General features: G+C 40.8%; 2 protein-coding genes across 5 annotated transcripts; both read left to right on the top strand.

The window, feature by feature from the left end:
- The first annotated feature begins 63,906 nt into the window (after nt 1–63,906).
- Nucleotides 63,907–220,878, top strand: PREP (prolyl endopeptidase). 2 transcript variants are annotated; one of them, XM_067546535.1, is made up of 16 exons: nt 63,907–64,364; nt 67,541–67,615; nt 73,774–73,907; nt 77,518–77,648; nt 83,041–83,250; nt 84,571–84,692; nt 106,869–106,974; nt 110,299–110,364; nt 140,429–140,620; nt 155,523–155,720; nt 160,227–160,330; nt 200,207–200,343; nt 206,652–206,746; nt 209,194–209,325; nt 213,240–213,396; nt 220,108–220,878. In XM_067546535.1, the coding sequence occupies exons 1-16, from the start codon at nt 64,320–64,322 to the stop codon at nt 220,400–220,402; spliced, it is 2,199 nt and encodes a 732-aa protein (XP_067402636.1). In that variant the 5' UTR covers nt 63,907–64,319; the 3' UTR covers nt 220,403–220,878. The 2 variants fall into 2 exon arrangements, with proteins under 2 accessions (XP_067402636.1, XP_067402637.1); XM_067546536.1 differs by lacking the exon at nt 110,299–110,364 and having other exon boundaries at nt 63,909–64,364.
- Nucleotides 220,879–270,171: 49,293 nt separating this feature from the next.
- Nucleotides 270,172–285,950, top strand: POPDC3 (popeye domain containing 3). Of its 3 annotated transcripts, XM_067546534.1 has the most exons (5): nt 274,085–277,862; nt 280,198–280,926; nt 282,180–282,288; nt 282,941–283,192; nt 283,494–285,950. In XM_067546534.1, exons 2-5 carry the CDS (start codon nt 280,436–280,438, stop codon nt 283,503–283,505), a joined length of 864 nt encoding a protein of 287 aa, XP_067402635.1. In that variant the 5' UTR covers nt 274,085–277,862; nt 280,198–280,435; the 3' UTR covers nt 283,506–285,950. The 3 variants fall into 3 exon arrangements, with proteins under 3 accessions (XP_067402633.1, XP_067402635.1, XP_067402632.1); XM_067546532.1 differs by lacking the exon at nt 274,085–277,862 and adding an exon at nt 270,172–270,585 and having other exon boundaries at nt 282,941–285,950; XM_067546531.1 differs by having other exon boundaries at nt 274,092–277,862; nt 282,941–285,950.
- Nucleotides 285,951–288,358: the final 2,408 nt, after the last annotated feature.

The raw sequence follows: 288,358 nt of genomic DNA, 5'->3' as shown, positions 1-288,358 counted from the left end.
TAAAATTCAAAATGATCTGGACAAGCTGGAAAAATAATCTGAAGTAAATAGGATGAAATTCAATATGGACAAATGCAAAGTACTCCACTTAGGAAGGAGTACTGCGGAAAGGGATCTGGGGGTCATAGAAGATCACAAGCTAAATATGAGTCAACAGTGTAAAACTGTTGCAAAAAAAGCAAACATCATTCTGAGATGTATTAGCAGGAGTGTTGTAAGCAAGACATGAAACATAATTCTTGCGCTCTACTCCATGCTGATTGGGCCCCAACTGGAGTATTATGTCCAGTTCTGGGCACCACATTCCAGGAAAAATGTGGACAAATTGGAAACATTCCAGAGAGGAGCAACAAAAATGCTTCAGGTCTTGAAAACATGACCTAGAGGGAAGATTGAAAAAATTGGGTTTGTTTAGTCTGGCAAAGAGAACATTGAAGGAGGACATAACAGATTTCAAGTACATAAGAGGTTGTTACAAGAAGGAGGGAGAGAAAATGTTCTCCTTATCCTCTGAGGCTAGGACAAGAGGCAATGGGCTTAAATTGCAGCAATGGCAGTTTAGGTTGGACATTAGGAAAAACTTCCTAACTGTCAGGATAGTTAAGCGCTAGAATAAATGGACTTGGGAGGTTGTGGAGTCTCTGTCACTGGAGACTTTTAAGAGCAGGTTGGACAGACACCTGTCAGGGATGGTCTAGATAATGGTTGGTCCTGCCTTGAGGGCAGAAGCCTGGACTAGAAAACCTCTCAAGGTCCCTTCTGGTCCTACAATTTATGATTCTATTATTCTATTCTAAAGTATGGGTGTGTTGATCATAGGTATGTCACATGCTATTGCTTTTATCTCCAAAATCATTATTGGAATATTGTTCCCTCATTAGCTTATTCTTGCTTAGACGCCTATGAGCATATTCTCTAAATGACAACAGCCTTTGACTGCTAATGCCAATTTAAGAAGAAAAACGTAACAAGAATAATCATTTAAATATTCAGAGGATACAAATAAGGGTCAAATACATTGTTATAAAAATGTATTTGTTCTTTATATCCATTAGAAAAACAACTTTAAGGTGTTTCTCAAGATAAAATAGCATCAAGTTGCAGCATTAACTCTCAGTGAGATATCACAAAACCTTAACAGCAACATCGTGATTCTAAGGCCAAATAACTTTCCAATTGAACGGATAGCACGACAGTCCAATATGCTGATCTATTGGTGCAAGAGAGAATTAGGTCACTGTGAAGACTTGTGCATGACAGTGTGTGTTGGATGAAGTCAGGGTATGTGTTGCTTTTCAGTATGTGTCAGAGATGGAAGTGAATGCCTCCTAGACTGTGATATCAGCGGCACTGGAGGCAACATGAATGTGGTGAGGAATGCTTTCAAGGTTGTGGATTAGGTGGAGTGGAAGTGGTATGTTTATCCTGGTGCAACTGTAACTGTCAATAAGCAAAGCTTTTGGTTTTGTTTGTTTATATAACATTCAGGAGACGTTTTTAGGGCCTGAGTCCACATCTATTGAAGTCAATGGAGAGACTCCCAGTGACGTCAGTGGACGTTGCACTAGGGCTCAAGTGGACTTAGATATTGTGAAACTTCCTTAACAGTGAAGAGAATGAAAGTCACATGGATACAGCACATTGTCAGGAGCAAAATGTAACTTGAGCCGCTGTGAACTTCCACTTACAGTGATTTCACTTGTACAAAAGTCTCTCCCTTATGGCTTCTCTCTTGTAATGAGCTGTGTGCAGAAGCCCCCACTGACTTTGCAGAGTCTCTGTCAGCTTTCAGGGGTCTGCCTGCCCAGAGCAGTTTGAAATGGGACTTATAAGAGACATTCTGAAAAGCACAAAAACAAGAGTTAGAGAAGGGGAGAGAAAGGGGGAAATAGGGGTTGCTGTGACAGTCAAACTTTTGGATTGCTTCTCACCAGGTGTGGCATACACTGTTCCATAACAAGAAACCCCCTACATGGGGCATGTGTTCTTTAGGTCATAGGAAACAGGCTTATAGTCTATCACTGCGATAAAGTGACGTTAAATGGACATTGCTTTTGTTTTAGGTCTTGATCCAGAGCCCACCAAATTCAGTGGGAGTATTTCAGTGGGCTTTGAACCAGGCTCTAATGAACCCGTAGTGTTTGTTCAGTGGATGATTTAGGGGCCAAGAATAAAGATGAGCAAGCTATGTGGTTTTGTGACTTTTTGATGCTTTGTGTTGGCCATTGTTTCTTGCTTTTAATGCAGTTGTTTATAAATATTTGTCCAGCCATTAAAAACAGAAAGCAGCTTGTCTCTCATTCTGGAAAGCACTGAAATGTTTGCAGCACGTCACATTGTATACGAGTAGTGGTCTTAAATTGCATAGTTGGTTTTGCTCTGTCCTTGATTTCTTGAAGAGAATGTTTCTAGAGTTAGAAAGCCAAAAATAAATGTAACATTTAGAAGAAAAAGTCTGTAAATACACACATACCAACCCCTAAATCTGCAGGAGGGCATTACTGCAAAATTTGTTTCTACTACAATACAGATGCTGTCCCCTGTAAAACAAAATTAGATTAAAACCAGGCATAAGGGAATAAATGGGGTATTTTAGTTGTGCACAATCTGCACCATGGTAGATTTCACCCAATGTGCATTTCACATAGATTGTTAAAGACATTAAATTTGTATGACGACATGTAAGGAGTATTTTTGTCTGCACAAAAAACCATATAGTGGTATCTAGCCAAGTATTTCAGGAAGCACTGTTGGTGCTAGACACTGAGTAGGCTGACTGTAATAGTTTATCTTATATCAATTATCTATAAGTATCTAGGCAGAATAGCTTTACAGTCATTTTGGAAACAGAAACTTGTGGATTGTTAATCATTCCACCTCCACATGCATGTCTGAATTCAAGATAAAAAAGAAGTACTGAAATAGTAAGAATCCCATTAACAAATTGTTTCATAATTGTGCTGTGAACTGTTATTCTTTCTGGCCCATTCAGAGAACATCAACGTGCATGTGCGCTATATTGCAAGAGGGTCAACAGTCAAGGGGAGATGAGAACTACCAGGCCAGATGGAAGTGAGGCTATGGTGGCTTTAAGCCACTTTTGTGGCCTCCCAGTCCTGAGCTGCTCTGGGAGCTGGAGAAGGCTTGGGTATAATTTAGAAAGACTCGGGGTCTGTCTAAGTTATGGCAGCCTCTCCAGGGTACCCTATGGGCCTCAGCGCTGCCTGGAATCTCTGTGTTCTGCAGCACCCCCACCACCAAGCCCCACCTGTCTTCAGCCCTGCCAGTGGCATGCCACCTATGCCAGAGCTAGTGCATGGGCTTCAGATAGCAGACTTGTGGCTGTCTTCCATAGTGCCTGCATTGGGGGAATCCTTCCCTGTGTGGAGTTGGAGCTTCCAGGACTCCATTACACTATTTCACCCCTTTTGCCTGTTATAAAAGAGTGAAGGTGAGGATATTAGCCTAAGTATCTGGAATGCAGGTATTTGATTTTTGCAGTTCTTCTGTCTAAATGACCTAATCTATGGTATATCTAGAGGATCCGTCACTATGGTATGATTTCCAAAGAGACCGTGAACACTGTCAGAGGCAGGGAAACCCCTCTCTTAAGCTTTGTGGTAGAATTTATCAAGTGGACCTTCAGATCTTATGGCTTGATAACAGGAGAATTATGCTGCTTCATAAGAGGGGAATAGTCTACATTTGAAACAGTCAAAATTCAGACCCAAACTGCATTTTTTGGTGAACAAACTATTTGTCCAAAAATGTTGCCCAGTTCTAATCCTAACATGCTTGTATTAATATATCAGCATTAAAGGAATAAGAGAATAATTTTTAGAATCTCTCTTTCAGTTCCACTGGCTGCTTTGCAAAGGGCAGTTTGATGTCTTCTCGTGTCAGAATATCTGCAATGTTTCTGTATGTATTTTTCATTCTTCAGCCTAAAACTGACAGTTCATTCCAGGCTGCTGATGAAAAGGAATTACAATAGGTGAATAGCAGTGCACTCACAAGCTTGGCAAGGACTATTAATCAACTGTGAATAATTCATTGCAGCTCTGTACAAATATTATGTAAAACCAAAAACAATGCTTTGCATTTCTATAGCATTTTCCATCCAAAAATCTCAAAGCACTCTGCAAACATTAACTGATTCAGGTTCCCATACCCTTGAGAGGCTGAAAGAGATCATACAGGGGTCAAATCAAACACTGATGAAATCTAGCCATCACTAGAGCGGAATGTGGCAACCGTTTGACAAAGTATCCAAATTAAACTAAAGTCACTGTCAACCTGACAAAGTTGTCTTCTACCTTGAAAATAAAACAGGATGTCAAGAGTACGAATGCTGAGTCCTCTTTGACAGACTTTCAGCCAGTGCTGCCACTGAGGTCCTGGAGGTGCCAGCGTGCTTTAGGGATGTAAAAATTAGTTTAATTAAAAATCCGTTTATATAGAACATTTAAACGGTTAAACGCTGGGGAGGGTAGCTGCAGCTGGGTAGCTTTTGCTGGTGGGGAAGCATGGGGAGGTAGTTGCAGCTGGAGTCTCCCCCCAACCCCGCGCTGGGCTCCACACTTGCCCCCCCTCTCTGCACGCTCGCAGGGAGCCAGCTCAGCTGCGGCCACCCATCTCTGAGCTCCACGCTTCCCCCCATGCTCACAGGAAGCCAAGCCTGGCTACACCCCCATGCTAGGCTCCACGCTTCCACACCAGCAAGAGCTGCCCAGCTGCTCTCGCTAGTGGGAAGCCAGCCCAGCTGCCGCTCCCCTCCCTCCCAGTTTAAATAGTAATCAGCTGTTTAAAATGTTTAAACAGCTGATTACCGTTTAAACATTTAAACGGTTAATCTTTTACATCCCTACTTTAAGCCATCCACTGTTGTGGAAATTACCAATTTTCCCTACCGGGAAGCAGGTATCAGTTTTTGTTAAAGAAGCTATTGTGAGACCTCTGCTCAAGAAACCAAAGGGAGAGAGAAGAAGAGAGATGGGAGGATGCGAAAATTGTAATGGTTCAGTTTTTCATCAACAAAGTGGAAATTTTTGACTTGAATGAAAACTTTCCATGAAAAATTTTATTTCAGTTGTAAAGCTATTTAAAAAACAACACCACTTCAACTGGCGCTGCTCACAATCTTGCTGTCTTGTCTGCCTGTTTTCAGTCTCTGCTTTTGGGAAAGGTCAATGGGAATGTTGTGGAAGGGCAGCTCTGGCAGTGTCCTTAGTCCTTTGTTTCCTTGGCCTTGGTGAGTTAGCTAATAATCCTGACTATTGGACAAAACCTGCCATGGGGACATCAATCATTGATCTTTTCCTGTCAATGGATAATGATAATGTCCATGCAGATTCTTTTACATTGGTCACCAGCCTTTGATACCAACAATGGCCACAATGTTTTGTTGATTTATCTGTGGACCCTAGCACCAGAGGATGGAGTCAGTCTTGAGTGGCTCATCTCCTGATCCTGAGGAGATAACTGAGCAACTGTAACTCTGCCCCTTAGTCACGCTCATGTGGGGTATTAGAGGGAGCTATCTATCACCTCTCCTGTTTGATGTGTGTTTGAGGCCTCTGAGAGAACAAGAGAATGGAGAGAGACTGTAATGTGTTCATTATGGTGATGGCATCTGACTACTTTTCTATACATCTGACATGGTGATGCAGTGGAACAAATAATCCAGTGGCTTGGATGAGAGAGAGTTAGCTGTAATTCAGTCTTGGTAAGGAGCTAATGCAAGCTGAGAAGCTGGTAAAGATTATATTGGCAGCCTTCAATGAAGGCGTGTAACCACCATTTGTAACACAGGTGCAAAATCCAGGTGTCCTAGTGGATCCTGGAATACTCTGGATATCCAGAGATGGCTAAAAGCTCCTTCTTCTCCCTCCAGCAGACAAGAAGAGTGTGACCTTTTCTCTCTGCTATGGCTCTTGCCACAGTTATCCAGGCCTTTATCACCTTAAGACTGGATTACTGCAATGTCCTTTACATGGAATTGTATGTTGCTGGTGGAGGAGAATGTGGCTACATTTAAGTGGAGTTTCACACTAGGAGCACATTACAGCAATGCTCTGGGATTTGCACTGATGTAACCTGCCAGTAAGTTTCCAGGTGGAATTCAGGTTATTAGTTATTTTAGTTATTTTAATTAGTTATTACCTGTAAAGCCCTAAATTATTTGGGACCTGGTTATCATAGGGTATGTCTATACTGCAATTAAAAGCCCATGGCTGGCCCATGGCAGCTGACTCAGGCTCACGAGGCTTGAGCTAAGGGACTATTTAACTGCAGTGTAGACGTTAGGGCTCAGGCTGCAGCCCTCCCATCTCACAGGGTCCTAGAGTCCAGAGTCCAGCTGTGGGGGTCTAATTGCCATATAGGCATACCCCAAGAGACCACAGTGAGAGTTTAGGCAGGCGAAATGCTATTACCTGAGTTGGTATTTGCTCAGCACAAAAGGTTAACGCCCCTACTCTGACAAAAGGTGCCATGAGAAGTTTAATGATCACAGATGATCAGAGTGTTGGTTATGTTTTATTTGAAAGCATTTGCATCAAAACAGCATCCCAAATGCCGTCATATGACAACAGCAAAGAATCACAGAAACAGCGCTTATTTCTAATACCATTTAAGACCACGTATCACAATAAGGGGAACAATATTATCGCTATAGTTCATTCTCTCTCTCTTTCTGTTTCACTGTTGAGGTTCTGCTTAGAAGCTCCCTCGTTCCCATCCTGCCTGGCTTCTCGCTTCAGGTTTGAAGGAAAAGGCACATATTCTCATAAACATCAGGCTGAGTCATTGGATAAGAGGAAAGATGTCACCTTCTGAGTCATCAGTTCCATTTCCTATTGCACCAAGAAGATCCTTGGAGGTCTCTCATCTGAGTACTGATTTGGACGAACATTGCTTACTTGTGATCAGATTGAATCAAAGCACAGGCAGCTATAACTGTAGGAAATTAAAAATAAATCAATGATAATTGAATAATTAAAAAAAAAAAAAAACTATCACCATAAGTACAGAGAGAGAGAGAGATCCTAACATCCATACTTTTTCTTATTCACGACTGCATGAAAACAGGAAAATTGCATGAAAGACCTGAAGTGGAATTTTCTTTATGTCCCAGTTCTGCCAGTGAACTTCCACTGGGAAGAAATGGACAGTTTTGATTGTGTTCTCTAAGCATGTAATACACAATTCATTATTGTGTCATGCATCCTATGATTGTGAGTTACTCTTTATTACTCATTGTTATATCGGGGAATGTGTCTCTCCTGGGCACATCTGGTTTTATGTAATTCCTAGCAATAGAAAAAAGGAGAGCACATATTGCATGACATCTCTTCACTGCCATATTCCTTTTCTTACCCTTTATGGGGTAATTATTTTTGTTTGGGGCCATAGTATAATTTTGGAGCAAATCTTTATTTTAATGTGATGACACTAATGATAGATGATATAATACTTGAACCAAATTAGTTCATCATTAACATCATTGTAAAATCAATTGAGAGAACAGTAATAAGAGACACATCGTTGTAGTCTCTTGGAAGGGACATGCTTATCTTGGTAGTTAACTGCTTCCAGGTGCTAATTTGACACCACATGTGTCTAACTTCTGTTCTCAATAACTTCTTTTACCCCTGTGGGTTGGCCAGCATAATTAATTGATGATTATATCTTTGAATGGGAGAGGTCAACTCAGATCAAAATCTGAAACATTCTATAAAATTGTTGCTCACAGTTGGATACAAAGAACAAGCCTCAAAGACTGACACGGTTTTGTACCAAAATGGGGTATTTTATGCTTATTATTGGATTCACTTGGCTGCTGTGTTTCCTAGAGTGGCAGGAGAACAGCAGCTTTCAGAAAACTCAGGACAGTCCTGGAAAGTGTGTACATTTGTGTATGTTGTGCAGTATTGCTAAACCCAAGCCTTCAAAAATCAGGAGTCAGGCCCCCCCAGAATCAGGAGTTTTTAAAAACATAACAGATTTTGGTTTATTTGTATTTACCGTCTGGTCTCTGAGCCTGAGGTTTGCAATGACTCCTGTTTTCAAGCTTTTCTCTGCAACCATGAGTATGTCTACGCTGCAACCAGAAGCAAGCCTCCTGACCCAGGTACACAGACTCATGCTAGCACTCTAAAATAGGTGGGTGGACATTGCAACACCAACAGAGGCTACGGCTAGACAGCTGAGATCAGATCCAGGGAGCTCTAGGCTTAGGTTGCTAGCCCAAGCCTCTGCCAGTGTGGCAACATCCACACAGCTATCCTCAGTATGATAGCACAAGCCCTGCTCGCAAGGGTCTGTTGACCCAGGCTGGGAGGCTTGCTCCCAGGTGCAGTGCAGACATATCCCATGAGGGTTAGAAATTTTCTTTTTTTTTTTTTTTGGACAGCTGAGTTCCTAGTAGATTCTGTTGATTCCAGAAGTTGGTGCTTTAAGAAAACCCCCAATATTATAAGATTCACAATTAAAAGTGCAAGAGCTGTCAGCATCGGAGGATGCTGAGGTTAGTTCCATGACTGATTAAAAATCCTTATGGGTACAGTTTGGCAAAACAACCAGATTCCTGACTTTTGTCAGGTTTCTGTCACATTTTATACTGGTTCTTGTGAATATGAAAAAGTAATTTCCACAGGCACAAAAAAAACAAAAACAAAAACAAAAAAAGCCCTACCAACCAACTGTGGGGAAAGATCATGCCAGAAAAACTTCTCAAAATTCACTGTGTTGATTATGGTGAGAAAACTTTCCATGTTCACAGCAAGGAGACCTGAGTTTGCCAGCAAAAACAGAAGAACCGTGCCTCGACTCTTATGCAGGAATTGTTGCATGTGCTCTTGAAGGTTTCAAATGCGACTTTTCATAAAGTGGAAAATGATAGTTCTGTTTCTTATAGCTCTAGCAGGAAGGCATGCTCCTGTCCCCTTGCGAAACTGGCTGATTCTTTTGAGGAGACGCATTTCCTTTACCGTAACGTATGTGAGGAATAAAAATGGGCTTGAGCTTTCAAGTGTGGTTTTGCATCCCTGCCCATCCTGCTCATAGCCATTGATGGACCTATCCTCCATGAATTTACCTAGTTCTTTTTTAACCCTGTTAGAGTCTTGGCCGTCACAACATCCTCTGGCAAACAGTTATACAGGATGACTATGCATTGTGTGAAGAAATACTTCCTTTTGTTCGTTTTAAATTTCCTGCCTATTAATTTCATTTGGTGACCCCTAGTTCTTGTGTTATGAGAAGAAATAAATAACACTTCCTTATTTGCTTTCTCTATACCAGTCATGATTTTATTAGACCTCCATCATATCCCGCCTTTGTCGTCTCTTTTCCAAGGTGCAAAGTCCCAGTCTTATTAATCTTCCCTCATACGGAAGCTGTTCTATACCTCTAATCATTTTTGTTGTCCTTTTCTATATCTTTTCCAACTCCAATATGTCTTTTTTTGAGATGGGGTGACCAGATCTGCAAACAGTATTCAAGATGTGGGTGAATCATGAATTTATAAAGAGGCAATATGACATTTTCTGTCTTTCCTAATGATTCCCAAAGTTCCGTTAGCTTTTTTGACTGCCACTGCACCTTGAGTGGATGTGACTCCAAGATCATTTTCTTGATTGGTAAGAGCTAATTTAGACCCCATTACTTTATATGTATAGTTAGGATTATGTTTTCTAATATGCATTACTTTGCATTTGTCAACATTGAATTTCATCTGCCATTTTGTTGCTCAATCACCCAGTTTTGTGAGATCCCTTTGTAAGTCTTAACAGTCTGCTTTGGACTTAACTATCTTGAGTAGTTTTGTATCATGTGCAAATATTGCCAACACACTGTTTACCCCTTTTTCCAGATCATTTATAAATATGTTGAACAGTGCTGGTCCCAGAATAGATCCCAGGAGACACCACTATTTACCTCTCTCCATTCTGAAAACTGACCATTTATTCCTACCCTTTGTTTCGTATCTTTTAACCAGTTACTGACCCAGGAGAGAACCTTCCCTCTTATTCCATGACCGCTTACTTTGCTTAAGAGCCTTTGGTGAGGGACCTTGTTAAAGGCTTTCTGAAAATCTAAGTACACTACATCCACTGGATCACCCTTGTCTACATGCTTGTTGACCCCTCAAAGAATTCTAATTTTAATATATTGGTGAAGGATAATTTCCCTTCAAAAAAACAGTGTTGACTCTTCCCCAACATTGCATATTAATCTATGTATTTGGTAATTCTATACTTTTAGTTTCAACCAATTTTCCTCATAAGTTAGGCTTACCAGCCTGTAATTGCCAGGATTGCCTCTGGAGCCTTCTAAAAAAATTGGCATCACATTAGTTATCCTTCAGTCATCTGATACAGAAGCTGATTTAAATAATAGGTTACATACCACAGTTAATAGTTCTGCCATTTTACATTTGAGTTCCTTCAGAACTCTTGGGTGAATCCCATCTAGTCCTGGTAACTTATTACTGTTTAATTTATGAATTTATTCCAAAACCTCCTCTAATGACACCTCAATCTTTGACAGTTCCTCAGGCTATGTACACATTGACGCAGCAAATTCGCCACTGTCAGATCGATCTTTCTGGTTACCATGATGGACAGGTTTGGTGTTTTCTGCCACACAGGGATGTTAAATTTTATTATCTTATGGTCTCTATTACCAAGTGGTTCAGCTATATTCACCTCTTGGACCAGATCCTGAACTCCACTTAGGGCTACATCAAGAATTGCCTCTCCTCTAGTGGGTGCCAGGACTAGCTGCTGCAAGAAGCAGTCATTTAAGGTGTCAGGAAACTTTATCTCTGCATCCCAACATGGGGTGACATGTACCCAGACGATATGGGGATAGTTGAAATCTACTCTCTAATCTCCCTGAGCATTTCAGAGTCACTATCACCATCCTCGTCAGGTGGTCAGTAATATATCCCTGTTGTTATATTCTTCTTATTCAAGCATGGAATTACTATCCATAGAGATTCTGTGGTACAGTTTGGTTTATTTAACATTTTTATTTTATTTGACTCTGTGCTTTCTTTCACGTATGGTGCCACTCCCCCACCAGTAAGTCCTATTCTGTCCTTCCAATATATTATTGTGTCCCATTGATTATCCTCATTCCACCAAGTTTCTGTGATGCCTATTATGTCAGTATCCTCATTTAATACCAGGCACTCAAGTTCACCCATCTTAGAATTTAGATTTCTAGCATTTGTATATAAGCACTTTAAAAATTGTAACTTTTTATCTGTCTGCTATTATGTGATGTAGTTGAATGGAACTCTTTTTCATTTGACTGTTTCTCATCAGATCCTACCCATATTTTATGATCTTTCATCCTCTCCTCCTTACTAGGATATAGAGAATCTCCATTAATAGATCCTCTCCTAAAGGATGTCTCTGTGATAACCACATGCTCCTCTGTACTTGTCAGCTTTGAAAACCACTCTATAACCTTTTTAATTTTACAAGCCAGAAATCTGGTACCATTTTGGTTTAAGTGGAGCCCATCTTTCCTGTATAGGCTCCCCCTTTCCCAAAAGGTTCCCCAGTTCCTAATAAATATAAATCCCTCCATCATAGACTATTGTCTCATCCACGCATTGAGATCCTGCAGTTCTTCCTGTCTAACTGGGTCTGCGCATGGAACCGGAAGCATTTCAGAGAATGCTACTATAGAGGTTCTGGGCTGCAATTTCTTAACTCGCAGCCTAAATTTGGCCTCCAGGACCTCTCTCCTATCCTTCCCTATGTCATTGGTACCTTCATGTACCATGACCACCAGCTCCTCCTCAGAACTACACATAAGTCTGTCTAGGTGTGTTGAGATATCCACAACCTTTACAACCAGCAGGCAAGTCACCATGCGGTTCTCCCAGTCATCATAAACCCAGCTATCTATGTTTCTAATGATTGAATCTCCCATTACTATTACCCATCTCTTCCTAATAACTGGAGTTCCCTCCCCCGGAGAGGTATCCTCAGTAAGAAAGGATACCGTGACATCATCTGGAATGAGGGTCCCAACTATGAGATCATTTCCCTTTGTTCCAGTTTGATGTTATCCTTCCCCAAGACTTTCATCCTCTTCAACAGCACAGAGGGTGTCATACCAGGGATTGGACCGTTCTAATGTGTCCCAGAAAGTCTCATTTATGTACTTCTCTGTCTCCCTTAGCTCCTCCAGTTCAGCTACCCTGGTCTCCAAAGCCTGTACGCAGTCTCTGAGGGCTAGGGAGGTGATGATTTGGATATAATTCCAAATTTAAGAGGTTTCTTAGATGCCTACCCTTGGTTTGAACTGATCTCTAACTGAAAACTAGAAATAAATATTCACAGATTACATCCACACACGTCCACTGCATCCCACCACAGGAATCTCCAACTCTGCTCAAGAACCATTGCACTATCCCATTAAAGCATGATGAGATCTGTGAGACCATGCTTATTTAATTAAAACATATCTTCAGTTGTCAGCAGTTTCCAAGATGGAAAATATAGGAAAAACTATGATTTTGTTTACTACTGTGAGTTTATTTATGTAAGGGATGCAGAACACTGGAGACAACTCACATCCACACTATACACTTCTGAGATCAATATTTTGCTCATACACGGTAGAAATAATTTATAGTGATTTTTCTCCTAAAATACTCCAAATCACACATTTTAAATATGACTGGATTTTCTATAATTCAGGAAAATTAAGGTGAAACAAACTGCCCAAACTTTTGCAAGGAACTTGTTTATTACAAATGAGTTTAATTTAGCTGGAAAGCAGCAGCCTTGAGAAAGGGTTGAAACTAGTGCAGAAAGCAGCAGCTCACTTTCTGCATGTCCTTTATGGAGGGGGAGAAAAAGATCTGTACCTGGCCTTTGAGAAATTCTTTGTGTTTCAGTCTGTTGACCTCAGCCTGAGTTTTCTGCCACCTGTACTCTAGTTTCAGTCTCCCTCTCTCTCCATCTAAAGTAAGTTATCTGAGAACCAGGGTGGCCTGTCTGGGCCACTAGAAGGAAAGGGCCGTTTGGGAGCATGGTGGTGGCAACCACATTGTCAGAATAACTTATCAGTTTTTCATCCCCTTATTCTGTTTGACAGCTCTGGTTGTCATTGAGTATGTTTTTTTTCAAATCTTTAAATCCATGAGCTTTTGGGTCCTTCCTGTTGTCTGGGGACAAGGAGAATCCTGACAGTTGCTTGCACAAGGTGGCAATCCAGACTCCTGGCTGGTTAATGATGTTTTCTGTCTCCACGTTTATTCCAACAATCAGGTCCAAAGTGTGCCTGAGTATACAGGTTGGTCTGGAGATCACCAGTGAGGGTCCTCGGATAGAGAGAAAAAAGGGACTGAAAGCTCCACTTGCCAGCCTAGATCTGTAGGTTTCTGCTTCCCTCCACTTGCAGATGCAAAGAGGTGACATTTTTATGCAGCTTTTAATAGAGTGAAAATGTTGTGATTGTGTACTTACTGGTGGAAGGGATGTCAGCTGAAGTCAATGGAGGCAGCGAGCTGTTCAGCACTTGTGAAAATCAGGTCACCTAAATTTGGTAAATTCGGGAACCTAAACACGGCATCACCTTTTAACTTTAGGCTACTGTTTTGGGAAATGTTGGCCTAAAGTTTTCGTTGCTTAGATAGTACGGTGATAAGCCATGTATGCTGATAAAACAAATAGACAGAAATATAAATATTGTGTCTTTGAACATGAATTTTGTTTGGAGCTGCAGAGAGGAAAATGAATGTCTAAACTGAATGTCAGTTACCATCAAGTAGTGAGTTATTCCAAATGACGCATGACTAACTTTTGGCAAAGCATCTGTGCTATTCAGGTTTGTGGTTTCATCAGTATTAGTTATCAGTAATGCAAAAAAGCAGAAGTGTTTGTTTAAAATAAGTCTCCCCTGCTATTGTTTTGTCAGTGGGAAGCAAACTCTGGCTGACACAAGCAATGAATCATATTTTTATTTAAGAGAGTAATACAGACACACCACTTCCCCCCCCCACACATACCTCGCCTGGAAAGATAATGTTCCTTTATAGTGCTCAACATGCTAAACAGCAGTAACTGGTCAGATGTAGAGTAGTGGCCGTTATCATGCAAGTTGTAACTGAAAATCTAAAACTGTGTCATCAAAACCTAAGAATGAAACTACAGGCTCAGACAACTGATGATGCAGAAAAGGGTAGGTGTTAACTTCTAGTAAATGCTGCGCACTGACATTAGGTCAGTTCCTGCTCTCCCCTACTCACATGGGTAATCTCATTGAAATCAATTAAATTACTTGCAAGAACAAAGCAATCAGGATTCCTTGTCATATCTCTGCAGATTTCCTATAGTGAAAGAAGCTGGTATCTAGCCGGTCAGTATCTGAGTGTCCTGAATTATTTTCCATTATTTCTTAAAATTTGATCTCATTATCACCTCAGTTCCGGTTCACACATCTTTGTTCATCTTTTTGCCCCAGTGGCACAATGATTACTGGTTCATATATCCCAGGATCAGATGAAGTGCTAAAAATGGGTACTTTTAGGCAATTATATAGCATTCAACTATTGAAATATGAAAAATACATATTTTGAAATAAATACAATTCAAAACATTTTAAATGGACATAAACTTAAATAACAAAGTATTAATTCCCAACCGTTAAATGACGTAGCAATACGACACAGGATCATTAGCAAATATTTACTGTATATTTCAAACATGCTCATTTCAGCCCTGCCCATGGGCACATCCCAAATAACTATTCATTTCTCTTCTACATTTCAGAGTGCAATTTTTTAAAAAGATGGTGCAGGAATTGCAACGTTAGGGGTCTGCTGTTGTTTATTCCAACCACCTTCTTTCCCCTTTTTCACACTCCCTCGACTGCAGCTTCACTCTTCCTGCTTCCCATGATCTCCTTAGTCCTTCTCTTCCTCCTTTTCTCTATCTTTTCTCCTTATCCTTCCTTCCTGACTCCTCAAAAATTGCTCTTCTCACCCTTCTTTTTCTTGTTCCCATACTCCATAACTCATCTTGTCTCCTCATCCCACTCCCCGCTGTATATACCCATTAATCAGCTGGTGTAAATCGGCATCATTGCATTGACTTCACTGGAGCTAAGTCAGCTGAAAAACTGGACAAAAACATTTTCAGATGATAACGAAACAAACAGCATTTTTACAGTGCGGGAATACAGTAACATGACCTTTTCCACCTATCAGTCTGATCACTTCACTTGTATGTTATATCCTGTCCTTCAACCCCTCTAATCTCACTCTCCATTTGCTTTGTCTATTCTGAATGTCAGGTCTTCAAGTTGGGGATGGTCTCTCATCGTATATGCACAATGGGGCCACCATCTTGACTGGAGCCCCTAGGCACTGTTGTAATACAAACAATAATATATAATAATAATTAATTAATATAATAGGATAACTGTGCCTAATGGCAGGGAGACTAAGACAGGGGATCAAACAACTGTCAATCAGTAAAAGGTCCAAGCCCCTCTGGCTCTCTTTCCTGACTCTCACCAGCTTTAAAGACCCACGCCCTCCAGCCCTTTTGCACATGTGCATTAACCACTGATTACGGACTGGCTTTCTCTTGTTGTTACAAAAACAATGGCCCAGATCCAAGCTACAGTGTTTTTCTTTCTGTGGGATGATCAAAAAGACAGAAACAAATTAATACAGCAGATTTTCAAAACAAGTTTCTGCAGCTATTGCACTGAGGTTGCAGACAATGAGTAAAGTACAATAAAGTTAGTGAAAGTGAAAAATGAGTAGTAGGGAAAATAAAACCTTGAGATGCTTGAAAAGCTCTGTCAGTTGATGAAAAAGTGTTTTAGTTCCATGACTAGTCCCTTCTGATTTCTTATTAACACAGTGACAGGACTCATCAACAAGGTTTATGCGAGCTGGTTTCATATTGATTTTTCTCTGTAATACCACAGCACCTTGGTTTTAGGATACTGCACTGGATATATTACACTCTCTCCTCTGGGAACAATTGGGAAAAGAGTGGTGGATCCAAGTGTTTTGGAAAAGTCCAAGGCATTGTGTTGTTGTCATGCAAACCTGACTACATTATCATTATTATCATAGATTGACATCTTTCATTGCCTTTCTGTTTTTGCAAAACAAAGGAGCCCAGCTGAGACTGGAACAAAGGAGAATACAGGGAAAAGGAGAGAATATGTCAGGCAAGAATAGTTTGGAAAGGGCCAAAAGTGGAAAAGGAAGTCTAATTCTGTCTTAGTCCAGGGGAAAAAAAAGTTTTTTGAGAAATGTAAACAAATCAGGAAATCCTGGCACTTACTCCAGTTCCGATTTGGCAAAACACACCAGCCCTTTCCCTGTGTATGAGCTGCTGTTTGTGAATGAAACCCAGATTAAGTTATTCATTGAGCCCTGCCAGTCCCACAGTTTCCAGGTTTCCTTTTTGCCTATGGCATAGCTTAAACCTTAAAATAATAATAATAAAAAGCCATATGCATGTTATTAGCTCTCCATATTCAAATGGAAATACAATGCTATCATAAATCTTTTTTTCCCCTAATGTGAATTCCTTTCTCCAGCATGAAGTTGCAGGAAAGCCATTGTATCTGAGTAATCTAAACTTGAAAGAGAATTTTTTGTTAAACTAGTTATGATAGGGGAAACATGTTTTTCACTGAGTCGGAAGATTAAAGTTGATCATAAAAAGGAATGGCAGGGACAGGGGAGAATTATTGGTTGTTCAACTAATGATTAGATACAGATAAGTGAAATCGGTTCCAATAGTATCACATAAAAGATACCCTGTTTATCATACATTTTAATCTTCCCCAGCTCAACTCTACCCCATTAGTCTAATTAGACAATGAAAGTATAAACTCCAATAAAGACAACCCAATCTTTCATAGACTTTAACATCCACACCTTATGCCATCCCTCCTCTCTCTGTCACAGTTTGTAGATTTTCCTTCTTCCTCTTCTAATGAGATTCCTATTAACATTAATGTAACATTTCTTTATTCTTTTTGATTCTTAAAGAAACATTACACAGTTTGCCAAATTTCCTTTTTTTCCTGACTAAAAAAATAGTTCTGGTTCATTAACATTGTGCACTCTTACAGAAAAAAATGTATTTGCTGAAAACTGCTGTTCTTAGTTCAAACTTGATTTTTCTATGCAGCAGTATCAGCAAAGTTAGGGGCCAAACTGACGGACTGATCAGGAACTCGTAAAGGGAAGGTCCCTGAGTAAATGGAATGCATTATATAACTCTAAGTAACCAAAAAAAGCATAGAATCATAGAAAATTAGGGTCGGAAGGGACCTCAGGAGGTCATCTAGTCCAACCCCTGCTCAGATATTTTGGTTCTAGAGAGAGAACTACCAACTGGTGGAGAACACCAGAGTGGACTTAGGTCCATACCCTCAAAGGTTATCTGCACAAGGGAGGTTTGGGTTAGATATTAAGAAAAGCTTTCTAACTCTAATGGTAGTTAAGCTCTGGAATAGGCTTCTAAGGGAAGTTCCATCATTGGAAGTTTTTAAGAACAGGTTGGAAAAACACCTTCTCAGAGATGGTCTAGGCTTCTTGCCTCAGCATGGGGGACTGGACTTGATAACATCTTGAGATCCCTTCCAGCCCTACATCTCCATGATTCTATACAACTTTTCCAAATTTTGAGTCTGGGGTGAACAATTTTATCAAAAACTTAAATTTTCACCCCAAAAAGTCTTTTAATAACTTTTTCCAGAGATTAGAAAATGTCAAAACTTCAACATTTTTCAAAATTAAAAAAAGGGGTAGTTAAAAAAAATCCTATTTTGTCTTTACCATTTCCTGGTTAAAAAGATGGCTAATGCAATCATTTTTTAAATTAACAGGCCAGTCTATAGGACAAGATCACTTATTTTCTTGGTGAGTGGATCTGGTCATCAGACTGGAACCATCAGCCACACCCAGTTCCATTTATAGTCCTTTTCCTCAAGACTCTGTTTAGTCTCCAAAAGAAAAGGAAATGTAGAACAATAACAAAAGCAATAGCCCTCTTCTCGGCTGAGATTGTGGGGCCCTCTGATAACTAAAGGGTCTGGAACTCCCCAGCTTAGGGGTCTGCTTGTCTTATTGCAGCCATCTGCTGCAGCCACAGGAGAATGTACTCTCAACTCTCTCCTGGATCTCCACCCCTTCAAGGTGCAGGACTCTCCTTCATATCCTCCAGACAGAAATCAGACCCAATCATTAAATGCTGTTCAGCTGGGTCAGTTGATTCCCAGCACCTGCCTGCTCGCTTCCCTCCAGAACAGGTCTGGGTGCTTCCTGAGCCCACTGGCCCTGTTACACTACTACTTTGACAAAGTTCTGTAGGTGCACTGCTAGAATTGTATAAATAACTTCCTGGCCTTAGCAGCTCAAAATGTTCAGACCAAAAGCCAAAATACTGCTCTCCTTGTCCACAGGAATAGTGCCATTTAACTCAATGGGAACTATCAGAGTGAGGGAAATCAGCAGGATTTGACCCCAACAATCACAGTTTTACCTCCTCTTCCTGTGGACTACTAGTACATTTCATTGTTATTAGATACTATGGGCAGGATCCTGCTCTCATTTAAGTCAGTGGAAGTGTTTCCATTCACTTCAGTGACAACAGGACTGAGCCCTGTCTCATGAGCACAAAATATGAATTACATTTCTGCCTTTAGAAGAGATATTTGTAGAACCTGTAGAAATGTGAATAAAATGTAAATAAATCCAAGAGGCTGTGGATTAAGTTTGACTGCTAACAAAGCAATAAAAAATCATCACCGCTTAGTCCTTGAGAGAGAGATGAAGTTACAGCTAAGTCTCTGATTCCTTTCTCCTGCACTGAAAGAAGTGTATCCAGCCCCACATGTGTCTGTCTATGCGTGAGTGCGTGCGTGCTTGCAGGAGTATTTGTAAAAGTTGTACATGGTACATCTTTGTTCCCCTGTCAAGGAAAAAGTGCAGCAGCACTATTAATTTCAGACTATGTTCTGTAGCCTGCATAGAGCTGTATTCCCCAGCACTGCAAAAAGGGAAACAGGTGCTTCATCTCCTCCCCATCTGGTTTGGATGACCACAATACTCCGAACACCTGCACTTTGCAGCCAAGCCAAGTCATGCCTCCCATTGTATAGTACTGGACTTTCTGCCTGTAGCAATAAAAAGGCATTGTTTATCAGATTTACTATAGGAGAGTGGGTTGTGAGGAGGGGGCAGAATAAACAAATCTGGAACAAAACTGATATGAAAGCAAATCAGTACCAGGGCTTGAGTATTTGTGACCATGAAAGGGAATCATTTAGTGAACACAAAGACAGAGTGTGGAGGGGAGGGGAGGAAGGGGTCAGTCTTTAATTTCCTATCTGATCTGAGAATGGACACCCCTTTTAAGAGAATGTTGTTCTTTCACACCAGGTGTTACATTTTAGGACATGAAGATTCAGAATTAGGAGTGGAATTCTTTGTCCTGAATCTTAAAGAATGTAGATTTTTTTTTTAATTGCTTTCTCCAGAGTTGGAAAAACCAGCTACCTGAACCTACTGGCAAATGTCATGTTGATAAAACTGTGTCACGGTGACACATTTTAGAGTATGTCTGATTTAGACCCCAATTCTGCAAATGTAATGTTAATGTAATTTTAGGCTTATGAATAGTTCCTTTGAAGTCAATGGGACTACTTACATGCCTTAAGTTAAACACACATTTAAGTACTTTGCTAAACTGTGGCCTTAGTAATGAAGGCAAAGGACTGGAAATTGGCATATCTGGCTCCTAGTCCCAACTCTGCCACAGGTTTACTCTGTGACCTTGACCAAGTTACTTAATGTATCTTGTTGTTGTTGTTGTTGTTGTTATTTATTTGTATTTTCCCGGTGCAAATACACAACAAAAGACAGTCCCTGCCCATAGAGGACTTCATCTTCTCCATCTGCAAAACTGGGGCTGTATATATTTACCTAGTACCTAGTGGTGTTGGTTAATTAACGTTTGCATAGTGCATGGTTTGCCTGGTATTTTGAGATCCTCAAATGAAGGCATCACAGAACTGATATAAGTATTTCTTGATAAATGTTTATGAAATATTCACAGCAGTTTTAGCTATAAAACTAAAAAAGATCATTCCCATGGTCCTATTAATGTGACTGAACCAAGTTTGCTACTGAAGAAAGTGGCATCCAAATCCAACTGACAAAGGATGTTTTCTTACTATGTTTGTGTTGAGCTCCAACTAGTGTTAAAGCTATAGAACTACAACAAGGACTAGGACTGAAATTATGCCCTGGTAATAAAACTGTTACCATCTCTATGCCAAGGAATCTAGACAAAGGTAACTTATAGTACAAAGCGAAGGCCTTTGCTGAGGCATATTGAATCGTTGCTATTGTTTTGACACTACAATCTATTAAATAGTGTTTATAAGATAGTAGAATCATAGAATCATAGAGTTGGAAGGGATCTCAGGAGGTCATCTAGTCCAACCCCCTGTGCAAAGCAGGACTAACCTCAGCTAAATAATCCCAGCGAAGGTTTTGTCAAGCTGCAGCTTAAAAACCTCTAAAGATGGAGATTCCACGACCTCTCTAGCTAACCCATTCCAGTGCTTCACCACCCTCTTAGTGAAAAACTTTTTCCTAACGTCCAACCTAGATCTCCCCCACTGCAATTTGAGACCGTTGCTCCTTGTTCTGTCATCTGCCACCACTGAGAACAGCCTAGCTCCATCCTCCCTGGAACCCCCTTTCAGGTAGTTAAAGGCTGCTATCAAATCCCCCTCGTTCTTCTCTTCTGCAGACTAAACAATCCTAGTTCCCCCAGCCTCTCCTCATAAGTCTTGTGCTCCAGCCCCCTAATCGTTTTTGTTGCCCTCCGCTGGACTCTCTCCAACTTGTCCACATCCTTTTTGTAGTGGGGGGCCCAAAACTGGACACAATACTCCAAATGCGGCCTCACCAATGCCGAATAGAGGGGAATAATCACTTCCCGCAATCTAGTAAAAATAAAGTAGGACAATAAAAATATTTTGTTGTGTGAAAAAAATATATCACATTTTGGAAAATTATTTTAGTAGGAAATAAATGTCCTGAATAGGAGCAATGAACATGCTGAGGAAGAGGCTTTATCCTACCGGTATGATGAGCATATAGTTGGAATCAGTGTAAGAATTCCAGTTGTGTGGAGTGGAGGACATGACAATATAAACAGGTAAAGAATATCTGTCAGTGCTTATGCAAAAAATAGAGCCATTAACTACTCAAGAGCTCAAGAACATAAATGGGACACCTGCAATATGGCATGTGAAGCACTGGGTTTTATTAGAGAAACAGCTTTTTTTTCTCTCTGAAATTCTCCATCTAACTTTTCAATTTACTATAACTCACACATAAATGCCATAGTTTAAGATACACAGCTACCCTTTCAAATGAGTTATGGTGTAAAACATAAAACTGAAACAGACAAAAGCATACACAATAGAGAAATGAGAATAAGTGGGAAGTATCATTTTGCTTGCACACTCACTGTGCACCCATACACATACTCACATGTAGACAGACCCATCACAACCATATACACAAACACACTCATCCATATACATAAAACTCCCACTGCTGCTACCACTAGTTGAATTGCACCACTACACGAAAACGTTAATGAATTTTCCAGTGCAGCTGCATCTTTGGAGATTTGCTGTGTTTTTACAGTACCTACAGATACAAAAACATGATCGATTGCATATTTTGTTAAAGAGCTAGGAGACTTATTTTTAGAATAGCAAGCATGAAGTTTAATCATCACTGAATTTGGTCCCAATCCTGCAAAAAGTTATTTACTGGTGGAGAGCTAGTTATAGTCAAGCAGGTTATTTTTACATGACCTCCAGGAGCTCACGTATTAGGATTGTTAACTTGCACCAGTTTGCATGCAGGCTGCTATCTATGATAAGGCTAGGTTTATGGGTTGGTAAATCTGAAAGTAGCTGCACCATAATTTTCCAATAGGTTAAGTTAAAAAAAATCTGCACAAAAATTGCTAAATAAATGTTGGATTTTGGACAATTATTAAGTGCATTGACTGTTGCTTAAACAATCAGGAAAACACAGCTCTTATGACACTCGCTTAAAGTTTCCAGGTAATTATTTAATAGATTGAATGTCCACAGGACCATTTGCAAAGTGGGTTCTTTAAATACCATTTCTTTGAAGACCATTAAGTCTCTAGAGTTCAAGGGAGCTAATACCATGGCAATGGTATCTGATCTCTCTTTTATGACATCAGCTTTCCTATAGATCATACTTTATAAATGGCTTAGTTGTGGAGAAAAGCTGTTGTATTAATCTGTCCTATCCTTCACCTCATATCAAGGCAGTTAATTTAAAAAAGAGAGTTTGTGGGGATAACAGGACTAACACAACAGCCATAAGTAATCTCCTTGTCAGAACTCAGTGTCATTGCATAGCATGATTTTTTTCTACCAACTCCAGTTTTTTTGTCATGTCACCGTTAACTCACACATCTTTGACTCATGGGCTCGTCAGAAATGATTTAGTTTATTAATAAATTGAAAACCATTTAGCAGTTTGGGATTATTTTTATATTATTTCCATATCTCCCTCTAAAGACCTTATTCTCACAGATATTACAATTCACTCTTCTAATATAAACCAAACTGGGTGAAATCCTGGCTCCATTGAAGTCAATGTCAAAACTCCAATTGGCATTAATGAGGCCAGGATTTTGACCATAAAGTTCAATTTGAAAAAATGTGAAAATACGACACAGCAGAGTACGCCATGATCATAAATTCATGCCATATCCTGCCATTCATACTCAGGCAAAAGTGCCTTTGAAATGACTGAGTCAGGCCTGACTAAGAAGGACAGGATTATATCCTTAAATTGTTGAAGGTTCATTTGCATGACTGAATAATATTTCCTTTGAAATCTAGAAGAAAGCCCTTCTAAGGTTAAAAAGTGAATCTGAATTTTGTATTTTTTTTTGAGGTCTGCATCACAGTCTGCAGTTTTTGCCTTGGGTCTTGTTTTTTAGAAACTCAGACTTTTGGATGTGGTCCAAAACTTTTTCAGCACCTCATCATTATTAACTCAGTGTTTCTGTGTGAATGTAAATGTTCCAGTCCTTATTGACTAGACAGACAGACAAAGCTGAATCAGTCAGGGCATGTTTGACACATCTACTGCTCCAAAGGAAGAATAGCGGGAGAGCTTAAACATAATATATCAAAGCACAAAGGAGCTAAAATGAATGCATTCACCTTATATCCCAGTGTCAGAGGATCAAATACAATGATGCTTAACAAGATTCCATATGAAGCAACAGTGAAAAGAGCAACTTTAAAATTTGCTATAAAACTAGCACCTCAGTTTACCAGCAGCCATGAGACTTGAAACAGCTGCTATGTACAAGGATGCTATTGATCTAAATAGGTAGTTTACCTAGAGTTTTATTAACCAGCCAGGATTTTTCTGTATTTATTGTTGCCCTGTGACTGTCATATGATTTCTGACCAGAGCATCAAATATGTGAATTTAAATCCACAAAAAGAGATGTTCATCATCTATTTGTGATTTATTGACTCAGACCGGTTTAGTTCAGCATCTGGTTTCTTTTTCACTTCCACATCTTACCCAGATTTCGAGCTTGCTGGGCTGAGGCACACAGAGGTCAAGTGACTTGGCCAGTCACACAATGAGTCAGTGGTTTAGGTGGGATTAGAGTCTAGAACTAGCCAGGTTCCCAGTGCTTTGCGCTAACCACTAGGCATTACAGTCTGTCACGAGGGAGAAGTCTGTAGCATTTAATAGGGATGAAAACAACAGAAAATACTTAAAACATTTAGAATTTAACAGAAAATGACTACTTTGATATCGTTTTTTAAATCATTCTATTGAATTCAATAAATAATTATATCCTTGTTACTGCCTATATTAAAGTTATCATTATCAGTTTGACCCTGATGCAAAGCCCACTGAAGTTAATAGAAAGAATCCCATTCACGTCCTCAAATTATGTAGGACTTTTCTACAAGGGTCCTTGTCTTTAATGAGAAAAATCTCTAAGTTGTGCAGTCTTAGTTGAATAACTTCCATGTCACCTGCGGCAGTTGCCACTGATCTTAAGAGTGACCCATGAAACAGCTTTACATGATTATTTTTTATTTAAAATGTATATTGCAGGAGCATCTAGAAGCCAACCAGATCAGGATCCCATTGTGCTAAATATTGTACAAGCATAAGTGAACGACAGTTCATGCCCGAAAGTGTTTATAGCCTAAAAGACAAGACATAGCAGATGGATGAAACAAAATGGGCCTGATTTTTATTTACAGTAAGGTCCCTTTGCACTATTCTGAGTCATTTACGTATGCACGTATTTGAAGGCCCCTTTCTATGAGGAGGATAAAGGGACCTGAGTCTAAATAAGTATCAGACCTTCTGTCTGCACCCAGCACTCAGAGCTCAGCCATGGCACTTGCACTGTTGTGGATCAGGAGAACAACTCCCAGGCAGCCCAAAGGATACATACATACTGATACATACCGACTGAATGAGAGTCATGACATCAGGAAATAGGGAACAGTTCTTGGAGGACTGGTCCTTTTTATTATTATTATTTTATTTTATTATTATTTTTTATTGCTGATATTCTTTTCACTCCTTTGTGCTCAGATAAGATCTGGTGGTTCTAACCTCCACCCAGGGACTGACTGAAACAGAGCCAGATACTCTTAGATGATCTTTAAGTATATTCTGTGGTCTTGCATAATAACTTTGCTATAATTCCTTAATATATGTTGTAATTATTAATGCCACTGGTCTTTCTGCTTAGCTAAGGCTGTCACACCACTATTTAAGAAAAGATCCCCCTTTCATTTCCGGTCTTTGTTTTCACCTATTTCTAGCCCATCTGTGTGCTTTGAGTTCCAGCATTGTCACACACTGAGATAAGAAATAAAATTAAAAAATGCACCCCACACATCCAAGAATTAAAAGATGGAAGAAAACCTATTAGGTCATATGGTGCAGCTCCCTGATGGTGAAGGATTGTCCCTACTTACTAATGTTTGATCAGGCCTAATTCTAAATGTCCCAGTATATGGGCTTTTCACCACTTTTCTTGGAAGACTATTCCACAGCTTAGTAGATCAGCGTCAGGAAGCTTTCCTTGCTATTCAGCTTCATTTTTGCCTTCTAATTTCATTCCATTATTTCTAGTTCTACCTTGTACTACCTGAAATAATTCTTCTTCTTCCTTAATGATTACACTTTCAATATTTATAGTGAAACATCAAAAGCTTTCCTCCTTTAGCAGCTAAACTATACATATTTAACTTTTTTAATCTTCTCTCATAAATCAGTACATCCAGCCTCGTAACAATGATCCTTGCTGTTCTTTGAACTCATTCCAATCTATCAACAACTTTCTGGTGATGAGGAGTATTTTTTATGCCTATAGTGGTGTTGGCCTTTGCTGAAGCCATGCTGCATTGCAAACACATGCCTAATTTGCTGTCCAGAAGAACTGGTCAAAATGATAAGCATGTTTTGTGACAAATTCTGGGGAAAATAAGGTTTTTTCCCCCAAACTATTTTTGTGGAAATTCTGTGATTTTTTTTTTATTTTAATAAAAACATCCTGAAAACTGATTTAAAAAAAAAAAAAAAGTTTGTTGTCCTGTTTTGGGTTTCCCCTAGCCCCCACCTTTCTTTCTCTCTTTTTTTTTAAAAAAATTCCTTCCTTTTTTCAGTGGCAGAAGGGTGGAGGAAAGATGGAAAAGGGAAAAGTAACCATTTCTGCTATCCTTTCTGCACCTCAGGCCCACAACCTTGATGGCATCCTTGATTTGTCTCCTTCTCCCCCCACATTGATACAGCTGTAAAGTCAAACCAACTGATCCTCTACACAGTGTTTCCAAAGTTAATCTATTCCTCCCCATTCTCATTGTGAGTACCCTGGAACAAGCCCAGGCTATTTCTCCTTTCAGTTACTGCAATGACCTCCTCTTTGACCTTCCAGACATCTTGGCCCACTCCCATCTATCCAAAATGCCGCCATCAAGATCACCTACTTTGGTTTGTGAAAATTTTCTACCATTCCCAGTAAAGACCACCTACTCTCATTTTTTTAAAGTGAAATATAAAAAAATATGAATTTTGGCATGCCATATTCAATAAATATATTTGAGTAATTTATCTATTAAAATTGCACAAACAAAAATTATTTAATCACATTTATTATCCTTTTCTGCAACCTGACTCATAATCCAGGCCTTCAGGTGTAACCTGCTTGATCTGTGAATGAACTTGTCAAATGCCAAAACTAAGTAGGGTTAGAGTGTGTCAGTCATGGACTGGTAGACTTGCAAGGAATATCTGAGTCACAGGTAGTCACTAGGCAGACCCTGGGCCAAATCTGTACTGCCAGATGCTTTTGAAGGGACCCCAAAATATTTTTATTTACTTATAATTATTATTATTATTATTTTAATTATTATTGCTGTTCCTTTTTGTTATTTTCTCTGGAGTTTGGACCTTGACTATACCTTGACCAAGAAATTTGGATCTTGACAAAAAATAATTGACTACCCCTGGCCTAGTGCTACCAGAAATTCTGCTGAGGGCACTGTTCCCTTTAATCTGGACTCCTCTGGTGTCCTGGTAAAGGACATGATGCTAGAACTGACAAAGTTCTGACCATTGGGGGCTATTAAAGTTCCCATGGCCCTTTGTGCAAAATATAGACATTAACCCAGTGACCTGAAAAAATTCTATCTTTAAGTTGTGGCAATTTCTTTTTCTGTTTATTTCTTTTTCTTATTCCCTTCCTTCATAGCCATATCAATCATTAAAAAAGAAAAAAAATGTGTAAAAAGTGTGTAAACTATTGCTGAGTGCTTCACAGTTGCTAGTTTCACCAGAACAACAAATGAATGACCAAATGTCACTCTTTGAAGTATTTTGATAAATTGAGAGCCTGATTCTCCATTGCCCTGCAACTTGTGCAGTCATTGACACCAACACAAAGTGAATGTAAGACTTGATGATTCTAAATGAGTAGCATTGCACTGATGTAAATGACTGTGTAAGGTGCAGGCAACAGAGGAGTATGTAAGGTGTGATATAAAACCAAAATCTGTTCTTTCTAAGACACTCCTAGAATGCTGTCAAATAAGCAGCCCCATTGATAAAGGTGAAATGCTTTTTTCTGGTGCTCTCTCCCCTGCTTATGCCAGAAATGTGCATTGCCACCACTAACAGCCACTCTAAACAAATATTTTCTGCATGGAGACTACTGGAACTAGAATGGGCTAGTTGTGGTGGGTTTGGGGGTGGTCTGATTGGTGGCCCTATGCAAACAAATCCATATCATGCAAGGAATAAGTTAATATTTTTAGATTTATACATTAGAAAGTCAGGAGCTGAAATTAATATTTTAAAACATGACAAAATAAACTTTATAGCTATGTAGTGATGTTCTTTCAAAACTATAGATTTCAAAAACACATATTTGTGAGAATTGTAACACAGTGCCAACAAACTTCCAGTGTTCGAAAAACGTCTGTTTATAAGCAAATGACTTCACCCATTTTTTTAGCACTATAAAATGAAACTTGTTCCTAAATGACATTTCTAAAAACAACTGTGAACCATAATTGTTTCACATATTTTAGATTTGACAAAGTTCTTTCAGAGACGTAGAATTCAGCTCCTAGCACTAGGAATGGCTGGATCCTTAAAGTAGAGGGACGTCTCTTTTCTGGCCTTAAAGTAGAGGGACATCTCTTTTTCCGGCCATCAATGTAAACAGGGCCAATGTAAACAGGGCCAAACTATGTTCAACACCTTTGATAGAATCATGGTCACCCTGATGGAACACCTAGTTGATCACATTTTCCATTGGCCTAATTCTGACTCCAATGGAACCTGGATTTCACCCACTATGATGTGTTCAACCTGGCCAAAATCTAGCAGCCAAACTATGTAACCACTATGGAGGCAGTCCATGGAAACACCAACATTTGTTGCTGTCCATAGTTGTAAATCTTAGTGCAAACCCAAGTGTGAAACTTTATTTTGTTAAATTTAGGTCTGATGTTTGTTAAGCTGTTCCCAGAGATGATGTGGGCAATTAGTCCCTGGAAAGCAAGGTGAATACATCTTTGGAGATTGAAAATTGCTAGTATGGGTCATCATATATGGTATATGTAGTTGGAGATTATGACAGTCTGAAGAGCACAGTTTGGACAGTTACAGCAGCCTAAATAGTGTGAAGTTGTAAAGTTTGATTTACGTGTCACTGTTTTAGTGAGTCCTTTGAAAATCGTTGTTCAGGTAGCACAAGATTGTTCAACAATTACAAGATTTAAAGTTGAGCTATGAAAGAGCGGAGAATGTCTCAATGGTATGTAGAAAGAAAAGTAGAATTAGGAGAAATAAAAACAAAAGAGGAAATCCTTTCTGACAAACAGCCTTAGGTGAAAGAATAGGTGTTGTTTTTCTGAGTGCTTGGAGTGCCTTCTCCTCACCTTGCATTCCCAGTTTGAAAAGCTTGTGTTGTTGTTTGGTAGCATTATCATTCTTTAGGGGTAATATAAACTATAGCGTCCATTGAAATGCTGATCTCAAGGAAATTTTGAAATGACCCTCTTTGGAATCATTGAGGTGAGTGAAATGAATCACAGACAGATTCAGGGTTGTTTTTTTTTTTTTTTGATTGGGGTATTAGGTTAAACCAGTGGTTCCCAACCGTTTCAAGTACGCGGATCCCTTTTCAACCTCCAAACATTTTGTGGACCACCACATGCTACTAGTTATTTTTTACACTCCATTTTTTATGGAAATCTAATGTAATAACATAGAAATAATATGCTCTCAGTAATAATTTGTAATGCAATACCATATATGAAATTATTTTTTATTTGAAATTGTACATTTCCTTGGGGAGGACGTTATTATTTTTCTTTTCCGCAGAAAGAGTCTACCGTAGTAGACTCAGTCCATGAACCACAGGTTGGGAATCACTGGGCTAAAAATTACCATTATTTCTGTGCTATGTATTGGGGAGATGAATGTGCAGAAAGCTGAGGGGTAGAAAAGAGAATAAAGAATAATATACCTCATGCCATTATTTTATTCCTTTCCCTAATTTTAACTTTAAACTTTAAACCAAAGGAAAAAACATCTTTGAAATGTGCTTTGTATTAGGGTTATCTGGTCAGCCCTAAACACAGAGACAAACTCAAAAAAGGTCAGTTTCCAGTATGAAGAGAAATGGTAAGTGAATTTACAGTCTGAAGGTTCATCTGAAAATTAAATATGTAACACAGGCTGCAAGGCTGTAGCTGGCAGCTTTTAAAAATATGCAATTTTCTGTCCCAGTACAACTGAGATCTGTTAAATGCATTGCCTCAGAGTAGAATAAATCCCTCATTTCAGCAGGGTTATTCCTTACAGATACCTTGGGTTAATTCAGCTGAAACATTGACTTAAATTATTGCAGAGCAGATTTATTCATTTAAGAGGGTGTTTCACAAAAGGTTTTGTGCTAATTATTGGATTTGGCATGCAGTATTACATTATTTGAACAGATTTTTTATTTTCCTTTCAGACATACTCATTAAGGGTCTGATGCAGAACAATCAGCTTATTCATTTAGCAGGTTTAAGTCTCATGTTCGGTTGGTTGCTGATGGCCAGAGATTTTGCACCAGTAAAATATCTAATCTGAGCTGCCATGTTAATGTAAATGATCAACTAAATAAGACACAGTGAAAGTTAACATGGCCGCCTTTCACCCCAAACTCTGGAGCTCTGAACTGGGGAAGGGGCCTATATTAACCTCTTTAGTTAAATTGGTGCAACTTCTGTATGTAGACAAGCCCTAGATGCAGCCGTTAAGCAAATTAGGTGTGCTATTTCTCCATTGTTTCGTCTCTGAAATGTATTATGTTTTGCACTGAATCTGTTTCTTCAAAATCATCCCAGTCAAGTATCTATGCACGTTTTTTCAGGGCATTAAATAAAGTCTACAATATCACATAAGCAAGTAGAAGCTTCATAACACTTAGCACTACAAAATAAAATGTTATCCAAATTTAGGAGGGAGGCTTCTGGAAATATCTTTCTCTGAATTTGAAATTTCCATTATGGGGCTATGGAAAGATTGTATGTATTTTTGATTATTTGTTAACAGGATTTAGGCATATGGTTCTCAGGACATCACTTTTTTTTATCCCATATTTTTATTTTGCTCTACAACATTTAATTCCTCCTAAATTTCATAACCTAAACAACTCTTTGTTTTCTACTAAAATGTCAATGAAAACAAAGTCTGTTCTGATACCCAACATACAAGTACTTTAACTATTTAAGTATACTGTATTTCCCAAGCATTATCAGGGTGTAAGGACCTGATCCAAAGCCTATTGAAGTTGATGGGAGTCTTTCCACTGACTTCATCGGGTTTTGGATCGGGCCTTTAGGGCTTTAGAGAATGTTATCAGTTTGAATCAAATTATAGCTCAACTAAGTAAATGCAAAGTATCTGTCAGTTTTCACTACTTGAAACTAATAACAGCAGATGGAGAATTCAATAAAGGTCAGACTGGATTGAATCCAAGCAATTTTTCTTTTCCTCGGATTTTAACATTTTCAGTCTCACTCTGTTAGCTCACTTTTGAGAAATAAGTTGTAAGCCTTCCTGTAAAGGGATAGCTCAGTATTGTAAGAGCCAAAAAGGAATTGATAATTACGGATTTTTCAGAACAGAAACTCAATCCCACTTTTGTTTTTGTCATAGCTATGGGTGTGTTCCTTTGCAGAGAAATTAAAACCGAATAAACAGTAAATACCAGATATTCCTTTCACATCAAACAACTTATTTGCCTTTGTTTGAACTCTCTGTGCTCCTCCCTTCAGTTTACTTTCTGTTATGAAGGGCTGTACAATTCTGTATCAATGGCATAGTGACACCAACTGGTAGTGAGAAAGACTGCAACTAAATAATCCATTGACAATGCTCCTCATTCACCTTGGAGCAGGAACACAGAGAGGTTCTGGTTAATGCTTTCAGCAGCATCACTTTCTGAATGCAGGAGGAAAAAGAGTATTGCCTTGCATAATAAAATACTGCCCTTCTGAAATCATATCTAAAGGCACCGACTCTGCTCTCAGTTACATTGATTTAAATTGAATTGTACTAGGATAAATAAGATAAATATTTGGCCCTTGCTTTAAAATGTCACACTGATTAGCCTGAAGGAAGTGATTTGTAATGAAAATAAAATGACTGTTCAAGTGGGTAGGTGAGTGTGTGTGTGTGTGTGTGTGTGTGTGTGTGTGTGTGTGAATAGATGTGTAGGTACATTTATATATATTAAGACAGAAAGAATTACTGTGATAGCTTTAAGAAGTAGTTGTATAATATTCATAAAAGAAACATTTGAAAATGAATGTAAATTTACGCCTTGGAAAAAGAATGAACAAAACTCATTTATAGTTCATGCAAAGCGGCATAGCTGGATCATCATCTATCCTACCCTGTCCTAACCAAATTACTTAAGGAATCCACAAGATACATCCTGCCATTCTCTTATGTTTACTACAGAGGGAGTGGAGTAGAAATGTAATGTATACGAGATGACTGTGGGGGATTTAGGGTGTCCTTTTATCAGACCATGTTCCAACAAGTGTTTTGATGCACAGCCACATTCCAGAATTTCCCTTATTAAAGGCAAACATGCAGCAACACGTCCTTCTGAACATTAACCGTAAAGCTGCAGCGAGTTTTTGTCTGGCACTGAAGCAAGGGATGGGTGAAATTGTTTTGCCTAATTTCAAACCCACTTGCACGTCATGGGTTTTAAAGTTCAAATCAAACTTGAACAGTGATTTGGTTTGCATTCTTCTTTGGTGAGGCTGCAAGGGTGGCGGAGAGGAGGAGAGAGGTGCTAGAATATGTAAGATTAGAAATGGATCAGAAAGTGGGAAGAGAAACAAATATAGAAAAACAATGAAAAAGGAGCAGTGAGGAGGAAAGAGAAAAGATAGAGAGTAAAAATATGCAGTAGAGTATATTTATACCCTTGATAGCACACCTCATTGCTGATTGCTTTTCAAAGCTTATCAATGTAATTTAATGTATTTACTATGGTCATGTCTACGGATCAACTGAGAATGGGACCTTGTGCTAGAATAATGTAGAATCGTAGAATAATAAACAGTCCCTGTTCTAAAGAGCTTGCAATCTAAGATGCAGGGTAGGAGAAAGGGATATAACATACAAGCCGAGTGAACAGAGTAATGGGGGATAGATGAAAAAGAAAAGAGGCTCTAGAGTCTGGAAGGAAGGCAGGTGAGGGGAATATGGCAGGGGAGAAGCGGAAAGCAGCATGGAAGGCAGGTGGAGGTGAGTTTGAGGTGAAGTCACTGTGTGGGAGACGACTAGAGGTGGGGTGGAGCAAACAGCCAATCAGCACAGGACAGAGAATGTCCAGTTAAATTTGTAGAAAGCAGTGACATCATCAGTGTCCTGTAGTCCCTACTGCAAAATCTGTCTGTTCCTGCTGGCTTGAAAGGTTCTCTGGCTGCAGCAGGGGCTGGTTCCTCCCTGGAATATTTCTTCCCAAAGTATGGGGGAAACAGAGGCTTGTCGTTAGCTGGATAAACATATTATTATTTTATTATTAAATCACCCATGAAGAAATACGGTTTTAAATTATAACTAGCTCGCTTGAGTCCAACACCTAGTGTGAGAGGTTCACAAGTCTTGACACTACCACACAGTCCATATGAGGGCACAGTTCAAGTCCATAATCTTGGAAGAGCACAAAGATTGCTTCCTCTCTACTTTCATGGGGGGCACAAAGAGGGTCAAATGGAGCAGGGAAAAAAGAGGAGAAGGACCAATTTAGTGGATGGGAAGGAAAAGAATGCTTCACTCCCTGAAGTCTTATAACAACTGACACAGTCTTCTCCTTCCTGCACCTCAGGAAGCTCAGGTCAGAATTCCATCTCTGATGCAGAATTTTTCCAAGTTGCCCCAAGGGCAGTGTTCTTCTGCACCACCCTCATACTGGCCTTAAATAAGACATTGAATTCTTAGTTTTTAAAGAACGGAATGCAGGATGCAATATACACTGTAGAACATGTGCATTGTATTACATCACCTTCTTTAGAAGAATGGCTGGACTAGTGGTGTGAGGTATCTTCTGTTGAAAAAGGAGGATCAGGCTTCTTGTCTTCTTGTAGTTCTTGCATGACATCCTCTCATCCTAGGCACTTGCCAACCAGCACATCAGTTCAAACTGACATTCAGCCCTCTCTGTCTTCCCTCATCATTCCAGACATATACAGGAACATGATATGTTATGGAAGAGTCAACACAGCTTTTGTAAAGGGAAATCATGCCTCACCAATCTACTAGAATTCTTTGAGGGTGGTCAACAAATATGTGGACAAGAATGATCCAGTCAATATAGTGTACTTTGACTTTAAGAAAGTTTGAAATATTCTGGAGCTCTGTTCTGCTCCAGTCGGCTCTGGCTGAATTTAAGCCCTGGCTGTAACAATGCGATTATTGCTAACATTACTATCTTTGAACCTTGGATCTCAGAGGTTTGCAGTAGCATGTATTGGTTTGCAGCAAAATTCTTCCCATCTATGAATAAAGCCCTTCACTTTTACATCTTCCTGACTTGTGAGTGAAGATGCACATAGATTCTCAAAAACAGTTGACTTTATCTTGGCCATAAGCTGAGGAATGTCTGACAAAGTACTTTGTCTGGTTCAGACACAGTGATTGCAGAAGCAACTGGCTGTAGAATCTCCAGAGAGATCTGCAGGTAAGCCCAGAAGATATCCTCATCAACTACAGTGTATTGTACACTTTTAACTCCTTCTTGCAAAGCCTCTGTGTTTGTTAATAAACTTTCAAATGACATCACCGTACTTCCCCAACTTGTTTTGCCAGAAAGTTTCAGTTGTACCATTTTATTCTTACCATGATTTTCTTCCTGCTTTTTCTTAAATACTGCATCTTCAATATTAATAGTTTTCACATATTTTATCATTTCTTTTGCTCTTTTATAGATCTTTTCCAGTGTGCCCAACTTCATGAAATCACTAAGAAGCAAGTTTAGGCCATGGGGAGCACATCCTATTGTGGTAATATGTGAATATTTGTCCATTATGATGTCTCATGCTGCTTTCCTATTTCTGGCATTATCAGTCAATATAGCAAACACTTTCCCATTTCCAATCTTCTCTACTACTTCACATATTCACTACTAGTATATTCTGCAGTATGTCTGTTCTCTCCTGTTTCAATGCTCTTGTAAGAAACTAGTTGAGGTATTATCACAAAGTTTGATTCCTTTGCTCTGTACATGTGCTCACCCATCTATAAGCACTGCCAGATAAAGTGCTTCATTGATTTTTTTTCTTGCACAGTTTGCATTATGCATTCATATTCTGACTGTAGAAGAGGCTTGCTTAAAGAATGTCTGCTGGGTAACTGGTATGATGGTCTTAATAGTTTAAATGCTGCCTGCCAATAACTATTTTCAGTGACTGATAATGGAACGCCAGGGGTGATTATTGCTTTTGAGAGAGAGTGGTCCATTTTTTGTTGATGTTCAGGTGTCATCATGTCTATAAATGAAGTAAGTGCTGGTAGTCTTTTGCATGTAGTTGGTTGAAATGCCTGTTTTCCTGTTGATTGAAGAGCTGAACTTGAGTGTACAACGCTTGATGGTGATGTCACAGAATCAGAAGAATGTCTGGATCGAGAACATTCAATGCAAGTGCAACCACTATCAATGCCATCTACCTCGCACTCTTCTTCTTGACCTTTGTTTCCATTCAGAAAGGATTTTTTTTTAGTGTCTGCAGGACATTTAATACAACAATACAAATTTAATATAACAATGTGTTTAGTCAGCCTAGTAGCATTTGGAAATGCATATTTCTTTTGACAGTATTTGAAAATGCAGGTCCTTTTTCGTCTGAATGACTTTCAGTGTGGAAATGCTTCCATATGTTAGAAGATGGTCGCACCATTTTTGCTGAGGCAGAATTAAAAAGAAATACACTCCTCCATGCTGCGTGCAGTTGGTTCCTCCCGTGGATCTCAGGATAAGGATTTAGAGACAAGATCCATTCCAGCATGCTGAGGTGTGATGGTGTCTAAGGGATGAGTGAGCTGCTTACCAGGACCAGGCAGAAGGACAGCACCTAACTTCCTGCCCTCCATCAGCTCCAAGTACAACTTCCAGGATAACAAATATAAGTAATTAAAAAAGAAGTGTTTTTATCCATGTTACTATTTATAATGACGACTTAGATTATTATTGAAATTCAAATGCACTGTTCATCAGTTATGCTATTTGCTTGTTTTGTGCATTTCACTTAGACAGGAGACTAGACTGACCAGTTTCACTTTGTGATTCTGCTCAAGGATACAAATGTTGCAATATTTTGGTTGCAAACACTGTAGTGTATTTGCTACTATTATTTTTAATCCAAGCAAAATCTCTGTTCAACTAACTCTTTTCTTTTTTTTTAAATCCTGAAATATTCTCTAAACATTAGGATTTTATAATACTAAAATCTGAGCCTAGTACCTGATAGTGTCCCCTTAAATGTTATCTTGCCTCTGTCTTTGGGAAGAGCTCAGCACCTCCATTTTGTCTGTTCCATTTTGAATTCAGTTTGCCTCAAGGAGATTTTACCCAATTCTATTCATTTGGAAAGCCTTTAACATTGGTTTCTCAAAAATCCTTGTATTAGTGCTTTCACCATTCTAGCTGCTCTCCTTTGTATCAAAGGCGAGCAACTAGAATGGCGAAAGCACTAATATCAATATTTTCTCTCTATATTCTATTCCTGTCATATCTTTTAAAGTTTTCATAATGTACTGGCTTAGTGTCTCTCTCCAGCAACTGGCCTGCACCAAAGATAAGAGCCTGCTGCTTCATGAAGCTAAGAGAGTTACTCCTTTAGCTGAAACAATAGGGGGTTCTGCTTTTGAGGACAGATCCAACATCCACTAACATCAATGGAAAAATGCCCATTGATTTCAGTGGGCGTTCGATCAGCTCCTGGATGATGAAGGTCTCAGACTCTATGCATTGTGGTGATATATCTGCAGACCTGGGTTCTTTACAAAACGGCATCCTAGAGGCTTGAATTTCATTGATCTCAGAGACTTGATCATGATAATAATATATTATAAAGAGCATGTAATTCACTGTTTTAGTGCCTGTGATCTCTCTTTAGTGGCAGCGTCACATCAACTATAAGAGCCTACTACTTATGCATGTTACTAATTTAACAGACTAATAAACAGCATGAAAAAGAGAAGGTGGGGGAGGTAATATCTTTTATTGGACCAACTTCTGTTGGTGGAAGGGATGGGCTTTCAAGCCACAGAGCTCTTTTTCAGATCTGGAGAATGTAACCAGAGTGTCAGCTAAATGGAGGGATAGACCGTTAAGCATGAGGAGTTTACACATATTGAAGGGCAATTAACACCTCGACAGTCGTAATTAAAAGAGGGTTGGTAGGCAGCAGGGTGTGTTACAAATTGTTGTAATGACCCATATAACAGGTGTCTCTGTTAAGTCCCTGGCGCTTAGTGTCCAGCAGAGTTACAATTTAAGTTCCCATGCTTGTATTTTGAAGGTGTTTGTGCAAGTTTCCTTTGAGGACAAGAACTGAGAGTTCAGATATGGAGTGACAGCTTTGTGAAAAGTTCACCCACAGGTGACAGTGTTTTTATCTTTTATCATTTTTCTACGCGAATTCATTTGAAAGCATAGTGATTGTCTGGTTTCACACACACAGTTGTTGCTGGGACATTTGATGCACTGAATGAGCTTATGTTTAGCTGAGACACTCTGGTTACCTTCTCCAGAACTGAAGAAGAGCTCTTTCCAATAAATGATATTATCTCACCCACCTCGTCTCTCTCATATCCTGGGACCAACATGTCTACAACAATCTTGCAAATAAACAATGAACAGCATATCCATTTGTACTCTGCTAACCCTGCACACATATTTACTGTTCTCCAGAATTCCTGAAGTCAGTAGTTATAGTAGCCTACATTGTACATTGAACAAAGACGACAAAATTACAACGCAGATGAGCACTGAGGTGAGATGAGGTAAATTCTGGTCTTTCTGCACACCAATTTGGCTGAAAGCATCATATCAAGGGATGCTGGCTGATTTGCACATGAACCCTCCACCCCTCCATACTCTGCTCAATGGATAGTTATAATGTAAGGAAGAAGGAAAGAAAAAAACCTAATGAAGAAACATTTAAGATAATTTCAAGTTTCCACTTCCTGAATTACAGTTGATGGGTGACATAACCAGTTCTCACTGTTCTTTATTTTCCACTTTGTTCAAAAAAAAATATCAGCCATTTTGCTGACAAAAAGGTAATTTTACTGTCAAGAATAACTGTCATGATTTGTAACCTTAATGATTCATTCTCACATACACCAGCGTAACAAGGACAAATGCAGGAAACTCTGACCTTTGGCTTTCTGTATCTCCTTTTATCTTTTGTTCTCCTGTTTCATTACCAAAACCAGCAATTAAAATGAAACATTCAGGCATTTTAAACACTGTTTTTCTGATTCCAATTCTAATTTTATTACTTTAAAAATACTTTAAAAAATTATATATATGCACACATATATTTTAAAAGTATTTTAAAGCAATAAAATTAGGAATATGTATATATAGAGAGAGACAGAGACACACACAAGAATTAGGTACAAATGGACGGTCTTCCTAAGCGATGGCAAGAGTGTGAAAAAGGAAATCTCCTCTTCCTCCACACCATGCACTCAATGCTGATAGCTCTACTCCATCCAATGGGAAGGTGACACAGCCTGCCCAGCAGTGTTCTATCCCCAGAAAAGTCACAGCCAGTTGAGTTAGAGTCATGGCCAGAGCATTGACCCATCTATGCATCTGACAACAGGAATGGAGAGAACATGCTATTTCTTTCTAAAGGAAATGTATTGAGTTCTAGGGCTCATGATGTTCCAGGGTATGTCTACCGTGCAAAACAAAACCCACGACACTGAATCTCAGAGCTGGGGTCAGCTGACAGGTTCATGGGGCTTGGGCTGCCGGGCTAAAAATAGCTATGTTAATGTTCCTGCTTGGGCTGGAGCCTGGGGTACAAGATCCCACTCGCCAGGATTCAGAGCCCAGGCTCCAGCCTGACCATGAATATCTACACTGCTATTTTTATCCCAGAGCCAGAGCCCCACAAGCCCAAGTCAATTGACCCAGGTTCTGACACTCAGCTCCACAGGTTTTTCTTTGCAGCGTAGACCACTTTCTCACAGGTTCTGTGGCATGCAGGCAGACTAGCTACCTCCATTCAGCTGCTTCAGCTGCAAGCTGTATTGTATTTTTCAAGTTAGAAACCAGGCCACGTTGGGTCACGAAAGACTCATTCAAAAGACATTTTTTTTTCACTGTGTGCTGGCTCTGACACAACACTAATGCATATTTCTCAGAATCAAGGGTTTTTTTCCCCAGCAGTTTAATGTTCTGAATTAGGTTATCATGAAACCTGTGCCATTAATATTCAACGTGGAGCGACAGAACAGCTCTGATAGTGTTTACACTCATTCAGCTTTTCTCATCACTTGACCTCAAACAAACTGTTCATCACTCTGACGACTTTTTCTACTGCACTGTTTGTTCCTGGTTAAGACAAAGCAATTTCTATTCAGTATAGCAATATGCTTTGAATAAACATTTTGCTGTTATCAAAAAGCAACACCAAGCATTTAGATTGATGAAATGAAAAACTGGAACTTTTCAGGTGTCCTAAAAGAAGTTCCTGAGACATCATATATAAAGCCAAGACATATGGTCTCTCTACCCATTAGATAGGCTTCTGTCTTCAGTGCAGACAGTTATTGTACTTAGAGGCATCACTTAGCCGTTAATAGTAATAATTAAAATATCCTGCAGAGTTTTGCATAGAAAGAATTTAAAATAGATACAAACTGCACATTTTATAGCTCATGTCCCTTGATATGTAATGTTTGTAGCATTTCTATGCTTTATATCACCAGAGGTTTTTTAAATTGTAAGCATTGGCTTATACAAGATCATTTAAGGATTCCTAAAACTACAGTAAGCTTTGGATAGCCTCCTAAAGAACAGAAGTGATATATTAGCGAGACTTGAGTGACAGAGTTTGCTAACATTTCCATTCACACAAAACAAGAGGAAACCTAACCCTAGGAAGACCCTGACAATGCTTGTTTCCAGACATTTTAATCATGAAGGAAGGGACAGCTACTGGGTGTTAAATTGCATGTGCCTGTGTGCTGCTGTTTAGAATTGTCTGCACTCTTCAAGCATGAGGGAAAATCCATTTATCAAGATGTTTGCTGTATTTCAGTTTGCCCTTAAAGCAAAAATATGGCATCTCCTCATGTGCCTGGGAGCAAGTATTTGCACTGGAATATTGTTTACATTTCTGATGAGTTGAGCCTTGCTTGCACATGGCTCAACACATTACATTGTACTGTGTTATGATATTAAAGGTGGTGTTGTGTCACTTGAATGCTTTTTAGTGCATCAAATGACACAACGAAACGAAGCAGAAAGAATGCGATGACATTTCTCAATAGGAAACATTTAACTCGGCTTCATCAGTGTTTAATTGATTTACAAACCACTCAAGACTCCCTGAATGTTAAGTGAACAGATCTTTAGCAGACAGTAACACTTTACATGAAGTGTCTCTAAGTACATTTGTTTATAGTGTAAATGTTCTGTAAGTAACTCATTTTAAATAACACCTTCTGCATGTTAATGGCTGCCCTCTCCTCACTGCAGTGTTCAGGGAGTTCATGTTTGGAACCCTAATAATTGTTTCTGAGGTTACACAGTGAGAGCCCTGCTTATGTATATCTGTTTGCATGCTCTTTGTATCGATCAACAATTGTTACAAGAAGCTTGAAACACCATTAGCAGTAAACTGTCACAATTTAAAAACAACTTTCAAATAATAAGAAACTTATTATGCAATTTAGAGCCTGATACCATGTTCCTTGGACTATTCCAGTAGAAGTTTGGAATGCATGAGAAGTCTAGGATCAGGGCCTTCTTTCGCTGTCTTCTTTACTAGTAATATAATTTATTTTGAGATCCCGTTTAACAATTTATGCAAAACACTGAGGGCATTTAATTATAACGTCTGTATAATTTTCTACACCATGTCATCATATTTAAACTATGATGACAAGCTTCGCCTCCTTTTTATATCTTCCATGTTTTGTGCATTTCTGTTTGCTTGTTCTGTTATTTCAAGTGTGAAATATTCTTTGGGCAGTCATAAACTATCCAGAAGGTAACTCATTTCTAAGGCATGGTCTACACTGGCAATGGAGGTTGATGTAATGCCACTTATGTCGACCTCCTAAAGTGTGCGTCTCCACTGACACATAAGTTCCGTCGATTTAAAGCACAATATAAGTCAACCTAATAAAACCACCTCTGCAAGTGGCATAGCACTGAATTTGAATTCCCTGGGTCGAATTTGTGTCAGTGTAGGCAGAAAGCAACATAAATCGACACCATTGGCCTCTGGGAGATAGCCCATAATGCCCTGTTGTGACCGCTTGGACATTCATGTTCTGCTGTAACGTGGCCACATAAACAGGAAATAGCTCCTCCCCTCAAGCCCTGGGAAATGTTGAATGCCCATTTCCGGTTTAGACAGCGTGGAAAGAGCTTTGTAGCTGAACTGCTCATGGCAACTGCACGGCCCAAATGCACTCCAGGTTGGAGTTGACAGAGGTCTTGAGTCTCATCAGCCTGTGGGGTGAAGAGTCTGTTTTGGCTCAGCATCAAGCCAGCAAAATAAATTTAGATATATACGAGAAGATATCTCATGGCATGTTGGAGAAGGGGCAAAACAGGTACATGCAGTAGTGCTGTGTTAAAATCAAAGAGCTGAAGCAGGCTTATCAGAAAACTAGGAAAGCTAACAGCCGTTCTGGCTCCTCACCCAAAACATGATGTTTTTACGAGGAGCTGCATACAATTCTCGATGGTGACCCCACCCCTGTGCCACCACGCAGCATCGATACCTCTGCAGAATCCCAGTCGAGGATGGATGAGGAGGATGAGGATGAGGAGAGCAGGGTGCAGGAGGGTGGGGTATTCATTCTCCCTGGGAACCAGAACCTGTTCATTACTCCAGAGCAGTCCAGACACACACAGGACTGTGGGACTGATCGAGATGCAGGGGAAGACACATCTGGTGAGTGTGTTGGCAATTTTTTTTTTTTTTTGCGATTATGTCCCCAGTCCAGCTTCTTAAACGGAGTTTTTGTTTTTGAAGGGAGGGTCTTACTGTGTAGTGGCAAACTTCAATGGAGGGTTACTCCCGGAAAAGATTATTCATGTGCAGAGGTATGCTCTGAGAATTCTCTGTGGATATCTCAAGGAAACTTTCATGTAGGTGATCCATTAACCTTTGCAGAAGGTTTCTGGGGAGGGCAACCTTATTTCTTCTGCCATGGTAGGATACTTTTCCCCGCCACTCTGCTCTTTGCGGAACACAGCAGACTGATATCACAAATGGTCACCTAGGGAAGAGGGTGCAAGTTTAAAGTACCTGACCAATACAGTCACTCCGTTTTATTCCTCTGCTGTGGACGGGGTCCCTGGGTGCCTCCCCAAAACTATTCCTAGCCTTAGTATTGTTGCAATGGCCATTATGGGTCGGGACACTGGTTGCCCTGTTTTCTGATGCTACAATTCACCTGCAGTGTCCTCTAATCTGTTCTGCCCACCTCCTCCCAAACCAGTCTTTGGCATGTTCCAGGGGAGCCCAGTGATTCCTCTCCTTGTTCAAGTGTGGATTGTGGATCTTAGTGCTAATGAAGCCTCTCTATAATAAATGCAAGGGCCTCTTGCTTACCATGTCTGGAATGCCACTCTGACCCTTTCGAGATGTACAGAATGGGATATTGGTCTAGCTTAGCCTTGTGAACATGAAGGGGACTACTTTTTACATTATAGCATTTCCTTTACTACTTTGGGTCAGCTAACAATGGCAACTTTGTGCTTTGCTTATCTTACAGTAGACACCTTGGTCTTCGGCCCCCCTCACCAAACTTCACCTGAAAGACTTTCTCAGATTAGGAAGTGAGAAAAAAAAAACGCGGGATGACATGTTCAGCAAACTAATAAATGCCTCTGTTGCTTCTGAAACAGAGCTCAGAGCCTGGAGGATGTCCTTGTCTGAAAAACTAAAATAGACATGGAACACAGAAGATCTGCACAGAAGCAGGAGTGTGAGATGTTGCGTATTATGAGGGATCAGTTCAACATGCTGAGGCGTCTGGTAGAGCTCCAGGAAGAGTAGTGGCAGGACAGACTCCCTCTGCAGCTCCTCCAAAACACTCTGCCGCCTACTGCTTTGTTTTCAGCACTCACTCCCATTTGGTCTAGGAGGAGACTGAGCAGAGTGCAGTACGTGCTACACTCCACACCAGAGGACACGAGCAGAAGGATGCGACAGCCTCTTTAAAAACTGCATGCAACCACAGTTGCTTGCACAGTGACACTTTGCAATGTTAAGTTATCCACCTTTTCCCCCATTAAAATGGGTCACAAATAGAACTTTGTAGCATTAAAAAACATCTGTCTTGATTCATTCATAGCTTGGGGAGGGAAAGAAGGGGAGGGAGCCACTGGAGCGAGGGTGGGGTATGGGAAATAAAGTCTCAGCACAGACATACATTACTGCAGTTCATTGCAAAACCGGTTTTTCAATGTTTCCCGAAGCCGAAGTGCTCCATGGTTGGCTCTGAGTGTAGCGCTGGGATCTGACTGCTCAAAATTTGCAGCCAGCCTATCAGCCTCCATGGCCTGACCCTGGGGGAACTTTTCCCCCTTCGTTTCACATAAATTATGGAGCACATAGCATGCAGATATAACTGATGGGATATTCTTTTCACTAACGTCAAGCCTAGCAAGCAGACATCTCCATCTGACTTTTAAACTGCCAAATGCACATTACATCACCATTCTGCACTTGCTGAGCCTATTATTGAAATGCTCCTTCTCACTGTCCAGGTGCCCGGTGCACGGCTTCATTAGCCAAGGGAGCAAGGGGTAGGCAGGATCCCCCCAGGATCACTATTGACATTTCCATATCATCAATGTTTATTTTTTGTCAGGGAAGAAAGTGCCTGCCTGCATCTTATTGAACAGACCCAAGTTCCTAAAGATACACACGTCATGCACCTTTCCAGACTATCCCACGTTGATGTTGGTGAAACATCCCCTGTGACCCACAAGGCCCTGCAACACCACTGAGAAGTATCCCTTCTGGTTTATGTACTCTGTGGCAAGGTGGGCAGGTGCTAGGATAGGGATATGTGTGCTATCTATTGCCATCCTCCCCCCAGTTTGGGAACCCCATTGCGGCAAACCCATCCACTATGTCCTGCATGTTTCCCAAAGTCACTACCCTTCTTAGCAGAAGCCTATTAATAGCCCTGCACACTTGCATCACTGCAGCTCCAATGGTGGATTCCCAATTGATTCCCAACTGACCGGAAGCAGTCTGAGGTTGCCAGCTTCCACAGAGCGATGGCCACTCGCTTCCCTACTGTCAGAGCTGGTCTCAAGTGAGTATTCACATGCTTCAGGGCTGGGGACAGCTCCGTGAAAAGTTCAAAGAAAGTGGCCTTTCACATGCAAAAGTTCTGCAGCCACTGCTCATCATCCCACACCTTCATAACAGTGCAATCTCACAGGTCTGTGCTTGTTTCCCAGGACCAGAACCAGCGGTCCACGGACTGAAGATGATGCGTGACAGCCTGCAGGAAACAGGAATTGTTCCGCTCTATGGCTTGTAGCAGGGCAGCCTCAGTAACATCACTATTTTCCATGCTGCGGCTCCTCTCTCACCTTTGAAAATATTGCAGGATAAGCTTTGAGGTATTTGTGATGCTCACAATGATAGTGCAGAGCTGAGCAGGCTCCATTTCTCTCCGGCAACAGTGTGCACACGGCACAGAAATACTGCATGAAAAAGTGTTTGCAGTTTGTTTGGGACAAGAAGGGAGGGGGAGGGAGCATATTGCATCATGGGAGGATGACAAGCTTCCCCAAAGCCTCTGCGGCTAGTTGCTCTGTGGGATATCTACCCATGGTGCACTGCTTTGAATGATGACCCAAGCGTGGTGAGTGGGGACGCAAGAGCCTGGTGCAAGGAGCGTGATGTGGTCACGCTCCTGCGACTTCTACAATTCGGTGGGTGAAAGTCAATTTAAAGTAAATGGACACTAGTCTGCTGTGTAGACATGCCATAAGAAATGAGTTGTTGATTAAATATAGACAGATTTCTTCCCTCTTTACAGACTGGTCACTACCAACATGCCACTCCACAGCAGGGAGGAGAGAGGGGTTAGGAATAGGATTGTATCCTTCCTAGCCATCTCTCTGTGAGGGGAGTGGCCTTAGTGGGGAGAGGGAAGGAAAGGCATTCTCTCCTGCTTTATTTACCATAAGAGAGTGGGATTTTAAGTGCTTAATCTTACAGGACTGTCCTCTCTCTCTGGATGACAATTCAGTTTTAGACCTTTCAGGCAGGATTGCTTTTTCTGTGAGCTGCACAGGCCTTTTTGTCCCTCCATCTGTTGGTCATCTGGGCTACAGCTTCTGTCCTGACTCGGATGGCTGGGAACCATTGCCTGCTCTGATATTATCATCTCCCAACACCTCCTGAGAGTTCTATGCATGAAAGGGACATTGTCTAGCATTTTGGCCCTAAAAGCACATAGCAATTTAATTTTATAAATTATCATGCTTGAAAGAAGTTAGATTTACAGGTTTGTCAAGTTCCATGGTACAATTTGTGTTTCCTAATCCTTGAGATACTGGGTAAACACAGTCACATCTGAAATTATATACTATAATTTTTATATAGGAACTTCAAGAATAATTTGCATTCCAAATGTAAAGATCTGCCTCTGCACGTTTATTATTTTAAACACTCCTCTTAACTTTCTGTGCCACCGTGACAACAAAATAGCTTCAAACAAAAGTCCCAGTATGAAAGACAAATGAATCAAGGGTCATGAATCCCCAAAAACAACAATACTACAGTTCTATTTTGGTAACTATATTGGCAGACGAATATGGAAGCTTTTGTTAAGTGAACTACTTCCAAGTTTCAAGGGAGTGGGTCATAAATAGATTGTTCAGGAAATTCACAAAGCTGGGGTCTGACACTGAGAAATGAAATTATTTGGTTAAAGGCACACGTTTGCATTTACCATCTACTTGAATGACTACAACTGTGAAGGCTTTTTCATAGGACACTGGAGCTTTTCTTCTTGGTGACTTATTCAGATTTTTAAAATTAAACTCCCCTTCCTTTTTTAAAGGAGAATTTAACTTATCACGGAAGACAATGATAGCCTTTGAGCAAGGTTAAGGGAACGTAGTACAATAAAACACATAGAGGTCTCTATGATGACAACAGGAAAAGCACAAGAAAAGAAAAGAGAATGCTGCTGAAGGATATGTGCCAGAGAGGGAATGGAGAGCTGAGAGGGTGGGGGGGAATGGGGGCAGAGAGTGAAGAAGATGAAGGAGTCCTGGAAGTAACTGTTATTTCAAGAGATGGCACTGATAGGCACAGAGTAGACTATAGAGCATGGCCACTGACCTTTAACTAGAATCATGTTACAGCAGCTGTCAATCTCTAACAATGACAGAGTTGGTCCTGTCCTCAATATTCCCCTGAAACACTCACACACTGTATTACAACTAATTCTCCCAACAGTTAAAACAATACTCACTTTCCACTGTGTATTGTATTTAAACCACTCATAAATCCCTCAGTTATTCTATCAGATTGTTCTTTTCTGCAGATTAGAGATGGTCAAAGAATTTAATCAAAACATAAGTATGAGGGGGAAAAGGGCATTGTGAAAAAATCAAAATGTTTCACTGAAGGATTTGATTTCTTCAAAAACATATGACAAAAAATTTCAAAATGAAAACATTTCAAATGTTCCAAATTTTTCCTTTTGTTTCAGTAAGAAAATTTGTTTTACCCCCTTTTTTAAAAACACGTTTACTGTTTTCTTTTTTTCCACTGGAAAATTATTAAACTAAATTAAAATGACAGAAAAGGTGTGGAAGGAGCCCTTTCACCCTTTTTTTTGTTTATTTTAAACTTTTTTCCACTGGAAAAAGATCCTCTCCAGAGTACCTTAGCTCCCCTTCCCCCAAATACCTTCCCCACACAGACACTTTTTCACTGTCTTTTAAAAAAAGAAGACACGCTAGAATACATCCAAATTTAAATGGTTCAATTTTGGCTTAAAATATGTGGTTTTCAATATTTTACTGAAAAATTAAAATTCCCCACAGGAGGGAAAAACATTGTCTGACTAGCTTTCGACAGAAAGCAAGCAATATAGAAAGAAATAGACATAAAATCCCTGGAGAATATAAGATTTTCAAAATTGTCACTAAAAGAAAAGGGTAAGTTCAACCCATCCTTTATTATTAATAAGAAAAACTTATATTTATCTAACACATTCTTCTCAAAAGATCCCAAAATAAATTAGAATGATGTCTGAAGTACAAACTATACATGGGGATCATTTAATGTGACTGTCAAGGCACTACCTCTGTGATGAAATTCAGCAAATAGCTAACAGCAATACTATCCAGTCCCAGTGGCATAAAGCAGGAAATGAAAAATATCTAATTGTAGGGGGAATTTATGTTGACAATATAATACTTCAGTTTGGCATTTGGTTATGTCACAACATTTAACAACTCTGTTGTTGTCAGAAGTGTTGTGAAACCCTTAATGGCTCAAATGATCAATTGCATTTAATCTAAATGATGGCACCTCCAGCAGCATAGTGCTGCTATAAAAATAGTGGGTACATTCCTGCCTGCTAAATCATGAACATCACTTCCTACCGCATTGGTGTTTTTCATGGACATCTCCTGCCCAACCCTGTTCACATTATGAGAGCTAAGGGGCATTGCAGCACTTTGTGACACAAAAGCATAATCTATAGGGTTCACACTCAGATTTACCACTCATCCTGAATTCTGTGAGACAATTCTGATTTAGGCAGCTCAGTCTTGGGTTCTTCAAAGCAGCACAAGACAAAAATTGCCAGTTTAGAGGAAACAAGACACCTGCACAAATGTTGTTGTAAACTGGGTAAGTCCTTAAAGAAACTTGACTGAAATCCAAGTACATTGCCCAACATTTTATAGAATTTTCTTCCTTTAAATCATGGGACAAATACAAGTTAAAACTGGTAGTTCGACCTTATTCAACCTTTTATGCAGTTATTTCCAGTGAATATACATACCTGCAGATATCATGCCAAACGAATACAATGCAAATTCCTGTGTACTAAATAAAAGTGTGCATTCTATTTGTTGTTTTGAAACCATTTAATATCCTTTGATTAGCCTGCCATACTGGAAGGCTTTCTGAGGTATGTGGAGGCCTCTTAGTTACCCCCTGTTTTGTGAGAGTAAGACAAGTTAATTGGGCTTGACAATACAGATGACCCTTTCAAGTCATGTAAAATGAGACTGCTTTGCTTATCACAGATAGATAACCATTAATATTACTTGTACTGTCTATGGGAAGAGAAAGGGTCTTGTTTGTTTTAAATGTTTTCAAAGAGAGACAACAAAGGGTACTAAGGGGCACCAGCATACAGGAGACAGTGCAGCCTTACAAATAGCTCAAAAGAAATTAACAGACAGGATCCTGAAATAAAAATTGATCATTACTCCTAAAGATAGGAAGATGGCTATTTCTTTACCATTGAATTAAGCCTGTTCATTCAGAAGAACTAAAATTCAGACACAGAATAACTTTATATTTTATTCAAAAGGAACTCCTGAACAGAGATTCCTCTTAGTAAACCAAATCCTGTAATTTTTACCCACTTTTTACTCAGTCCTTATTTAAGCAAAACCCCTATTGAGAGTGATCTGTACCACTCAGGATTTGGGCCAATAGAAATTTTGCCTGAATAAGTCACTGAATAAAATGTGAGTAAGGACTTGAAGATTTAGCACCTTACTAGCATAAGCATTTATATGGCATGAATTGGTATAGTATATGGACACACTTCACAATATTTAGATTTAATAGCAACCACATAGCTCATTAAATGGGGATATATTCTGCAACCCTAAGCAACACTCAACTAGCTAACAGAAAATGGAGGGGGAACTAGTCAGTAGAGTAAGTGACAGGAGAATTTAGAAGTTCAGTCAGTAGCAGACCCAGACAAAGAGAGACATTTTGCAAATGTCTAAATATTTTGTTCCCACAGCACTGATTCAAAGTCTATTGAAGTCAGTTGAAATTGCCCCTTAGAAAATGAGACACACCTCCCTACAAAAACTGAAAGCAAAATGTACATATTTCTTTGTTACAGATGGTTGTAATGCACCCTCTCTAGAATCAGTATATTGAAGTCAATGAAAAGACTCCCATTGCCTTGAATCAATGGCTTTGAATCAGGCACTAGTAGATTTTTTTTCAGACAGCTCCTTTGCATCCAATGGTGTAAGCTTATGTCAGCTCAAAAGTTAATGTTACAACTTAAAGATAATGTAGGAGACCGTATGAGCTGCTGTATTCATTTATAGTAAAATAATATGAGAAAGACTACACTAGTGTTTATTTCCCATCAAATATATCATACAATGATCATTTTCGTATTATTTCAGGGACAACACAGTGAAATATACAAAGACAACTTCCCAAAAGGTCAGACAGGCACAGAGCTCAATGTGGAAAGGGAACTCAAAGACAAGATAGTTCAAGCATTACTTAAGATACCAAACCCCCAATGGGATGAAGTTCTTAGTGACCCATTTATAAAAAGTCAGGACACTATTTTGATCTCTGAATTTTCTGATGAACATCCCCAAAATAGCAAAATCAAAACAAAAAGGAAAATTCTCCCTCCACTAATGAGTACATTTTCTTTAAAGAAATAAAAACATCATTGTTTTGCTTCAACTGAATAATGAATTCAAATATAGAAGGAAACTCTGTACAAGATCAGACAAGAAGTTTGGTGCCTCAAGTCAGTAAAAAAGCCAGCATTTTCCAAATACCTTTGAAACTTTAAAAAAATAAATTCTAATGAAAACTACCAAAGTCGAACAAAGAAACAGAATTTTCATTTTGCAGGAAATTCTGACATTTTGACATTTGATTTCATTTTTAATTGGAACAAAGTCTAAACTTTGAAATTTCTCGCAGAATGCAAATTCCAAAAATAATTTGATTTGGAAACATTGAAGCATTTCATTTTGATAATGACAACATATTACAATATAATATAAATGTTTAAAATAAAATATCATATTAAACAAAATATACACATGTAATATACTAACACTGATATTTTAATATAATATAAAAAGTCTAACCTAAATTAATTGAAATAATAAAACTGAAACAAAATGATAAAGGCAAAATGATTCATTAAGAAATTTTTCTGGAAAAAAGTTCTTTGAAATCTATATGTTCCTGCGAAATGTTTTGATTTTGATTAAACTTAATTTGCAATGGGAAACTGTTCCATCAAAAAAATGTCAATGAACTCTAGAAAATACCCTTCGGCATCAACTTCATCTTGGTGCTTCCAGCACTTTCTGTGTTCATCATTTCTGATGTTTCAGTTTACACCCCTTCATGCTGTTTAGAGAAAGATGGCACAAAAGACATAATGAAGTTGAACAATTACATTATATTATATCTCAAGGCATATACTATAAAATACTTTAACAGTTTTTTTCAATCAATGTATTTATTAAAGCTGCCAGTGCACAAGTCAAATTAAGTACTTGCTAATGGGCAGTGCATTTTTCCATCAGTAGATTTAAGTAGTATTTTATTTCAGCAACTCTCTTACTCAAGGATCAGAAAGTGCTTTACAAAGCTGTGGAGTTTAATACTGACAGTATAGCAACCATATGTACTGAGCTCTAGCTCATATACATATTGTACAGTAGAACCTAGCTTGAGAGAGAATGATGCCAAGATATATTGAAGTTATTCTTTGTCCTTTGCAAGAAACATCAAAGGTTCTTTTGATTTCAGTGACTAGCTGAGAATCCTGAGATTATCATAAGAGACCTCTGTATAAAATCTCATGTGAAGGATTCATCCTCTTTGTAAAAGTATTTCCATCATAAGAATGACACTCCTTGTCTACATTACAAAGTTTTGCTGACATAGCTATGTTGGCTAGGAGGGTGAAAAAAATCAGCACAGAAATGCCGACAAAACTCTCAGTGTAGATGCAACTGTATGTCGACAGAAGAGTATTGGCTTAGCTAACATCATTCAAGGAGGTGGTGTTACTATGCCAGCAGAAGAATTCTTTCTATTGGCATACACTGCATTTACAGTAGAGGGTTACACTGACACACCTAGACTGGCATAGAGTCTGTAGTGCACAAATGGCCTTCAGAATGCTGCTAACTCTCTTCAACCACTAAACGACCACCAAACAAACAATCTACTCTAAGAAGAGTTCTGACCCCATACAGGGAGAAGTGCCAGACACTCAATGAATTCCTCTAGGGATTTCATTATTGCTATTGATTTCATGTAGATGGCACTCAGATGCTTCAGTGATGGTCAGTAGTATAAGATTAGCTAACTAGCTAGCTAGGGTTGTGTCTCTAAATCCTCTTTCGCATAGTAAAATTTGAACAATTGCTATCAACAGTAGTAAAGTAACAGGCTCCCATGAGCCATTATTGAAAACAGTTTTAGCCCTAGTGTAAACCTTCATTTTAATTACTTGAACATCCTCAGGCAATTTGTTTTGTCCTTTGGAAAAGCCAAAGATTTTCTTTGCTTTCTATAATTTCTGCATGAGAAGTGATTTGCAAGGACAACACGAAGTGCATCCATTTTGAAGCAGGCCATAAAACCTCATGCACTGGACAGATGAGGTTATATTCCATAGAAAAAAATTGACTCTGTCCATAGACTTATCAGTTTGTCTCTAGTTAATAAGTAACAGTCAATCTATAAACCCCAAGAAATGAACTCTTCATAATTCCACATCACCTGGGAAACAGTGTAGAGAATCGTGATCTCATAACATTTCCATTCATTGTGTTAGCTTTATGCATATCAACTTTAATAAAAATTAGTTATTGTCAATAATTGACCAGCTACTATACAGTTTTTATATATTATGCAATAATATCCAGACAGATGTAGCTATTAACATAGAGAAATAAATTTGAAATATTTTCTAAATAATAAGACCACAAACAATTATATATGTATATTTATAGTACATGGAATTATTAAGCCCTAGGATGTAGCTCTCAATCCAGTTAATTTATGCAGGATCATATGACATAAAATATTTTGTAGGTTATTCACAAAATCCATCAAGGAGGGATTTATTTATTTATTTATAAAATCTTGATTTGTTTTTGCTCTGCTGAAAACGTATCAGCTTTTTACAGTCAGTAAATAGAAATGGAGATGTTCGGGTTCTGGCTTGCTACAACTAAATTTCAGTCAAAATGTATTGGGGCAAGTTTATCTCTGGTAAACTCATTGGTCCAGATCCTAAATCGATATAAATTTGTGCAACTCCCATGGTCTTAAATGGAGCCATTCTGATTTCACCTGCTGAGAATCTGGCCCAATACTGACTTCAGCACCAAGCTTAAATTTAGCTCATTCTTTTTAGCTTTCAAACTATGTAACAGGCACTTGAAGTTCTAAATCATACAATATCAGCAAAACTGGGCTCACCCCTCCATTGATGCTAAACCATTAGAGTTCCCCTGGAGTTCCCCAAAAGCACCCTGGAATTGGGAAAGAATTATCCTTGCTGTGGAGCTGATTACTGTATTGTCCCTCAACATGCCGTGTTCCCAGCCCCTGATAGATCCTGGTTCAAAAACTACAGAGATTATTAAACTTTCATTGAATCTTAAAAAATGTTTTGGCTCATCCCTTGGGCAATGGTTTGCATTGGTTCTTATTTATATCCCTAATTAAAACATACTGCTCAATTCTTGTGTTTGCTGTCAAATTTAGGAGAGAGCTGTTTTAACCATACATGGAATGTTTTAATTGTTTGCTAAAGGCTCAGCAGATTGTGGTCAGGGTCACATACCCTTGCTCTCTACAGATTTTAACTTTGCATAATACTGACTCCTGAGTTCATGATAAGGAGGTAAAGCAAACCAAGCATAAGATCTTCCTGCTGCATCTGATGGAAATGCTGAATGTGCAGGGCCAAGTATGCAATGCAGGTTGGGTGGAGGAACGGAAAAGAGTGCAAGGAGAATGATCTTCCTTTGTATCTCTATGCAGGGGCCAGGCATAGATACCATGGTGTGGGTGCAGTACAAATGCCCAGATAGACAGATGTTTGGTACTTGCACTTCAATGAGCACAAGGATTCCACAAGATTAGTGGTATAAGTAGTGCACACCTTTCCAAGGGTATGCCTTCTCTGCAGAGTTAACTCAGGCCTTACTAAAGTGTTGCTGCTAACCTGCCTCCTGCCTATACACAAAACCCTCTCACCTGAATTTGATCGTGTTTTCAATCTGGGCTAGCTGGCTCAGCTGGGGGTATGAGCTAGTGTTTGGGTGCCATTTACACTTGGGCTGTGTTCACTACTTTTCAGTGAAGACACAAGCTAAAACACTCAAGTGTTGGTAGTCCTCTACTGCCTTCCCACAGTTCCCCCCAAGTGCCGAGAAAGACAGACAAGTTACCCCAAAATTCACTGGGAAAGAATCATAGAATGGCCCAGTTTACTGCAGCACAAAGAACCATGTCATATGCCCCTAGTGCCGCATACGGGTACTACACAGCACAAAACTTTGCAGTGTGGTGGCTCACACCAAGGCTAGGCAAATATGGGTGCTCAGATCCAGATGCCAATCACTTGAGTTGACTTTGCAATAAGGCATACTCCAAGTGGGGGGGGAGGGGAAAGCTATGACTCAGGGGAGTAAAAGCAGCAAAGAGTCTGAGAATTTATGCTACCTTCATCACTGTGATATCTGCACACATAGCCTCTGCATAGATGTGTGTCTCTTCACTGTCCTTGCATTCAGGGCCAGACTGTGATAGTCCCTTGTGTGGTTGCATGGGAATCGGGAGGACACAGAAACATCCTTTATATGGCCTAAAACAAGGAATAATCATAACAGAAGTTGCTGTGATTAGGGACTGCTCAGTCCTTGTTCCCCCAAGGGGTCAAATTACCCAGAAAGAGGGAAGTAGTGGAAGTTAGGAGGCAGAGCCCCAACTTCCCTCTACACTGGCCTGGACAGTGAGAATGGCAATGGCACACTGGGAGAAGCAATCTGTTCCATTTCAGTAAATTGCCCAGAACGTATAACTTGACATGCCTACAAGGCAGCCCACCAGGGATATTAGCTGGTGGTTCCTTCATGGAGCCGTGAGGATGGGCATGTACCTGCGTGGTTCACCTCTTGTCCTGATACCTGTCCCTTTTGCGGCATGAGGGAGACCCTGGCACACATACATCTAGAGTGCACCAGCTTTCAGCCCCTATTCTGGCTCCTCCAGAACCTCCTCTGGAGGTTCTGACTACATTTCTCCCCACACTTTCTGATCTATGCACACCCCATCCGTGGCCCCACAAAATCGCAGGATGTCCTTGTCAATCTCCTCCTCACTTTGGCCAACATGGCCATCTATAACATCAGGGAGACGATGTTGGCTGAGGAAGTGCTTTGTGACTGTGGGACCTATTTCCGTTCCTCTGGCCGATCATGTATCCGGGTAGAGTTCCTCTGGGCCGCGTCCGCTGACTCCTTAGCTACTTTTGAGGAGCAGTGGGCACTGTTTGGGGTTCTCTGCTTGGTGTCCCCTTTAGGTTCCCACCGTTTAGCCCTTTGACCTTCATGCCTGTTCCTCTTTTTTTAATTCATTGTTCCCCATAATCAGTTGAGTCCCTGGATCAGGAACTCCTCCCCTTAGGCTGGGGGAGGGGCTTTTAGCCATGGAACATCCCGGAACCCAAATAACAGCCCCACAAGAGCTTCAGCCCTCTGAGAGAAGAGGCATTATTTTATCCCAAAGAAGACACCAACTTCATGCACTTTTTCAGTTAGAGAAGGCAATATTCTGTTGATACTCTTGGAATGAATGGACCAATTCTGTTTATTTTCTCTTGGAAAAGAAGGATTGCCAGTAGGTTTCCATTGCCTGGACTATCTTTGTTTATTTTCAACACCTTTCAGGAAATTAGATTGTTAGGTTCATTATCCTGAAGTTGGAAGACCAGTTTGCTTTCTGAAGTGGGCGAAGGGCAAGGGTACTGAATTTTATGAAACTTTGCCAGAACGTGGAGACTTAAAACAACACTGTTATCTCTTCTGACTGCTTGGTGCCCGGATGTGCCTCAGCCAAGCTAGCCAAATTCAAATTCAATCCACCACTCACCAGCAGAGGCCGTAAACATGCAGTAACCTTCTGTTCAATTCATTTAAAACACTTCTGCATAAAATTATCAGGAGCTAGGAGAAAATGAATCCACTCACATAAGTCGTAGTTCTGTTTGTGGCACCATCATCCAGTAGCTACCAGCTTTGTATTATATATGAAATTCAATGCAGTCATTTTATCAGAGAAAAAGAAAATCCAGGTAAGATTACACAAGAGAAAGGTACATTTCTTTATAGGATCTGTTTATTGCTAATGAAGTTTAGATAACATGCTTATCTTTAAACAAATCAAGATATTTTGCAAGTTTGACTTCATGTGGTAACAGCTATTACACTTTATACCTTAGCAAATATTGGGAAATCCACAATATTTCAAGGGCACAAATAAAGTTAGCAAACGATCCTAACTCTGAACATCTCTTGCCTTTTACCATACATATTTAATTAAATGGTGAAAATTAATGTTTGGAAACTTGGTAATAAGACAAAAAAATTCCCATCAAAGTTTTTATTGTTTTTTGAAGTTTTTAGTAGGAAATAGTGAAAAATTTGAAGAGAAGTAATGAATGAATTCAGTGAAAGGCTGTCTACAGCATTAGCAACAGCATAATAAGTAGAGATGGAAAAGACCTACTAGATAATCAAGACCATCCACCTGGAAGAGTAGGAGATATAGCTCCCAGTGCATAGTACTTCCAAGTGTCCCTTTAATGAGATATTATTAGTAGTAGTAGTATTATTCCTCAGTATTACAGCCTGGGGATAATTTTTTTAAAAACAAATAGCCTTCACAAGATACAAGATCTTTAAGCATAAAAAGGGAAAATCTACTATCTAAAATGTATCCCCATGAGTTACCAATAAATCTGGGCCGCCAACTGTCTCCTTTGAATTGGGTAATCAGGAGTTTTGTTAAACCCTTCACAAAATTCCTGCATTTTAGGTGCTCAAATGCACTCACTCTCATTTGACTTTCCTTAAAATTCTTGCAGTGCCTAAGAGAAATGTCTTCTGGAGGTCCCTGATCATGATATCTTGCATGCCTAATGTGCTCTTGAGCTCCTCATATTCCCTTAGGAATTGGACTCTAAGTGGTCCAGTCTTTGTTTCTAGTTTCCCATAATCATTCCACTTTGTGGCAGAGTTCTCCATACTTGATTATCTGCTCTTCTTGTTTCTTTTTTATGTTTCTTTCAATTAACATGGTGTTGATGATGATGATGATGATTGATGATGATGATATACTGGATTGTCATAAAGAAACTGAGTGTTGCACAGACTGAAAGTTTGGTATCAGTGCCCTGAGATTATAAAATGGAAAAATATAGGTTCTAGTTAAGTAGCAAAATTTTCAAATACAAAACCAATTCAAACACTCAGGACCAGTTCCTCAGCTGAACTATACTGATTACACATCACCTGAGGAGGTGGCCCAGGATTTCCTATTCTCTGTTCTCCAGTTCTGATAATGCTTTGGAAGCACCAATTGTTTCAGGCTGTTGATTAGGCTCCTTTCAATTCTGAACCCAAAATTTTGGGGAGTATGAGAAATTATGGGATTTTATATCCTGATGCTTTTTGAGGGAGGGTAGCGGATCTAACCGTTGATTCATTTCTCCCAAATAGTTTAGCCCCCAAATTCAGATGAAAACAAAGAAAGTGCAAGAATTTGATAGGATGTTTTTATTGATTTTCAAAATGTATTTCAATAAAATGGTTTTTTTTTTAGTTTTAATCCTTCCCAACAAGTATTAAAATCAAAACTCAAGACTATAGTAGAAGTACAGAAACTGAAAAAGAGCAGTCTAGTTTCACTCTCAATGCTGAACAAAATGGAAAAGTTAACAGTATAAATGGTTCAAAAGAAAATTAGATTTTAAAAAATATTTCAGTTCTAATAATCCAGCTATTTGTTACACTTCAAAGGACAATTTCTTTAAATAGGATTATCTTGAAAATGCTCCTGCAGCCCTTTTTGAAATTTTAGACATATACACATTATTAAACCACAATTAACTGATAGTGTGGAAAGTGCTAGTGTTTTCAAGTCCCTTTATAACTCAGAGATACTTCTGATACCAGTTAACTTTCCTGCTGAAGGACCTTCACCTGTGTGGCATAAGTTGGGGTACCCCTGTTCAGCCTAACTTGGGGGAGAGGGAAGTGTGATGGGCAGCCCTGAATCAGGGAGTTGCTACTGACAGAGTGGAGAATCAAAACCTCAAATTCTGCTTCAAAGTGTTTTTATTTTCTATAGTATATTTGTCATGGATTCTGTTATCAATAGTTTCCATTGGAGCTGTGCTGTGAGGGTGCAGACAGGGGAGTTGAGTCCTCAAAGCTAGTGCAGAGGCACTGATTGCCTTATGCCTGCTGATACTCCCTCTGGGATGCTCAGGTTAAAGATGGCACTTTCTCCATGAATGATTTGGCAGAAATGTTCTGTGGTTCCTCTGGTGTTTTCCTCCCCCTGGACTCTGTCATGGGTATTTCTGCAAATGGGGACAAATATGTCAGACTTCTTTTGACAATGTTCCAGAATTCCTTTCTATCAATGACAAAAAGAGTTTCCATTTTATGAAGTGATGGGGGTCCAGTTTCACAGTTGCTAGTTGAAGAGTTAATTAAAAAAAATACTTTCACTAACATTTTGTCTCAATTTCCCTCTGCCCTCTCATTTGGTCAAAATTCAAAAATTTCCAGCAAATTTATTTCCATCAACTGTATAGATTAAAAAAAAGAAAAAAAAAGTGAAAATTACATTAAAATTTTAAAATTTAAAAACAGTTGGACTGCTCTAGTATCCAACACATCCTTTAATCTTTATGCAAGAGAAACTCCACAGCCCCAAAGTAAGGCAGATACTACTAGTTGTCTGCTATAAAAAATGCATAAATGGCACTGGATTTCAGCAAGTTTATTGTATCTTCAGAAGCATAAAATTTATATCCGTAGAGATAATCATATCCGTAGAGATAATTATGTGGGGATTTAATTAGTTTAAGTGCTAACAATTTTAAATTGATTAGCTTTTATTAACAATGAATGGCACTTTAGAATAGGACAATAATGTCCCCATAACCTCTCCAACTTTCTGTGAGAGATCCCTCTTGATCCTGTTCCGTTCTCCCTCTACGGTTTATATTGGGTAATCTCAGGTTAATCTGTTGAGAGTATTCAGAATCTCCTCACAGACACGAAGACCCAAATTTTCATAAATGGGCTCTAGTTTTTGGTGCCTCTGTTTTTCAATTCCCAAATCTGGTAAACCATTTTCTCATTGAAAGAATACCCTGTATTTCATTGCAAAAGAAGGGGAACAGGTTAGAATATCTCTTAGGCCTGGTCTACACAAAAAGTTGCACCACTCTAACTAAAGGTATGTTTCTAAACCAATGTAGTTAAATTGGTGCAACTTTGTGTGTGGATATTTTTATATCAATTTCAACCTGGTTTATATTGCTTTGGCTTGCACCTGTGTGCAAACTAAACTGATGTAAGATGCCAGCGAATTTGAACCAGTTTAATTGTTTTTTAACCAGTGTAAGGTAAACCAGTGCAACTTCTGTGTGTAAACAAGCCCTAAGCACTCCGCAGTGAATGAAAGTTCCACATTTTAATGTTTCCCTCTCCCAACTCTTCCACACACATATAAAGGATTTTGAACCATTTGACTGGATAATTTCTTTCTGAGAGTTTTAGAAAAGTATTTTGCTCATAGAACTTCAATAATTTCTGTCTAAACAAACAGAAAATTGAAGCAAAAAGAACTAAAAATTATTTTAGTAATTACTTCTATTTTAAAACAACTGATATTATTTGGGATTTTTGTGTACCAAATAGTATTTATTTAAAATGCTGTTGTATTATATAATACTAAAGAAATATATATATATTAATTCCATATTTCATCTCTACAGCCATGCAAGCTATCAATTATCCATAAATGATTTAAATGCTAATAAAATCTAAAGTTTATATATTGGGTAAATGAGATTTAGGAGCCTGAGTCTCACTGAAAAACATGGGATTTGGAGTTTTAAGTCATTTAGGCATTTTTGAAAAATTTACCCATTATGGTATATATTTTCAGAGGCATATTTTCACTGAATAACATTTTCCTGATTGTATTAGACAAATCTGAAATCATTCAGCAAACTCCCATGCAAATAAGAAGCTTTGACGTTTAGCTGGTATTTGTGAAAATGTGAAAGATTGAGGTTTTGCTGCCACCTATTGATAAATATCTAAAGAGCAAAATCTGTGTTTCGCAATAACGAAAAAACACAAAAGTTGAAAAAAGCAAGAGTGAAGCTAGAAAGTTGACATCTGGCTTGGAGAGAGAAAAGTTTCAAGTTATTAAGTCATAATGATCAAAAGGGATGGGGGAAAAGGTGAAAGGAGAAGGTAAAAACTGAATTCACGGGTTTTTCTTCACATTTTTCTTTACAGAAGTGATGAGGTCACTTCCTATTGAGTCAATATACTAGTGGAAGTGAGTCAGTGTGGATATGCTGAGTTAGTTGAAAGAAATTTGCTAATGACTGTATGCTAGCCAGAAATATAATTATTAAGAGAACACAGTGAGCCAACGGATGTTTTTGAAATGAACAAACTAGTACTAATATGGGAGTGCAATGGAGAGTGTAAACCACATGCAATGTTTGACATTCAAGGGTTAAAAACCTTTTCTGAAGTAAAAGAGAACTTTCCTTCACCCACTAACATAAAGTATTGTCTTGCATTTAAAAACTCAGGAACCATCTTGCAGGATGTGTTGTCAGTAGGAACTGCTGTGTTGAGAAAGGGGTTTCAGGCCCAACAGAAGTTAATAATAATACCTAGCTCTTATATATCATATTTTGTCAGTAGATCTCAAAGCACTTTACAAAGGAGGTCAGCATCCTTATCCTCAAGCAAAAACAGAGATGAAGTGATTTGCTCAAGGTTACCCAGCAGTGAATAGAATCACATCTTCTAAATCCCAGTCCACTGTTCTATCCACTAGGCAACACCCTTCTTTACTCTGATAACACTGAGGCCTGGTCTACACTAAAAAGTTAGGTCGACGTAAGCCGCCTTGTGTCAACCTAGTTGTGCATGCGTTTATATTTAAATTTGTCTCCCATTGATGTAAGTGCCCGTTACAGTGATGCAGTAACACCACCTCCTCAAGAGGCGTTGAGCCATGGCTGATGTACTGAAGTTGACTCAGGGGCTGCTAGTGTACACATCATGTTACTTATGTCAACCCTTGCAGTCCTCCAGTAGCTGTCCCACAATGCCTGACACTAACCGCTCTGGTTACAATTATGAACTTCATTGCCCAGCAGAGTCATGGAGACTAGAAGAAGCTCCCTCTCCCCTTTAAAGTGCTGTGAATTTCTGAAATGCCTTTTCCTGATTGCCCAGCTTGGCGAGCACACCTAGCAGCTCTCTATTGTTGTATGCAACTGCCAAGTCAACCACACCAGCTACACTCTCCAGATGTGCTCTGGCTTGGGCCTATGAGGAGAAGAAGATATGAAAGCACAGCTACAGACGAGCCATAGAAACATGGACATCTATGAGGAGATTGCACATGGAATTCAGGAGAAGGGGTACAACAGCGATCAGCAGCAGTGACATGTGAAAATTAAGGGCAGGGAAGCCAACTGTCAATCAGACCTGCTGCTTTTACAAAGAGCTGCATGCCACATATGGCGGAGACTCCACTATCACCCCGCAGACCACTCTGGATACCATTTGAGAAGCCTGAGTCACAGTCCTCTGGCATGAACAGCAAGGATACAGAGGAGGTGAAGGACAAGGTGGATGATGGAGGACATGTAACTGGGAGGGGTCCAGCTATGCCAGGAGCCAGGACCTGTTTGAGACTCCACCACAGTCCAACCAGTCCTGGCAGTCAAGCATAGGCAAGCGCAATACAGGGAAAGAAACCTTGGGTAAGTGTACAATTGTATTTCCTGTTATAATGATGCACTGATGACATCCCCAACTTAACAAGATACAGTTATTGACTTTTCATTAATTTCTGCATATTAGAAGAGGTAGCAGCACAACAAAGAGAGGTAGCGTTGTTATCTGCTTTCCATTTCCCTTTAGAGTTAGGTGGGGGGTGGAGGGGCTATGCAGAGCAGTTTTTTACATGGAGACGTCCCTTGAATCCTTCTGAGAGATCTTGATGACATCTTCAAGGAAGAACTCTGCAGTCCTCTGCAGAAGGCTTCCAGGGATGGCAGCCTTATTTATTCCTCCATGGCAGGACACTATCCCACACCAGCGGGCAATAACTGGCAGACAGCATTGCAGTATACTGGCTAGCAGCACACGGGTCCAGGCAGCTTCGGGATGCCAGCAGCAGCTGTGCTTTCTGTACCTTTCTTACCCTCAGGAGTGAGACATCAGCTAAAGTCACCACCACCTGTGGAAAATGGTGCCAGTATTCAGTGCCAATGCCCTGTACTCATAGTTTCATTCAAATGAGCAATTCCCTCCTTGTTTCCATTTCTCCTGGTGGGCCACACTCATCATGGCTGGTGCTGTGAGTGGCATAAAGCTGCCACAATTAGTATATCGCTTGTGACCATGAACACCAGGTTCCTTGCACTCACCAGGAGTACTTGTGTTGATGCATGGTGTGGTGCACCATGGGTAGGGATCTTAGAGTACAACCCAACTCACCACCATCCAGCGCACTGTCTTGGCAATGCATGGTATGGCAGAAATGAGTTGCTCAGGGGTGACTGGGAGCAAGAGGTCAGCTGCCTAGCATGCAATTGTCTCCATCCCATAATATCATCTGTAGCCCATAATTTTTATGCATTTTTTTAAAAATGCCACAAACCAACAAAGCCCTCCTTGCTGTCTGACATCTCTGAGAAGCCTGGAACCTGCCCAGCTCTGCACTATTGTCATAAGCATTGCAAGCACAGGACGCACAATCCTCCACCATATGCAAAGCCATAAGAAGAACCAAATCAGCAAGGAACATACCCTTTCTTTATGTAGTATAGAATTGCTATTGTTGCCATTGTTGCTGAGGCCTGATCCTGTTTTCTTTAAGACAAAACAAGACAAACACATGAAAAAGACCAGAGAACAAACGGCAGAGAAAATTTAGCTTCTCTCTCTGGTTCTGACTTTCAAAAGCAACTTCAGTACTGTAGAATCACAGGCCCAGCACATGGTCTTATCAGCCTGACTCTGATACCAGGGAAACTATAGGCTCTTTAAGGCATTGCTTTTAGTTGTCTTTCTGGTCAAGTGCTCACAGCACTATAGCAAAAGGTGCAGTTGTCTTGGTGGCTAAGACAGCAGAGGGCTATTAGAAGACAAAAAGAGAATGATAGGACAGAGACGAAATAAGATGGAGAAGGAAAATGACACACAAAGGAAAGAATGACAGAAGAAATCCAAGTCTGACATTCCAGGTGTTCAGGATTTAGCTGAAGCTGGTGGAAGTGATGATGTCATTTGGTGCCCTCTCTGTAGCCCCGTGTGGTCAGAACATCTTTCAGGATCAGAACGACGGAGGCCCGACAGTGTTACTGTGGAGCTCAGAGTCCTAGGAAATGGTGGTGGTAGCAGCCACACTGGCAAAGCTTGCTCCCTCCAGTCTACCTGTTGCCCTGCTCCCTTTTGGTGTTCCCCTCCCCTGTTAAACAGTGTCTAGAATAGATGGCAACCTCATCTCATCAAAATTAACCAATCAAAACACATTTCAGTGATTTCTCCTATAAACCTTTCCTCCCACTTCTAGAATCTTTCAGCTCACTGTCATGTCAACTTGTGACTACCAGAAGCCCCTTACCACAGTTCTTTTAACTTAATCCAGTTTGTACCAGTTATTAGTTATGCTGACTGTTACAAACAATTTTACGTAGCAGGCTGAGTTGGACTTTTGTTACCTTGGACAACTTAAACCTCTGCTCAACAGAACCTAGGTTCTGTGTGGGGCTATCACTGGTAATCCGAAATCAATAACAGTAATACCATGGCCAGATCTCAAAGCATCCTTTGTGCATGGCCCTGACTGCCATGGTGTTAGAATCCAGCAGATGGTGACTTATATGGCATCTCTTTCTACTTTGGACCTGATCCTCCTCCCACTTGCACTGATGCAAATCAGAAGTCACCCTGGTGAAATGGTTGGGACAACTGAAGTTAAGATTCAGGAGGCTAAGAATGGAATCAGGCCCATTGTCCTGTTCATTCAGGGCTTGAAAACGTTACCAGATGCAAACTAACTGCAGGATTAAACTACTAGCTACTACTTAAGAAAACAGGATGTTGGGAGATCCATCAAGTTTAATCTGCAGAAGAGAAGAATGAAGAGGGATTTGATAGCAGCCTTTAACTACCTGAAAGGGGGTTCCAGTGGGGGAGCTAGGCTGTTCTGTGTAGTAGATGACAGAACTAGGAGAAGTGTTCTCAAGTTGCAGTGTGGGAGGTCTAGGCTGCATATTAGATAAAACTCTTTCACTAGGAGGGTGATGAAGCACTGGAATGGGTTACCTAGGGAGGTGGTGGAATCTCCATCCTGAGAGGTTTTTAAGGCCCATTTTAACAAAGCCCTGACTGGTATGATTTAGTTGGGGTTGGTCCTGCTTTGAGCAGGGGGTTGGACTAGATGACCTCCTAAGTTCCCTTCCAACCCTAATATTCTATGATTCAACAAGGTTAAAAGACATTAAATGCCCTGTTGAGAAGACCAGTGCTCCTGCCAATCCCAGCAGCCGGGAATGAAAAGGGTGTTGGGTTTTCTACCAGATTGCTCCACCTTGTGTATCAGACTGAGTACTTGTCTCCACATGGAACTTACTCCTGAATAAGGTAGGGTGTGAATTTATAGAGGGACAACTTTCATTACTCCAGATGCGGACTTTCCTATTCGGGGATACCTTGTTCTGGTTTAGCTCCATCCACATCCAAAGTGGATTTGGGGCGGAGGCACGGTTATTCCAGATTTGGTGTCCACACTTGGAGTTATTCCGGAACAGCTCATATGAAGACAAGCCCTCAGGTGCCTAGTGAATGTGCAGCTCCATCCCCCCCCGTCTACATACTGAAAGGGGAAGAAGTGGCCGGTGTTTTCTCCCCCCATCCCGCTAAGCATTTGGTGCTGCGTGCTGGGGCTGCTCCTGGCTGGGGGGTCCCGTTCTCTGGAGCGGGTGTCTGGATTCGCACATCCCCCCTCCGGCCTCAGTGTCACCCGAAACGACACTGCCCGGCCCTCCCCTCGCTTTAGCAGCTGCTGCACCTTCGGGCTGCGGAGCAGAGCCTTGCACAAGGACGCTACGGCGCACCCAAGAGGGCAACGTCCCGCCGCCCCGCGGGGCGCTCGCAGCCGGGCGGGCCCCGTCTCCCTGCCGGCGCTCGCAGCCGCGGGTGGAAGGCGGAGGAGGAGGTGCAGCAGCAGCAGCCAGGCTGCGACCGGGGACATGCCGCCTCGTCACTGCAGAGGGAGCTGTGCTCTCGGCGCTCCCCGGCACGCGCAGCCCTCTTTGCCGCGGCCGGCGGGGGCAGGCGCGCGGCAGCTTCTCGTCAGCTGGGAGGGCGCAGGGCTCTTGCGGCTGCTCGGCCCCGCCTCGGCGCTGCTCCACTCTCCACGCTGGCCCCGGCTGCTGCAGGGAGACGAGCCCGCAAACGAGCCCCGCTCCTGCAGCTCCCCAGGGCTGTGCCCGCCGCCCGCCTGCCTGCACCCGCCCGTCCACGCACCCGATGCAGCCCTTCCAGTATCCCGAGGCGTATCGCGACGAGGCTGCCGTGAGTACCAGTCCCCAGCCGGCTCTGGCCGCGGGGCACCCGGCTACCTTCCCTCCCTCTCCCCGCCTTTGTCTGCCGCGGGCTGGCCTGGCACCCCCGGTAGCTGCCGCCGCGGAAGAGCTCCCGGCCGGCACGTGGGTGTCCCCCCCCTTCTCCCTCCCGGGCCCTGAGGCGGGGCTCCCGGCAGGACCGTCTCTGCTGCTCTTGCCCACACGCACAGGAGAGCCGGGCACAGGCTTAGGAAAGGGCATTTCCCTGGGGCGTGAGGCGGAGGGGACGGGAGCTGTGTTTCCGGCCTGCCCAGCGGGGGAGCCCCAAGTGATTGTGCCCTCCCCAGCCCATCGGATAGGGCAGCGTTCCGCACCCCATTTTACAGCTGGAGAAATGTAGGCTTCCCGTCCAGTGAGAGGCTGTGTGACCTGCCTGACACGCTAGTTTGCAGAGCTTTTCCCCTGCACAAGGCTTTTTTCTTTGTTCCTTTTTTTCTCCAGGAAAGGTGGTTAGCGTGCTGTTATAAAATTGTGCGGATTGTTGCTAATCCCTGTCTGTTTTGGTGTAGTTTGTAGCACAGGCCTCAGTGAAACCCTGTTAGCAACAAATGTACTTAACTGTTCTGTTTTCTCACAACCTTCACCATTTTTCTTCAGCTAAGCAATAATAAGCTTTGGATTTTTGTCTCCCTTGATAACTAAAGGTATAATCTTTGTGCACTAACGGGCACTTACATTTTGTTTTAGTTTTATAGAACACAGGTACTCCTGCTGGAAGACTGCACAGTGCAGAATTAATGTCCCTTGTAGAATTTGTGATTTTCCCCCAGCAGTCCTGCCCTTGCCTGGCATGGGTATCTGGGGCTGACAGCTGGAGTGGGCTCATATTGTGTTGTTTTTGACAAATAAAATGTGCAGAATTTTAAAATATTGTGCACAGAATTTTTAATTTTTTGGTGCAGAATTCCCCCCGTGAGTACAGAGGGTAACAATGTTGTGTTGGTGTGATCATAGGACAAATAAAGAAAGGAATCCGTTGTGGCATTTGCCCCAAATGGTAATGAGAAAGAAAAGCTAAACTGAATCTTAAATTGATGGCAACTATTTTTTAAATTTACATATATAATTTATATAGGAAAAATGTAGACCTAAATTTTCCAAAAGCGATTAGCGTATTATAGGTTTTTAGATCACCAACTTGGGACTCCTTAAAATGGCCTGACTGCTATAGGGAAGGTGCTCAGTGTGTCCAAAAATCAGGCCCTTTTGAGAGGTCTCAAGTTGAGCATCCAAAAATTGAGGCACCCAAAATTGCTAGTTATTCTTGGAAAAGTAAGGCCTTAATCTAATTGACGCAATATGCAGAAAACTGTCTTGTATGATGATGCACCTGGAAAACTCTCACTTTGCTTTCTGTATTATAACATAGAAATATATATATATATATATATATATTTCTAACACTAAGCATCTCTGTGCTTAAATGGCAAAATTGATGTCAAATTAAAAAAAATGTAGATTCTATTAAAATTCATTTGATTCCCCCTCCCCTTCTTTCTGATCCACAAAAGGCAGTGCTTTAGGCCCTAATACTGCAACTACTTAACTATGTGTTTAACTCCACTCATATGAGCAGAAGTGTTTGCAGAATTGGAGCCTTAGTTGACACTGGTAAAAAGATCAGCTTGACTTCCTACTTTTAAAGCTGAGTGAATTATGAAAGTTTAAATGTCTGAAGGCTTGCCATGCAGTAACTTGTCATGTAGACAAGCCAATAGTTCAATAATTTTTCCTGGTATCATTAATATTGATAGAGCAACTACAGTCAAACATATTTACTCTTAAATAATTGGAAACTTTTAATTACTGAGTGACTATAAAGATTGCTAGTGAAATGAAGAGTCACATTTCCAGTTGAACACTGGTCTTGGTGTCCTCTTAATTGTATCTTCAGATTGCTGAGCAAGACAATGAAGAAGAGGCTAAATGATGGTGACTCGGGGCATGTTTACACTACAAAATGAAGTCCACCAATGTTAGGTTGACTTACAGCCACCACAGTAATTACTGCAGTTTTTCATGTCCACACTACCCTCCTTCTGTCGTGTGTGTGTGTCCTCACTAGGGGCACTTGCATTGACTTCAGGGGTCAGTGTGTGGGGCTCGGAGCCCGGACTCTGAACTCCACACGGAGCTCCCTGCTGGAAGTCTGGCTGCCGCCCGGGCTCTCAGCTCTCCACTCTCTACTTGAAGCCCAGCTACTGGCCAGGCTGTCAGCTCCACGCAGAGCTCCCTGCCTGGGCTTCCCTCCCTGCCTCTCCCCCCTGAGATCTCCCCTCTCTCTCTCTCCCCCCCCCTTTGCCAGGAGCCCGGCAGCCACCTGGGCTCCAGGTCTGGAACTCCCTGCCCAGAGCCTGGGCGTCTGCTGGGCTCCAACAGGGTGTTGGGAGGTTGGGTGCAGTCGGGCTCCAGCTGGTTAGCTCTGGAGGAAGCTGAGAGCCTGGATGGCTCACAGGTGGGGGATCACAGCTGAAGCTCCCCACTTGCCCCAGGGTGACTGCCCCAGCTGTGAGCCAGCCCCCGGGATTCACAACAGGGGTCCCACCAGCCTTTCTTGTCAATTTTGCAGAGCTGTGAAATTGATGAGAATGACAGCCAATGTAAGACACAGTGTCTGCAGAGACACTGCATGACTCTGACATCACCCCTACACCTCTTGTGGAGTGTTGGTATAGTAGGGCACTTGGAAGGAGCAAGGAAGTAGTGTAGACATTGACATAATTAGGTTGACATAAGCTACTTTATGTTGACCTAACTCTGTAGCGTAGATTAAGTCTTGGTTTGGTTTCCCATCTGCAAGGTATAAAATGTATATGTACCGTCTAGCAGTGAGGATAACTCCTGACTTTTTCTCTCACTGTGACTGTACTGACTTGGCCACCATTCTTCTGACCATAGGATATTGGCTTGCTTATTTTGGAGCCAGGCAGTACTGGCATTTTGGGTTATGCGTTTTTTGTTTGTTTGTTTGTTTGTTTTAAATGTTGGTGGCACCAGTCTCTTACTCACCTACTTCCCAGCTCCGATGTCCCAGAGTGCCTTTATCTTGATGTGGATCATTTGCTAATTTCAAAACAAAACAAGTTTTCTTTTGTGTTGTTAAAGAAATGTCTCTCTCAAATTCAGGTACATGATTACCATGGGTGTAAAATATGCGACCCGTATGGCTGGCTTGAAGATCCTGATAGTGAACAAACAAAGGTAACTTTTTAATCTGTAAAATTTGGAGGTTTTGACACTGATCTCTCTGTAGGCCTAAAACATGCTCCACCCCCCTGTAAAATATTTGTTGGTAACTTTGTAACACTCGCACATTATGTCTGCAGTAACACAATACTCCTTGATATCAGTGAAACGATGGCATTAAGGCACTACGTTTTGTGACTTTATGTTAATACGGAGATAAAGATAGTTTAAATAGTTCACATCTTATTTATAGGTGTTGGAACTAGGGCACTCCGTGCTGGTCCCTCCGATGCACAGCACAGCACAGCACAGCACAGCACAGCACAGCACAGCACAGCACAGCACAGCACAGCACAGCACAGCACAGCACAGCACAGCACAGCACAGCACAGCACAGCACAGCACAGCACAGCACACTGTGTTTGGGGCAGTACGTGTTGAAGTAGTAGGAATAACCAAATATATGGCTTTCGTTTTCAGCACCCCCACGAAAAAGTGGTTTCAGCCCCATGCCCCATGTTGTCTGGTGACTTAGATGATTTCTGAATATTAAAGGTCAAGTTTCTGTTTCTAAAGGTTCTAACACCTAAAATATCTGGATCCAGAATAGAGGGAAAAGGTTCTCGTTTCTTTAATTTGTTTACTTTGTGTATTTGACAGCACTTTGTGTATAGTTTCACTTTTTACCCTATGTGTAATCAAGTTAAGCCTTGATCTTGCAATTACTCATGTGAATAAGATTACACATGTGTTTGCAGGATTGGTCCGAAACTGGTCAGGCTATTGTGTTAGAGTGGATCTTTCATGCAGCATGAGGAGGGAGAGAAGTCTATTTGATTAGAAATAACAAATTGTCATAGGAACTCGGAGGGGACAGAAGTAGTGCCTGAAATGGCTATGAACTTTTTTCTTTTAAGGTGTTTGTTGTCACAGTTCAGGGCAACTGTTCATGTATTCCCCCTCTGTGGTCCATCAAGGACACATGGCGCTCAGGCTTCTGGCTCATCAGCTGCCTCTTCTCTAGCATCTTTCTCACTCCTGACCGGGTTTTTCCAGGCTGCTCAGTTCCCTGCCTACACTGAATTCCCAAGCAAGTCAGACTGCCTCAGCAGGTCTGCTTTGTTTTTCTCCTCAGAGGCTGTAAACAGTATAATTGCCCGTAGTTTTAAGTTACCACACAGCTTTTTCTAAGCAAGCACTTTTTTTCTTAAGATGAAAGAGAAATTATTTTAAAATAATGAAAGAACCTACACACGTGCTAATAAGTTTACCAGATCACCCAAACCTATAACCAGAGAACTGGTGGGTACAACAAATAGTTGGTGAAGAACGTAACAAACTTTGCTGCAAGGTGATTTGAATGCTGTTCAATCTGCTTTGGAGTGGATCAAATACTGTATTAATAAACTATCAAAATCCATCCAGAATTGTTGAATAATTTACCAGTTGAGTATTCAAACAGCTGCAAATATAGTTCTGATATATTTCATGTGTTTAGCCATTCAGGAAAAACTTCAGCATAAAGCCTATGATAAAATTAAACTGGTAGTTAGTTGTGTATGTTATCATAAAAAAAACTGCATGCCAGTTTAAAAAAAAAAAAAAAAAAGCAAAATATTGAGGGTACTGGATGGTCTCTGCTGATCTCAGTTGGATAGGGGGATAAACACTATCAAAAGAAAAAGTTCATCCATAGTATATCGATGGAATCCCGTCCAGTTATAAGCCAAATAAATATGAACAATGAAATAAGCTATTGTATTTCAAAACTACAGCCCTTATCATGTAATTTTTGAGCAGACCGTCTGCTGCTCCTGTGCCGAGCCCTGTTGACGTAGCTGGGATTCTGTGTGAGCGTAGTCCGTCCATTGGTGTATAACAAGTTGTAGAAGAGGGCCTCTTGCAGCTAACTTTAATAAGGTAAATGTAACAGGGTGTGGCTTTTGATAGAACACTGAACTTCATGTTAAACTGACCTTGTAAGGATAAACTAACTGTTGATTTGTAAAACACACTGGAAAATACTGAAATTTAATACACTGGCCAATAAGACAGCACACTAAGCAGCTTTGAATGTTTCCAATGAAAATGTAACAAGGACAGATTCATGATCTGCTTTATTTTTTAAATTTTAAATTTTTTAATTAAAAAAAAAAAGCGATGGCGAAGTTTGTCTGTCTTCACATGTGTATTTTACTTTGTATATTTAAGAGGTACTGGTCCACATGTGACTCCCACCCTCCGTGCCCCTTTAAGGATAGGAATCTTAGGTTTTGCTGGTGCGTTTCCTTGGTGATTGGGGGAGGAGGTGGAAGTTTGTGACTGCCCCTTCTCCCTATACTGCAAATGAAAGGTGTGATCTTAATACTGGTAGGCATACCCAGGCTAACTTTAGTCTAGCAAACACAGGTAACCTTAGCAGTGTAGATGTACTCCGGTTGCTAGCCTGTGTCGCCACATACCCAGAGTCCCTGGAAGGCCCATGCCATCACAACGACACTTCGTTGTTACCCGTACTAGCTAAATTAAAGCTTGTGTGTGTCCTTGCTACAATCACACCTTCATTTGCAATGTAGTCTTACTCTAGATGGCCAAGTCCATGTGCATTGCTGAATACAAATGCCCATGCTGAGTTTCTAGACTCTGACTGTAATTCTGTGGCAATACAACTCCCAGAGCTTGTCAAAAGTGTTCATTAACTTTTTTGGGAAAAAAGCCTTTTAAAAAAAAATAAAATAAAGTTATTGAATACATATATTATTTCTGATTTTCATCAAAACCAGAAACTTCTTGAAACCTTCATTTTTTAATTTTTTTTCCATTCCCCCGCGCCCCCCCCCCAGCACACACTTTTTGTCTTCTACTTGTTTTTGTCACTCAATGCAGTAGAATAAACTCAAAAAAAAAATTCATTCTTCTGTTAGTTACTCTGTATTTTCTGAAAGCTTCTTCAAGTTTGGAAATGATACTTGCAAAAGGAGACATGAAACTCTTTACCTGTTAATCAGTAACTCAAAATTATAAAGAACTTAGAGAAAGGGAGGGAGAAGGAAAGTGCATGTGCCGGCAGGGAGAAGAAGAGAGAGGAATCTGGAAAACATTCCCAAATCCTGTGAGATGAAAACTGAAATTTCTTTGCTCATATTTTCAGACCAGATTTAGCAGCTTAAAAGCTGTTAAATTCCTGATAGCAGAAGATCTAGAACTGCCTCTTGTATCCTATTGTGGTGGTTTGCAGACATGTGTGGATGCTCTGTAGCTCTGGAAGGAATTGTAAATTTGCTCAGATCTGAGGGGACAGTCTCCCTGCAGAATGGCTGCTGTCACCAACCTTTATTAGGGCAGTCGGTAGAGTGCAGTAGAGTGTTGTTTTTCTCTGACTGTGCATTTCTTGCATTCATGTTGCCTGCATCAGCTCAATAGAGCGCTCGTGTGCAAATGGAATGAAGAAGGCATTTCAACTCCCTTTAGATTTATGTAACAAACAAAAGATGGCAAAGCCAGCAGACAGCAAGAAATTTACTATGGAAACCGGTAGTCCTAGGATGTGATCAGCAGGGAATGAAGCCTGCAATAAATGCACTTGCTACCATCTTTAAACATATGACTGTTCCCCATTTTTCTATGAGTAATTATTTTTAATGCAACTAACACAGATTAGCTTTCCTTTGATCTGTTCTTTTTTCCTCTTTACTTGAAATTGGAGCTTCTTGAACAGGGAGAGGGTTGGGTTTTGCTGCTGATTTATTTTTAATAACTTATTTTCCCCGTGCATGTTGATGAGTTACTGAAGAAGTGGATTTCTGCCCATGAAAGCTTATGCCCAAATAAATTTGTTAGTCTTTAAGGTGCCACAGAACTCTTGTTGTTTTATTTTCCCCAGTCATGTAACTTATTTTTTAGTGAACAGCTCACCTTTGTAGAAGTGATGTGTCAAACACAGGTAGAGAGGGACATAACTTTTCCTTACTTGTTTAATCCTTATCTCTTTTTGGTAGGTACTGTGGTAAGCAGCAAAGGTGCTAGCAGAAGTCAGCAGAATGAGTTACACTATTTCTGAGGCTGAAAGATACCTAGTGTTTATTTTCTAATATTTTTGTGCATGTACTGTACATATTCCGCTACTGGATTAGTGAAGAACATAACTATAATAACTTTCTGTATAGTTTGTCTTTTTCTGTGTCAAAAGACAATATAGTATATTAGAAGAAGACTGTCTGATACATATTTAACCACATCTTCCATTTTTGTGTACATATGTAGAAGATACATGATAAGGTGGTACACTATTATTTATAAGACCTCAGTGCTGTACTGGGATCTGCTAGCACAGGTCTCTGTTCAGAGTTTCAGAGCTGGGAAACTCTGCTCTGACCTCTTCCCTCATAAGCATAGTGATTCCTGTGATCAGAAACCGGAGGCAGGAGCTGGATATTTTTAAACGACAACGTGAGTTTGACTTGAGGTTCTGGCTAATGAAAAAGCGCGATGGCAAGTGGAATATAATTTACAGGATCTATTCAGACTAATCTTCTGAAAGAAAAAAATTCAGACCAATTTAGTATGAAACCAGTAGTCCTAGGACGAGTCAGCAGGGAATGCACTTGCTACAGTCTTTAAACATATGACTGTTCCCCATTTTCACCTCACTTGCTAATCGTGAAGCTTCACTTTGAGTCCTACAATCAATCATTTAGAATAGCTTTGTCATTTCATTTTTATTCAGGGTTTTGAGATTGACTAGAGTAGTGCACTCTCTGATGACATCTTCATAAGAAACTGGCTTTTTTAATGTTAATTAAATGTGTAGCCTGTATATTTGCTATCTAAATTTGCATATATGGGGTAATTGAAATAATCAATTTGTTTTCCCTGAATTAATTTTTTTTTGGGCATGTATAGTTCCTAAATTAATACTCTTGGTTGGATTTGTTCAGTGCCTGTGCTAGCAGACCATGGGCTTTTGGTAGTTACTTAGCAATTTAGAGCACCTTGCACATGTGTATCAGATTAGAATGGTACTTTCTACTCCATTGCACAAGAGGTAAACGAGTACACAAGGTGCAGAGCAATGGACAACTGGGATCTGTTATGTTTAGATAGCACCTTGCTTTCTGAAGAATTGTAAAGCACTTTAGACTGCTTTGTAAGCTATAAAGGTTCATTTCGTCTGCTGCTGAAAAGAATTCAACTCTGGGATAAAATACAGCACCTACTTAACAGCTCACAGACACCCTGCATAACGATTTTAGGACATGAAATAGAACAATATAATTTCTAATTGAAATTGCAGAAGGAACTTGGGTAGACAAAAGATAATTGAGTTGGAATTTGGCCTTGAGACTGGAGTTATTATTTCTCTTATATGACACTGAAATGTGAATGACCACAGGTGTTCAGGGTCTTGAACATACGTCTCCTTCAAAAACGGAGACCCAGCTCAGAAAATACCGTTATGCAGAATTCAAGTCCTCTTCACATGAGTGAATCTCACCTACTGTCATGAAGATTCAGTGTCTTCTGAGAAGGAAGAAGTTCTGTCTATTGAACTGACAAAAACAATTCCTGTTGTACCCTGGATTTTCCTTGGAATGCTGTCCCAGACCAATTCTATATAGCTTGTGAGATCTGATGGATTCATATAGCTCAAGGTATTATGTATGTCTGCCAGCCATACGCTGCCGTATACATGCTAATCTTATTGAGGTGAAATAATCTTTATTTTTCTTTATGTATTTTCCATTTTTAGTAGTGGTAGAGTACTGGACGCATATTGTACCGCAGCTCTGTATACTTGTGATGCAACAGAAGCTAACACTATTTATATACACATTATAATCTGATTTTTAACCAAGTCTCTTGGACAAATATGAGAAACTTTCTTAAATGCTTCTTTTTGGGGATGAGGGAAATCTAGCTTTTGGTGGCTTTTGTTTTAATTACACAAGTGTGCATCTGAGAGTCAAGATTCAGATCTACTATTTTGTCTTGAATACTTTATTTTCTATCACTTTATTGTGGTATTATGGAAGTAGGCTTTGAAACTCTTCATGGGTGACTCTGTATATCAAATACATTGAACATTCTTTCTATGCTACTTGTGTCAGAAGACTGTTTCTTGTAAGAAGTATAGGTATGTTTGACTCAGCAAGTGTATTACTTTTTGTCTTCAGGCTTTTGTGGAGGCCCAGAATAAGCTGACAGTGCCCTTTCTTGAGCAGTGTCCTGTCAGAGGGTTATTCAAAGAACGAATGACTGAGCTGTATGACTATCCCAAGTACAGTTGTCACTTCAAGAAAGGAAAAAGGTATGTAAAGAATGTTCTTGGGTGCTTTTTAAGATCATAAAGCTGTATTCTAAACCCTGGGAATTCAAAATAACTATTAACTTGATTTGTTCAATTGTGTTTACAAATTATCAAATGGGAAGAGTGTTCCTATACACCAATGTTAACATGTGGCTGTGTGGTCCAGTGGATAGGACAGTGGTCCTGGAGAGCTGATTTCTATTCTCATTTCTCCTGGTGACCGGTTTTGTGACCATGGACAAAACACTTTTCCCCTCTGTGCCTCAGGTCCTTGGATAACAAGTGCCATTCAATGATAAAACTCTCTCAGGAGCTCTTAAAAGACCTTAGTATGATTATTATAGTTAAATGGACATCCAACTTGAAAATTGTTTTGTCTGAATATTTTGTATCTATTATAGTTATAAGTAATACCTAAGATAACTAAAACTGAAAAGTCAGAGGAAATTTTGCTATTGGTTGGTTGGTTTACTTTGTGCAATTGACAGGACTTTACATAGTCATTTTCATTCTCTTTTTATGGATGTTCTCTTGCTCAAAATCTGCGCAAACATCAGCAGAGGAGCAGAAAGTCATAATTTAACAAGAAATTAAAAAAAGAAAATCAGAACATAAGGGTGCTCATTTAAAAATCCTGCTTTCTGATAATTTGCCAATTTAAATTGAAGCTTTTGTTCCTCTTAACTAGGTGAGGGCAGAAAGTGGGATGCTGTTTCTTGTGCTTTCCTCAACTGCAGAGGTGGAGCTGCAGCTTGGGTTACATCTTCATGTGACATCACTATTTAAGACCTTCCATAGACATGCAGCAGTTCTCCAGCAAAAAGAGCAAAGGGAGGACCTGATAGCCATGTTTGTAATGTACAGTGGGACAAAAGGACAACCTTTATTAATTGTAAAAAGCATAAAGAACCCTTTATTAATTGTAAAAAGCATAAAGAACCCTTTCTTTCTTGCAGTTCATTTTTTTTTCAGTCAACCATTCAGTCAAAATTGTAATTGCTGTACCACCTCTAATCTTCTTTGTCTAGATCTAGAAATTACACAATATAAAAAAATGCTTCCTCGTTTACGTCTTACTCAGTTGAAATAAGGCCTATAAACTTTTTTTGATTGTAATTTTTAGAAGTTCCTAAATCAGATCACTTCCACTATAAGATAAGAAATAGCAGTTGCAACCAAGCATCTCTGAAACAGCAGCTGTTACAAACACTTTAAAAAAAGGTAAGGAAGCACAAAAAGTGCTGCAGGAAATAGTGGTCCAGTCATGCTAGTTCAATAAATTAGGAAGTGAAAATACCTGGCAACACAGAATTTAAACTAACTAAAAAATGCAGTCAAATGGAAAATGTACACATGATTTACTTTTAAAATTACCTTTCAACTTTTATAATCTAAAATGTATATTGCGCAACAAGGTGGGTGATGTAATATCTTTTATTGGAATAACTTCTGTTGGTGGGAGAGAGAACCTTTTGAACTTACGCAGATCCTGAAGAAGTGCTTTATGTCAGCTTGAAAGCTTGTCTCTCTTGCCAACAGAAGTTGGTCCAATAAAAGATATTATCTCACCTACCTGTCCCTCTCATATCCTGGGACCAGTATGGCTACAACAACACTGTATACAATCTTGTGTAACAGTCAGTTCTGTCATTTGAGGTTATTTACCAGCCCATTGTTAAAGTAGCTTCCAGACTCAGGGTTTTAGTTTCATCACTGCTCCTACAATACAATAGTATATAACAGTTGGATATACAGTACAATAGTATATAACAGTTGGATTCTGAATGCATATTGGAATTGAGTTCATTGACTTGTGGAAGTTCAAGTTTGTAGCAGAAATCAGTAGAGATTTCCCCTTCCCCTTTGGTGAATTTATGGATTTGACTTAATCTTAATGTCAGAAGTTAGTAATAAACTGCATAATCCTATACAACAAAACGAACACATTTTTGTCAGGTTAGCTAGGTCCTTACTAATTTGGTTTGGATTGATTTCACAATCCGCCTAAAGAAAACTGAATTACTATACCAACTATACCAATACTGTACCAGTGCTGTGGGATGCGCATGTCTAACCAATTATTAAGATCAACAGTGGTCCTCTCAAGTCCTTGGAGAAGTTCTGCTGCCTAGGGAGTATGTTGTCACAGAATGCCACAGTTGATAATGAGATTGCTCATTGCCTTGCCAAAGCCAGCTCTACATTTGGAATGCTGTCCCACTGCCAATGGAACGATCAGGGCATCAAAATAAGCATTAAGCTGTCTATTGGGTAATGCACTAAGCTGTGTATTGGGCAATCTTGTTTACAATGCTTCTATATGGCTGTGAGACATGGACAACATATTACCGCCACACTAGGAAACTTGATCAGTTCCATATGTGCTGTCTTCAGTCAGTTTGCAGGGTCAAGTGATGGGACAAGGTTCCCAGTATCAAAATCCTACATAGTGGTTGAATGACTGGCATTCAGAGTATGCCCGTGAAAGCTCAGCTGCATTGATCTGGCTATCTTGTTAGTATGGCTGACTTGAGAATGCCCAAGGCCATATTGTGTGGTCAGCTAAAGCAAGGCACCTGTTCTCATGGTGGCCAGTCCAAGGGATATAAAGACATGCTTTCACGTTTGACTTCAATGTGCCAAGTTGACAACTGGGAAGCAACATCCCATGACAAAGTAAGTTGGCAGCAGATTTGTCATGTCACCGTTAACTGCTTTAAATCAAGGCGCATTAACACTTTATGTGACAAATGTGAACTGAAAAAAGCAAGTTTACAACAGCCTGCAATGGTCAAGGACTATCTTCTGTCCCACATGCAGTCTTCCCGCGCTGGTCTGACCTCGCATATACAGGTTCACCTATAGTGTTTGCTGAATTCTCATACATGAGATTCCATTATTATTACTAATTTATGAAGATGAGATCAATTACTTGGCTGAATTTATTAATTTCTAAGCAAACATTTCTAATACCCAGTCCTAAGGTGGTCAGCACCACTACTATAATATAATTTCATAACTCTTGATTCATGCAGCTCTCTCATGACACTTATTGCTGTAGTGGACCTTAGCAAGGAAATGCAGGGAAACAGTTTCAAATGCAGTTTCTTTTATTTAAAACTTACTTATCAGCCACCAGATACAGTTCTCAGGATGGAAGGAAACAAAGGAATAATGTGCTCTAGGAAGCATATATGAAGGAAAAGGTTTAGAGAATGAAAACTATGAACTATTATTTTAAAAACTTTGACATAGTCACCATATTACTTTGTAAGGTAAATAGTCCTGTCAAGCGTCTCTAAAACGTCAAGATTGTCAAATTGTTCAGTGTCATGTACTGTGGAAATTACTTCATCCTCTAGCATGTAAAGTTTTTTTGTAGAAGATTGCTTAGATAAATTTCACTGCCCTTTATTCCAGAAGCATTTGGACACTGTTCTGTAAAGATGTCACTACTGTATAGCTTACGTTTGCCCTATATTTGTGTGTGTGTCTGTCTTTTATGGTTTCATACCAATCTCTCATACTCCATTCATATTCATTTTTTTTAAGCTGAACTGGAAACTAAAAATCAAGTTCCTTTTTACTCACTCAATTTATGTATTTTTAGGTATTTTCACTTTTACAATACTGGACTTCAGAACCAACGTGTATTATATGTGCAAGAATCCTTGGATGCTGATGCCAAAATATTTCTTGATCCAAATAAGCTTTCTGATGATGGCACTGTGGCTTTAAGAGGTCAGTGAGGCTGGTGTTTTTAAAAAAACAGATTGGGACTATAACTATAAAACTATAAAAGTGAAGTTTTTTTTGTTTTGTTTCATTACATGAAAACATAATGTTCATAAGTACTTTTGTGGGGACAGCCATGGTGTCTGATAGGCATTTTGTCCACTCAAAATAAAAAAGCAAAAAAGATTAAAAAAAAGGTGAGTGCGAGGGGTTCTCATTACTTAAAAATTTTCCTAATGGTTATTAGCTCCTTGTGTGTATGGGGAAAGAATATCTAATGTCACTTGCTAACCTTGGGTAATCTTTCCTCTTTCTCTAAGCATGGATATAGTAAAGATCAGAATTATCAGACACACAGACAAACATGATTTGTTTTGGAGTCAGTACTGCTTTTGTAAAGGGAAGTCATGCCTCATTGACCCATTAGAATTCTTTTGAGGGAGTCAACAAGCATACAACCTAATATCTTTCTTTGCCAGGGTAACAAGCCTTGTGGATAAGGGGGAAGCTGTAGATGTGATATATCTCAAGTTTAGTAAAGCTTTTGATGCTGTAGGGAAATGTAGCCTAGACAAACCTACTAGAAGGTGGGTGCACAACTGTTTGGAAAACCGTAGTCCACGATAAATTATCAATGGTTCACAGTCAAGCTGGAAGGGCATATTGAATGGGTTCCACCAGGGATCTGTCCTGGATCCAGTTCTATCTTCATAAATTATTTGGATAATGTTAGAGAGAGTACACTTATGAAGTTTGCAAATGATACCAAGCTGGGAGGGGTTGCAAGAGCTTTGGAGGACAGGATTAGAATTCAAAATGATCTTGACAAACGAGAAAATGGTTTGAATTTAATTGTATTTATTTCCATAAGGACAAATGCAAAGTACTAAACTTAGGAAGGAAAAAATCAATTGCGCAAATACAAAATGGGAAATGACTGCCTAGAAGGGAATACTGCAAAAAAGAATCTGGGGGTTATAATGGATCACAAACTAAATTAATCAACAGTGTAATACTGTTGCAGAAAATAGCCAACATCATTTGGGGTTGTATTAGTAGAAGTGTTGTAAGCAAGACATAAGAAGTAATTATTCCACTCTACTCAGCACTGATAAAGCTTCAAGTGGACTAGTGTGTCCAGTTCTGGGCACCACACTTTCTCCGAAGTCCAGAAGAGAGCAACAAAAATGATTAAAAGTCTAGCAAACTGATCTACAAGGAAATATTGGGTTTGTTTAGTCTGGAAAAGAAAATACTGAGGAGAGACTTAGACCCTGTCTACACTAACCTCTGGGATTCGGCGGCAGTAGATGGGAGTTACGCAAGCTACAAAAAAAATTGCGTAACTTCTGTCGATTTCTGAGCTCCTCTTCTGCACACCATCTTCACTGCACTGCGCCAACGGGTACCGCGTTCCCGTAGACGCAGCGCTACGCCACTTCCAAAGATGGTCTTAGTACATTGATTTCTGGATCGACTGAGCGGGTCTTCACTGACCGCTCAGTCGATCCTGAGCAATCGATCTGACGGCGGCGACTTTGCCGCCGTCAGTGTAGCCATAGTCATAAGAATCTTCAATTATGTAAAATGTTATAAAGTGGAGGGTGATAAATGGTTCTCCTTATCCACTAAGGAAAAGACAAGAAGTAGTAAGTTTAAATTGGCACAAGGGAGGATTAGGTTAAATGTTAATGAAAAGCTTCCGAACTGGAAGGGTAGTTGAGCACTGGAACAAATTACCTAGGGAGCGTGTGGAATCTCTTTCATTGGAGATTTTTAAGTACAGGTTAGATGGTCTTAATAATACTTAGTCCTGTCTCAGTGCATGGGACTGGACTGGATGATCTATTGAGGTCCTTTCCAGTCCTACATTTCTATGATTCTATGGGAATAAGGGTGATCCAGTTAATATAGTGTACTTGGATTTTCAGAAAGCTTTTGACAAGGTCCCACTAAGGAAACTAAGGGTATGTCTACACTGTGATGAAACACCTGCAGCTGGCCTGTGTCAGCTGACTCAGGTTTGTGGGACTCGGGCTGTAGGGCTGTTTAATTGTGGTGTAGCTGTTCGGGCTTGGGATTGAGCCTGGGCTCTGGGACCCTTTCCTCTCGCGGGGACCCAGAGCCCAAGTCTGAACCTCTACACTGCAATTAAATAGCCCTGTAGTTGACAGGGGCCAGCTGTGGGTGTTTAATTGCAGTGTGGCCATGGGATAAGAATGAAGGTCCCTTTGTGGATTAGTAACTGGTTGAAAGATAGGAAACAAAGGGTAGGACTAAATGGTCAGTTTTCACAATGGAAAGGGGTGAACAGTGTGGTCCTCCAACTATATCTACTGGGACTGATACTGTTCAATATTTTCATAAATTTTCACAGTGGAGAGGTAAATAGCAGGGTCCCTCAAGAATCTGTACTAGTACCAGTTCTGTTCAACGTATTTGTAAATGATCTGGAAAAGGGGAGAACAGTGAAGTGGTGAAGTTTGTGGATGATACAAAATTATTCAAGGTAGTTAAATCCAAAGCAGACTGAGGAATTACAGAGGGATTTCACAAAACTGGGTAACAGGGCAACAGTGTCAGATGTAATTCAACATTGATGAGTGTAAATTAATGCATATGGGGAAAAAAAATCCCAACTATACATACAAAGTGATTGGGTTTTTTTAATTACCTGTTGTCACCCAAAAAAGTGATCTTGGAGTTACCATGGATAGTTCTCTGAAAACATCCGCTCAGTGCACAGCCGCGGTCAAAAAGGCTAACAGTATGTTAAGAACTATTACAAAAGGGATAGACACTAAGACCAAAAAAAAAAAAAAATCATAGTGCCAGTATTTAAATCCATGGAGCACCCATGCTTTGAATACCATGCCAGAATGTCCAGTTCTGATTGCCTCATCTCAAAAAGTTATAGTGTAACTGGAAAAGGTTCAGAGAAAGGAAACAAAGATGATCAGAAGTAAGGAGCAGCTTCCACATGAGGAGGGACTAAAAAGATTAGTCCTGTTCAACTTAGAAAAGAATTGACTAAGGGGGGGATATGATAGTGGTGTGGAAAAAGTAAATAACATTTCACTGTTCACCCTGTTTGTTTACCCTTTCACAATTCAAAAACCAAGAGTTACCTGATGAAATTAATAGGCAACAGTTTAATACAAATGAAACAGTACTTCTTTCACACAGTGCACAACTAACCTGTGGAACTCATTGCCATGGCATGTTGTGATGACCAAAAGTATAACTAGTTTCAAAAAAGAACTGAATACGTTCATGGAGGATAGGTCCATCAATGACTATTAGCCAAGATAGTCAGTGACCTAACCCATGCTCGGACAATCCTAAACCTCTGACCAGCAGGGAGTGGAAGACGGATGGATCATTCCATAATTTCCCTATTCTGTATCCCCCCCCTGAGGCTCTGGTATGGGCCACTGTCAGAGACAGGATACTGGGCAAAATGGACCGTGGTCTGACTCAGTATGGCAGCTCCTACATTTTTGCATCAAGTGAGTTAACACCTTTTTTCCTATTGAAGACACGGCCTCATGACCTAGAAAAGTAGGTAGAGTGGTGGTGCATGAGCACAGGGGTGGAAAGAGGCTTAAAACTAAACAACTTAATTTAACCTGTAATTATATTGTTAGTGGATGCACCAGGCCAAATTCAGGCCTAGTGTAATCCATTCTCTTTAGTAGAGTTGAGCTTGTTTGTAACGAGGCTGAATTTGGCCCTCAGTGCCTGGGCCAGCATCCATCTAAGGCCTTCCTGAAAGATGTTGCAGAATCTTGTTTTCCTCACGTGATTCAGATAGAACTACATAAATCTCGGGTCTTTTCCAACTAATTCTATTAGGTCATATAATCCGTCCATCTGGTGGTGCAGAATTTTTCCAATACATTTCTCTGTTTTCTGTTGCTTTGCAGAGTCTAATTTGAAATGAATCACAGTGGAATAACACTCTCTTTCCTTGAGGAAGTTTGACCTTTATCTCAGTCCACCTCTACCTCTTTAACTTCCTAGGGGAAACCACATTGTAGTAACCATATTTATTAATTATAAGCCTGCCCTTCTGCCCCACAACATGCACAGGCAATTGAAAATGCTAGAGCAGTTGACTCATAGTTCTGATACTTGTTAGTAGACTGTCCTCAGCATCTATCACATAATTGTCTTTCTTCATGTAAAAAGGATGGTATGCTAAGCTAAACTTTCCATAGTCCACCTGTGAACTGCTGGTATCTACAGGGACTCCAGAAAAGTGCTATGAATACCATGTGTTTGAGAACAGTTGATTTGTACTAAATATTCCTTCATATCCCCAGAATGAACATCTCATCAGTACTGGTTGCTTGTTCTGGGGTAAGCAGGTGATCCTGCTAATTATGTTGACATATTTTCTGGTCATTAACTAATGCTTGCATATTCTGGGTGAGGTAATATCTTTTATTGGAGCAAGTTCTGTTGGTGAAAGCGATGAGCTTTTGAGCTGCACAGAGCTCTATGTAGGGACCCAAATATAGAATCATAGAATTGTAGGACTGGAAGGGGCCTCGAGAGGTCTTCTAGTCCAGTCCCCTGCACTCAAGGCAGGACCAAGCATTATCCAGACCATCCCTGCCAGGTGTCTGTCCAACCATAGATTTATTATAGGGTCAGACAGTGGGAATTTTGAAAGCTCCATTTGGTTTAAGAAATACGGTTCTCAGTTTAATTACAGACAGGTTTGTAGGATGGAGCAAATTTAACACTGCAGGGCCCACCAGTAAAGTGCAATGCCTCCTGACTTCAGTTGTTGTGGTTTACTCTATGCAATGGATTGGAAGTGATGGAAACACTAAATAGTTGCATCAGGGGCAGTTCTGGGAGTAGAAATTGAGTCCTTCCTCTCTGTCTTTTGGTATAACCACTAAACAGCACTCCCTCAAGTTACTACATGTGTGTATAAATAACTTGCATCGCCACTTCATGTTGAAAGATGGTAAGACACTTCCAACCTAAAGATGTGCAGTAGGTGAGAGAGAGCCAGCAACCAAAGATCACTGGTGCTGCCAGTGCATTCACTTCTAGTTGCTGGCAGAGGGAGCCACAACAAACTTCAGCAGGTTTTTTTTATGTGCTCTTAAAAAATTTTTAAAAGTGAAAGTGACTTTTTTAAAATGATTTCAGCTTTAAACTGGTAACATGCTCCTTCATAATTTAACTTTTTTACCTACATAAGGCAAAATAAACTAGCAATCTAAGATGTATTGGGGAAAAAATCTCTGTTAGTGAATACAGTTCTCTAATTGCCTATATTTCAACTTTTCCCATCGTTCAGATTTGGTTAATGTGTGATAGAAAGTTGTGCAGCCAAATGGAAAGAGTGAGCCATGTATTTGTTTGGCTTTATCTGTAGGTTGTGCGTTCAGTGAAGATGGTGAATACTTTGCTTACGGTCTGAGCTCCAGTGGCTCAGACTGGGTAACTATCAAGTTTATGAAAGTGGATGGCTCTGAAGAGCTTCCGGATATGCTGGAAAGGGTCAAATTCAGTTGCATGGCTTGGACCCATGATGGAAAAGGCATGTTCTACAACTGCTATCCAAAACAAGTTGGGAAAAGTGATGGTAAGTATGCCTTGCATCAGTGGAGAAAAATAATCCCTTTTTTCAACAGATGGGTGTAATAGTGACTAGAAAATTGTTCTCCTCAAGCACTGTTTAACTCCTTCCATGGCAAATTGCCCCAGGTAGTTTCCTTGGGCAGTTGAGAAATTTGTAAAATATTGATTCATCTCTTTATTCCTCCACTTCCCTCTGAAATTGCTACTTCTATAGGTATTGTACACCGCACTCTCCAGTCCTGCAAGAACTTAAACATGTACATCTGCATCATTCATAGTGGTGTATAGGGTTAAGGGTGTGTAAGTCTTTGAAGGATCAGGGCCAATCTCTGTGTATAACATTATTTCTCTTTATAAATATTTTTTCCCCTGTCTCTCCCTCCTTCTTTCTTCTTTTAAACAATTTACTCATTTCTCTTTCCACAGTGAGTTTTTTGAAGATCTTGTACTGAGTACTTCTTGTTAAACATATTGGAAGCAAGTCTTTCATTTTTACACATTCAACTGCTATGGAGCTATAATTTAGTCAAACTTCCAAACTTGGTACCTTGCCCTGTCCTTTTTTGCATTCATGCCCCTATTTCAGAAGTTAAAAAAATTACATAACAGTGCCATAGTGTAAATCTAGAAGTCTTTGGTACGGATTGAGTTACTGACTAAACTGCATCTGTCTGTCACTCATGAACATTTAAAACAAACAAAAGTTTAATGAGAAAAAATCAGGAAACACAGCCTAAATATTACATGCCTAAAAATTACTGGAACAATATTCTTTTTTGCCTGATTTGATGAAACAAAATTTGATGGCATGGAATCCTATTTTCATATCACAAACTTCATCTAGCATTTCAGGCAAAGCCTTAAAATATCATTTCTTGATTTTCAGCAAGTGTTGTTATATGAACACTACCTGATAATATCCTAGCGATACCAATGTTATCTTACTCAGTTACCATATATTTTTTAAATGGGATTTCTGTAAATGGCATCTCATGTTACATGATGCCAAAAACCTACTCAGATACTTTGGACTCCTTGAATAATGTTTTCAGTTGCTGATGGTTTCCAGAAAATAGAGCATGAAACAATGAATCCTCAAATTAGTAATATTTGTCACACGTGCTTCTTCCCTAAATACTCTCCCTTGTTACTTATATAGTAGGAATAAGAATGGCTGTTGACCCAAAGTCATCACAGCTGCCATCCTTGAATAACTCCTTTCCCGACAAGTGTGTGTACAGAGGCAGAGAAGCTTGCAAAAAGTTTATAGTGTTCATAAAAGTTGTCTTTGAAAATGAAATAATCCCCTTCTGAATTTAACCAGGCACTGAGACCTCCACTAATCTGCATCAGAAGCTGTTTTACCACATCCTTGGGACCGACCAGTCAAAAGATGTTTTATGTGCTGAATTTCCTGATGAGCCAAAATGGATGGGTGGAGCTGAGGTAAGTTGCACACTTTATTAATCATTACACATGCTTAGCCTTTTAATTAAGCCAAATTGTAATATTTATTACAAACAAATAAATCTATGTTAAAAGAACATTATTAAGGTTGCAAAGTCAAGGGCTCAGAAGTTAGGAATTGCCAGAATACTGCTTGTGCAATATTAATTCGGCTCTTCTATGCATATGCATTATGATACAGACTATTTGCATGATCACATACTATTTTTTTCCAGTGGTATCCTGCCTCATTCAGCACAAAGTTTGGACCAGCTTTGGGGATGAATCAGAGTTGTGTAGTGAAGGAGACTGTTGTCTATAGGATCTCTGGCTCATTTGCTGTGGAAGTTGGTAGGAGCGTAGTGAATGAGATAGGGGATTGCAGGAAGAGAAGGGAGGGCTTCAGGGATAAAGCAAGTGAATTGGAGAACTGGATTCTATCCTTGTCTCTGACACAGAATTCTTATATGATGCTGGACATGTCATGTAAGCCAAACTTTTCACAAATGATCACTAATTGTGACTGCCTCATAACATGAGACCTGTGGGTCTGACTTGCAGAAGTGCTGAGCACTCACAGCTGCAACTGAAGTAGATGGAAGCTGTGCTTTGAACATTAAGTATATGTAACATGTAGTGGCAAGTACTCTGAAAAATCAGATCCTAGATATCTCAAGTTGGGCACACAATTAGTAAATACTTTTGATCTTGGACTCTGTGTCTCAATTCCCCTCTGTAAAATGGAGATAATAATACCTTTAATCTCACAGCAGCTTTGTGAAGATAAATTAATGTTTGTGAAGCACTTGGATGCTATAGAGATGAACACTCTAGAAAAGCCTGCAAGGAAATTAATAAGTGTCTTCAGGGTAGGATTTGAATAGTGTGCAGTAAATAAGCAGAGGGCCACCCACTTAACAATGAAGATAAAACAAAATATTCAATAACTGCTTATTTAGTGAGCAGCATCCTCTAGTAGATGGAATGAGGCAGGGTTCTTGTGGAAAAAATTAATATGATCAAGTAGTTAGACACTATCATAATGCATATTCAGAAGGTGCCTGAATTAAGGTTGCACAGGTAGGAACTGCCAAAGTTAACTTTGGAGTGCTTGACTTTCCATTCTTAATGTTTTTTTAACATAGTTTTGTGTGTAACTTCCTGGGTTGTGTGGATTTTTTGTTTTTGTTTTATTTTTAAAGGCGCACTGAAGAAAAAAATGCCCTCATGTGGCAGCATATTGACACCCACATGGGTCATCAGCAGGGTTGGAAACTTGAGATCAACCGAACAGACCTCTGCCACTTGAGTTAATGGAATAACTGATAGCAGTAGTAGGTTGCCATCCTCTATGTGGACCAACACTAGAGGAGGATGGAACACTGCCAGTGGGTTTCACAGATATTTGCTGACTGCAGAGTAGTGGTGAGACTTGGGATTCTTGGGTTCCATTCCATGCTCTGGTGAGGAGTATGCTCAAGTTGGAACAGACTCTTCCTTCAGCTCTCCAGATTGACCCCTTCTCCCCCATCCTCTCCAATTTGTTCTTGTCCCAGTCCTGGCTCTTCCCCACGCCAGCTCCCATTCTCCTCCCTAGCCAGTCCTAGTCTCCATTCCTTACTTTTCTTATCTGTCTCCCTGCCCAGCCAGTAGTTCCTGCCCTTGGGTGGATGGGTGTGATCTCAGTCTTTCCCCCACTCACATTTCCCTCCCTGGCTCAGTCTCCTTGCCCAACCAGTTCGTCTTCTCTACCCATCCACTTCCATTGTTCCAATTCCCCACCCCTTAATCCAACTCTTGTCCCTTCTACCTTCCAGTCAGGAGCAGGAGAGATCATTGAGAGCACTGGGGAGACAGATTCCTGTGTTCTCAGTTTAGGTGACCAGACTTGGCACCAGCAGAGCCTACAGCAGCCCAGAGCTGAAAGTGGGGGGAAAAGTCCTGCTCGTCCCAAGAGTGGAGTGTGCCCAATGTGGACAGTCTGTGTAGGGTCTAGTAAGCATGTGTAAACGCCAACTTTTTTTAAAATGCCACGTATAAATAGTCTTTCATGAGGATGGTTTAAAAAAAAGCATATCCTTGTCAGAAAGACCACCCCTGCCAAATTTCAAGTTCCTTCTCCAAAGCAGAGCAAAACTCTCCCCTCTCTATCCCCAATCTTTCTCTGAACCAGCTGAACCGTTTTTACTAAAATTTTCCCAAACAATTCAGCATGAGACAGATGGCACACACAGAAAATCAGCCCAAATGGTTAAACTTTGGTAAAGTTTTAAAAACAAGCTTTTAGTGGGATGTGTTGGGCAACCTTAATATTAGGAAACCCCATCAGTCCCACCCATAATAATTTATTAAAGGACCATAGGCTTCAGTGGGTTGAAAATAGCAATGTATTAGCCACAGAGTAACTCCTACCCTGCATATAAATAGTGTTATAGTGTTGGATTTAATGAATATTCCTTCTGTATTTTAAAAATATTGGCAGTCAGAATCAGTGATAATAGTAATCATTCAGCTAATCATAGAACTGATCTTCTTAATAGTTGATTATTCCCTTGGACTTTTCAGATCTACTCCAGTTACTGTACTTAACCACTATTCTCTTCTGCTATTTATGATCTCTTTATTATTTTTATTTTTTATCTTCTTCATGATGAATTAAGACTGCTTTTGTCCTGTTTGGTGTATTCAGCACATAGAACTACAGTAGTTAAATAATTTTGAAAAATTGCAAATCACTGTCTACAGAAAACACTGGTTTTCTTTTCTGGAGCTGCTAAAAGACAAATAGTTTCATTCAAAGAATTTTAAAAATCCATTTCAGAAACAGGCAGAGATCCAGATTTTAGATCCCTCATTTCTAAATTCCTTGGGGAGAAAACCCTCTATGTAGCAGGGCTGTGTTTTTGTTTTTGTTTTTTTAAATTAGAGGCCATATGAATCATAAAATCTGAGATGGCAAAGGCCTATTAGGCCATGCAGTCCATCCACGAAGGAGAAACTCACTAGACCACATACTATAAACTTCAATCTGTCACAGAAAATTAGACAGCTAGTAAAAACTATAAAGTTTATGGAGTTAAATTGATAAGAAATAGATGCAACTTGGAAACTGTTGTCCTTATTTTCTCACTCTTGTAAATAAACTGGTTCCTCTCAGTCTGTTGGTGACAGATGCATCATAGTGATGAACCCACTGATTCACACTGGTGACGCACATTACTGTTGCTTCTGCAGTGTCGTGAGATAGAGTACACATGTTGTTGTGAAAGCTAATTCATTTTCTTTGTGGGCACTGTGGTTTGATTTGATCATTTTGTACAAAATGGAGGGTATCTCTTTATGCTAGTTAGAACAGAAATATAAGTGGTGGTGTAGGGCTCTCTTGAGGGAAATCCTGCCTCTGAACTCGTGGTAGGAACTTGTTGAATAGTCACTTTTTGGGCTGATGGAGGGGAAATGTGCTACAGAGGCTTTTCCCATCCAGGTGGAAGAAGCAGGGCAAACATCTCTTGATGTCAGAAATGTGGATGTCAGTGCGAGGAGAACTCATTGTAGAATCTTCATGGTGAAGGACAAAAGAGTCTGCTGTGCCAGGCTACAGAATTGCTGCCACATCTTTGGCTTCTGAAGGCCATGTCCCTGTCAGCTCTGTATCCAGTGGTTCTACCACCAAGACAGGGAGCTTGAGGAAGATTTACATTAATGAAAGATGTGGCTTTTTTCTAGTAAAATTTGCATTCTGTGACATTATGTGATAATGACACGATATGGGCCTTAAGCTGAATGAACAAACAAGCTCTCTAATATTTTGTAGCAAGGATTTATCTTTGTATGGTGTAAATACTAATATTAAGAGTGTTGGGAGCTGCCAGATCCCTTAGGGCCTGTAGATATTGAAAGGGCTTGCTGCCATGAGTCCTAGGGAAAGAAATGAATAGAGAAACTTCTGGATAATGAATTATTAGTACTGCTTCCCTGGGATCTATGAAGGATAATCCACTTGAAACTCAGATCCTTGCTGGAGGAGTGAGAGAACCGTTTTAAACTGTTTTAAAGATTTGAGGGTAGCCTACCTGATTGTCACTCTTCAGTAAATATTATGTACTAATCTAATAAAGAGGCTTAAACTGGTGTAAATTCAAGGAGCGCCCTGGTCTCCTGTTGTGGAAGACTTTGCACCTGTATGTATTAGTTGGGAAAAAAACAAGCTAATAAAAAAATTAGTACTCTTGAGGGGAGAAGGGGCAGTGTGTGGAGTTTGCCCACCAGTTTTAGTATCCAAATAAAATTGTTTATTGTGACTTTTCCAAAGTCCCTTCATGGTAAAAGGGAAATTGCTGTGTGTAAAGGGTGGGGAAGTAGGTCAGAATTTCTCTTTATCTGAACTTGTTCATAAATCTTGACTGAATTTTGTTTGGCAAACTTTTGAAGGTGTGTGTGAGAAAAATGGAAGAGACAATTTATTGGAAAAATGCAAGAGACTTTGTACACCCACTGCCTCTGTTATTAATTAAAATGTTTATTGGCTTTGCTGCCCTCTCTAAATACTTTTTGACTGCTTATTTACTCTTAAGGTGCCTGAAATGTAACCTTCTGCAATTGAACATCTTTTTATTAAACAGGTTTGTTGTGTATATACAGAGTCCTATCTACTTCCTTAAGTGACAAAAAAGTTTTTATGTTGTGCTTAGCTGCAGTGGCCTTGCAGGGCTGAGAAAGCTGAATTCTCTTCCATTTTATACAGTTATAACTGTGCAAATCCAATGACGGCCACGGGGTTGCCCAAATGCAACTGAATAACTAACTCTGGCCTACAGAACCTTGCTGGTGGTGATACCTGAGATGGAAAGAATTCCTTTTGATTCTCGTGTCCAAGGTTGAGTTTACAAGACTGGCTCATAGGTGGGGGAATACCCTTTTATCTGCAAATGTGACACACTTGATAAAGAAATACTTGGGATGACAAAGTCAAAGTAAAGCCACTATACTTTAAAAATTCTCTGTGGAAGATACAGACCTGGTTAGGTGTATATTTTCAAAGGAGAAAAATGAAAATAGGTCACTGACTAGGGGGAAAGCAAAATAGAAGAAATTTGGTCAGTTTAATACCTTTGAGAGACAACATGCAATAAAAAAGCCTCAATTCCCTGACTCATTACTTATTCAACTCTGGGGCGTGCATGTCTGTCTGATACAATATCTGTTTGATTTAAACATAATTGCTGATGCTGCAAATAGTCTTCTCCAGCTTCCCTAGTGTATGGATTGCTTTGAAAAATTGCTTGAGACAAACAATTTAGTTTCTAGTATGTATGTTTAAAAATAATCCAACTATAAATATAAAGATGATGGCATCAGGTCTCTTCAGTACTCCAGAATATTTTTGTATTGAATTTAAGATGGATGGGGAGGAAATCAATTTGACTAACTTCCCCGTAGAGGGCAGTGTGGAATGAAGATTTCTGAAATGAATGCAGTGTCATAGTCATAGAGTATCTTTAAAGAGAAGGACAAATGGGTTGGCTTAATTAATACTGATGTTTGTGTGTTGGGGTATTTTTACAAACTCATACAGCATATCCCTGTAGCATCCAGATTCATATTTTCAAAGTTAAACAATAAGTTACGTAAACCCTTTTGCAGCTGGTAGAGTTGAAGAATCACTGTGTATTATCAGGAAAGCCAGCAGAACAAAAATTGGAAGCCAAATCCTTCTTTCCCAAATTTTCCAGTGCTGCAGCAAATAAGCATAGTATATTGTGGTCTCTAATGCATTACACTCAGTCTAAGGTCTGCCAAGGGGAATGAATTCCAAAGGCTAGGGCAGTCAGCTGAGGCTTTGTCTACGATAAAAAATTTTTTCCCCCAAGACTTCTTTCTCATTGTTGCTACCAGTGGTGAAGCCGAATTTGTGAGAGGAGTAGGTAGAGGAGTCCTGTGGAGTGGTGGAAAACAAAATAGACACAGCCTGGGAGGGCTCTGCCAGTGTTCCTGGAGTGTTTTACCAGAGAAATCCACCTCGGTGGATACAGAGTAAGAGATGGATGTCATGGCCAGGTCCTAGATTATTCAGGGTTTAAACAACTTGTAGTGTACTCAAAGGCAAACAGGAAGCCAATGCCAAACCCTGGGCACAGATATTATATATTATATATCTGTAGTCAGTCTGCCACAGTGATCTTCACTATTTTTCTAGTGGGGGCCACTTTGGCAAAAAACCTTCAATGTGAGAGCCACATCAACTAATAAATTAACACATTAAATTTATGGCCTTATCGTGGCCACTACTTTCTCCAGCCGCGTCGTTTTCTGTAGTTGTTGTAGATCTGCTTTTGTTCATTTCATTAATATCCACAGTTACGTTCTTATCTGCTTTTTCTCTTGTTTCGTTTTCCAATTTTCTCCTCAACGGAATTAAGAATCTATCCATTCTTTCCAGTAACTCACTGGGGCCAAAAAATAATATGACACAAATGGTTGAACACTTCGAGTTGTATGTTGGTTGCTATGGGAATATTACAGTTATTATACAATGGATGTACTTAGCTGTACTTATTGGCGCACATCGTACCATGTGGTCAATGTGACATGTAAAGAAGGCAGACTTTGATAAGCTCGGTACATATTCTAATGTTAAAAATAAAATTGAAATATAAAAAATTAGTCAAGGAGCCTCACTTAAGGTAGATGGAAGCTGCCACTGGCTCCTGCGCCTTGCAATAAAGAACACTGGTCTACCAGCTTGGGAGGTTGACAGCTGTATGTATCTTCAATTTAAAAAAAAAAAAAGAGAGAGAGAGAGAGAGATGCACATCTATATTCAATACATATGTGTATATTCAACTGTACTGGTGTATAAAGTTGCTTCCCTTCTTATGCCCTGATGCTGGAAAGTCATGCACATAAACATGAAATTAAAGACTAGAAATTAAAGACTACCCCATGCTTAAAGTTAAGTACATGCGTAAGTGGTTTGCAAGGTCAGGGTCTTAGATTGTGAGCTCTTGGGGCACTGACTGGATCTACCTCTGTGGTTGTACAGTGCTTAGTCCAAGGGGCACTGAACCTGAATGGGTCTTGCTTTTTATCAGAGAGAAATTCTTTTTGTTTCCTCCTTCAGGAAAGCGCGTTGTTTTTACCTTTGCTAATGGAAAGTTACAAAATTATCTGAATTATCTGGTGGGTATTCTTCAGCCTCATGACCTCCCTTCTGTAAACACAGAAACATTGCTATAACACAGGAACATCCACTGCTGTAACATTAGAACACATAGGGCCATGCTTCATAACACTGATTCTGGCATAACTGCACTCCTCATCTTCTCTTATTGGTTAGTGTTCTGATTTTCCTGCCTGATTTTCCTTTGGAATAATATGCCATTTGTTCAGGCTTTGATTTCACCCTCCTCCCCCGAGGGAAAAAAAAATTAAAAATAACGTTAAAATATTGAAAATGATTAGAATTCAGCTTGTAACTAAGTATAACTGGCTTTTGGTGTTCTTTCACATGTATGTGACTATGTTCATCTGGACAACAACATTTTGAGACAGAGTAATTGTCAGGTAAAACGCACGTGCCACATTCAGATGAAAATCAGCTCTGTGTTTGTAAAGTTCTATTTTTGTACCGTGCCTATCAAAATGGGATCTGCTTCGTGACTGGGGCTCCCAGGAGCTACGATAATACAAATGCTTATGAGGTCATTGATTTCATTACCTTAACAAATAAATGTTAGCCAGACGGACCAGATAATTGCCATAGAACATAACTCCAAATGGGTGGTCTTACACTGTTGTACAATATAGCATGTAATGCAAAACAGCACTGATGTCATTTAAAAGGTGAAATAGTTTTGCTTTGTTCTCTCTCCTTGTCAATTCAGTAGCAATCCTCTTCTTTTGTGCCTGCAATCTTTGTTTTGATAGTAGTGCTGGAAAGTAGCTTACTGTTGCCGTTGACATCACTACAGTTTCTGTGTCCCTGGGCATTGGTACCATGCAGGGTGCAACTGGATCTCTGTTACCACCAACTGCTCCTATTCCAGAAGGTTTAACCCCCCCCCCCCCCCGCCTGCTTTATGGGAACATTGGGTCCAGTTTCTAACTCAGCCACTTGAGCGCTTTGATGCGTTTGTTCTGTTCATTAGGAATGCATTATGTGATGATAACCATTATCCTGTTTGGTATGCGAAGGACACTAGTGTTTGAGGAAGAGCAGCAGTTTGTAAAAATAATCATCAGGGTTTCTTAATGACTTCAGTGTGGAAATTATAACAGCATTAAAAATGTTTGGAATTACAGACAAAGTGAATTTATCTTCCCTCATACACCAATGCGTTCTCTAATCCCTGAAGTTTTCTGCATTAAAATATTTATTTTTTCATATCTTGTCAGACAGAATAATTTATGAACTGATTACTTTTCCCCTGCATTAATACAATAGGACAAGACGAAGGACGGTAAATAGGCTTGCTTTGGTATAGAAGTAAAATACATAGTTGTTTGATATAATATTGCAGACACGAAGGACTGTCATTTGTGATCTAAAGAGAAAGTAGGAATGCATCCATCTTGAGTGTTGCAGCAGTGACTAGCAAAGTGATTTTAAAAGCACTAGCTAGACTGTTGATGAAATCTTGGGCATCATCAGTACACTTCAAAAAAATTTTTTTTTTTTGCTTTCAGATTAAAATCACTTTTACAGATGTTATAGTTGTGGAGAAATACATAAAGCCAAGAGGTATGAAATTCTCACTGGTAATTTGAAAAACAAGATTGGATGTTTTTATAAAAGAGATATTCCATCCCAAACAGTAATTATTTTGGAGACGTTCTATGCAGGAGGTCAGACTAGATGATCACAGTAGTCCCTTCTAGTCTCAGAATCTATGAAAATCCTACATTCTCCTTCCTATATTTTATTAAAGAAAAATATATACATGTTAAATTATGTATGGAAATCTTGGTCTTCTCTAAGCAATACACCTGGATTGAACTCTGAGGCCCTTACATGAAGTTTTTTGATTAAATTCGCTTTTGCCAGTGGCTAACATAGACCATAACTGATATATCTGTTGCATTCATAAAAGTCCATCAGCTCCTTCAGGTTACTAATATAACACAGAACCTAACATGTAGCCGGTTTGAGAATACATTTGACTGATACTGAATATTTTGGGTTCAAATGTTTTTTCTCCTTGAATATTAATTATTCTGTGAGATTCATGGATAATCTTATCTGTCGCCTAACTATCTTCCTAAACAGGCAATATCTTTATTTCCAAGAAACAAAGTTAGCGTGAACAGAACAAAAGAAAAACAAAACAAAAAAAACCCTCCAAAGCCTAAGTTAGAAAATTCAAAGCTCAGCCATAAAAAATGTAATGGTTACAGAAAGAGTCCTGTGAGGACCGAACAAAACAAAATTAGTCAGACTAGCTTTGCCCGCTCCCTGGGGCTCATAATGTCACATTTGTGAGATGGTGTGCTGTAATACTTTAAAAAGTGCTTTATCTATAATGTCACTTAACTGACTGCCTTGTCCAGGTCCTACCTGACAGGTGCATACGAAAAAAAGTTCCAATCTGGCATACTGGCAAGAAGGCCAAATATTTGATGGACGTACAAAATGATATTGCTCTTCTGATGGACCTTGCAAGCAAGGTTGAGGTACGCTGCTGGAGTAATATAGGGAACTTTGCGCTGCTGTCTGTGCTTTACCTGTTTCATGCATACATAGAGGCTTTTAATGCAGCAGTTCTCTTAGCACTAAATTCAGTACTAAGTCCAGTATATGAGAAGTTCTTGGCAACTGTTCATGTATGCTACTATTTGAGGCTGTTGAGACCACAGTTTTTGTGTATATGCCTAACTATCTAAACAAATATTGGACCATGGTGGGCAGTCTTAGTTTTGGAGCAATTATTGCCTATGTGGCAAAATAGTACATCCTGTTATGCTTTTATCCTTGGGCTATAGCTCCAGCAAACTGCAAATATAAAAGAATCTAGAGTGAGGTTCTGCACCAAGAATGCTCTTTTGTCTGCCCCTGTGTGTTCTACTGTGGAGACATAAGACCATTCCCTGCCAGCGATAGCTGACATGATGGCATATCAGGTGAGAGGAAACTTAGGAAATAGGAAGAGATCTGTTGTTCAGTTCAGGGCTCCATGGATAGCTGCAGAAGTTCCACTCAGGAATGAACAGGAAGCCAGTGCAGAGCTCACATTGGCTCGCTCTGCTTAGTAGCCAGGCAGAATGCTTCTGTCTTATCTGAAACTTCTAAATAGGTTTTCAGTGCTAATCCCAAATAGAGTATGTTACAGTAATGCCACCTGGAGGTGATATAAACGTAGATAATCGTGAGATCTATAGCAATGAGGAAGGCTTGCATCGTCACCTGGAAGTCTTGCAGCAGTGAAAGATCACATAATACAAATAGTGATTGTGAACGCAGAAGAAAGGCAGTCACACCTCCTCAGTCCAGACAGAAATTGCTGCTTCATTTAACACCTCATGAATTTTCCCACCGTAATTCCTGTCTCTGTCTCTCTTCTGGATTAAACCTAGCTTCCATCCAGGGGTCCTCCCGACAAATACTTCACAAATGTTGAGTTAGATATTGATAGTGCATGTGTTGGTAAATATGGCTGCCACTAAGGCTTTAGGAGTACAATTCCCATTGAAAGACAGTGGGATTTATGCTCTAATTTCTTAGACCCTATTGTCTTTCAATAGGACTCCTGCTCCTAAAATCCTATTAGATGTTTTTGGAAAATCTCCCTCTTAATTTTCAACAGTGGGTTTTACTTCTTTGAACATCAGAAATTGTTTTACTGGGAAAGGTTTGCATTGACTAACTTTCCAGATCGTGCTCAGAAATTGCCAAGAGATTTTTTATTTTCCACTTGGACTGATAGAGGACCCTGGGAAAATATACCTGCAATTTGAAATCTTATATAAATTGGAGGTAACCTCTTACAATGCAACTGACTCCCCTAGATTGCACTTACGTGTCAGGATAGGATTTGAACTCAGATCCTAGTGTGAAACTTAAACTTTGTGGGCTACCAGTGAGGGTTGCTAATTGGTCTCTTTGACAAGAAATGTCCACCTGAAGAAAATCCAAATGTGGGTGGGAAGAATAGTACTTTTTTTTTTCTTTTTGAAACCATACCCAATCTGTTTTTAACACAAATTGGCCAATGGTATTCTGAGGTATGGACGAGGTACCTCTCCAGTATAACATTCTGAGGTATGAGGTACCTCTCCAGTATAACATTTGTTAACATTTTTGTAGGCTGCAGCCAACAATGTCTTGTCCTCTTGCTGTTAAATTCCTTTGGGTTACAGAACTCACTGATATAACAACAATTAGAGTGATGCAGACAGACCTAATTGGCATCCCACCAGCAATATGCTTTTGGAATTCCTGCCTCAAATTAAACATAAACTGCTATCAACTCTTCACCAGTCCATCTGGGAAATGCTGAAGGAAAACTCATTAGGTATGCTCAAATCTGCTGTCACAGAGATCCTAAATTACTCTTGCAAAAAAAAAAAAATGTGGTGCAAACAAGTTTATTTCTCTTAAGCATTATTAACTCACAACATAACTTCAGAAAGTAGGCTGGTGTCGGTGGTCCTGTCCATAACTGAAGAATCACAAAGTATCATGTTACTGAGTTAAAAAATTATAATTTAAATATATAATAGTCATCATATTAACACCTTTATGATTCTCTGAAAAGATTAAAGCAAAATATTAGGCAAATATTCACTAAGAAAAAAAATTAAATGCATAAAATAATCAGTAATCAAAACAGTGTATTATAATTTGTTCATTTTAGTTGACTGCAGTGCACTTGTCCATTACATCTTAATCATGCTTATTTCTGCAATAGTTAATTCTGATTTCCATCTCTGTATGTAGCCTTGACTGGAAATGGATGGATTTACCTGCTATGGGTAAAGACATTTGGATTAATTCATCGTTTCAGTGTACTGATGTTAATGCAAAATTAAAGCATTGTTGTCCTTTGCTGTACCCCTCCCCTTCTATCTCCAAAAGTGTGTCAATCCTGTTAGAGTATAACCAAAGATGGGATTTAGGTACTCTGAAATGTATTGTGCACCATCAGTTACAGATGTTAACTAATTGTATATTTAAGGAAGGATTAACATATTTGAGCAAGAAATTTAGAGCAACATGAAACTTTTCTGTCACAAAGAATCACATATCTTAACTACAGAGCTAAGCTTCCTTTAGATTGTGAATGTTTCCTGTACACATTTGCTATATCCTTAGTGCATACGTGTGACATACCCCAGGGTACAATCTGGACTGCCGTATAGCAATGTCTCTTCAATTCGCCAATCTTGGATGCTTTTCACACTGCTTTACTGGTGAAAAGCCACTCCTAGCCAGTTAACACACAGCCTCCAGCATGTAACTTGCTCCCAGCTGCACAGTATTGAGTGCTGCTAACTAGCTACTCATGAATTACACTGAAGAAGAACCCCAGCAGATTCCTAGTCCCAGCCTTGTCCCCCAGAAATGTGCATCTTGTACTGCTCAGTACACTACTGAACAATGCAAGCTCATATAAAGTCCATCATTTCATCAATGGAAAATGATATGCACTAGCCTTGCTATCCCAAATGGAGTTTCCCCACACACTTTAATCCAAACACACTGGTTAAGATAAGACAATAAAATAAATGTATTAACTACAGAAAGATAGGTTTTAAGTGATTATAAGTAACGATGCTTAAAAGTCAGGATCAGTTACAAAATAAATAAAATTTTAACCTATTTTAACAAGCTACATGAACTTAAAAGCAAAAAGGTTTTGCCTTACCATAGGTTTACAGCAGTCTGTACTGGCTGAAAAGCCTTCCAGCCAGCACCACTCCTTGTCCAGTTTAATTATGTTTCTTTGTCTTTTGAGCATTGTAGCTGCCTTGAATAGAGATGCAGGCGGAGAGAGGTGATTTGAGGCCACTAGGGCCATGTTTACGCTACAGAGTTAAGTCAACTTAAGTTACGTTGACAATCATAAGCCGCTTTAATAACATCAGTTGTGCACATCCACACAATGCTCCTTGTGGTGCAGTGTGTCCACAGCCATTGCTTTTGCATTGACAGAGAGAGCATTGCATCAGGGGTAGCTAGCCCACTGTGCAACTTGTCACCCTCTCCTACTGGGAGCTCTAGGAATGGATCACGGTGCACGATTGGAGCATGTTCACTACCCCATGATGCAGTTCTTTCCTTCCCGTTATTCCATGGGCTTCTGTCTTCATTTCACGCTATTTTTCAACAACCCTTATAAACTGTGCACCCACCATCTCTGCTTGATGGCATGGATCCTGAGGTGCTGACCGCTCTGCTGATGAGCATCATGAACACCACATGATTGGTCCTGCAGTATTCCATGAGCTGCAAAACAGAGCATGAATCAGTGATGCCTTCCTGGAACTGTGTGTGGGGCTTGCCCCAGCACTGCAGCGCAAGGACACCAGAATGAGAGCTGCACTCACTGTGGGGGAAGAACAACTGGTGATTGCTATGTGGAAACTGGCAACTACAGACTGCTACTGGTCAGTTGCGAATCCGTTTGGAGTTGGAAAGTCCACTGGGGTGAGTTGTGATGATGTAATTGTGCAGGGCCATTATTCGCCTCCTGCTATGAAGGACTGTGACTATTGGTAATGTGCAGGAAATAACTGATGGCTTTGAGGTTATGGGATTCCCTAACACACATCTCAATTTTGTCCTCAGACCATCTTGTGACAGAGTATATCAATTAATAAGGCTACTTCTCCATGGTCTTGCAGGTGCTGGTGGATCACCAGGAACATTTCCCTGACACTAATTTGGGGAGGTCAGGGAAGGTGCATGATGCATGCATCTTTCAGAACACTCGACTGTATAGAGAGCTGCATGCTGGGACTTTCTTTCCAGACCAGAAGGGATGTGGAAGTGCCTATAGTGATCCTTGGAGACCCCGCCTACCCTTGCTGCCATGGCTCTTGAACCTAGACAGCAGCAAGGAGTGCTTCAACAACAGGCTCTGCAGGAGCCAAGTGACCATTGAATGTGCTTTTGGGTAATTAAAAAGTCGTTGCACTATCTTTTTGCCCAGTTAGACCTCAGTGAGGAAAATATTCCAATGGTCATAGCAGCCTGCTATACTCTGCATAATATCTGCAATGCGAAGGGGGAAAGGTTTCCCCAGGAGTGGACCACTGAGGCTGATGGGCTGGCTGCTGATTTTGAGCAGTCAGATATAAGGGCAATTGGAGGAGCACAGCGGAAGGCATTTGAATCAGGGAGGCTTTGTAGGACTATTTTGACAATGTGTCTTTATGTGATGCATTCGGCCAGGCAATGTTTACTTGCCACCTTGGATTACTTCTGTAGTGGTAGCTTCCTGACCCTTAATTGTAGTGAGCAAATATTCCTGCCTATAGCCACTGTGTTTGATTGCGAGCACTGACCGATGTGTGTATGACACACACAAAGACACATTTCGAAGACTCAAGTTTAATAACAGGACAAAGCACAAAATTTTGGTTAAATGGGACATGGAAATGAGGAACTGTCTTGCGGTTAGGGCTCTCACAGCTATGTGTCACTCCAGCCTGTCTTTCATTAATTGGCTCCCTCCATGCTCTTGTTTTGCTATGTGCTGCCTATGCAGCACTTCACGAAACATATCTTCCTTACTTCTTTACAGTTAAGGTTCACTTCCTTATCTGATGGAGGCCTGACGCTGGTGGGGAGGATTTGGTCCTCAAGGGCATATCTTCAGGAACCAAAGGAACAATGAACTGAGACAGTATTGTCAGTGTGCTCACAACCATGAATCATAAAAGTTACACACACCTCTTTCTTACTGTCCTTTGGCTAGCATACAGGTCAATGTGAGTCCCAAATATGGTGGGTTTCCTGAGGGTGGGGAGTGGCAAGAAGGAATTGGCAAGAAGGGACAAAGAGTGGTTTGTGAAGGGGGTTACTACAGGCCGCTACGGAGACCATTCTGAGTATTGGTAGCCTTTTCCAGAGGTGAGGGTAATCGACCCTGATACCCATAGGAGTGAGAGAACCCAGGATGCAAGCGTGCATCTGCTGCATGTATGTGGCTTCAGACTGGTGTTGTATGCTGTTCACCTGTGTGCCACTCTGGTCTCTGCAGAAATAATTGCTGGGTGGCATGGCAAAGTTTCCTAAAGCAGAGAGAGAAACAAGGCAGCTCTGCCAAGGAACCTTCGGCAGAGGATTGCAGAATACCTACAGGAAAGTTTCCTAGAGATCTATATAGAGGATTCCCAGAACATCCCCCCGTGTACATTAACAAACTTTTCCGCTATGACTCCACTGTGTAGCTGCACGGGCTCTGTTGTTAATTCTGTCCCTTGTTCCTCCCGTATCATATAACAAATTACATGAGAGCTCAATCTCTCACTGTGCAGAATCAAAGCACAATGAGTACTTACCAGAGCTCCCCTCTTCTGCATCAGGCACGCCAGAGCCGGAGTGCTAGGACTGCCTAGACCCCTCCGCCGTTAAGAAGTAGTCCTGGCTTGCCAATGCCACCAGACGTCTCTGTCACCTGTTCCCCATCCTTTTCCAACTCCACTTCCTCATCCACAATGTCATCCTCAGGGTTCACTAGCTGGCCAGTGTCTCCAGTCCCCACTGGGGCTCTTGGTGGAGGTGGGGTCGCCCCGAGGCTGGTGTGCAGCTCCTTGAAGAAGCGGCACGTCTTTGGCACTGCAGTACAGCATCAGTTGGCCTCCCTTGCTTTCTGGTACGCTTGCCTCAGCTCCTTGTTCTTAGCACAGCACTGCTGCATGGCTTTTTCGTGCCCCTTCTCCTGCATGCCACCAGCAGTCAGCCTGTAGGTATCAGTTTCTGCAGCTGGAGTGAAACTGCAACTGCACATCTTCCTCTCTGCATAGACTTGTCAGATTCAATAGCTCCAGTGTGCTCCACGCGGGAGAGCATCTGCTGTGGATAGCTGGTATGGTCAGCTAGGAAGATGCTGTGTGAATTATGCATGCTGAACAAAAAGGAAGAGGAATTTCAAAAATTCCCAGGCCTTTAAACAGGAGAGGGCTCATATCTGTGTACCTTCAGGGTGGCAAAGTTCAAACTGCTGATGGTCAGGGTGGGCATTGTGGGACACCTGGTGGCCAGTTAGGGTGACATAACCAAGTGCAGTGTCTACACTGACACTGCATTGCTCTAACTATGTCGCAAAAAGCTCTATGTTGTTTGTAGGGGTGGTTTTATGTTGACGTAGCAGGGGAGTTACATCCGCGGAAGGAGCATTTCAGTGTGTACACTGCCACTGTTTTGTCAACGGAAGTTGACTTTTGTCTTCAAAACTGCATAGGGTAGACAAGGCCTAATTCTCATTTTTAGACCACTCTTCCCTCTTTGAGGATTGCCTGTCACCTGAACAGGCAATCTGTTTATATGAAAACCCCCCATTGTGTCTTTGCCAATAGGTGAAGTCCTCGCTCCCACCCTCCTTCCTGCCAAGAGGGTTGCTCTTGGTGGACCTTTTTTCCACCTAGTAACTTTTAAGCAGGGATAAAATGTTAAAGACAAAGAATTTACTGAGGCAGGTCACAGCCTCTTTCACTCTTCAGGAGGGCCACCGTAGTCAGAAGCAGCTTCAACAGTGTAATTTTTCCTTCTGATTCCTAGGAGGGTGCAACTCCTCTTCTCAGTGATTCTGGGGTGCTATCACTGAGTCGTGTGAAAGCTGTATTTAAAATAAAAAGCCCCAAGGAAATTAGAAAATAAAAAGTACGCTTAGTGACCCTTAAGGTGCACATATCCATCCAAAAGCTGGGAAATAATATTTTACAGAAAAAGAATTTGTGTATTTTTTTCTCCCCATATATTACCTACAACAAATCAATACTCCATCAGACTTCTGCTTCCATCTTTTACAAATACCAAAAAGCAACGCATACCCTCATTCCATCAAACTTGCATTTTAATGTAAAACCTTAAGTGACCTTAGCAGGGTTAAGACAGAATAAATGCCCAAATGCATGGAATATGGGACAGTCATTTTGTGTTGCTACAATTGATATAAAAATATATGAGATCAGTGTTAAGATTTTGTGTTTAGAGTGCAAAGCATGGAGGTTGAATGCTGACCACTCAAAACTTTCAGCTGAGTCAGAGGGAGTTGCAGGTTCTAAACACCTCTGACAGTCCAGAGTACACTTATATTTAGGTATTCACTTAAATCCATATTTGCATAACTTTAGGAAACAAAGGCCCTCATCCAGTGATTAGATCTGTCTGGCTTCACACTTACACCTCTGCAGAGCCCCATTGATTTCAATGGGATTTTGCATGTGTGTAAATGTATGCCTGCATGGAACTGAAAACAGGTTTGGGACCCATGTTTTGAAAGTGTTTGACCTTTATATGTATAGCTTTCCAGGATAAGAGGGGTGGAAAGCATGGTCACGTGGGACTTTTCAAGATCACTATATGGTGAAAACCTCACTGATTCGTTATTTGATTTGACTAAAACACAATTGTTCAATATCTGTAACAAAATGGGTACTTTTTGTTAATGAACAGATTATCAGAAATGGTTGTTTTGGGGGCTTTTGGCGTGTCACCAAATTACATTAGACTTATTTTATGATTTAATTGATTCGGGATTGTTCCTGTTAATCAAGTTTAGGATGGGTCTACCAGTTCCATTTGCTTCAGTATTGTTGTTGCATTTATATTAAGTATAATAGATTCATATAAACTTGACTCTTATGAAATACTGACTTTCTGGGGAAGAGGAATTAATGAAATTTTCATCAGGTTTTACTATCAGATACTTAGTTATATCAGTAATTCTTCAGTATAATGCTGTATTTATTGTATTTTAATCTTACACATTTATGTGTAGGGAGGAGGGACTGATGCTGCATTTAATCAAAGACTTTGCCCACCCATTCTCCTCAATTGTCGTCATTAGGTCTTAAGTACTGGACTCCACCTCCCCCATTGTTCTCAATGCACTTGGATTCCTATATGATACCTCTCTGTTACCTATTTTTGTATTACTGCATCTGAAAAAGAGAGTTAGCCTCTCGAAAGCTTATGTCTCCAAATATTAAATCTGTTAGTCTTTAAAGTGCCACAGAACTCTCGTTGTCTTTGCTGTATACAGACTAACATGGCTACCCCTCTGGAACTATTCTGTATTTAATCAATTTGCATACTACTGGAGTGCAATAATCTGAGAACTCTAGCAAAATTGCAGATTAATGGAAGTCATCTGCCGCATCTGAATACTGCTTGCTGCTTTGCACAAGAGGCAAGAAACCCCATGGCTAGCTAGAAGCTTTTTAAAACGTCAAACAAAAATAAAATTACATAAATAGTTGCTGGGATCAGTAACCTTCCATCTAAAATAGAGATGACAAGCTCACCAGCCTTTTATAAAGCACTTTAAGATTTATGAATAAAAGTGCCATAGAAGTATGAAACTTTACTATTATTTCCCCCTCCAGTGTTGCAGCTGCATGGAGGGTACATACAAGAAATTGTGGGTCTAGCATGCTATATAATATATAACTCCTATATATATAATTCTGTAGCTATGCCAGTTACAAAAATTATCCACATTGGTCCAGAATTTATGGCTGTACTATTAATTTTCAGTAATTTGACCATAATGCTAAAACTTCCTTGGTTTGCTAGCCATCTCATAATTACTAAAGAGAAATCTGTTCCTAATTAAAATTCAACATGTCAAACTGAACTCTTTCTTTTTCAAATCCTGGCCTCACTCCTTTCTGCATAACCATTCTATCCATCTCCCTTTGTTAAAGGCTCAAGAGCTTGGTGTCTATCATCTTTGACACATCTCTCCAGTTGGTTTCAGTTCCACATCATCTTTTTAAAACCTGCTGGTTCCTTACCATCCATCTTCTAAAACCTTTGTGCTAACCTTGATTATCTCATATCTTGATTACTGCAGCCTTCACCACGTTGGTCTTCCAGATACTCAGTCTGACCAAAGTTGTGCTAAGAAAATCTCTCAATCCCAAGGTTAGGACCAGGTTCAGCCCTTCTTAAAATATCTTTGCTGATTCACTAGATTTTTTTTTTTTTTTTAAAAAGGCTCCAGAGGCAACCCTGGCAATTTCAGACCAATAAGCCTAAATTCTATACCTGGCAAATTGGTTGAAACTATATTAAAGAACAGAATTATCAGACACAGACATTATCATAAATGACCATGATATGTTGGGAAGAGCCAACATAGTTTTTGTAAAGGGAAATCATGCCTCCCCAATCTCTTAGAATTCTTTGAGGCGGTAAACAAGTATGTGGATAAAGGTGATCCAGTGAATATAGTGTGCTTGTACTTTCAGAACGCCTTTGACAAGGTGTCTCAGCCCATGGGACAAGAGGGAAAGTCCTCTTATGGATCAGTGACTCGTTAAAATATAGGAAACAAAGGGTAGGAATAAATGGTCAGTTTTCATAGTGGAAAGGGATAAATAGCGGGTTCCACCAAGGATCTGCTCTGGGATGTGTGGTATTCAACATATTAATAAATGATCTGGAAAAAGGGGTAAACAGTGAGGTAGCAAAATTTGCAGATGATACAAAATTTCTCCAGGTGGTTAAATCCAAAGCTGACTGCAAAGAGTTACAAAGGAATCTCACAAAACTGGGTGACTGGGCAACAAAATGGCAGATGAAATCCAGTGTTGATAAATGCAAAGTAATGCACATTGAAAAAAATAATTGCAACTATACGTACAAAATGATGGGTTTTTAATTAGCTGTTACCACTCAAAAAAGAGATCTTGGAGTCATCGTGGATAGTTCTCTGAAAACATCTGCTCAATGTGAAGTGGCAATCAAAAAAGCTAACCATGTTAGGAACCAATAGGAAACGGACAGGTAATAAAACAAAAAAAATCATGATACTACTATAAAAATCTGTGGGGTGCTCACATCTTAAATATTGCATGCAGTTCTGCTCACCTCAACTCGAAAAATATGTATATTGGAATTGGAAAAGGTATAGAGCAGGGCAACAAAAATGATAAGGTGCATGGAACAGCTTCCATACTAGAAGAGATTAAAAAGAATGGGACTGTTCAGCTTAGAAAAGTGATGATTAAGAAGGGATATAGTAGAGATCTATAAAATCATGAATGGTATGGAGAAAGTGGAGTAGGGAAGTGTTATTCGCCCCTTTTAATAACACAAGAATCAGTGGTCACCCAGTTAAATTAGTAGGCAGCAAGTTTAATACAAACAAAAGGAAGTACTTCACACAATGCACAGTCAGCCTATGGAACTCATTGCCAGGGGATGTTGTGAAGGCCAAAAGTAAAACTTCATTCAAAAAAGAATTTGATAAATTCATGTAGGGTATGTCCACCAATACCTATTAGACAGGATGATCAGGGATGCAAATCTGTGTGTACTTGCATATCTAACACATTCATATATATTAAATATATATATAAATCCGCTTTCATTAGCATCTAGACGTGTGCATTAGCCTGCCAAGCAACAGAAATATCATATTTGTCCTCATCCTCATTCTTCCCTCTGCTACCGTTCTACATTTTTCAGCTCTTGTTGTTCTCATTTAAAGTTCTCATTTCCTCTCTAAGTTGAGTTTCAAGCAAGCTGGTGGAGCAGTATGAGAGAGCTCCCACTGACTGTGATGTATATATTCTGTGGCTGTGTGGAGGGCATCTGCTTTCGATGCCATCAAAGAAGTGCCTTCAGGAGCACTAAAACTTGTTTGTTTTAAGTGTAAAATTATATCTTCAGTGAAAGGTGCAGATCTTATATTTAGAAAATATTGTTGAATGTTTTAATATTTAAAGTCTGTTAGAAAATAAACTCTGTATCTGCAGACTTACCTTTTCATTTTTTTTAATAAGACAAAATACTTGCCTTGCCCAAGGTTATTTGAACCTGAAACTGCTATCTTGTATTTTTCCTTTTTTTGACGGTTTCAGGAATAAATTGGAGACACAGCTCTTCCGTCTGATAAATGATTGGTACAAGTGAGATTGCTTTTACTCAAAAAATGTCATTTTTTTGCACACATCTAAAATAACAATAGTCTAGAGCAACCCAGATATAGTTACCCAAAGTCTGAGATAGTATTGAGTGGTCAGCGGCAGGTTTCTGGTGGCTAGCCTTCCTCCTAGCCACTGGGAAGTTGGATGTCAGTCTTCTAGCTCATCAAAAGCCTTTCTACACTTTTTTTAATTACATACTTTAATTAATTTCTTTATAGGTTGCTTAAAACAAAGCACGTAACTTATAGTAACCCCTCATGGTCTAACAATTTTTCCAGTATTCACAAAAGAACCTTATAATTCTACTTATTAGCAAAGCAACTCCTAGTCATAACAACAGCAAGACACCATTTGTCATAGACACCCCGGTCCAAGGTCAGTTATCGACACTCCTTCCCTTTCTCATGAATCTGTCACTTTCTATCCTTATTAGCAAAGCTGCAGCTGGGCAGCTATTTGGCCTGTTTAGGCAAAGCCCAAATTATTCCTGACTATGTTCCAGTTAATGGTGGCAGAGTATACAAAATGGCTGTGGTTATATAAAGTTCAGTTCTCTCATAACAGGCTTCCCATTTTTATTATGTTTGGGAAGCTAATCCTAATGGTGTGTTAGTACAAATGACTAGTAAAACAAGAGGTGTTGAGAGGAGAGCGTAAATGGGTGAATATTACCAAAGGATGATAATAGCTAGACTTTGTTAACAAAAGTAAGTCAAGCATTCTCTGTCTTTTCCATTATGTATCTGCTGCAATTTGGATCTTCTACAAGCAGTATAAGGTTGTCTGATCCTGTACAGTCAGCAGAAAATGAAGACAGCAGAAGTGTCTACTTTTGTTCAAACCACACATATTAAACAGCTTTCCCTATCAGTGTTAAAATGTGATGCTTTCTTTTTTTTGGTTGTGAATTGTATGCGCTAGTCTTGCTTCCTAATAAAGTTTTACAGGAAAATTGTGTTCCTTCTTAAATAATTGTCTTTTGTTAGGAATGTCTTAAATGTACATGTCACAGATTTTCCTATTCAGAAGTATCTCTCAAAAGAATGTGTTCTCCTAACTTTCTGTAATTTCTTGCAGGTATCTGATGATGGTCAGTACGTCTTACTATCTATACGAGAAGGATGTGATCCAGTGAACAGGCTGTGGTACTGTGATCTACAGAAGGAATCAAATGGTATAACAGGTAAGCTTTTATTTTCCTTTCATCTTTCCCTTCCTTAGATTGTTTTCCCATATCCTCTGTATGAAAAAAGATACACAGCTAACATTCAATTTCTTCTGTTTAACATCAAGGACAGTCGTCGTGTATATGTCCCATTTTTTATTTTTATGTCTAAAAGGATGATAAACATACATTCATGTGTATGATTTGGTTTTACAGATTGCTGTAATGTTTTTCCAATGTTTAAAACCATGGGAATATATCTTCATGCTAGAATTATGTGGTGCATCTAAATTCAGACTATGATCTCTATTTTCAAAAGTGCCTGACTTGAATATAACTTTTTTTCTTTGTACATTGTCAGTAAAATTGTGAAATATTTTAATTCTTTAGACCTGCATTTATAGTCACAAATATTTACTTTGTTGTATCGTTTTATCCCCAGAAATAATTTTAGTAATTGGTACTCCATCAGAACTTCAAATAGTTATATGCATTGTTGTTCTATGGGCAGTTCTCATACATTATAGCTGTATTAGCATCATTATTATGTATGTAATAACAGACTTATTTATCTTGCTTTCTATCCTCACAAATAAGATTAAAAGAGCACATTTCTTCCCTGTGTTTCTTATGCCTGTTCTATGTGTAGCTGTACAATCTAATATCTCCATGTTGATAGTTTTGTTGTCCAGTGTTTTGATACTTCCAGCGCATTAGGCTATAGAAATCTCCTCATAATATAGTCTCTGGTCAGAGCATAACAGGCACGTTTTTGCTATGTTGGATTCTTGTTGTATTGAATTAGAAATTTACAGATGGACTGAATAAAATCTACAACAGCTGCCACATCAAATATTGGAGAGTAAGGAAAATTGCATTCGTGCCTGTAAACAGAGTACTAGGGAGACATTGTGGTGATAGGTACCTTTTAGAAACAATGGAGTATGTGATGGATTTTGATTATGGTTTCTCAGTCATTTGCATTACTATGCTGCCTGGTTCCTGGGAACATCCCTTAATTGACACACACATGTTGCTCAGCTTAGTTAGTCACCAAAACCAAATAGTTTGAACTTTGAGTCTTGCTGGAATTTGTTCAGTTTTGGATACTTCATGTGCTGGTGCTAAATAATGCTGAGGTAAATGGGGTAGTTAATTCTTAACTTCTCCTTTTATTAGTATTTAGTATTAGTAGAATACTAATTTAAAATGTAGGCCCTCTTTCTGCAAGCGGGGTTTTCTAACTCCTGTCTGTGTGCCCTGGTAATACTGTCTTGGATAGATCAGAAGCTGTCTAATGAGCTCTTATACTTCTGATAATATAGGAGAGCAGGCCAATGAAAATAAAGTGAAGCTGCACAGAGGGGTTCTTAGAAACATAAAGACAGCGTAAGACTCTGAAAATGAAAGTGTTGGGTACAGTGGAGATAGGCTACAGAGATATTTTGCTAAATAGCAAACTGTATAGTTTGTCATTTGAGTTGGAGAAGCTGAAGACGGGGATACTGAAACTACATACAGATATACACATATGTACATACTTTCTTCCTCTTCCCCCACATCATTCCTCTCACCACAAATGAATACAACACACAATCTTACAGAGAGTCCTGCTATGGAGTCTCAGAAAACTACACAGGGGCTAATGAAGTTTCTGTTGTGTAGCTCAGTGTGAAGTAAAACTTACATATACTGTAGTTTAACCTTCTGTATCCTTATGTGCTAGCAATAATAGATCTAATCCTGCTTTGCTTTACTAAGTTACAAGATACAAGAATAAGAGAAGTTTAAAAACTTATTTGAGAGCTTCTAGAATAATGAAATGATCATTTGTTGATGGGGCCACAGTAATTGTGTATGTAGTGTGCTATTCTCACTACACCTGCATGAACCTGACTACCATCAGTTTATGGGGACTTCCACTCCCGTCATGTTATTTTCTGGGGAGGGACAGGATTTGGAAATGCCACTGTGCCTCTGGATTAGTCTTGCAATATGTTATATGGAGCAGTAGTGAGCTGTATACCAGCTTTGGGAACACTGCCTGAGTCTTGATTATCCCCCTTGCTTTTTATTCTGATTATATCACCTCACTCTTGTTCTTACTTGAAGACCCTGTATAGCTTTGCCTCTCTCTGCCTTCTTGTGCAGCCTTGTCCCTAGTTGTATTGTTGCTCCAATCCTTCTACTTTTTAAGTGCTGGGAGCCTCCATACGCCAGTAGTCCTCTTCTGACAATTGTTTTTGCACTTTTCCCCATGCTGTCTGTGCCCCGTAGCATGCTGTCCCTGAGCTGACCAGCAAGGCTGCTACTTGTTGCCTTCTCACTGAAATTCCTCTCTAAGCCCTACTTCTGCTGTGTACACAAAATTAAGCAGGTGATAAAGGTGATAGAGGGACAGGTAACAAATGGTCATTATAGAAGGACAGTCTGCACCTTTAAAGGGCCAGCATGCCTTGAGCCAGTCAGCTCTGTTCTGTTAGCCTCGCCCTACCCCACTAGGGCTGGGTGTAGGACCAGAGGAGGAAAGCCCGGCAGTTGTAGGCTGGCTGGGGAGGAGAACAGATGGGCTGCTCCAATGTGTGGCAAGAAGCTAGGCTTGAGCTGGGAACTGGCAGCGGGCCACAGCCTGCCAGACGCCTTTGGAAGGAGGCTAGACCTGATCCAGATGGTTGTTTAATTGGAGCCAAGGAGTTGGCAGTGAGACAGGCCTTTGCCACTGGGATCCCACCTGTAGGGAAGAGGGCTGAAGGCTGATTCCAGCAGGGCCAAGGACTCTCTTCTTTTGATGCTGTGTTAGACTTGGACTAACAGACTCTGTTACCCCAGAAAGGGTTGAACACCTTAACGAGCAAACAAATGTCTTAACAAAACACTGCTATGGTACTATTTTAAGGCCTGTTCCTGCACTTACTGAATGTAGTGCTTTCTACTCTGAGTATTAATAGAACTACACTTAGTAGTAAGTGTCAGCAGGATGAAGCCTGTATATATTAAAATATCTATATATTAGAAATATACAACATTCAGAGGAGGAGGGCTCTCCAGCTGGCCAGAATCTCTAGCCAGGTTCTATGAATATTTTCCTGATCCTGAATAAGTAATAAGTAATGCACGATGTAGTATGTTAATGTTTTATTGTAACTTTGCCTTAATAAAAAGTTTGAATATATATAACACACACGCAACATTTGCTGTCCTCTGAATCAGTGGCTGTTTTAATGAGAGAATTTGCATATTTTTATCAGCTCAGTCTCTTCATATTTAAGCTCCTTCAGGACTCTTGGATGTATACCATCTGGGTTAGTTGACTTATTGCTTTTTAAATTATCCTTGCTTCAGAATCTCCTTCTGGCACCTCAGAGTTGAGTAGCTCATCTTTATTACAAGAAAAAAAGCAGGTCAGAGGTATGTATATCTTTTCCAATGTCCTTGATGGTGAAGACTGATGCCAAAAAAAAAAAAAAAAAAAAAGCATTTACTCCTCAGCAATGTTCTCTTATCTTCTTCAATTGCTCCTTTTAAGCCCTGTGATCCAGCAGACTCACCAATTCTTTTGCAAGCTTTGTGCTTCTCATATATTTAGAAAATTTTAAGTTTCAGAAATGTCTTTAGACTTCATATTCAGAATGTTAAATCATTCTAACAGCATTCCCATCCCCAAAGATATAAATGTAAAGGAAAAATCTGGGAGGATTATTTTTTGAAAGCGTAGGGGGTATTATTTCAAGAGACATCCATAGTCTGTAGGGATTTATCTTTATCTGGAACTCTAAAACTAAAATCTAGAATAAACAATGGGCTGAAAGTCTGACCCCATTGAAATCAATGGCAAAACTTCCACTGATTTCAGTGTGGCCAGGATTTCACCCTTTTTTGTATGCCTTGGAATACTGAATGGTAAGGATCTGAAAAGGAGTATTGTTAGATGTCAGATTGTAGTGAACATAAGGTTATGCAAATAGCCTCTAAGGTATGAGAAAGATATATTTCCCAAAGTAATGCATATTAAACAAGTTCATAGATCACTTGATAGGTCACAACCCTGTATGTGCTACTTTGACATTTTACAATCAACGAACTTAGTTGCAAATATATTTACACAGATTAACTCTCTTCTTTCAATATTTGCTTTATAAATAACTTTCTGGAATTGAGACTCTAGAAGTTATGTCCTGGTAAAAAATAATTATTTGAAACTAAAGAAATGAAGTTCTAAATTGCTTTGAAATATGATATGACAAGCTGTGAGATAAGAAATGTTCTGTCATTGCTTTTATGGCACACTACAGAAATACCTAGAACTGATTCTAATCTGTGTTTAATGTCTACAAAACCTGTTTTAAATATCTTGTTAACTAATTTAAAGTTCCTTTCATTAATTTTTATTCATGGGGTGTTCACTGTGGTGAACAATTATGCTGGCTTTTCCTCCCTTTCCTGTGACAGAAATTACTCACATTCTTCAGCTGTGTATGACCATTTTGTTTCAGCAGATGTTCCAGTAGTCAGGAGATATGACCATCACCAGTGGGTTTGTTTTTCTTTTGGCATGAGTGCCTGGTGGAGCTAATTGTGGTGCTGTCACTGTTTCTTGGGATTTAACAGTAGTGATGATAAATGCAGCCTCCGTGTCCTGAATTCTTCACAAATGGTTGTGAAGAAATATCATGAAATTCACTTAGCATGTTAGAACTCGAGGTTTGAGTGACAAAATCATAGACTGTAGATTGTACAGACACTTTGGTAAAACATGTCATATGTAAACCCAAGAGTTACAGAGAAATCTTCTCTTCTCAAGGTGGCAAAACTTTGCTTTCATTAGGACCTAACTTGAGAAATCTTTCCAAAATGTGTGATTCAGGGAAGATAACCTATAGGCATTGACTTTTTAGGAATATATTGTGTTGGTTAATTGTAAGCTGAAATGATTCTGAAAAAAAGATTTTCCCATTAGGATTTTTGGGGTCCCACAGTGAGGTAAAAGAGAGTACTTAATTTGTGAATAAAAAGAAAGATTCACAGATGCCATGACTGACATTTTCAGTTCCTTAAACATCTCTGATGAAAATATTCCTTTGCCTGCTTGTTGTTGGCAACTGAAAATTGACCTAAAACCATGACAAAAGTTGATATGCTGCTATCTGGGTGGAGCAGGCATGGCTGTTGGATGGAAGTTGAAGCAGGGGTAAATTCAAGACACATCTTCTCTCTGCAGCATTGTTTTCTTCTAAACCCAGGGGAAAACTGCAGGGAAAAATCCTGCAGAAAATCTAGGGACTGGCATTGGGAAACAATAAATACTACCACAAGTTCAAATGAGACCTAGATTCAATGTCCTTGTTTACAGAATATAGTCAGTCATGATAACAGGTTTGGTTAACTTGTTTCTTCCTATTTAAATACTTCAAATGATTTTTTTTGTAGTGTTTATAACAAGTCATGTTATAGTTTAGTTTCCTTCAAAGTAGTAGTCTCAAAAATACAAATGGCTAACTTCTTGTATGCATATTTTTATTACAGTGAGGCATACCATTTACAGCTCCTTTGTAACTAATTGCTTAACATATCATCATTTAGTATGTATTCCAATGTGATTGGCTGGGTAGGTGAAGTGTCCAAGGCTATCTTAATTCTTAATATAAAACTAGGAATAATATGTAAAGGTAATGGTAGCATCAATTATTCTTCATTTCTGTTTATTTCTGTTATATTAGCAGCTCAGGACCCCAGTCAGGGATCTAATTGTAAAGGCATTGCACAAACAAATAACCCAGTCTGTCTTTTCCCCAGAGAGCTCCCAGTCTAAAATCTGCTGAAGCTTTAAATAAGCCAAATATGAATGACAACTTGGAGAATGTAGCTTCTTGGAAATAATTCAAGCTTACCAAAAAGGAAGTACTCAGTTGTTCTTTTATTCAATTAGTACCATACAAAGAAATTTCTCTTAGTAACAGCAATAGCAAAAATGCCCATCAACAATTCCCTGGATGAAGAGGAAATGAAGGAGAAAATAGCTGGTTTTTCTTTTCCCGAGCTTTGAAATAATTATTAATTTTGTGTGGCAGATTGTTTTAAATCAATATTAGCCAGATTGGATTTCATTATTATAGAAGAGTCTGCATTGCATAATATATAGAGTTGCAGGTTTTTATTCACATTTATATCCTTCTCTACCTGACTTATTTATACAAATAATTAAAAGTCCAGTAATTATATTCTCTTTGTTGAAGAGGAACACAATAAGCAGCTTTCTCTATATTTAACCTGTATTAAGGATTTTTAATTATAATTTGGTTTTGTAAATCCCAAAATGTTGTTTTTATTTTATTAGAAGGTGAACAATTCAAATTGAAAAACAGCAGATGTTAGGGGGCAATAAGGGAAGAAAAGAGAAGAAAATATGATCCGTTTAGCTTCTTCAGTGAATAATGTGTCTCTTTAATCAGTGATGGTGTTCAGAACTGATAAAACTCCAATTACCAGAGTAATTGGACACTCTTAAGCTAATAACTTTTCTGAATGAAATTAATAAATATGAACAGCTTTTATGTAAGAGTCCACAGACAAGATGTGTGATCAATGGTGGTCAATTTCCACATGTTAAGAAATATAGAGATGAGTGACTACCTCGCCCTACCCTCCGCACTTCCCACCTGCCAAAAAAGGCTATAGGGGCAACTTGCAACTATGCCCAGTACCTTATGCTATGTCTGCCAATAAGGGGTAAAAGTCCTAATAAATTTAATGCACTTTAGTGCTTTCCACTATTACTAAATAAAAGGCCCAGCATAGAATTTCCAGCCCAAGAAAGGGGCTAACATAATGTTGAGCTACCTTTGTGCATTCTCTCCCAGCTGTAGACTTTTAGGGCCGCTTTATGCTGCTCCAGTTCGTTTACCCATTGAAAAGGATCTGGAGCAGTGGATGAGGAGCTTGCCACGGAAATTTAAGTGAAACTGATCTTGCTATAAGGATGAGTACAGTCACAAAAAGGAATCTCTGGAAACAAGGATAATAATGGAGTGATAATATGTGTTAGTACTACAGCAGTGGCTGTAATTTGTACATTGACTGTATTTGCTAAGGGAGGGAAAGGCAAGCAGACAAGCAGTTTTCCATCTCTCTCTCCCACTCTCAATATGTACTTGTATACATGTGCATACATTATAGGCACAGCAGACAGAGTTTGAAAAGCAATCCCCTGAATAAATGTTGGAATATCACCTCAGCCCCTGTATCGACCAGTGTGTGTGGATGCTGGGGAAGGCAACTAGAAGAAAACTAGAGTTTACTCATGGCTTCTAAAGCTGATTTTCTTTTAATGAAACAAGGTTTGGATGCACCTTTTGTTTGCATGGAGAATTTGATGCTCCATTATTGCCTTCTTTGATGCCATCATGGTTTGCCAAAAATTGAGAAATTAAAATACCATTTTAAAAATTGAAATGACTATTATCTGCAGCTTTGTCATTTCATGAATGTTTTACTTGCTTTGTGACTGACAGAAAATGTAAAAATTCCAAATGTCTTTACTTTGAATCGGTTTTGTTTGATTGTAGATAACAGAAATCTATTCAGAATAAATACACATCCATATTAGAAACAGTTATTTAAATGCTTACAGAGAAAATACCTCTATTACCAAGTGTCTGATACATAGCAACAAAATAAAAATGATTAATAGAGGGGGGGAATGTAAAAGGTTTTTCATTATTGCTTTGGGAAGACTTTAAGAGAAGAAGAATGGTCTTGTGTTTAAAACACTGGACTGAACTTGATGGGGACTCAGGAGATCTGGACTTAATTCCCATGGGTTGCTGTAGACTACCAGTGTGAACTTGGGCATGTCACTTAATAGCTGTCTCAGTTCTTCATCTATAATATGGGGATAATGATATTCCTCTCTCCTTTGGCTCTTGTCTACTTAGATTGTAAGCCCTCTAGGCAAAGGTTGTCGGCTATTAAGTGTTTGTTCAGTGCCTCGCATAATGAGCCCATACTTTGCTTGGTGTCTGTGGGCATTACTGTACTTTCTGAATTATAATTTGACTTACAGTGGTTGGAAATAAGATGTCATTTTCAATCAAAAACTCAAAACTGAATAGATGTCAGTAATGTTCATTACTGATGACTGACAGGTCACAGGTTTCCACAAAACTGCTTAATGAGCTATTAAAATGTTTACTGTGATTGAATGCTTCTGAGAAGAGTAACAGTATAACTTGCACTGCAATTAACAGTATGTTAGACAAGGGTGTGCTCAGAGCTAAAATTAGTTCTCACCATACACACAACATAAGCTTATGTCTTATAAGCCTGGCTGGGCATTATTAACTTGACATAAGTAACTTGCCTCATTTCTTACTGGGCATGATTGGGAATGTGAATGGAAGGTTAAATTCTAAATAGGGAGTTAATAAGCAGTGTGCTACAGTCAGGATGACTGTGCTAGCTAAGGTAAGCAGGAACAACCAGTTACTAGGGCCAATGGACAAGATATACCTGGAATGTAAAGATCAGGTTATACATGAACAACACATGCTTTACAGGGATTGGTTCTTGAAAAGTAACCAAGCCAATTATGAAGTCTATGATGCAATATATAGTGAAGAATGTATAGAATCATGGGACTGGAAGGGACCTTGAGAGATTTTCTAGTCCAGTTCCCTGCAATAAAAGCAGGACCAAACATTATCTAGATCAGCGGTTCTCAACCGGTGGTACGCGTACCACCAGAGGTACGCGGAAGACGGCTCGGTGGTACGCGAGGCGAACCTCGCCGCTGATTCCGCCGCTGAATCCCCCCCCCTCGTCGCCGCCGCGGAAGCTTGCTGCCGCCAAATCCCCCCCTGCCGCCGCCGAGAAAGCCCACTGCCGCTGAAAGTCCCACCCACCCTGCCGCCGAAAACGGTCAAATGGCGGCAGGGTTTCGGCGGTGGGCATTGATCCCTCCACGGAACCCCGCTGCCGCCGAAAGTGTTCCCCCCACTTATTTACCGAGTTCCACTCGGGCCAGATACAGTCAGGTGAAGTGGTACTTGACCTGACTGTACCTGACCCGAGTGGTACTCGGGGAGGAAAAAAAGGTTGAGAACCGCTGATCTAGATCATCCCTGATGGGTGTTTGTCTAATCTGCTCTTAAAAATCTCCAATGATAGAGATTTCACAACCCCTCTAGGCAATTTATTCCAGTGCTTTACTAGCCTGACAGTTAGAAAGTTTTTCCCAATGTCCAGCCTAACCTTCTCTTGCAGCAATTTAAGCCCATTGCTTCTTGTCTTATCCTCAGAGGTTAAAGACAACAATTTTTCTCCCTCTTCCTTGTAACAACCTTTTATGTACTTGAAAACTGTTATCATGTCCCTCCCCCAGTCTTCTCTTCTGACTACACAAACCTAATTTTTTTCAATCTTCCCTTAAAGGTCATGTTTTCTAGACCTTTAATCATTTGTGTTGCTCTTTTCTGGACTTTCTCCAATTTGTCCACATCTTTCCTGAAGTTTGGCGTCCAGAACTGGACACAATGCTCCAATTGAGGCCTCATCTGTGCAGAGTAGAGTGGAAGAATTACTTCTCATGTCTTGCTTACCACACTTCTGCTAATATATCCCAGAATGATGGGGGGTTTTTTTTTTTTTTTTTTTTTGCCACAGCATTACAGTGTTGAATTGTATTTAGTTTGTGATTCACTGTGACCCAGAGATCCCTTTCTGTAGTATTCCTTTTTAGGTAGTCATTTTCCATTTTGTAAGTGTGCAACTGATTGTTCCTTCCTAAGTGGAGTACTTTGCATTTTTCCTTATTTAATTTCATTCTGTTTACTTCAGACCATTTCTCTGTTTTATCCAGATCATTTTGAATTTTAATCCTGTCTGCTAAAGCACTTGCAATCCCTCCCAGCTTGTTATAGTTCACACACTTTATAAGTGTACTCTCTATGCCATTATCTAAATCGTCGATGAAGATGTTAAATAGAACCAGACCCAGAACTGATCCCTGCAGGACCCCACTTGATGTGTCTTTCCAGCTTGACTGTGAACCACTGATGATTACTCTCTGCAAACGGTGTTCCAACCAATTTTGCACCCATCTTATAGTAACTCCATCTTGGTTGTATTTCCCTAGTTTATTTATGAGAAGATTATGCAAGACAGTATAAAAAGCCTTACTAAAGTCAAGATATATCACATTTACTGCTTTTCCCTGTCCACAAAGGTTGGTACCCTGTCAAAGAAATCTATTCGGTTGAGTTGACATGATTTCTTCTTGTGTTATTAGTGTTAGTAAAAATGTATATATACTTAAATTTTCCCGTGTAACTTTGGATGTGTGTTACATCCTATACTTATCCCTTACGCTTGAGTCTGATCAATGCAGCAACTTTGCTGTATGCCAAATAAAGGAACCTGAGTGACAAGACTGGAGTCAAATTGAGTTCTTGGGGAACTGACAGGAAGAGGTCTCAGAAGAACCCCAACATGTCAACATTTACGGTAGTATGTAGAGTATAGATGCTGCACGCAACCGAGCACAGGTGTAAATACCAGTGTGGATAATGAGGCACTGCTTAGGTTAGGGGTTCCCAAACTTTTGGGGTCGTGCTCCCCCCTTACCTGGTCTGTGCCTCCTAAGAGCCGCAGTCAGGAGCCGGGGTCAAGAGTGGGGCCAAAGCTGCATTTGAGGGCCAGGAACTGGGACCGGAGCTGGGGCTGGGGTTGGGGCTGAGGCCGCGAACAGGGCCAGGACCTGGGCCTGGCCAGGAGCTGGGACTAGCCAAGAGAGGGCCCAGGTGCAGGCCATGATCAGAAGTGGGGCATGGGGCCGCAGCTGGGGGGTTGGTGGCTGGGGCTGCCGTCTGGGGCTGCCGCCTGGGGGAGAGAGGCTAGAGCATAGATGAGGGCAGAGCGGGGCTGAGTGATGCTTCCTCCCCCCGCCCCTGAGGGCTGGCTCAGACTCCATCGCACCCCACAAAGATTCCTGTGCGCCCCCTTTGCGGGGCCATGCCCCACAGTTTGAGGACCACTATCTTAGGTGAATAAAGACAAACCAGAACCTTGGGGTATATTCCTTACATGGCTCTACACATCCAAGCATTTGCACATCCATCTACACTGCTGTTGTTAGCAGTGTAGTGTCCTTCTGCCGGAGTCTTTCCTGACTACAGTGAAAGACCCCAGCAGTGGGGAAAGGCTTTGGCAAGGGGGAGTCAACGGGGAAAGACTCCTGAAACGGGGAGCTGCCAGAGCCTTTCCCTACTGCCTCGCCACATCAGAGCCTTTCCCTACTGCCTCCCCACATCAGAGCCTTTCACTGCCACGTGTAACTATGCACATTGTGTGGACAGAGCCTGCTTTTTACTATGGCATGTAGCTACACCTATACTGCATTCTGCTGCCACCAATATAGATGAGGCCATAGTAGTGAAAATATATCAGAATCTGACAGTCAGGGGAATGTTTGCAGACGTGGTTGTCCATGAACTGAAGAGCTCTCTGACTAGGGTTATATGTCCATGTTGACTTAGCAAACAAGCAGGATGTAAAGTGGGTTATGTGATGACTGTGAGCAATGCTACCACTATGCTCTTTCCATTATTGTGTGTTCATTCTTTAGCTGCTCTGTATTCCGTGTTCTGGTTCAGTGGACTGCAGAAATAGTGGGTGGGTATAAGACATTCTTAAGTTATATTGTATATTAGGAGTTTAATGGCTGTAGAGCGCTGAGGTGGTAGTTCTTAGAGGTTACAAGAGAGAAGGGGGAACATCAGAAATAGTTTGTCAGGAGCCTTATATGTGCTAGAGGAGGTTAAGGGCCTAAATCGAAGCCCACTGAAGAAAATTCATGTGTCTGGGGGGAGAGGGATGTGGTTCTTTTCACTGAATTCAGTGGTTTTTGGATCAGGCCCTAAGGAAGCAAAAGCTGGACTGATGGAAACTAGAGGAGGACAAAAATGACGTGTTTAAAAATAAGTGAGATGAGACTCTGCAGGAAAGTTCTAGAAAGAAAAAATAGATCTCAAAGAAGCAAACTAGTTACAGAACCTTCTTGAACAAGGAAGAATTACCTGCATAACAAGTTGTATAGTACCAGATTACACAAAATGGAGTGGGAATAAATTTGAAAATTGAGGGAAATTGAAAAAAGGAAATTAGTGATGCAGTTCAGATAGGACAAAGACTCTGGCATGAGTGCCAGTGAAGGTATTTAAAGATGGAAATGTTTGGTAGTGAAACCAAACCTTTATCATGCTATCTAGTCACCTTAAAGAACTGAGGTAAGAGCCATAGGATTAGAAATTGAGAAGGGTTATTAAGGTAGCTACTGATGCGTGCCCAGAATACAGAACATGGGCCCTCGGTTTTCCCTGCCCCCATCTGTGTGATCTCGCCGCCCAGAGGATGCCATTTTGCATGTGAAGTCATGCTGGTTGGGCCTGCTATCTTGAGGTTCCAGGAAAGATATTGAGCAGACAATGTTCCCCTCCTCAGGGTGTAGCTTGAAAAGGCTGTGTTTTGCATAATCGGAAGCAGAGGAATTTGCATTCAGATTTCCCAGGCAAAAAACTTGACACTGTTTGTCCCAAAAGTCCAGGGTTATCTGGCATATTGTTCCGTATATTCCTGTGCAAAATGCAATTCCAGCCCACAATAATTCAGAAACCATTCATTTAATATAATGGACCAAAAGATACTTACATTTATTTCAATAAGGTTCTGCAAGGATATTGCAGGAAATTGCCATATTTGTTACAGTTAGCATGACTGGTTTATGGAAATGAATCCTTTCTCCTGGAAACTACTGCATTTTGGAGTCTATCTTCCAACCCTTGTTCATCCATGTAGACTTGTTGAAGATGATGCTGGATTAAGCCCTTTGTTTTGACTCTCTTAATGGTGTATGTCTTGAGGCTTCATATTTATGCCATTTCTGCAGACGGGGGAGAAGTACTGGATTAAACATCGGCTAAAATACAACACCACAAATTAAATGCTGACAATGTGCAGAATACTATACATGATACAAATATAAAGACAGTCCTAGAGAGCTTACAGTCTAAAAGACCTCTCCATAAGCATACTATCACAGTTTACTAGCCCTAAATGATTTCTAAATATGTTAACACAGACTTTTCTCTACCTTTTTGTGGTCATCTTTCCTAAAATATGTTGACACTATCTTTAAGCCTGTGGGGTTTAAAGGTACAAGTCATGTTACCACAAGTCATGTTAGTTTTCAGACTATTAAGCAGGGAGTTTCTCTTGCAGTTTGCATGTCTACAGAAAACCAAACACATTGAAATTCTGGTAAACTGGTCTGAATCCTTTATTAGGGTCAAGGTTTATCATAGTGTTTACTTTTCTGTGAGCAAATGCTCCAACAAAGAGGTGTGCTCCATCCCTCTATCTGTTTCTCTCCCAATATTTTACTATTATAATTATTTAGTTATTTACATTGGGGTAGCTCCCAGTAGTTTGATAGGCAAACACATAAGACAGCACTGGCCACAAAGATCTTACCTTCTGAAAAATAAGCAATAGGCAAAGGGTGGAGAAAGGGGATAAAGAGAATCAAAGTAATGTAGTGGTTGGTACACACACATTGGAACTACCAATGTGTATGTCTGCATGAAACTGACCTCCAGCTGTCCTCCAACCCAACTATTATTAACCAGTTAATGTTTTTGTAGGCTTCACAGAAGAAATGGGTCTCTGAATTATTAGGTGAGCTGTCGCTTACACCACAGTGCCATGTGTAGGTTTATGGTGAAATCTTTTGTTAATTTCTGTTTAATTTATCATTTATCTTGTGTGTGAAATATGCTGTTTGACAGCAACGGTAAATGAAATTTTATCTCTATGACTAGATTGCCACAACATAGGGCCCTAGCAGTATGTGTTTCTCCATACTATGTCTCTGCTCTGACTGCATGGACTGTCTCCCATGATTAGATTCCATGCCCATTCAATCACTGGCCTTTCTGCTGAGACTGGCAGCCCCATTCTGATGGTTGACTGAGAAATCAGTCTTTCTCTTAGCAAAGTTACTTTTGCAAATAATGAAAATAATAATTTATTAGACATTGTAGACTAAACAGGTTTTCTTTCCTCTGTTTTTATTTTCTTTGTTTCTATTGTATTTTAATATCTTAAATTTGGTGAGCCACTTTTGAGCTGCAAGAGATATAGATGTACTCTAATCAACTGAATCAAAGTCTAAAACTATAACTGTTAAATCAAATATGCTGGGTTTACTTCTGGAAAGCATTTGCTGGAACACACACCAACTCTGCTATACATGTAGACACTAGAGACCTAGACATAATGTAACAGAACCATTGGAGCAGTTTTTCTGATTTAGCTTTTACACAAGTTAATATCTGTTATTTAAACTGTTCTGCCTGTTATTTGCCACTTCATAAATGCATTAGTAATCTTTACTCACCACATTTCTTGTACATTGTGCTTAGTATGAGTTGTAGAATTCTCTTACGTGCACTTTCTATAAATTTTAAGTGACGAGATAGGGTGTCGTTAAAGACCCTAGCAAGCATGACATTTTATTAGTTCTGCTGTAGAGAAGGCAGCTGTGTCTTGCACATTCATTGATTCTTGATGTGTAGGTGTCTGAATTAGTTGAAGTTAATTCAGCCTGTCTGGTAGAAAATGAATATGATTCTGAAAAGGAAGGCACATGTGATTATATATTATTATCTAGTAAAGTAGAGTACACTCTAGTTTAACTCATAAAGCATATGCTGGATGTTTAAAAGATGTATCCAGAAGACTTAAGATCTGGTGCATTTCTCTCATTTCTAGAAGACTAATTTTAAGATAGTGTGACGGACAACCTGATATCCTCAAGAAGTATGACTATTAACTTAATAAAATTCATAACTTTTGTCAATACCTGTAAAGCTAAATTAATTTGTAGAGTGACATTTTGTGATAGCTGTTGTCGGTTTGTCTTCCTTGCAACCATAATCTACATGACACAACATTTCTAGTTTTGTGCTACTGGAAAACTGAAGGGAGCATCTGTTCAACTTTTCAGGTTAGTTAAAATGCCCTTCATGCTCTGTTTTCGTATCCTTCACACGCTACACAGTGTCTGCTTTATTCCTTGCATGTTGTGTATGTTTAATAGCCTTAACAGGGCCATCGTGAACTTCTTGATAAAAACCAGAGAAGGGTAGTGACAGTGTGTATAAACCCCACACTGATGAGGAAGGGGCAAGGGAGGCTCTTGTGTGCTATGGTAACACCCCCCTCCCCCAGGTTCTGCCAATCATACATGTTAGGGAGGAGGACATGTTAGAAGAAGGAAGCTGCAGTCAGCCAGGGGAAGCTTTAAGAAGGGAGCAGCTCCTAAAACAGCACGAGGGACCCCCAGCTCTTCGAGGAGTCCAGCAAACCCCAGGGGCACATCTGGAGGGAGAGACTGATTTGGCTGTGTGGCTGGAAGGACTCCAGTAAAGCTGGTACACAGGCACCCCTGAAGTAAAGTGGTGCCACTGATCTTTTCTCTTTTTGTTGACCCTTCCTGGGAGGGGCTTGTTTTCTGTTGAATTTGAACTTTTGCTTTGCCCCGCCTATAAACAAAGTCAGAAGGCCCACAAGGACGGGGTCCACTGTAAGGACTAGGAGACTGGGCCTGAAGTGGGTTGATCCTGTAACTGGGTATGGCAAAGGAATCCAAACCCAGCTAGAGAGGTGCCCCAGAGAGCCTCCTTTACATGTCCCTTTAAACAGGGACTCTAGTTAAAATTATAGCTTCTGGACGACATTTTTATAAAGCGGGGGGAAAAAAGAGATGTCTTTCATAACATGAACTTTGATTTTGTGTGAAATGTCAAAGGTGGTGAGTTTTGTAGGTTGTTCTCACCTCCCCCTCCCAGTTTTGCTGTGTATAAAACTCATCTCTCTAAATTCTGCTAATTGATATTTTATGGTTAAAACTAAAACCAACCAGGCCCTAATATATACAGTCTCTTATGAAGAGTTTGTCTCACAGAGAAGACTAGCCACAACTCTCCAGTTCTGGGAGTATGCTGGGATTTCTACTTGGAAACTGTTCTTGGACCCTGATTCCAGGCTTCATCTTGCCTATTCTAGTCAATAGTCAATGAATTTTGTTAAATTGAAACTCCATTGCTCCTTCTGCTTTCACTCGTGGCCATTCAGTAAAACAAGGATCTTCCTCTATGGACCACAGAACTTCCTGGGTCTTGGGAGTATCGACTACTTTTCACTTCCCCAGCCCCTGGACTGCTGTGCGAAGCAAGGAGTCTCCCCGTACCACATCTCTGTAGTCTCTTTTGGGGGGCTTCTTTCCTAGAGCTACTTCCTCTGTTGCTTATTGCTCTCAGAAGAGAGGAGGGGAATCAAATGTCAAGATTCTTGACCATTTCACACTCAGGGTTTACCAATCATGAAACTGACTAAACTTGTTAATTTCACTTTGCTGTGCCTTATGAAATCTAAACAGTTGAGGCACTGGAGCTATGTGTTGACTTCCATATATATATGGAAGGTTGTCTTCACAAGCATAACAGCTAGAGGTTTTTAAATAAAAACATAAATTTTGTAGAAATTGAAGGCTTAAAGGCTGGTACTTGAAAAAGTTTCCTAGTGCACTGGCCACTAGCAAGTAGATTTCTAAAGTCCTGGGTGTGGAGGTGTGTGCAGGTGTGGGTGTTAGTTTAGCATTGTGGGATTTTTTTGTAGTGGCTATTTTATCAAGCTTAATCGTCCAGAGCACTGACAGCACTCTGAAGGCTGCTTGTATGTTGAACTAGCAGAACAAGAAAACATATCTGATTAATCATTTTCCTTTGACTGTTGTCCTCTGCAAATCTGGAAGCATGCCTGATAGTTACCGGAATAAGCTGGATACATAACAATCAGGCACTTGTACATTAGCAAACCTTCTTGGTTTCTTCCTATACCCCATGGTGTTTTCCTTAGCATGCTTCTGTATCTTGTAATATTTTTTCCTTTTTATTAAGTTGTCAGTGCTCACTGTTCTTTTGAACATGTATTCATTTTTGTAATGCTTTTAGTTGCATAAAGAGAGCGAAATCAAGGCTCTTGAAACAGCATGTAGCCACGGAAGAAAAATCGATATTGGGTAAAAAAAACTTGTTTAAAAATTCTACTCAACCATCTTCATGGAGTATTATTTTTTCTGTTATGTTAGTGTCTAGGAACACAGATCAGGTATCAGGGCCCCATTGCGCTAGGCACCAAGTTACAAAAGAGGCAGTCTCTGACTTGAGGAGCTCACAATCTACAATCAAGACAGGATGTGACAGGTGGATGAAACTGTAAGGATGGGTTGGAAGGAGGAGGTAAAAAAATAAAATAATGCTTAGCAGAACAGCTGAAGTAGCTACTTGCCTAACCAATGCCAGATGGAAGTAGGATAGTCCAAGAGGTAAGTTTAAGGAGGGATTTAAAAGGGCAGCAGCTTTATGAATATTTGAGGGGGAGTTTTTCCGATGCATGGGTGATAGCACAGAGGTGCTTGGGACAGAAGCAGATAAGCAGGCTGGTGTCATAGACAGAGCAAAGGTGAGATTTCACAGTTATTATAAGCTAGTAGATCTGAGTAAAGAATTTAAATGTATCCTTGCATCTGGGGGTGAGACATGCATCTTACAGAAAATGCACAAACAGATAGTACTAGATACAGTAACATCACAGGGTTGAGTGAGAAGAAGGTACATAAGTTAAAAGAAGGAGTAATCAAAATATTCAAAATGAAAATGAGGTGCATAATAGCAGAGAGATGACAGTGGTACAAAATCAAAGTGGGATGTAGGGGAGAAAAGAAAAATTCTTAAATAATTAAACAGAAAAAAGGTGAATTATTTTTTTCCACTTTATCATTTCAAGGTAAATGTTTCAATAATAAATATTGAAATAAGGTCACTATAGCCTAGTTATGTGACAAGCAACAAAAAGAAATTTTAGCCTTAAAAAATATGGAAAGACGTTTAAAAAAAAAAAAACAACCTCACCAGCTTTGAAGTTTGATTTAACAATATAAAAGAGAGGATTTAATCTGAAGAAATGTTTTATGACCTGATTTATAGGAATTCCAAAGAGAATATGATCATTTATACTTTATAATCTAAGTGTAAACTTTATACTAGTAGCAAGACTAAACAGCTCCTTGTCAGTATCAAATTAAACTTCAATTTAGAGCAGATTAGTATTGCTAATTTATGTTTAGACATTATATTTATTGATAGTATTCAAAATCTTTTAGATTGAGGCATCTTCTTCTTACTGATCTCTTGTACGAAGAGATGAGCCTTAGCTTTATCCAAAAAAAATATTTTTCTATCTTTACTGATGCAAAGTTTGAATATTGAAGCCTTAAAATTGAAGAATGCTCTGCTTGTGAAACCACTTAATTTCTTCCTGTGAGCCTGGTCTTAAAGTGTCAGGCCTTTTTAATTCAAAATAGTATTACCTCTTTTTATGTATGTATAAAATTCAAAATGTGCATGATGAATTTTGCTGAGAAAACCCTTACTGGAAATACAACAAAGTTCACACTGCAAGATGATGGGACTCTGGCTCAGAACCACCCACCCCTCAAGGGTCCTGGGCATCACAAGGGCTTACTAATTAGACAGATTTGTGTGTGGACGGAAGGGGAGTTTGGGCTCAAACCTGAGTCTGAGCCGAGGCTTACATTGCAGTGTAGACATACCCTTAAAATTTAAAAAAAGTGTCCAAGCAATCTGAAGAGGAGTCAGGGTCACAGCCACACCCAGGTGGAGGGGAGAACCACAGCAGATAAAGGAAAAACTGTGAAGAAAATATTGCAAGTCTAAAAGAGTGGGGGGAAATTTCTGACCAAGCAGGAGCTTTGTCCACTGTCTTCAAAGGTATTAAAGCTAGGATGGATTAATTTAAGGAAAGATTTAAATGAATGGAACAAAGGGTAAGTGGTTTTGAGGACTGATAAACAACCAGTGCTCACAATCTGGGAAGCTACAGAATGTCTTCAAGCATGTCTGTTAAATAGGTGGTCTAGAAGATAGAATGTGCAGATCAACTGTAGAGTTACAGTTGATTTGGGCTGCTAGTGGGAGAACAAGGAAACTATCCATTCACATGAATCTTATTACTAAAATCTTTGTACCTGAAGAAAAAGTCCCTTGGACCTGAGATAGACAAAGCATATCCTAGGAAAACCGCTCCAGGGTGAAGGGGTATTTTAGTAAAGCTTTTTGTAGCAATGGCCCTGAGATAGGCCAGAGTGGTGGGTTCAGTACTAGTAAGGACAGCTGCGTAATGTCCGTTTCTGATATTGGAGTAGGGAAACCTCATAAGAGAATACAGTTATTATGAAGAATCTGAAAGAAAAGAGCACCACTGTGTTGCTATCCAGCTAAACTGAGTGCAGTATCCAAGGGAAAGCCCGGATTCCTTAATGCTGCAAGAGGCAGTGGCAGCCAATTCCTGGATTCTCTTGTATATCCAGAACAGCATGAGATACCATCTGTTCTATGATGGGATGAGAGGGAGAAAAAGGATAAAAGTCCAACAGGAACTGTGAGCACATTACTTGCTAGAGAAAAGCAGTGACAGATGCTGCTAATGGGATTAGTCTAAAGACAGGAACAAGAGGAAATGTGAATGGTAGAGAACTGAAAGAGTGGTGAATTCTAGATAAAATGTCATGATACAATTAAATTATTACAATTTTTTTGTCATGCAAAGCTTTTGCATATCCTACGCTTGAGGCTTTAGAGGAAATAAGAGGTTCTCAGGTGCGGCTAGCCAGCTGATCTTCAGTATGCAGTGTTGTTATAGTCATCTGGATATTAGAGAGAGACAGTGGGTGAGGGTAATATCTTTTATTGGACTAACTTCTGCTGGTGAGACAGATATGTTTTGAGTGTACACAGAGCTCTTCTTCAGATCTGGGAAACTTACTCAGAGCAAGTCTACACTACAAAATTAAATCGACATAAGTTCCGTCAACATACAACCACCGCAATAATTAAATTGGCTTTGCATGTCCATACCAGCTCCTTCTGTTGGTGGTGTGCATCCTCACCAAGAGCGCCTCCGCCAATTTAAATTCAGGGTGGGGCATTGTGGGGCACTGACAACTGAATCTAGCAGAACTCAAGCTATCAGGCCTGGGGAGGGCTGTTAAGGTTGTCAGTTTTAGTTGGACTTATTCCTGGAGGTTTCATCACATGACATAATCTTTAATTCCTGGAGACTCCAGGACAATATTGGAGGGTTGGCAACCCTAAGGGTTGTTAGTAGGTTATAGGTTGTTGTAATAAGCCATAAATCCAGTGTCTCTATTCAGTCCATGATTTTTAGTGTCTGGCAAAGTTATGGCACTAGAAATCATAGAGTGAATAGAGACACTGGATTTATGGCTTATTACAACAATCTATAACCCTCTGACAATTCTTCCCTCCCACCTCCTAGCTGCTTCCCTTCCTCATTTCCTTTCCTCCCTAAGACTGGAGAGGTGTTAACAGGCCACTTCACCTTGAATGGTCCCCCCTCCCTTACCAGTAACATAATCTGTCCGTGCTCCCTCATTACTGCACAGGCAAGGCTTCCGTAGCAGTGAACCTTGGGCTGAAGGTGGAGCTGGGAGCGGAACTAGGGATGGGGGAGGAGCTGGGGCTAGAGGCAAAACTGGTTTGGGAGCAGAGAAGGAATGAGGGCAAAGCTGGACTGGGGCCGGAGCAGGGGGCGGAGTGGAGCTGTGGCTGGGGTGGTCTGGGGGTGGAGAGGGAATGAGAGCGCAGCTGGGTCTGGAGGCAGAGTAGGACTGAGGGCTGAATGGGACTGGAGATAGAGCAGTTTACCTCAACCTAACTCTGTAAATGTCTACATTAGAATGTTGCTTCTGGTAATATAAGTTGACCACTACACCAACCTAATAACTCCACCTCCGCCTGCAGCCCTGCCAGCTGGGACTGACAGCTGAGGCTCCGGTCTGTCAGTGCTCCACAATGACACACACTTTATTCAATTGGTGGAAGCATCCCACCGACAGAAGGAGCATAGTGTGGCCACGAAAAATCGATTTTATTATTGTGGTAGCTGTATGTCGGCGTAACTTAAGTCAACTTAATTTTGTAGTGTAGACTCGCCCCGAGTCAGTTTCCCAGATCTGAAGAAGAGCTCTGTGTAAACTCAAAAGCTTGTCTCTTTCACCAACAGAAGTTAGTTCAATAAAAGATGCTACCTCGCCCACCTTGTCTCTGTAATCTTCAGTAATAGAGGTTGGGATTCCAAGGGCAAAAGAGTTTCCTCATCTATATAAAATGTGTTTGAAAGGTAACATAAGCACCATTTTAAGAAATATATTAAAGGTTATGTAGATAACTAATCTTAGTGAACTGAATCTTCGAAGAACGATGCAACTTTTAGAAAATGATAATCTAGGGGCAAAGGATGCCTAGATGTTAAAGATAATGAGGGGATCTTAAATAGGGACCGGGGAAGACAGAAATTATGTGGAAACAAGATCATTCTAAACTATTTTCTATAATGCAAAAAAGGGCTAATCTACGACCAAAGTTCTAAATTATTTGGAGTGTAGGTATTGTTTTCCTGCAAGATACACATGCAGAAGGAGAATCTAGAACTCAGTCTTTAAAAACAAATAAACAAAACCAGGGTGCTTTGGTGTTGCAAATCAAGGTGTAGGCAGTGCAACCTAGTTGTTGGAACAGGAGTCTTGCCTAGTGGTCAGAGCAGAACCAGAGGTCAGAACCAGAGGTGGAGTCAATGGACAAGGCAATGGTTGGAGCCAGGAGTTCAGAGGAATGTAAGGACTGGGGTCAGAGCAAGAGCTGGTACAGGAAGCAGGTTTAATGCAGCTGTAAGCATGGAACACATTGAACAGTCACTGTGCTGCTATTGCTACAGGGCTTAAGTGGTGATCTGTTGGCCCTTCTGTTTAATTAGGGAGCACAGTCACATAGTGAGGGTTTATTGGGCCGAGCTTGTTGCTAGACAACGGAGAGGAGTCAGCTGAGTTCCTGACAGTGGGTGGAGAAAGCAGCGTAATTATTTTTTTAATGTAATTAAAATCGGATTTTTCACTCCAGGAGAAAGAGGGGGAGGCTTCCAATAAAGAAGGGAGGCATAATGACGTGAGGTCTATTACATGAACAAAAAGTAACTCTTATATTATTCCAATGTAATAACTCGCATGTGTGGATGAATTCAGCTTAATTGGTTGAGTACTGCAAGAAAGTTTTACTTATGATTTGAAAGTAACACTTTAGTGTTTATATCCATAACTTTCAGTGACTTTCACAAGGCTCAAAAATCAAATTGGAATAAAGTCTGGGAACTGAAAAATGGAATGAAGTTGGATACGGACTTGATTCTTACTTGAGTATAATTTGGCCTATTTTACCTACACAGAGTTGTTCAGACGTTAGTGAAACCATCCAATACTGTAGCCATCCAGCAAATGTTCATGCTGTCTTGATGAACCAGGCATTCTAGTTTACAGGCTGACTGTCCCCAACACTCCAGATTTGTGGTGAAACAATCGTTCTTACACAAAAATATGTGACAAAAATTGAAATGGAACATAACTTTATTGAGATTAAAATCTGTATCCTTACCAGTTAATGTTGAGTGCTTCAGTACATTAAAAAAAAAAAAAGGTAATTGATGTTTTTTACATTGTCCATAAAACATGCTTTCCCTCTGATGTTATAAAACTCCCACGGGAACATTAGCTGATCAATGAATGCTGTCTCTTCAACCTGCACATGTGAGAAGATACTTGCTACAAAATACATTATGTGCTGACTTCTCATAAAGTGTGGACTATAATGGGAAAGGCTTCAAACCTCCACAAACTGATACACTGGGAGCAAGTCACTATTTATCATCTCTCCCCCAGAGTGGATGGCATTATTGTGAGACATACAACGGTGATGGTGGAGGGGGACCTTCTGTAGCTGTTCTTGCATCATAATTGCATCTTGATCAAATTACCTTTTCCACTATTTAATCATCACTCAAACCATAGCCCTGATCCTTCAGTAGGCACCTGCCCTGGCTTGTTCAGAGTTCATAGCAGGATTAGGACCTGAATTTGTATACATCACAAATGTGACTTTTACGAGAACAACATTATTAAACTTTAAAATATATCTGTTGTGTGTGTTGTGCTTTTGTCCCTATCTTTTTTTATTGTTGACTTCTTGTTCTGTTGGGTTTATTTATGTTTCAGTCAAATGAAGAAATAGTCTAACTGTAGTTCTTATCAGTATTTCTAGTGTATTAATTTGAAGATAGCAGTAATACAGCTTTTCTGTTCAGACGCTTTTATATGTAGGCATATATAGCTCTTCATCATTATATGACAAGCAGGGAGAAGGATTCAGTAAACTGTGTCATGTGCTTTGCTTCTCCCTCGCTACTTGTCCCCAATAGAATAATTCTCTCTAAATGCATGCTTGAGTGGCCTTTATATCTGAGCCGTCACTGGTGCTTACATAGGAGACCAAGGAAGGTTTGACTGAATGCCAGTTTTCAATGGTTGTTTCTGAGACAAATTTTTTCAGAGGGATGCTGTATAAATTTGTAACTGCTTATTCCATCTCATCTAGATTACTTTTTTTTACAATACCTTTTGGCTGCATGTTGTTATCCCTCTTCCCCTTCTCCCTTTTTCTTCAAGTGCTTGCTTATGTCCATTCTGATTTAGGTGTGTGTGCGTGCCACAGGCACCGGTACCAGAAATTTTTTCCCTAGTGGTACCCGTAGGGCAGGCTCTAGCGCACTCTACAGCGGCGTGCATATGCAGTCACATATATGGTGCTATCGGCCCCCCTCCCTCTGAGTTCCTTCTTACTACCCATGACGGGGCTGAAACAACTCTTTTGCTCTTGCAAGTCTCCGTTTTTCTAGTGGTTTTTGTTGTTTTTTCTAGTTTATATAGTTGTTAAATTAGTACTTAAAAGTTAGATTGTTAGTTAGCAAGTTTACCCAGGGTTGGAGCATGTCCCAGTCCCTGGGATTTAAGCCTATGCTTCGTGCAAGAAGTATATGCTGTTGAGTGACCCGCACCAAAACTGTTTGAAGTGCTTGGGGGAAACTCACATTTCCGAAAAGTGTAAGATCTGTAAGGGCTTTTGCCCATGAACTAAGAAGGACTGGGACATTAGGCTTAAGGCCCTTCTGATGGAGTTGGCTCTGACCAGCGTCGGAACTGAGATCAGATTTGGGACTGAGCACAGAGTAATCCTGGCACCGTTCAACTTTCCTGGTGCCAAAGAAGTGCCCCAAGAAAGTGCACTCCGCAAGGGAGCACTTGCCGGCCCCAAAGCCAGCTAAGAAAAGTTTGAGAAAACTGGAATCAACCCCGAGGAGGTCTCCACCGAAACGGGCATCAAGCCTGGCACCCATGCCACCGACGACTCTGCGGAGCGGCAGAGGCCCAGGCCTCCTGTTGGTCCCCCACCACGCCTGAGGCGTTCCAGGTGATGAAGGACCTGTTATCCACTCCGGTGCCACCTACTCTGCAAGAGAGCAGGATGCTGTACTAAGGAGCGGACACCCCAGCCAGGGTTCCGTCAAAAGGGAAGTCAGCATTAGCACAGATGCAACACTCCCCATCAGCTGGTCATCGCTCACCAGCCCTGCAGCGGTCACCGGATTCTCAGCACCGATCCCTGGAACAGCGCTGAGAGAGGTCAGGTTCGCACCTCCGGTTGCTGGACATTAGGTGCCAGTCCCCAGAACAAATGCACCGATCTGCCAGGAGTCAGCTTTGATCCTTGGAGGGATGCAGTTCCCGGAGCCCACAGCACCATGAGTCAGCATCACACAGTAGGTCACCGAAGCCCCAGCACTGCTCAAGTCCTTACAGAAAACCAAAGGACAAGTCACAGTCAAGGCATAGTTAGCGCTCAAGTTCTCGGCACCACTCCCCGACACCAGAACTCCAGCAAGGTGAGGTGGGGAAATAGGCGGTGTCGCCACCCCCATGGTCACTGGGGTACACCTTTTTGGACTCGGGGAGGAGGTCATCGTTCCCTCGAAGGGACAGGCTGTGAAGCACCCAACAGGGTTCTCTTGCCACCACAAATGGGGGGGGGGGGGGCCTCAAGGACAATGTGCTGGACCTTGGCAGTTTTGGAACTCTTGGGGGTTCCCTCAGCCCACAGCGCCTTACCTACTCTCATCTGCGGGAACTTTGGTACCACGCTTTGCCACTGACCATGGCACTTATCTTAGATGTTGACTCAGACCACAAGGAGTCGCTCTCAGGCAGCCCATCGGTGACCATCCCGACTAGGGAAGAGATTTCAGCTGTCCCCCAGTTACTGGTCTCCTCCTCGTCCTCAATAGACGAGGCAGTAGCAGGACCTCTCATGCTGCCCCTCTGGACGACTACAAGTCGCACCAGGAGCTGATGAAGTTAGTGGCAGCCAATCTAGCCCTCAAGACTGAGGAACTCACGGAGCCTGTAGATGAACTCTCTGGCATTGTAGCATCTGCAGCCCCTTCCAGGGTGGCCCTCCCAGTGCATGAGGTGGTAGTGAAACTGGCTAAGACTTTGTAGCAGACCACGGCTTCTTGCCCTCCACATCCAAGCGGGCAGAGAAGAAATACTATGTGCCCGCTAAGGGGTTTGAGTACTTGTACATGCAGCCACCCCTGGGCTCACTGGTGGTCGCAGCGGCCAATGAGCACGACAGACGGGCAAATGAGCTCAACTCCAAAGAACAAAGACACCAAAAAATTGGATTTATTTGGTCGCAAAGTTATTTGACTGTAAGCCTACAGCTGAGGGTGGCCAACCAACAGGCACTTTTGGGTCGGTACCATTTTAACATATGGCAGTCGCTAGAGAAGTGTATTGATTCCCTCCCACATTCCTCCAAACAGGGATTGGAGGCAATCCTGGAGGAGGTAAAGACAGTGGCCCGAGCCTCCTTACAGACATGGCTGACTCTGCGGCATGGTCAATAGCCTCCGTGGTGTCAATGAGGAGAGTGTTGTGGCTTCAGTCGTCCGGTCTCTCGGCAGAAGTACAGCAGTCTATCCAGGACCTTCCGTGTGATGGCTTGGCCCTGTTCGCAGACCAGATTGACCACAGGGTGCATGGGTTAAAAGATTCAAGGGCTACATTATGTTCTCTGGACCTTTACACTCCATCTTCGTCAAGGAGACACTTTAGACCCTCTCAGTAGCATCACTTTGGAGGCTAGTTCAAAGGAGAGTCCTACAGAAAGGGAAATAAAGGCTAAAAGCGTCGTCAAGGAAATTCACCGGCCTCTGTTTCAAAGCCAGGCCTGAGCTGTCATGCCTCAGGTGGAAAATGAAGTTTTTGAAGGTGTGTCCGGGGGCGACTTACTAGGCAATACCTGAGATCTAGACTCCCGACTATTCTCCTCCCTCCTCACCTCCTTTTTCCCGTCCTGGATGGCCATAACTTCGGACTGTTGGGTGCTAAACACTGGCTACTGACTATACCCTACAGTATGTTTCACTCCCCCCCCCCCCCTTCCTTCCTTCCTGTCCTCTTCAGTGACCCCTCTCCCAAGCAACTACTTGTTCAAGTGGTACAAGCCCTCTTGCAGGTGGGGGCAGTGGAGGAGATCCCTCAAAGACTGAGGGGCAAAGGATTCTGCTCCCGGTGCTTTTTAATCCCAAAAGCAAAGGAAGGTCTGAGACCCATACTGGACCCGCAGGCCCTAAACAAGTTCCTCAAAAAGCTCAAATTTCCTATGGTCTCTTTAGCGACCATTATTCCCTCTCTGGATCCGGGCAATTGGTACGCCGCCCTCGATTTGAAGGATGCCTACTTCCATATCGCCATTTTCCTGGGCCACAGAAGATTCCTGAGGTTTATGGTTAGCACACGACATTACCAGTTTACAGTTTTTCCATTCAGTCTCTCCACCACCCCTTGCGTATTCACCAAATGCATGGTGGTAGTAGCGGCCCACCTCAGGCGCAGAGGAGTACAAGTGTTCCCTTACTGGACGATTGGCTCATCAGAGGTCGTTCAAGGGAACAGGTCCAGCGCGGCATCGAGATCATAAGAGACACATGTCGGTCAATGGGCCTGCTTGTAAAGGAATAGAAATCAATACTTACACTGGTCCAGAGAATAGAGTTCATAGGGGCAGTCCTAGACTCTATTCAAGCCAAAGCGTTACTGCCCAGGGCCAGGTTCTTAACGAATATGGAGTTTATAACCAGTCTAAGGGCCCACCCCCTTACTACGGTGAGGCTTGTACTTATATGGTGCGGTATGCCAGACTACGGCTCTGGCTGCTGCAAATGTGGCTGGCAACAGTATACTCCCCATCCAGGCATGCCCTGGACACAGTTCTCATGATTCCCCCCTGCATACTTACCTCACTGTTATGATGGATGAACCCACAACAAGTGCTAGCAGGAGTGCCTTTTTCGAGGCCACAAGGCTGACATTGTCCCTGGTCTCAGATGCCTCGGATGTGGGCTGGGGTTTCTACCTCAGTGCCCTATGAACTCAGGGCCTTTGGATCAGGGAAAAGCTGGCTATTCACATCAATGTCAGGGAACTCTGGGCAATCTGCCTGGCCTGCTAGGTGTTCCCGCCACACCTGTCCAACAAGGTGGTGAGGGTTCTCACAGACAGCACAGTGGCAATGTATTATATCAACAAACAAGGGGGAGCCAGATCCTCAGCCTTGTGCTGGGAAGCCCTATGCCTGTGGGACCTCTGCATGGACCACAACGTTCACCTGGAGGCGGTCCATCTGCCTGGGTAGAAGAATACCCTAGCAGATCATTTGAGCAGAAACTTTTGCTCTCACCACGAATGGTCACTCCACTAGGAGGTGACCTACTGCATCTTCCAAAGGTGGGGATCTCCCCAAGTGGATCTGATCACAACCAGGGAGAACAGGAAATGCGTTAACTTCTGCTCTCTCCTGGGGGCAGAGGACGTCTACCTGGCCGATGCTTTCCTCCTATCGTGATCGAGGGGTCTCATGTATGCATTTCCCCTGGTTCCTCTTTTGCACAGAGTACTCATGAAAATCAAGAGGGACAGGGCACAAGTCATCCTGATAGTCTCATCTCCCAGGACTGGGATCAGCTGTTCCACCCAGACCTGGTCTCCCTGCACATGACAGCATGGATGCTTCGTGGCTGAATAGGTAAAAGCGTCATTGTTTGGCTCAAGTTCAAAGAGTCCTGTTGGAAAGTAGGAAGCCTTCCGCCAGAGCATCCTATATAGCAAAATGGAAGTGTTTCACCTGCTGGGTGGCCCATCAAAATGTAACACTGATGAAGTCTCCTGGACTACCTCCTTCATTTGAAACAGGAAGGCTTAGTCTTCTCATCTGTCAAGGTACATCTGGCAGTGATATCAGCTTTTCACCCACCGATACAGGGCAGATCAGTGTTTTCCCACAAGATGGCATTCCTCAAAGGACTGGAAAGGCTCTTCCCTCCAATCCAGGAGCCAGTTCCCCAGTGGGACCTAAACCTTGTCTTATCCTGGGTCACGGCTCTGCCTTTTGAACTGCTGGCCTCCTGCTCCCTCACGCACCTGTTCTGGAAGGTGGCCTTTCTAGTAGCAGTTACCTCTGCACGACGAGTGTCTGAGATTAAGGCCTTGACCTCAGAGGCTCCATATACAGTATTTTTCAAGGACAAGGTCCAGCTCCACCTTCATCCTGAATTCCTACCAAAGGTCGTTTCCCACTTCCATGTTAACCAGGGCATTTTCCTGCCGGTATTCTGCCCGAAGCCTCAAATCTCTAACAAAGAGAGGCAGCTTCATTCTCGTGATGTTAGGAGGACCCTACCCTTCTACATTGATAGGACTAGACCATTTTGCCGCTCCACACAGCTCTTTGTAGCAATCGCTGACCGGATGTAGAGCAGCCAGTCTCATCACAGTGAATATCATCCTGGATTACAGCCTGCATTTGAGCCTGCTATGAGCAAGCGGGAGTCATGCCTCCAGCATCCTTGTCGCCTATTCCACAAGGGCCCAGGCATCTTCAGCGGCCTTCCTGGCACATGTGCCTATTCAGGATATATGTAGAGATGCTACATAGTCATCCATACACACTTTTACATCCCACTATGCCATCACACAGCAAGCTTGATATGATGCTGGTTTTGGCAGAGCAGTATTGCAATATTCATGCCCATGAACTCCTGCCCACCTTCAGAGGCACAGCTGGTAAGTCACCTAAATCAGAATGGACATGAGCAAGCAACTGAAGAAGAAAGACCGGTTACGTACCTCATAACTGTTGTTCTTCAAGATGTGTTGCTCATGTCCATTCCACAACCCATCCTTTGTCCCCTCTGTTGGAAGGAACTGAAAGGGAAGGGGGCTGGCAGCGCTGCACGGGGCGCTAGAGCCAGCCCTATGGGTACCACTAGGGGTACCTATAGGTACCAATAGGGGAAAAATTTCTGGCACCAGTGCATGTGGTGCACGCACACACCTAAATCAGAATGGACATGAGCAACACATCTTGAAGAACAACAGTTACGAGGTAAGTAACTGTTCTTCACGTTGTCATCTTAGATTGCAAACTCTTTGGGGCAAGAATTGTCGTCTTGTATGGTTGGACAGTTTCTAACACATAGGCACTACTGGAATATAAAAATAATAGTTGCTTCACATCATTCAAACCTGCATCTCAGATTATTTCAGGATTTTTTAATGTCACTTTTTAAATTCATTTTTTCTCTATTGACATTTTTAATAGTTGATTTAAAAACCCAGGTTTCCAGTCTCTCTGGTCAACCTCAGTATCTTGCTTCTGAAAGAGAGAGTTTCAAGACCTTCACTGATGTACAAGTAGTCATATTTGTCATCTGTAGGCATTGTGCTAGGAGCAAATCAAAAGATCCTGCTCCCCACTAAGTCCATTGGCCACTCAAAATTCTAATTTGTATGCTCCCTGCTTTGCTTTATTTGTGATTTTGTACTGTCATGACAGACAATGCTTTATTATGAAGGGAGGTGGAAATTACGTTGACCTCCCACTCCCCGCTTACCCCCCCCCCCCCAAAAAAAAAAAAAAAAAAAAAAAAGTTAAAGCCTGGTTGTTGTGAACTCTAATATAGTGCAGTGAAACTCTGCTCACATGTCCTCATTCATATGCTTAAGCAGTTTGGTGGTGAATGAGAATTTAATTTAGTGAAACAATTTCTGAATTTGCATATTTAAATTGGAGTGAAGATGTTCAGTGAATGAGGAAGCAGCCTTTGCTATGAAAGGGTTCCAAATTACTGACTTGAAAAGCTATAGTATGTTTTGCATCTCTTGTGCTACAAAGTATACAGTGTCTCTTGTCTGTATGATGCTAAGAGATTTGATTCTGTGGAGAGAAACAAGGACACATTTAACCCTTCATTGGTAATTTAAATTCCCTTATTGGAACACAGTCACGCAGTCCAACATTGTTATCAGTGAATACCATCTCTTTCTTCAGTGTGGTTGATCTTGTATAGAGTTGTATTATACTACTTTTATAGCATTCAGAAACATATTTCTTTTTAAGACTGACATCTGCAGTTAAAAATAAGATTTAATACAATACAGAATAGGGAAAAATTAATCTCATGAGATCCATCTCAGAAAGAATATTATAGAACTGGAGGGGGTTTAAATAAAAGCAAGGAAAATTATAATTGGCATGGAAACATTTTCATGTGATGAGATTGAAAAGACTGGGATTATTTACCTGAGAAAGGAAAAATGAATAAAGGGGAATGTGATAAAGTATATGAACTAATAAATGATCTAGAGAAGGTAGATCAGGAACTCCTGTTGTCTACATCTCATACATAAGAAAAATGAGACATTCAGTAAAACTGAAATATGGAAAATTCAAAGCTAATAAACTCATAATTAGGTTGTGGAACTCTTTGTGACAGAGAGGGAATGGACATTTATATGGATAGCAGGAATATATAGCATTAACATTATCTATTATAACAATTTTTTTGTTAGCGATATTAAACCTCAGGCCTGAGCTGTAAAACAATCTCCAACTATTATCATAAATCCTTCATGAAACATAGATTATCTCACATCATCATACCTGCACCATTTTTTATGCATCTTGAGTGAAAGGTTGACTCTCCATTGAAGGCAATGGCAAAACTCCCATTGACTTCATTGGAGCCAGGATTTTCTGTGAAGTGCTGACCACTGTCAGAGACAGAATACTGGATTGGATAGAACACAGGTCTTATACAATATGGCAATTCCCAGGTGGCTCTCATTTCACTGTAAATTAGTTAATATAAATTAAAGGTAAATGATAAAATAAAAACATGGCATTACTGTGATATAAAGAGTAGGATTTAGTTGGCTCATAGATCATCTTTCATGAAAAGATGAGTAAGGTTTCTCAAACCAAAATGGCAATTTAGAGAAGTGAGCTTTATTATTGTATTAGAAAGCTCTGATACACTAACTTATTGGATTTAATGGGGTTAAAATGGCCTGAGTCATCCAGCGGCTCTCTTAGTTATTGTGTTGGGGGGTGGGGTTTGTTTGTTTTTTTTTTTAACTTGTGGCAATTAAAACTCTACTATCATCTCTCCTTTTCTTGTAATATTTCAGTTCATTATATTACTGAATGTGAAGGGATTTAAAAATAAATTGATGTGGTGTTTTATGGAGCCAGTACATGCTGTATCAATTTACTTACATATTCGGATTATCTATTTAGCTTAACAAAGAAAAGGCTAGGTCTGTAAGTACCTACACGCGGAACAAATATTTAATAATGAACTCTTTGGTCTAGCTGAGAAAGGTATGACACAGTCCAGAAGCTTGAAGCTGAAGCTAGACAAATTCAGACTGGAAATAAGATGTACATTTTTTAATAGTGAGAATAATTAACCAGTGCAACAGTTTACCAAAGGTGGTGGTGGGTTCTCTATCAGTGACAATTTGTAGATCGATATTAGATTTTTTTTCTAAAAGAGATGCTCTAAGAATTATTTTGGGGAAGTTCTATGGCCTATGCAATACAGGAGGTCAGAGTTGATCACAGTGGTCCCTTCTGGCCTTTGAATCTATGAATCTCTTTGTCCTTGATAGAACAGAACAAAGCCTGAGTTCTGTTGGATATTTTTGAATCCCCAAGGAGGCGATTGGTGATGTTCTTGTATCCTCTACTTCAGGGGTGGCCAACCCGTGGCTCGTGAGCCCCATGCCACTCTTTGCTCAGACAAATGCAGTGCTGGAAGAGGGGAATGAAATTGAAGAGCTGCCGCTGAAATTGACAGATCAGTGCAAACTGTTGTGGTGGTAGAGAGAGGAGGGGGAGTGAAATTGACACGCTGCCTGAGGGCAAGGTAACTGCAACTCTTTTTGTCTCTCACTGGTTGGCCACCCGAGCTCTACTTTAATAAGGAACCTGAAATTCAGTATGGCAGATGCTGCATTTAAGAGAAGTCTAATTCAGTGTCACGGCACACCGGTGGTGCCATCAGATCTGAGCAGGTGTGCCATGGAATTTTTTGAAAAATTACTTGAAGAGTTCTGAATTGGCTCATGAATATTCATGAGTTCATTTGGAGGCTATATGAGGGTGTGCCTCAACATAATTAAAGGTATCAAGGTGTGCCATGGCAGAGAAAAGTTTGGGAACCACTGGTCTAATTGATCGGTTAGGTTCTGGACATAGCATAAGTATTGTATATCTGTTTCATTCTTGCCTCCTTTTCTTTCTAGAATTCTATAAACCTATATAAGCATAATAAAATGTAAGAGAAAAGTATTGGAATCTGTCACACACTCCATTCCCATCCTCAAATTTATTCAATTCTAGGGTTGTTATACAACAGGACTAAATCAATCCAATTCAGATTTAAAAGAAAATTGCCCTTATTTTACCCAATGAAGCATTTTCAAAAGGTTCTAGGAAAATCAGAGATTCATGCCACGCAAATTTAAAGTTCCAGAGGGGTAGCCCTGTTAGTCTGTATACAGCAAAAACAACGAAAGTTCTGTGGCACTTTAAAGACTAACAAATTTAATTTTTGTAGGCATAAGCTTAGTCTTTAAAGTACCACAGAACTCTCGTTGTTTTTACAACTTTAAAGATTACTTTTTAATTAACATTGTCTGATCTTTCTTTGGTAACTACCGAATGCTGTAAAATAACAATGCATTGGAATTTCATTTCAGTATTGGTAAGATCACTGCTGATATTTATGAAGTATTCACCCAAGGCATGTTTGTGGTGATATGCAGGAATAAGTAATACAGCCATTATTGTAGTAGCTGAAGGAAGCTACTGTGCAATCAGAAGAACTTTATTGTGTAATACATGCTTGTTAATTATTGTGGGTTTCGGTTAGGCTAAAAATTTCAGGTCTAACAATTGTAAAGTATTAAAATAAAACGTTTCTTGTTTAAAGAGTAAGGAATTAATATGAATGATTTGTTTTTTCTTATCAGGAATTCTTCAATGGGTGAAGCTGATAGACAATTTTGATGGCGAGTATGAATATGTCACCAATGAGGGAACAGTGTTCACTTTCAAGACAAACCGCCATTCTCCAAATTATCGATTAATCAATATTGACTTCAGTGATTCAGATGAATCCAAATGGAAAGTGCTTGTCCCTGAGCATGAGAGAGATGTTTTAGGTAAGACTATGAACCAAGTGAAAGATGTTCTGTTTTGTTTTTTCCAAGTGAAGTCAGTCTGCTAGTTATTGAAAAGGGCTTGTCTTTCAGACCCTCTTTTTTTCCTATTTACATTTGTAGGGATTCTTTTGAGATTAAGGATAACTTTGATTAAGGCACTGGACTGAAACTTGAGAGATTTAAGTTCAGTTCCTACATCTGTTGCAGACTTCCTGCGAGACCTTGGTCAAATTGCTTGTCTCTTTGTGTCTCATTTCACCATCTGTAAAATGAGGATAATATTATCCTCATTTCATGACTTTGTAGAGATTGATTTAACATTTGTCAATAAGAGCTGGCCTAGCAGTGGTACAGTGTGCTACAAGCCAGGGATCAGACTTTGAGACGCAGGTTTGATCTATCATTCTGGAGCTGACAGGAACTGGGAGTGCTGAAAGGCTAGGTGGGATTTGAGGGCATGAAGGAGTTGGGTAAGGTATGTGTGGTTTATTTTTTTAAAGGAAAAATCAAAGCAGGACCTTTTGAATTTCAACTAATTAAAATAAGGATATAGTACAATAAATTCCCAAATTTTGTACCAGCTCACAAGTTTTTTTAAAATGCACTCAGTTTGGGAAATTCTTTAGTATTTAAGTGCCTGAATTAATTGTAAATATTGTGGGAAACACTATCCTGATGCATCTTTGTCCAAGTGTTTCACAGATGCATTTCATGCATTTAGGTGCTCCAGCCCCCATACAATACATTGTGTAATTGTGACTTACCTGACTAGCATAATAATGGCTGTTTGAAAACTCTCCACATTTCTTTACCCGTTTTTATTCAGATCCCCTCACTGATTCTATGCAAATTTTCCTGTGCATAGCTTTTTTACATTTATGGTGAAATAATAGAGTCCTGTACACTTTCACAGTGACTGCTCTATCCCAGCTGACACAGTCTCCACTCTCTTCTCTTCCAAATCCCTGTTAGATCACTTCTTCTATGAAACCCAAAAACAGTGAGTTCATGAGAATATTTTTTTAGAACTCTGGATGATTCCCTCCTTTGGATTTCCCAGTGTATCCACCAGTCTCTGGGCCATATCTGAGCCCTACGCTGACTCCTGTGTGTCACAAAAGGGCAGTAAAGTAATCCCTCAGCATGAGGAATCCCTAACTGACATAGAACCACCATAGCCAGCTCTACACCACCATTTCCCATCTCTGTCCCTGATACAGGGTTGTGGGGGGAAAATAGAGCGTGGCTGGACTATGCTATTCCAAGTTATGCTTAAGGTCAAATGGACCTTTGACTCCCCCAAGATTTTGGGGATTGCGAAGTTGGCAAGCATAGCTTGGTTATACTCAAATATTGAGTTCTCTGTGTCTCTATTTTAGATTATAAACTCTCTTGTGGATCTCCTTCATTTACTTGTGCAGAGCGGAGTACGTCGTCAGTGCTATATGTATAATAAATAATAGGTAGAAATGACAAATTATCTTCCATTTTGGTCATCCGTTAAGTACAATTCACAGATTTATGAATAGTTAAGTCAGAGGTAACAGCAATGTAAAACATGGGTTTGAGTTAAATATATAGCTCAAAGACTGACAGTGGCCAAATGCTATGGATTTTGGCAGAAGCACATTAATACATTTTGTTGCTACTTTTCTGAAATGAAAATCCTGTGCTGTACCTTGATTTTTAGTTTTAGCACGAGGGGATGTTTCAAAGCAGATTTCTGCTTCAGCTTTTCCATTCCATTCTATAAGCAAAGTCAAATTGAGTATGTGTGTATATACACACAACAATGTTTTTAGTGCATCAAAAACATCTTTAAGGGATTATACTTGGCAACCTCAACTATTCAAACAGAACTAGGATTTCATTTGGCTAACCAAACATTCAGATAAATGGGAGTACTGAGGGCAGTGGCCTTTAGAAACTAAAAATGCAAAGGCTTTCATCCCTTGAACACTTCAATTCAAACCTCAGGGGACATATCCGTTCCTCAGAGAACTAAAAGTTTTTGGTCACTCTGGTCTGGATAATCAAAATTTCACTGTACCTGCATGCAGAGCAGCAATTCACAATAATATACATGTACTTTGTATTAGCTTTATAGAGACAACTATGTAAAGTAATTGTTACAATGGGTGAGTTAGATAATGGGGATTAAATCTATATTAAAGCCAACACTAAAATGAAATAATCTAAACCAGTTTGATTATGTATGATGGTACCTGTAAATTAAAGGGCTGCATCCCGCTGTGCCAAAGGAGCCATGAGACGTAGCTCTGAATGAAAGAAAATAACACTAGATTACAGTTCTTATGAAACCAGAATCCTTCATCCCTAAAGAGTAAGCTATTGTAGTGAAGAAAGACCAGCCTGCCATTGTGTCATATTGCTTTAGTCCTTCCAAGATTTGGTTTGGAAAGACATAATTATAGCAGAAGACGGTTAATAATTTATTGAAAGCCTTATCATCAACTGATTTTGATTTTATTTGATACAAAAATGACACGGTAATGAAACACTTCCTACAGAATCTATGAGTATAAGAATTCAAACCTTAAATGAGTATTTTCTGCTTAGAGAGACAAAGTGTGTGAGGTAATATTTTTTATTGGACCAACTTCTGTCGGTGAGAGAAACAAGCTTTTGAGCCACGTAGAGCTCTTCTTCAGGTTTGGGAAAGGTACTCCCAGCATCACAGCAAAATGCAAGGTGGAACAGATTGTTTAGCATAAGTAGTTAGCACATATTGTAAGAGACCATTTAAGGGAGTTAGTGGTTTACAGATTGTTGTAATAAATCATAAACCTAGCGTCTCTGTTCAGTCCATGATTTTTAGCGTCTAGAAGAGTAATGAATTTAAGCTACCAGACTCATCTTTTGAAAGTTTTGTGCAGGTTTCTTTTGAGGATGAGGACTGAGAGGTCAGATATAGAGTGATCGCTTTGTAAAAAGTGTTCACCCACAGATGATAGGGTATTTTTGAGTTCATTCAAGAGCATAGTGATTGTCTGGTTTTACCCACATTGTTGTTATTGAGGCACTTAGTGCACTGGATGAGGTATACCACATGTTGTGATAGGCATGTGTAGGATCCATGGATGTTGAAAGGTGTGTTGATCATTGTAGCAGTGGAGATATGTGGTTTTGCACCTGTCGTTCTTCAAGTGATGGTCCCTCTATGGATTCCAGACATGTCCATGCACTGGAGCCGGAACTCTTTGTGGTAATGTCCATTGACCCACATTTGCATTGTGCATCGACCGCGTGGTGCGTCCGAGGCTTTAAGAGACTGTGCAGGTCGACACTGGTGCAGTTCCCTCTAATCATTGCATGGCTTGAGTTGAAACATCTGTTCCTTAGTGCTCTTAGTTTTCTAAGAGAACTTGTCCGTTTTTTTTCCTTCCATTTATACATAACTTTTCTTCTAGTTATATATAGTTCCACAAACTTTTTAGTGACAAAACAGACGAATCCCTCCACTCCCTCAAGGATAACCGTACCACCCTCCAGTCACTCGGTCTCTATACCCTGGCTCCAACCCACAGGAAGCAGCGCTCATCTTTTTGCCCCTGTCCTCATGCCGCCTACCAGCCCTACTCGCAACGCCTACAGGAGCAGTCTTATTGTTGCCCACACATGCAACAGCCCCATTACTCCACTGCTGCCATTTCACTATCTCAACCTTTCCACAAGTCCCTCCAAACAACCATTCTAACTCTTTCCCCGAGACCCACAAACTTCCCTCGACCTCTCCTATGGCACCCCAGATCGTCTTTGGTGGCCATCTTGCCCTGTTTGCCCACAATTGGGGCACAGTTACCACCAATCCTTGGGTGCTGGACATGGTTCACCAGAGGTACCTGACAGAGTTCCTCTCCTTCCCCCCTCGTCGCCCACCCTATTGTGGCCATGGCGATCCCTCCAACCACAGTCTCTTCTGAGAGGAAGCAGACACTATCCTCTGGAAGGGCGCCATAGAATGTGTTGCGCATCACCACTGTGGCTTTGGGTTCTACTCCCTTTATTTCCTTGTACTGATAAAGGGGGGTGACCACCACCCCATTCTGGATTCCAAATCGCTGAACAAATTCATATGTAAATTGTGATTCCAGATGGTTCCACTCCCTCTCATTGTCCCATCCCTCCCTCATGGGGCCTGGTTCACAGCTCTCGATATGAAGGATGCATACTTTCACATAGACATCCCCCCAGCTCATTGAAAGTTCCTCTGTTTCATGGTTGGACACTTCATTGTCAGTTTTGGGTCCTCCCCTTTGGTATCGCCACTGCCACCCACATGTTCATGAAGGTCTTCACTGTCGCCACAGCCCATATGTGTTGTCTCAGCCACTCCATGGTCCCTTATCCGGACTATCCCTCTTTGCACTATCTCATGGCTGTCTCCTCTCCACTATCCAGACCCTTCACGACCTTCTCACTGGCCTGGGCATCTGCATCAATGAGGACAAGTCAGCTCTCAGCCCTATCTGTATGCTCACTTTCATTGGGGCACGTCTGGACTCTCTCATGGGCCAAGCTTTTATCCCAATGGACTGTTTTGCTGCCCTCGTCTCCCTCATCAGGCAGTTGCATTGCAATCCATGCATGTGTATCTGCCGGTGCCTTTCCCTCCTTGGCTACATGGTGGCCTGCACCTCTATGACACCGTATGCCCACCTGCATATGTACTGCCTTCAACTGTGGCTCTGGTCAGTCAACAAGCCACAGATGGATCACCTGGGCAAGCCAGTCCTTCTCCCCCCTCTCTCCTGGCCTCCCTCACATGGTGGACCAATCTTTCCAAAGTCCTAGCCGGCATCCCATTTACTCCCCGACTCTTTGCACCTCTCTCACCACAGTCGTCAGGTGGGGCGCTCACTTGGAGGGTCATACATCTCGGATGCATATCAACATCCTGGAACTGCAGGCTGCCTGCCTTGCCTGTCAGGCATTGCTGCCCCTCTTCAGATCCCTGCACAGCTAACTGTTCTCTGACAACGTGACAGCAGTTGTGTATGTCAATAAGCAGGGTGATGCCTTGTCCCTTTCCCTCTGCATGGAGGTCATTCACCTCTGGAACTGGTTCCTCAGGCACAGAGTCACTCTCCACGCCATGCATCTCCTAGACAACAGCAACTCCCTGGCGGACACGCTCAGCAAGTTCTTTTATGCTAATCACAAATGGTAGCTAAACAATCCCACACTCCATTCAGTCTTTTGCCAGTGGGAAATGCCACGCTGCAAATGACCATTGCAAACCACAAGTTCCCCCTCTTTTGCTCCAGAGGAGCCTTCTGGTCAGGCTCCCAGGGCGACACCCTTCTCCTGCTCTGGACCACCAAACTCCACTACATCTTCCCATCCATCCCCCTGCTCTCGCAAGTCCTGTGCAAGGTGCGGCGCAACTGGGCGCAGATCATCCTCGTAGCCCCCTTTTGGATCCACCATTACTGGTTCACGAACCTTCTCCACCTCTCTGCCTGCCCCCTGATCCGTCTCCCTAACCTTCCAGATCCCCTCACACAGGCACGTGGCTGTCTGCAACACCCCAATCCAAGCCTACTCCACCTGATAGCTTGGTTGGGGCTCACGTATAGACAGGGCATGCTCCATGCCGATGCATGACATCCTCATGTGCAGTAGACGACCATCTACCAGGGCCTGCTATCAAGTGAAATGGTGATGTTTCACCATTCAGGCACACTGCCATTGTTACCTTCTGGACTCCATCTCCATTCTCATCCTCCTCGACTACCTTCTACCTTAGATGGTTGAGCCTCGCCCACTCCTCCGTCCGTGTCTATCTGGCGGTGCTGAACATCTTCCTCACTCCTGTGGTTTCTCCATCTTCACTCATCCGACCACCACCTTCTTTCCCCGTGGACAACTCAACACCTTCCCATGAGTGAGGAAGCCCACCCCCACTTAGGACCTCAGTCTCGTCCTCTCTGCCCTCACAAGGCCTCCCTTTCAAATCCCTTGCGACCTGCTCTCTCACCCACTCTCTATGAAAGTAATCTTTTTAGTGACCATCACCTCCCCGAGGCAGGTTAGCGAGCTGGTAGCCATGTTGGCCAACCCACCCTTTACTGTTTTCCACAACGACAAAGTCTCTTTACAACTACACTCCAAGTTTCTCCCTAAGGTGGCCTCTCCATTTCACCTCAACCAATGTATCCACATTACAATTTACTACCCCAAACGGCACACCTCTCCCAGGGCGTGCACATTATGCTCTCTCAATGTCTGCCATGCACTGGCCTTTTATCTCCAACGCACCTGCATCCTTCGGGCCTCACCCAGACTCTTCCTCATCATTTCAGAGTGCTGTTGGGGGGTGTCCTCACCTCACAATACCTCTCTATGTGGATCTCCCATTGCATTAAGGAATGCTACACTCTCTCTCATGTTCCTCTGCCCCCTGGAGTCATGGCCCACTCCATGCGGGCACATGCCACCATGCTGGCCTTCCTCGTGGACGTTCCATGGTAGCACATTTGTAGCGTAGCCATGTGGTCCTCTGTGCACACCTTTACCATTCACTACGCCGATGCAATGGTTGTCTGTTCCATCTTGCAGATTGTTACCTCCTGTTAGCCCTCGCACCCACCTCCACACTGAGCATTGCTTGCTACATACCCACATCTGGAATCCATATAGAAACCATCACTTGAGGAAGAAGAGACAGTTACTTACCGTAACTTGAGGTTCTTCAAGATATGTGATCCGTATTTGAATTCCAATACCCGCCCTCCATCCCTTCTGCTGCGGGCTCTCTTGCTTGCTTGTAAGAGGGACCTGGAGCAGTGTTGACCTGCACAGCCTCTTAAAGTCTTGGATGCACCACGAGATTGATGCATGACACACGTGCAGGTCAACGGACACTACTACAAACAGTTCGGCGCATGGCGTGCATGCACTCCCATGTCTGGAATCCAAATAGGGACCACTCATCTTGAAGAACCTCCAGTGAAAGTAAGTAACCTTCTCTTCTGTCAGGGATGGTGCTGCTTTTAGTTGGTGTCCTGGTCTTTGGGGAGCTTGCTTCTGATGATGAGCTTTGAGAGGTTGGGAGATCTGCTTGTCCAACTGGTTGTATAGAATAGTGATTTCATACCCAGATGTAATGAACAGTATTAGAAATCACTTCACAAAAACATTAGCAACTGATGCTGAAAGTCACAAATGTTTTTCATGGAAATCTGTAACTCAAATTCTGCTACCTTTCCATGATCCTTTTCTGGATGTGCACTGAGTCTGAATTTCATAAAAAACAGCCACCACATTATAATGGAAATAGATTTTATGAGTCAGGATTAATAAATGTGAAACTCTGCCAGTGTCCTCCAGTGGCAAAAATTTTCCACGAAGTAAAAGGTAATATGTCATACTGTGTTTGTAGTGTAGCTAACGACCTAACTAACAAAAAATACACATACCTAGAGATAAGAGTGAATTTAATTTAGCTTTAGTGACCCACTACTCCAGGTACAGTTTGCTGTGTGCTTTACATTGTGTATGAGAACCTAGTCCTGCATTATGAGTTCCATAAAACTTTGGAAAAACAAATATATTTCTATAATATGGGGTTGTAAATATGACAGATGTTTAAAAGCAGAGAGCGTAAAGAATATTCATTTGCATTTTTGTTTTGAATCAGTCTCTCCAAAACAGTAAGCGCTGTCAAGGTTTACTTAATTCTCAGCAGGGACTTCACACAAAGTAAAGATAAATTTAGAACTCTAATCTGTGAACCAAGCAGAAAAGAACAAATGACAACTATTTAAAAATGAAAATGATTAAGGAAGGGCACCAGGACATCTGCATTTGCCATGAGATGCATTCTCACCCATACCCCCAAAATGGAGGGCATTGGTATAGTATTACATTTAATTCTCAGAGAGTCTAAATCTTGACAAATGTTTGTAAATTAATATTAAAGTGCAGGTTTAAAAGCCAAGAAAGGTAGAGTTACATGTGCAGAAGTCATTCATCAGAGGGATCTTGGAACAATATGAGATCTTATATCCCAAAGAGTTTGTTTAACCACAGCAAGGTGAGTTCAGTATGGAATCAGATTATCTCTCCTCCACACATCCCTCAGCTTGGTGTCTTCTCTGTTTTGGGGTAAGGAATTAATGCTCCCTTGCCACCAGTGTGTCCGCCTCTAAAAGTATTTCTTTTTTAAAAAATACTTACATAAAAATATATTATGATAGCTCCCAAAGGTCGTACTCAGGATCATGACCCCATCACGCTAGGCGCTGTAAGAACAGAGAGGAAGATACAATGTGCTATTTGAGCAGGTTATGCTAGTTTTTTACTGCTGGGAACTGGCAGTGAGATAGTGAGACATGGGGGAAAGCTAATTCCCCCCCCCCTGAATACTTGACTGTCATTGTATGACTCCTGCAGGATTTTCATACTATCCTTTTGACAAAATATTGTTCATTTTTTTGGGTGAGATCCTTGATTTTTGTCAAAATCTGCTGAATTTAGCTGTGCTCTTAGGAACTCCCTGCGTCTGTCATATAGGAGCTTATTGGAGGAAAGGGCCAGGCCAGATGATAGTCCACTGCCTAAACCTTTGGCCCTTCACCAGCAACGGAGGGAAGGAGAGTGGGCAATAAAGCCATAGAATGTATTTCAGCCCTTAGTCCGGAGCACAAATTGTGGAATGGCTTTGCTCCCTGTCTTGAATGTGTGTAGGAGGATTCCTCCCTTTTTGGAGCATACCTGGGGCCCCAATTACTTGCCCCTAAGCAAAGGCTGCGTAAGAAACAGATTGTAGGAAGCTTCCAAAGCAGGTATACGTTGCAACTCAGAAGAGAGGGTAGAGTTACTTTAAAAATGGTTCCATAGGGCTCCATGTTTTATTGTCTGCAAGTGTGACACTGAATCTGATGTGCTGAGGTGAAGCAGTGGCGGTTGTTTTACTGTTTTGTTTTCCCCAGCTCCTCTTTACTGACAACCTTGCAAGAAATTCAGCTTGCACTATGAGAGTAAAGCAGGGTTTGTTCCATCATGTGCATCTGCACTATAAATAAAGGTTCTGCAGGCCAGATTAGTACTTCACTTACACCTGTGTGACACTGCTGGCTTCAGGTGTAACTGGTTGAAACTAAAGTATTATTTTGATAATACACAAGCCTGAATAGGGGGCTCTGTTCATTCAGTCATAGCTAGATATGTTGGCTTTGCAGGGCTACCAAGAATAAAGAGCAGTCATTAAATAGAATTGAATAGATAGGACTCTGATGGGTTTATAGTTGCCTGTAATAATTTCTAAATACTGTATCTTGACCTGGTCTTGTGGTGTTTATTGTATGTATATATTGAGTTAATTCAATGGTGGGGCTGCAATCTGGGAGACTAGAGAGGGGACAGAGGTGCAGCTAGCTCTATAACTGTGACGGACTCTGAATACAAATGTTTGAATGGGTCTATTGACTAAAAAGGTGCTATTTTTACGTTGTAATTTAAGACTTAGGACTCAGAGATGAGTTATGTTCCTGGCTGTCATAGACTTAAGTGACCTTAAGCAACACAGTTAACATCTTTGTGCCTCAGTTTCCCCATCTACAAAATGAGGATAGCAACATTTCCTTACCTCACAAGAAGTTGTAAGCCTTAATTCAATATTTTTAAAATGCTTTTATTCCCTCAGGTAGAAGATTCTATACAAGTGCAAAATGTTATTTATTTTATCGCTTTTTCCCTTCAGTTTTAAGCTTCAGATTTGGAACCTATTAACATAAATGCCTAAGCCTTGCACTGTAGGCATTTTGGGTTTTTTGGCAAAGTTTGGTAATAAAATAACCTTTCTGTCATTATTTTGATGTTTGTATAACACAGATTTCTAATTGCATTTTTTATTTAAATTCACTATAAAGCACCCTTCTAAACCTCTGGGCATTGCCCAATCAATATAGTACTTAAGTGCAACGTGTAACAAAAGTGTGGTACATTCTTGCGGAGCTTATTTATTCAGTGCTTTTCAGTATATAGTGCATTGCAATAGAGAGACAAGATCTGAAAACAAAAAAATCTATAATAATCAAATATATTCCAACAAAAGTAAGGTTATTGCAAAACTAGGTCAGAGAACAAGATCAAACTTTGGAATCAGGTTCACAAAATGGTTGATCCTGATGAGAAAGGATTGTAATCTCTGTGAGTAATTAACTATATGTTTATTTCAAATACCAGGAGATTTATGCATTCCATTACTTTCATGTTGTCTTTAAAAATATCCATGACTTTACACGCTTGGGAGTTTTGCATGCAAATGGAAAGTGGGTGAGTGAATGGATGCATGAATGTTCTTGAGGAACAGTTATGCAAACTTTGTTCAGAGCCTTAAGAAAATACACTGTGAATTGCACAGAAGGCTAGTAGGGAGCAGGGAATTGGCAGCAACCCAAAGGACCAGATTGGTGAGCTTGTAGTGGAAAACAGTCAGTAGCTGGGGATGTGGTTTAGCCCCAGAATCTCCTAGCAACAACTCTGAGCCGCCTCTCAGATGCTCACAGGACCAGAGCATGCTCAGACCAAGACACAGTCCATTAGCCACAGACTGGAGGCGATGTTATAGTCCAAAGTGCATCTCTGACTGAAATCTTTGTCTGGCTTTTCATGACCAGGGCTATCACAGGTACGTCATGGCTTTTTTCTCAAGAGATACCATGGCAAACCTGCACCAGTCACGATTGACAAAAGAGTAGCCCTCGGTTTCTTGAAAGGCTTAGTTCCCCATTGTTTGCAGCTTCAGAATAACTTTTTTCCTCTCTCACAAGTGTAAGGAAGCATAGAATATTAGAGTTGGAAGGGACCTCAGGAGGTCATCTAATCCAACCCCCTGCTCAAAGCAGGACTAACTTCAGGACTAACTTCAGCATGGGATGTCTGAGACTAGGGGTACAATCCTAGCCTTGTTGAAGTCAGTGGGGGGTTTGCCACTGACCTGAAAAGTGTCAGGATCTTATTTTAGGGTGTTCCTTTGCCTCCTTTTTATGTTTGTTAAATAGGGCCATTTATGGTATACTTGATGATGTACAATTAATAAATGCTTTATTCTGTAAACTGTTAATATTGTATTTGCAGGTCTTCCTACATATAAATAACTCTAGGTTATTGTAGTGGGGGAAAATGTTATTTTCCATGAGTTCTACAAGCATGACTGTTACTCTAAAATACAGGCTGAGTTTTATGGATGTTGTTGTCTGTGATTGCAGAAGAGAGCAAAATTACACACTAGCAGCTGTCTTTGAACTCAAGCTTTGAAGTTCCATCAAAATGTATACTCATTAATGGGGTTGGGACATGTGCTTGCTCAGGAACTGAGTTTGATGTTTCCTCTTAGGATTTATTTACACATAGATCTGTCTTCATTTTGGTTTTCTTTCCTTCTCCATCAGTTATTCAGCATGCAGATGTCAATATGCATCTGTACAGTTGGATTGCTTGACATGCTGTGTCTAGCACCGCAAAAATAAAGGGTCAGCACGAATTTCAGTATCTTAAGCTTTTAGGATGGGTTTTTGACATGAAAGTATTCAACACTCTGTACCTAAAACCATCTAAAAATTATTAGGAGAGAAATTTTGTTGACACAGCTTTGATCCCAGTGAAATCCACTGTACTAAAGAGGATCTTTCGGAAACTATCAACACACATTTATAAATATATGGTCTGGACGATCTCTCCTAAACAGGAACAGTTGATGTATTTCCTAGCCCAGTTTCCCAGACGTTGTTCATGAGTAAAATTCTACCTTACGCCTCTCTCCAAAGCTTGGAAAAAAACAGCTCAGTGCTGGGAACACCTTGTAGATTGGTTGTGACAAAATCCACACAAACCCCAATGTACAGGCAGGGTATAGAGTTGCAACACAGTTCTGTGTTCCCTCTGTAGTGGCTTTGAGTCACTGGACCTGCAGAATTCAGTGTTGTGTAGCCCTTCTTACAGCTCACTTCCAATCGTGCCTTCACCTTGCATAAACATTCCCACCCCCTGTAGTGGGACAAGGGGGCCTTGAAAACACAACTTTGCACTTGGGGAGAATTTCATCCAAGGAAAACAGCATTCAGTATCCTAACAGCAAGTTCAGTCCTACAACCATGTGCAAGAGCGTTATAAAATGTGTTTTGTATGGGTTTGTTTAAAACGTCCATAACTGGCTTTATCTTTTTCTTTTAGCTGTAACATATACAATAGTTTGTGTAAAGGTTAATAAATACATGCCAGAAAATATTATGGCAACTACATACCAGTTAAAAAGGAAACTCGCTAGCTACACGGTCTAGATATTTCCTGGAGGTGGAAAGAAACTGGTTAAAGCATTCTGGATACATGCTTTTCTTGGAATATCCGCAAAAGAGGTGCAGTTGTGAGCTTGACAGCTGAAGTTCTCTTAACCCTCATCTCTGTCTAGAGGATTGGAGACACTATTGTACTTTGCAATTCAGTTCATGGTTTTATATAGAGAAATGGTTATCATTAACAATTTAGCATTATTTTCATTTGATATCTTAGCATTTCACTTAGATGCAGGCTCTCACTGTTCTTTTAAGTCTGGTTTGATTTTTTTTCTCTTTCTGTACCTGTATGTAGACCATTTATTTTCTGTAAATACATTGTGGGAGAGACTTGCAAAAGTGCTCTGTGCATTTATGAGGACAAGACCTTCCATGGGACTTGTGCTCCTCAGGCACTTTGGAAAATCCCCTTTTTTGTCATCTGTTTTCTTCACCTTGTGGAGATTAATATATTATGTGGTTATAAATAAAGTAAAGGGGGAATAAGAGCTAAAATCATCACCTTCAAAGCATGCCCTCCGTATTTGTAGGAGACATCAGTGGAAAACAGGTGCCTCTGCCCTGGAAAATTAAAATGCTTTTTAAGAAAAGGGAAATTTGGTGGAAGAAAAAATCTAATTAATTTTAACAGGTATTGAAACAATCTATCAAAATACATTGTGTAGCCAGTTAATCAGTGAGGAATCAGTGATTGTCACAACTGTATTTTAAAATGGAGAGCTTTTGTTTGATATATGTGAAATGTTTTTGCGTGCATGTTGTGTTGTACCCAATTCTGAGGTTGATCTGTGGAGCCCTTTATACATCATCTTATCAACTTTAAGATTCACAACATTTTTAATATAAATTGGAGAGTATTCTAGTTATAGAAGTACGTTGTCTACTAGGAACACAAATTTCACTTTCACAGCCCATATTTGTATCGAGTGACAACTACTTGTGCTGCCAGAAGTAGAATATTGCCATTATTGCATTGATGCTTTTTTCTTGTCCAAAAATGCTGGTTCAATAGAGTTGAAACATTCTGCAGGATTACCAGCCCAGAAATTCCATTTAGGTTCTTCTGAAACTGAATTTTTCAAAATTTCCATCCTGTAGGAAATTTTGCATTTCTGATTTTGTTCCAATTTAGAATTTTTTTTTTCTTTTTCCAGAAATGCAAAATTTTCCACGGGATGGAAATTTAAGTTCCTGTCTAGCTCTATGTAGGAGGTCCTAAACACTGTACTAGCCTTATATTATATGTTTGTTCAGAAATTAACTTTTATATTCTGGTGATACCTACGGGCCTCAACCAGGTTGGTACTCATTGTGATACGTATTGTACAACCATGATAAATGACTGTTCCTGCCTCTCAGAATTTATAATGTGAAAGCCAATATACATAAGCAGTCTGTGTATGTACCCCATAACAGGTGAATGAACTGCAAAAGGGTCTGTTGGTTACATGTTGCGGTGTGGTGAGGATTTGTGAAAGTTTGTAGCCCATGTTGGAAATGTATGTGGTGCATGCTGGATGGTTGTAAGAGGATTTCTGGTTCATGCTTAGACTCATTGGAAGCACAGGGACAGTTAAAAGGTGTTTTTTCAATCTGCAATGTAATATTTTACATTTGTACATTTTAAGAGATTATATGAAGTGTGAAGATGTTTGAATATTTATATTTCTTTACTTCTAAATGCTTAGGTTTTTCTTTTACCTCCAACATTACTTGATATATTTTAACAATATCAAAGTAACAGTATAACTAAAAATTAGCTTTTGTCCTTTAATCTGTATACTTCAAAATCACTTGCTTTTCATACTTAAAGGTTTAGTACTTTTCAATATTAAAATATTAATCATCTGAAAAAGAAGTATTTGATTTTTGTCTTAACTTCATAACATAAGTGTTCTCAGAACACTAGCTTGGGGTTCCATTCTGCATCCTTACTCACGCTGAGTAGTATTCTTATTCATAAGAATAGTCTACTGAATCCGTTAAAAGATACAAAAATGTCTATTTACTATACAAAGTAGTTTGCCTTTTCATTCTTATTAATTTTATTTGCACAAAAGCTATGGTTTAGTTTTCAGTCTCGTATGCGCCCATAATTAATTTCCTGATATATTCTTGTTAGAAAGATTGCCTTTTTATGAAGAAAAAATTGTAAATTTTAACAGTACTTTTGTGTCTGATATAGCTTTGAAACACTGGACATACGATATTAACATAAACCATTAAACACTGAATACAGAAACACCTTTATTAATTTGTGTACATTAATTGGAAAGAATTTGAAAAATAAATTTTTATAATGTATGTTCTAAGAATGTAAGTTTTATGAATATTACAGCACTTTCCTGGTATCTTGTCTTTCATATTTATATATAACTTTTGCTGATATTTTGAAGAACTGTTTATTCTCATAGCTGCAAGGAACCTTTGAAGCTTTCAGAATTTTAATCAGATAGATGCCATAAGTGGTTTTGTATGTTTTTAAAGCAATTTTTAAGGTTCTGTTATATTTAACTACTTGTTCGCACAGTAGTTTGAGGATTTTGTTTCACTTTACTTTTTTTCTTTTACCCCTTTTACAGAATGGGTTGCTTGTGTTAGGTCCAACTTCCTGGTTTTATGTTATCTGCATGATGTGAAGAATGTTCTACAACTTCATGATCTAGCAACAGGCGCACATCTCAAGACTTTTCCTTTGGAAGTCGGCAGCATTGTGGGATATAGTGGCCAAAAAAAGGACACTGAAATATTTTATCAGTTTACGTCCTTTTTATCTCCAGGTAAAGTTGTTTGTTTCCTCAGGTATTACTCCTTTTACAAGGGACCTGCCCAATGGATCTTTAGTTTAATAGTTACTGTACCAGTAATGAGATTGAATTGTGGCTTGATCTTTAGAGACGTAGAAAAAGGTGCTTTCCCCAAATATTGTGTAGTTGTTTGGACTGTGGATTTAAAATCTGTTAATGGTGAAGACTCTTGGATATCGTGAATCTACAGAGAGTTAATACTTTGGAGATCTGGATACAGAAATTACTCAAGATTACAAAGAATTCTCTGGAAAATTGCAACTTCTTGCTCATTCTGTCCTCCTAAAGAAGGGCATTAGTGTTGCTCTAATAGCACCGCTTAGAGGCTGTAGGAATGTTTTTGGACCAGAGCTGCAAAGTCATGTGAAATAATACCTTTTGACCAACTCACAGATAGCTAATAAGTTGTCATAGAGTTTAAGGCAAGAAGGGACCACCAGATCATCTAGCATGACCTCATGTTTATTATAGGCCACCAATGCCACCCATCACCTGCACACTAATCAGTTGAGTCCCGGGCCCAGTGAGTCCACCCCTTAGGGTGGGGGAGGGGCCTTTATCAGTGGGTGGGCTTGTGAAAGCTTGTGCCCGCCCACTTCGCTGAACACAAATAGGAGCACCTGCACACTAAGCCCAACAACCAAAATTAGACCAAAGTATAATAGCCCTCAAGAGACTAAACTATTGTTTGCCACAGGCAGATAGTAGTAGGATCAAGGTGCACCAATGGCCACGGTTCCTGCAATGGTAGGAATTGATTAAATGAGAAAGACCCAAATGATCTTGGTAAGCGACCAGCATCCCATGCTGCAGAGAATGGCAGTGACCTTGCATTTTTTCTGCTTATCTGTCCTGGGAGAAAATTCCATCCTAATCCCATAAACCCTGAGCATGTAAGCAAGAACCAGCCAGCCAAGCACCCTTTAGAGAGAATTCTCATTACCATCTCAGAGCTTCGCCTCACCCAGTCCAGTGTCCCATCTCCAGTTTCTTTGGATGGTCCATGATGTGCTACTGACCCAAACTTCTTTCTTCTGAATAACAAAAAAATCAAGTCGCTACTTTTATTTGGATCTGGAGAAATTGTTAAAACTCATAACTTTGCACTTATCCCAGTTTCTGCTCTGCACTTGTTGAAGTAATACACAGGAGGCATTCTGATTATCTCTAACTAGTGGCAGTTTACAGTTGACCAGACAGAATTTACTCCAAAAACCTTTTGTGTGTGACACAGTACTGTGGGATACCCTTCAGTCACTATGTAGAGTCCTGACTTTCGGAGTTACTGAGCATCCATAACTCTCATTGATTAAAAAGGGAGCTGTATGTGCACAGTAAATCAGATCCTAAGCAAATAAATTAATCCAACAGAGCCTCCAAAGTGATATAAACACACCATGCGGCCAAACATATTTTGATTTTACTGCATTTTCTTGATTACCAAAAAGTGAAGCAGAAGTTAATCCCTGGAATAGCAAATTGGGGGAAGAGGGAGAACTAAGGTCCTTAGCAAAATACTGATGTATTCTAAAGGCAAACTTACTGGCTAAAAACTGATCACGAAGGTCTTTGCTTCCAAACTTACACTATATTTTTTCTGCAAATAGTCCTTGCTATACACCACACTTCAATAATGAACTATAATTTTTACACAGACAATAATATCTATGCATGTGCTGCAATAGAAGACAATGTGCATGTCCTTATATCCATAAGAAGTGGACTTCATTAGCCTGAGAGGAAGTTGTGCAATTGCCTTTTTTATTTAAAAAACCCAAAATATCTGGGATGGAGCATGGCTTGTTTGCAAAAGGCATCATTTTCATCCAAAAGGAAAGACCTTTCAGAATGGGATTACTGTCAGTGGGCTTCTTCCTCTCCCAGTGCCCTAAAAAGTAATCTTTTCATTTTGTCATCCAAATTCTCCCGACGTTTTACACTAGAGGAAGAGAAATTAATCCACGACACATGAACTCTTTTTTCTTAAAATGAGTTTTTCTTTCACAACACCCCTTTTTCTCAGTTTCAAGCATGAAAAAGAGAGGCAGGGAAGACTGTGTGCGCAGATTGGAACCAATCTGAATATATGCTCTCAACATGAGTGGAGGTGTTGGGAATGTTGATAATTGAGTGTGGAGCCAGAAAGAAAAACCTCACCAGCTTCAACCAGAAAGATCATGCAAGTAAAATCTTGAAGTTACGTCAACAGACTGGAGAACAAGGCTGTGCATACTGGCTTAGCGATGTAAACTAAATAACTGCTGGATAAGATGGGGAAGGATGACGAGTGCAGAATGAGATGACTCATCGTGAGTGTTAATAAAAGCAAAAGTCCCAAAAGGCCTGTAAGCTTCTGTCAGGCAAAACCATGTTCTGTTATTTCTGGAAGAGCCCGTTATTAGCTTGTGAAATAAACAGCACCTTTGTCCCAGTGTAAAATGAAAGGGTTCAGAGTAGGAAGCAAAATTGTTCGTAGAGATAGCCAGAGAAACTGGGAGAGAAATATCACTAGTTGGGGGTTGTTTTGTAAGTAAATTATGTCATTGAAGGGTTTTTTTAGATTTCTTGCTGCTTTTCCTTTTTTGAGCTGCCTGCTGTTTAAATGGTCCCTGCTTTTTCACTTATACCACTACATGTTAATACAGTATTGTGTTTAGGGTGGGAGAAGCAACTTGGGTTAGGAATAGTTATATTTTCTTATTGATACTCAAATCATACGTTTCTGTCCTTTAATCATCTGATATAATTAAGTCTTGTATTATTTCTTCTTTGTGGATAGGTAGGGAGAGCTAGTATTGAATGTTTGTTAGATTCAAACTCACTTTGTATTAATGTACTGTGCTGAGAGTAGCCAAGAGAATCTGCAAGCTGGCTATGTGCATCTTATTTTTGGCAATGTTGTCAAGTTAGTCAGTATACTATTTGTTCCACTTATTCGCTCTGTACTACAGTTGCACTCTCAGCCACTGCTATTTATACTCTGACACTGAGCACTTCTCTCAGTGTGGATGATATTGTACCTATTTGAGAGAAGAAATCATAAAAAGTAGTATGTCCTGGTACTTCCATATCTAATTCAGTAAACAGAATCTAAATCTTGTTCTCTCTCTTAGTCTCATGCCCTTACACTGTGTTTTCCTCTTTAATCTTAGTTTTTCTAAATTCAAAATGTCAGTGAGCCACTTGTTCAGAATAAAAGATTTTACAAAAGGCCCTATCCTAGATTTGACACCCATCCTGTTTTGTTTCCAGATTTTGACAGAGTGATCCTGTGTCTTAGCTTGAAGGATATTGACTACTTGCTGTTGACATTGTGTTTATTTGTATCACACTAGCCGCTAGGATTCCCAACAAAGACTTGAGGCCCCATTTTGATAGGGACTGTACAAACGTATGTTAAGACTCTGTCCAGATAAGCATACAATCTGAATAGACAAGACAAACAAAGAGTGACAGAAAGGAAATACTTTATCCCTCTTTTACAGCTGAGGAACAGGGACACAGAAAGACTAAGTGGTTGTCCAAAATCACACAAGAAGTTTGGGAATTTAACCCAGATATCTCACATCACAGTTCAGTTCAGTTCCTCGGCAACAAGACCATCCTTGTCCCTTCCTATCAACTGACCATGTTGGAGAGCATTGGGAAAGAATTTATCTTTTTGGGACGTTTAGAGAACTCAGAATGAGAGCAGAGAATTTAAACACGTGCTTAAGTTTTTGCAGGATTAGATCCTAGAAAAGGAGATTACAATCTAAAAACCAGATCCTGCCTGGCCCTTATGCAGGTGCACAGTGACTTTTCCATCCATTTTCCCCTAGGAGCAGGGCTAGGTGAAACATGGCTTTACCCATTCCATAAACGTTCAGTGGTCCTGACCTCTGTGACCATCTGACTGCAATCCACAAGAAATGGTCCGCGGATTTATAGGGCTCTAGTCAGGTGCTTATCCATTTGTAATTCTACTCATATGAGTAATTCCACTGATTTCAGTGGTCTTTCTCAATGAGTAAAATTATTCACGTGCTTAAGTGTTTGCAGGCTCAGGCCCTAAGTGAATGTATTAGGCCAAATTCTGTTCAATTACATTGGTGTAATCTATTAACCCACCATGTTTGCAAGTAGATTCCTAAATCTTTCCATTATCTGAATTCTGTTAGATTTGTCATTCCAGCTTTTTATCATTCTTAATAAATGCAAAGCAGCTTTAAAAAAAATTCCTTCTACTTAGTTCACTGTGGTATTCTAACTTTGAATGCTTAGTATGGGCAAGGAATAATTGTTCTTTGCATACAAAAAAGTTCTGTATTCTTTAGTGAATAAGTGCACGTCAATTTTTAAGCGTAAGGATGTATCAAGGCTGCTTCTTTACCCTGCTGAATTAGCGCTGCCATTCATTACAGTCTGTCATGACTTCTAATCCAGTGTCTTTTTAATTATGCATGTGCAATTAACTGACAAATTTGAACTCTGTTTTAGGTATTATTTATCACTGTGATCTGACCAAAGAAGAACTTGAGCCAACAGTTTTCCGGGAGGTGACTGTGAAAGGATTTGATCCTTCGGTTTACCAGACGGCTCAGGTAATAACAAACATGTAAACTTTTCTACCTTGTAATCACTTGTGAAACAAGCTAACAGAAGCTGCAGTTAAATGGGGTAAGATCGCTTTCAAGCAATTCCTGTGTTAATTTTCAATATCAGAAGTTGTAGATCTTTGAGGCAGGATTAATATGCTTGTTTGGGTAAGTTTAGTATGTGCCAGGTCATGTAACTAAGAGGCAGACTTAAGAAAGCATCTTCTCATGTTGTGAGTTTTAAAGATGTAGTACTATTTTGCATCAGACGCAATGATGTAATTGCTTTCCGTATAATGTGCAGTTCTTCCACTTTGCTTAGTACAGTTATCCATGTAAACTCTTTTGGATGGGGACTGTTTTGTTTTTGTTTGAGCAGCACCTACCACCATGACTGGGACTGGGCTTCTAGGACTGGGCTTCTAAGCATTAACAGATAAATAATAAATAGGTGTGTACAAGATTTGGATTCTGACAAGCTAAGTAATTCCTAAGGCTCCAACATAAGAATGGCCATTTCAAGTCAGACCGGTAGTCCATCTTTCTAGCCCAATATCCTATCTCTGAGGGTGGCCAGTGCCAGATGTTTCAGATTGGACTGAACAGAATATGGCAGTTATCAAGTGTTCCATTCCCTGTCATCCAGTCCCAGCTTCTGGCAGTCAGAGGTTTAGGGACCCCCAGAGCATGGGGTTGTGTCCCTGACAATCTTGGCTAATAGCCATTGATGGACCTATCCTCCATGAACTCATCTAATTCTTTTTTGAACCTAGTTATTCTTTTGGCCTTTACAACATCCCCTGGCAACAAGTTCTACAGGATGACTGTGCGTTGTGTGAAGAAGTACTTCCTTATGTTTGTTTTAAAGCTGCTGCCTATTAATTTTATTGCGTGATCCTAGTTCTGTGTTATGTGAAGGGATAAATAACACTTCCCTATTTACATTCTCCACACCATTCATGATTTTATAGACCTCTGTCATATCTCCCCTCACTACCACCTTAGTCATCTCTTTTGTAAGAGGAACAGTCCAAGTCTTCTTAATCTTTCCTGATATGGAAACTGTTCCATTCCTCTAATCATTTTTGTTGTCCTTCTCTGTACTTTTTCAATTCTAATATATCTTTTCTGAGATGGGGCAACCAGAACTGCACACAGCATTCAAGATTTGGGCGTACTATGGATATATACAGTGGTGTTATATTTTTTGTCTTATGATCTCTCTCTTTTCTTAATGGTTCCTAACATTCTGTTAGCTTTTTTTTTTTTTTGGACTGCTGCTGCACATTGAGCAGATGTTTTCAGAGAACTATCCACAGTGACTCAAAGATCTCTTTCTGGAGTGGTAATAGCTAATTTAGACCCCCACCATTTTGTATGTATAGTCTGGATTATTTTTTCCAATGTGTGTTACTTTCCACTTATCAAAATTAAATTTCATTTGCCATTTTGTTGCTCAATCACCCAGATTTGTGAGAATCCTTTATAACTGTTTGCAATCAACTTTGGACTTAACTATTGTAAGTAATTTAGTATCATCTGCAAATATTTCAACTTCACTGTTCACCCGCTTTTCCAGATCATTTATTAATATGTTGAATACCACAAGTCCTAATACAGATCCTTGGTAGACTCTGCTATTTACCTCTTTCCACTGCGAAAACAGACCATTTATTCCTACCCTTTGTTTCCCATATTTTAACAAGTCACTGATCCATGTGAGAACCTTTCCTCTTATCCTATGACTGCTTACTTTGCTTAGGAGACCTTGTCAAAGGTGTTCTGAAATTCCAAGTACACTATATCCATTTGTCCACATGTTTGTTGACCCCCTCAAAGAATTCTAATAGGTTGGTAAGGCATGATTTCCCTTTACAAAAGCCATGTTGACTCTTCCCCAATATATTGTGTTCATCTATGTGTCAGGTAATTCTGATCTTTGCTATAGTTTCAACCAATTTGCCTTGTGTTGAAATTAGGCTTACCTACCTGTAATTGCTGGGATCGCCTACCTTTTTTAAAAATCAGCCTTCCGTTACCTATCCTCCAGTCATCTGGTACAGATGCTGATTTAAGCAATAGGTTACATAGCACAATTTAACATATAGAGAAGATACTATCTCTCTCTGCACAAGGCTGTTGTATATAGCCTCATCTGTCTCTGATGGCAGCTATAGATAGAAAGATGAGCTTTGCAGATGCCAGTTTGCCAAAGATGCAATCATCAAAAATTTGTTATCTCTTGGCTTGAATTCAACAGGGAGGCTATTTCTTCTTTCTCTCTTTCTTATATATCTAAAAATATAAATAAACTTCAGAGGATATGGAGTTGAAGGAAGAAAACAGCATTCTCTTTGAGAAAGAACATGTTTATATAACTAATACTACTATCAAGTTCAGTGAGATAACAATGGAATTCAAAAGCCAATGTAATTAAAAAGAGGCTTAGAAAGAATTACTTTAAATTAGGAATATTGTATTTTACTGGCAAATCTAGTGTTTCATATGAGAAACAAGTGTGGAATCAAAAGCCATTTTTACATATAAATCAATTACTTATTAAAATTAGGCTAAGCATTGTTGTCAGTTGTTGGCTGCATGTGTGTTCTTCCTGTGTATATGCTGTCCCCACTCTGCACAGATAACCGAGACACCAAACCACGACTGGATTATCCAGTAAAACCGAAGGTCCATTTCATTAACGAAGGTGCCGGCCAGGTTTATTGTAGACAAAGCACAGTCCTAGTATTCTGCAGACTCTACAGGACTACTAACACACACAATGCTTGTTATAGTGGACCAGCTCAATAAATGGCAGGAGTTTCTGTTTTCCCCCTCAGTTGGACAAAGACACTCCCTTTGAGACTCTCTTTCATACACTGATACAAACAAGTTGCATATGGCCCCTTGGACATGTTTAGTTGCCACCCTCTGATGTGGTAAGATACCACACTCTGACATGGTAAAATACCACCTTTTGCCTTGTACTGAATGGTTCGGTCAAAAGATCGCTATCCATCTTATTGTCATCTTGAAAGTTCAGTAAGCCCTCGTTATCTTTGGGGTATTGGGATGTTCTGGTACCTTTCTGGAATGTGCTTGTGCCTAGCACTTCTTTGGAATGTGTGTATTTGCAATACCAGCTTTATTCTTGCCAGTTACTGTGAGTCTGCCAGCATTCACAGCCTGATTTCTGCTAACTTTGCTTTATAACAGCAGGGCTTGGCCATTACTTTAGCTTGTGCCTCAGGCCTTATACCTGGTCTGTTGTGCTAAGCCTTGTACCTCAGGCTCTCACTTTCTACTACAAGAATAATAATTATAAAAAAAAAATTCCTTAAATTAATAGAGCTCTTCTCATCCAGAAGGATCCCAATATTTTTTGGTTGTATAACTTTCCCCATCACTGAGAAGCCGCCACTTTAACAGTGATTTAGTGATGTAACGGTGCTTCATTTTCAGCATGCTCTGCATGTTCTTAAAGCAAGGAAGTGAAAAATAACCATCCATTTTCACTAAAGCTGGAATTTAGATAGTTGGAATTTAACAATGTTAAGTTTAGCCATAGCACAACAGTTACTACAGCACTGTAATTCTGATAAATGCTCTTGGATCCTTAATTACATGGAGGAGACAGTCCTTGCAACCGTATACACCCCAAATACACCACCTCTGATAACAGAGCACTGCCCCTGGCAGCGGGATATTGGGTTTTTTGCTGACTTGGAAGGAAAGGTGCCATATCCTGAGACACAAATGCCACTTCTTGCACCATCCTCTGTGTGTATGCTTGCTTGTATTGACCAGTGTAATCATATTTGAAATCTGAGGAGACTCACCAGCATCATAGAAAAGAGATTTCTTACCTTTGATCTGGCGAGTTTATTGTACATTTAACTCTCAAATTCATTTGAAATTGCTCCTTTATAGTGACACCTATATACTTAAATTGCATTGGGTTCAATCACAGCTTTGCCACAAGCCCTGCATTAGTGTCAAAGTATTGCTGCATTGACCCTAAAGCTTTCCCAGAGGGAGACTGCCTAAATCACAGTCTCCCACCCAGCCCATCTTTGCTCCCACTCAAAGGGAAGGGAGCATAGTGTGTCAGGACTACCTGAGCTTTGTATGCTCTCCAAGACAGGGGTGGAGATGCACCACTGGGTGTATTGTTAGCTAAACCAAGGTTCCACCCTGTTCCCTGCCTATTCCCCACCCACCTGCCTATTTGCCACCGTGGGGGTTGGTGGGAGTAGAGGCTCTCCAAAGGTTGTGTTCCCCTCCCACAAGGAGTATGTGAGTGTGTATTAATCTAAATGATAACCATGTTCCTCCTTTTACTTCTGCACCACCCCAGAGCCCTGGCCCACAATTCAGGCAATTGAAAAAGGAGAAATCGAAAATGGATGCAGGATAAAGTAGTTGTGCAGTAAATCACAGGCTGAGGTTAATTACTTGAGTATAAAGAACACTGTATAATAACCTCGATTTCATTATTGTGATTTATATCGTAACTGCTGAGTGCTGAAAGGGAGAAAACAGAAAGCTTGCAATGAGTTTGTTTGTTTTGACAACAATGAGTTTGTTTTGTTTTATGTTTGTTTTTTGACTAAGGCAAATTTGGTTGTGCACTGAGGGACATTCTTTCGTAATAAGATACAGGTGAAAGGACTATCTTCTACAAAACTTTCTACATTTATTCTTTTCCACTTGAATGAACGGAATGAACACACACATCTGAGGGTTTCCTAGATTTATTTACATACCATATATGAAAATTTAATGAGAGTTGTTCTCTAGTAGTCTCTGCACATATTTGAGCAAAAGTGTTAATGAAGTGTGTTAACCTAAACAGAAACTGTCACGATGCCAAATTTGTGCTCTTTTGGACACTTTTTCAGTATTGCATGGATTTTTAGTGCAAGACTCTACAGCACTTTTACCAAAAATCGCACTGTTAAATCCCCCTGCAACATATCAGAAAATGTACCCTACATCCTTTGGTTAAATTATGTATTAAATAGAGTTAATAATCTTTTACTAAATAATGCTTCCTGATAAGTGGAAAGGAGTTCTGATTCTCTTGATAATTTTGTACTTCATCTTGTGATATTTTACAGGGAGTAGTAGAGAGTAATGAATTTATGAAGGGAAACGGTTGCACAGTTTCGTTTAACTGATTAACTTAGAGTAACATTTATCATAAGCTGTTTACTGCATAAGTAACTCAAATGCTCCTTTAACTAAAGGTCATGAATTTTATCTTTATGAACTTGCCAACTGAGTTCTTATGTACTTCTTGTTACACCTCATGGTAAACAGGCTGCTGTCCTGGCTCAGAATTAACCTACTTTTATATTGGTGTGCAAGACTGCAGGTGTTGAAATTGTAATCGTAAAACAAGTTGTTTGGATCCCTTTGCCATTCTTTAAATATCTTCCAGTGTTTAAAATAGTTCAAGATTACAGAAGAGTAATGCGCCGAGCAAGAGGTGTACTTTGTTTAGCTACTGTCTTGTAAAAGAACTGTGAAATACATGGTATAACTTAGTTGGATTTAAAAGCAGCTGCCATTTTTTTACATTGTAGCAAGAAATGGCAGGGGTCGGAGGGCAGGATTAATTGCATCCTGTGTCTTTTATTAAACCTATCTTTGAATGAACTAAAGCTATGTCTACACTAGCACTTTTGTGAGTAAAACTTTTGTTGGTCAGAGGTATGAAAAAACACCCCTCCTGACCAACATAAGTTTCACTGACAGACACGCTGGTGTGCACAGTGCTATGTCGGCAGGAGACACTCTCCTGCAAACATAGCTACCGCTGCTTGTTGGAGGTAGTTTAATTATGCCGAGGGGAGAGCACTCTCCTGTCTGCATAGAACAGCTACACGGGAGACCTTATAGTGGCGCAACTGCAGCAGTATAGCTATACCGCTGTAATTTTCTAGTGTAGCCGTAGCCTAAGTAACGCAGTAAGTTATTTCATTGTTCAGCCCCTCAGGAAGACTTGGGTTCCAATTATGCATAGTTACCAAATGAAAATGAGGTTACTGTCATTCTAGTTCTTAACAGAGATCTATCTACACCATACAGATTGGCACAATCAGTAGTCTGTGCTTCAGGGAAGTCTAAAACTAAGATGATGAGTCAGAATTGAGATTGATTGGCAGAATTGTGGGAGAAACATGTGCACAACACCTGCCCACACTATTCCTGGATCTTGCCATAGTATATCACTTTATCTGCATTAAATTCACTCATTAAAATTTTTAAAAACATCCTTATTGATTGATGTCCTGTGGAAGTCATTATCTTTTGGGTCTGCCTAGCAAAATAGGAGCTTCAGTTATAATTTTTTAAAGTGGATGTGAAGAACAACTTATTGTTATTTCTTGTCTTTTCCTTAGGACAGATGAATGATTCCCTGGAGTTTAGAGAGAACTTTCAATGGCTCTGTCAACTCAGATAAGATAATCACCTCAGTATAAAAGACAAAAGGCACATTCTTCAGATGAGTGTCTTGTTAGGAAGCAAAATTAAAGAACACTCCTTTCTTTCTTCAGTAAATAAATTACTCTGTGCTATTTTCCATCTTATTCATCCTTTCCCCTCCTCCTTCTCTTTAACATGAAATGACTATCTGTAGCTTTTAAAGGCATGGGTAAAGGATGATGACTTTTGAAGGATTATACCATATTATTATACCATATTGGTTCTGTGGATGCTTGGAGTATGTTTGATTTCTCATGATTTCACTGTAAAAGCATTAATTTTAATATTAGAGAGGAACAATTGACTTGTTTGGCACGATCTCCTTCAGTTTTACTTTTTTTGGTTCCTCATGGCTTTCCAGATCAGAAAGATAAAAAATGTATGCAACCCTTGTTTTGTGTAAGAATTGATATGGCAGTCTCATGCCCCCATCCAATTGCATGCAGAAGGAATGTTGCTATTGCAGTTGCTTCAGTTTCCATTAGAATTCCAACAAGAGCACAAGTTTCAGCTCTGCATCTCTTCCTGCAGTTTGGCAGTGACTGTATTGTTGGCATCAAGACAACAAACATTCCTGGTCTGGAGGATATGAACAAATTCATTTTGACAACTCTGGCACTATTGGCTATATGCCTACTGAGTTCTATATGGGTAGTAACTTCCCACACCACTAATGTGAATATAGCAAATACCACTGTAATCTGCCATTACTTTCTCTAATTGCAACTCAGTGGAGAGGTGCAATTCAAAATGCATTGCTCCAGTTTTAGGATCCTGTATTTTTTTAAGCTCTAGAGAAATATTTTAAAAGGTGACAGTTCAATGACAGACAATGAGCTCCTTTTAAGAGTGATTCCCTCAGTATGAAGAATTGTTAAACTAGAAAGAAACTTCTGGAGAAGCATCCATAAAACTAAATGAAGGATTCTATTGATCTCACTCTTTTCTTGGGCTTTGAATCCCAGACATCTAATTAGATGAGAGGAGTTGGATCTCCTCCCATAATAATTGCCAAGGGTTAGAGCAGCTCTATGTAGCATGCTTTAAATAATTAAGAGTAGAAACCTAGTTGATGTTGGCATTCTCTGAATATCTGGACTAGTGGATAAATCACCTTGTTCTAGATTGGTGGATGGCACAGTGGATTATTGCACTATTTTTCACCTCCAGTGATCCAGGTCAAATCCAGGTTTAGGTCCCAAATTAAAGTGGTTATGGTGGTCTCTCATCCTAGCCTCTATTTGTGTCAGAAAACTACTACACAATTTAGGATGAATGGCAGTGTTTGCTCAATAGGAAATGGAATAGTGGAAATGCTGCAGGTCAGGACTGAGGTGCGTAGCACAACTATAAGTGGGAGTTTGCACAGCACTAGACCATGCCTATGTCTTAAACTAGGATTAAAATACTAATCTCCCTCTTACCTGGACTACCATATAGCCCAGGGTGTTCACCAATGCCAGCATCTTAATTATCTTGTTTCCTTTCTGTTTATGGTGCAGGGAAATGAGAAGACTATAGAGGGAGACTAGAGGGAGGCAATCTTCAGACACAAGGTCTTATAATAAATATTCATTTTTTTCAGTCCAAAGAGGTGGTGGTGCAGAACTGCTCAGCAGTTCAGCTAAAACTAAGAGAAATATATTCTCCTTTGTGACTTGCACTGTTATAACTTTTTGCTTTAAACTACTCTTTGCTTTTTATTCCCACTGCTAATGAAGAGGAATATTGAGATGGTATATTTGATCTCAATTCAAGTGCCATTGTTTCACATAGAACTTTCCAAAACAGAGAGCTAAAATGATATAGATCTGTTCCAATCCATAACCATTGATCCTAGCATGCATGAATCACTTACTACATGTAAGAGTGACTAGAAACTAGCGCTTAAATCAATTTTAATGAGAGTTTAAAGGGTTGCTTTTACATCCTCAAATATCTTAAACAAGCATAGCTACTGGCAAAAAAATTAGTTTTACAGTAAATGGGTGAATAGAATTTTGCTATCAGGAAGAAACATAAGCCATTTTTTGGACACCCTCCCCCCCCCCTTATATTTAAAGCAGTGTGTATGTAAGTCCCAAGTATGTCAATGGGTTGGGGTTTTTTGATTATGGATAGAGAAATTAAAATGAGAAATATCTTCACTACAAAAATAATAATTTCCTTGTTGTCAACTTTCTAAGGAGATCACTGAAGACTTATTACTTCTCACAGCTTTCATAAACTCTCATTCCTAAATTTGATTTTCTCTCCAGTAATTAACCATTAACACGATTACTAATTGAGTTAACTCTCTTGATCACAAAACAGGGAAGAATTTAATCTTCTAATTCCCGGGGGAATTTACTCCCAACTTTCATTCTATCTTCTTGCTGCAGATCCCAAAGCAATTCCCAAAGTTAGAGAAGTATGATGAACTTCCTTTTACAGACGGAGAAACAAAGGCATTGATATACTATGTGACACATCACAGTGATCAGTGCCTGAGCTAGGAACAGAGAGCCTTGGTACCCTGACCTCCAGTTCACTGTTGTAACTGCAAGAGCGTGCTGCTTAGCCATGTATTAATTTAGCAAATTGAGTCTTCAAGAAGTGTTTAAAAGTAAAATTGTAATCTAACCAATTATTATAAGGTCTGTTCCACATTCAGAATAGCATAAAATGTTGGTACCAATATAAGAACAAATCTCTCTAATATAAAACATTAACATTCAGTCACTATAGTATCTGGATGTGCTTTTCATAATTTACATGAGCAATAACATTTCACTGTTTTCACAAATATAGAGCTTGAGCCTTTGCCCGCTGAAGTTAAAGGTAGCGCTCCCATTGTCTTCAGTGGGGCAGAATCAGGCGAATACGAAGTTCCAACAAAACAAACAAACAAAATAACATTGCATTTTTTCCTGAACTGATTCTTCAGTCCTTCCTCAGGTAAAACTGCCATTGAAATCAGAGAGCTTTACTTGAGTAAGGACTACAAGGTCAGGCCTGCTGTCAGTATGTCTTGCAATGAAAGAGTAAATGATAACTGGCAAAATATGTCACTGTTTCTTCTGTCCATATTTTTTCTGTATTTTATTTGGATCAGTAGATCAAATCTAAATATAAAACTTTCCAGTGCTTGAATGCCAGCTTTGTTCAGGAAGGGATCACTTTTATGGACGTGGGAGTTGGTCATTCCCCCTGCCCTTCATTACTCTACCTCTCTGCTGAGCCTACCAACAAGGGTGTTAAATTGCTACAATAATTTTGTGACATGGACACCTTCTCTGAATAGGACTGAGATCTCCAGCCTTATTTTGCACAGCTGGCAAAAAGCCTTTAGATGGCTTCAGCTGTCGGTCATCATTGACATGGGCCAAGTCTAAACCACTGCTGTAGAAGAGGAAGACACTGTATTACCAATCCCGTGAGACATCCAGCCTCTTTAGAAGCCTGATGCTGAGTTTATTGACTTTTTTTTTTAGTGCTACATTAAAGGTGTTGTACAAATCTACTGAATAGTATTAAGTAATGTTAGGTCTCCAAAGAATCAGGGAAGAGTAATGTACACAGAAAGGTCTATTACGTCTCTTACAGCAAAAGACTCAGAAAGCTGATGGTTTTGAAATTACATTTGATTTGGAGAGCAACAGTAATTAGGTTTGGCAGTGAAGCTCACATTTCTTGTATTTGTCCCAAGCTTGCATAATACGATGAGTTCTGCGCATTTATGGGCATATGCTATTTAATGTGTAGTTTACATGTAAGTTTCTCTTGAATGCTGAATAATACTCAATGTAAACAGTTTCTAAACATGGCTAAAGTTAGAAGGGATCAATGAGTATTTTAGAATTTTAAGGGAGAGATGAGTATTTTAGGGTTTCTTTGTTTACCAATGCAATGAAAGGTAGTACTACTTCTTTGAATGCTTGCTCATGTCCATTCCACTATAGGTGTGTGCACGCCTCCGTGCAGGGTGACCTGGAACTTTTTACCCCTTAGCAGATCCCATAGGGCCAGCTCCGGCGCCCCCTGGAGCCCCATGCACATGCTGTCATATATGAGGCACTGCCGGCCCAATGCCCCCTCAGTTCCTTCTTTCTGCCCATGACGGTTGCTGGAACTAGCCTTGCTCTCAGCAAGTACTATTCCCCTTGTTTGGACTTGTTTGATATTCTAAGTTAGTTTTAATTAGTTAAGTAGTTGTTAAGTGTTGTTAAGTGTAGTTAGAGATAAGGCAAGTCCCTGCGGGGACTTAAAGCAGCTGGGCCATGCTCCGGTCGCCAGGATTCAAGCCATGTGCCTCCTGTGGGAACGCCTTCCCGCTCAGCGACCCCCACAACCACTGCCTTAAGTTCTTGGGGGAAGCCCACAGGAAAGAGAAGCGTAAGATCTGCAGGGCTTTTAAACTGAGGACTCAAAAGGACCGAGAGATCCAGTTGAACGCCCTGTTGATGGAGGAGCGCTCCGCCCGGCGTCCGAGCCGGCCCGCTTCACCTCGGCACTGAGTGTGACCTCAGTACAGAGCGCGCTGCCGGCACCGCCCTGGACTCGGCACCGTGCAACATCGCCGGCACCGAAGAGGAAGAAGCAGTGTGCAGAGAGCGTACACTCCTCTGCGCCGTCGGTATGGGCAGGGTCGAGTATGGAGCTGCACCGGACCTGGCCCGTCGAGTCTTCTCCGGTGCCTGCATCTCTGGTCAGGGAGCCTCCCCCAACTCCTGGGAGTGGGAGAGTGCCCCTGCTGACGCCGTCGACACCGGAGGCTTTTCAGGTGGCAAGAACCTCCCTCCACCGAGGGAGAAGGGGCCAGTGTCACGGGGGAAACCTGCGTTGGGTCCTCCTGAATCGTCGAGCCAACATGGAGCCAACATGGAGTCTCCCTTTCATCATCGACATCAATCCCCAGCACCGGAGGTAGCACATGCCAAGAGGCTGCACCGATCGAGGTCTGCCAGGAGGTGCTCGGACAGCTCCCATTCCAGATTCCCGGCACCGAGGAGTTCTCCCATACCTAGACGGCACAGAACCCGGTTGCTGTCTGTGGACCCGGCACCGAGGAGTTCGCCCGCACCGAGGCGGTGCAGAACCTGGTTGCCATCGGCAGACCCGGCATCACACAGTCCACAATACAGAACCTGGTCGCCGGAGGGCGGCTCGGTACCGAGGAGTTCGGAGTGGTGCTGAGCTCGGTCACCGAAGGTGTCTGCAGGGCCACAAGGCAAGTGGCACTGGAAATCATCGGTACCAAGACGACGCTCCAGTACCTTTAGCTCTTCAGAGCGCACCTCCGTTTGTCAGCACTGCTCACGGCGATGGAGGCAGTCCTCATCATCCTTCAGGTAGGAGGCATCAAGTGGGCGGACCCCGGTGCAGAAGGGCACCCGGGACCAAGGATGTACACGGCACCACCGGTCCAGTGACTAAGGGTCTCCTAGGGGGGACAGTCATCGAGAGAGCCGACGCCCCCACAAAACGTCACAGCCTGTGGCACAGTCAGCCCGGGGTTGACCCCAGAGTCAGTGGCCGCAACAATGGCCTTATTGGGTCCCATGGGGTATCCAGATGGGGCTGGGGCCCCAATCCATTATGTCATCAGGGGGGATGCAGTCCATGCCTCCAGCACAGGAAAAGGCCTATAGACACCACTTCTCGGATGAGGAGTCGACCCCATGGAGGGACCCTCAACTGCTGCAACCCTTCGCTAGGAGGGGGTGCACCGGCAGGACGCGCCTTGGCAGTCCTCTTCCTCCTCACCAGATGAGGCAGTCTCCCGGGACCACTTGATGCCACTGGAGGATTTTAGGGCCCCCAGGAGCGGCTCAGGAGGGTGGCCTCCAACGTGGGGCTGGAGGTAAAGAAGTCAGAAGAGGCTGAAGGTAGCCTCTTTAATGTGCTGGCGGCGGCTGCCCAGTGAGAGTGGCCCTAGCAGTCCACGAAAGGGTCCTTAAGATTGTAAAGGCCCTGTGGCAAACCCCATCCTCGGTCACCCCTACATCAAAGGTGTCCGAGAAAAAATATTACGTCCCGGCCGAAGGGTTTGAGTATTTATTCACTCACCCAGCCCCGGGAACCCTGGTTGTAAATGTGGCTAACCAGCAAGACAGGTAAGGTCAGCCAGAGTCCACTCCCAAGAACAAACACAATAAGAAGCTGGACTTGTTTGGGAGAAAGGTTTATTCCACGGCAAGCCTGCAGTTTAGGATTGCCAACCATCAGGCCCTCCTGGGTAGATAAAATTTCAACCTATGGGACTCCCTCAGATGGTTCGCTGAGGCCCTGCCCCTGGACCAGGCTGCCGACTTTAGCACCATGGTGGAGGAAGGAACCACGGTAGCTAGGGCAGCACTCCAGAAGTCCTGTGACGCTGCTGACTCGGTGGGCAGGACCATAGCCTCCACCATCTGTGTGAGAAGGTGCTCGTGGCTGCAATCCTTGGGCCTGTCCCGAGAGGTGCAGCAGTCTATTCAGGATCTCTCCTGTGATGGGTTTGCCCTATTCTCCGACCAAACTGATGCAAAGCTGCATGGTCTGAAGGACTCCAGGGCCACGCTTCACTCCTTGGGCCTGTACACGCCTCCGTTTTCCAGGTGTCAGTCACAGCCCCAGATGCAGCAGCAGCCAAGGCCTCCCCCCAGGCCTTTTCAACCCTATAGGAATAGGGGGTTTAGAAGGAGAAATCAGCCCCCCGTCTAATCCTCAGCTCCCCAGCAGGGGCCCTCCAGGAGGTCGGGTAACCAGAGGAGACAATTTTGATGGTGCGCCCAAGGGTGGCGCCACGACTGGTCTCCTGGATCTGTCCACCCATTCCTAAACAGTTAAGGCCCTTCTATCCCGAATAGGCAAAGATCACTTTGGACCGTTGGGTCCTTGGGATAGTCTCAGGGGGCTATGCCCTACAGTTTACATCTACCCCCCGCCCCCCAAAAACCCTCGTCCTCCGTCCCTCTTCAGGGACCCCTCTCATGAGCAATTCCTCTTGCAGGAGGTGGACACCCTCAGCATAGGAGCAGTGGAAATGGTCCCTCAAGGCTGAAGGGGTTAAGGATTCTATTCGAGGTACTTCCTCATCCTCAAGGCGAAGGGAGGTCTGAGATCCATATTAGACCTGCGTCGTCTAAACAAATACGTCCAACGACTCAGGTTTCGCATGGTCTCCCTAGCCTCCATAATCCCTTCCCTGGATCCAGGAGACTGGTATGCCGCCCTCGATCTCAAGGACGCATACTTTCATGTGTCTATCCTCCGCAGCCACAGGCGTTTTCTCCGTTTCACGGTGGCTGGCTACCACTACCAGTTTACAGTCCTACCCTTAGGCCTATCTTCGGCTCCAAGGGTGTTCACCAAGTGCATGGCGGTAGTGGCTGCCCACCTGAGAGAAAAGGGAGTGCAAATTTTTTCTTACCTGGACAATTGGCTGATCCAGGGGCAGGTCCCGAGTGCAGGAAAGTGTGACCCTTACTTGCTCCATGTGCAGCAGGCTGGGACTACTCATAAACAAACAGAAGTCCACACTAACCCCAGTGGAATGCATAGAATTCATTGGGGCCACCCTGGACGCTTCCCAGACCAGAGCCTCCCTGCCTCAGCCTCCCTGCCTCAGCCATGTTTCGAGGTGATGGTCTCTATCATCTCCCAGCTGCACCGATGCCCCACGACAACAGCCAGGCATTGCCTACAGCTGTTAGGCCACATGGTGGCCTGCACATACGTAGGGAGACTAGTTCTCCTGATGCTCAGACCGCTTCAGGCGTGGTTGGCCTCAGTATGTGTGCCAAGCAGACACCCATTGGACTGCGTGGTCACAGTTCCCCCACCCGTCTTAGCCTCCCTAAACTGGTGGCGGACTCCCAGGGCAGTGATGAAGGGCGTTCCGTTCAGGGAACTGATCCCGTTGGTCACACTAATTTCCGACGCGTCGGATGTAGGATGGGGAGCCCACATCAGCACCAACCTAGGTACTATGTGGCTCTGGTCAGGGGAGGAGAGGCTCCTGCACATCAAAGTGAAGGAGCTGAGGGCCATTCACCTAGCGTGCAAGGTGTTCCTCCGATTCCTGACAAGCAGAGTGTTGCAGGTGCTGACAGACAATACCGCAGCCATGTTTTACATAAACAGGCAGGGGGGAGCACACTCCTCGGCCCTCTGCAAGGAAGCTATCCATCTGTGGGACTTTGCCATGAGGCACGATTTCCACTTGACTGCCTCTCACCTCCCGGGAGTGAGGAATGATGAGACGGATCGCCTCAGTAGGTCGTTTCTACCCCGCCACGATTGGTCGTTGCACCCAGAGGTGGTGGCTATGATCTTCCAGAAGTGGGGTATTCCCCAACTGGACCTATTTGCGTCGGCCTGGAACACGAAGTGTCCAAGGTTCTGCTCACTCCGGGGTCGTGAGACTGGGTCGATTTCCGACACGTTGCTCATGGACTGGACGGGGGCCCTCATGTATGCGTTTCCATCCATTCCGCTCCTACCCAAGGTCTTGCTGAAAATAAAGAGGGACAGGGCGAACGTTATACTCATTGCTCCGGCTGGCCAAGACAGCACTGGTTCAGCATTCTGCTGGACCTTTCAATCGCCCCACACCTGGAGCTCCTGAGGCAGCATGACCTTCTATCCCAGGACCACGGTCACCTCTTGCACCCAGACCTGGGCTCCCTGCACCTTACGGCCTGAAGGCTCTGTGGCTGATGGAGGGAGAGAGCCTGCTCGGTACAGGTCCAGCAAGTCCTGCTTGGCAGCAGGAAACCTTCCACACAGGTCGTGTATCGGACTAAGTGGAGGCGGTTTACCGGTTGGGCGGAGTCCCGGGATATTCTGCTCAGTCTCTCGCGTATACAGGCGATCCTGGAGTACCTGCTCCAGCTAAAGCTCTAGGGTCTGGCGCTGACCTCGTTGAAGGTTCACGTGGCAGCCATTTCGGCCTTCCATCAACCGCTAGAGGGGAGATCGCTGTTCTCCCATCCCATGTCATTCAGGTTCCTCAAAGGGGTGGAGAGGCTTTATCCGCATGCCTGTGACCTGGTGCCTCCCTGGGATCTCAACCTGGTCCTCTTGAGACTCACGGGGCCCCCCTTTGAACTCATGGCTTCATGCCCTCTTCTCCTGTTTTCATGGAAGGTAGCCTTCCTGGTGGCCATTACCTCAGCCAGGAGGGTCTCCAAGATTAGAGCCTTGCCCTCGGAGCCCCCTTATTCAGTATTCTATAAGGACAAGTTTCAGCTGAGGCCACATTCGGCCTTCCTACCCAAGGTGATTTCCCAATTTCATTGTAACCAAGATATCTTTCTCCCTGTGTTTTTTCCCAAACCTCACGGATCAGAGGAGAAGAGGAGATGGCATTCGCTGGATGTGAGACGAGCCCTGCCTTTTACATCGAGCGTACAAAGCTGTTCCAGAAATTGACGCATCTCTTCATCTCAGTGACTGACCGGATGAAAGGCTCACCTGTCTCCACCCAGCGCACCTCCTCATGGATTACATCATGCATCAAGTTCTGCTACGAGCAGGAGAGGGTGCCGCTTCCGGGAACCATCACAGTGTACTCAACCAGAGCTCACGCCTCATCTACAGCCTTCCTGGAAAGAGTGCCCATGCAGGACATCTGCAAAGCTGCCACCTGGTCGTCGGTGCATACCTTCACGTCCCACTTCGCTGTCGTCAAGCAAGCGAGAGAGGACACGGGATTTGGCAGAGCAGTGCTGAGGGCAGCTCACCGGTAACTCCTACCCACCTCCAAAGGTATTGCTTGTTAGTCACCTATAGTGGAATGGACATGAGCAAACACTCGAAGAAGAAAACAAGGTTACTTACCAGTAACTGATGTTCTTCGAGATGTGTTGGTCATGTCCCCCCGTCCCTGCTGCCAGAGTTGGCAGAAAGAAGGGACTGAGAGGGTGTAGGTCCAGCAGCACCTCGTATATTGTGGCACGTGCGCGGGACTCCAAGAGGCGCCGGAGGCGGCCCTACGGGATCTGCTAAGGGGAAAAAAGTTCCAGGTAACCATGCACGGAGTTGTGCACACACCTATAGTGGAGTGGACATGAGCAACACATCTAGAAGAACATCAGTTACTGGTAAGTAACCTTGTTTTTTCTGTTTCCTTTCCGAATCTTTTTCTGTCACTGAACATTGGATTTCTTGCATATATCTCTGTTTCTGCCCATTTTACCAAAAACAAAAAACTATTTCTAGGTGTCTTCCAACCCCCTCTTTTTAACAAACGGTGGTTTTGTGGAGAATAGAAGGCAAGAGGAAAGGGGGGGGGGACACTTGTTCTTCTTCGCGTGCTTGCTCAGGTTGATTCCATGTTAGATGTGTGCACGCCCTTATGCATGGCTGACGGAGATTTTTTGCCTTGGTGGTATCATAGGGCCGGCTCTGATGACCTCTGAAGCCCTGCGCTCATGCAGCAGTATATGAGGTGCCAACGGCCCTGTACCCCCTCACCACCTCCTTTTCGCCAGTAACAGTTCTTGGAACGTCTTTCTCTCTTGCGTTTGCAAGTGCCTAGTGGTTCTTTCATAGATAGTTGTTAATAGTTCTTGTAAATAGTTTGTTAGTTAGTAAGTTAATGGTCCTGTCAGGGATGTTTGTCCTGGTTCCAAGGTTTCAAACCATGTTCTGTTTGTCATAAGGCTTTCCTGTGTAATGACCCACACAATAGTTGTTTAAAGTGTTTAGGGGAAACACATGTGAGGGATAAGTGCAAAATTTGCAAAAACTTCAGGCCACGGATTAAACCCTGTTAATGGAGGCGGCACTCAGACCCGCCACAGAACCTTCCCACTCTATGCACTGAGTAATTCAGCATTGGTATGGAGTGCCCCACTGGCTCCGAGCCCTTCTTGACTCCGTGTGCCTTCGTCAATGCCAAAAAAGAGGCAAAAGAAGCAGTACAATCAAGGCCATTCCCACCACGCCAAAGATGGATAAGAAGTGGGGTCGGGCAAAGGACCTTTGAGGGAGCCACCCCTGACTCCTGGGAGTGGAAGGGGACCCCTCCATTTAACAGTGCCCTCAACACTGGAGGCCTTTCAAGCAGGCACAGACTTAATGGCCGTCCCAGTGCCTCCCACTCCACTAGCATTACCGTTGGCTCCAGAGCCAGGAAAGGCACCCATCTCCATGGGGCTGCTGCAGTGGTCAGTCGACTGCCGCCGTGCCCCATCTCGGCACCAATCCACAACATCTCTGTCTCCCCGGTACCAGTCATTGCCTTCATGGCAATGATCACCGGTAGCAGGGCAACAGGGCACACATCCCCGGCACCATGCGGCCCAACACCCCGTTGCACACTGCCATCTTGGCACCACTCCTCTCCAACACAGCACCACTCAGGAATCCCATCCTCAGTCATCATCATCTCTCCAGCACTGCTGCATGATTCCTCACTGCAGCCGACAGGAGGAGCCGCCGTCAGCTCCACCAGGGTCTGCAAGGAAACAATTGTCATCCTCAGTGTCGGAGGGAAAGCCCAGTCACCAGCCTCAAACACAGGTCAGCAGGTGTACCACCGTTCGGTGCCAGCTTGACCTGGGTGCCTGGCCTCAACGACAATGGCAACTTTTCTCATGAAAAGACTAGAAGTGAGTTACATATTCTCATTCACTAGTCAAAAAACATGACAGGTGAACCTCAGAAAGTTTGGACTTTGCATTTGGATAAACATCCAAAAATTAAAGTGTATCCAAATTACTTGAATCTGTGGAAGAATTGTGCTGGAAATCTTGTGTGAATAAGGCTCTCTCCTCATTAGATTTCCATCACTTCTGTCTCAGGCATGGCACCAAAAAAATCTTTAAATAAAAAAAAAAGAAAGTAGTGTCTGAATATTTCAGCCCTTTTTTTAAATGGTTTGTTTCTAAAAATGAGCAAAGGTGACAGTTTTCTCTTCTCCCACTCCCCACCCAAAAAATCCAATCACTAATTACAATATCTTGTTTTGGGTTTTTTTGGTTTTTGGTTTTTCCTTGCTTGTTAGTTAGCTGTCTTTAAAACCATACAAACTCATCAGTGGACAATCTTATTAAAGATAGTCTAGTTAACATCTTCACTTGGGAGTTAATTCTGACAGCATATAAATACATTACCCATAGGTATTTAGAGTATATTATCTTTACTTAGATTAATTATTTCTGCTGTGTTCTTGAGACATTTCCTGGAAATTTATGAGGTAGGGGAAGTCTGCTGAAAGTATCATTAACATTCATAACAACCAGTGTTCGAACTGCTAAGATGAATGATAGCAAGAAATAAAAGGTCTCCATAGCCCTGGACTGTTGTTCTCACACATAGCTGAAAAATGAACACATATTTTCTCCTAATATATGAACTAGCAAAAAAGGTGACAGCGTGTGGTAATTATTGGTAGCTGTTGACAGGAGGAAAGATTGATGGAAAGTGGTATTCCTCATTAAGAGTCATTGCTTATGTTAGAAGATTGCTAAATGCAGGAGTGCTTCAAAAGTAAGGGTATGTCTAGACTGCAATTAAAAACCCACACCTGGCCTGTGTCAGCTGACTCAGGCTTGTGGGGTTCGGGCTAAGGGGCTGTTTAATTGCGGTGTCTACGTAGTTATATAGCCCCTTAGCCTGAGTCCCACAAATCAGCTGACATGGGCAAGCCACAGGACATCTGAAATCAAGGAATCTTTCACTTTTAATATTAAACACTTTGATGTTTATTGACCTCCATTAGAACGCATAGTTCTGGAAGCTAAACTACCCAGAGATCTGCTAAATACCATCATAATTTTTTTTCTTTGATGATTTAGCAGTTTTGGGAATTTGAAAAAAAAAATCTACCTCTTTCTGTGTTATTTGCAGATTGCCCAAGGAGGAGATGGCTGTAGACTATCCATTATATCTGCACCATCATGACATATTTTAAATTTTTTTACCTTTTTCTTTTTGGTTTTTGTTTCTGCTAGCCCCAGAAGTATTACAGCTGTGGGTCACTGTACTTTTTGATGTTTATATTATCAGACAGTAGAACCAGAAGTTCTAATATGTTATCTTTCTGTGAATTAGACCATAAACTAATATTGCTATCAGGATGTATTTTTAGGAGTATCTCCAATGCCATTTTTTCCTGAATATTGCTATAGCAGTGTTATAGGAAGTCATTCTTATTATACTTTTCTGCTTTCTGCTGTTTGTTGGGTTACTTTTCTTCAGGTTCATCCATGGTTTTCAGATTTGAGCACTCATTAAACAATGAAGTGCCACCTCTGCAACATTCTAACACAGGAGGTGGTCAACAGGAGATGCTGTTGAAATCAAAGCCCCTGATCCTCAGTCATTTTCTAATCTAACACCCAGGGAGTTACATGGGAAAGGGATTTAATTTCTCTAACCCATTAGCAGAGATAATTGAGTTTTTGCATTTTTGCTTATGTAGACCGGGGAAAAAACAACCTAAAACTCAAACCCAAATCTAAGACATAATGTTGTTTGAAATTATAATTCCTGATTGAGAAACATCAAATGGAAGTGTCACAGGCTTTTAAATCAGCTACTTATCAGCAAAGTCTTTGATAAAAGTATTTGAATGTGCTGGGATGAAATCTGTGGAACTGGTTTTGAAGTGTATACTGTCAAATATTGCAAATCCCTGCATGTTTCTTATAAAGAAGTGAGGACAAAGAACATCATAATTATTACTTAGAAGCAGTAGAGCCAAGATTTTCAAAAGTGTTTAGTGATTTGGGTGCCTTGGTTTTTGGGTATCCAACGTGAGACACATTAAGCAGATCTTGTGACAGATGTGGCAATTTCCTGCAATATCCTGGACAAACCTTAGTTAATTAAATTAAACCTTATTGAACTAAGAGTCAGTAACTAAGGATTACTTGTATTAAAAATGCAAATATGTATATATCATTGTGTATATAACATGTATGTAACATGTCTAGGAGGGAGACATGACTAATGTAAAACCTGGGAAGTGTTATGACTTTCAAAGGCTATTTTTAAATAATGAGCTACTTAAAAAACTTCTGGGATAAACAAAATTGTGGGTTTCCTAGGAAATACCTGGAGGTGAGGGGGAATGCAAATTCCACACCTCTAGACCCAGCTTTTGAAGCTATGCCTTGAGAAGGAACCCATTGTCTGACGGGTTACCTACCCCTGATCTGTAAGGATCAGAGGCCCAAATTCTTCTTCACATGCTGTGGATTCCATACTTGGTGTGCATGTGCGCCATGCTCTGGAGCTGAAACTGTTTGAAGTCATCTCCGTCAACCCGCGGCATCCATGAATGGTCCACATGGTTGCATCAGAAGTCTTATGAGGCTATGAGGGTCGATGCCCCCTCGGTTCCTTTTAACCGCCACATGGCCAGAATTGGAACACCTCTCCTCTTCACCTTTGAACTGCGTAGTTGGGGCAGTGGGGGGGAAGTTACTCTTTATAGTCATAGTTATTACTTAGTTTTGTAGTTTAAAAAAAAAAAGAAAAGTAAAGTTAAAGTTACCTATTGTTAGTTCAGGTTTACTAGCAACCGGTGCTGGACTGTATTCGAGGGGTCTACCCGCTTCGGAGAACTGTGCATCTTGCCCACAATCCTGTTTGATTGACGATGCACACCAACACTGCCTATATTGCCTGGGTGAATCCCACATTGTTACTCCGTGCTCCATCTGCCAGTCATTGCCAACACAGACCAGAAATGCTAGAGAGCTGAGACTCCAGAAACACCCAATGGAGAAAGCAATGCGTCCATATGCGCACTCAGACGTGGCACCGACGGAACGGCCGACCACACCAATGGTGCGTACGTTCCCTGCCAGATCAATATCGATGGTGCCAATGCTGCCGAGTAAGACCCATAAGGCTCATAAGAAGCATAGCCATGGGCACAGAGAGCAATCTCAAGCACAGTTCACCTCCAAGCACAGCGTTTCCTTCCCAAGTGGCGACAAGCTGGGTGAGAAGTCGCATGCCAACAAAGAGGGGCCAGCTCCAAAGAAGTCCAAGATGGACCAGAAGATGAAACACTTGGACGGACCAGATTCCACAGCCACCACGACAATCGGCACACGACCAGTTCCTAGCACAACGTAGACTTGGCCGGATCTATCATGCTTATTTTGCCCTGAACCAAGTACATTGCCATTACCGCACACCGGGCAGACTATAGCCCCTGGTGCCTCCAGCAGAACTGCTTCTGCTGCTGGACAACTCTCTGCCCTGTCATGGGGAGTGGGAGATCCTGCAGGCTCTGTCTCTTGTGGCTGAACCGCTGCTCTTCTCCAGTCCACCTATTTGACCATCCACGGCGCCAACTGTACCAGCTCTGACAGTACCACCTTTCCCCAAACAGCACTCGGACTCAGAGTGGTCATCAGAGCCGGGGCCCTCCTTTTTGCCATCTCATAGCCTGTGATATCAACACCAGGTGTACTTAACATCATACGCACCTCTGGTGGACACATGGTTCCAGTACCCACACGGCCAGCCGACGCAAAGGGACCAACATGTTTGGCCTTACTGGCAACACTGACCTTTGCCATACCTGCGAAGCATCACAATCCTCCATCATAGTATACTCCCTCAGTTTATGAGGAGCCCATGGCACGACTCGGACCCCCAGCACTGGCGGAACCATCGGAGCCGGTGGAATCACTGATGCCAACATAAGCGTCATCATCCCCAGATGAGACACTGATTCCTCCTACACTGTCCACGCCTGATGATCAGGGACAACTATCAGGACCTCCTCCGCCAGATGGCAAAAGCCCTTAATCTTATGGCAGAGGATGTAATGGATCCCCAAGACAAGTTCTTGGGCATCCTGCAGCCTACAGGGCGCTTGTGGTTGCACTGCCAATACATAGGGCAATCGTCCAACTGGCCTGGGCAATCTGGCACGCCCCAACATCCTGCACCCCTACACTGAAGCACGCTGAGAGACGTTATTTTGTTCCTGCAAAGGATACCGATTTTCTCTTTGTCCACCCACTGCCCAATTCCCTTGTGCTGCAGGCAACAATGCAAAGGGCCAGACAACAACACTTTAGAATAACTCTCCCAGACTGGGCGGCCAAGAAGCTTGATCTTATTAGGAGGAAGGTCTACTCCTCAGCAGACTTACAGTTTAGAATAGGCAGCTACCAGGCCATATTAGCAAAGTATGACTTCAGGTCGTACACTAAGCTGGCAGAGTTCCAAGCTTTCCTGCCAAAGGATAACCAGAGTGACTTCAAATCACTCATTGATGAGGACATGCTGGTCTCCAAGGTTGCCCTTTAGGCAGTGGTCAATGCAGCAGATATGGCGGCACGGTCCCTGGCCTTGGGGCTAGTTCTCAGACAGGAATCCTGGCTGCAGACATCGGGATTCCCAAAAAGGGTCCAAACCACATTAAAGGACCTTCCCTTTGACAACCTTTGTTCAGGGATAAAACCGATGAGAGTCTGCATTCACTCAAGACCCCCAAGCTACTCTGAGGTCATTGGACCTATATACTCCAGTCCCCGCCCAATACCAGAATAGGCCATTCTTCCACCCATGCTACTCTACCAGGCCATGCCAACAAGATCAGCCGCAGCGACGCCAACGGTTGCAACAGCCACAATTCTCCGCTGCCTCCACCTCTCCGGCATCTACCTCCCATCAGTGACCTTCCAGATACCCCTTTTGACTTCTACATAGATAACTCATGAGCCTTGCCCTAACCCTCCGTCAGCTTCTCCGAGTGTTTTTGCTCTCTTTGCCCACAACTGGATCCAGATCACCACTGATCGCTAGGTTCTAGACATCGTACACACAGGATACCTCTTAGAATTCCACACCTTCTGGTCCCCCAAGGCCAATTGTGCACACCTTGCACAACTGAACCTCCTACAGGGGGAAGCACACACCCTCTTTGAAAAAGGAACCATAGAACTAGTGCCATGTCATTATCGGGGCCAATGCTTCTATTCCCCCTATTTCCTCATATCAAAGAAAGGCCTCAGCCCCATTCTGGATCTTTGGGCACTAATCAGATTCATCCACAAATTCCGATTTCGCATTACTACCTTCTCCCAAATTATCCCTTCCTCCCCTCATGGAGCATGGTTCACAACTCTCAATATGAAGGATGCATGTGGCCATCCACCGCAAGTTTCTTCGTTTTACAGAGAGACCACTTCCATTACCAATTCTGTGTATTCCCCTTCAGGATTGCCAGCACCCTTTAAGTGTTCACAAAGGTCTTCACCGTTATGGCAGGACATATGAGATGATTGGGAAACTCCCTTTTTCCCTACTGGACGACTGGCTCTTAGTGGCACTGTCCCAGGCCTGCCTTCTTGTCAATATCAGCACACTGTAAGAACTCCTGTCCCATCTGGGAGTATGCATTAACAATGCAAAATCCACCCTCATTCCAACCAGGAAACTCACTTTCATACGAACATGCTTGGACTCCTGTGTGGACAGGGCATTCCTTCCCAAAGACTGTTTTGCCACACTCACTGCCTTAATTACACAACTGAGTTGCCACCCACGCATGTGCCTCTGCCAGTGCCTGTCACTTATAGGGCATATGGCAACATGCACATCTGTCACGCCACACACGCATCTACACATGAGATGCCTTCAAAGGTGGCTTCGCTTGGTGTACGTCCCGTAAAAGGACTGCCTCACCAAATGGGTCCTTCTTCCCCCTGCAATACTCACTTTCCTGTCTTGGTTGTGCCACCTGTCCAAGGTTATGACAGGCATTCCCTTTGACCCCTCCTACTCGTAGGCTGAGGCGCCCACATACAAGGCCATACGGTGCAAGGCCTCTGTTTCCCCAGAGTAGCATGGATCCTGGAACTGCAGGCGGTCCAGTGTGCTTGTCAGGCACTCCTTCCATTCGTTCAGTCCCAACACATACAGCTTCTCTTGGACAATATCTACATAAACAAACGGGACAGCACCAGATCACCCACCCTCTATTGTCTATGGAACTGGTGCCTACGGCACCATGTCACACTCCACACAACACACCTATCAGGCACATACAACAATCTAGCTGACACCCTCAGCCACTCTTCGCACTGCAACCACAAGTGAGAACTGAACGATCCCACTCTCCGTGCCATATTCCATCGGTTGGGCACACTGCAATGGGGCCTCTTCACGACATCCGCCAACCACAGACTCGCACTTTTCTGCTCCAGAGGGGCCCTAGAACACAGCTCGCAGGGGATGTTCTCCTTCTCACTTGGACAACAGACTTACGATATGCCTTTCCCCCCATCCTGCTTCTCCCACTCCCCATCCCCTCTGCTATGGGCTCAAAGCCTGCTGGTAAGAGGGAATTGAGGAGGCGTCAACCCACACAGCATCACGCATGGACACACGGGTCAACAGAGACTGCTTCAAACAGTTCTGGCTCTGGCATGTGGAGCACATGTACACCCACATCTGGAATCCGGATAGGGATCACACCTCTCAAAGAAGCATCAGTTACAGTAAGTAAACTCCCTTTTCTGGGTTGCTTGTTCTGATCTGACAGCTATTATGAACTTGTGACCAAAGAAAAACCCCTGGGGGGTTTGAAGGACTCTTCACTTGCTACAGCCTTTTATGGAGTTGGGTGATTTCTGGTAAGCTTATTAGCATGTGTGTAGGTTCTTTTATTGTTCTTATATTTTCTCTATAATGCTTTTTTTTTTTACCTTAAGAATAAACGTGCTTGCTTAGAAAGAGCCGCATGGTAACTTAACTGTGGGCAATTACGATGTTTATAGCCTCTGAGTAGAAAAGCAGACCAGGCTTGCTAGGGAATTCCTGGTATAGGTAGGGAACTGTGAATCCTGGAAAATACTCCAGTCAGGAGGGAGAGAAATGTGTATCTCTCCCCAAGAGAGGTGACGGCTGGGGAGCCAGAAGCCTGAGCATAGGTGCCCTTGGTGAACCATAGAGTGGGATTATAGGTACAGTCGCCCTGAACTATGACAGATCCGATTTTTCAGAGGGTGTGTGCTCAACACTTTTTGAAAATGATGCCCATTTTAGGCCTCACAAGTTGAATATACAAAACTGAGGCACCCAAAATCACTAGACATTTGTGAAAAGCGTGGATATGGCTATTACCACAATCTATTTTATAAATAAACAACATTAATAATATTTTGTATATTATTTAAGTCCTCTAATCTGAGCCTTCTATAAGAAAGAAAGAGGAGTTTGCTAGATTTGAATGTCTGCTTCAAAACCAGAAAAATAAGTTCCTGGTTAAAAAACAAACCAACAAATTGCTACTTTCCAAACACACATGAGGATGCCTCAAAGACTGTACAGTGTAGAGGTGGTGGATCAGGTACACCTTGCCAAAAGGAGCAGAAAAATCCAATCAAGCCTTGCCACTAGTTTGTACAAATAGAATCTCATGAGAGCATGTCTTTATCTTGGTTAGAGATGGCTCACCTTTGTTCAATATTTTGCATAGCACCTACCTTGTAGGAGAAGGGTGTCACATCATTCAGTCTGCTGTCCATTACTGTTGCTGGTTGTTTAGCTGTATCCTCTTACTTGAAGAGTGTTGAGTGGAGGCAGTGAAGGGAAAAAAGGAGTTACCAGTGCTGTCTAAGTTGAATTCTTGGCTACATCACTACAAGTTGAACTGATTTTCTACATGGAGGTGATTGTGGTTGTTTTAGCTTTTTATCTGTCAGTATACTATTACAGTAAATCTCAGTCTCCTGGAGCAATCCTCTTGTTGGAGTAAAGCCTTGAGGGCTACCAGCTGTTAATTATAATTTTGTTTCTTTGTAGTGGCTTGCTCACATGGTATTATTGTGACCCTTCCGTGCCCAGGGTAGCCACCTGAAAATGCCAAGGTCAGGGCAGGCTGCAAAAGGAGAGCAGATTCTCCCAACACTGGTGGGTGACACTGAAGTCAGAATTCCCAACCAGCCACAAACTACTTCTGATTCCCCACACCGGTTATCAAGAAGCCAATAAACACAGCCCCCTTTACTGCATTTCAGTCTCCGGCTCCCAATCAGCCACTAGGTCCAGTAAAGAGACCAGTTATTTAAAACTCTGTGCTCTTTATCCAAAAGGTTTCTCCTGACCCCAAAGGCTCAGTCACAGTTCCAGATCAATTTAAATTTAGATCTTATCCAAAATACCACGCTGCCAGCCAATCCTTTAGTAACTAAAACTAAAGGTTTATTATATAAAGAAACAAACAAACTATAAGAGAAATGTTAAAGAATTAAAGCAATCAGATAGATACAAGTGATTTGAAAGTCCATCTATATCAGGTTTCTAGAAGAACTGTGGAGTTTGCAGGCTCGTATAGTCCCTCTGGTATACATCCAGTACCTGGATGGGTCTCAGTCCTTTGTTTCACAGCTTCAGTTGCAGATGACTTGATCCAGAGGTAGATAGGTGGCTGAAGGCTAAACCCGACTGAAGACAAAATGGATCACGGGCACCTGCCTTTTATGTCCTCTGGCCCTTGCCATGCTGCTTGTGGAATTTCAGAGGAACCAAAATGGAGACCAGAGTCACATGAGCAAGTCCTGGTGACTCATCAGGTATGGCCCTGGCTTCTCCCCTGGGTCCTTTGCACCTGTGAATGTCTTAATGGACCATTAAGCAGGCCATCCCTGCAGCCATCCTGTCTGGGGCATTACCCAGACACAGCACTTGAAATACAGATATATCAACCATATCCATAACTTCCATTACACATATAACACATGATCATAAACAGTATCATCTTACTTAGCACATTATAGCCTTTCTAACAGTACCTTACATGGCATATCTCACATGAATTATTATGATTTTGACATACTGATGTCAAACAATATACTAAATGCCCCTCCCCCCCCATCCAGCCAGCGTGACAATTATACTTTTAAAAATATATATATTAAAATACAGAAATCATGTAAGAAAGACCCAATGAGCTCCACTTGGCCTTAACACTTCCTGAAACGTCAAAAAAATTGCCACTTTTTGTTCCAAGTGCAAGGGTTACTTCTTTGACCTTGCCTTCCCTAATGATAACACACAGCACAGTGTACATTTTAATTGATAACAAAAACAAAAATAAGACAACAAAACACTACACTGCGCACACAATTTTCTCTCTGGGGAAACAATGACAGAGAGAGCAACCCACACATGACAATTATTAGTTGCATCACTGGAAGGGTCTCAGATACCACCATGATGAGGCCAGTAGAAGAATCTTTATAGAATAGTTTCATTTTGTATCAGATTGTTGGAAGCATCTTTCATCTAGTGGCATTTAAAAGAGACTAATTTGGTCCATTTTGCCACTTACACCTTTGCCACTTGATATTTATGCAAAAGGAACAAAACCTTTCATTTAACAGGTAAATGAATGATTCAAAAAGAATTTCTTCTATGCTTTCCCTACAGGATTTCTGAACTTTGTTTTATTTTTCTCTCCCTTTTCTCCCCATTCCTTCTACCACCTAGAGAGCTGCTTCCCAGCATCCATTTGCTGTTTGACTGCTAGGCTCACTAACGAGGGGTTTTTCTAAATGACTATCTCCTTGCACTTAGCTTCCATCAGCATGAGACTGCTTCAAGTCCCAATGGGTGGGTGGTAAAATGATCTCTTCTAAAGGGCTTCTTGATTATTTCTGTAGTGATTTTGCAATTATCTGTAACAGGTGTTCTTTGAGGCTTTTACCTATATGAATTTTTTACTATACCCAAGCTACTTTGGCTCAGGTCCTGCCATGTGTTAGGGCAGCTTTGCATCCATCTGCCAGCACAAAGTTGTCTTAAAGCCAGTGTAAGAGGCCACTGTAGAATTCCTCCTGCATAGCAGGAAATCTCAAATAGCCTGGAGCTACTGTAACAGCTCTCCCCCACCACTCCTCGCACCAGCTGGTACATGTGTATGAACAGAGAAAAGTAGATGGGCAGGTCTCTTATACTGTCAGGTTCTGGCTATGAGAATGGCCACTTGGTCCATTGGCTGCTGACACAAATTTATGCTGAGGACTGGACTACTGCCAGAATTGCCCCAGTATTAGAAGACATCCTGTGATGTGCTAAGCACTCCTCAGCCACAGCCCAGGATTTAGGCCTTCCTGATACCACAGTGATGAGGTGTACATAAGAACTAGAATAGAATAGAATGTGAAGTGGTTGTCTCAGTATTAACACTTGGTTTTAGGAACTTGGAAACCAGGGCTGAAATCATGGCTCCATGGAAGTCAATGGGAATTTTACCAGTGACTTCACTAGGGCCAGGATTTCACTCCAGCTTTCAAAAGATTAAAGCCAAAATTTCAAATGTAGCTGCTTAAAATTAGGGTCTTATGATCTACTTTTCAAAGATGCTGAGTACTGGCAATTCCTATTAAAGTCATTGGAAGCTGTCCGTGCTCACCACCACTGAAAATCAGGTCACTTTTATTTATGCCTCCAAGTATTGATTTGGGTCCCTAGCTTTAGCCACCATGATACGAAAATTTTCTCCAAATGTTAAATTTCTATAACTATGTTCCTCCAAATATATTTGTGCGAGGGCTTTTAAACTGTCCAGACTTTATTAAAGGTACAGTTGGTGCCCGATCATGGTAATTTGGGGTATAATATTGTACCACACATTTCAAACTGTAGTCCTCTATGGTCTTCAAAACAGAGTTAATTTAAAACCAGTCAAGGGTCTCATTTCATAGTTAATCAGGAAAAGGTTTTGTCTGAGGCTGGACACTTGAAATTCAATTTAAGAAACACATTTAAAAGAATAAATTTGGCATACTCTTCAGATTGCTAGTGCATTAATTTTAGGGCCCAATCCCACATGTTTCTAAATGTCCTCAGCTCACATGTCAGTGAGAGTTGAAGGCGCTTCACCTGATCAGATCCTTAATATATTTTTAGCTGCACTTACTTCATTTTATACCTACACATATTAATATTGGAGATATCATGGTGCTTCACTTGCACTATGTTAATTAAGACATTGATGACCATATTCTCAAAAACTAATGTGCCAAATTTTTTTTTTGTTTTTCCCTTATTGACAAGTAAAGTACAAATTGCTAAATTTAACTAGGTGTTTTTGATACCTGCTCTGTGGTGGTTATTAATTTTGATTTGTTGCAAATCCAGAAAAAAATTTCAATATCTGAAGAGTGGAAAATGTTTTGAAATAAAATTCATTTTAAAGGCATTCTTTTGATACTATCTTACTATTAAATATGCATTACTTAACACACTATTCAGTCCTGATTTTATTTAATTATTTATTGGTAATAGTTAAGGATATGATTTTTGCCATGGAAGTCACAGATTCTGTGACTTTTTCAGAGACCTCTGTGAAATTATCCTCTTCAGCTTCAACCCCATGCCCTGTGGTGGTGGGGCCAAAGCTGCCAGATGCTGAGACCGCGGAGCTCTCAGCCACCGTGGGCAGTAGGTACTCCAGGAGCACTGCAGCTCCCAGCCACCGTGGGCAGCAAGGGCCCCGCAGCCCCCAGGCTCTAAAAGAGTTTGCACCCCAGATCCTGAACACACTTACAGTTTATGAAGAGCCCGCAGTTTGTGCTCATCAAGTCACAAATGACATATGTGACCTTGCATTGTGGGTAGGGAGCAGCTCTGAAACTTGCCAGCACCCAACAGCAAAAACAGTATTCTTGGAAAACAAAAAAAAAACAAACGTTTTTCATGGACACTGACTCAACCTCCCACTTTCACCAATGTGCTGCTGCTTTCTTTAGTGGATACTGAAGAGCCAAATCAAGCAGAACACCTTGACATTTGTGAGATCCTGGTATTTTAAAATATGACACTATTTGAAGACAACATTCCAGCACAGAGAAAATATCAGGCTTACTGTGGAGCATTCCAAGAATTACATTTTCCAGGTCTGGAGAAGCATGATGGCCAGATTCCCAGCTCTGTCAATAATTGCCCTGTGATGCTTAGCAGTACCAGGCAACAGCATGGACATTCAACACCTCTTCTCATCTTATAACAACAGTGTGCTTGGGGACAACAGACTCTGCATAAAAAATGACAATCTGCCTACGTATATAACTGGTTATGCCAAAATTGCAACAGTTTGTAAAAGGAACTTTACTAAAAAGAATCAGTTATTTGTGTTCTATAGTTTTTCATTATTTTTGTTTGAAAAATGTTTGTGCAATATGCACATATAATTTCAAAATAGTATACTTTGTCAAGGAAGTGAAAACTATGGCATTAATGTTATTTGTTCCATGTAAATGCTAAACTGTAACACTTTATGGTTAAATTATTACACATTTTTGTTGCCATGACCATACCATGATTTTGTTCATTTTTACCATGATTGTTCCATGAATTTTGCCTAATTTAACCATGACACAATCTTATCCATAGCAATAGTTCTGCTTTAAGATTCTTTTTCGTTTGAACTATAACAGGTGACAGTCCTATGACAAGTTTATTCATTACCTATTTTTGGAAGAACAGATATCTCTGGCATGTAGTAACTGATTTCGAAACGGGTTGTGTGAAACATTTTTATAATCACTAAAGGTTTTCTAAGTGACTTACATCGTGTTTTCAAGTACAATTAATTAATATTTCTTGTTGGATGCAAAACCCACAATACCTGTGGGAAAGAATTCTAGTTGAGAAGCCAAACCAATCATTTTTAAATTGGATTTTTATTCTCATTGCCATGGCTAAGGGAGTCAGCAAAATTATATAAACATTTTAGATAAGATCATAGCTTAAGAAATATGCATTAGACTTCTTCAGCTGGGATTATTTTTGGTTGTTTTCTCTATAGCAGTAATCTGCCATTTTTACTGTAAAAGCTCTCTAACTTTTTTTTTTTTTTTTTAATCATCATCTTGAAATCTAATCCTTTATTTTCAACTTATTTAAAAAATTCAGGTACTACACCTTCCCATTTTTTCCTTGACAGTTTTTGTGGGTTTACAATCAGATTTTCCCATTTAAAAAAAATCCTCTCCATTGATGCTGTGTATGAGACCTACACACACAAAAGGAGAAACTGGCTAACTGAGTGATTATACAGGGGAAACCGTGAAAAGGACTATTCATAAACTGCTGTCACATGAAAGAAACAAACATGTTGCAACAACGACAAACCTGAAAATAAGGTGGTTTTCTTCCTCCTGCCCCTAGTTCACTTTCAAGTTTAATAGTTTTAGGTATTATAACAGTTTTGGGAAGGGTGAGGGGAAATTCAGACAGAAGCATGACTTTTAAATTGACTATGATAGACAGTGCATGAAATGGAACAGATTTTATAATTACTCACATGAGAATTGTGTTTTGTTTGTTTTTTGTTTTGTTTTGTTTTTTTCGATGTGTCTAAATATCAGCTTTTTTTTTTTTTTTTTTTTTTTTGAGGGTGATGGGAAAATGTTGTCTACATTCATTCTATCCTGAGTCCTTTTCATATCACACCAAAAGCTAAAGTATTTAAGCAAAGTCTCTACTCTTGCACAGTTCTGGAAGAATGGAGCAAAGGACACTATTTGTCACCCTTGAGGCTGAGATGGATAACCATAAAATCTTTCCTTCTCAAGGGCTATCTGTGTTTCACACATAACTGAATGACAGGTCTCCTATGCTCTAATTGAACCTTAACTGAAAGAAATAAGGCTTTCTACTTATTTCCCTTATATAAAAAGCTTTTAAAATTACAACAATACAAGAACAAAGACCTGTACAACAAGTAGGAGGCAAAGTCACAGAAGCCCTGTGTGGTGGTGTGCTTGGGCTCCAGATTCCTTTAACAAAACAGAACTTATTTAGTGCTGAAATGCTTCCTGGAACAGGTGGGGGTTTGGTGATAAAGGTGTGCTCTTGACGTGCATTGTTTAGGGGAGCCTTCAAAGCCTAAGGGACAGCATAAGAAAAGATACAAAGTCATGAGTAATGGGAGTAAAAGAGAAGCCAGGTTATCAAAAAACAGACTTAGCAAAGTTGCCTTCATTGAGGATGGTGAATATGCAAGGTTTTAAGTTTTAAAACAAAACCATCTTGGAAATGCAAGTTTCTTTAAAAATGAACATTTGGGGTCTCTTTAATGCTTGGATGACTCAGAAATGACTATTGAATTACATAAGGCTTTCTTAAAATATTTATTATTTTATTTGAAGTCTTTTATGCTTATTTCTTATGTTTTTCGTAAGTTATGTGTGTCTGAAAATAGGAGTCCTGATTCTTATTTACCTTTGGACTGCTCCAACAGCATAAAGGGTCCTTACGGTCAGCAGAAATTACGTTTACAACCACACCAATGTTTCTTTACACTGCCAGAGCAGTACAAAGTTTTGCACATGTATAAAAAAAGAGTGCTTTCTCAACAATATAGCACCATTTGCTGCCGGGCTATAATTTTGAGAGTGGTTATTTTTAGTCTTACCTCCACCCCATAAATTAATCATATGTATCTCATAATGTAAGGAGATTTGATTGAAGCCTTGTCAAGGTTTTCTCCAAAAGTTATTTATTTGCCTTTTTGGTATACTGTAGTTGCAACAGATTTACACACTATTATTATTAAAGTATATTAGCAATGGCTAATATACTGTAACTAGCACAAGTGGCTCACTCCTAGCTCTGATAAAACAGAAACCAGTAGTACCCTTTTATAAACATTCTCCAGTAAAAGATGTCAGAGTCTAAAATTAGGCATGAAATACCATCATTACAGGTTCTTCTCTCTGTAGGGCTTACCCTTTCCAGTTTACCTTAATTTCTCAGATAGAAGCACTTCCCATTATTGGTCATATAAATAAACAGATAGACTTACTTGAACATAGTCTATTTGAAGAAGCTTAAATAGCTTCACATATCTGTGTCTCCTGAATTGATTCCCCTCCCCCCATTTGTTCATCTTGGAGGGAGAAGGGGGCAGGGGATAGTAATAATTATTTGAACAAAGGTAGATGGAGTGAAACACTTTTAAATTCTGAACAGCAATGTCATTTTGATGTGCTGTTTTGCTTTGTTGTCTTTTCATTTAAAGGCGTGTTTAATCTTCACTGATGATAAAGATTTAAAAAAAAACCCTCTTAAATCAGTCTTCAGACAGTTGTTAGAAAAGCTCATGTTTAGAAAGGGGGAGGGAAATTACTGGCAGCCTGGGGTCAAGGGAAAGTAACTGATCTGCCAACAGCAGTCACTTGGTGGAAAGATTTGGCTGGCCAGATCCTCAGCTGGTAGAAATTGATGTAGCTTCATTGGAGTCAGTTGATGAAGTGTTTAGGAAGTGGCTGTCCTGAACCTCTCGTACTGGCCTCTTCCCAAGCGACTTTATCTCCACTGAAATATTTTAACTGCTGGGCGTGTTTAACTACGCATCTAAACCAAAAAAAAAAACAAAAAACCTTTTTGTCTGATAGCTTTCTAACTTTCTAGTGATTTCTGGTGCGGATTTCATGGTCATGCCAACAGCTAGAAATGTTGTTTTAAGATGAGCAAAAACTGTGTGAGGCTGTCTCTAAATTTCACAAGTGATATGTGATATAAATTAAAGAAAACTTTCATAAACTTCCCAGATGTAAAGTTCCCAGAGATATGCTTTCTTTGTTTGTTTCATTTGTGAAATTACTTGTATTTGCTTAGCCCTGATGAAACAAAAATTGGTGGAGGGGGAGTGTTAAGTGAGATGCTGCGATGGCTTTGTATTTCACTTTACAGCTAGTGCTCATGATAAAGATACTTACTAAATGCATGCGTTGGAAAGGATCATATTTCTGTTGGGGCTTATCAACAGCTGTAAAAATAACTCCTGTTTAGTGTTCAGTGTGGCATCATAAACATGAGGGTGTCTCGCTTTCCTCTGAAAGCAGAAAGATTGAAAACAGGCAGCAGTGTAACAAATGTCATTCTGTTTTTGTTTCTTTTTAGTTTTAATTAGACTAGAAGCTATAAATAATTATGCGAAAAACCTCAGCCATGAAGAATAACTTCTTAAGTTTAATTGTTATTAACGGAAAGGTTTAGGACAAGCAGCTGTTACCTGGAGATGCACTCCATAAGAAGTTTTTTTTAAATCCAAATCTGTTTAAATATTAGAAATGTGAATTAATCACAAGCATCATCAATAAAATGGAAATTAAAAATCCTTTTAAAAACAGTGTGCTTGTTAAAAGGAATCTGATTGCATTCCTCGTAATTTAAATATTCTATTTATCCATAGAACAAATACAGCATAGGTAGAAACAGTGCCAACTGCCACGCCAACATGCCTCAAACCTAATCTAGTGGGACCACTTGTAGGAGCTAAATACACCAAAATAATTGGTTTTAGTTCACACATTCTTGTTGTTATGGTGGAAGTCTTTGTGTGGATGCTCTTGTTTCGGATTAAGAAGGTACTATATCAATTTGGCTTAAATTGGTTTATATTTAAATCAAAATAGGATTCTCTTACGGTTAAGTAAGAGTGTCCACAGGCAGACTTGCACTGAAATAACAAAAGGCGTTACACTAAAATAACATAGTTATTTTTTAATTATGTTAGCATGGAGACAAACCATAGGAGTGAGAGTCCATGGAGTTCAGCTTTCAAGTTCATACCATCCTTTGGCAGTCTCAGAAGGTCGTTTTTGTGAGGTGGCCACTTCTCTGCTTGGGAGCAGATATCCTCAGACTCAGTTCAGAAAGACCAGTGATTCTCAGCTCATACTTCTGAGCTCTTATGGGTGGTCTGTAGAGAGCTAGCTGGCTCTGTGGAGTTGGTACTCCTTGTTTCCAGCTACTAAATTACATTAAAAGACAGCTGAAATACATTAAATTACTTACCTGATATTACTCTTACAAGTCAACAATTTATGCAGTTGCCACTATAATATCATGCAGTCAGTACTGGAAGGGGAGGCAGTCTATACAATTGAAAGGGAAGTAGACCCCAAGAAAATCTGTTAAGATTCGGTGCATACTATGAAAAACTTTGAGAACCCCAATATAGTCTACTGAGCAGCAATTGGATGGTAGCAATTGGATGATCTCTTCCAACCTGAGGCTTAGATTTGAACCTGCCATCAAAAGTTTGAGAGGCTTTATCTCCCATTACCAATGGCCTGGCTCATCTAGCTTCTCATGAACATTTTGCCAATCAGTGTAACCTGATTTCTTTTGTCAGAAAATTCCAAAGTCAAGGGTGGCACTCAATGCTCAGATTCTATCCTTGTAGATAGTAGCATAGCTAAAGCTGCCAAATGTGACACATTTTGCATGACACTGCCTCATTTAGCTGCCCTGTCATGCATTCCCACATCTCAGTAGAATCCCTATGTTATGTGGCTGAGCTGTGGGAAGGCAGCAAGCATTTGCCAGTGGTTCTGCCTTTCTGCCCCCATCAAATGGGGCAGATGTGGCATCTGCTGAGTGGGCAGCCCCTTGAATCTCCCTCCTGCTGTTCCCCCAACTGCAATTCAGCAAGGAAGGAGCAGATGGGAGGAGCAGGCTGCTGCACTAGGTGAGAGCAGGTGCAGCAGCAGGGACCACCCAACTGGTGAGAGAAGAAGATGAGGGAGCTCAATACTGGTCCCCATTGACCACTCCAGAATGCCATGTCAGCTCTTCCACTACTCCCTAGACAACCCCAACTTCCTCCCGTACAGCACCCCAGCATATTAGATCTCCCCCCATCCCAGCAAGCTCTGCAGCCTTCCGGCAGATGCCAGATACACCAGCACACCACCACCACAGCTGCAGCTCTGCCTGCCAAGTTTTCTGCAGCACCATGCCCTACCCATGGCCAATGCTTGGGGCCAGGTGTGTTCTTTGTAAGTTGAAACGTATGGTTGTATGCACATCAGCTCATTAAATGATTTTCATCAAGTGTCACATGTGGAGCTGCACAGAACTTGGCATTTGTGAATAGCACAAAGTTGAAATGGAGGGCTTGATCTTATTCCTTAGTCAGTGGAGGCAGTTGGCATCTGAAAAGTAAGTAAGTCGAACAGATACAAAGGTATGCTCAAAGCCAGTTTGCAGGAGCTGGGAAAGCTCATAATGTATATGACACACGACAAGTTAGAACCTTTGAAGTACTTAGCTATGGGAGCTGGAGGGGAAGGATGTGTACATTTTATCACTAGAGACCCATGAATTTTTTTAAATTTTTTTATAATTTTGCATTTTATTTTTTGTGAATTTCTTACTTCATTTTATACAACTCTCCTTCTCTCCCCCCTTCCCCCCCCCCCCCCCAATCCCCAGTGGCTCGGGTCATGCCCCACAGGATGGGAGGGGGCAGGTCCTGAGCAGTGCTGCAATTCCCTGTGCCAGGTCGCAACGCCACTCGCTCAAATTTGGCGCGGCCGCCCTCCTGTCATCATGAGGGGGTGACCAGGCCAGACCTGAGCAGCACTGTAACCCCATGCACCACATTGCAATGCCCAGAACAGGGAGCCAGGACCAGTTCGGGGGTGTGGGAGCTACTGCTGCAGGGTGAATTTTTCCATCATATGTCATTTTAATCATTGTTTTTTGTTTTGTTTCATGTTATTTCACATTTGCAAAAACCACAGGGCTCTACTGGCCACTAATGAGATATTTATTCTCTTGGGTGGGTTTCTCATAGTGTGTGACCGTATGGTATGTGCTGTAATACTCCTTCACAGTGAAGTGTATGGCTTCATACAAAAGCCACTGCCTTGTGGTTTCTGTGCTCCTGATGGGTTGAATCAGCACCCTCAGTTTAAGGATGAGATACACTGCAATTGGGGGTAACAGATTTAGCAGAGTCATGGGAGCCACAAATGGTTCTTTAGCCTGTTTGCAGCTTGGGGGCAGATTTGGATCTGATAGTCACTGGCAGCAGGGAAATGCCCCGTCTCCTGAATTTCCCTCCAGGATCTTTCTGCCTCCATAACAGCTGGCAGCTTGGCGAGGCCTCTCTGCTGCAGAGCTTTTCTGAGGGAAATTCCAAACAATTTCCAATTTCTGACTAACAGCTCAGCTCTATAATCTGTTTGTCTGATACCCAGCTCTGTCCCAGGGCTGCATTTGATTTTAGGGGCAATTGTCCCCTCAGCTGTGCTTCCCCCTCTGAGGTGTTTGCAGCAGGTGGTGCCCCTGTAGGCTTCAGAGAAAGTTAGGCTGAAAAAACCAGGGGCAAAAGGAAGGGTCTATATCTCCTGTTCCAAGCCCTTATTGAGTGTTTTGTTGGAGAGCTTGGCTGGCTCTCTGAGCAGAATACAGTTCCACCCCTCTGCCCAGTTCAGGCAGGGTTGACTCAGCTCCTCTCCCCCACTCTCACCCCCCAGGAAGAAAATAAGTCAGGCAGGATTGGAAAAATTGACGCCTGGGCCACTGGCTTCAGTGTTTTCATAACCCTGGTCTGTATCACAAATTAATGTCGGTATAACTACTTCACTCAGGGACCTGGAAAATCCGACCTAACGGTCGGAGTAAATATTGCTATGTCGACAGGAGGGCTTCTCTTGCCAACATAGCTACTGCCTCTCGGGGAGGTGGACTACCTATGCCAATGGGACAAGCTGTCCTGTCAGCACAGGTAACATCTTCAGAAAGTGTAGACTGGCCCTTAGGAGAGGAAACTTTCATTCCTGGATGTAGATTGTTGTTTCTATTTTTTATTTTTTAAGGTTCCTGCCAAATGTCATCTTCTTGGTTCCAGTGCATTATTCATTCATCTTAAGAATTCTTCATGGTTTGTCTTCTGTATTAAAATGTTGTGATATTGTAACGTCCACGATTATTTAATATCCTCTCTATCCATCTTTTTTCTTACTCCACTGAATAGCATGCGCCATTTTTCAGTCCATTAGCCTTACCTAGCCAAATTACTTTGATTTATTTTGTTCCTCTACTCTGTATTTTCTGCTGTGTTCTTTCCCACCAGGCTATACAGCATCATCCTATTATTCATAGTTAGGTATGTACAGTGCAAAAGAAACAGTGAGTTGCATGCTGGCCATTTTGTCACTTCTCACCTATTTCACCACTTCATCCACCAAACTCTTGATATTTGTACTCCTTTAATAATACTCTCTGGTTTGTATTCCCAAGGACAATTTGAATGTGTTATAATGGTTTCCTCTTAATTTTTTTTAACCTTGCAAGTCAGTCAGTTCTGTGGTCAAGTGTAAATGCTTTTTCTGAAATCCAGATAAATTGTGTGTGTTGTTTTGTACTGAAAGAATTTAAGCGAATTTGTCAGGCATGATCTTTCTTTTCTGAATCTGTGCTAGCTGTCCCTTACTAGATTATACATTTTAAAAATGTCAGTAGTCTCTTTCCATATCAGTGATTTCAATACTCCAAAAATGTTTAGTGTTAGTACAAAGAAAATCTTAGACTGGCCAAAGAACCCTCTTTTGCCTAACATATGATGTGTGGAAGTAACTCTTCTTTCAATTGGTGAAAAATGTTGTTAATACAAATGTAATAATGCAGTTGTGGCTAAATGATGGAACAACTGTGGGCCAACCCAAGAATAGCCACAGTAAAGATAAATAAAACATGATATTTTGAAACACAAATATTCCTAAATATGTTACCATGGATTTTTAAAATGCTGCAGTCTGCCACTCATGTTTACAATTTTGCTTTTAGGACCCAAACTCTAGTTGACGTCAGTGATTCAGGGTCAAGCCCATGTAGGGCTGCATTTTGGGAGGGGGGTGAGGTATTCTTGTTTAAATACTCATGGTGTCATGGAGCCTCCAGGGATCTAGTACTAACCTAGTCCATAGTGAGCGATCATTAAATCTTTACCATAAGCTTTATCTGTTTCTCCAGCTGCTAGAGCAGCCACAGTATCTGAAATTTTGAGATGTAGTTCTTACAGGAATTATTTGTCAGCTTCTGTTAGCTCCGATTGGCTGCTCAGTCTTTTGGGGAACTACTGAAGCATTAAATTCATTGAAGCCCATGACGCTGGTCAGTGTTGTTTGTCACAAGCTTCCTTCTCCTGCCCACCAGTTACTGTGCTTGCTTTCTTGTGTGAATATCTAGTTCTAGTATTTTTTTTTATTTCTTAATTTGTCATTTATCTTGCTTATTAGTGTCCTTCCTGTTTGCCTGTGTAGCTTATCATATTCCTTTCATAATGTTTTCAATGACGATTACTCATTTGAATAAGTATCATTCAGAATGAGTAGAGGGAGCAGAATCATACTCTTAATAAGATGTTGGTCTCATTTTGGTACATATTTTCTAGAATTGTCAATCAAGTCAGGGACAAACCATTTCACATACCCTATGGATGATGCTAACAATGGCCTTTCTCTATTTTTGCAGTAAACAACAATTAAATTACAGGGAAAAGGCTACAGTTCAGCTGGCCCCAGATATGTTTCCTTATAAAACAAAAGCATAGAAATAACTACATGTGACTTACAAGTTTTCTCAAATAGTTCCCAGCACTAACAGTACTTCAAACATCTTTCCTCTGTGTTGTCCTAGGTTTTCTACCCCAGCAAAGATGGTGCCAAGATCCCAATGTTTATTATCCACAAGAAGGGAATTAAATTGGATGGCTCTCATCCTGCTTTCTTGTATGGCTATGGGGGTTTCAACATATCTATTACTCCAGTCTACAGGTAAGCAGGACATTTTTGACAGCTAATGTTCCAAGCACCTTCCTCTAAAGCATCTGCTCCTGGCCACTGTTACAGACAGGATTTTGAGATAGATGTACCTTGGGTCTGATTCAGTATGGCAATTCTTGTGTTTTCTTTTGTGCCTTTGTAAACATGACAAATTAGCTCATGATCCTAGGGGGAAAAATTACAGGATGTGTTCAGTCTGTGTTTTTCCTTAATTACATTTGCAGCTCTTCACTTCCTTTAAACTAATGCTGTACCAGCTACTGAAAAAGCTTTTCCTAACCCTGAGTCCATAAGTGGATGCACCTGATCCTAGAAGCTTGCCAATCGGAACATTACTTATCATTCAAAAAATAAAATATGATCAATGTAACATAATAAAAGTACAAACTAGCCTTTTAATAAAATATGGCAAGATCTTCTGTGTGTAGGAAGGCAAGAACTGCAGGCACAAGCTACCGGTACAAATTCTCTCTCACTAACAATCTCCATAGCTTCCTTAAACAATTCTGGTACGCTATTTTTGGCTGAGAGTTCAGCTAATCTTTGGAATCTTTAAAAACATCCAGGAAATGCTGTTCACTTGAATCTGTTCTAAATGAAATAAAATTAACATAATAAAGAAAATCTCAGCCTAGCATTAACTGCCTTATTTAAAAAAAAAAAAAAGAGTGAGAGAGCACAAGAGGCCCTGCTAGGAACGCAATAGTGCACCTTGCAATCTTCAGTGTATTCTTGCAACACCCCTGTGAGATAGAGAAGTGAGACAGAGGGCGACAAATGACTTGCTCAGGATCGCACAGGAAGTCTTGTGCGGAGCAGGGAGTTAAACCCAAAGTCTCCCAAGTCCCAAGCTTGTACCCTAACCATTGGAGAATGGTCTCATTTCCTCGCTGGTTTCCTCATTACACTCAATGGAATTGCTTATAGGCTTAAAATAAAGTATGTGTTTAAGCCCTTTGCTGAACTGGGACTTTAGAACGTATCCTTTCTGCTCAAATATCTGTATGGGGAGAACAGAGAATAAAAGGGAGTGTGTAGGATGGTTTCTTTTCATGCAAATCAGTGCATCAGAGATCAAAAGTGATAAGTTTAAAACAGGACTTTCAGTCCATTCTATAGTTCACGGGCCACAAACAGCAGCCTGCTTGACGACCCATTCAGTAATCTTTTTAAAAGGGAAACAATGTTTACTTCACCAGCAAGTGAACTTCTATTGTAGGCTTGACAAGATATGACACTGGGATTATTTTACAGCTTCAGTACAAAGCAAGTACTGCTAGATACAATCTCTTAGAAAAAAAAATAAATGGGAAGTATAGGATGAAGGAAGATTCTTCAGACAGTAGTTTTGCATCTTGCCACAAAAAGAATCTATTATTATTAATCGTCCTATTAAATGTACGTGCAATATTAAGACCTACAGCAATTTGCTATATGCTATCATTCTTGCATTCACGTTGGCAAATCTCATGAAATCCTTTGCAAACCTCATTCTTTTATGGTTATTGTGATTATATTTTCAGATAGCAATTACAATTTCTGGTCCTTCATACCAAGTACATTGTATAACAGTGGACCTCTCTTGATGTATCATGATGTTATCTGAATGCTCTTTTCAGCTGTCTTCCAGAAGCTACATTTTTAATTTCCTGTGGTTTGTGTAAAACAGAATTACATACTCTAAATAGTTTTTTAAAATATTTATTTAAATAAGGTTCAACCACTGATTTATTAGTTCCTAGTAGGATGTGATGCACTGTGATATATTGGAGAGAGGCAGAGGGGTTAAAAGCAAATGCTGGATATATTTGATTTAGAGTCTCACAAAGTATAATAAGAATGCCTGCCCAATGCTACCTGAAAGGGGGTTCCAGGGAGGATGGGGCTAGGCTGTTCTCGGTGGTGGCAGATGACAGAACAAGGAGCAACGGTCTTAAGTTGCAGGGGGGAGGTCTAGGTTGGACATTAGGAAAAAGTTTTTCACTAGGAGGGTGGATAAGCACTGGAATGGGTTACCTAGGGAGGTGGTGGAATCTCCATCTTTAGAGGTTTTTAAGCTGAGGCTTGACAAAGCCCTGGCTGGGATGATATAGCTGAGGTTAGTCCTGCTTTGAGCAGGGGGTTGGACTAGATGACCTCCTGAGGTCCCTTCCAACTCTAATATTCTATGATTCTATAATGCGCTAGGCATTCTTGACAATCTTTTAATACACTAAATAGACACATCAATTCCCCAAGATCAAATAAAATACCCAGTGACAATGTTAATATAAAAGAAATTCATTGACCCCCATGCAGTCACCAACAGAGTCTCACAACACCACCACCGCCCTTCCCAATACCCAGCTCCTCATAGGCAAAGGAGAAAAGGTGAGGCCTTATAATGCACCCTGAAAACTAATAAACTCTGGCTATTACAGAGTTGGGAAGGAAGTGAGTTCCAAAGGACATGGAGAATGCCGTCCTTGCCAGGCACCCACTTTCTTATACTGATGGAGATTCAATTTAGGTGCCTCCGCTGACCACAACTGTGGCCACATGTCATGCAGAGAAAACAGTTTTAGGTTCCAGGCCACTTACAGATTTTCTAGAGAGAGACAGTTATTGATAGATGAATAGGTCATTATGGTAGGTACCACCCTGCAAATATCTCCTTCCTCCTCAAATAAAAATATATCACTGACTTCAGCTTGTGATGTAAAGTATGTAAATGTTTTCACAGAGAACCCAATTCACAAGACCTCATAATATTTATTATTTCAGTGGCGTACAGTAGGTCTCTGGCGCCCGGGGGCCATACTTACATTGCCCCCCCCCCCCCAGTTGGCGGCAGCGTTCCACTCTCCCCCCACTTGGGGGTGGCGGGGGTTGCCTGATGGTGGGGGGGCATGATGGACTCTGGTCCCTGTGGCTCCCTCCTTGCACCCAGCTCAGGGGCGGAAGGGCCAGGAGTATGCCCTGGCTGCCTGCGATAGGGGGTGGCCGGTGCCCCCCTCCAGGCCAGTACCCGGGGGCTTGGCTCTCCCTCGCCCCCCTTAGGTACACCACTGTATTATTTACATTGTGGTAGTGATTAAGAACACCAGTCAAGGACCAGAGACCTGTTGTACTAGGGGTTGTACAGACAATAACAAAGGAGAGTTTACAGTTTTAGTGTCAGGACACAACAGGTGGATGAGAAATACAAACAGGCTAGGTTGGGAGAGTGAAATTACACTAGAACAATTTAGCAGAAAAACAGAACTCTCCGCTCACTTGGCTACAATAGGTTGGAGATTCTAGTAATGTCTAGCTCTTGCCTAAGATATATACTGAAATAAAACTAAATGTAATGAAATATTCATCATAGTTAGCTTTTTTATTATTTCTGGTCTGTAATGAATTACAATCATTTCGTCTAGAAACAGAGGGGGGCTTTTTGTTAGGATAAATACTCTAGATTTTTATTTGATCTCCGTGCTCCTGGTTTAGCGATGGCCTGGCACTTTGGCCTGGTGCTTTGGGCAGTAGCTACATTGTGTATGTTAGCATTGTATTTTGTTACCGCAATCTTTTTAATATGTATCATAGCCAAAAAGGGAACTGCAGCTGTTACTATGGTGGTTGTTTACTACAGTTTAAGGAAACTACAGCAGCACAAGAAGAGTTTAGGTCAGTAGATTCTGAAGTAAATACAAATACATTAACAGCAGACCAATGTAATTAACCCACTTAGAGTAGTACATTATTTTTTGATATATGCATGCATTTTTTATTTCTCTCTTTCTCTGGACTGAGCAGCTGGATTTAGAACCAATTCAAGCAGAATACCTGCTGTAACACTTTCTGTAATTATACAGCCTTCATAGTCTGAATAACAATGCCAAAACAAAAAGTTGGGGGGAAATTGATGGTATTCAGTGTGGACTTGGCAACGCTTGTGTGAAAATACTCTGTAAAACCCACCAATAATGTCTCAGATTCTGCACACACCCTCGGTAGCAGCCACCATGTTTTGCTCCATTGTTCTGTATGTGCCTGTGTAGGTGCAGTAGAACTGCTTTCTAATGTATACTGACATGTTGATTGTGAAGTAAACCATAAATCTAAATTGCAGTTCCTGTTACAGGGCCAAATTCTGTGAGGCCCTTAAGTAAGAGCATAGTGCGGAGGAAGGCATACTGAGCCCCTCTCCACTTTCAGAGCACTCACAAGGCAGAGGCAAAAGAGCAGCCACTGTGTTCTGTGAAGCACAAGAGCTGCTCCTGTCCTCCTACCTCTAAGGCACACAGCCACAAAGGAGGTGGGGAGAAGGCAAGTCCATGGCTTTTTCCTCCTTTCTCCCAACACATTGGGCAGTCGCACAGGAGAGAGAGTAAGTTATATAAGAATATAGTCTCAGTCATGCAGAGTCTGTGCATCCAAGATTTCTGGGAAGCATTCTCCCACAATTTCTCCCCTAATGCATATCCACTTACAGTGAAGTTGTTCTGTGCACAGGGGATAAAATGTTCAAAGTTTCTAACTTAGGAGCCTTTGTGTCAATGAAAGTCAACAGGACTGAGCCTTTGTATACCACGAGGAATTGACAGAAAAACTAATACTAAGAAATTTAGACACTTGAAAATCTTCATCACAGTGACTACTCCGTTAAAGGATCCCAGTGTTTATATACTTCTGGCCTGGGAATTCCCAAGCTGGATTTTTGTTGTACAAAAAACGCACTTATAGTGAAGTATTCAGAAATTGTTTGGGAAGTAGGGTTTTTCGGGGGGGGCGGTATCTTGTTTTTTGTTTTGGTTTTTTGCTTTTGGTATTTTTAATATGCTATGAATAACGTATATTGAGGTAGTGATCCTATGCCCAATCAGCTATACCTGTCACAGGCTGTTTTTGGGTGCTAAGTGACCAATCAAGTAGATTTGGACATAAAGACTTCCCTTTTGATTTTGTTTGGGATATGAGGAATAAAAAGAAGTACAATAAAGTATGGGAGTTCTTTCTGTGACTATAATCCACCAAAAATTGATTGCAAAATCACAGTTGCTTGGGGCAACCTAATCTCAGGCTACTCCACATTAACTATCTCAACCTCTAGAAATTAGGTACTCTGCAGTTTGGCAGAACAGTGCAGTTTATGTCTGGAATGTAAATCTAGTCTCTGACCAGGACATCAGAGAGACTTAAGCCTTGAATATTGATTTGCCAAAAGCAAAGAGAATTCACATTGTCCTGGGTGAGCTGATGGCTGTAGATAACTAGCCTGTTGTGGAGGATTTATCCTTTGGGTGGATGATGAAACTACAGGAACCTCTTCTCAGCTCTCCTTCTACGAGTTTTTTGGCTAAAACGTTTACCCCTCATATGTACTGTGCATGAGAAGTCACCAGCAGGGTGTTAATTGCCTTAAGAGCTATGAAGATACTACTGTTTTTTGTAACTACGGATATATGGACACATGTAACACTACAGTCTTTTCTGGGATTAACAAAATTATGTGGTAGGTGAGTTCATAAGAATAATTGTGCTTTTCTAGGAAGCATTTGACAGCAAACACATGGGAAATGACTTCGGAAATATTTCTGAATGAGCATCATAAGTGGCATCAGGGCTTAAAGACATAAAGACCCAACCCTTATTTATGTGAGTTAATAAGACTGATTAATATAGGTAAGGACTACTTGCTTGAACAAAAGTTTAAAGTAGATACATAGTTTAAACCAGCTAGGGGGAAAAATCTGGTTGGGATTAATTCCCATGTTTTACTATTCTCCTCAATTGATGGCAGGCCTGCTTCACTTCCTGCTTGTCAAATATAATGTAAGTGACTTTTAATTTAATCTTTTTTTAAAAGATATTAATGACTCTAGCATCTTAGTAATTTAATGTTGTTATTTTTATATTATTACATTAGCTTTCATCCAACCTCAAATAGTACCAGAGAGGTCAGCTACTGAAATTTAGATTTTAATGTTCTTTTATATTGAACAATGTAAGTCAACAAAACAGTCATGTTGTCAAGAACTCAAATGCATAACATAGATCTGCTGGCCACTGTCTGTGAGCAGGTCTACAGGAGGAAGATTGGAGTAGCTATGTTTTCTTTACATAGACCCATAGTAGTATCCCCCTGGAACACTACTGAAACAAGTCTGACTATTCAGGCGTGGCAAAAGAGGGAGAATTTAACCCTTTATGTTGTCACATATGTTATGCCAGACTCTCTCCTGCGTCTAAGATTCATACTGCATGGGGGAAGGGTAGACACTGGGGTCAAGAAAAGAAAAGTAATCTACTAGCTTCCTGTTTTTATTCTTCAGAGTCTCAAGACTTATTTTTGTGAGGCATCTGGGTGGTGTTCTAGCTGTGGCTAACATCAGAGGAGGTGGCGAATATGGCGAGACCTGGCACAAAGGTAAAACGTTCTGAGTACAAGAACAAAACAGTGGTCTTAGCAGTGATACTGATGAAGGCTATGTCTACATTGTCCAATTAACCCACATTATTGTCACCTGGGTTTAGCCTTGCCTGGGTGTGAGTGTCCCTATAGCAAAGCCATACTTGTGTTACTGTGTCTCAAAGTTTCCGCACCTGCCCATGTGTGCCTAGGGGCATATCACTGGGTTCTCTGGGCAAGGATGCCTAGGATTCTTTCCCAGTCAGTTGTGTCAAGTGCGGGAGAACTTGTCTGCCCTTCAGGGGAGAATGTGGGAAGGCATTGGAGAGCGACCCACACGAGGGATAAGCCTGTCTTCTCTGCAAATTGAGCAGTTTGGAGAGCCCATGTTCTAACCCACTGTAGCTGGATAAGCTAGCCTTGGCTTAAAGCACCTTCCAGGTCACAGGCTTTTCTGTATGGATGGGAGCAAATTTGAAGCTAAAACTCTGGTACAAATCCAGATTAACTGTGCAGTGTGGATATATCCAAAAATTGTTTGTCATCTTTGTCCTCTCACCCTTTATTTAGCAGATAGTTATGAAATTTGGAATTTTTGTCAAACAATCAAACATACTTATTACACCTGTAGCTCCCTCATTATTTGAGCTTTGCACTAGATTGTTTTGGTTGTTGTGTCCCACTTACAAATATTATTTGTAAAGCAATTTTGCTCATTATTGCTCTTTCATCTCTTTCTACTGTAACACTTTGGTTTGGGGCATTTCCTTGTAATTGACTTAAAGATGTAATGGTTTCATAAAAAGAAATAGCATATGCTCATGCATGCTCCTGATCAAAGGTTGCATAAAGCTTTGTAAATGCATACCACCCCCATCTGACCTGGATGATCCTCACCTCGGTAATTAATTTGTATTTACCTCAGTAATTTGTATTTGGTCATTAGTTTTTAATGAGATTTTATCTTGCTATGAAAATGCTTCATTTTTAGTCATTCCTATTTCCTGTTTAATTTAATTTCAGCTCGAGTCCATTATCTCAATTGCATAATTAGGTCTGTATCTGTTCATTGTTATTTTCAGAGGCAACTAGTACAGATGTCTGTTTGCGTAGCTTTAACTTCATGGATAGGATCCTGACCTTAGTCCAGACCAGAATTATTCAGTATTCAGAGTAAAGCACAGGATTTCTCTTCAATTCTATTTCTCCTCCACTGTTACAATTTTGGGAGTTAGTTAATATAAAAATATCCAACATTCCCAGGACACCTCTTGTGTGGTCTTTCTGTTGTGTGAATTATGTATTCTGCATTTTTAAGAATTTTTACATTTTAAGAAGTTATACAGTTCTGCAAAGGGATCTGTATAGCTGTAAAGTCTTTCCACAAGAATCCCTTTACAAGATTGGGACATAGCCTTTGCTGTAAGGATACGAGTACTTAATTCTCAATTCCCACCTAATTACAATTCCTACTTAGTATTTAATTACCGAGGTGAGGATCATCCAGGTCAGATGGGGGTGGTATGCATTTACAAAGCTTTATGCAACCTTTGATCAGGAGCCATTTAGTGTCATATCAAATTAACTTCTTAAATAGAAAAATATAAGTTGGAGTTTTGGTCAGCTGTGAATCTTTCTGTGAATATCATAATTTGGTAATTAATATTCTTTATTTCATATGAAAGGGTTGCAGAGCAAGATTGCCTCCCATATGGGTTTTGACATTAGAATGAGAATATTTCTTGTATACTAAATTTTCTCTTCCCCAATTTTTTAAAAAATTGTATGTTTATTTCCCCTTACATCTGAGCCTTGTTAAAATTTTGTTTTAAAAGTCTATAGTAGCTTCACTATAGTGGACTATAAAGACTATAGTGGCTTTTCAAAATGTGAGCTATCTTAATGAAATGCCAAATTAAGATCTGGCTCTGAAGTCATATTTCTATCATAGCTGTATGTCATCAGATTTGAAAAATAATAATAATAAAACCCAATAAATTACCAGTTGTGTATCTGATGTCCAGCAAACATTAGTGTTAGCTTATTTATTACGGCAGTAAGTTTGAAGATTTATTTTCTTAAAACACCATCAATGAGTTTAATTCTGCTAAAGTTCCATTAAGACATACCTCAGGTGGAACTGTGTGTGGTCATTTTGTGTAAACCTGGCAGCACAAAGCTTTTAGCTGGAATCTCAGTGGTAAGGAGCATTACCTGTTCGATCCTCAGCATGCATATGTATTATTCAGGATTTTTGAGAGCATTAGAGTTATTGGCAGAACCATCTTAAAATTTCTGTTTTTGAAGAATTTTTCATTTTCTTTCGTCTTTCTCAGCTGCATTAATTATTAAAATGTTCATGAAACTGGAATTCATTCTAAGCATTTCTGCATACACATCTTTCTGAGTAGGTGCTGTCATATGCATTTTATAGAATTAACTGATTTGTTTTCCTTGTGTGGTAGGTGGTATCTTGGCCAACAAACAAAATTGCTTTGATGACTTCCAGTGTGCAGCAGAATATCTTATCAAAGAGGGATATACATCTCCAAAGAAGCTGACTACTAATGGAGGTTCAAATGGGGGTCTCTTAGTGGGTAAGAACTATTTCTGTATTCATTGTAATGTGGCTATTAGTACATGGGGTTTTTCATAAGCTAAGCACAGGGAAAAGTTTGTAAGAGCCCCTGGTTTAAAAATAGGCGGCATGTCTGTGTGTTAATACAGACAAAGTAATTAAATTCCACTTCAGTCTCTGGTGGCATGGGATATTGACATTTTGTAGGCTTTGGAAAATGCCCACCGCTAAGAGCAACATGGACAATTGCTTCCCATAGTAATGCATGTTCTTCATGTGTGTTTCAACCAGAATGCTCAACAGAAACCAAGCAGGTGTGGAAATGGAGGGAGATGTCCACAAACAATCCTTTTTTCCTCCTCCTTTTTTTTTCCTCCTTATTTTATGTCCAATTGCTAACAAAATTTTTCATTAAAAATAAATTTGGGACACTTCAGCCAGATTTGCTAGCAGTTCTCTGTGGTAGCAGCCACGGATGGGGCATTTGACTATTGGATCTTGTAACGGGTTTGCGCAGAGCCCTCCTTTTGCCTGGGACCTATGCACCACGAACCAGTCAGAGACCTTGGCTTTGTGCTCCCAGCAGTGAGGTTTATTCACAGTTTGCTTGCCCACCGCCTTCTATTTACAGACAGGTCAGCTCAACAGCCTCAGGGACTTTGCAGCCTCAGCCAACCACAGAGAGGAGCTCGGCCTCCCCTCATCTGTGGCGTCTCCCTTTCCTTCTTCCCCCCCTGCACTTCCATCCTTGCCTTTTGTAGCCCCTGGCTGAGGAGGCCGACAGCTGCTCCCTTTTGGCCCACTAAGTGCAAGATTACTCAGCCAGCTCCAGTTCTCGTTCCTTAATTGAGGCTCACGTGACAGAGGGCTGGCTCAGCTTTCCTTTGCATAGTTTACACTTCTGCAAGCCCATGGAGAGAATGGCTGCAAAGCTTCCCACTCTGTCTTTCTGTGGTCTGGGGTGTGCGCGTGTGTACACACACACCCACACATACACCAGAACCATGGCATTTCTGCTGCACTCAAGGCCTTTGTGCACAGATGAGTAACTGCATCATTTGGCCCTATATTCATAGTAATGAGTTCAAAGGATGACCACAAGAAACAACTACCTCTGACAAAAATACATAAAAGAAAAATTAAGTATAAATAATGGAAAAATTATGATTCTCAGGAATCATATAAATCTAACACACCATTTATAAGTACACCTTGTTCATGTATAATTCACTAGCCCATCCTTACTCAGAACAATTTAATCTGGAATATAGTCCATTTAAAAAAATGTTTTTCTCAGGTTGTAAGTACAGTTTTAAGAGCTGCCAAATTTGTCCCTAAATAAATCTTAGGGATTGTCTACACTACCACTTTTGTCAGTATAACTTATGTCGCTCAGGGGTCTGAAAAAAACACACCCTTGAGCAACATAAGTTACATCGATGGATGCGCCAGTGTGAATAGTGCTATGTCGGTGGGAGAGCGTCTCCTGCTGCTGACCCTTGTAGAGGTGGTTTTATTATGCCGATGGGAGAGCTCTCTCCGTGGCTACACGAGGGATCTTACAGCGGAGCAGCTCCATGAGTACAGCTGTGCTGTACTGGTCTTATTCTCTCATGTGCTTTCATCCTAGGTAGCAGAGGGAACAAAGGGAAAAGGTATTTTACCCCACCCTAAAAGGGGATACAGTGACAAAGGAATAGGGGTGAACTTTGAGAGGAGCATGTTGCAGTTGGACAGCCTGAGGCTACAGAAACATAAACACGCAAGGATATAAAGAAAAAATGTTTTACAGAATTAATGTTTTGGTTTCAGTATCAGTAAAATTACACTTTTACTTTCTTTTTTGGCTATAGAGGAATTGCTAGAAGATAGTGTGTACTGCAAATGAGAGCATAAATGGAAAGGGATGTGCATGGTAAAGAGCCATTAGGCATTGGTCTCTATGCAGTTCAAGCACAAAAAAGTCCAATTTACATGTGCACTGAGCACCTAATTGAGAGCTCAGTTAAACAGTTAACTGAGCATGCACCTTTTCTGGTTTTTATTTGCATTTGGTGGTTGAATTGCTTATGAAAATATTACTTTGATGCCTGACTGACCCTTAATGAACATTTAAACTATATTCTCTCAAAATAGAGCTGTAAAGGCCTCTAATCAGAGTTCTCCAGTTTGATTTCTTTGATGCATAAGAACAAGAAGGGTTTTTCTTTCATTCTGCAGAATCAACCTGCTATGTTTTCATTGCTCTTTTATTTTGAAATTCATACCTGTGCTCTTTCTTCAAAGCAGAACTGGATTCTTTTTCTGTCTTGTTACCCAAGGGATTTCAAAATAGCTAGTCATGTCCTTATACAACAGCTACTATGTGCTACTAATAGCTCAGATGTGAGGGCCCAGTGCCATATTTCCTCAGTTCGCATTCATTGAAGAAAAGATGGTTGGCGTTCCTCCAGAATACTGTATCTCCTTTTAGTCTAATTACTAAGAGGTGACTCTGAATAGGCTAAAGCCACAGTTCCTCGCTCATTCAACTGCAAAACAAGATTTCCTTGTCCTGTGCGATTGAATCATAGTGTGAGGCAAAGGCTTAGTTGGCAGCACAGTTGTGGGCTAAAAAGTTCTCTTTGCATAAGAAGAAACCCTTTACTGTACTGTTTGATCTCTCGTACTAGCTTTAACAAACAGTTATGGGATTTTATGGTCTTTGGCTTCTGTATCTGCAATTCAGGAATTTGTTAGCAAAAAACTTTAAGATTCTGTGGGGAGGGAAAAGCCTGTAGCGAAAGCTGTGGTGTCAGGCACCAGTGTGCTTTAGCTCTAATGATTAGTCATATGCACGCCTTAAAGTGGGGCAGCCATTATTCTTTTAAAATGCCCTATAGGAATAGGAAGATTGGAAACATAAGGAAACAAAATGCAATCATTCTATAAAAAAAAAAATGAGCTCCTCTCTCTGTGAGTGTACCTGAGGCTATGTCTGCACTAGAGGAAATATAACATCCTAGCTACAGTGTCATAGCTGTGCCAGCATAACCCTGTAGTGTAGATGCAGTCTACAACAATGGAAGGGTTTTTTCAACACTGTAGGAACACCACCTCCCCAAGAAATGTTAGCAAGTTAGTTCCATCAGCCTCACTGCATCTATGTGAGGAGTTAGGTTGGCATACCTACGGCGCCTCAGGATGTGGATTTTTCATATGCCTGAGCGCCATCACTATGTCGACCTACAGTTTTGGTGTAGACAAGGCCTAAGTCAGAAATGATTATTTATCAGAGCTCTTTGACTTGAATGTAGCTGAAAAATGAAGGAACTATTAGATTCATGTAGCTTGTGCTTTATCCATTTATTTTTCTGACCATGGTATCAGAACATTGGAGAGTGCAAAGCACTAACCTAATATCTTTCCTTATGTTACTAATAACACTGTTGATTGTTAAAAGTGAATTTCTTGTTAGAATCCAATTTGTTTGTCACTAATTACACTCTTGGGCTGGAATTTACAATAGAGTAGAGAAAGTCAGGTACGCAACTCCATTTCAGTGGTATTTGGACACCTAACTCCCTAAGACTGTTTTTAAAATCCTATCCTTTGTTCATACTGTTCATTTGCCTTAGCTAGAACAATGAGAATTAGTGAATTCACTTCCATGCTTGTTTCACTTTGACTTTCTTTGCACCTGAACCAAAGCCCATTGAAGCCCATGGGTGTCTCAGGCATTTTTTAGTCAATCTTTGTGTTTCAAGCACTGCATGGGAATATTTATGTTTTAAAACAATTGTTTTAACTGGATTTTTTCCACAATGTGTAAAATTGCCATCCTTAAGTTTTACAAATGCTGACTTTACAAAATTGAACGTTAAGCCAAATTTCTGTTGGCTTGGTTTCTCCTTGAGACTTTAGTATTAATAGAATTGTCCTGTTGTTTTTAAGCTGCTTGTGCTAATCAACGCCCTGACCTGTTTGGTTGTGTGATTGCTCAAGTTGGAGTAATGGACATGCTTAAGTTCCACAAATACACCATTGGTCATGCCTGGACAACTGATTACGGCTGCTCTGACTGTAAAGAACAATTTAAATGGCTGATCAAGTAAGTGCCTTTTGGTGTTTTTAATTAACCAACCAGTGTGGATGTTATATTACGCTGTAGCTGCCTGGTCATTATTGAGTCAAATCTGACTGTTTTAAAGGGCAGTGATCAATAACTAAGTATTGTATAAATTCATTTCTTCCTCACCCTTGTGAACTGAGTAATGGCCTGGGTCAAGTGACTTCATTACATGAAAGAGGCAAAGTAGGTGAGGTAATATATTTTATTAGACCAACTTCAGCTGGTGGAAGGGAGTTTTTGAGCTTCACAGAGCTCTCCTTCAGATCTGGGGGAGGTAACCAGACTTTGGGACACTTTGGTCGAACAGATTGTTAAGCATAAGGGGTTTACACATGCTGTAAGAGACCACTTAAAATGAAGTAGGCAGTTAACACCTCTGCAGTTGTAGGATAACAGAGGGTTAGCAAGGAGTAGGGTGTGCTACAAATTGTTGTAATGAGCCATAAAAACGTTGTCTGTTAAATCCATGGTTTTTAGTGTCCAGCAAAGTTATGAATTTGAGGGTATGTCTAACCTGCAGTGTAAACCCAGGGTTCAAACTCACACTTAAGTCTAATCCCTCCCCCTCCCCCCCCCGTTCCATGTACACACAGATCATGCTAACCCAGGGTTTGGACCCAGGGTCCCAAGACCCCACAGGGATGGAGGGTCTAAATCAAGCTGGGACCAAGGGTTCAAACCCTGTTGCTTTCCAGTGTAGACGTAGCCCCACTGGACTTGTCCTCTGGGAATATGCCAAAAGTATACCATAATCCCACAGGCTGACTTTCTGTATCCTCTGGACAGTCAAGTTTGGTGGACAGTCAAGTTTTTCCACATTGCACCATGAATAAAAGACAGAGCAAACACATTTTGCGATGGTGCTAGGAAATCTGGGGTATAGATGGTTGGATTTGGGCCCTCATAACGCAGTGTAGACACTGCAGCCCTAGGCTGAGACCCGGGTTCAACAGTTCCTAACCTGATGTTTCAAATGAGGATAGGTGCTCAAGCCGTAGGTTAACAAACCCAGGGTCTGTTAACTAAAGTTCTACTAACCCTGCGCTTATATTGCAGTGTAGACCAGTGGTCCCCAAACTGTGGGGCACGCCCCCCTAAGGGGACATGGAAGAATGTTTGGGGGGGTGTGGCAGGGCCTAGGCCAGCCGCCACGTGGGGCAGGGAGTGAGCACATCCAGCTCCATTCTGCCCCTCCCCAGCTCGGCCTTAGCCGCCAGCTCCCAGCCATGGTCCTGGCTGCTCTCCAAGCCCCTAGCCATGGTCCTGACTCCAGCCACGGCCCCGGCCACGTTCCCAGCCCTGGCCCTGGCCACGCTTCTGGCACTGGGCCCTGGCCCCAGCCCCAACCCCAGGCCCCAGCCGTGCTGCCAGCCCCATGAACCACTCCCGGCCCCAGTCCCACTCCTGGCGGTGGCCCAGGCTGCGCTTCTGGCTCTGGCCCCACAGCTCTGGCTCCTGGAGGGGGCATGAACAAGATAAGGCGGGACCCGGGCTCAAAAAGTTTGGGAACCACTAATGTAGAAGTACCCTAAGAGTATGGAGCCCAAGATGTGGGACCTGCCACACTCAAAGGGTCCCAGAGCTTGGGCTTCCTACCCAACCCCAAATGTCTACACAGCAGTTTTTCAGCCTGGGAGCCTGAGTACTGTGAGCCCAAGTTAACTGACCCAGGCCAGCCATGGGTTTTTTTATTCCCATGTATGGGCATGTCCTAAGTTCCCATGCTTGACTTTTTGAAGATGTTGTGCAGGTTTCCTTTGAGGATGTGGGCTGAGAGGTCAGATATGGAGTGATCGCTGTGTAAATACCATTCACCCAAAGGTGATAAAGTGTTTTTGTCTTTTATCATTTTTTGTGTGTGAGGTCATTCAAGAGCATAGTGATTGTCTAGTTTTATCCACATGGTTTTATTGAGGCATTTAGTGCACTGGATGAGGTGCAACCACATGTTGTGATAGACGTGTAGAATCCAGGGATCTTGAAAGTTGTGTTGTGAGGGATGTTGATCATCACAGCAGTGGAGATATGTCTGTAGGTTTTTGCAACTGTTGTTCTGGCAGGGTCTGGTGCTACTTTGAGTTGAGTGTGTCCTGATCTGTGCGGAGCTTGCTTTCTGAAGATAAGCTTGGTGAGGTCAGAGTGTTGTTTGAAGACCAGAAGAGAGGGGTTGGGAAATATTTCTTTCAGTATTTGGCCCCCATCAAATGTGAGTTGTAAAAGTTTGATGTTACCCCATATGGGCTCTAGTGTAGTGTGGCAGGTGACAACTAGGGGTGTGCAGTCAGTGCAAGGGGTTCTGTATTGAAGCAGGTTCTCCTGGGGTATTTGGGTGGCCCGTTCCCTGACATGATTGACTTATCTGGTGGAATGTGCTTGTGTAGTGAATGCAGTGTTAAGGTGTGTATCCTAGACTTTCTCTTCAGAGCATATTCTGTCTGAGTGCCTGGCTGTAGATAATAGATTTCTTAGTGTCTGGGGTGCTTGCTGGATCTGTGCAGGTCAGTGTGGGGATCTGGGGTTTCTTGTGTATAGTGAATTGTAGGGTTCCATTGTTAAAACTGATAGTCTTGTCCAGGAAGTTGATGAACACACTGGACACTGAAAGTTCAAAATTAACTTGTAAGTCATGTTTATAAATAGTGGATTTGTACCTTTCTGCTTTTTGGAAAAATTCTGTAAAGCCAATAGGCCATATTTTCAAAGGCTTCATACCATGTAAAATTGGCTTTTTAACAAATGGCTATTTTTTCTGGTAGGGTGTCAGAACAGAATACTCAGCCCAACAGCTAAAATAGTATTTTTAATGATATGGGAGAGATGATTGCTTTTATAAGTTGTATTTTGAATGTAGATAGGGTTTATTTGTGTGTGGGGCACAAAATGAAATTAATTCAGGTTTTAATTTTTTTCTGAGAAGCCTTAAAAGATTCTGTATTTTCACAGACCTGTTTTTTTAATGTGCTGCATATTGAAAATAATGAGCCTCTTAAAATATGTAGCATCATTTAAAAGTACTTCTGTAACACTTGCTCTCCTAATACCCTATTTTCACTTCTTTAACAGTGAAGACTAAGAATGAGGATTTCTCACAAGTATTAATCTACTATGTAAGATTTAATATTAAATCTGGTTATTAGATTCTAAAATAATAGCCCCATTAGATGTAGTGTCTAGATACTAAAATAATAGTCCCATTAGACATAACTGAAATAGATTATCTAACTCTCATTTGTGAGCTAAGACATTTATTTAAAATATCATAGAGCTGCACTGGTAAAAAGAAAATTAAAGCAAAAAGAAAATACGCTATGATCTGTTAAACCTATTGTAAACCATTTTGTCTCTTTATTACCATTTTAGCCTGACAGATTAAACTTTCATCTGGTGATATTAATTGTAAGTCATTTTTACAGTAGTATAATGCACAAGACAATTAACGTATTTTAAAGTTCATACTTCGAATTTTGTCAGAGGAATTTTTCCCACAAAATGCTAACTGTAGATATGATACAAACATTTATATGCAATGAAACTTGTTTATATACTAATGAATTCAGATACAATGAAATTTGGAACATAGAAAATGAGAACGAGAATCTTAAATTTGCGCTGTGTGGGTAGGAAAAGTCTCATTGTTAGAGGGTTCCTGTGTAGTATGTATGTCCATTGTTTATGTCTCAAAATCCAAACAGGTATTTTAGAAACCATTTTATCTGATGTTAATTTGAAAAGTTAGTCTTTTTTAGACTGGCAAACTAGTTTAAGCATCATATTTTATTCAGAGCAATGAATGAGTGGTTCCTATCTTTGTCTAGTCAACTGTCAAACAACTTGTAATCTATTACCAAACAAAGCAAGATATATGATAATGTTGTGTAACGGTGCTTAGAAACTACCATTATGGCCATCTTAGAAATACCTTTAAACAAATATAATGCGCTTTATTGTCCAATATTTAACTTCTCTATACTAAACCTAGTTCTTTGACTCCATGAAAAAAATTCCTTCTAGTAAGCTGTTAGGTGCTGCTAAAACCAGATGAAAATAAAGGAATTTAAGATATCATGAGACTAGGCATACAAATTATGTTACTTATTCACTAAGTAATCTGAAGCTTGTTTAACTGATGTGAAATTAAAACAAAATTAAAGCACAAATACCAAATGAGCTCAGCTGGTTTCTGTATTTGCTCTCAGTAAAAACAGGAAAAAAATATTGTTCCTAAGCATTTTGAAATAAGGACGCTAACTCTTTTTTTAAAGGTTTTGTTCTGCCTAAATAAAGTACATGTTACAAAGAGGAGGTCCATATTACAGGCCAGTAAACCTAACTTCAGTAGTATACAAATTGGTTGAAACAAGAGTAAAGAACAGACTTTTTAGACACATAGATGAATATATGTTGGGGAAGAGTCAACATGGCTTTTGTAAAGGGAAATCATGCCTTACCGATCTATTAGAATTCTTTTACGGGGTCAACAAACATGTAGAGAAGAGTGATCCAGTGGATATAGTGTACTTGGACTTTCAGAAAGCCTTTGACAAGGTCCCTGACCAAAGGTTCTTAAGCAAAGTAATCAGTCATGGGATAAAAGGGAAGGTCCTCTCATGGATCAATAAATGGTTGAAAGATAGGAAACAGGATAGAAATAAAGTGTCATTTTTCACAGTGGAGAGAGGTAAATAGCAAGGTCCTCCAAGGACCTGTACTAGGACCGGTGCTCTTCAATGTATTTGTAAATGATCTGGAAAAATGGGTAAACAATGAGGTGGCAAAGTTTGCAGATGATACAAAATTATTCCAGATAGTTAGGTACAAAGCAGACTGCGAAGAACTACAAAAGGATCTCACAAAACTGAGCAACAAAATGTATGCTGTGTAGCTGTAGCTGTATTGGTCCCAGGATATTAGAGAGACAGGATGGGTGAGGTAATATCTTTTATTGGACCAACTTCTGTTGTCTCTCGCCAATAGAAGTTGTTCCAATAAAATATATTACCTCACCCTCCGTGGGAAACAAAATGACAGATGAAATTCAATGTTCATAAATGTAAAATAATGCACATTGGAAAACATAACACCAACTATACATACAAAATGATGGGGTCTAAATTACCTGTTGCCAAGCAAGAAAGAGATCTTGGAGTCATCGTGGATAGTTCTCTGAAAAGATCTGCTCAGTGTGCAGTGGTAGGCAAAACAGAATGTTAGGAACCATTAGGAAAGGGATGGTTAATAAGACAGAAAATATCATAATGCCACTATATAAATCCCTGGTATGCCCACACCTTGAATACTGAATGCAGTTCTGGTCACTTTGTCTCATAAATGATGTATTAGAATTGGAAAAAGTAAAGAGAAGGACAACAAAAATGATGAGGAGCATGGAACAGCTTTCATATGAAGAGAGATTAAAAATAATTGGGCTGTTCAGCTTGAAAAAGAGATGACTGAGGATAGATATGATAGAGGTCTGTAAAATCAGGAATGATGTGGAGAAAGTGAATAAGGAAGTGTTATCTACCCCTTCGCATAACATACAAACAAGGGGTCACCCAATGAAATTAGTCGGCAGCAGGTTTAAAACAAACATGAGGAAGTGCTTCTTCACACAACGCACAGTCATCCTGTGGAACTCATTGCCACAGAATGTTCTGAAGGCCAAAAGTATAACTGGGTTCTAAATAGGCCCATCAGTGGCTGTTGACCAAGATAGTCAGGGATGCAACCCCATGCTCTGGATGTCCCTAAACATCTGACTGCTGGAAGTTGGGACTGGATGACAGGGGAAGGATTATTCAATAAAGCTCCTTGTTCTGTTCACTCCCTTGAAGCATCTGGCACCAGCCACTGCTGGAAGACAGGATACTGGGCTAGATGGACCATTGATCTGACCCAGTATGGCTGTTCTTATATTATAATCCCCTGTGTTTTAGTATTGCTGTTTAATGTTAATTTCTGATATAAAAGGATATTTGTCTTGAGAGAGTTTATTGTATGTTAGTGGTTAGGGATACATGGGGCCCAGTGGAAGTGAAACAAATTATTGGAAGCCAGTTCATCCCTCGCTCAGAGAATTACCCATGAAGGAGTTGGTCAGAGAGGCAGGAAAACTCCATCAGGTTCCCCTCAAGAGTTTCCTGCACAGCATCCCCTCAAGGCAAATGGGAGCTATGCAGGGGTTCAAAGACTGGAGGAACCCAACCTCCTAACCCCATAGCCTCTGGAGATCATCATTCTTGGATCCATAAAGGGCAGGAATCATCCTATGGACAGCTCAGCTCCCTCTCCAGAGTACTTGGCTGATTCTGAGTAGCACAGATCTTGGCATGTACGTGGAGTGGACACTCCAGCCTATGCTTTAGATTTCCCTATTCCATATGAATACCATTGCAGTTGCTGATAGTCTGATGTCTGTCCAAAATGTTTGCATATTTACCTCCAAAATGGAAGTTTACTAAGGGCCAGAGTAGTCTCATAGGTAAATAGAGAGACAAATGGCCATTGTTCTACTTGAATAGCCCACAAGTGATAGAAAATCACTACCTACATCACATCAAATTGATTTTATACAGATGGGAAGCTGACTTTCTGAGTGCTGTCAGATGCCACTCTGATGGCCTGAATATGAAATGGCCATTAGGTTTAGCCTTGAGGAACAAATAGGTAAAGCTTGTGTCCTCTTTTCAGGTACTCTCCACTTCATAATATCAAACTACCAGAAGAGGATGGAATCCAGTATCCCGCCATGTTACTTCTCACAGCAGACCATGATGATCGTGTGGTCCCTCTGCACTCACTGAAATTCATTGCTACGGTGCAGTATGTTGTGGGCCGAAGCCGTAAACAAACAAACCCACTTCTCATTCATGTTGATACCAAGGCTGGGCATGGAGCAGGAAAACCGACTGCTAAAGTTATAGATGAAGTGTCTGATATGTTTGCCTTTATAGCACGATGCCTAAATCTTGATTGGATTGAATAGGTAGAATACACATTACCGTCTCAATTAGAAATCAAGGGCTTGTACACCATTTAAAAACAACCAACCGCTTGGTGTAGTACTTACATTTAAAAACTGCAGTTTAATATTTTATTGATACAATCTGCTGTGGAGTTTTGGTCTTTTAAGCTTCCTCCTTTTAAATATTTACTTGGGTTTCTTTTCTACTGGGTTCAGGTATATGTTTTAAATAGCACGTTTGAATAGATAGCTGAATTGCTGGCAATGCTGTTGTAAAGATTTAGATTCCAGAATTAGTGGTAGTCAAGCTTATTTCATATAAAACATTTTTAATGTATTTTGCACCTATACATATCAAGTTCACCTGTAATTAAATGTAAGTACTCTTCCAGTACAAACACTTTAATGACACTGGTTATTTAAGAATGTTAGGGTTATTACCAAATTTTTTCAATTAAAATGCTGAAGTACAAATACACTGGGTCATTTGAAGTTAAATATTGCTGTTAAAAAGCATACACTTCACATTATTTATAACAAAGTATTTCAGTCTATCATACTTCCGTTGCTGAACTTCATTGGTTTCTTGCAGATGTCCGGTACTTCTCCAGTTTAGTACTGGGTAATTTATTTCCACATATAATAGAAACTCAGAACCTGGAGAACATGGATTGTCTCTAGAATTTTGCTCTGTTCTCTTCAAGTTACACAGATAATCTCCACAATGTTGTCTCACTGCTCCCTGGATCTTTAACTACTTCTGAACAACAGACTGGATATCACCAGTGTCACACACATAGCCCTGATGGAGCTCCCTCAAACTTGTCACTCACCAGGCTTTTGTGTTTGGGGCCCACCTCACTGGGTCCTGTGCGCTATGTAAGCCTCCTGAGTCTGAACAAGAGTGCAGGCACTGCCCCTGGCTTAGGGTCCCTATGCACACTCTGCGTGCAGATCCTCTGTCTAGCCCTCCCTCATGAGAGCTGAGACTCTGCAATCCAATTGCCCAGCCTTTCAGACTAGTGCTGACTCCTCAGCCTCCTCCATAGCATAAGCGCATCCTTTCCCAGAACTCCAGCCATGTGAGCACTCTGGGTTTACAGTTTAGCTCCATGTGATCATTCAAACAGCGAAAGCAAACAGACCCATTGACTTTGCCTAGGGTTCTAAAATGGCATTACTCTTTACTTAGGTAGCATGAGAAATACCAAACTAATAAACACACTTGTATGCATTTTTCCTGATTCAGTTTCCTTGCCACTCTGGAGAGTCCTTTGGGCTTAAGCAGAGTTCTCTGGGAAGCCAAGGTGCAGCCTGCGGCACATGGCTTCTCTTCAGAATCATGGCATCACCTTCTCTCCTGCAGCTAGCTTCCTTTGCCTTTGGCTGGTCCTACAGTTTAACAGAACTCGCCTGCGTACAAAAGCATGCCCTTCTCTCCTGCCCAAAGCTTCCTGGTGTGTGTGTCTCCTTCAAGTTTGTGTCCCATTACCCCCACCTGGTTTGGTTTGGTTATTTTGGTTTGGAGAGGGAGGGTTGGAAGGGATGAGGGGTTATTTTTTGTTCTGCTGCTGAGATTTTTCCACTCTCCACTTTTCCAGCCCCTTGCAGAGAAACTTGATCAAACTGGCTTCCCCAGGCTTCATCCAACACCTTGTCCCAAAATGCTTTCACCTGAATGAGCAACTATTAACGGTCTAATGATCCACCATTGTACCTGGTGTGAGAGGGATGCACTACAGCCCTGACATGCACCTGCATTGAGGCATAGAGTCCCCAAATGTCACAACCACAAAACGGTTTCCAGTTTGGCTGGATTCACCCTGTCCTGATGTCCAGAACATGTGTACTCCAGCACTATCATTTATATAAGACGGTGATAGCTGGGTTCAGTTATAACAGCAGTTCCCAAACTGTGGGTCGGCATGACCCCAAATGGAGTCGCTTCATCAGCAGATGGGGTCACGGCAATCCCAAGTGTACAGAGGATGCCATTTTACCAAATGGCCTCCTCCACACAGCATGACCTCACACGCATCGTACCTCACACGCATGCACAAGGTCATGTTGCACAGAGGATGCTATTTTTCTCTACATGCAGCATGACCTTGCACACACCATATGTGTGTGAGATTATGCAGTCCAGCAGACGTAAAGCAAAATGGCATCCTCCTTGCGGCATGACCTTGCATGTACCGTGTGCGTGGGGTCACACTGCATGGAGGACACCATTTTTAAACAGCAACTTCCATGCTGTCTGGGGCAGTGGGAAACAACACATCTGAAAATGGGGTCATGCAGGGAAAATGTTTGGGAACTGCTGAGTTACAGCTTTGATACATGCACTAGCACAGTATTTGAGCTGACGTTTCTTATCTTCAAGGCTGAACAGGTATTAGTTAAATAGATATAGAAGTTTGGTTGCAGAGTGTCTAAACTTCAATACTAACAGTGCTGGAACTAACTTTTGACTTTGCAAAACAAAAACATGTTCCACGGATTTTTTTTTCCCCCTTCCAAAAAGTAGGAAGCACTCTCATTTTCCAGTTTTGGATAGCCCAGAAACACCCACTTCTAGTGATTAAAATTCAGTTCTAGAAACTTTAGGGCAAACTCTCTTCTTGTATCTGTGTTTTTCATTGACTTCTGTGATAGCCATGCACACAGCTGAGGCCAGAAGTCAGCCTGTAATGTTGTTAGTCTACCAAAACAATGCCCGTTTATTTTTAAAATTCAGAGCACACCAGTCAGTTACTATATTCTAAATTGTGAGGTTAGGCACAATGCTAAGAGAGAGGCAGTGTGCAAGGTGAACTACCCCAGAAGCAGCCCCATGCAGGAAGGCTAATTCAGATAAAGATAGGATGTAAATTTAAAGTAGAATAATACCTATTCCAAATCGATGCCTTATGTGGACACTCTTATTCCAGAATAAGAGTTCTTTATTCCAAATCATATTCATCCATTACCTAAATGGATTAAGCTATTTGGAATAAAGCACTTTTATTTCAGAACAAGAGGGTCCGCCTCAGGGAGTTAATTAGGAATAGTTAACCAGGAATAGCTATTCCAGAATAATTCCCCATGTAGACAAACCCATTGTAACATAGCAGCATACCTCTGAGTCACAGTTTTTCCCTTGCTTCCTCCTAGTAATTTGCTGTTAATTAACCACACAACTGTGTCAGCTCAGCTACATGTGCCAGTGAAAGAGGGGCGGAGCCAAAGCTCTACCCATTCTCTAACTGCCCACCACCCACTTTGGAGGGACTAATGAGGCAAGCAACCCCACTTACTCCTGTCTGCTTGGACTCAAAGTCCTGGTAGCCTGCATAAGCCTTTGCAGGAAATTCTAGCTCCTTTGTGCAGACACATAGTCGCAGACATAATCCATCATTTTGCTAGTTCTATATACATATCGACATTAGATTAAGTAAAGATATAATGTGCATTGTTACACAGGCTCATAGACCCTAAGGTCAGAGGGGACCAATATGATCATCTAGTCTGACCTCCTGCACAACGCAGGCCACAGAACCTCACCCATCCACTCCTATAATAGACCCCTAACTTATGACTGAGTTATTGAGGTCCTCAAATCATGGTTTAAAGACTTTAAGGTACAGAGAATCCACCAGCAAGTGAGCCATGCCCCATTCTACAGAAGAAGGCGAACCACCACCACCCAGAGCCCTTCTCATGTTCTCTACTTTCAATCATCACAAAAATGTCTGTAAACCCAGGCCATGTCTACACTACACTATTAAGTCAACATTAGGCAGCTTATATCAACTTAACTATGGAGCTGTATACACTGCAATGCTCCTCCCACTGATGTAACTCTCCTACTATGCTAACATAATAAAGCCACCTTGACAAGCAGCATAGCACTTCGGGCAACATAGTTAGAGTGACGAAGTGTGAGTGTAGACACTGCATTACTTATGTCACCCTACGTGGCCTCCAGGAGGTGTCCCACAATGCTCATTGTGACCACTGGGGTCACCAGTTTGAACTCTGCTGCCCTGCAGCCAGGTACACAGGCATGTGCCCCTCCCCCTTTAAAGCCCTAGGAATTTTTGAAATTCCTCTTCCTCTTTGCTTGGTGTGGAGATCTCACATAGCATCTTTCCAGCTGATGGTGCTGACTCCCCAGAGTAAACGCACTCCTGCCTGGAGTACACTGGAGTTGGAGCTGCTGGGTCTGTGGGGAGAGGAGGCTGTGCATCACAGCTCCACTCTAACTATAGGAACTTTGATGCCTATGGGCAGATGGCTCCTGGCATGGAGGACAAGGGACATGATAACAGACATGCAGTAGGGCCGTGCAAAGATCAAGGAGCTGAGGCAGGTGTACCAGAAGACAAGGGAAGCCAATCGTCAGTCTGGTGCGTCGCCAAAGACACGCCATTTCTACAAGAAGCTACACGCTATCCTCAGCGGTGACCCCACCTACACCACCAACAGCTGGAGGAGACAGTGGCCAGCTGCGTAAACCCTGAGGACAACATGGTGGATGAGGAAGTGTAGTTGGAGAAGGATGGGGAACAGGCAACAGAGACAGCCGTGACATGGCAAGCCAGGACCTCTTCTTAACTGCAGAGAGGTCTAGCCAGTCCCAGCACTCTGGCTCTGGCACGCCTGATGCCGGAGAGGAGAGCTCCAGTAAGTACTCATTGTGCTTTGATACTGCATGGAGACATGAGGTAGAGCTCTGTTTTTTTTAATCAGGATAGAAGAGGGATTGAAATAACCCACACGGTGTCAGTTTATATCTGCTTCTCATTCCCCTGTGCAGCTAAGCAGATGGGGCCCTGTGGAAAAGTTTGTTGATGCACACCAGAATGCCCCAAGACTCCTCCATAGACTATGATCACTAGGAATCTTTCCTGGAGGCACTCTGCAATCCTCTGCTGAAGGTTGCTTAGGAGGGCTGCCTTGTTTTTTCCCTCTCTGTAGGAAACTTTGTTGTGCCAATCGGCATTTACTTCTGCAGGCACCAAAGCAGCACATAGGCAAGTAACATACAGATCTGGTCTGCTACTGCACACAAGCAGGAGCTGCACCCTTGCATCCTCAGTTACCCTCAGGAGCGAGATATCAGCTACTGCTTGTGGAAAACCGTGCCAGTATTCAGAAGAGTGGCCCTAGGTGCTCGGAGTGATACCCCTCTGAAACCTTCCACCCTTGGTCCCATCTAGCCCCTTTCCTCCCAGGCCGAACTCACCTATGGCTCCTGCCTTGCTGTGTGCATGCCAAGGGAAAGTGAGAAAGTGGTGTTTCTAACTTATCTGGACCAAGGCAGTGAGTGCACTCATAATAGCGTCTCTGTCTATTGTTTCTTTAGCTTCTGCAGATGTGCCCTTGTGGGTCTCCTCCTGCGCACCAGCTGAGGGGCTCTGTCTGATAAGGAGATGGAACAGGAGGAGTAAGGAAAACGTGTTCCAGGAGGTGCTGCAATCCTCTGATACTTCAGATGGTGAGCAGAGAGCATGGAGAGAGACTATCAATGAGAAACTGAGAATGGATAGCCAGGACAGGAAACGGACAGGAGTGAATGATACTGCTGCTCCAGAACCAAACAGACATGTCGAGGTCTGACTGAACTACAGATGGAACACATCTATGCCTGCCTCCTCCTGCAGCCCATACAAAACTGCCTTCAGTATCCTTCCCACACACATTCCTCACACGTTCCTAGGCCGTCGCAATACGCCAGGCACTCCACCCTGAGGGACGTATTTCACAATGACAGCTGGACATACACCTAGCCATGAGAGCCTCATTGGCAAATATGCTCTTCATTTTCATTTCCCTTGCAGCACATAGTAATGTTTGTATCACTGTTGAATAAAAATGTACTTATAGGAAGAGAAGGAATTTTTATTTGTCTCCTACAAATGCTGGTTGCTGTTGAAATTCATACATAGTGGCAAACGGTGCATTTTCATTGTAAAATTAACGCACACACAACAATCATTACAAGGTTCATACTACAATGCAAGAAAACAATGCCTGGCTAAATGCATTGCAGACAGACACATTACTGAGGCTTATAGTCAAAATGTCAAAATGCTCCTTCAAAACCTCCCCGATTTGAATGGCCCCCCATTGAGCCCCTCTAACAGCCCTGGTATCTGGCTGCTCAAAAGCAGCAGCCAGCCGATCCACTGCAACCACCTTTGTGGAAACTTCTCCACCCTTAGTTTCACAAATGTTATGCAGAGCACAGCAGGCTGCTATGAACATAGGAATATTTTTCTCACTGAGGTCTAACTTGCCAAAAAGGCAGCGCCAACAACCCTTTAATCAGCCAAAGGCATATGCGATAGTCATTCTGCAATGTTAAGCCTGTTGTTGAAACACTCCTTGCTGCAGTCAAAGTTTCTGATGTAAGGCTTTCATGAGCCACGGAAGCAAGCGGTAGGCTGGTCTCCAAAGATCACTATTGGCATCTCCACATCCCCAGTTGGAACTTTCTGATCTGGAAAGAATGCTTGCAGTTTTCTATACAGGCCAGTATTCCTGAAGATACATTCGTCATGCACCTTCCCTGACCAACCTGCTTTGATATAGGTGAAATGACCCTGGTGATCCATCAGACCTTGCAATACCATAGAAAAGTAGCCCTTTCTGTTGACATACTCCTTCGCAAGGTGGTCTGGGACCAAAATGGGGATATGCGTACCATCTGTCACCCTGCCACAGTTCAGGAATCCCATTCCCACAAAACTATCCACTATTTTCCACACATTGCCCTGAGTCACAGTTCTTTGTAGCAGGAGGTGAATAATGAGCTTGTACACTTGCATCACTATACCCCCACGGTGGACTGCCCATCTCCAAACTGATTCATGACTGATTGGTTGCAGTGTGCAGTTGCCAGCTTCCACACAGTGATTGTCACTCACTTCTCCACTGTTAGGGCAGCTCTCATTTCGGTGTCCTTGCACTGGAGGGCAGGGACGAGCTCCACACACAGTTCCAGGAAAGTGGCTTTGCACATTCAAAAGTTCTGCAGCCACTGCTTGTCATCCCAGACCTGCATAACGTTGTGATCCCACCACTCGGTATTTGTTTCCCGCACTCAGAACCAATGGTCCACCATGTGCAGCTGCTCCGAGAATGCCAAAAGCAATCTTGAATTATTTCTTTCCATGGCACACAGCAGGGCAGACATCATGGTGTCTTCCGTTTAGCACCTCAGACAGGATCAGCTGTGTTGTGTTCATAACACTCATCACAACACTGGAAAGCAGTGCAGGATCCGTACTTTGAGCCAGAGATGGCGGGCATGCAGTTTATTGGGGCTGTTGAAAAGCAGTGCAAAATGTAGTCAGAAGCCCATGGAAAGATAGGACTGCAACATCGGATGGTGAGCCCGCCCTAATGGGGCACTGCAAAGCCTTTCCAGAACACCCAGTGGCAGATGGTGGTGAGTTGCACAGTGGAATAGCTACCCACAGTGCACTGCTGTCTCGGTCGATGCAATAGAACCGTCGACACACTCCGCCATCACAAGGAGTGTTGTGTGGATATGCAAAAGCAGTTTAATTGCAGCAGTGGATGACAATCGACGTAATTTAAGTCAACTTAACTTTGTAGGGTAGATATAGCCCCCATGACAGTGTATGGGATGCAAAGTAAAAAAATGAGAGACTCATTTAATGTTCCACAAAATTCTGTAGTTTGAGAGGAAACCACAGAAATGTTCTGCAGATGTACGGAAAGTTTACAAGTTTTACGTCTATTTGATTCAATTACAGAATCGTATTTTTAAATAAATGCGTATACTTAACACTAATATCTGTGCCAGAGTGGCGTGCATGGGAAGGATTATCTGTCCTGTTGTAGAGAGTATGTGTCATCCTTTTATTATGTGGGTTCCCAGTTTAAGATTCTGATTGGATTCCCGATTGCTGTTGGATGATCCGGAAGCAGAAGTAACACCCAGGACAGATTTTTTCATTTTTGTCTGCTTATGTGGTTGTGACTTTTTTCTTTCAGCATGGACCTTGCCACCTTTATCCATTCTCTTGTCACTGTGAGATTAGGCTACCACATTACGCTCTATATGCAGCTAGTCCTTAAATTAACCAAAAAACTGAAGCAGGGGCAAAATTAAGCTGTCCAGTTATCAGGGAGTGTGTCCCACCAGGAGTACATTAGTGATCCAGGGTCTGGTTTTGACCTATCAAGCCTTTAAGGCCAAGATTTTCATCACTGGGTACCTAAGCTACACTACAAAATCATTAAATAATTTAAAATAATGGATTAAAAGATATAATAAAGCACTCTCAGTAAAATGTTTTGCACAGTATTACCATGGATAAGGTTGGATAACTGCTCTGTTCAATTTATGTTTTATTGCAATGGTAACTTAAAAATTAAAAACAAATCTTAAAAAAGGTTGGGGTGGGGAAAGGACTACATCTTATGTTCTGGTTCTTAGTGATTCTGTAAAAGATTTCTTATGGAAAATATGACCTGGAAGTATTTCTCCAATGGCTGGAGATAGGACACTAGATGGGGAGGGCTCTGAGTTACTATAGAGAATTCTTTCCCAGGTGTCTGTTTGGTGGGTCTCATCCACATGCTCAGGGTCTAACCATATTGGGGTCGAGAAGGCGTTTTCCCCCACGTCACATTGGAAGAGACCCTGGGGGGTTTCCACCTTCGTCTGCTGTCTGGGGTACCGCCAACTTGCTGGTGTGAACTAGAATAAATGGTGGGTTCTCTGTAACTTGAAGACTTTAAATCAAGATTTGAGGACTTCTGTAACTCAGCCAGAGGTTATGGGTCTATCACAGGAGTGGGTGCGTAAGGTTCTGTGGCCTGCAATGTGCAGGAGGTCAGACCGGATGGTCATGATGGTCCCTTCTGGCCTTAATCTCTGAGTTTATGGATGTGGTTATACAGATACAGTACAAACAAAAACTATGTTCTCCAAATGGAGCCTGATCCAAAGCCCACTGAAGTTGATGAAAGGACTCCCATTAACTTCTTTGGGTATAAATCAAGCCCATGTTGCTCTAGTGGACTTTCTTTGCATAGGAACAAGGAGTCAGCCCCTACACCTACAATTTCCCTGTGATATGGAAGAAGGAAAGGCCATGCGTATTGCTGGTAGGCACCTCCCCCAGATAGTGATAATTGGCGCCTAGGAGTCCTACCTATTTCTAAGTGTAACTGTGGGAAAGTGGGTAAAAAAAAAATCAAATATCACAAAAACCCATAACAATAAATGTTGATGGGAAAAGGTGCAAAAGGGAGACATACACTAAACTAGAAAGGCCTACTAATATAATTCAAAGTCTGTGTAAAGATCATACCCTGGTAAACAAGAAAAAGTGTGGAACTGGAAATCAATGGACCAAAATTGATGTGTGAGAAATTAGGCCTAATTGGTAGACAAAATAATGAGAGGATGAGCTATTCCCCCCACCATTCCCTTTTGGGGTCCTTAAAAGAAAAGACTTTGAGGAGAAAAATGGGAGGATGCAAGCACAGCAAATATTGACGGATGGAAGGGGAAGGAGCCAGCTTTACAGCATGGCTGCCACCCATGCTGTCTCCTATGATCCTGGGATCCACCATAGCACCAGTGGGCCTTCATTGTCCTAATCCTGTGATATATCTGGGCTACAGAGAGGGATCCAGATGACATTGTCACCACCACTGGCTACAGCTAAATCCTGAATACCACGTGGGACGTCGGTCTCTGCCATGTCTCTCTTCCCGCATCCTGTCTCTTCTCTTTCCCGTCCTTCCTCCGTCTTCTGTTTAAAAAGAGTCTGGCCTCACTAGCCAAGACTGTGTATTTTGCAACACTGCTGTAAGCCTATGACCAGTAAGGCAAGTAAAAGCAAAGCCCTCCACAGCCCAATGCTGGTACAAGTTTGCCAGGTCTCAGAGTGACTGATAAAACCAAGTGCTGTGTCTGTGTTTTCCCAGAAATGAGGTTAGATGTGAAAGTCAACATCAGAGACAGAAGCTACATTTTCCATCTTTGCTGTTCTTTTCTCTACCTTTTTGTGTGTCTTGTTTTGTCTTTCAGGAAATGGGATTGGACTTTAACTACAGTTCCAGCCCATCTCACCTAACTTCTGTTTTCCCAAAAAAGGACCGTTATTACCATTTTAACGCCATCTAAAAGGCTGTCAGATGTAGGGAGGAGTCGTTCTAAAAATTTTCCCCAGCTAATGGAAAAGGGAACAAGGGATGTTGTTACAATTAAAGCCTTCTTTAATACTTTACATTTCAAATTCTTGAACTTGTTCTTTCTTTTCTGTATTATTAATAAATGGTTAAAAGGGTTTTTAATGGAAGTTGCCATGGCACTAAGCAAGCAGTGGTCTCTGTATACCACACTCCAAACCTTGTTTAACATTGTTTGATGTTGGACAGTGACAAGGTCATGTTGATACTTTTGACTCTTTGGGTCCACGTATTCCATTCAAGTTAATACAGCATCAATCCACTGCCTCCTGGTTACAACTGAACCATGTTGCTAAGGCCTTCCATGCTAGACACTGTGCCTGGAAGTCTCACCAGCTAGAGGAAAGGCGGAACTCCACATTGTAGAGGAGATACTTATCCAAAGCAATGCTTGTATGTTATTTATTAATCTGTACCAGGTTTGGGCTTGCTGAGTGTAGCTGATAATATCACTTTGAGAAGCCATGCTCCTGCCTTACACCCTTACAGATCCATGTAGCCTGAAACCCAGGACATATCCATGAACAGGCTTCCGCTGGCACAGAGGAAGGAAAGCAGGACCCAATCCAGCACATCCCACTTCCTTGACCCTCCTCTCCCACCTTCCTGTATCAATAGGCTTGTGCTCCTCTTTATGGTTAGAGATCCCCATCGAAGAGGAGAGACAGAGCACACCAGGTAAAATTCAAAAGTTTTAAAATTCTGGATTTATAATGTCCCCATGTTCATACTCAGGGTTCATGTTTTTAGTATGACTTTTAGAGTTTGCATTTAAGCAAATTATGCCTCAATCATATGAGTAAAAATCTTTTCCTTGAATTGGCCCCCATGAAGCTCTGTGCTCCTGAGATTGAGCTCCTGGCAAGTGTAACAGCTGGACTTGCCACAAATCATTTTCAATGCCAGAAAATACAATTGTATATTATGCTTAATAAAATATATCCCAATGACTAATTTTTCTATCAGAAATGCTGTCTGATCTTAAATGTTCAGGGAGTATATTTGTTTTCAAATGTTTGTGTATCAGAGTTGTTAAACTAGCACTGAAGAATTTATTGGACATGCAGAAAGATTTTGCGCATGTTCAGTATCACAAGCTGGCAGTGTTTGTTGATGCATTCCATTTGTTAATCCTGCTGGGAAAGGGTCATCTGGTTTCTGCTGACTCACTGAAGCAGGTGGCTGTTAGCCTCTTCCCTTAAAGGAGGTGCAAGTGGTTGGAGTGGATCTGAGCTAAGCAATCTTGAAGTGAGAGTAGAATCCAACTCAGAAGATCTGAGCTGAATTTTTATGTTGTTGTTACTGCCAAAGCTCAGGAAAGGCATTACTTGTTGACTCTACACAATCTGAGGTGTTTGTCTGCTTTTAAAGGCACCTGCTCACCACAAAGTGTTCCCACATGCATCCTTTCTGGAAGGCAATTATCTTGATAAGGATCAATCTATTTCTGAAACAAGAACTTGATTTTTAATCAATCATACTCAGTCACACCAGCCAGTTAGATTATTTGGACACTCAAAAGAAGTAATGGATTCTTAGGTCTGGTCTACACTATAGATCGAGGTCAAAGCAAGGCAGATTACGTCACCCTAACTATGGAAGTGTCTACACTTAAATTTCGTTCCCAGCAAGGTAACTGCCCCACTATCCCGACTTAATAACTCCACCTCCACAAGCAGCATAGAGTCAAGGTTGATGTAGTTAGGTCAACGCAGTGTCAGGGTTGACACTACATTGCTTACGTCAACTGTTACATTAGCTGCCCCACAACACTCCACAGAGACAGTACAATCAACCCAAGTGAGCACCACCAAGGAGTAAAGTGTAGACACACACAAGTGATGTAATTACTGCAGTGGCTGTATGCCAATGTAAGTTAAGATAAGTGTAATTTTGTAGTGTAAACATGGCCCTAGAGCTGCCCAGGTCCCCAGTCACTCAATTCTATATGGAAAAAGTGCCACATCTGTAGATACAATACACTGGTGTTGCAGCCTTTTGGAAATGATTGAATTTGAGAGTTTCATTTGTTATGTAGGCTGAATAGACTCTGTATATGCCATTATAGAACAAATGTGGATGTTGATGGTTTGGCTTAAGTAGACCTGGAACCAAGTCATCCCTGGCTACCATAAAACCAAAACAAGATATCAGCTCATATCTGGTGGATGGGTGGGTTGATTGTTGCATTTGTTTTTAAAGTGGAAGTGTTAATTTCTGTATGGACAAACATTACATGCACTTCTAGTTGGCTTGTGGTACTGATTCTGAAGGATGAAGCAAAATCCGCCACAGTTATGAGTAAGCTAACCTGATCAGTACCAAAGAATTACTTTTTTAAAACGGAGCCTGTTCTTTGCGACAACTAAAGTTAAGTTTTATATGCATAGACTGAAAATACTGTTTTGTTGGAATTACTTTTTTTAAACTTGTGCAAAATCAGTCTTTTTTTAAAAGTTAAAATTTGTCTTTCTGCATTTCTGTTTTTTTTTAATATTCATTTCTAATGGATAGACATATTAAAATCACCACTTTTCCAATAAGAACTTGTTATTCATAGAATTGGTTCCTGTGTGAGAAAAGCCAAGGTTTTTTTTTTTTTTAAAGGCAGGAGGACAAAAATATTGATAGCAGTTAAAATAGCATCTCAGTGGGTTTAAAATTGTTTTTAAAATCGGGGTTAATTTAACTTACTTTAATTACACAACATACATATTTTCTTCAAATAGGTGCTCCTTGCTCCCTAACAATGCAAATACACAGATATAGCAAATAAGGAGGGAGGAGGAAAAGGGGGAGTTGGCTTATGGGTCTAAGAAGATGAAGGAAATTCCAGATGCAAGTGGGATCTGGAGTAGGTATGTTACTGACAACTGGGATTTACCCTGCCGTTCCAGGATTTCCCTGAGCATGGCCCTTGACTGAATCCACCTTCCTGCAGGAAAGCTTAAGTATGTGTATCTGATGTTGCAAGACGCATCTTTAAAATATCTGTTTCTTCAGATCATTTATTTATTTTTAGGCACAGGGGCACCTGCTGACGTCAGAAGGACCTGATTATGGACAGTTTCTGACAACCTCTGCTTTTAGATGGCTTTTGGCGTTGTTTGGGTAGGATTTTCTATTTGGAGTTGGAAACCATCCTGATAAGCAATTGCCCCATCTCCTGCCAAGTTCTTCTGCTTTGAAATTGTTTAATAGACACAACTTCTCCTGATACTTAAACACACTCTCTTAATTCAGCCCCCTATTATTATTAATATAGTGCCACAAGTTTACTAAGCTAGGCTAGGCCACTGCTTCCTTAGCAATCCTGCTGGTTTCTTCATCTCCCTGCTTTTTTCTCAACACTTTCTTTCCTGTTGTTTTGGGGATGGGTGCTTGGTTTCTGGGGTGTTTCCTTGTTTTGCCTCTAGTACTATTGCTAATCTGTTACTGTTAGATATTTTTACAGTCTCCTATTTTTTTTTATTTTTTTTTTTTTGGACAACCCACAATGTGTTTACCCTCTGGGGAATATTGATATTGGGTTAGTTACTCTTGCATCTGAGACAGAAGGTATATGGGGTTGAAGTCCCATAGCAGAACCCTGGCTAATTACTGGCAATCAGCACAATACCAGAGGAGTGCTGGTCAGATAAATGAGCTATCTGCTTGGGTGAGATGCTACTTAAAGCTCTATTTCCCATTCTTCCTTGCTTTCCATGTAAATGTTAAGGGTATACTGTAAAGCTGAAGTTAAAAAAGTGTGTTAAGCTCAGCCAAAAGGTGAGAGAGAACTTGTCATAGGGATTCTCCCCTCTTCCATGACCCCTCTATACTGCTGTGAGCAGTAGAAGCCTCTTAGCTATATGTAACTTGCTTATGGTCTTGCTCTTTTTTCAATCTCTTCAAAGGGTAATTCTGGAGCTATTTAATGGTATCAGAGCCACTCCATAGCCATGTTACAGCTTGGGGGTGATAGCAACGTGCACAACTGCTGCACCATTGAGAAGTTTAGCTAATAGATCCATAAAGTTGCAGATCCCATGGTCCCTCATATCAGGAAGCCCTGTAAAGCACTGCTTGGAAGCACCTAGGGTCTGTGGACACTGGCATGACTCATCCCACCTGATCCCAAATGCATCACCTGCCTATCAGGCCTTCCATGCCCCAAGAGGAGATAGGGCATTGTCTTTACCACACTGGACTGTTGCTTTTTTTGCTGTTTTTTAAAATGATGCATGCAGATAAAAAGATCCTTTAAATATCTATAGTTTTGCAGCTTACAGACAGTGCTATCTGAAGTACTAAACGCTAAAATCACTGTGTAACCCGAACAATACCATGTCAGTGCTTTGGAAGCCAAAATATCATCCGAAACTGGACTACGTTATATCTCAGCATTGTTTTCCAAATGTGGGAAGGGAAAATTATTAAAAAGATAGCAATGAAAAGAATAGATTTCTGAACTATGTTTAACCCCTGTCATTCACATGTATTATCTAACCTCTTCAATATTTTAGGGTACAAGGTGCACTGTCATAAGGACTCTAAAATGAACATCCTATCCAGCCCCAACCCTCCCAAAAGAAACCATGGGTCTTCTTAATTTTATAAAGTGGGAAATACTTACCACAATGCTACAAATCACACACACTGAGTTGAGTGAAATATCTTCTCACTCCAACACAAAGGCGAAAAGGATTATAGGTGATTGTTTCTTTTATTTCATGACATAGTCATTCTCATGCACACACTAAGCTGCTTTCTTTTCTCTGTGAAGAATTATGCCTAACCTATAATATCTCCTCACTACAGAAGCAGACAAATGGTTTTATCAAGATATACTGCATTTCAATGATGCCATACTACTTTCATTTAGCCCTGTAACATCTCACACACACACACAAGCCCTGTGAGAATCTGCAAGTGTCATAGGAATGCATTAAGTATCCAAAAATATGGCTAGCTTTGACACCCAGGGCTCATGGAACAACAGTGAGTATATAAAATAATTTAGCGAGTTAGCCCTTAGTTTAACATACATTGAGGCAATTTTTCAGAAATTCTGATGGGAATACTTAACAGATGAAGAATTTCTCTGCTTCGTTAAGTTTTTAGGCTACTTCCTGGCATGAGGCAGCAACCTGTCATTTTGACAGCAAATGACAAAGTGCAGTGGTCTGGACTGGCTTTCTTTTTCCTTCCTGGTAAAGAAGAGTTCAGCGATTTTACTATTTAAAATCCCTTGGAGTTGTGACAAGGAGAGGGAACATCTTGTGCATTTTTCAATCGAAATAGTATAATTCTCTTACCAGAATCTGATGCGTGTGACAGATAGTGCAACCAGATTAGTATTTTGGGGAACAATTGTATTCATTTTATGGCTTATATACGTATTGTTGTGGGCTAGGATTGCATTCTGCTCTATGAGAGAGGGTTGTCACAGGCCCTTCAGGAACTATGAACAGTGGGGAGTAATTTCTGCAATCCCTGGGACTGTAAACTAACCTCTGACGTGGTTTACATATACTCATTCAAGCTAGGCTTCCAAGAGAGGCAGGAGACAAAGAAAGAACATGGGGACTGTTTGAACTGACATGAAGGTCTTATTCTTTTGATTCAACAAATGGGCATTACTTTTAGTCCAAGGGAGAATCCAATCTTGCGGAAGGGTTGGAAAGACTGGAAATTGCCCGGGTCTTCATAGGACTGATGGGGCTATTGATGAAGCATTTAGATCATGTTATTGATTATGTTTTCTCTGTCGGATTTTGTCCTTAAATAAACATACTCTGCTTTGGAAGAGCTGTGTGGTCCCTCATCACTGCTGGCATTCTCTGGTCAGAGCCTTTGGAGAGAAAGCAAAGTGCAAGGGCTAATCTTTAGTCAAACCTTTACATAATCACAGTGCAGCTGCAGACAACTGCATGGGCAGGTGTCCCTTCTCAGAGAGAAGTGATGGCAAGAGGCATGAGACCTGAGAGGGCATTTCTCAAGCAGACCACAGAGGGGGTCCAGAGGTGCAGTTACCCCAAAACTGTGATAATGTACTGGCATATGGCAAAGAGCTACATTCTCAAAGAGAAAAGTTTGCTCTGGTATTGAGTGTATTCAAGTTTATATACTATCATAAAGGAAGTCCAGAATAGTCTGTTAATCATAAAGCCTAGATGTGCCTACCAGCTTGGCTGACATCGCTTACACCTTGAATGTTGTTATTTATAACTTTTCTGAGTTATGTTAAAAAAAAATCAAATTCACCTTGCAATGTTTAAAAATGTAAATCCTACAGCAGATCTGGTTTGATTGAATTCTCCTCTGTAGAGAAGAACCTTGGAACCTTGGAAATGCAACTGGCATGAATTTGTAGCTTTACAGCTGCTGATCTGGGCTACAGTCTCAACTGCGGGAAATCATTGTATCTCTCATCCAATGTATTTAACAGAAAGTCTCCTCTCAAGCTTGACGTGGCAGTTTGCAGTACCTTACCTTTAGTACAACAAAGGGAAAATAAGGGCTTGTAGTCAGTGTGGTATCTAGGAAATGCTTGTTACTTAATGTACTTGGATAAACACACTGCTTGGTTTTAGGGGCAATTAAAATAGGGGGTGTAATAATTAAAGTGGTCCTAACCTCCTGGAGCTGTGAGGAAGTTCAGCTCTAAATCTGAACTTCATGCTCAGGTCCATCTCTTAAAACCAACTGAAGACAACTTCTGAGAATTGTTTTTTATTTGTAGTGTGATTATCCTGCAGAACTGGCTTCTAGAGCTTTGGCAGCCAAGAACAAACTGGAAAACATTCTCCTCTCACAGATGACAGTCACTTGCACAACCACCCAGCCATTAAATAGTTTGCTGCCCTAGGCTCGCTGCCCATTCTTCCTGTATGGTAGCGCTTTCCAGCCTTCCTAAGCCTTTCTAGGGTTTGCTAAAGAAAATAGATTGGGGCAAGGGTTTCTTAGTAAGAATAAGAATTTTCTGTTTCAAAGTTAGCAAAGTGGCTTCTACCTAATTAATCAGAAATTCCACTGAAATAAGACTAGTTCGTTAGAATTTTCTGGCAGTATTTGTTAATTTTGATATGTGTTCCTTTCATTAGGATTTAGGCAGCCTATTCTTTTGCATGCGAGTCACAGCTCTGCTGGAGCAGAGAGAGAACAGGTGAATTATTCCATTGTTATACGGTTCACATCAGATGTAGAGAGATTCTGTAAAAACCATGGTTTAAATAAACTTGTTTTTAATACCAAATTGCATTTATTTTTGCCTTATTTATCGAGTTAGATTAGATCATTTCAAGGGAGCTTGTGCCATAAATTTCACTGAAGAGCAAAGCATTATCTTGTTTGGTCCACAAAATGAACATTTGGCACCTGAATGAGGCATCTTTGCAATAATACATGGCCATAGACATACATAAAATGTAATCACTGGCCCAACGTAAGTATGTCAGATCAAGAGGGAGGAAGTAGAATTGGAGATTTGTGCTTCTGTCACCAGAAACACAGACCTCATCTAATAGCTGTCCCCTAGCTGTCGGAGACTACTGTTATATAAACTGATCTACTGTAGCCAATTAACTATAGCTGATCCCATGTGCCCAAACCAGCCATTGTGCTAGCGTTGGTGCTTAACTATTGGCTTTGAACCCTCATAACTTAGAATGCTCTGTATCTGGCTGTTGCTTTGCTGTTAGTTTGGGAGCTTCGGGATAAAACACAGATGACTGGAGGACGGATGTGATGAAGTGGATCATTTAAAGGCCCCCTGCTCTGCTAGGATGTTATTCAGACTGAATTTAAAGCATCAGATAAATTCTAAGTGGCAAATTATTCCCCCCAGTTAATAGCTAAAGTCAGTGGTGTTGCAGGGATGTAGCTGACAGCAAAATTGGCCAAGAAACTTTTGTCTCCGCTGATCCATCTGAGTTTAAGAGATTTTCTAACATAAAAGTAAGGGCAGACATAACCAAGAGCTGGAGCCTGATATCAAAGCTAGACATTATACTGAACCGTAAGTAATGTGATGGTAATTTCCGTGTAATAAATTACATTTATCATGCACCATAGACAACTTCAGCAGCATTCTTCTCCCTACGTATTTTTTTGGGGGGGAGAGGGTGTTTCTGTGGAGGGATTGGGATGACATCTGAATGAGATATTTGTTAATACAATATAATTAAACAGAGTGGTGGGATTGGATTAGATTTGTTTGGGCAGTTACAGTGGATATAAACAGTTCTTCATAACTTATGATGATTGAGTTTTAAGTATTGTAAGGGGTATCCAGAGCTTGGGATAAGCACTTCTAGTGTTAGATTTAGAAATCAAAATAAATCAGATTTTCAAAGTCTAGTCTGCTGGTTGTCCATGGAGGTCACAAAATGTTGACATCTCATTTCCAGCTGCTAAGTCGCAGTTGAAGCTAGTTAAATTACTGACTCCTTTCCTAGTGTTACTTTTCCATGTAGAGAATTGCTACAGATGTTGCAGAGGGGAGAGGAGGGGGTCCATGGGATTGACTTATGAAATATCTCCTCTCCCATTCACAATCTCCATTAAAATGTGGTCACACTATGAAAAGATTGAGAACTCCTAAAATAAATAATCTGTCTCCCTCAGGACCACTTCCAATGTTCCATACCTCTGATCAGATTCAGATAGCTGGTGTTAAATCAACCTGCCAGAGAAATGTTTCCTCTTCCTCCCTGCTGTCCCCAAATGTGTAATTCTCTTCACCCCTCCCAATTGCCTGAGATGAGGTCTGGTCAGTCCTCCATCCATGCTAGGTTTAAGGTTTGAGTAATTCATGACTCCCTCCCCCCACCCTGACACACACACACTCACAAAGTGCCTGGAAGCCCTGTGTATAATGAAAATTGTTGTGAGGCATATGTCAGGTGTGCTTGTTTCATAAAACCCAAAGCTTTGGAATGTGTGGATACAGTTAGCAAAAAATGTATATTCTCAACCCTATTGCAGAGTCCAAAAGGACAACTGCTTTGAGAAGAGCTTTTGTCATCACAGGCTCAGTTGCCAACTCTAGGTGTCCACTTGCTGCTGGCAGGAATAATACTAGTATAGTTAGTACCTCTGTCATTGGCCCAGCTCTTGTAGTGACTAATACATCAACTTAATCAAGGGTACTTACAATCAAAGGTACTTACTTTCTGTATGTGCCAGAACACAGCTTGCTCTTGATGTAGCTCTTTGCTGCTGATGGAAATAGGTTTCTTTGCAACCAGGGCAATGTATTTTCACCTTAAGAACTATGCTCCCAATTGTCGTTTCTCAACTGAAGGCCTGCATCCTGTCAAATTACAATAGTGATCTCTTTCTTTCTTCCATTATGGCATCTCTGCCTGCCTCAAATATCTACAGGACAATGGACAACGCTCAGATATCCACCCCAAACACAGTGCCAAACTCATCCATTTCATCTTCACCCATAACTATACTACATTCAACAATAAACTGTCAAAACAATGGGAAGAGCCACGGGTACTAGGATGGCTCCCCACTATGCCAACCTCTTCATGGGCCACCTTGAGGAAGCATTTATGGACAAATACAACACAAAATTGATGATATACCTGAGATACATTGATGAGATTTTCATCCTCTGGACAGACCTAAACTCCCTCATAGATTTCTACCACTACTTTAACAACCACCACCCATCCATTAAACTCTCTCTAGAACACTCCCACACCAGCACCAACTTCCTGGACACCACAATCAGCTTCAGCAATGGAACCCTACAGACAACTCTATACAAGAAACTCACAGATCACCACACTGACCTTTACAGATCCAGTAACCACCCCAAACACACCAAGAAATCTGTTATCTACATCCAGGCAGTCAGATACCACAGAATATGCTCCGAGGAGAAAGTCCACAATACACACCTTAATGCACTTAAAACCATCTTCAGCAAATAAAGACGCTCCACCAGAGAAGTAGATCACATTATGAAATGGGCCACCCAAATACTCTAAATAAACCTGCTTGAATACAGAAGGGTGGGAGGAGGGGGAACTCTGACCTCACACTCCTAGTTGTCACATACCACCCTACACTGGGAACCCATACTGGTAACAATTACAACCCATACTCAGTAGGGACCTCAACCTGAAATAAATCGTTCCCAAATATCCTCTTCTGGCCTTCAAACAACTCCCAAGCTCATCACCCAAAGCAAGCTCCTCATAGACCAGGACACACCCACTGAAAGCAGCACCAGACCCTACCAGAAAAACAGGTGCAAAACCTGCAGACATATCTTCACTGCTATGATGAACAATAGCCCCTCAGTGCACCTTTCATGATCTTTGGGTCCTACACATGCCTATCACAACATGTGGGTACCTCATCCAGTGCAACAAATGCAACTGTGCGGGTGAAACCTGTCACTACGCTCTCAAATGAACTCACACAGAAAAATAATAAAAGCATATCACTCATGGCTGAATACTTTTCACAAAAAGATCATACCATATCTGATCAGCCCTTGTCCTCAAAGGAAACTTGCACAACATCTTCAAAAGATGAGTCTGGGAGCTGAAATTCATAACTTTGCTAGACACTAAAAAATCACGAGCTCAGTGAAGACACTGGATTTATGGTTTACTGCAACAATCTGTAACCCATTAATCCTCCTGTGCCCTATGATGGTTAGGTGTTAACTGCCAACTTCACCTTGAATTGTGTCTATCAGCATGTGTCATCTCCTTTGTTTAACAATCTATTCCACCTTGTATTTACCTGTGACACGCTGGTACCTTTCCCAGACCTCAAGGAGAGCTCTGTGTAAACTCGAAAGCTTGTCTCTTTCACTAACAGAAGTTGCTCCAATAAAAGATATTACTCAACTCACCTTGTCTCTCTAATACCCTGAGATCAACATGGCTACAACAAGACTGCGAACATTTCATCACATATGTGATGCCCTCTAGTCTGATGCTTGCAAATATATCCATTAAAGGCTATTTTATGTTCAAAGTTATTACTGTGTTTGTCAAAACTATACAAAATGACATGAGATGTCGAAAAAAAAACACTTGTGTGAGAAAAAGCTGACATCTCGTATGTTCAAATGTAATTATTCAAGGCTTAGAAGTCTATACAATCCTTTTGTGAGGTCATGTCTCCTGTATTTCTAGCAGGAAATGTGATGTAAATGCTGTTCACCTTCATGAAAAGCTCTTTCACTGTGACAGGAACAACAGCCAGTGGGGAGAAAATCTTACTAATAAATCTGCAGAAAACACCCTGAAGTTCTATTCTTTGCAGCACTGATCAGGTCAAGAGGTAAATTTCCTTTATGCTGGCCATCATGGCTTTATTCAAAGAATATGGGGGTGAAGATGAGGGGAGAAAGATAAGCCACCTCCAAAGATTTCTCCTTATCACAGGCCCTACAATGAGCAACAGAACTTTCTAAATTTGCACAGCCTGTTCTCATAACAGATCTGTGCACCCCAGAACAATCCAGAAGATTCAGTCTCTGCCTCCATTTCTATAACTCTTTTCAAGAGACTTTCCATCCCCAAAGCTCTGTTTACAGCTCTGCTCCTTCATCTATACTGACAGGTCATGTGTTTTCCTGCCCTCATCTGAGACCGTCTCTCATGCTCTCATTAGCCTTATCCCATTGCTTTCTCTGCAGCGCAATTCTCTTCTCCTTGTGTTAAACGTGACAACTGCGTCCCATTTTCTTTAGCTATTTTTAGCTCCACAAATTGCCCTCATTTACTACTCCTCATTTGTAGTAACAACATTACCTCGGCTCATTTTTCATCCTTTGGCTCCCTTGCTGTTTTAACCTTGCCTACACCTTGAATGATCTGGTTTTAGTCTGTGGGATTTTTATACAACCCAAGTGAAAGGAACCAGTATTTTGTACAATTTTCTCTCTGCTCTGCTGCAGATCACAACTTAGAAATTCATATATCCCTAAAAGCAATCACTGCAAGGTTAGCAGCTCACTTTGGATGAAGGATATACCCCTATTTCTGAGTTGTAAGTGATGCACCGACATTGTCCTAGCCTTCATCAAAGAGATGAATTTCATTCACTGAGAACACTTGGTATTAGTGTGCCAACTCCTGTTTTTCCATCTGGTCTTATCCTCACTTGCTTGGTATTTTCAGCTGTTCGAAGCTAATTCCACCATTTTAAGGGGAGACTTTTCCCAACTAAGGATTCACACAAGTTTGATGGATCTCTTCAGATGTTCAGCTAGGATTCCATGCTCACATTTACCATTCAGCACTACCAGACACCCACATTTTGCTTCTTTGAAAGTCATCATGGCCCATTTAATTAGCTTCTCTAACTAGAACTAGCAGTGATTTAACTTCCATTGCTATATTTTTTGTCATTATTTAATCAGTGTAGGCATCCCTAGAGACTACTTTACTCTCCTGCCCTGTGTATACTCCTTCATTATCATATTAATTGCAGTTGCAAGCAAAATCACTTCACAGGATTTTACCTTTTCCTTTGCACGCTTAAAGGATATAGAGCTAATAGAGTTTGGAAGTAAGAGAGATTTAGCCTCTACAGCTATTACTTATCATTATAATTGTTTCAAATGTATAAGCCCTAGAGACTACTTTGCTATCTTCCTACTATAAACTTTGTGTAGTTTTCATTATCACATTCTTTGTAGCTTCAAAAAGAATTAATTTGCCCGACTTTACATTTCCCTTTTCACATTTAAAATGTGTATAGTTGATAAGGTTTAATAGTCAAATACAATCCAATTAACTGAGAGTCGTGACCTAAAAATGTTGTATTGTTGTTCTAGCTAGCCAGTAACTTTGGTGTTAGAAGCTGATTAATGGACAGCTGTTAAAACAGGATAACTTGACCCTCTATGTACTTGATCTAAAATCTATTGAAGTTGATACGAATCTTCAGTGAGCTATGGATCAAATCTTGTGATTGGGTGTCTATCCCCACACAAGGCCTGAGGAGGTAAAAACCTTGTGAAAGGCTGCACCTGGAGGACAGTCAGGGCTGATAAACTCTGATTGATGATGAAGCCCAGCTGGGCAGGGGCAGGCTGAGCTAGTATAAAATCAGGAAGTAGAGAGCAAGAGGGGCTGCAGGTAGGAATTCTGCAGTCACTCCCTAGAGAAGAGGGGATTGGCAAGACACATGGAGGAGTCTTAGTGGGAAGTAAGCCCATGGGATCCTGCAAGAACCCCATTGGGGGTGAAGTAGCCACAGGGAGCAGAGGAAGCTTTCATTGTAACCCAGAGCGGGGTCCAGAAGATAGGAAAAATAGGAAGAAAGCTAAGGAAACCGCAACAGGATCTGAGATTGTGAAGACCATGGTTACTAGGCATAGGGCCCCTGGGCTGGAACCCAGAATAGTGGATGGGCCTGGGTTCCCCTACCAGTCACTGGGGAAGTGGCACAGTCTGGGCAGTGGAGCAGAGGATTGCCTGAGAAAGATCGTCCAGTGGGATTTCAATACCATGGAAGGAGAAAACTATAGTGATCTGACCAGAGGGCCAGCCCACAAAGAGGGAGCACCCTGAGTTACAAAGAGGGAGCACTTGATCGGGGATGAACAACCAAAGGAGGGGGATGTGAGACTGGTTGAGAGCTAATCCCCAGACGTGGTAATTACTTTGCTTGCTTCTCTTTCCCTCTCCCCTGACTGTCCTAGTCTTTGCTCAGCCAATAGGAATGCAGAGCCAATAGTAGGGCTGGGAGCCTCTCGCAGCACTTTTCAATCTTGAAAAAATAAACAGGCTCAATGGGTGGAAGCAAGGCAAGCTCTCAGCAGGCTCTGTGCTTAGTCTGAAGATGTTGCAGATTTCACCATGATCTGCCCGCAGCTTCACATTGACATGTTAAAAAGGCAGGAGCAAGCTCCTTGACCTCGTGACACCAATAGACACAGCACAATAGCAGCAGCCCAGGAACATTCAGGTGATAATTATCTCCACAGACAGCCCACCTTTGGAAGTTTCAGGTAATGCTCTAATTTTGTAATGAATAGCAGTACCCCAGTGTGGCCATTTATTCTGCCATTTAATCCCATTGTGAGAATCTTTTCCTACAATGGGCTTTGGGTGGGTCAGGTTACCAGGTAGGTCCAGGTAGGCCGTTACATACAAATACTGTGAATGCCTTGATCTTACCAAATCTCCCCAGGGTTGCACTTTCCTAGGACCTTTTCCCCAGAATACCTTCTGAGGAGTTGCTGGTCCTTAGCAAATACACGCTACTGCTGCCCTCAACCAGCCATTGTAGCTGTGTGTGATGTGCTGTATGTCCTTCTTTTCCTGGTAAGTAATTAGTTGTCCTATATGTCCTTCTTGTGCTGTATGTCCTTCTTGTCCTGGTAAGTCATCTTAGCTCCTCTTATCTTGTACTTACTCTTTAATATTTCTGAGGGAGCCAAAGTCTCATAAACTTGAGTACCGCCGTGAATTTCATTGACGTTTGATGTTTACTCTCTCAAATCCTTACAGCTACACACTAGAAACCTCCTTCCAATGTAATCCTTTTTATATATCATAATTATTTGTATAAAATGGTCAGTGCACATAAACCCAAACCTATATGAAAAGTTTGTAATATTTGGCTGCCGAAATTTCTTCATTATAGATCCATGCTGCTAACATCCATCATTTAATTACACTCTAGATGGTGATTTTTTAAGAGATTTTTTTTTACGTTTGGTATCTCAGCTATTTTTGAGCCATCGCTAATTTCACCCCTCCTTCATTTGTTAATTAATGCACATACTTTCTCTCTAATACTACTTTCCCCCTTGACAAACTTTTAAATGTTCATCTTAACCCTGTAGTTTAGCATCAGCTCATTTATGTTAGCGGTGAAAGGTGATGAAGTTACAACACATAATCTGAAAATTTCTTTCATGATGGAAAGATATCCAAAAATATCATGCCCAAAAATAATCTAGAGATCATGCAGCCATGGTGCTAATCTTGTATATAATGGAAACCACTTCAAGCCAGGGGATGCTGCACCCCCAGCACTCTTAGTTCCAGCACCTATGACTTTTTTTTTTAAACAAAGTTAAAAAACCATAGACTACAAAAAGATTCCAAAACCTTTTGAAAAAGGCTATGTATCTGACTGAAAATAGTTCTTAGACCAAGATTCCTGTGCAGTGTTTGCAATCCAAACATTAGAGCACTTACTAGGACACTGAAAGTGAAATGAATTACAAGTAGAAGAACTGATTTTTTTCTCCCATAGTCTACACTTAGAGAAATGCTGAAAGTAAAGCACATAAGTAGTTACCAACTACATTAAATATTTTAAAGTTCTTTCATTTGTAGTGACCTAAATCAGTGTTGTCATTATTATCTGCCTAGTCAGATTTGGGAATGTGAATTTTTTGCTGTATTATCTCCTGGTTGTTCTAAATTTACAAATAAACTTAACATATGGCTTAATTGTGGTTTATTTTTTTATATATAGGAATTAGATACAGTGCTCCTGTCAGCTACATTTCTAACCTATTACTTGCAAAAAACATAGAGTTTTCACTGTGAAGCCTGAGTAGTCCCTGGAATCATGGTTAAAGTTGCCCCACCCTACCAAAATCTGAAATGGCGTCCCTGGTTGAGGCTGAGTGGTTGGCATGTTTTTAAAAAATTGATAAGATGTTTGCATGGCTAATGAACACATTCAAAGGCTTCAATTGCCTTGCTGCAGTGTAATCACTGGAATTTAGAAATCAGTTCTGTTGATGATGCAAAAAAAAGGGATAGAATTCATATTGCACTCTTGTGGCTGTGGTTGGCTGTGCTGGGAATAAAAGGCAATAAAATTTACTTCTTACTAATGTAATCAGAATTCTCTCTACATGCAAAGAGCGAGCAGATCTCTTGTATTGATAGTTACTTTTCAGAGTAGAACTGAGCTTTGAACTCTTTCAGTTCCCCGGAAGGTGTGCCCAAGAATATTCAAAGTGGGGGCGAGGGGGGAATCAACTGTGAGAAACAGTGCAAACATTGAGGAAATGTTTTCACTTAGTTGTTCAAGTTGCCTGTCCCTCTTATTGCTGTTGCTCTATTTGAACCAAATTTAAGCCATAGCGGAGGATAACTGCTCATACATTATATTCCACCTTTGATGAGTTTTTCAACCCAGAGGACAGTCATTTCCACTATAACCAGCACTCAGATGCTTCATTTTCTCTCTTATATGTGATCAGTATATATGTGTATAGTCACTGGGATTGTTAAGAAAACCAGCATTGGGTTCATTTTGAATCTCTCTAATACAGACTATTCCAAAGAGTTGGAAACAGTTAAGCTGTTAATTGTAAATTACAGATAAAACATATCCTCTTTTGTAAAGAGCTTTGTGATCTTTGAATATAAAGGGCTATGTAATTGTTAAGTAGTATTATGTATGGATCCATCAAGGATTCTCCTGAGTTCTTCCAATTCTCTTTTTTTCGGAGAGAAACTTTTGATGCCAACGCTTATTATTGCAAGTATCTAAAGTTTCTAAACCCCTGCAGATCCTTTGCTCTACTGGCATTTAGTATTGATACAGGCCCATTTGGCAATTGCCATCTAATTAGCCTAAACTGCCTTCAAATTTTTCTCTCTTTTAATTTAGTTAACTGCTTTGTCAATGCAACCTTGGTACCAGTGCAGTCTCCAGCCATGTCCTTATGCCTTTGGACTTCCAGTTTGCATCCTTACAATGCTTCAATGGCAAGAGAAGGACTAAGGCCTTGTGTACACTACAAAATTAAGTTGACCAAAGTTAGGTCAGTGGACAGCCACCGCAGTAATTAGTGTGCTTTTTCAGGTCCACACTACCCTCCTTCTGCCAGTGGCATGTGTCCTCACGGGGAGTGCTTGCACACGCTTAAGTGTGTCCTCACAGTTGGAACTTCCCTGTGCTTGCCTCTTTGGGCCCGATTTTTCTCCCATGTCAGTTTGACTCCAGTGATTTCAGTGGATGTACTCTTATTTACACTATTGACTCAGGCCATTTATTTCTGTCCTACCTGAAGGAAGGATTGCAACTCTTTCTCTTTCGGTGGAAGACAACCAAAACTTATTTAAAGGACAAACTTATTTCCTGTGCTGAACAACTTGCTCTGTAGTATACCATCTCTTCTCCCATGCCCTCCAAATGCCAGAAATTAATTCACAGTTGATACCAGGTGAATGTATTATATACCTTCCAAACAGCAAAAAGAATTTTCAATATAGGAATTGAATCTAGCAATTGAATTGAATTGAATTGAATAGCAGGAATCTAGCAAGAGACTGGCTAGCCTTTCCTGCTTACTGGCTGCTTACTGACCATTTTAAGTGTGGTGACAGTTTCACAGGAGACAGAGGATTCCCTGGCTGTTCTCTTTGGCTTCCAAGGGGATGGGGGTTACCTTTTTAACCTCACTAAAATCTGATTTGGCTGTATATTTAATTCTTCAGTCTGACTTCAATATACAAATGCTTTTGACTCGTGTATGAAAAATGATCTGATATCCTGTTCCAAATACCTCATCTAATTTACTTCTGTACATCATGGATGGTGGCAGTTTGTTTTTTTCAATTTTAATATTTATTTCGCCCCTTCCCCCTTCTTCCCCCAACACCACCTTCCTGCCTGTTTTGTTTTCTAATCCCATTCTTGTCCCATTGGACAAGAAGCAATGGTCTTAAACTGCAGAAAGGGCAGTTTAGGATGGACATTAGGAAAAAATTCCTAACTGTCAGGGTGGTTAAGCACTGGAATAAATTGCCTAGGGAGGCTGTGGAATCTCTGTCATTTAAGACTTTTAAGAGCAGGTTAGACAAACACCTGTCAGGGATGGTTTAGATCAGTGGTACTTCAAAGAATGCTGGGTGGTACGCGATCCATACCGCGCTGCCGAATCTGCCGCCGAAAGTCCCCCCCCACCCTCCCCCGCCACTGTAAAACCCAGCCGCCACCAAAAGTCCCCCACCTCCCCCTTTTTTTCCCGGGGAAAAAAGGTTGAGAACCGCTGGTTTAGATAATACTTAATCCTGCCTTGAGTGCAGGAGACTGGATTAGAAGACCTCTCTAAGTCCCTTCCAGTCCTACAATCCTATGATTCTTGTCCCATTAAAGGAACAAGGAGTTCTACCATTGATTTTTAAAGAAGGACTAAGCTTTCCCTTTTTCTCTTTTCTTCTTTTCATTCTGAAAGGAGATTGGTCCATCAAATAAATTATTCCTTCAAAGAAAAACTCATTTTCCTTCCCACCCACTATTCTCTCAGATATGGATAGCGGTGAAAGCACTGTACTACTCACATTTCATTTGGGGCCATGAGTTCAAGGTTATCCTAACAGACCTCTGAAAAATAATGTCTGCTTCTCAGTCTTTCTCGTGGCTTACACTTTTCAGAAAACCACAACTAAAAAAGCTGGGTCACAAGTGTCAGGATCTGTAATGTGATGGTCTGGCACAAACTCCCAGCCTCCATCTGCTATAGGTGCACCTCACTACATCTGATCTCTGTAGTTCTGATAAACCATTTTCTGGGCTCAGAAGTGCAGCCCTTATGCTGGTGTGTATTTACACACAGGGTCTCGCTGACCTCAGTGGGCCAATACATGTAAGTAAGTGCTCTCTGATATGAAGAGGGGTTCCACTACTGGTCTCTTAGCTAGTAAGAGGAGATGGTATTATAAATTGCAATAGGCATGAGAAAAATAAAACATGGTGATACAAGTTCCCTTCACTGCAGGATTGTAATTCCGATTCACATTAATGGGAGCTAGTGTGTGTGTGCATTGAGGGGCAAAGAGACTATATCTCAATCTATATTCTTGGATGAGACACCTTCTGCCCACTCGTAAAGGAGCTATTGGGAGTTTATGGGGAGAGTTCTCTGTCTTTTAAGCCGCTTGGATAATTCAGTTTATACATTCCATCTTTAGTTAATTCTCGTTCACTTACTCTAATGAGTCTCGGGATTTTAAAGGGATAACCTTCCATTGTTGTTTGCAGTGTTGTTCCAATTGTGCTGGTTCCAGGATATTAGGGAAACAAGGTGGATACAGTAATATCTTTTACTGGACCAACTTATGTTGGTGAAAGAGACAAGCTTTTGAACATACACAGAGCTCTTCTTCATCTTTTTTAGGTCCTGAAGTACTCTCTTTTCCATCAGACAATTTGGCAACAAAAACATTATGATTAACAGCTGTTGTCTTCTCTGTTAACAATAAATCTTTTACTGATTTGAGTGATTCTGTTTAATGTATTTTAAGCATAATTTATTAGCCATTGTGCCCTGTTCACCTCTCTCATCAAAACCAAAATTCCCACTTCCTTAACAACATGCTGTAGCTGGAAGAAAAATTGCCATACATCATTTTAGTCATATTTTAATATACTGTAAGAGAAAGGTCATACTGGGTTTTACTTACCTGCATCTCTCTCCCCGCCCCCCAAAAAGTCTGTCACATGAAAGAGACATCTTCCATTTCACTGCATTTCCTCTTAGAGAATGTTAACTATTTCCTGCTGGATCTTTCATTCATTTTGTGTATGTTTTTGTAAAATAAAGGGATACACTGACTTTCATGCTGTTTCAGAGTTAATCAAAAAATACCATACATAGTGTAAAAAAATTATTTTGACCAATTTGTTAAACATAAGAAATGTCAACAGACTCCCTACCTTATAAATAAATGGATCCTTCCTAAATTTTCATAAATTGCATAATACCCATTCAGCATATAGCTCTACTTTTCTGGGACACTGCAGTGCAGGGTGAGGTGTGTGGGAGATGAAGATAAAGGGACAGATCCTCAACTGGTGTCAATTGTCAAAGTTTCACTGGCTCCAATGAAGTTGTGACAATTAATCGAGCCCAAAGCATTCTCGGTCAATACTGTTGGTCAGGCTAAGTTTAAGGCATGCCTTAAGGCCCTCCTTTGGAGAGAACCTTCCTATTGTAACCTGAGTGATAGAGAAGAAAAAGGAAGAAATGACATTATAGATCTATATCTCATCTCATGGAGAACCTTCTATAACCAGGGATGGGGGATGAGCAGTGACAACATGATATCAGCTAGGGACTTCACCGTAAAGATTTAGTTTTCCTGACAAGGGCTTACAAACTATTGTGATGTACACTATAGAAAACCCAATGACAGATCAGAATCGGGCCTTTACAAAAGTTATATAACCTACTGTAGAGATGTCTATTTCAGCTAGGATAATCAGCAATTGTTAATAAATATGTTTCAATGATGGTTTAAATATTAAAATTGATTATAAAACATTTTATAATTAATGACCTGTGGTTGGGATAGCAATACAAAATGCTCTTGGTGAGGACCTTGAGTTGGCCAGAAGGGATCATCCAAAGAAAAGGTCAATTATTTCTCCTCCTCTACGGAGTGTGCCAAACAGGAATGTGTATGTGGTATTGTAGCCATGTCAGTCCCAGGATATTAGAGAGACAAGGTGGGTGAGGTAATATTTTTTATTAGACCAATGTCTGTTGGAGAGAGAGACAAGCTTTCAAGCTTTTCAAGCTACACAAAGCTAGCTCTCTTCTTCAGGTCTCAGTCTCACAGCTAAATACAGGATCAAACAGATAGTTTAGTGTAAGTAATTAGCACATATTCTAAGGGACCAGTCAAGATGAAGTGGCCCATTAACATCCCTGTTGTCATAGGACAAAAAGGTGGGGGGGGCAGGGTTAGTAAGTTACAGATTGTTGCAATAAACCATCAATCCAGTGTCTTTATTAAAACCATTATTTGAATATCTAGAAGAGTAATGAATTTAACTTCCGAGGTTCATCTTTTGAAAGTGTTGTGCAGGTTTCCTTTGAGGATGAGGACTGATAGGTCAGATATAGAGCAATCGCTTTGAGAAAGGTATTCACCCACAGATGATAGGGTGTTTTTGTCTCTGATCATTTTCCTGTGTTAATTCATTGAAAAGTGTAGGTTTTATTGGGGGCATTGACTGCACTGGATGAGGAATTTGAAGGTTATTGTTCTCAGCTGTAGGTCTGCTGCATAGCATGGATGATTGCTGGAGCTAACCCAATATTTATATGATTAAATATGCTTTAACACTACACTGTTGCTGTGGATATGTATAGAATCTAGACATTAGCTTGAGATACTCCTTTGACTTCTAAAAAAAGAAACTGTCCTGCAACAATAAATAAAAAATACAGCTCTGATCATAGCCTGGCATTTCATTCATTTCAAATGTTTCTTGTCCTTGCATTATAATGAAGGAGCCTATATGTCAAATTGATAAAAAAAAAAAAAAAAAAAAGATTATCTAATGGCAGAAGCTTTATTATGCAAAGCATTGTTAGTAAGTGTGGAATTGATAGTAGCTTCAGAATTACTTTGCCGATCTGGAGAGTAATTAATCTCTTGAGAAGCTGTCCCTTTGTTTTTGGAGCCTGCTATTTTTTAACCCACTTTTTGATTCAGAGCATTTGTGAATTCCTTAAGAAATTCAAAATAAAGTATCTTGGCAATCCTTCCATGGAGTCTATCTGTAGTTATCTTTGAATTCATAAATGTTTTCTCCATCCGTCTTTTTCACAAACATCAACATGCTCTAGGTGCAGCAGTAACATATTTTTCATCATAGATCTAGTTTAAAAATCACTTCCCACCTGCTTCTTATGCCTCCACTCACATACACAACTCTTCTTCTGCTATTTCCTTCAGGTTAGGATCAAATATAATTAAACCAAACACCTACAAGGACTTAGAGGAGGCCCCTTGCTTGACAGATTGTACTTGCAGAAATGATGACAGCTATATTTAATAATTATTGTAAAGAGCATCTGCTGTCTCATGAAGGAAGTCTATTTATAGACAATTCTGTCTACTGCATGTTCCATATTTTCATAATTTCTTCCTATTATTTTTTTAAGTACTTAAGGATATTTTAAAGGAAATAGGATCTTTTGCTTTAAGAGTTCATTTGCTCTTGATTGACATAATTCTGAAATTCATAATCCTCTTTGTGATATCACACTTTCCCAGCAATCCGCTATGTGGAAAAGAGAGCAGTATAGCTGCAGCTTTAATTGTGTGGAAAAACATCAACAATGCACACCAGCTTTTAAAGACAATGAGTTATATTTTACATTTGTTTAGAAAAACCTTCAGGAGAAGAACAGAGAGGCCAGGAAACTCAATAGTCTGATCTATACTAGGGAAGCTTTCTAAAAATTTCCCACTAGTAGCTAGTGTGGGGACAAATCATGGTTAACCTTAGGTTGTTCCTACAGTTAACCATGACCATAACCATAACCATGACCTATCATGACCATGATATTTTGAAATAAGAAAAGCCCATGTTCACATTACCTTAAAATGTTAGTTAACATGATGTCTTTTCCTATTGTAGGCAGTACTGTAGTCTGAGCAGATTTTCTGATGTTAACAATGCTGGGGAATCTTGACAAGGCCTAAGAACTAATCAGTGTTGTGTTTAAAAAAGGCTGTAGCCACAGGAGTCTTGTCTTTACCACTGATCATAAGATTGCTAACACCACTGCAGCTACACCATTGTTAACAGCGGAAGGGGGGATTTTTAATAAAGTGTTCCTAGTTCTAAACAAGCCTAATGAGAGGTCCCCTCCGCAGAGCTGTCTCTAAGTGTCACCATGCATAATCTCACAGCATGTAACTAACAACTGGCAGCAGACAAACACTATTTAGTCCTTGTGTAAGGTGTGTTTGTCATCTCAGCACTCCTTTTATGAACAATTTGAAGTCTGATGTGATTTTCCATGTTATTCAAGCCTGATCCTGTGATAACCTGTGCCTTCCTTTCCCACTGAAGTCAGTGGTAACTAAGGACTCTCGGCTTCCCAGGTTATTATAACATTCCCTTACAATGATAAACATAGAAACTGATCAGGTTCTCTATCCATTATATTGGTGGTATGATGCCATTGTAAATCTGACTTCACTGGGTTGCACTGGCTTTAAACCAGTGTAACACAGAGATGAATCAAGACGAATACCTCTCTTGTTTCTTGGTGGACAAAAAATATACCCTTAGAATCAGCACATTTAATCTGTCTCAGCCAGAAGTGGATTTCTGAATGTTGGCTGGTCTCTTAATTCTTCCACAGAATGTGAGAAGGACTTACATTATGGCAGCAGACTGAGAAATAATGTTACTCCGCGGGGATAAAGTGCTCTATTTTTCTTCGCTATTATTTCTTTATTCTCTGTCTTAGAATATGTAATCTTAAAACATAACTATTACGTTCCTGTGCAATATTTTGTATTGACTGAAGAAGTAACCTAAAAATAGAATTCTGTGCATAGTAACAGAATATTTTTACTTGTTTAAAACATGTGTGTCCAAGTTCATTCCTGGTGTAACTTTGTTGACTTCAAAGAGGCATTTAAAACCTAGTGTAGAAGTTGGGAAGATTTTTAATATAAGCTGTTTTCTTCTGTTCTGTTTCTTATATTGTGTATATCACCATGGTACTTGAGCACCTAAATCATGATTGGATATGTTGATTATGGTTTTCTGTTAATACAATTCACTCAAAAGCAGTATGATTTTTCAACAGTGCTGTCACAAGGTGACACTGGCCCTTTAAGGTGAGACAGCCACTTCAGCTGACCCAGATGAGGCTTTAAAAGAGGGTGCCTGAGGAAACGACCTTGGTGAGTCCGAGGTAGGATGCTGTAGGAAGCAGGAGGACTGCCAGAGCAGTGAGACCCTGAGAGGTCAAGGGGAAAAATACACTGGGGATTGCAGACCAGGATGAACTGAAGAACTGTTTTTTTTATTTTGTTGCTTATGTTTGAGAAATAAAACTGCCTAAAAGAGACTGTAGGTGTGCAAGCTGGGAAGAAGCCCTGCCTTGTTGCAAGTTTCTTGTTATTTATTATTTGTATTACAGTGGCACCTACATGCGCTAATCAAAGATCAGGTGCTGGGTTCTATACAGACATGTAGCTGGCAGTCCTTCACCCAAATATTTTACCACCTTACAAATAAAATGTAGTTTAATTTCTAAATACCTCAAGCCAACTTCTGCTCTGTTATATCAGTGTAAGTCTAGAGTGACTTCATTTGATCTGTACTTAAACCTATGTAACTTATATTGAAATCTGGCCCCTTACATTTTGTCTCTGAACGTTTTTAGCCAAAATGTATGCTGCAAATAACACAGTTCATGCCAGAAAAGACTAGCAATAAAAACATATTTGAGTCTGTAAATCAATGCAGGCTAACTCAGAAAAAAAAGGTCCTAAAAGTAGTATTTCAGCTTTTTTTTTTTTTTTTTTTTTTTTTTTAAGTAAGCAACTAAATGTGGGGAAAAACATCAGCTCTGCTGAAAGATAATCTCCTTGTCAATCCCCGAACAAAGAAAAGGAGTATGTTAACATGAATTAACTTGTCAAAAAAATGAGACAAGCAGGATAACTGATATTCTTGATGTCCCAGTAATCTTCAGTATAGTTTATTGTTCACTACTCTCTAAGCATTATGTGTGGATGTATAAACTGTTGTATTAATTTAGATAGAATAAATGGTCCAAAGGTGTTAACATGACTCTGTCACTATCCAAAATTAAACAGTGTTAAACAAAGTCAGAGTTTGGTATACAGAGACCTCAGCCTGCTTAGAACCATGACAAACACACCATTAAAAATCATTTTTAACCATTTATTAAAGATAAAGAAAAGAAGGAAAACCAGTTAAAGCATTTGAAATGCAAAGTAATAAATAAGGCTTTCACTTTAACAACAACTCTTGTTCCCTTTCCCTTTAGCTGGAGGAAATTTTTGGAAGGAAAACCTCCTGTGTGACAGTTATAGATGATATCAAAGATGATATTAACTGTCCTTTTGGGGAAAAGAGAAAGTTAGTTGAGATGGGCTAGAGCTGTTGTTGCTACTGTTGTTTAAGTCCGATCCTGCTTCATCCCAGGTGGTGATTTAGCTGGAGCCAGTGGAGGTGTCAATGTCATCTGGATCCCTCTCCCTGGCCATTCTGGTCAGGATATGCCTCAGGACCAGGATGATGAAGGCCTAGTATCCCAGGAGATGGTGGGGGTGGCAGCCATGATGGTGAAACTCACTCTAGTAGCCCATTTTTCTCTCCAGAGTCTCTTTCTTTAAGGACCACAAAGGGAATAATGGGTGGAATAGCCCATCTCATTATTTTGACCACCAATTGGGGTTAGTTTCTGTTACACCAATTTTAGTTCAATGATTTCTGGCTCCATGCTTTTCTTGTTTACCAGACATGATCTTAACACAGCCCTTGAGTTAGATCAGTAGGCTTTTTTGTTTGGACTAATTCAGTCTTTCTGTCTCCCTTTCAGTCCTCTTACCATCCACAGTTGTTGTTACAGGTTATTGTGACATCTTATGAACTTACATTCACTTTTTACCACTGAACTCACAAATAGGGTAAATTGGTAGGCCCAATTATCACAACAAACCTAAGGTAACTTGGACATCAAGAATCCGTTATCCTGGTCAGCTGATTCTTTATATAAACATTATTTATGGCTTATTCTATTGATTTCCATCAACAGTCCCCCTCCCCCATCATTGTTACTTGACTATTTTGTTGCTATTGAGAAAAGCTGCCAATGAACATGCTGTTCTGATACATTTCTTCAGAGCCAGCCCTAGACCAAATGGAACCCCAGGTGAGGAGTGTCTTCGGCACCCCCACCTCCATTTGTTAAACTTTTGAATACCTTATGTTTTATTGCATTTGTAGCCCATTTCACGACTCTGATGCATGATTTGCATGCATGATTTATCCCTGTCATATAAGACAATACATTTGCACGCTAGGATCTGTAAATCTGTATTTATTCGTGCCCTACATAAGCAAATAAAAAAATTCATTTCCTCTAAGCTTATAGAAACCTTTTAATTTTAAGAATAACTGAAATGTACTAACATCATGAAATTGAACTGTGTATCAACACTGGGTGGACCACTATTAAATAGTCATCAAACATTACATGTTAAGCATGGCAAAAGAAGTAACAGTATTTCTTTGATATTGTTGTATAGATAGGGGTTCGATAGATCTCTCCAGCATCTCATTAAATATGTCCTTTATTAGTCGTTACTTACAGTCTTCAAGTCTTAAAACACAAGTACACTTTCACAATTACACAATAAAACAAGGTTCACAATATCACTGCTGGCTCTCACTTTACTTCAGTTTGTTTTTATATTGCACTGACTGACTGGCAATGCCCCGCCCTTTATATACCGCAAGGGCATGGCTGACAACCTTTTAGGAGGTTCAAGGAAAATGTAGTTCTTAGAAAGTGTGGAAGGTTGCACAAGATTCTACAAAGATCCATAATATTCTAGGAGGTTGGTGAAAAATGAATCCACATATGGAATAACTGAAACATTTTACTTAAAACATTCTATTTTCTCTTTTGTCACTAGCAACAAAAACAGCACCGCGAGCCTGGTGGTTTCCTGGGTCATCCACCCCTAAATCCAATCCTGCATTTGTTCATCAGCGGCATTTGCAATGAGTAGCACAATGAAGTGGAAATCAGCAAGTTAGATGTATCTTTTTTTAAAGACCCACTGTGCTGATGCTTGCAAATTTAAAAATCCTATTTTTCATTACGTTGAGTTTATACCCTCATGTTGATTTCCATGATAAAAGAATACAATTCCCTAAATACAAATAGGGGCATACCTAATCCAAGTATGCATTATTTCCTAACTGTTTTTATTTAGTGAATCTAAGTATGAAGTAGGGGCAGAAAGTGTTAGATTGCAGGAGGAAATAGAATGGAGGGCATCTGGAAACTGGAGAGAGTAAAGGAGGGAATGCCTTCTGAAATGTTCAGAAATGATGCACACTGATGCATAATTTCCAGGGAAGCCACAAAGCGGCATTTCAGAGTAAAATAGCAGCCATCATGACACAATACCAAACACACAGTTCATTAGCTATGAATAATGAATATCTTTGGTATTCTGTACTTGCCTGTATGCAAGTACCAGCAAATTGCCAGCATCCATTCACAAATCAAATATGAACTGAAGATCACTCACAGTTAAAAGCTTGAGTGTAAAGGACTCCTTCACGGGTTGAGACAAATTGCCTAACTCACCTCGTCTACAAAGAAGTGAACTGTGAGAGAAAAGTTCATAGACAAATATTTTCAGGTAGTAATAGCAGTAGCAGCAACCCTAATTTCTCCCCTCAAGTAGGGCCTGATCCAAAGTCAACTGAAGTCAATGGGCATCTGTCCATTGACTTCTGTGAGCTTTGAACACAGAGGTGCATTGCTGGTTAAGATCAGCAGAAGATGCACCTCTGCAAAGGTGGTCAGATATGGCTCAGAAAGAGGAACACAATACTAGGCAAAAGAAATTTCCTTATCTATAAATGTTCCTTTCCATTCCCATCCCCCAGGTGTCTTCTGTTTTCCATGCAATATTTCAAGGGTAAAGAAGATTCCTACTGATTTCAGTGGGCTTTGGATCAAGTCCTTCATGCATTTCTTTGTCATCCAAAACTCCCATTGACTTCAGGTGAAGATTTGGCATCTTCTTTCCATCATTTGTTAAAACAGGCATAGATGTTAATGCTCATGAAACAATCATTATTATATTTTTGTTATTGTTTTTTCCATATCTCGCTCTTCTTTATATTCCTTTTTAGTGAACATTCATTATAATATGCTTTTTAATAAAGGAAGTATATAAAAGAGATTGGTACTGGCTATGTTTTATGGTGGAAACTAGTGCTATCATGTACATTTTGTTTTTTCTTATAAACCATACTTCATTCACTTTTACTAAATCCTACAGTCTTTAAGGGGATGGCATCGAGCTACCTGGAATATTGCAGATTTTATATTCTTCTATAACTTCTCATCTTTTTCTGTTGCTTTACATTGTTCCTCTGCATGGCTCTGCAAGCTGGAATATAATAAACTAATTATTAGAGTGGTTCTCAGCTGATGAGAAACAACTTCTGAAAAATTAAAAATAGTATTGGAAGCCATTCAGTAACTATGTCATTTGCTCTGAATATGATTCTTTCTTTTAATCTGAAAGTAATATGCTGAATGAAGCTAGATTAAAAAGTAGTCTGTAGCTCTAAAATCAACAAAACAGTTGGGTCCCTGAAACTTTAAATATTGAACTTTAAATATCTGCATTAATTTAAGCCCCAACCTCCTTTACTTGTGGCCAAAAAATAAGTTGATGCTCAGCACTTTCTGAAAATCAGGTCCCTCTAAGGTGTCTCAAATTGGACCCCTGAAAACTTCAGGCACCTAAAATTATTGGCCACTTCTTTAAATCCTGGCCAATAGCATTCTCCTTGTTTATGGCCTTTCATCACTTCTGCTACCTTTCCAAGAATGCTATGAACCCCATTTTGCAAATAAATGACTGCAAAAAATGGTGTCATCTATAGCGGTGGTTCTCAACCAGGGGTACATGTGCACCTGGACGTATGCAGAGGTCCTCCAGGGGGTACTTCAAATTTGACTGGTTTTACAACAGGTTCTAGAGCCCTGTAGCAAGACTCGGATCCTGCAGGTCCCGCAGGACCCACTGCCATTGCAGCAGGAGAGGGATAAAAAAATCAACAAACAATGCGGGTGGGAGTCCTCATGCACCACAAACAACATGAACGCCCCAGCCAATAGCTGCCACTCTTCAGCTGCCTAGCTCTTGCGCAGAAAGGGTGGCATGGTATGGTATTGCCACCCTCACTTCTGCGCTGCTGCTGGCAGTGGTGCAGCCTTCAGAACTGGGTGGCCAGAGAGTTTGTAAGTGAAGTGAAACTTGGGGTATGCGCAAAACAAATCAAGCTCCTGAAGGAGTACAGTAGTCTGGAAAGGCTGAGAACCACTGATCTATAGAAAGACTGCAGATGATGATGCCTTTTAACAATGGTGATCACTTCTTCCTCTTAATGTATGTGCTGTGGTAGTCAGTGTGTTGGTCACCGATGTTTATCAGTGTAGGCTGCATGCGTGTGTCCCTGTGTAGATGCTGTCCCAGCTCTGGCCAGGAAACTGAGACGGCTCTCATGATCAAATGAGTCGACACGACCATGGATTAGCTGAGCAACGAAGGCGCCCAGGCCAGGTTTATTGTGTGCGGCACAATGAGAAATGACTTACAGAGTATCTCTGGGTCATTTTCATATTGGCGGCGTTACAATGGTCTCGGCCCAACGGCGGGACTTTCCGTTATCCCCTAGACCATACACCGGTATTCCCTCTGACACCCTCTTTTATACACTATTACATACACTTTCGGTCTGCCCCCTTTCATGTAGGTAGTTGCCACCCTCCTGATGTAATCTAATACCACCTTTTTCCATTGATTGGCTGATTTGGGCACCGCCACTCCATTTATCATTTCTACCCATAAAAGTGTCATTTCAGAGAGTTAGTATCTTGGTACCTCTTATACCTACTACATATTTTAGTAATATTTTGGCAGTCTTACAACCTTGCAGAATCAGCACTTTCCTATACCAGTCTCAGTTAACTTGAGTGACCCCTTATACTTCTGTTCACTTGGCTTTTTCCATTTAAGCCTTAGCCTGTTTTACAGGCCTTAAGCTCTCACTTCTTACTACATGTGCAATGTGCCTCAGGCGACACGTGACCAGGATTCATGACCGAATTTGGTCCCCTGGTTGGATCATTGATGGGGAGTGTGACTGAATGCTGACCCATGGCTCACTGCACTTCATAATCACTAAATTGTAAGTCTGAAACTGGCAATTGTTTTTTTTTATGTGATGCTGATCATTTTTAAAGCTATATCTTAAAGCTCAGAACTTATGAAATGTTTAATATTCTGGAATAATTCACATCCCTGCACCAGAATTTAGTAATCAGACAATATTAGTATCTAACGACTGTGCTCTGATAAATCTGAAACTGGACAAATAGAATATCTTCCACCTAGTTGCACTTAAGCATCAACTTTTGTTTCCATCATAGCCACTTGCAGTATATACTCCATAAATACTGAAAGGCATACCATAATAATGAATCTCTCTTTCTTACCGTCTTTGGATTACTTTAATGAAAGTATTTGTATTCCAAAAAGGAAGCAAAGAATATAATTAATCAATGACACAACTGAATAGGCACGCCATCTAAGTGATTCATTAGAAAGTAGTTTCAAGAATATTTATTTTGATTTACACTTTATAATTCATTAGCAGCATAATAAAGTGAAGACACTCAAATGGATGTATTTCTATTTTTATATCTTGGAATTAAATATAACAATGCCCCAGCTACCTGTAGCTGTGATGGAAATGCGGGGTGTCTCTGCAGTAAATTGTAGAGGCAGCAACCATGGTGGAGGCAATTAATGCAACAGGGAGCCTTGTATTGACAGGAGACCTTGTTGTACTCATAACTACCAATCAGACCAGGAATCTGACATATGAAATCCAACACTGCATCCCTGATGGCAGTCTCAAAGAAGCTGATAACTGAATGTTTGTCAATATTGAACTATACTTTTTCCACGTATACATGGGCCCTCCAGGGCACAGTCAAGGTAGTGGGTGAATTTTAGACTGCAACATGCCACCTGTGTTTTATGTTAGTACTATAGAGCTCACCTGTGCTATAGAGCTGCTTAGTCTTCAGTTGTATAAATCTGGCAGTGTTCATAGCACTTAGCTATGTTAGAGGGAGACTTCATAAAATGCACTGGGAGTTTTTTCTTGCTTCATAAAATGCACTGGGAGTTTTTTCTTGATAGAATTACAGAACTGTAAGGCTATAAGGGACTCAAATGGTCATCTAATACAGTCCCCTGTGCAGGACCAAGTAAACCTGGACAAACACCTGCCAGGAATGGTCTAACATGTTCTTAAAAATGTCCAATGATGGGGATTTCACAAACTCCTTTGGAAGCCTATTCTGGAGCTTAACTACCCTTATAGTTAGAAAGTTTTTCCTGCCATCTAACCTAAATCTCCCTTGTGTTGGATTAAGCCTATTAGTTCTTGTCCTACATTCAGTGGACGTGAAGAACATCCCTGTACTCTTTATAACTGCCCTTAACATATTTGAAGACAGTTATCAGGTCCCCCTTGTCATCTTTTCTCAAGACTAAACATGCTGAGGGCTGATCTAATAGGTCAGTTTTCCAAACCTTTTTTCATTTTTGTTGCTCTCCTCTGGACTTTCCTCAGTTTGTCCACAGCTTTCTTAAGGTGTGGTGCTCAGAATTGCTTCCAGCTGAAACCTCACTGGGTTGATAGAGCAAAACAATCACCTCCCATGTCTTACATAAGACACTCCTGATAATACACTTGAGAATATTAGCTATTCTTGCAACTGTATCACATTGTTGGCTCATATTCAATTTATGATCCACTCTAACCCCCAGATCCTTTTCCACAGTACTACCATCTAGCCAGTTGTTCCCCATTTTGTAGTTGTGCATTTGATTTTTCCTTCCTAAGTGTAGTATTTTATACTTGTCTTTATTGAATTTTATCCTGTTAATTTCAGACCAAGTCTCCAATTTGTTGAGTTTGTATTGAATTCTAATTCTGTCTTCCAAAGTGCTTGAAATCCCACAAGCTTGGTGTCTGTCATCTTCAAATTTTATAAGCACACACACCACTCCATTATCCAAGTCATTTAATGAAAATTTTGAATAGTATCAGATTCAGGACAGATAATACAGGATGCCAAGACTTGGCTTTGGAGGGGCCTTGTGAACGTTATAAGAAAGTTACTGGAATACATTTCTTCAATTACCCTGGGGATATGGCAAAGCTGTCCATCAGGGCAGCCTAACCTGGCACTACAGAATCATTCTGACACTCTCTCTGGCCCATTGCATATTCATACCCAGTGGAAGAGCTTCAATAGGCAAGATGGAGAGAGACCCCCACAACAGAATATCCCGTAGCCTAGTGGTTATTGTGCTTAGCTGAGAGGTAGGAAATCCATGTTCAAATGTCTTCTATTAGGCAGAGAGGGGGAGTGAACTGGGGTTTCCCACATCATGGGTGAATGCCCTAACCAGTGGGCTAAAGGTTGTAAAAAAAGACCTCTCCCTCGGCTTTTTGTGTGGAGTTGGGTATGCTTTGAGACCACCTACCAGATCAGGCCCTGCAGACAAGGTAGATGGCCAATGACTATCTTCTTCTGGGTTGAGTATTCCATTGGAGCTTGGGTGTGAGAGAGGCACTCAGGTCCCTATGCATTGTGCACATGCCCAGCAGCAGAAATTTAGGCAACCAGACGGACTTCTACAGTGAAAATGTAGAAGAATGTAGAAGAATAATTATGTGTTATTTCACCTATAGTGAAAATGTAGGTGCCAAGGGATTTTAGGTGCCTCCCAAGTTAGGCAGCTAAGCAGAGGTTTCGAGGTTTTCAAAAGTGGAAATTAGGCATGTAAGTCCTTTTGTGGATCTGGAACCTAGTAGCCCAGAATTGTCAAGGAGGGAAGAATTAAGTCAAGACAAATTTAAGAAGCAAAGGGTTCCAGCCTACATCTCCAGAAAGCTGCTTTACCTTGTATCTGGGACTACACCTGGACAGAGGCTAAGTATTAGCCCCTAACATCCTTAAATGTTAAAGCTATCTAAAGTAACATCTAACACTTTCCACCTTATGTTCAGCTAAGAATCCTTTAAAATACACAAATACTACAGTGGTCATCCAAAGCCCTAAAAGAAAAAGATAGAATAACTACAAATTAACTTTAAGCTTTAACATTTTGAGTGACATCATAAAAAACTTTGCGTAAATTAAACCTGTTATATCTGTAACAGAGAATGAATACCGTTAATTAGATGAAATGTAAAATGATCCATTATCCGAATTTTGTTTTGTTTTGTAGTGCACTATATAAACAACAGAATTGCATTATGCTTTTTTGATTTCTTGATTTTATTAGGTAGTAGTAAAAGTAGAATTTAGTTAATGACACAAGTCCTCTGTCTTATACTGAATGCTAAATACCTTTGGCTTTTTCTGTAGGAAAAATTAGTCTTCTGATAAGGCTTTTCAAAAATGTATAAAAACTTGGTTTAACTTGGGTTCCAAGTGACTATTATTCCCTCCATGTTGTCCTCTTCAGGTTACCTGAAAAAGTGAAGTATTACATTTGGGCAGGGAGGGAGGGGGAGGAGGAGGGAAAACTACAGCCTCTAAAAGAAATATTTTATCATGTTACCATGGTAGTCTGTTTTGCTTTTTAAGTTATCTTTATTGACAGAGAAGACAAAAGAATGCAGAAAAGAAAAAAAGAACGTGCACTGAAGATTTAGTAAACATTCAAGGTATTCTAAAAAAATAAAAAATAACCTCTCACTAACTTACATCAGAGATACAGGAAATGGTGCAGCTTGGCAGTAGTAAAAAAGAGAAATAGAGTTGTGAGAAACCAATTAGTGGATATAAATCTGAGAAACCAGTAATGTTTCTCTGAGGCAAGGTAGGGTGTCAGTATCTCTTAAATGATCAGTCTTTAGGTCCTTGCTCAAGCAACCATCTCTTGACCATAATGCTGTTACTAACTACTGCTGTCTAGTTTGGAGGCAGGGCTGTTGAGAAGGAGATAACAAGACAACCTTGGCATTTTATGGAGTGATTATATTTCCTTGATCCCTGTAAAATGAGTCATAGTGGCGAGATTGTACTTCTTTTATGTTTAGGTTCTTTGACTTGCCCATCACTGTGGTAGATGGGCTCTATCTCATGGGGTGCTGCTAATCTTCACTTCCATGCTGATTCTGGGCTGTTCCAGCAGCTGGGAATAGCCAAAGCCCAGGGTCACGCCATTTACACCAGCAGCTGGGAAGGAGGAGGACAAAATACAGCTGCTGCACTGGCTTTATGCCACCTAAGGAATCCCCTACACTGTGGGAATTTCTGGGTAGATGGTTGTCAGCTTTACTGCTGCTTTATACTGCCAAAACAGTGCAAAGATAGCAGTTTGGAATTAACAATTAGACCCTTGATGTCATTCATCTGACTTTCCTTTGTACCCTTTCTTACCAGTGCATGACATTTTTACAGTAAAAGGTATAATTTATATTTTGCATAACTGTTGCATGGGACAAACGAGTTGTAATTTGCTTTTCTATTTATTATTTAATTTAATCTCAAAATGAATCCTTTTAGACAGATAAAATACAAGACTTTTGAAATGAATCTAAGAGGAGACTAATCAGCTGGCTGACTCAAAGCATAATAGGCAACATAAGTATCTCCTCGTTATGCAGTTTTATATCCATTCTATTATTTTCCACTCATCTTGTATACATACTCGTATTTTTAATATGCATCAGTCATGAGAGAAATTGTCCTACAGGAAGATGGGATCTAAGACAAAGATCTTCAAATGTGGTGTTCAGGTCCTCAGGTTTTTGGGTATGGGACATATCAGAAGGGTCTGATTTTCAGTGACTAAATGCCCAACACATTCTGAAAACCATGTGTCTCAGTTTGGGACCCATAAATTAAGGCCCACAAAATCACAGGTCACTTTCAAAAATCTTGATCTAGATCTGCTCCCTTCTCTGCCTATTTTGTGATGCCCCAATACACTATTTGAAAGCAGTGGTGGTTTTGTTAGTAAATCAGTACAGACTTTTGCCCTTTTCCCCACTAATTCCACCAAATGTGCGTTTCTTTGTAGGTTATTGCACCAGTACATGCAGCCCAATGTACTGTACTGAGACTAAATTTACAAGGAAATTTGTAATCTCAGTCCTAAATTTCAATGGCTAGGAAATATGTGATATAGATCTGAGTGGATTAAAACAGGCAGTATTAGAGTACACTAATTGTGCCTGGATGATCCATGCTATGGGAAAATTTAGGTGTCTTGGTCATTGTTTGAGACCAAGAACAACTGGAAAAGTATCTCACAGATAAGTTGTCAAAATGCTTTAGAATTTCTCATTTTTCCTGTAATAAAGAGCATTTTTAATTGAGTGAACCATTCATCATTAAGAATCACCAATAAGAATTCATCAACAAATACATTAATTAATTTCATTTCCCAAGGTCAGTTCCCTACATCAGTTATACAGATTTAAATGAATGATTGGATCCATATAGATACTTTAATAAACAAAAATAGAAACTTCAGAAGTTCTCTTCTCTATTTGTCTCTATCCCATTTGTTATTAGCCCAATGAAAAACATAACTAATCAGGTACATCCTTAAGGCAACTGGGATTGAATGTGAGCCAGTAATCAGAAACCTTCAACTCCTTTTCATGTATTTGAACTTTGTTTACATGAGACAGAGATCACTACAGTGCAAGGAACAATAAAAATAATAGTCATGGGAAAATGTAACCTGCACAACCACTGATTTCGTAGTGTAGAAATCTCTCAAATAAATGGTTGCTAGAATTAAGAATTTTGCATGATCTAATATATAAATCAGGTTTGAGAAAAAACTTGTGAATATTACTTCACACCCTCAGAAAGGAGTTATTTTTTATTAAATGTTATTGAATGTAGAATTTTTTGCTACTTCTAGGCAGGGCCCAAGTATAATTTTTTGGGGCCCAGTACAAACTTGTAATAAGGGCCTCCTCCCACACACATACCCATGGGGGTTGCAGCCTGGGCAGAGCCCCCCAGGGCCTCCAGGCCCCAGTAAAGTATATCTGCTTCTAGGAAAAGAGAAAAAAAAAGTATGTCAGACAACAAGAATGAAATCCTGGCTCCACAATGGGAACTTTGTCACTGACTTCATTGGGGCCAGGATTTCACCCAAGTTGCTTTAGGTTTAAAATCTATGTAGACCTAGCTCAGGGATGTTGCTCAGGGATGTGAAAATTTTTGTGCCCTAAGCAATGAAGTTAAGTCAACCTAACCCCCAGTGCAAACATGACTAGGTTAACAGAAGGATTTTCACCTCTCAGAAAACTGGATTATCTACATCAACAGAAAAATCTTTTCCATAGCTGTAGGAAGAGTCTATGCTATGGTGCTACAGCAGCACTGCTGCACAGCTATAGTATAGACACACCCTTAGGGTGATGTGGGGAAAGGAGGGATTAGCTGTAGCATACATTGACAAATATAGAGGTTGGTAACTACTTTCCAATCAAGATCCTAAAAGCTTTACTTCAGAATACATTTTGTTACCAGTAAACAAATCATTTAATCACATGTTTAACTTTAAGCATATGAGACTTCCCATTGAATTCAGCTTGTGTCTGCAGAACAATAAATACAACAGAATCACTTTGGACATACTCCAGCACAAAATGTAAATATCATCTTAATTTTAAGGATTTGAGAAGTCCCACTGAAGACAATTCTTTTATCTTCAAGGCATGTAAGTAGGCTTGGCAGAATTTGATTTTCATTTTTTTTCTCATTTGGCTGATAATATCAATGTTTATTTTTAAGCATTTTTAAATTTTTTATGCATTTAAATTTTCTCAGTTGTGGGAAATTATATAGGAGGAGTCAAACAACAATTATTTAATGCCAACAGATGTTGAGTTTCAAAAAGTGAAAGCTTTTCAACCATTAAAACACAAATTGTCATCATCATATGTCACAATATACAAAGTAAATATCCTTAAATAAAACTCTAATAAAAAGTTCTCAAGCAGCATTTTTCTTACCTTGCCAATCGGTAAATTTCTATGATTATTGATGGAAATATTTTTGTTAGTGTGTGTGTGGATGGTGAAATTGACGTGTACCAACATATATTGATAAAAATTTAATGCTTCGAAGCCTATCCTGCTTCTATTTATGTTGTGTTATTGGCTTTAGTAGGAACAGAACTGAGTCCAGAAATGGAAACATTGCAAAAAATATAGCTCAAACTTTTAAAAAAATATTAATAGTTGTGTTCACAACACCTAAAAGATGTGTTTAGAAAGGTACTGTAAAGGCCTCTATCATTAAAATTTTAATTTAATAGACTTAATATTACACTACATATGGCACATATTTTTCCTGAAAAAAATAAAGACTGTTGCCAGACCATGGAATTTTGGATCTCTCTAATGCAGGGCTGCTGTTGGATCACATCATTCTGGTGGTCTGTTATTCAAGTATAAAGAGAACAAATTAATGAGGAAGTACACTTGTCTTCTTCCCTGACAAATTTGGAGCTCATATCTAAAAACATGGAAAGTGGGCCTGAAAGTTGTTGCAATAGGTCTTGATCCTGCAATTTGAAATGCATGGTAGATTACTGCACCCACTCACTTTCTTTCACCAGGACTCCATGTGGTCAGAGCAGTTTGACTGCATATTTTAACTTGCAGAACTGGGCCCCAGTCCTTACAGCTGGCCACTAAAATATAATATCACTGGAAATCATAGCTGTGGCTTCCCACACTAACTGTTTAAAATTGGCATAACTCAAACTCTAATCATTGGCGGACCGCAGGCCAAATCTGGACCGCCAAATGTTTTTAAACGGATCGCAAAATCTTTTTATTGACTTTTTAGCATTATTATTTTTAAAAATATATTTTCTCTGAAGTCTGGATCTTGACTATACCTTGACTTAGAAATGTGAACCTTGGCAAAAAAAATAATTAATTACCCCTGCTCTAGTGATTGACAGTTGGCTTCTGTAACAACTGGAACTATGCATTTTATATTCTGCAATTTTTATGTATTATTAACTTGGAATTACAAGACTGTTTACTTCAATACCAAAACTATATTTCCTCAAAGCGGCCAATAGAATGAATTTGCAATGATCATACTAAAAGAGATATGCATCAACACAGGGGTAACACTTTTAATTAGAGCGTATGTGGCACATCTGTTTATTCTAAAACAAGACAACTGAAGACAGAGTACAAATAGAAGCATTACAATCACATAATGAAGAAAGATATAATTTTCATAGTGCATTTCAAAGGAAATAGCAATATGTGCTGGGTAACTGAAAAAAATAAGGAAATTAGATCTTTGTTTAATTAGGCTATGTCATCTGGAACTATTTATTCTAAGGTAATGGTTTAAAAGAAGATGTAATTCTACTTGGTTCATTGTTATTTCTGTTTTTAAATACCTGAGAGGCATTCAGTGATAGCAGTTGCATAGAAGTACCTAGATACACCAATGAGGAGATAGATAGATGACACTTTACATCACTTTTAAAAAAGAGGAGGAGTTTATAAAAAGGGCTCTTTGGCTAAACACAGTCTGATGCGATCTGTCACAGCTGCCGGTGCTGCAGCTTTGTCAGGTCATGAAAAAACATGACAGAGTTCTGCAATGCTAGGACCGTAGTAAAATCTGCACTATTCTGGTTCTATCGCTTTAGGGCTAGTCTGTAAGTGCTTTTCACACCGAGCCTGAATAAGGAATTTGCCAAGATAAGGTGTTCAAGATCCAGCCCTGAATCCATATCAGGTATATATTTTCTCGTGATTGGTTTTCTTTCTTTCTTCACTCTGTTCTGTATTTTGCCAATAAAAGTTAAATGCTTTTTCTTTACTCTGAATTGTGTTTTTGACTTTTTATCAGGGGCAATTCCTTGCTGATGCTCTCAAAAGAAATTGAGGGAGGCTACTGTCTTCCCTCCACAACAGTGCCAGAGAAGTGGTGGACAACAATGAGTCCCAAATGGTGTGATGAACATAATGTACTATTACAGTTCTCTCACCCTATTAAGAAATGTCATAAAATGAGGAGGGGAAAATAAAGAAGCTAACAAATGGTAGGCAATGTGTTTTGTCATAATTGTAATTATATGACCTCAGCTACCTCTGTGGTACACTGTTGCCAATTCTCACAATTTTATCCAAAGTTTTGTGATATTTGCTGTTTCTCTTGAAGTCTCAGCTGTAGGAATCACGTTCTTCTCTGAGAACCTAAGCTTTCCTTTAAAAAGAAAAGAAACGGGATGTTTCCAGCCCCCATGAATGCATAGAAGAGTGTGAAATTATGAACCACAGGGGGTCCAACACCAGAAGGCAAATCAAAAGAACCCAAAATGTATTATTTTTAAATATCTCATTATTTTCTTAGGGCCCAGCTCATGATTATTGAATGCCTGGATAGGCAATACTGTTGATATATCCCCATGTATACATATACGGTAAGGGGGGAGAGCGATTCTGCCACACAGGTGGAGTAATATCTGGGTGTGCAAACAGCTGCGTTGTCTGCTGGTTCTATTCAAGGTGAGTAAGGGTGACAAGCGCCTCTGCACGTTTACAAAAATCCAGCGGCAGATGTATTTATTTATTTCTAAAAGCAACGTAGCTTAACCTCCATCACTACAGCAACAGCCGTCATGGCTCGCATCGGGCGCTTCTGCGGTACAGATCGTGCACCCCGCCTAGGCTCCCCTGGGATGATCCCAGAAACTGGCCCTGCAGGCTTGCTCCTCACCCCCGCATTCTCCACGCGTTTGTGATCTGGGGGGGCGGTGGGAGGCACTTGGGTTTTTTTGGGGCCACAGCAAAACAAATGCAAATAAAGGCACTGGCGTGGAGCCCGTGCAACTAACGTTTTCTTCTGCCTCCACAGCACCTAGAAGGACCTCGCAAGCGCTGGCCAGGGCGGGCGGCGCAGTTCCTCTCCCTGGGGAAGTCCACGGCCCAGCTGCGCTCGAGCTCCCCGGGAGGCGGCCCGCCTCAACCTCAGCGCGAGCCCGCCCAGCCCTCAAACGCCGCCAGCTCCAGGGCGGGAGCGGGGCAAACTCATCGCACCTCCCCCCCCGGGGCAGGCAGCGCGGTGCGGCACGTGCCCCGGAGCCGCCCGCGCCGCTCCTCCCGGTGGCTGCCTCTCACTCTCCGGGTGCGGCGGGAAGCGCCTGCGCTCTGCGGCCGCTCGTTCGGGGCCAGCCCCGGAGCTGGCGCCGCCCGCCCCGCAGCCGCCCGCCTAGTTCAGTCCGAGCGGCCGCTCGCTGGCAGCCGGCGGGGGGGCTCCGGCAGAGCGAAGTCCCCGGCGCGTCAGCCCTGGAGCCGGGAAACTTTTCCTGAGACGCCCGGCAGGGGGGCCTAGGGCCCAGGTAAGCGGGGCACAGGGGCGTGGGCATGGGCAGACTCCCGGGGCGCGGACACGCACCCCGCCCCGGGCCGGGGCAGCTGCTGTTTGGTAGGTGTCGGGCGCCGCTTCCCCGGAGCAACCGGGAGAAACTTCCTCGGCGAGACGCGCCCCGGGCCAGCCCCAGCGGGGTGCAGCCCCCGGCCCGGCTCTTCGTCCCCATCGGCCCCTGCCCGGACACTGGAGCCCTAACCCACCCCCCCGCCGCCCATCTGCTCCCTGCCCCCCACCCCCGCTAGTCCCTGCGGCTCCTGCACCGGGGACTCCCCCCCTCCCCCAGGTCCCGTGCCCCGGAGCCAGACCCGGGCAGGATAACGGGAGGCGCCGAGCGAGACGGTTCCACTGGCCGGCCGGGCTGCGCCGCCAGCACCGACGCCCCCCGCCCGTGGGATCGTCCTGGTCCCAGAGCAGCGGAGGGAGGCTCCTTGCGCCTGGTGGCAATCTACGTGGTGTGAACGGGAAATGGGAGCAGGGAGAGGAAGGGCAGCAGCAGCCCTGAGCGAGCTCGGCTGGTCATTGCGAAGGGGCATGAGAACGGGAAGCGCCCGCAGTGTTGTGTTTGTGGCTTTCTCTAGGTGTGGTACCAAGTAACTTTGCAACATGGGGCGGATGCACGAATCCGGGATGAGAATCACATTCCAAATGGAAAACCAAGCTGTAAAGCATCCCAGATGTTTCATATAATGATGGGGGGGGGGGGTGCTTTGTTAGGAACAAATGACAACGCTAAACAATCCATATTGATTGTTGAAATAACGGATTTCATTGAAACGGGTGCTGCCGACAATAGAGCTCCGTGCCATTGTAAAAGGCTTCACTGTGAAAGTAGTCCAGTAGTGAAAGGCAGCAATTTTTGTCTGAAATGTTTTGAGGTTACTTAAGAGTTGAAGAGCTTCGTGCTGCTTCAGAAAACGTTCCATTTAGACAGACTAGTGCTTGCATAGCACCTGCTCTCTTTCCTCCTCCATGATTTGAAAGGATATGTACACAGTTGTGCATTGTACAAATTCGGAGTTTATTTTCCCAGCTGGAGACCTAATCTTTGTACTTGATCCTGCGAATTTTCCACGTATAGAACTCCTGTTGCACATGGAGCATAGAGAGGAGTAGGTTTTCTGTGTAGTGATAGTTGGTTCTTGTGAAAAACCTATTTATGGACGAAATCTTTCTCCCTTTACTCTGATATGTAGTCCCATTGACTTCCCTGATTTGGTTCTCCCTTGTCACCACCAAAGAATTATAACTTAACTGTGTAATGAACAGCAAGAGCAATTCAACTCCTACATTAAGACCCTGTCTTTATTTTTTGTTTGTTTGTTTGTTTGGTGTTTTTGCAAAGAAAGAAAGAGAGTAACACAAAAAACACAAGACTTTTCTTTTTTTCCCTAAACAGAATGTTTTACAATGACTTCCACAAGCCACCAGCTGTTCTTTAAAGCTTTGTGTACATTTAAGCTGCCAGTCACTTTATGGGCAAACATTTTATTTAGTTGCTCTCTTATAATATTGAATCATAGAACCACCTGGTAATGTCATAAAGATGTCACTGATGAAATCTGGCTTTCAGAAATTAGTTTTCTTGCCATTCTGTGGATTAATGGGAGTTTAGCTGCATATATCCAGGGAAAAACTACTTTAGTGACCAAAAGAAAATAAGAAAGGGCTTTCACATTAGTAGACTTGTTGCTATTGAGGCATGACACAATACTGTGTATGATGCCAGATCTTAAAGTAGTTTAGAAAATCTTCAGGCAGGTACTTTAAGAAGTATACCAGTGACTCATGCAGTATCACTTGAGTTGCACGTGCCTATAGTAAGGAGAATAGATGTATTAAAGAGGGAAGCATAATATGACGTTTTAATTTTGAGGGAGAAGGCAGGTTTTTCCCTTCTGTTACATGTTTTGTTGTAGGAAAATGTCTTTTGAGATAAAATTTGATCTGCAGGAAGTTTATTGGAGTAGGGGAAAAGAATTATTAGCTAGCACCAATTTTAGTCTTTTCAGTTAGATTGTAAATTTTTGGGAACAGAAACCACTTTTTTGTGATGTGTACACAGTGCCTAGAACAGTGGGTAGCTAGAGGCTTCCACAATACAAATAATAATAGCCTGCTAGTTTAATTATCTTAGGATAAAGAATTTATAAGCCTATTCTGACATGCGTAGGTAGAAAATTAATTTACTAATGTACTTGAAAGTGACGCCAAACCATCTCTTTCTGGGTGCATACACTTCTGTATGGCACTGTTTTTATGTTAGTCCATATGACACTTGTTCCAGAAAACCTAAAACCCTGTCCCAATTAAGCACAAATTATTTTCATGCCTAAGTCAAGTTAAACTATTTTAGTAACCACATTAGAGCATCCTTGTTACCATTCTGGAATATATTTTGGAACACATGGGATAGGTAAAGTGGTATCCCATGTTTTATCATGTTGTCTATCCATTTGAACTGCTAGCTCACTATGTTTCCTCTTTTGTAGTCTGGCTTTATATTGATGCATTGTGATGAACCAAATGTTAGTATTTACTTTTCGGTTTGGAAATAACCAACCATGCTACACACACTTAATTTGTTGTTGTGTGAATTGTAGGATTGCCAGGGGGACTCATGGTTATGCAATATACAAACTAGTTAATTTTAAGTTTAAGTGCAGTTCATTAACACAGCTGTAAAATAGCTTTCAAAATATGCAGTTGCTGCATAATAGATTCCTTTAAACCTGCTTAAAAGCTGTAATATGTAAACAGGAATTAAGTTTGATTTCACACTACTGTTTTCCTTACAAATACAATAAATCCAAACCATTATATTGTTTGACCAATGCAGTATTAATCATGTTTAACATATCTGAATTTTATTCAAACTTCCCCAAGTGCTAGTAATCCACCATACTTGAAAATGAAACAATCCACATCTTTTAGTCTGTGTCAATAGGCTTTATGCACAATGTCCCCCTCAATCTGAAAGACCTAAAGAAAAGATGCTAACTGGCCCATTTAATTTGGCTAGCATTGTCTATAACTCAGATTTCTGCAAGAATACTGTGTGCTTTCTATGGGTTATTAGTCCCTGTGGAAATTGGAAAAGAAACTGTAATGGTTTTTAAAATAAAATGTTATTTAGTTAAAATTTAGATATCTCCAATATGGGCTTTCAAAACTATTGTCTGGTATGTTCTAAAGTAATAAATAAGCAATTATTCAATGATTGTAACTTATCTAAAATTTTAAACTACAGTAAATTGTTAAAATAGTGAAGACAAAATATTTGTAATATCAAAAGCTTTCATTGTACATGACATTTTTTTGATAAACCATAAATCAATTATTCTATACTAATTTTTAACAGAGGGATAGTTAAACAAGTTAGAAAAGGAATTATACAATTAAAAATAGTATCCTGGGCCTTATTGCACAAAAATCCAACTAAGCTCAGTGAATTGAAACTCTTGAGCCAGAATACTCACATGTTCATTTAGGAACTTGGATGACTATCTATTCTGTTAATCGTTGCTTTAGTATGCTTCTGACTATCCAAAACTATAATATTGTTTTCCTCAAAAAGTTGACATACATACACAGAAAAGGGCAACTTAAACTAGAAACAAGTTACATTTTGTAAAAACAAGCTTTTACAAAGTTTACCACTAGTGGAAGTGTTTCCACAACTATAAAAAATCCAGTGGAAACATTTTGCTCTTAAGCAAATAAGTAGTGTTTAAAACACAAACTTAAATGCACTAAGGATCTGAAAGTGAAACTGACCATAAACAAAAGTGAAGTTGACTTCATTGATTGGATAGTTGAAACTGAGAGAAATGCAACATGGAAATGAAGGGGATAAGTGAGAACTAAATTGAGCCCAACATATGCAGTTTTAACTGATGCAGAAACCGACAGATCTTTCCTCTGAATACTTAATATGCTCCATCTAAAGGGCAGTTTGCTCGAAGCTAGAATAAGCACAGTGTGCTCTATTGCTTTGCCTCTTGACTTAATTAAAAGGACTGAAGTATTAGAAGAACAAACTGATCATCCCTTAAGCTTTTTAAGGAATTAGTGGTCCCAGCATTCTGCACAGGTGAATAATTAATATTCAGAAACTACCACAGCTAAAATATTCAGTGACAATGTACAAGGAACATCCCTTCTCCCCAAACAAACGCACTTTTCTGCATATGGTTCTTTCAAATAAAAATTTACATTTTATCCAATTAAACTTTGATATGAGAGGCTATGAGTATAGCCTGTATCACATTTTTGGCTGTATATATCCTTGTGTTAGGGGAGGGCTTGTGGAATAGTGCCATCCTATTTACTAATGTTTAATGAGGGTTTTTTCTGGTTTTAATTTATTTCTAAAATCAGGGCTCAAAACGCTTTCACAAAGCCATCTTAGTACAGGCAGAAATGCTATATTTTGTTTTTTAAAAAAAATACTGCAGTGCTGTGTGATGATGAACACATCTGTTATGTCAGATATGTTGATCTCTCAGTACCTGATCTGCTTCTCCTGAAGACAATGGAAGTTTTGCCATTGACTTCACAGAAAGCAACATGGAGCCAGCCATCAGACTGTAAACACTTCGGCCTTGGGGATCTGTGTCTTTTCCTTACGTTTAAAAAAAAATCAAATCCTGAATATTTTGTTTGTTGTTGTCAAACCAATCATCTTCTAATGGCAGTTTTGACTACGAGAATAGAAACATCTCAGTGAAATTTTGGTATTTCAATGCATTTATAAACCTGGGTAAACTAGGACTAGGCACTTGTTAGAGTGGTACTAAATGGCAGAAGCACTGCAACAACTAATAGCATTGTTGATTTCTCTGTACTGGGGATAAACTGTCTATTGTCAGTATAGTGGCTGCTATGAAGTCCTTAAAGCTACATGTCCTGCACCTAGAGGAACTGTCAAGTAAGGAACTATCAAGGAACAAACATGCTGTTCTCTCTACTCTGCCAAGTACTTTGTTCCATTAGTCTCAATACCCTTGTGGCAAAAATTGCCAACAATTCTTGGCCTCCCATAGTTTACAGGAATATTTCTCCCAAAATAATGGCAGAAGCAACTCTAATTATGGGGCCTGATCTTGCATCTCCTCTGTGCAGAATTCCCATTGAAGTCAATGAGAATTTTACATGTGGTGGGTTTTGGAGGATTGGGTTCATTGTGAGCATATCCAGCTATAAATGCAGAGAAATTTTTCCATGGTCTTGGAGACTCTAAGCTTCCTGAGCAACTGGGTTCCATTGCCATTGTGGCATATATCTTTTAAGTTTTTGGTGCTGTTTGATAACTTGGTGAATTCTCTATACCCTGATATAAATAGGAAGTAAATTGACCAAGAAAGATGTATTTGAGAGACTTTATAAGGTTCTGAAGTATTTTAAATGCTTTGTTGTTTTGGGAAATGTTTTCATAAATATTTTAGCCGAACTGAAATCTGGCATAAGAAGGTGAAACTCTCTTGACTTCAGTAATCCTTCATGACTAAGAAACTCAAGTTCAGGAACTGACCTTCTTTGTCAAGTGGAAGTAGTACAAGTGACACTGGATTTGTGTATGGTGGACCTGTGCATTAATCTTGATATTTCCATGTATAGTCCGGTGTCTTGGCAATATACTGCTCTACCCTTGAAATTTTGGTCTATCTTGTATTGAACCTAAGCCAATCTGTGTTAACATGAGTTGAAATACAGGAGTTACAAAAGCTTTGAGTTAACGGGTAGTGGCTGCCCAAAACCACTGGAATTCTAAGGCTGCATTGTGTCAATTTCAATTGTATAACTTAATAAATGCTCAATGTTGTGTGAGTAGGTAGCAGTACTGATCTTGTTTACATCATGTAGGCAGAGTCCCATATAATGTTTTGACCCCAAACAATCTAATTAAAAATGCAACAGTTTACTTCATTGGAATTGGAATTGTATTTATTTTGAATTGGTAGATATGGCAGCGTTGACAATAAGCTAGAAGTACCTGTATTATCAACAGTAAAGTAAATCACAAAATGGGACCAGGTTGCCTTAAAAACATCGGTGGTTCTGCAGTTGACTATCTGCATTCTCCCTGCACTGCCAAAGAATTTCAGAACAGAAGACTCACTAGCCATGTGCTTTTATCAATTTTGTTTCTTTCAGATCAACAATCCTACATTTCGACCTTACTCACCATCTAAGTAACTTAAGAATTTTATTTATAGCAGAGATGATTCTTATCAACGTACTTGATCAAAGGGCCAAATTCTGCATTTAGTTATATTTCTATAGTAACTCCATTGATCCCAAGATTTGCACTTGTGTAACTGAGAACAGAATTTGGGCCTACGAGATGAACAGTTTGTCTTAAAGCTCCAGGATATATCTTCCACAGGATTTAGGATCCAATAATGCAAGATATTGTACCCTCAACTCCCATAAACTTCAATAGAAATGAGGGTATTAAGTGGTTAAATTGAAATTGTTGTTCTGATATTTGCAACCTCCTCACCAGTGCTGGAACTGGTGCCCCCCCCCTCCCCTTTTTAACAAAAGAAATATATGCACTATTGGAAAAACATGACCCCACTTATGCAGATCTCAATACTCAGAGAGGGACAGACCTCCAACATTTCTCATCAGTACCAGCCCACTATATTCCTCTCAGCTCTTCTAGATTTCACAGTTTTAGCAGCAATGTCTTGGAACTAATGTTCCTGCAACTAATGTTCTTTTTTTTTTTTTAGTAAACTAAAAGGAATTAAAGCTCAGCAGCTAATAAATGTGCTATTGATATATTCTGTGCACTTCTAAGAATTGTCATTTCAATGGTGGTACTTCTGAACTGCTGGATCCACTCAGCACGCCAGTAGCACTTCCTTTAAGTATTGACTTCAGTGGTTCCTGGTTCTGAGCTGGGGTCTGCCGGTCAGCTGAGGAGAGAGGAGGGCCTGGGACTGGCCACGGTCAGAGTGGAAGGGGCTGGGGCTGACATCTTCTCCAGTCCTGCCCCAAAAGTCCCAGAGATCCCGGAAAGTCATGGAATCAGTGACCTCCATAACCGAATCCTATCATCAGAGCTGAAAAGTGTCATTTTACATGTGATGAAAAAGGAACATCCTGCGCTATGTTTATGTCCCATATGGACTCATCTGGGGCCAGATCCTTCACCCCTGAAGTCAACAGACACTTTGCCATGGACTTGAGTGGGTACAGAAGCATGTTACCGAGTTTGTGCCAATAAAATTTCAAATAGTAAGAAACACTCCTTACCATTTTGGGAAAAATCTGTGTCAATTTAAAACAAACAAACAAACAAAAAAACCAGCTAGATCATGCCCTTCCAAAGAAGGGAGAATTTCTTTCATATTTTGTGTATCTCTGCTGGATCATCCCTTCAGTGAGGTGGGATGGTGGCTAGGCATAGGGCCTACATTATATAAGTAAGCTGGGATCCATGAGAAACTCTGGAACCCCCAAATCATGGTTGAAGACTTTGCACGCGACTGGAAGACTCCGCTGTTTCTTACACCAACAGTTCTTATGCCGCTATTGTTTCCATTGCTATGGGCATGATCCAGAACCCATTGAAGCCAATGAGAGTCTTTCCATTTACTTCAGTGGGCTTTTGATCAGAACCCCAGCTGCATATTCAGTCCTTCTCTGTGGGTTGTTAATTCTGGCATGAACAGTATTTACTTCTCTGACATTATGTCAGAGTTGAACTCCACACACCAGAGAATCATGTCATCTATCATGTTCATGGATCCATCCACTTGACTGCCAGCAGAGATTCCCCTCCAACCAAGTTCCATTTCCAGTAGGTCCTGTGTCGTTTGCAGGGAGGCTTTGCCAGTAGATCTTTTATTTTGGTATTTATCCCTCATTTAAAAAGTTACTACTTGAAAGCTGAGATTTGGCAGGGTTTGAATATAAGTCAAAACTGTATCTTAGTACTCTATTTTGATGTAATAGTGCTACTATTTCTAATATTATTTGTTAACTGATACCAGATAGTATGGCTAATGCAAGTCCTAATATCTATTTTCAACTACATTTTATGAATCACATTTATTTATTATGTTACACTTCTAAAATGTGCCCTTTCGGATGTCTCAGGACACAGACTGCATACTAGAAACATATTTCTGTTGACCATATAGTAGAAGAAATTTTACATGTTTATATATAATGTAATGTTAGTAATACTTTAGGAGAGGTTGCATAGTGAAGCAACATTTAAATGGTATAATATTGGGCCATGCCAACATGGGGACACTCAGCTGATTTGCCTTAACTTTCCTAATGATGCAGTGCATGTAAGTTAAAGCTTGTTTAACATCAATGTGGTATGACTGGCTTTTGCTTTCTTAAACATGAACACATCACTCTGGTTCTCCACTCTCTGTATTGGTTCCCCATAGAATACAGTGCCCAGTTTAGGTCTTTGCCCTAATCTTCAAAATCCTCCATTGGATTGGCCCTACATATCCAAGAGAGTGCCTCTCACTCTGCAACCATGACTTCCCAGAGCAGCTACATTCAGTTGGAACAATGAAACTGCCAGTCAACAGGGGAAGGCTCATGAGAGCAGGAGACAACTTTCACAGGAGCTGGATCTAGCCAACGGAACCCATACTTCCAAAAGATAAGAGTGACCCTAGATCTCACTGTTAAATGCAAAACTCCATTTATTTTTCTTAGCTTTCTCCCAATAAGTTTTCCTATCTCCCACATTCTAAACAAAATTCCCCAAAATTCAAATTTGATCAAGCTATTGTTCCTACAAACTGGGGAGTTTTGTTCTTATTTCTGTTTGTAAATGCTTGGGAGGATCACCAGTACTACTGTGATGGGAGACCATAGATACATAGAACCCACTTGGAAATTTGAATTGAAATTCAACCCCAAATGATTAAATATTTAAATATTAGCAAGAATATTTTGGTACTCCCTCCTGTTTCATTAATACCAGAGCTTGTATTGCACGGATATAATTATTACAATATTGAATTTTACTCCTTAAATTTTCTTTTATGACTTTTTTGTTTACACTAGGTATATAGCTAAAAAATTTAATAAACTGTGGGTTTTTTTATGTTAGCATATGTCAGTAAGGCTACTGACATAGCTATATAATAACCTCTACCACAATCTCTTATTAAATTAAGTAAGGAATTAATTTGATGTCATTCCTTCAGTGTCCTGAAAGGACTATTACTGAATATCTGACAGTATGTTGTTAGGAAAGTTGTCTAAGACAAGGAAAGATTTTTTTTTTTTTTTTTTTTTGGGGGGGGGGGGGGCTAGAAATAAGGTGTGCACATTTTTAACAGTGAGTAATTAACTATTAGAATCCCTTATTTAGGGATGGGGTGGATTCCCCCATCACTTGAAGTCTTTAAACCAAAAGTTTTATGATGAGCTTGATGCTGGAGCCACTTGATGAAATTCTGTGACCTGAATTATGCAGGAAGTCAGAGCAGATGGACATAGTGGCCATTTCTGGCATTAAAATCTGTGAAAGCTTTTATCTGAACAACTTATGAAAATGTTTATATAAATACTTCTCTTTTCTTCATTTGGCCAGATCACGTTATGGATCCAACCAAAGTCAGAAGGATACATGTGCCGATGGGAAAGAACATGGATTACTGAAAACACTAACTTCCTAGATGCTTAATGCCAGGATCTTCAATTATTTTATGGTGATCAGTTAGCAGTGGCTACAAGGATGAAAAAGAAATGGACCCCTCTACCTGTACCTATATAAATAAAACTGTAGAAGTCAGAGAGAACTTAAACCAAATCAAATAATTAGCCCAACCATGGGAGAAAATGAAAGTTTTTGGGAGAACTTGATATATGCACATCCTACCTGTGTAGCCTGGAAGCAAGAGGCAGAGGGATCTATCTACCATCTAGCTAGTATTCTGTTTGTTGTTGGCTTCATGGGAGGAAGTGGATTCTTTGGGCTACTGTATGTCTTCAGTTTGCTTGGACTGGGTTTTCTCTGCTCTTCTGTATGGGCTTGGCTGGATGTCTGTGCTGCTGATATATTCTCCTGGAATTTTGTCCTGTTTGTGATATGCTTCATACAATTTGTTTATGTTACCTACCAAGTTCGGAGTGTTTCCTTTGAAAAAGAATTCCAGGAACTCTACAGTTCTCTTTTTCAGCCTTTGGGAATCTCCTTGACTGTTTTTAGGAAGATTGTCTTGTGTTGTGATGCAGAAGTGATTACTTTGGAGAAGGAGCATTGTTATGCTATGCAAGGCAAAACACCTATTGATAAACTCTCTATGCTTGTGTCTGGAAGGTTTGTATCTATTTGTTCTCATCTATTTACAGGGGGTTTTCATCCTTCCAAATGTAAAAGTAAACAGTAAGTTTTTATTTGTATATTGAATGCTCACATCTAATTCAAGTACCACAGTTTAAATTGTCACTTTAAACATGCCCAGGAAGTCTCCAGCACGAGAACACTTTGAGCACAAAAGCTGTAACAGCTTAAAGAACAGGAACACTAATATTCTTTTTAGACCATTGTATTATACCATTTCCATTGTTCCCTAAGTAATTCAAATAAAGGGAGCATTCATCAATGTGTACACTGCATTTTGTTACCCATTCATTGTTCTTATTAAAACAAGAATATTTTAAAAGTGTTATCTATTAGTATAACCTGTCTGATGGGGAAACAAAAGTGCTACACTGTATAGTGGTGAATGCTATATTTGTTTTAATAGAGTATTACCATATTATAGCCTAGATTGTACCTGCCTGCTTCATAGGAGTCCAAGGGTTGGAAAAGGCATAAGAAACAAACAGCCTCCCTTCACAACAGCTGGGCACAATCAATCCTGGCTAGTGGCTAGCTCTCATGCAGACATGCTACAGGAGTAGAGTCCATCCCTCCACATTGGTCAAACATACAGGGAAGTGCATGCTACACTCATTCATGGGGTGCAATGACTAACTTGCACCTCGGCATGTGCCTGGGAGGCGCTAAGTTTCAGTCCTGAGTAGCCCTCAGAGTGGCATACCAGGTACAGCTGAGTCCTAACTAATTTTTTAACTCATGAAAATCTTGTTCTGTGGAGAGCTGAACCATTCGTATAAAGGCCCATTGTCTCCATGCTATTCTCCTGGCCTCAATCACAGCTCCCCAAACAGCATTATCTTGCATAGGAAAACCACATATGTTACATGAGGGACACTGCCATAGAGGGCTGCCATGCCTCCCTCTCTCCATCTCAGCCCTCTAAAATGCCGATGCACAAAATAGTGAAGGGAGTTCCATGGCTTTTAGAAGAAGGTGAATCACGCTATTTCTGTGCATCCTTTTCACCATTCGGCTTGCTGTTTTGTGTGTGGTTGTTCCAACTGCTTATAAAAACTTAAATAAAACAGTATGAACAAATAAGCATAGACCTCCCTGACCTCAACTCCCTAGACTGACTATTAAAGTACCTCACATCTGGCTGCTGTTTAATATTAGAAGTAACCCACTCTTACTATTCTGTCTGCTTCTATGTGTGCAGTATTGACCTATCCACTGTATTTTGGTAGGATCAGAGTGACAGTTGATGGAGAGTTTCTGCATTATATTTTCCCCCTTCAATTTCTGGATTCTCCTGAATGGGATTCACTAAGACCCACAGAAGAAGGTATTTTTCAGGTAAAACATGAGGGTTTTTTGTGTACTTCTGTAAACTGTTGCATAGTTACTCTAGAAATTATTTTTTTTTGTTACTGAAAATGCCATACTTGGTGTATATAGTGGAGGGAGGTCTGATTACTCAATTGATTGCTTATGTTTTCTGTTATCTCCTTTCTGTTCGTTTAGAAAAGATTATTCTGGTCTGTATTTCAGAATTAGACTGTGTTTGTATTATGTAACAGGATATTTTACATTTCATCTGGGCTGATACCTAGAGAACTTCTGGATCCAAGGAAACTAGAAATTCTTGGTCTTCCTCCCCATCTATCTTCTATCTGCAGTAAGCCTTGGGTCATGTCAATTTAAGCCAGCTGAGAACATAGCTCAGTTAACTTCAACTGTAGTATATACAGAGCAGAAAGAATCAGGCATATGCACATCTCAGGCAGCAATCCAAGAAGTACTAGTGGCACTTTCAGAGGAATATTTGTAGGATTTCTGTGGCAAGTTCTGATAAAAGCCTGATTCTATAGGCTTTGCTTGGGCAGCTTTCCCATTGAAGCCCATGGGAGTTTTGTCTGAGTAAGAAGAACAGTACTGAGTCCTTCATACAATTGTATAGTCAACATCAGCACACCAGAATTTAGCTATTCTTAATTTCATTTTACAGGTAACTCTTACGGCAGAGACGGACTGTCGATATGTGGCTTGGAGGAGAAAGAAACTGTATTTGCTCTTTGCTAAACACCGTTTCATCTCACGTCTGTTTTCAATTTTAATTGGGAATGACATTGCTGATAAACTATATGCCTTGAATGACAGAGTGCATGTAGGAAAAGGACTTCGATACGACATACGGTTACCAAACTACTACCAAGTGGCAGTACCAGGGACACCCAAAGTGCAACCTGCAGAACAACTTGTGAGCAATTCAAGACAAAAATTCACAAACATTTCAAATTGTGACTCTTTTAAAAAATAGCATTTTTCCCCCTCTTTTGTTATCTTCATCATTCCCAAAATTAAATGGGGAAATACAAGTTGATAACAAGAAAATCAAGCTGAACCATACCTAGTAAAGCCAAACTTGATTGAAAGTGCCATTTACTTTAGTTAAAATAGCTTGCATCCTTCTTCTCCCTGCGAAGCCAACTGGTTGGCTTGTGCGTCTTGACTAATTGTGCATTATGATTAATTTCTTTGGTTTGTCTTATTACTTTCAGGAAGAAAAATGAATCCTGATGGGATGAAGCTTTATTGTAATTGTGGTGCCTTCTTTGTTTATTTTTAAAGATATTTTCATAGTGCTCTTCTTGATCATATTTATTCCAACTTGCTTGTCATAATGAATTATGCAATCCATTTAATCATAATGAAAAGCAACAAGCAAGTTATCTTAAAAATGCATTTTGAGTTGCTTGTTACATTTATAATTACAATATGTGAACCTGGTCTGTTTTTTAACAATCACAATCTTATAGAAGATTACTTTATTTTGTCAGAACTCCGATTGTCTTGTTCTAATGACAGAATGTGAAATGCATAGTAAAAAGACTTTTTTTTTTTTTTTTTTCCATTCAGTCCCATGAATGGTTGATTTCTCTCAGGCTATAGAAAAGAAGCATTACATGGAAAAATACTAGTGTAATTGTTGACATCAAAAAAGTAAAGCAATCAGTGTAATTGCTGCAAAGTATATAATAGGAAAAAGGTTGTGTAGTGCTTTTAATAGAATGTAATACTACAGTAACTAGACTTCAAAGGTGTAAGTGCCAATCATAACATGTACAATAAATGCTGTAAATCAATCAACCACTAACACATTTAAGTCCATATTTTACAGAAACCTTTTCAATCAGGTTTGTCATAGAAACACAAATCAGTAAATATGTGGGGCTACCAACATAAAACAGCAAATTATTCTTCTTAGTAGTGAAGTATTCCTATTTACTTTGCAAAGTCACTTTTCTGTACCTATAAACTTTTTAATTTAAAATACACCTTCTCCCTAGTGTGTGTGGGTGTCTTTAATAGTTTATGGGGATTCAATCAACATTTGGTTGGAGAAAGCTAGTTTTATACCTTTTTCCAATTGATCTTGAGGTCATTGTGCCTTTGGAAGAGAGGTGTTTGAATGTCTTTCCTAACTTACCACCTTGCTCTATGCCTGATGCATGCCTGTAATCAAAAAGGGAGAACCATTACTATTTTATGAGACAATATTACTGCTTGATACATATCAAGGCAGATTGCCTTTTTAATATTTAAAACTTAAAAATTGCTGTGGGGTTTGGGAAGAAAAGTTAGTGTGTGCTTGCTTTAGGGTTTTTTTAGGGATCTTTTAGGTTTTTTTGGGTTTTTTTTTTTTTTATAAGTAGATCTTATGAGTCATTGGTGGAGGTTTAAAGCAGTTGCATCAATCTCTACCTGGAAGGTAATCTTACTATGTAAGAAGAAAAACTCATCATGGAGCCTGAGTCAGTGGTTTTTAGTAAGAGTGGCTTTACAGAACAAACCAAATACATTGATTTATTTTAACAAAGTTATTACGAGTGATTAAAAAATGTATACATTGTATATCGCTCAGTACAAATAAAAGTAGTAGTGTACAATGCAAGAACACATTCTGCTTTTAGCTTTGTCCATCTTCTAGAGAGAAATATGTTGTGGTGCCCATGTGATATTGCAGTTACTTTTGTGTAATGGGGTAATCCCAAATTCATACTAATAGAAAATTAATACTGGAGTGTTTTTTATGTCATACCACATGATGTCACGATGTCCATAAAATAATTTTGTTTCTGTACCCCTGTGACCATACGGGCAGCCATTTAATTAACTGATGCTGCAAGATGCTGAGTCCCTGAATTCATTTGGGAGCTGAGGCCTTACAGCGTTTTGTGGGCGGTGGCTTGCACATTGTATAATTGGGCTCTTGTTGCTCTGTTGACTTTTCACTTGTGTTCTGCCAACTTATCCATCTCTGCCACAACTATCAAATATCCCACTCTTCAGATAAGTTTTCAGCATCCTTTTTTTTTTTTTTTTTTTAAAGATACCCCAAAATATTTTTTCCTCACCAAATCTGATGTAGATAAAAACCCAGGATTGAACATGTCCTTTGCTATATAATTAGTTTTGGACTAATAAGAGGATTTACATCCAATATTTTATGAATCCCCAGGATTAGAAATGCTATTAGAAAGCTAGTATTCTAGTATAGGTTTGGAGTAACATAAAGCATTGATTGTATTGCTCTGCTGCAAATCAAGATATTCTGACTTTTTTTTTTAAGAAAGCTAATTTTAAATAATAGTAGATGTTTTAAAAAACTTACTAAGTTTCCTTATTTTTACTGTTGGTTATATGGGGTAAAATGTAAAATTCTGGTTCTGTTTGAAGTCAGTGACAAATCTCCCATTTACTTGAATAGGGTCAGGATTTCATAGATTCATATACAATCATCTAGGCTGACCTGCATAACACAGGCCAAAAAAATCTTGCCCAGGAATTTTCTGTATCAAGCCCATAACTTCTGTTAAAGCTATAGCATACCTTTTTGAAAGACATCCAGTCTTGATGTAATGATGTTGAGTGATGGAGAATCCACCATGTTAGTAGGTAAGTTATTCCAATGGTTAACTTTCCTTGCTATTAATAAAAAATATATTTACTTAAGAGACTTATTTCTCATCTGAATTTGTCTAGTTTCATCTTCTAACCAATGGATTTTATGCCTTTATTTGCTAGTCTAAAGAGCTCTCTACCGTCAGAAATCTTTTTACCATGTTAGTATTTGTAGATTATGAGCATGTCGTCTCTTAACATTCTTGTGGATAAACCAGATTGTCTTCAGTCTCTCACTACCAGACATGTTTTCCAGACCTTGAATCATTCTTATGGTAGTTTTGTTTAACGCTTTCCAATTTTCCACATCCTTTTTGAAATCTGAATGCTAAAATTAAATATTTCATCTATTGTATTCAAGGCAACATGGATCTACAGACAGATGTGAAATATGGCAAAACACCATTTTTTTTCTTCTGTCAGCATTTCTAAAACAGCATTTCTGTAAGAGATGTGGCATTTAAAAACCCCAAATACGTTGGTGTTATGATTTAAAATATTGTTTGGGATGACCTGAATAATTTGCTTGTGATATTATTTATGCCAACACATACTCATCATTAACGTCTATCAGTAAAAGTTAGTATACTGTCATACGCTATAGTGTGAGTGTGTACAGAGAGACAGATACAGATTTTTTAGCCTGATTCTAATCTCACCCAACTGTGTAAAGCAGGAAGAATCCATTAAAGTCAGTGCTGTTCTATGAAGCACAAAGGTCCATATTGTGAATCCCTTATCTGGACTTTAGTGATCCTTGAGTAGTACCTTGTTCTTTGAATAGTTGCATTGTCTCAAGTGAGGTTATTGATAGAGCTGGGTACTATTATAAGTATGGGTGGCAGAATCTGGCACAATGTGACTGAGGGGTTTTTTTTAAATAAAGCAGCTGTTTGCTCTTTCATCTGTGCTTCAGTCTGGCAATTGATTAGTGCTTCTAGGACTTTTTAATGTGCCAGGCAAGAATCCCCCTTCTGAGTTGCACGTGGTTCAAATTTCATGCCACAGCACCAGCAAGAACAGTTGTGCCCTAGAAAAGATCCAGCTCCAAGAGAGAAGATGGTGTTTATTAACCTTCTCAGCAGTTCCACCAGGGAGTGGGGCATGTTAATTTGGGGTTGTGACTTCATACGAGACTCACTGGCAGCATTTGCCTGGAGCAGTAGTTCTCAACATATTTACCATTGTGGGCTGCATATGCAGTTCTCTGTGATATGTGGGCCACATCCACACAATATATATACTACCTGTACATCTACCAAAAAAAAGGGGGGAGGGGAGGTTAAGTATTTATCTGACAGTAATGTGATTCAAATGGATATAGTACCTTTCATTTCATCAGTGGCAAATATCTACCAAAAGCATTATAAATTTACAAATAAGTCAAAAGATTAACTGTTACATTTAATTGGGTCTAAATGTCCATGCACTTAAAGTGCACCTCCCCAGTGATCCGACTCCATTTTTATTCTTTATTTGCCAGAACTGTGACCACTTGTGAATCTGCCCACTTTAAGCCTTGTCAGCAATGTGTCCTCCTCTGGACAGCTGTGCTGTAGGCTGGGGACACCGTGAAAGATGTGTGGCACACAGCAGCTCTGTACCCTGGGCACCTCTCACCTGGAGCTCATCTGAGGTGGGGGCAGAGCCTTGTGGGAGGCTGCCCAGCTGCCGTCTCTGTGAATGGGTGAGCAGGCACTAACCTTCGGTTGGCGGTAGTGACTATGGAGGGGGTACAGCTGGGATAGAGGGAGGCTGCTCCAAGCCCTGCTCAGTGCAGCAGGCACCAGGAGCATGCACTCAGCCCCACATGGGGCTCAAGACTGGGGTGCTGTGCAGGCCAGAGAGGGTCACTGCTGTGGAGGGCATTTGAGCCCTGGAGCAGAGATTGCAGGGGAAGGGGAGAGGAGAGGGCTCCTCCCTACCCTGCCTGATGTGGCTGCCCAGTTGTGCATGTCCCTCCACACCTGCTCCCAGATGGTCACCAGCAGGGGTGATTCCACCCACCAAGCCATGAGGGACCGTAACTGGGAAGCTACCAGACAAATTTGCACCCTGCAGCAGCTCTCTCCACAGAGATGGAACATACAGGGCAGCCTCCTGCTCTGGCTGTGAGCTCTGGGTTGGGACACGGCCAGCAGGGGATAGGCAGGTGGGCACCATTAGCTGAAGGCAGCCCAGGGCTCGGCAGATACACGGAGTGCTGCCACTGGGAGCATGGTCAACCCTCCCAGCCAGGGCAGGGAGCGCTCCAGCAGGGCTCCGTGGTGCCGCCTCTCACTCAGCCAATCCCGCCCCTGTTGGAACCTGGGAGTGTGGCAATCTTTAAAAAGTTTTAGCAAGATGTCACATGGGCCGCAGCTGTGTGCTGTCTGGCCCATAAGTGGGTCACAGCTTGAGAACCACTGGCCTAGAGGATATCCCAAATCCATGTATCCTCCTGATACCATTACCGAGAACC

The sequence above is a fragment of the Emydura macquarii genome, unplaced genomic scaffold (genome assembly GCF_026122565.2).
Source record: "Emydura macquarii macquarii isolate MOO-44397 ecotype Brisbane River unplaced genomic scaffold, CSIRO-AGI_Emac_v2 contig_1146, whole genome shotgun sequence".
In the NCBI taxonomy this organism is placed as follows: Eukaryota; Metazoa; Chordata; order Testudines; family Chelidae; genus Emydura; species Emydura macquarii.
Note: the sequence above shows the minus strand (reverse complement) of the source record. Positions and strands in the feature narration are given on the sequence as shown.

Coding starts and splice junctions, on each gene's coding strand:
- POPDC3 (XM_067546532.1), top strand. CDS start 280,436: ATGGGAGAAAATGAAAGTTTTTGGGAGAACTTGATATATGCACATCCT. Junction 280,927..282,179: donor TCTATGCTTGTGTCTGGAAG/GTTTGTATCTAT, acceptor GTATTTTGGTAG/GATCAGAGTGACAGTTGATG. Junction 282,289..282,940: donor CAGAAGAAGGTATTTTTCAG/GTAAAACATGAG, acceptor TTCATTTTACAG/GTAACTCTTACGGCAGAGAC.
- PREP (XM_067546535.1), top strand. CDS start 64,320: ATGCAGCCCTTCCAGTATCCCGAGGCGTATCGCGACGAGGCTGCC. Junction 67,616..73,773: donor CTGATAGTGAACAAACAAAG/GTAACTTTTTAA, acceptor TTTTGTCTTCAG/GCTTTTGTGGAGGCCCAGAA. Junction 160,331..200,206: donor CGGTTTACCAGACGGCTCAG/GTAATAACAAAC, acceptor GTGTTGTCCTAG/GTTTTCTACCCCAGCAAAGA.